General features: G+C 40.8%; 1 protein-coding gene and 1 non-coding gene across 3 annotated transcripts; one reads left to right on the top strand and one right to left on the bottom strand.

The window, feature by feature from the left end:
• The first annotated feature begins 115819 nt into the window (after positions 1 to 115819).
• Positions 115820 to 262829, top strand: NLK (nemo like kinase). Of its 2 annotated transcripts, XR_010937577.1 has the most exons (12): positions 115820 to 117452; positions 202385 to 202514; positions 211063 to 211118; positions 237341 to 237447; positions 238932 to 239017; positions 243571 to 243780; positions 246930 to 247031; positions 252544 to 252630; positions 257774 to 257972; positions 258890 to 258983; positions 261023 to 261149; positions 262273 to 262829. XR_010937577.1 is itself a non-coding variant. In XM_067716311.1 (11 exons), the coding sequence occupies exons 1-11, from the start codon at positions 116995 to 116997 to the stop codon at positions 261075 to 261077; spliced, it is 1584 nt and encodes a 527-aa protein (XP_067572412.1). In that variant the 5' UTR covers positions 115820 to 116994; the 3' UTR covers positions 261078 to 262829. The 2 variants fall into 2 exon arrangements, 1 of the variants encoding a protein (XP_067572412.1); XM_067716311.1 differs by having other exon boundaries at positions 261023 to 262829.
• On the bottom strand, positions 177080 to 177152 carry TRNAA-CGC (transfer RNA alanine (anticodon CGC)). Its single transcript has one exon. It is a non-coding gene; the product is annotated as a tRNA-Ala (tRNA).
• Positions 262830 to 284763: the final 21934 nt, after the last annotated feature.

The following is a 284763-nucleotide window of genomic DNA, read 5'->3' as shown; positions in this document are numbered from 1 at the left end:
GGTTCGAGAGCAAGTAATTTATTTGGAAGGTGAGCCTAGAAAATATCCATTAAGGGCAGTGAGACAGGGAAGGGAAGGCAGCCCATAAAGAGAATCTTGCCCAGCAAGTTACCACCAAGGGCAACAAGCTTCATCCTGCTGGGGAACCAACGCGGAACACACACCTCAGTTATCCCACCGGAGGGTCGTGGGACCCCGGGTACTTACACATCAGTCCCTGTTAGTTACTGGTTGAATGACGCTCTCAGCAGCACTGACCCCCTGATACTTCTGGCTTGCAGGGCTCTCAGGCAGGGGTGCAGATGCTGGCAGCTGCAAGTCAGCCAGGTATGCACAATGTAAGGCTCAAGGAATTATGGGTGAGGCACTGACAGTTTGCATTCTAGTTACATACACATGTGCATTCACATTTAATACGGATAGATATATGTTGTCTTCCCCACTAGAACCCCATGAGAGCAAAGACTGAGTAGCAGTGTTGCAGTGTCCCCCTGCCTGTGCCCCACTTCCTGTGGTCCACCATTAAAATCACGCCCCCTTACCAACCCCCTCAATTCCCTGGTTCCTCTTGCCCTCTGTCACACATGCTCTGGATGACCCTGTCATCCTCCTTCTCCAACCTGCACCCAAGTGGATTAATGTTGGCACATAGAGCTGATAAGTTTCACTTTATTTTTTTTTAATATTTATTTATTCATTTATTTATTTTGGCTGCGCCGGGTCTTAGTTGTGGCATGCGGACTCTTAGTTGCGGCATGCGGACTTCTTAGTTGTGGCATGAGGACTCTTAGTTGTGGCCTGCGGACTCTTAGTTGAGGCACGCACACGGGATCTAGTTCCCCGACCAGGGATAGAACCCAGGCCCCCTGCATTAGGAGCGCAGAGTCTTACGCACTGGACCACAAGGGAAGTCCCATGTTTCACTTTAAATTTATGATCCAAACTCAAAGGCATACTGGATGCTGCCTGGAAAGAAAATGACCATTTCTCAGAACTCCCACAGCCCACCTCCACCCTCCCTCTCTGCTCATTGAAAAGTTAGACACCCTCAGTCAAGAACTTCCTCCCCTTCTCACCCCTTCTCCTTTTCTCCTGTTACAAGGAGGAAAGTGTCCTTTTGCCTTTGAAAAAACCAAACCCCCTGCTGGTCCTCTGGATTCTGTCCCCTCTGCCTTCCTGCAGTTTACCCCTCTCTCCCACATCATTAACCTCCTCTTCTCCACCTGTTCATTTTAAGCAACGTACCACCGTGGTCCATAGGCCTTGCTACTCAAAATGGGATTCACGGACCAGCAGCACGGGCCTCACTTGGGAGCTTGTTAGAAATGTAGAATCTCCCACCCCACACCTACACAATTAGAATCTGCATTTTAACAAGATCCCCAGGCACGTTAACGTTTGAGAAGCACTGGGCTATTTATGTAGTCTATTTCTCCAGTCTATTTCTCCACCCCCCGCCACAGCCAAATTTTATCCTTTCATTCGACATATGTTTAATACCTACAGGTACCAAGCAATCTTCTAGGTTCTGGGGATACAGAGAAATAAAACATGACAAGATCACTGTGCATGTGTGGCGTCCTGGTGGCAGAGAACAGCAAAGAAAGAAAGAACACACGATCCGATCATAAGTAAGTGTTTTGCAGAGAAATAGCATATAGTCATGTGATAGTCACCAGAGGGCTACTTCAGATCACTCCAAAGAAGTGACATTTAAATAGAGATCTAGGGACTTCCCAGGTGGCACAGTGGCTATGCATCCGCCTGCCAATACGGGAGACACGGTTCGATCCCTGGCCCGGGAAGATCCCACATGTCGTGGAGCAACTCAGGCCGTGCGCCACAGCTACTGAAGCCCACACGCCTAGAGCCCGTGCTCTGAACAAGAGAAACCACCGCAATGAGAAGCCCGCGCACTGCAACGAAGACCCAAGCAGCCAACAATAAATTAAATTTAAAAAATAAATAAATAAACTGATATCTAAGTGAAGAAGTCATCATTAGCTGTCTACACACGCTGCCTCATTTCTTTGCTCATTCACCCATTCACCCGTTCACCCTTTGGGGGATACAGTAGGCTTCCACCTTCATGCCGCTGAAGCTGCTATTTTCTGGACGCGCAGGCTCAGCGGCCATGGTTCACGGGCCCAGCTGCTTCACGGCATGTGGGATCTTCCCGGACCGGGGCAGGAGCCCGTGTCCCCTGCATCGGCAGGCGGACGCTCAACCACTGCACCACCAGGGAAGCCCAGCTGAAGCTGCTCTTAACAAGGTTTTCAGTGGCTTCCACGTTGTCATAAGCCATGGCTCATTCTCTGTCCTTAGCTTTCTCTACTTTCCAGCAGCCTTTGCATCAGCTGAAAACACCTTCCTTCTTGAAACATTGTCACATTAGGTTAGTTATGTAATTAACATTTTCTTCGCCATATAGTGTTCAGCATTAGCTCTTGCTAGAAAAAAAAGACTTTTGTGAGTAAGAGAAGAGAGGGCAGAGAAGATAAAGGGGAAGGAGATAAATGAGATATATTTTATTCAAGCATAAACATGTAATTCCAAATCGGACCAAAAAATACATTTTATGTGTTTAAAAAATCCTATGTCATGTCTGGTGTATCTGGAAGTGAGAGACATAACTGCTTTGATCCAGGTCACAAAGGAAAATGTTGATTCAGTGTTCCTTCCAGACCAGCCTCTCTGAGCCCTACATTAGTTCTCAGGGGACCTGGACAGGAAGGAGAGCTGGAGGGGGCTAGGAGGCTTCCTGCAGGACCACGAGTCTAAACTCCCCTCCCAGTCCTGGAGGGCAGGTTGGTGAGGGACAGGGAGATTTCAGAGGAGGAAGATTACTTGCTGGAAACTACAGAATCTTACCCAGGAGATGGATGGAAGGTATTATTAGCCTGCTGATGTATGGAAAGACCTAATTCAGCACCGGGAAGTTGGTTTAGGGATGTCAGTGTGTAGTGTACCAAAATGCGGGTTCATAAAAGTAGAGGACAGTCTGTGTACCACATTTACCACACATGGATTGTGAAGGTATTTCTTTTTAATTACCAAATACTGTTAAGCCCATCAGGAGCGCTGCCCTAGTACTTGCATGCTGAAGCTTGGTCCCGGTCCACAGGGCGATAGACCCACAGCCACCGATGCACGCATACGCCATCATGGTTGCTTGACACCCTGACTTTGTGGCACTCTGCCGCCCTGGATCCAAGCTCATCAGCACTTGGCTCTCTGTGGTTATGGGGATATGTTCAAAAGTAAAGAAAAACTCAGAGGTTAGGAGATGGTTACAGCTTCATGCCCCTGCCTACCACAACAGCACAGAAGAGTAGTAAGATCAAAAGAAGAATATATTGTGACATGTGAAAATTATATGAAATTCACATTTCAGTGTCCATAAGTAAAGTTTTATTGGAACACAGTGATGCCCGTTCATGTACATGTTGTCTCTGACTGACTTTGTGCTCTGATGGCAGAGCTGAGCAGTTGTGACAGAGACCACGGGTCCCTTGAAGCCCAAAATACTCTCTGGACCTTTAGAAAAAAAAAATTGGCCAGTCCAATTTGCAGAGTGGTCTGCAAAAAGCGGTGCAGGTGTTTCAGCCTTGGATGCTAGGTTCTGTGCAATGGAGCCCTGACCTACCTTTGCAGCATTCCCTCTAGTGCTTTCCTTCATGTCCCTCCTGTAAAGGCCATGGTAAACATCTTGTTCCTCATTTAAATTTCATGCTGTTCCACCTCTGTGCTTTCTCCTTGCTGTTCCCCTCTTCTAGAAACCACACCCTAGACTCTCAGTTTGCTTTTATGCCAATTTACCCCAACCTTCAAGCAGGCCTTCCTAACTCCCTCAACTATAATTTATTCCTCCACCCTCTTTTTTAGCCATAATTCTTTCCGTACTGTCTCATGACACACCAGTTCTCTACTTTGCATTATAATTATTTATGCACATGTTTTATTTCCCCGCTAGACTATAAACTCCTTGAAGAATGCATTGGCTCATTACAAAATTAGCATTCTGAGAACCCTGATTTGCATCACACATAAGATCTCTTGTCTTCAGCAAAAAGGAGTATACTTATGACACATATAATTGGCACTTATCACACAAATCAGTGATAATGGGGAACAAGGGCAAGATGGTTAATTAAAACCCCCAGCAAATTCCTCCAAAATTCATTTGCCTTCCCTACCATTTTACCAATATGATATGCACTGGTTTGTATTAAACCCCCTTTCCGCACACTTTGTAGATGTGTAACTGCACTGCTCACCATAAAGTGAGTAGCGGCAAAAAGACCAGAAGTGAATAATCCACCAGCTGAAATCACCAAGCCTCCAGGAATGGGAAGCTTTGGGAGCATTCTTTCCAGCGAGGGTTATGAGCCTCTGAACTTTCCACCCCCGGGGCTGCATAAAGATTTGAATTTGTTTGTATGTCATTTGGAACTTAGATATGGAATAATAATCTTTTGGTACGGCCCTGATACTCAAAAGAATAGGCAAATTTAAAGTTAAAAAATAAATCAAACAATCAAGTTCCCTGCACATATGTTTGATAACGAAGGCCAAATATTCTACTGCAAACATTAATTCAACAAGAGATGATAAGGAAATAAAATAAAGATGAAGAGTAACCCTGCTTGCCAAAGCGCCATATGCGTTTGAGATGATTCTCGGCACCCATGACTAGTGTACACAAATATTGTGTTAAACCTCTCCTCCTAATAGCCTCATTTCTCACATGCTCTTCAGAGGGAAAAATGTGATGCTAATTTAAGATGACTTATCCTGCTAAGCACATAAATAAAAAATAGTTCAGAATCCAGAACATGACAGAACTCCCCTTTCACATCTAATTAAGTACTTTTAATTGGCAATTCAATTGGCAGACTGTATATTTCGGGCTGGAGAGAGGAATGCAGAACAGACCCCTAGTAAGATCCAAAGGAGGAGGTGCGGGGCATAGACAATTGCTTTATCGTATGAGACACCGAAATGGGATGTCAGGCGACTATCTGTACATCTGGGAAGGAATTAGCAGTGAACAGGGCAAATGCTAGAGGGTCTGATCATGATTATAAAATGTCATTTAGAAAGATATTTACATTGTTAATTAAGCAGTGAAGCTGATAACTGCTACGCTGTAAATTGTGCTAATTACCCCAGTGCCTTGGAAGGTTTTCTAATCAGCCAGATCAATAGGCTCCTGGTTTATGTTAATAATGCAGCGTCATCCTCCTAAGTGCTTTGCTTACAAGCAGTCTGAACCCAGTACAGCTCCCGCCCACTGTCCTATGCTACAGGCAGCCAGCATTCATCTGTCTGCCCACATCACAGTGGTGAGGCTGATGCCCGCTCACCCCCATGGCCCACAGCGAGGAAACAAGAATCCCACCATGCACCGCACCTCCACCAATTGTTCAGGAGAGAGGGCTGAGCCTTTGTGCTCTGTGAGATTTTTATGTGGACACAGCCCTGTTTTCTTCCGACCATTAGAAATATCACATGGTCCTGAGAGATAAGGGCCACAAAGGAAGACCTAGATGCAAGTCTCTGCTCTGCCATTGTCTTTGATGAGATGACCTTCTTTGATGAGATGGTCAAAGAGGGTCAAAGAGGAGCCCTTTTTCCAGTCTCCTTTGTAGCCATCTCCAGCCATGTGACTAGGTCCTGAAAACGGAATGTGAAGAGATGGGAGATGTGCTGCTTCCACCTTTAAAAAGGTCATCTCATCAAAGAAGCAGGACACACCAGTTGTTTCCACGAGGCTGAGTGTAGACCAAGTGAGGGGGTCAATTCAGTTCAACTACTGGGTGGACTTTTAGGGTGTTTTGTTTGTTTGATCACTGAATTAAGTGATTGTTAGTATGAACAGACTGGTCTTTTGAGCCAGAAGAACCAAACCGCTTCCAACACAACACCAGTCTCTCTGGAGCCCCAGCATGACAATAAGGGATCTGAAATATGTGATAAATGACAGAAACAGTCTAATGCCACGTGCTCTCATGTGTTCATCTGGCTCTTGGTCATCCACAGGAAGGCGGAGAATGTGCATGAAGGAGACCCAGAAATAATTCTTTTACCTCATCACAATCTATAGTTTTTATCTTTTCCCACATTAAAACGCAAACCAAAAGTAAGCAGCTGGTAGCCAAGTGGCCTGGTTTGAAGATGAATTTTCTGTTTCTCTCTCCTTCCTTGGTAGGTGTCCTAATGAACAGTCAAGATCCCACTTGGAGGGTAAACAGGGCAAAAAAGAGAATTAGCAAAGGGCTTGGGTAACTCACGGGTTGACAATCTGTCTCCAAATTACCGAGAGTCAACTACACATGAACTTTAAGCTGAAGCCCAGGGAGAGCTCGGAGGTGGAAAGCCAGGGCGAGAGAGATGCAGAGGCACAATAAGGGTGGGAAACAGCTGGCATCCATTTCTTCTCTTGAGAAACAGAACTCCTTCTGTGTGCCTCCGCATGGGGCTCCCCAGCTTTCATTGCCAGCTCCGGGGCCCCCACGGGCAGAGCCTCCGAGTTCAAGGCCAGCTCCTGTGCTGGGCTTTGGGATGGCGCCAATTTGTTGAGTTGTTTCAGTGCTTTGATGTGTAAACTAATCATCCGTCATTGTGTTCTAATTAAACTTAAGTGGTGCAATGGATTTGCTGTCACAGAGGCCAGGACCCTTCCTGGACTGGGGGAGGGAGGGGCAGTGTCTGTTGGCCGAAAGCAGCCCTGCCCCAGGAGTGCAGAGAGCGAGGAAATGCCAGACAGGAATCTGAAAGGAGCTGGAAATGCTGTTTTGGGTCCAGGAGGCTGGAGGAAAATGTGACAAATCAGAAACTAGGGCAGGTCTATGAGTCTCTGATTTCCTGGGTGATGTCGCCCTCAGCATGAGTGTCTAGACATAACAAGCTCGGGTCAAGTGGGTAATCACAAGGTGACCTTATTGTTTGCCACGGTAACAGACCTCTCAGGGGCCAGCTGGCCCTGGTATCGCCAAAATGTAACCCAGTTGCATAAGGTGGATGAGCTATTTCCACCTCCATGAGCCAAACCCGCTGATCAAAATGTACAGGGAAGGTAGTATCAGGACTCTTTAGAAACTATAGATTCTCATGACTATTTACTCACCCCTGCGCCCCTTGGTATTTGTATTCTAACTTAAAAGAAGTGTTTCTAGAATTACGAAGGGGAGAGTGGGTCCTCCTTCTGAAGGAGAGCCAGAGGAAAGGGGGAGAAGATGGTGGTGGTACAGTTGACATCGTGACATGTGTCCTGGGAGTAAAGTCACTGGTCCTAGTTCTGACCCTTCCCTGGCTCAAGTGATCACCAAAGGGCAGGGAAGAGGATGTTTATGTCCCTTACTGCTTCCACATTTTGTGAGAACTCCACATGGATAATACTGGTTTATTTGTACTGTTGATTCAATGTAACTGATAAATCCCATTCCATAGAGACAAGGTAATGGCATAATGACAAAACTCTTCTCTTTTTCACCCATGTATTCATTCAGCAACTATTGATTGAGTATCTAGGTACAAGGCATGCTATACGATCAAGGCTGTGCAAGATACAGATGAAAGAATTCATGCTCTCAGAGGACAGACAAGATGACCACACATGATTCAACAGTTGCAAGTAATTCAATAGAAAATGTAACTTGGCAAGAAAAAAATAGGTCAAGCATATCATATGGAACTATCTGGACATCTACAATAAGACAGTATAAGAAAAGAGAGTATAACCAACAAGGTTCTACTCTATAGCACAGGGAACTATATTCAATATCCTGTAATAAACCACAATGGAAAAGAATATGAAAAACAATATGTATATACAGGTATAACTGAATCACTCTGCTGTACACAAGAAACAAACACGACATTGTAAATCGACTTTACTTCAACAAAATAAATTTGTAAAAAAAGAAAAGAAAGTGTGGCAGACACTGCTACTTCCGCCCTCCCCACACCCCCGTATCTGTTCTTTCCTTCTCTGGCAATAGAATTTTAATCTTAGATGTCTGACCAGATGAAAACTACCTTTTTCCAGTCTCCTTTGTAGCCATCTCGAGCCATGTGACTAGGTCCTGAAAATGGGATGTGAAGAAATGGGAGATGTGCTGCTTCCACCTTTAAAAAGAAAGTGGTCTGTCTTCCCTCTTTGCCCCTTCCTGCTGCCTAGAACGCAGATGTGGCGGTGAGCCGCCTTCACCCGTGCAAATAAATGGCGACATACTACAGGTGACAGAGCTACTGGCCAGCAGAATCCTAGGTATCCCACACCATGAAGGCACCTTATCACTGTGAACTGCTTCTACTCTTACTCATACATGGAAGCAATACACTATCTTGTTTAAATCACTGATATATCCCAACCAATACGGAGAGGAGCAAACCAATTAACAGAATGGTGCAGAGGAGAGGAAACTCATCATGAAAAATATTCAGTTCTTCCCAAAATTGTTTTTCTTATCAAGAGCTTATTATGTGCCAGGCATTGTTTTGTCTCTGGGGATTCAAAAATATATGAAGTCCCTGACCTCAAGAAGGGAGCACAAAACATAATCTTTTTCTTTTTAATTTTTAAAAAATTTTTATTGGAGTATAGCTGATTTACAATGTTGTGTTAGTTTCAGGTGTACAGCAAAGTAAATCAGTTATACATATGACTATATCCACTCTTTTGTAGATTCTTTGCTCACAGAGGCCATTACAGAGTACTGAGTTCCCTGTTCTATACAGTAGGTCCTTATTAGTTATCTCTTTTATATATAGTAGAAAACACAATCATTTAATACGGAAATAGCAGCGATAGAAATAATCACAGGGTGTCATGAGTGAATGGGAAATGGACAGCTATTTCGGCCTAAAGGCATCAGGCATTCAACCTGGGCCCAGAAAACCCAGGACGGATGTTAGTGGGGAAGATGGGAGTGGAGGAAAGCCTGTTAGCAGAGGCTGCCATCTTGCCCGGCTTGCATTAGTCCCACGACCTGGTATTGCTGCATGGGAAGGTCTCCTCTCTCTCCAGGTCCTCGCCATACTCACAAACATGGTGTAGATTGCCACCTCCTCTGGAACATTCTGCTGAGCCTCCCTCGCCCTGACTCTGAAGTAATTTCTCCAATGACACTGGTGTTGGGCTGCACCCTGCAGGATTGCAAGCCCTGTACTTGCCCAGCCTCAAGACCAAAGAAAGAGCCCGGAGTCAGCGAGAGAGACATCAATGGTTTCACGGACGGAGGAGCTTACATGTCTAAAGCAAGGTCCTGGAGCAACACCCCACCTTGCAAGGCAGACGGCGGGCAGGACATGGCAGCAGGACAGTCTTGCTACCAGGGGAAGACGGAGGTTACCAGTTAGAGGGGGAATTGAAGCCAGGTCGGCTCATCGATTGCCAGGGAAACCAGCAGAGGGGCCGGCCTCTCACCGCCCCTTTGATAAAATATCCTAGTGGAGATAGTTCTGACCTAAAGATTAGAACAATCACTAGCTGGGTCGGGGAGCAAGTACGCGGGCATTTGCTGATTAGTCTCTATGATTAAGAGGGAAGGTCAGTCAGGTGAGCAAGGTGTAGGTGAAGCAGGCACTGGTCGAGGAGGGAGATGTACAGAGAGCAAGAGAACAGCCATCCGGGGTGGACTGACCATACAATTGGCATTTAACTAGCAATGCAAGGCCATATGTCAAATAGGTCTGCAAGACTGTTTTCCCTCTCCTTTTGGGTTAAGCTCCTCAAGGACTGGAAAGATGTTTTCTGAAGTTCTGTGCATCCTGCCTCATGCGTGGCACAGAGCCATGTGCCATGTGTGGGGAGCCCAGAGTAGTATAAAAAGGACTTGCACTTTGAACCAAGACTGATAGAGGTTCAGCTCCCAACCCTTCCATTCGTTGGCTGTGTGGGACTTTGAACACGGTACACATCCCTCTGAGCCTCACATTCCTCACCTGTGAAAAGAGGAATAACAGAACCTACCTGGAAAAACTGTTGTAGCAACTGAAGAAGATGATGTTTGTAAAAGTACCTAGCAGAGTGCCTGGCACAGAAGATCATTTCTTTTCCTTTTTTAAAGAAATATTTGTCCAGAAAGAATCCTTAACTCTGCACGTTATATCATTGATTAGAAACTGCAATGCACAAGAACTCTGCTCACTCAAACTGACTGCATGATGAAGAGTCTGGAAGATACCAGTAGATAGAGCCTAAATTCAGCTGATTTGTGTCATGATCATCACTGATACTAAGCAGGGGAAGTGCGTGTTGATTGTGTGAAAGGCAGATAGGAGGAGTTTGCTGGTCATTTCTGCATCCCATTTACAAAGTTGGCTGTTAAGACTTGCCAGATTGGACCTACAAAGCAAAAATTGTTGTTAGCAACCCAAGCTGGGAAAATAGATCATCCATGTCCTGGATGCCTCCTAGTAACATTTTTCATAGAAAGGAGATAAGACATGGTATTTGCAGTTGCCTGACCTTGAGTTTTTGATCCCTCCCACACACAGTCCCATTCCCCCAGCCCTCCCCCTCAAAAAAACCCCGTTCCTGCCCTCGTCTTCCCTACGTCAATAAATGACACCACCATCACCCAGTTACCAAAGCCAGAAACCCAAGCTTGGGTTTCCTTGATTCCCTTTCCCTTTCATCCACATCTGTCCTTCAGTATCGATCCTCTTCCAACCTATCTCTTGAATACATCCTCTTCTATCTATCTCACCACCAATCTAGTCTAAGCCACCATTATCTGTTGCAGAGAGCCTTGCCACTCAAAGAATGGTTTGGGGACCAGCAGTACTGGCATCACTCTGGAGCTTGTTAGAGATGCAGAGTCTCAGGCCCCCACCTAGACCTGGAAAATCAGAATCTGCATTTTAATAAGATCCCCAGGTGATCCATTTGCACATTAAAGACCGAGAACCCTGCAAAATAATACAGGAGCCTCCTAACCTGCTCTCCCTGTCCTTGTCCTACCTAATTCCAACCCACTGGTCTGGGCCCTATTTGCTAATTCCCACACCACTCAGATAGTGTAATTTTTTTTAATCTACGCTGCCACATGGCATAGGTTGGCAGTTCTAATTTTTGACAGATTATTTCTCCCACCAGACCAAGACAAGATTTCTTGTTTCCTCCCTGAGCTGGTGAGGGAAGGTATTTTAAGCCATTTCATTGGGGATTGGGAGACCTCTTTCAGGGTCCTGCGTTTATGAACAGATTTCAGTTCTAAGTCCCCTTTTCAAGCGGGCGCAGCACAGACATGAAAACTCCAGCCCCCATCCATTAGGGTTTGTATTCTGGAACTTTCTCCTGGCCTCACTCCCCTCCCCACTCCCCCAGCAGCCAGAGTCCACTCAGGATCTTCCTGCTCTGTGTTTAACTTTCCGCTTAGTCTCTGATCCAAGAGTCTTTGCCTTTCTTTCTATCAAACTCAGATACATAGCTCAGTTTCATTATTTAGTTTTGTTTTTTTAAATGAAAGGCATTCCTATGTGTTTGGGGGTGGTGAGGAGACAAAAGGATCCTTATTGGCCCAACTTATCCTGTTACTAGGCAGAGCCATCTTTTTAAAACTGAGATCAGACCCCACCACTCCACTGTTTAGAACGGGTCAGTGGTTTCTCCTCTTGTTCAGAACGAAATCCCGAACCCTAAGTAGGCACTCTGGTCCCTGACTACTCAACTCTTCGGCCATTTGTGCCCAAACACACAGCCATCCTTTCTGCATCTCCCACACCAAGGACTTTCAGCCTCAGGGTCTTTGCATCACCACTGGCCTCCCCTGGAAGGCTCTCCGGCTTCACATGCTGATTCCTTCTGTCCTTAGGTTCTAGCTTGGATGGCCCTTCCCGAGAGAAGGCTCCCCATCCCCTCACCCCCACCTATCGCACTCAAATGCCCTCCCAACTCACTCTGAGGTAGCTGCTCATCACAACCAACAATTATTTTGTTTATTTGTATGTTTATTTCTTTACTACATCATCCTCTCTAAAATGTAAATTCCATGAGGTCTCAGACCAGATAGGCACCTCACAGGTGTTAATATTTGAGGAATGATGTGGTTGAAAAAATTACGTTCTAGGACTGTCTCTCTGATGCAGTAGCCACTAGCCACATAGGGCTTCTGAGCGCTTGAAATGTGGCTGGTCCAAACTGAGCTGTGGGGACTTCCCTGATGGTCCAATGGTTAAGACTCCGTGCTCCAAATGCAGGGGGCCCGGGTTTGATCCCTGGTCAGGGGATTAGATCCCACGTGCTGCAACTAAAAGACCCTGCACGCGGCAACAAAGATCCCGCATGCCGCAACTAAGACCCAGCACAGCCAAATAAATAAATAAATATTAAAACAACAACAACAACAACTGAGCTGTGTGCTCAGTGCAAAATACACATTGGATTTCAGGATTTAATATGAAAAGAATGTGAAATGCCTCATTAATAAAATTTTCTATCGATGACATGTTGAAATGATCATACTTTGAATTTTTGTGTTAAATAAAATATATTTTAAAATTTTATTCCACATTAAAAATATGGCTACTAAAGAATTTCAAATGTGTGGCCCACATTATATATACATAATATATATATATATATTTTTAACGTCTTTATTGGACCATAACTGCTTTACAATAGTGTGTTAGTTTCTGCTGTATAACAAAGTGAATCAGCTAAACGTATACATATATCCCCATATCCCCTCCCTCTTGCGCCTCCCTCCCACCCTCCCTATCCCACCCCTCTAGGTGGACACAAATCACCGAGCTGATCCCCCTGTGCTATGCGGCTGCTTCCCACTAGCTATCAATTTTACATTTGGTAGTGTATATATGTCCATGCCACTCTCTCACTTCGTCCCAGCTTCCCCTTCCCCCCCACCGTGTCCTCAAGTCCATTCTTTACGTCTGCGTCTTTATTCCTGTCCTGCCCCTAGGTTCATCAGAACCATTTTTTTTTTAGATTCCATATATATGTGTTAGCATATGGTATTTGTTTTTCTCTTTCTGACTTACTTCACTCTGTATGACAGTCTCAAGGTCCATCCACCTCACTACAAATAACTCAATTTCATTTCTTTTTATGGCTGAATAATATTCCATTGTATATATGTGCCACATCTTCTTTATCCGTTCATCTGTCGATGGACACTTAGGTGGCTTCCATGTCCTGGCTATTGTAAATAGAGCTGCAATGAACATTGTGGTACATGACTCTTTTTGAATTATGGTTTTCTCAGGGTATATGCCCAGTAGTGGGATTGCTGGGTCATATGGTAGTTCTATTTTTAGTTTTTTAAGGAACCTCCATACTGTTCTCCATAGTGGCTGTATCAATCTATATTCCCACCAACAGTGCAAGAGGGTTCCCTTTTCTCCACACCCTCTCCAGCATTTATTGTTTGTAGATTTTTTGATGATGACCATTCTGACCAGTGTAGTTTTGATTTGCATTTCTCTAATGATTAGTGACATTGAGCAACATTTCATGTGTTTGCTGGCAATCTGTATATGTTCTTTGGAGAAATGTCTATTTAGGTCTTCTGCCCATTTTTGGATTGGGTTGTTTATGTTTTTGATATTGAGCTGCATGGGCTACTTGTATATTTTGGAGATTAATGCTTTGTCAGTTGCTTCGTTTGCAAATATTTTCTCCCATTCTGAGGGTTGCCTTTTTGTCTTTTTTATGGTTTCCTTTGCTGTGCAAAAGCTTTTAAGTTTCATTAGGTCCCATTTGTTTATTTTTGTTTTTATTTCCCTTTCTCTAGGAGGTGGATCAAAAAAGATCTTGCTGTGCTTTATGTCATAGAGTGTTCTGCCTGTCTTTTCTTCTAAGAGTTTTACAGTGTCTGGCCTTACATTTAGGTCTTTAATCCCTTTTGAGTTTATTTTTGTTTATGGTGCTAGGGAGCTACATTATATTTTTATTGGATATCGCTGGTCTAAGAGTGAAGTCCCAGGAACCGGAAGTGGTGGCCAGCATCATTTGAACTCACATCTCGTTTATGTCTGCTCTGGTCTTACTGGGTGCCTCGGGAAGGTCAGCGATTTGGGAAGCCATTCTTTCGGGCACGGAGAGCTCCTGACTGTGCTGAGGGATGAGCCCTGTCACAGGGGAAAAACAAACAGCCGCATCAGGCTTTGTTCTTAATGCTCCTCCTAAGTGCTGATGACACCCCTGCTGGGTCCAGCCTCAGGGGAAACAGTGGGGAACTGATTGACAGCCATTAAGAAAATGGAATTGAACGTCTCAGATCAGACATCAAGGCAGAGACTTTATCAAGCAAGCATCAGACCCTGTCAGCTCTCCAGCTAGGAGGAAGGCTTGCCTGGAGAACCTTAGTTGCTTGTGATTATCTGACAATCTCCTATGCAGCTTAATATTTTAGGATTAGAATTGTAAAGAGACACTAGCATGTACTGCTTGCCATTCATGAGCCGTGTGGGCAAGTTAGTTAACCTCCACCTCCCTTGGTTTTCTCACATGTAACGTGGTGATAATAATTGTACCTACCTCAGTGTTGTTATGAAAACAAGATGAGCGTCAAACAATGCACTTAGAACACTGCCCAGCACACAGTTAGTGTTCGGTGGAGACTAGTTGGTATTCTTATTATTGCTATTTATGTTTAATATGAAAACTTTTGTACAAAGAGCCTTTTTCTAGAGCCAAAAATCAAGCTAAAGCCTAGAGGTGAGCTCCTTACTACCCCACAAACAGGACAGCTGGGCCCGTTTGTTTGTTTTTTCGATCTTGTTAGTTTATTGAATAAATCAATCCTGGGTAAAGAAAAAACAGAACTAGCTTTGGGGACAGAGGTCGGGGAAGTGAGAGAATCCCCCGGCTCCAGTGGTGAGGGTAGAGGGGTCGCTTGTAAAATTCATGCTCCGGGCTTCCCTGGTGGCGCAGTGGTTGGGAGTCCACCTGCCGATGCAGGGGACGCGGGCTCGTGCCCCGGTCCGCGAAGATCCCACATGCCGCGGAGCGGCTGGGCCCGTGAGCCATGGCCGCTGAGCCTGCGCATCCGGAGCCTGTGCTCCGCAACGGGAGAGGCCACAACAGTGAGAGGCCCGCGTACCGCAAAAAACAAAACAAAAAAAAACCCAAAAAAACTCATGCTCCTGTTCGTCCTTCTTGATGACTGTCTTGTCTACCGGCGATGGACCCAGCCTGAAATATTTTTAATCTAAGATTCTTTTGCTGCTATAGTGGTCATTTATCATTTTGGCTGTCAAGTGTGCATCTCCCTTTTTCCCAGTACCCTGATTTTCTTTTGGGAAATAAAGCTTCCCTCATTTTCTGTGGGTGGTAATTCCTAGCATCCCTCCCAGTATAAGCCCAGGTCCTGCCTCTGGGTCTGGGTACAGACTGGGGCAAGCATGACCTAAGCTGCTTAGCTGGACAGATGTCCTGTTGAGCACCTCACTCATGGGAGAAGGAGCAGGTTCCAGGTTAGTCTCTGCAGCCGCAGTGGGCTCACCAGCCTGTCCGTGCAGTGAGTCCATTGCTAGGGCCCTCACGGTCCAGCCTGCACAGCCTGGGCTTCAGTAGTTGTGGCACGCGGGATCAGTAACTGTGGCCACGGGCTTAGTTGTTCCGTGGAATGTGGGATCCTCCCAGACCAGGGCTTGAACCCGTGTCCCCTGCATTGGCAGGCAGATTCTTAACTACTGCGCCACCAGGAAAGTCCCAATTCTGCAGTCTTGAGGCAGAATTTCTTCACCAGGAAACCTCAGGTTTTGCTCTTCAGGCCTTCAACTGATTGGGTGAGGTCCACCCACATTACTGAGGGTCATCTCCTTTACTTAAAGTCAACTGATTGTAGATGTTAATTATATGTACAAAATAATTTCACAACAATGCCTAGATGAGTGTTTGAGTAAATAACTAGGTACTATACGCTACCAAGTTGACATGTGAAATTATCACAGAGATCATAATACTATTCTGTATCCTTGAGGATTAAACAAGGTAAGTGCCTATATAGTTCTTAGCACAGTGCCTGACATTTGCTAGGTACTTAACAGATGGTAGACTCTATTCTTAGAGGCAGAAAGGATAATATCATTCATGCAAGTCCTATGCACTGGACTCTATTCTAAGTACTTCACAAATATTAACTCATTTAATTTTATCCCCCACCAATCCTAGGAGTTTGGTAGTGTTGTTTAAATGAGAAACTGGAGGTCCAGAGAGGTTAGGTAAGTTGCCCAAGGTCACACAGCTAGCATGCAGTAAGCCAGGATACATGTGACTGCCCCTCTGAATCAGGCTGCCCCTGAGTGGTCTCTCCAGCATGTGTAACTCAATTTCAGTTAAAATTCTGAGATGATGTGTGCCCTGCCTTGTCACTTTAAGTAAAACTCCACCTAATCCCACCAACCTGGCCAGATTTAGCTGCCAACATGTTTTAGAAAAATATTTTCGGGTAAAATCTCACACCCACACCACACACCCACTGCACTATCACCTGCCACCCATGATGATTAAAAAGCCAACACCTTTCCTTTAAGGAAACTTGGCAGAGGTCTTCCCACACATAAAGAGTGGCTCCTTCTACCCACTCCACTAGGAACATCACACAACAAATGAATTTTCCAAACAAAGAAATTTCGAGTCAGAAATAAAATCACTCGTTCGTTGTGGGTTTTCTGGAATGGATGACTATACAATATCCTAATCAAAAAGTTGGAATCACATTAGCATTTAGATAAAGGCTTATTAGAAAAGAGATGAGGATAAAACAAGGCTCTGAGACTACGGGTGCTTCCCCAAGGCCAGTCACTACCGACAAGGGCAGCCAGCCAGCAAGTCTCAAAGTTGCCAGATTTTGGTCAAGTCCAAGAGGGACTCCAGGGATGCCCCTTCATGTCCAAAAGGTCTCTCAGGGCCCCCCCCAAATTCTGCATCCATTATGCCCATTAAGGGCATTCAAGCAGCTCCTCTACCAATTTGAAGTTAGCTAGAATCCTCTCTTACAGCAGGTGTTTTTTTGCTTCTCAAGAATGTGCTGGAAATGCAATATTCAGAGTGCCAAAATAAAGATGTTAAGATCAAGGGCCGACGAGTTCTTAACTGTGACTGCTTGTTTGGGACAGAAGACAACTCCCTATGGCAGGGGTGGAATAGTAAATACACAGGAAGACATTCCCTGGTGCTACTGTCCTTTTGGAATAAGAAAGATCCCACACAGACCATGGGCCACGCTTGGGCAAAACTGTGAAATACAGACATCTTATCTCTGTAGAGCTTCGCATTTTCTGTCTTCTTGTTCCTCCCTGACACCAAGATTTTTTTCTCTCCTCTCCGGAAACTGGACTCTGGGAGCCCCCAGTCTAGAGACTGGGGCTGTCTGGTTGGGCAAACGGCTCCTCCACATGTCAATTCCAGAAGCCTCTCTCCGCTTCCATTCCAAGAGGTGGAGATTCTTATGCCAGGCCGGCGTGATCCTGGATTCCAAGGATGAATTTAGTGGCGCTTGAATGATACTGGTTAAGCCCTGGCGTTTGGCTTCTCTCTTGTCTTTATCTGTCAATGTCAGTGTCAAATTAGGGAGAGAAATGAATTAGGACAAGCCAAGGGCAGCCTTTCTGGGAGTTATGCCAGGTTGGCAAGATGAGGCAATGTGCCGGCAGGAGGTCACGACCGGGTCAGATGACAGAGACAGAGGTGTGTGCAGGGACAGAGGGGGCGCTTTGAGTCCAGAGGACCAAGCTGAGGTCAGAGGTTGGGGAGGTAAATGGGAGGCAGCGTTCAGAAATGCAGACTGGGCAGGAAAGGCATGGTCTGAGCTTGAGATCCAGGCCAGTCACAGAAAAACAGACTCAAACGGCAACCTCCTTTCCTGGGCCTGGGGCTAGAGAAGAAATGAGGTTCATGAATCGTAAAGGAGCACATTTCACTGGTCCTCTTCCCTGTCAACAACTTCAGAGCCAAAAGCCCCCTGAAAGACATTCTTTTGTTTTGTTTTGTTTTTTTTAACATCTTTATTGGAGTATAATTGCTTTACAATGGTGCTAGTTTCTGCTTTATAACAAAGTGAATTAGTTATACATATACATATGTTCCCATATCTCTTCACTCTTGCGTCTCCCTCCCTCCCACCCTCCCTATCACACCCCTCTAGGTGGTCACAAAGCACCGAGCTGATCTCCCTGTGCTATGCAGCTGCTTCCCACTAGCTATCTATTTTACGTTTGGTAGTGTACATATGTCCATGCCACTCTCTCACTTCGTCCCAGCTTACCCTTCCCCTCCCCATGTCCTCAAGTCCATTCTCTACGTGCAAGACATTCTTATTGCACCTTCCAGTCATTTCCAGGAGTCCAGAGGGATTCTCAAGTGGTGGCCCTCAAATAAGTGGCAACCGTGAGGCCCTAGTTTTCCCTTTCTAGGCTCCTTTCTGCAAGGTTCCCTGTGGGAACCTCCACTGCCCTGACAGAGCAAGCTCATGCGTCCATACCATCTGCCTCCCGCGTGCCCGGATCACTGAAGTACCCTCTGAGGTGCTCATCATCTCTCCTGGGCCTCCCCACTGCAGCCACACCTGCATCTCCTTGCCTGAGGGTTTTCTGGGGTGGTGGGGCCCCGCTCCCCACACAGAAGCACAGGGCAGAGAATTAGCACCTCTGCCAGCCACAACAGCAGCTTCCCTCAACCAGTGACTGAGGGAGTTGGTATAGTTGGATGTTTTACACTGGCCCGCAGAGCTCCTCAGGAATGTTAAGGTCTGGTTTTCCACAGTGGTAACTCACTTAACGCATCTTTCATCGATCCTTTCCCTTCTCTGTCCCACTTCCCTGCATCTCCACTGTCATTTTCTGGGATCCTCTCCCAAGTAAATTCCTCGTACTTAATGTTTGACCCAGTGCTTCTGATCTAAGACACCTCCCTGTCCTCCTGTGCTCCTACTGTTGACTCTTCCCGTGGCAACCTGAGTGGCCTTTGACAATCAGTCAGAGCAGATCACTGCCCTGCTCAAAACTTTCCAATGGCCTCCCATTACGTCTAGAATAAAAATGCAAGACTTTTGTTATGAACTGTATGTTAGTCCATTCATAAACAACAAACATTTATATCTCATGGTTCTAGAAACTGGGAAGTCGAAGATCATTGCACCATGGGATTCAGTGTCTGGTAAGGCCGACTTTCTGGTTCACAGATGGTGCCTTCTAGCTGCAACCTTACATGATGTATGGGGCAAGGGAGCTTTCCCAGATCTCTTTTATAAGGGCACTAACTGCATTTGTGAGGGCTCCTCCCTTATAACCTAATCACCTCCCAAAGGCCCCACCTCAAAATACCATTACCTTGGGCAATAGCTTTTCAACATATGAATTTGGGGGTAACACAAACATTCAATCTACAGCAGACCACAAGTCCCTGTATGATCTGGCCCCTGCTTTACCTCTCTGTTCAGTCACTCTGCCCCAGACCCAATGGCAATCTTGCTGTCCCTCAAACACTGAGATTTTTCCTGTCTTCTGTCTCAAGCATCTGCTTTCCCCTTGCCTGGAGAACTCTGCACCCAGATCTCCATGTGGCTCATTCTTTGTCAGTGTTATTCAGCTCAGAAATCACCTCCTCCAAGAAGTCTTCTTTGACTACCCACTTTCATGTAGCCCTACGCACACACCCAACACCCCAGTCACTCTTCATAATATTGATAACTACCTAAAGCTCTCTCGGGCACGTATTTTTTTACTTGTTAATTTTGTGCCTCTTGCTCTGACCTCAGTGCTTGGAACAGTGCCCAACACTTAGTAGGCGCTTGATAAATATTTGTGGAATGAGGAATGATCCAGACAAAAGCAGAGGAGTTGAATCAAGACAATGAAAGTAGCAATGGAGAGGAGGAGGCTTTCGGAAAAATATTTGAGAGGAGGAATCAATGGTATTAGATGACCAATTAGATGTGGAAGGTGAGGGAAAGGAAGGAGAAGTCCAAGGTGACCCCAAGCTTGGGAGCCTGCAGGAATGGTGGTGCCACTCATCATGACCATGAGTACAGGAAAGGGGAGGGCCTGGTGGGAAAGATGATAAGTTCATGAGGACATATTGAGTGTGAGGAGCCTGTGGGATGTCCAAATGGAGACATCTAGCAAAGGACTAAAAACGTGGGTCTGGAGCGTCAGGGAGGGGCGGAACTCAAGATTTGGAGCATGTGGAATTGAAACTATGGATGAAGATGACATCACTCAAGGAAAGCATTAGAGGAGGAGCTGTAAATTCAAATGCTTTCAGAGGCCAGGAAAATAATTTAGATGCGTGAACTAGCTTAGATAAAAACCATAAAGAGTGGTGGTTACTGCAGTGGGAATTAAAGATGGTATGTCCTATATCTAAAGACATTCATAGTAAACATTATTAAAACATTGTGGGGACCAATCAAAACACCTTGGGTGGGCCACTAATTTGAGACCCCTAATGTAGAATGAGCAGATGGGTTTTCCTGTGTCACTAGACCCTAGGAACACCAACATTTAAGGGGCAGGCATAGAACTAAGAGAGAGCAAACCCAGGAGAAAGCCATTGTGCAGAAGTCAAAGAAAAAGTAGTCAACATTATCAAGTGCTGCAGATAGGTCAGGCGGAAGAGAAGCCAAAAGGGACATTGGATTTAGCCAGTGGGAGTTCACTGATGGCCTGATCAGGAGCAACTTCAATAGGAAGGAGGGCAGTGGGCAGAAGCCAGGCACAGTTCAATGAGAAATAAATGGAAAATGAGGGTACAGCAACAGCAAGAGGACAGACCAACCTTTCGAGAAGTTCATCAGTGAAGGACAGAAGATAAAGAGGACCCAGCAGTTTCATTCCTGGATAGGTAACAGAAAAGAGTGTTTATGTGCATTTAAAAATATAGAAATGTTTATAGTAGTTTTATTAATAATAGCTAGAAACCAGAAAACACCCAAATGTCCAAAAATATTGGAACAAATAACTTATGACATGTTCATGCAGTGGAATATTGCACAGCAATGAAAAAGACCAAATGACTGCTACATGCCCCACATGATGAATCCCACAGATACAATGTCGAGTGAAAGAAGCCAGACACAAAAGAATACATACTGAATTATTCTGTTATATGAAGTTCAAGAATAAACAAAACACATCTACAGTGGTAGAGGTTAAAATGGTGGCTACCACTTACAGATGCAGAGAACAAATTAGCTGTTACCAGTGGGGAGAGGGAAGGGGGGAGGGTCAATATAGGGGTAAGGGGAAAAAAAGGGTTATTATGAGATTATATGAAATCATCTGTGTGAAACTTTCAAAAATTGTAAAGCACTATAGAATTTAAAGAATCTTTCGTTCAATAAAAAATAAAATAAAATAATATATTGGTGGCTGCCTTTATGGAAAGTGAATTAACTAATAAGGGACACAAAGAACTCAGCTAGGGAGTTGGTGATGTTCTGTATCTTGGTCTGGGCGGTGGTTATATCGGCATAAACGTGTAAAAATGCATTAAGTTGTATGTTTAAGATTATATACACATAAGATATGCATAAATTATACCTCAATTAAAAAGTAAGAAAAAAAGGAGAGAAAGAGGACAATAGACTGAGAAGGAGACTGGGATTTCCTTCTAGAATGAGCTCTGTTCCCAATTTAGACCTAATATCAGGGCTGCTGTAGACATTTTGGCAAAGAAGAAAAAGCTGAAACTAAGAAAGGCTATTTTTGTTATTATTTATTAATAACAAAGGGAAAATGGGAACTGTCTAGTAAAGAAAAACTAAATGACCAAAGTTAACATCACCAGTATTGGAACAAGCCAGCATCACGTACCCACTGATACGATGTACCAAAAAGAACATGATATTACTTCAGTGATATTTCTGCTGCAAATGTATATAATCTGAATCTAATCGTGAGAAAACACCAGACAAGCACAAATTTAGGAACATTTTGCCACATTACTGGCCTTTAATCTTCAAAAGCGTCAAGGTGAAGAACACAAAGAAGGACTGAGGAACTGCCCCAGATTAAAGAGATCTGGTTATTTAACACACTGTGCAATCCTGAAATGGATTATAGAACTAGAAAGACATCTATAAAGGGCATTATTCTGATAATTCCAAGAAATTTGAGTATAAGTTATTGATTAGATAATACTCATATCAATATAAAATTTCTTGATTTTGGTAACTACTGTGGTTACGTGGTTGTTCTTGGGAAACAACATACACTGAAGCATTTAGGAGTAAAAGGGACATGATGTCTCCAACTTATTTCTTAATGGTTTAGGAAAAAATGCAGAGAGAGAAAACAAATGGGGCAAAATGTGAATAACTGGGGAATCTAAGTGAAGGTTATACGGGAATTCCTTGTACTATTCTTACAGCACTGAAATGACATCAAACCCAAAAGTTATTCCAAGAGTATAAAGCAAAGCATGACAATTTAATAAACAAAACAATACCCCATCTGTATAAATCTTTTTAAAAAATAAGAGGAATGTGACGTATCTGTCCCTTTCCTTGTACCTTTGCCATGGAAGCAGAGAGCCAAGGCCAGTTTTGAGAAAAATTAAGGAAAGGGAACACCCTTTATACCCAGGGTAACATGCCTTTCCTGACTTGAATTAGGAAATGAAAGAAGCACTCTTGTGGACAAACAAGCAGAACACAGCAGATGGCTGAAAGACTGCAATCCCAGCTATGGGGATTTTCTGGTTAAGCTAATAAGACATTACAGAATTTTCTTCAGTTATAGAGTTCAAAAACAAACAAACAAAACCCAAAACAAAAAACCCTACGGCAAGGAACTCTCCTGAGACTAAGTTGTGTTCATCCTAGAGTGACAATACATCAGAGCAGGTAAGGTCACAAGTCTTGGAGTTTATTTGTTCTGGGTTCAAATCCTGGCTCCACCTACCTGATGGATGGCCTTCAGAAAGACCACATGATCTCTAAGGGCCTCAATTTACTCAGCCTTAACCAAGACTTTCAATAGTACCTATCCCCAAGGGCTGTCGTGAGAAATACACAAGACAATGAATAATCGTACTGGGCCTGGCACATGGAAAGGGCTGAAAAAATGGAAACACAAATGTAAAAAATAATAAAATGATCCTAGGAGTTAGATGTGCTCAGAAAACTGGTTAGGGGCTGAAGGGTTTTCTAAGAATAATTTATCATAATGCTATGGAATATTTACTCCATGCCTGGTCCATGGAATACTTGATCTCGTCTAATTTTCACAGCCACCCAATGAGATAAGTATTTTTCCCATTTTACAACTGAGACTGTGAGACCTCGAATGGTTAATCTACTTACTGAAAGTCACCCAGCTAACAGGATTTGAATCTACTTTAGAGAGTTAAGGCAACCCGGTTTGGTTCAAAGACAAAGAGGTAGAGGGGTGATGTGAGAAGTCAGGTGACTGTCTTCAAGGTTGTCTGTCCTTCATCTGGTTACCTGGAAGTGTCAGCCCCTTTGGATGGGGATCAAATCAAGTAAGTTCCAGGGACCTATAATGACTTTTGAAGGAAGTCAACAAAAGCTATTGCCTAAGATACTCCAGTCTTCTCAAGGCTTAGATGACAACCAGCGATGACTCAGAAATGGGTCTGGCTGCAGCAGGAAACAGTACCCTAGGCACAGATATAACAGCTCTCAACACTGGGCATGGCTTCAGCATAGATGCTGGCGGGCATCAGCAGCCATGCATCTTCTGTTGGTATCAGCAGGAAACACCCGTGACACGCTGGAGCCTTAGAGCAGGAATATGGAGTTGAGGTGGGGGGAATTGGACAAGAGAACCAGACCCAGGGACACATATTAACACCGCTGCCAGGGGCGACCAGCCAGAGGTCGGACCTACCCAGGGGAAGTAGAAGCAGAAAAAGAATATTACTGCTTGGTAAGAGGACTGTATTTTTTATGCCCAGGCTGGAGGATTGATTATAGCTTACATTTCATGAAGAATTCTGATGCTCATATGATGCTAGCCAAACGGTAGACAACACCTAGATGATTTATCTTCTTATCTTACATTAGTGAAAGTTTTGGGGTTTGTTTGTCTAATACCGCCTTCATGTAGATCTCTGCGAGCAGCTTAGAATGAGAAATGTCCTTACCTGTCTGAGAACACGCAGGACTCAGAAGCGACTTTCTAAGAACAAGACTCATCCATCAAACTTCAAAGGCACTGACTCCTGTCATTTCCTCGGAAATAGCCTGCATGGAAAATCAGCCTGCACAGACGGCATCATGTGTTTTCTTTTTTTTTTTGGCCTCACTGCGGCAGCACGTGGATTTCCTGACCAGGGATCCAACCCGCGTCCCCTGCGTTGGAAGTGCGGAGTCTTAACCACTGGACCGCCAGGGAAGTCCCTCCTGTATGTATTCTGCTGGTTGGTTGGTTTTGCAGACAGCGATATAATGAAGACTATTAGTCAGGAATGAGGTATAGGTCCCAAGTGGGCCCTAGGACACTGGGCTATTAAGTTTTCTGGGCTTTAATTTACTTATCTGTAAAATAAAAAGGACCAGAATATAAGACCGAGAAGGCCCAATCCAGCTCTGAAATTCTTGATCTATTGTCTCCACATCAGTCCTCTCTAGAGATCTAAGATTTTATTTAATGTCACGTAGATTCTTGGGTTTCTGCCATTCATGTCCACTTTTTAAATTCTCTATAAACTTTATACAAGTCCTTGTAGAATCAATTAAAGATTTGACGAAATAACGGTATCAATTATAAAAGCTCAGGCAACAGGAAAGAAAATGATGCTTTATAATCTAAGAAATCTGTCCAAATGTTAGAATTTTTTCTTTGAAGCACATCACAGGATGAACAGCCTCTTCTCTTTTGGCCAGAAAGTCAGTGTTTCTTTTATTCCTACCCTATTCACCCCATTTCTAAGTGTCATTTGGCAAACTTCTGAGCAGGTGAGATAGACTCACCACTTGACTTGTGGTTATTTCTATATACTTGGTGGAAGAAGCATTCCAGAACAGTTCTTCCAGCAGCTCTGCCAGACTGGCTGGCCTCACCCTCCCACCTGTCACTTTCATAGGGTGACTGATGCCTCCTTGTTTTTATTGATCACATTTCTGTCTTTCCAAGTATAAGTGGTCAGTTTAATTGCATGCTCATTGTCCTATCTTCTGAGTATAAGGCAGAACCTCAGCTGAACAGACAGGTGCCCTATTCAGGCTTTTCCCATAACAGAGCAGTTTCTGGTGCCTAAAAGTATACCCTTTGGACCCCATATCAGTTCGTGTTCTTAGTTGCATAAGATGCCAACTGTGAGTGATTGAAGCAGAAAATTAATTTATTAAAGGATATTTGTAGTTCGTGGTATCTCTGGAGAGGCTAGGAAGCCAGGTTTGAGGGCTATACAGAGAGTGTCCAGATCACACTTGGAACTGACCTGAGGTGACCAGGGAGCTGGTATTTTTAGCTTCCAGGGTTAGGTAATGGGCTCTACTTCTTCCAAAACTCATTAGGTGGAAACACTGGAAATCGGCAGAAGCTGGAAGGCCAAAGAGAATAATAAATGTTCACTATAGTTTCACCCTCTGGTTTTTGTACTATCCCTGAAACATCTTTTTTTTCTCCAGGAGTCTCAAAGTTGCAATGCAGTGCACAGTCAGGTAGAAGGAAACTGGCATTTATCTAACACCAACCTTGTGCTCGGAAGGTTTACTTACAATATCTTAGAACAGCTCTGCAATGTGGGTCTCGCAATCAGCATCCTTATTATGTAGTGTATTATTATCCTCCAGGGATAGATTAAGTAATTATTACAGGTTGAATTATGTACCCCTCAAAATTATATGTTAAAGTCCTAATCCCCAGGATGCGACCTTATTTGGAGATAGGGTCTTTACAGAGGTAATCAAGTTAAAATTATTTATTAGCGTAGACCTTAACCCAAAATGACTGGCGTCTTTATAAAAAAGGGAAACTTGGAGAACTATCCAGCCAAGGGGAACGACATGTGAAGATGAAGTTAGAGATTGGGCGATGCTTCTACAAGCTAAGGAACACCAAAGGTTGCCAGCAAACCACCAGAAACTAAGGGACAGGCATAAGACAGATTCTCCCTCAAAACCCTCAAAAGAACCAATCCTGATGACACCTTGATCCAGGACCTCTGGCCTTCAGAAATGTCAGACAATACATTTCCGTTGTTTAAGCCTCCCAGTCTGTGGTACTTTGTCACGGCAGCCCTACTGAAAGAATACAGTAATTCACCCAAACTCTCGTAGCATAGCCAGTGAGAAGGTTTGAACCCAAGTCTGACCAATTCCAACACCGCAGTTTTCTTCACTATGACTATGTCATAATTCCTCTCTATAGTAAACCCTAGGATGATCTGTAACCTAGGCTTAATGGTGATCACATATTTTAAGTTGAAGGACCTAAGCTGGGTGGGAAAGATGTCAGCTTGGGTTCGAGGTGCCTGGGGATATCCAGGTGTCCAGTGAACATCTGGTTATATGAATCTGAAGTTCAGGGAGATAGCCAGGCTCAAGAGAGATGGTTGAAGTCATTAATATATAAGTGAAAACTGAAATCCTGAGTGTGAATGAGATGAATGTGGAAGAACACACTGGGTAAGAACCAGGGGGCTGGGGATGGAACCCTGGTGCAGTAGAGACTTCTATTTGCTTGCCCTCACCAATATCCATTCTTTCTATCTCCCATAGCAATAGAAACTTTAGCTGAGCACATGACTTACCCAAATAAAGACTGCATTTCCCAGGCTCCTTTGCCTCTAGGTGTGGCCGTATTCTGGCTAATGGGATGTCAGATGTCAGCTTCCCGAACACATTCCTAAGAGACAGTTCATGCCCTTTTTACTCTTTTTCTACATCTTTCCCCTATCCTGCTCCCTGGAATTGAATGCTGCCTTGAATCACAAGGTTGAGGATCACTCCCAGGGAATTGTAGGCAGTAATTGAAAGAGGACTTCCTGAAATAGAGATGCCATACCAGCTCTGGACTGCATATATCTGGACATTTGTATGAGGGTTAGTTAAATTGCTATCTTGTTCAAGTCAATGTTGCTTTTTCTGGTTATACGCTGCTATACCGAATCCCAACTAACATACCTGGTGAACACTGGCATTTAGAGGGTAGATATAGGAAGATGAGGAGATCGAAAAGCAATATAATGGACATCTAGTGCTCTACCTGCTCATAGGAGCATCATTCTGGAAATACGTCTTCTAACCAGGTGGCTCCATTGGGAACTGCCATCTATTTATAGGTCCTGCCTTCCTGACTACAGTGATTAATCTATTGCAGTGATTGGTCCAGGGATGGGCATTTGACTCAAGGTAAGTTAAACAGAGGCCCTCCTTGAGATTTTTTACCTTGAGGTCAGAGAAAGCAGTTCTCAGACTCTCTAAGATGTTTGAGGCCAGGAGCCATGTCTCTTATCGCATAGAGAGACCTGGTCTGAGAGAATGAAGACATCAGGGAAGAAGGAGAAGCAATGAAGGGCCTGGAGAGTCCTACCACCATGGTCCCTGATTCAGTCACTCCTGAGTTCCATCCATACGTCTGTTTTTATCAGAAACCCAACTTGAACTAAGTCAGTCCATGTTGGGTTTCTGTCACCTGTTACCAAAAGAATCCTGAGCAATACAGTCAGGGAGGTAGGAGGAGAACCAAGGAAGTTTACTGTCACAGAAGAAGATGTTAAAGAGGAATCAACAGTGTCAAGGGCAATCGGTTATAGACCAAAAACTGTCTGATGGATTTGTCAGTTAAGGTGGTCACCATCACGAGAGCAATTTAGTAGAGTTGGGACTGGGACTCCAGTGAGTTTCAATGAGTTCAAGAGTGAACAGAGGGCTTCCCTGGTGGCGCAGTGGTTGAGAGTCCGCCTGCCGATGCAGGGGACATGGGTTCGTCCTCCGGTCTGGGCCCGTGAGCCATGGCCGCTGAGCCTGTGCGTCTGGAGCCTGTGCTCCGCAACGGGAGAGGCCACAACAGTGAGAGGCCCGCGTACCGCAAAAAAAAAAAAAAAAAGAGGCAGAGAGTACAGAGACCTTTTCTGAGGAACCAGAAGGGAAAAGAAAGAGAGGAAGTTTGAAGGGTGGTTACAGGGGAACTTGGGTTAGGGGGAGTTTTGTTAAAAAGCAAAAATCTTTTTTTTTCAAATATACTTTCATTAAGTTAATTAAAGATGTTTCTTCCACATATTATATACATGAATGGTTTCTGAAGGTAGGGGAAATAAGTCAGGAAAGGAAAGAGAAAGAGAAAAGAGTCTTTCAGAGAAATTTTAACTATACAACATGCATTTAAAGTATAACTGCAACATATCTAAAATAGAACCTATGCTGTTTTGTCCTAATAGCTTTCAGAATTATTAGAAATTACAAATAATTCCACGAAATACTAGAATACTTAGTTATCTATGTGATTAATAAAAACTGTGAATCACCGTAATTACTGTTTTTACTGCACAGTCATTAAAAAGCAAAAATCTTAAGAATATTTATAGGCTGAGCAGAAGCGGTTGGAGATATGGGAAGCGGAAGGGTCATAAAAGTTGATGAGGCAAGGCCCAGATTGGAATGGGAGGGGATGGAACTGAGGACAAACGGTAGGTGTTGAACTGGAGGAAAGATACCTCATCTTCTGAAGGAAAGGAGGTAAGGATGGGGGTGCAGTGGGCAAAGTTGGAGTCTCTTACCTTTGATGGCCTCAATTTTCTTCTTTTTTTTTTTTGTTTCCACTTTTTCTTTTTTGACGTATAGTTGATTTACAATGTTGCGTCAATCTCTGCTGTACAGCAAAGTGACTCAGTTTTATACATATAGACATTCTTTTTTAAATATTCTTTTCCATTATGGTTTATCCCAGAGATTGGTTGTAGTTCCCTGTGCTATACAGATGGACGTTGTTGTTTATCCATTCTAAATGTAAGAGTTTGCATCTACCAATCCCAAATTCCCAGTCCATCCCTCTCCCTCCTCCCCTCCTCCTTGGCAACCACAAGTCTGTTCTCTATGTCTGTGAGTCTCTTTCGTAGATATGTTCATTTGTGTCAATATTTTAGATTCCATATATAAGTGATATTATATGGTATTTGTCTTTCTCTTTATGACTTACTTCACTTAGTATAATAATCTCTAGTTGCATCCCTGTTGCTGAAAATGGCATTATTTTGTTCTTTTTTTATGGCTGAGTAGTATTCTCAATTTTCTTATGAAGAAAGGCGGACTCCCCAGGTAAAATGGAAGAGGGCAAGAGTGAGAAGGAATCTCAAGGCAAGTAGAGAAACTTTCTTCTTTGATTGACAAGGGGAATTGGAGAGGAGGCTGCTCTGGGACAGCCCTGATGGCTGGGCTGGGCCTAGGGCCCAAGAAGGGCACTTCTGAGCCATTCTGCAATTTTCTCCAACAGTGGTCCTCTATCTTGGTCAAGCAATGAGGGAAGCAAGAGTTGTACTACAGTAGGATGGAGTTTGCCAGGCAGATGAGGGCAAGGATTGGAGAACAGAGGTGATGGGGAGAGAGTGTTCTGATGCTATAAGACAGGACCTGTGCCGGGTAAAGGAGAGAAGGAGAGGCTGGATGCCTGGCATTGGGAGAAGGGCACAGATGCAGGGGAGTTGGAGGGCATGGAGACTTACGGTGCATAGCCCAGAAAACATACAGGCATCTCCGATGAGGAAAAATAATCCACAGACTCTAAATTTCAAAATAGGATTTTGCTGTTTTGAAGACCTGCCTTACAGAGAGGGAGAAATGGAGTGCTTGCCAGCCAGGCCCTGGGCACCATCATACCAGCTTCTTAACACACTTACTTACATAGAGGCTCTCTGATGCACCTGGGTATACCCAAGACCCAGTCTCACGCACACAAGCTTCCAGGAATTGCTATGTGGTCCACAGGAGAGAGAGGTCACATGCTGGCAAAAAAAAACCCCACCAATGTCCAAAAGAGAAAACCAATAACTTGTGTTTGCAAATAGGTCCAATATGCATTTGAAAACAAGGGGAGTCAGAGTAGTCCAAAAAAGCCAGGGGGTATGAGGCTGAGGTTCTGTAAAATGGTCATGACGGTAGATGAGTAGAATAAAACATTAAGGATCATTTCTGCTGATTTAGTTTTTAACTGACTATGTGACATGAGCTGCTGATTTGGAAGAGGCTAGCTTCCTCATCGCCTTCCGTGATTCTGCACAACCAAGAGTCTGCTTTCAGAATGACTCCTGGAAGAGATAGGGGTGTAAAATGCAGTCTCCCCCCCCCCCCAATAACTACAATGCAGATGGAGGCAAACACAGAGCCATTCAGTTAGGGGCAGAGTGATGCAATCGGTGCAGCCCCAGCTCCGGGGATGCAAAGGTAAGAACAGCTTTCCACAGACAGGGACTGACAGCAACCCGGTTCTATCAGTCTGAGCGTGGAGCAGGTAAAGAACTAAATGTCTGGTTTTAATGACAAAGATCTAGTGGGTAGAGTCACTCCGGGCCCGAGCTCAGGGCAAACCAGCAGGAACCCTGGGAGAGGATCCTGGCTGACCAGGAGCTCCTCGTGCAGCCATATCGGGCCACGGGGATCACCCTTCCTTAGGGAGTGGGGAACCGACTGCAGGAACGGCTGTGAGGCTTGACCTTTTATAGCCTATAAATGTGGATCACACTTCACATCTAGGTCTCATTTCAGAGTGTGGACTCACTTACCCTTAACAAATCCTACTGTCACTTTCAAAAAGTCCCTGCTTAGAGAAACCTATAAAGTGGCACCCAGACCCAAGACAGAAACCCAATTTAAACTGCCTTAACGGAGAATTCCCTGGTGGTCCAGTGGTTAGGACTCCATGCTTCCACTGTAGGGAGCCCGGGTCCAATCCCTGGTCGGGGAACTAAGATCTCGCACGACACGCGGTACAGCCAATAAATAAATAAATAAATAAACTGGCTTAACAAATAAAGGGATTTTATTAGTTCATGTATCCAACAAATATTTATTGACAACCTACTATGTACATGTCAGGCAACTAAAAGTTGGGAGGCAGCTTTAGCTTCAGGCAAAGCCTGATCCAGCAGCTTAAACGTTTTCAACAAGGACTTGATTTGTCTCTTTGTCTCTCTGCTCTTCCTTCCACACGCTCACTCTTAAGCTCCACGTGGTTGTTCCGTTCTCACTACCCCTCATCCAGCAGCTCTTCCTCCTTACATTGCACTGTCACATAAAAGAGACGGACTCCCCAGATAGCTCCCTCAGAGTCCCCATGACTCTCCCTCTGTGGCCATGTACCTGTCCCTTACCAATCAGGGTGGCTGGGGATGGGATATGCTGATTGGCCCAAACAAATAAAGACCCACCCCCTGGAACTGGAGATGGGGCCACACCCACCCCAACCACCTTGGGGAGAGGCGGGTTCACAGAGAGACTAGAGAGCTGCTGGCAGAGGAAGGGTGAATGAATCCTAGAGAAACAAGCACCAAATAGTCTTTACTGCATCTTATCATTGCTCCAGCTACTTGGAAACTACACATAGTGGTTAGAGCACAGATTGCAGTTATCCCACCTGAGTCAGAATCCAAGGACCACGCTTCCGAACTGTGTGATCCTGGGCAAATTACTTAACCTCGCTGTGCCTCAGTTTCCTATAAAGTGAGGATACTGATAGTACCTGCCTCATAGGATTGTGATGAGGATTAACTGAGTTAGCATTTGTCAAGCAGATAGAACAAAGATTAGCACTTAACAAGCACTTACGAGCATTTGTTAAATAAACGTGTTCAGAACTAGCGGGGGATTGTGCACAGAGCAGAGAGGCCAGTGAATGCTTGCAGACTAAATGGAGTGAGTGACAAAGCTGGGAGCAAGTCCCAGTGCTGTCTAGATTTTCCTCCCCAGCCCCTCCATTTCTCAGGGCCAGTCCTCCTGCCCTGGGGTTCGTTGTTTGGAAGCTGTTTTCCGAGGAAGCTGGCAGCTGGGTGGAGATAAATGGCCCCCCCCCACACACACAATGATTAAGATGGCACTGCCCTAGAAGGCATCATTTGAACAACATCCTTTCCTATGAACTGACAAGAAATCCATAGGATGGATCCTGCGGGCCCATCAAGGCGCTTCTGGAATAAATGATCTACATGTGTGCCGATCATCTGTCTGATGATTTAGGGCTGGTTTATCCCCAGCCTGTGACTTTTCACGCTTCTCAAGCTGTATAAAAATGAACTGTAATCAAGCTGATCTATAGATAGACAGTTCCTGTTTCTGAGCACGCTGAATGCGATGGGTGTGTTTATACATTTGCATAAAGCTGATGGATGTAGAGGGCTATGGTGTTTGGTTTTGTTAAAGATGGGGATGGGGTCTCCTCCCAGAATCAGAGCCAGAGGAGAAAAGGTGAAAATAAGGAAGAACCTTACCTTTTCCAAATGAAAAGGAAGGAGGGATTAAACACAAGGTAAAGTTTCTCAATACTCTGTCTGCAAGGAAAGAATGAGCTGGTTTAAAAAAGAAACTGACCAGCAGGTGAATGTGAAGGACAGGGGAAGGGGTGTGTGATCTGACTTTCCTGTCTGCCTCCTCCCTGCCCTTTCCCTGTATACACATTAGGGGAAGATGTAATCGTCTCTGTTTTCTATGTACAGGGATATTTAGATATGCAAATGAGCACAGCTTGTTAATGAGCGAAGGGTGATTACGCTGCAGGGAGCTGCCAGCCCCAGCTGAACAATAGGTGAAGGGACGCCAGGTGTCTGCGGAGGGATGGGCTTGGGGAGGATGGATTATTCTAAGGCCCCCTCCCCGCCCCGGCCTCAGTTCCACGGACCTGACTGCAAAATGAAAATGTTGGGCCAGGTTCTTCCTTCTGTTCCTTCTAGGTCCCAGATTCTAAATCTAATGAGTTAAGACGAGAAGTGGGAGACCAGGTAAGACCTGGGTCTCATCAGGGAACTTCCCCAGAGGCAACCGAACTTAGCTGGGGTCAGGAAGGTTGGATGGGTAGCCAGTGAAACATGGGCTTCTTCAGTTGGGAAGGACCACCTAACACGTACAGTGGAATTGGGGTCGGGGGGGAGAAGTGGGACCCTGAGGAGTGGGCAGGTCACTCTGTGCCTCTTCGGACAGCATTTGTTTGAAAAATGGCGATTGGGAAATCTGCATGCTTTTCAGAACTCAGGACAGAGTTTTGCAGTGGGAAACAGGAAATAAAAGAGACTGTGCTTTGGATTTTTAGCAAGAGATGCTCAGTATTATTACAAAGGTGGACTTTGTACAGACCTGGGTTTCTTGAGCCAGATTCACCAGACCTGTTTTATCCATGAACCCTGGCTAAGTAGGTGCACAGCTAACCTTCCCCTGCTGATAAGATACAGGACTTGGCCTGTCATATATCAATATTATAGCCCTGACAACCACTTGAGGGTTACCTAGCCTAGGAGGAAATTACAGAAGAATCTTATGTTGCCCACACAGGTGCCCAAGACTGAACATCCTGGGTCAGGAGGAGTGGTCCAACCCCAGCCAGCTTGAACAGGATCTATAATGTACTTTTTGTTTTGTTTTGCTTATGGTGGGGTTTTTTGGGGCTGCGCTGCCCAGCATGCAGGATCTTAGTTCCCTGACCAGGGATGGAACCCGCACCCCCTGCCGTGGAAGCACAGAGTCTTAACCACTGGACCGCCAGGGAAGTCCTGCAATGCACTCTTTGAACTGCTGTTCTGTGAGCAATAAAATAGGACACTATCATTTCCTGTCAGTCCCCAGTCTCGGTGACACCCAAATAAAGAAGCATGGGCTTTTCTCCCAAAGTGCTTGAACTTTTATAGATTCCCACGGAAGGCTTGAAGCTATCTCAAAACAGCCTAGGACTTTGTTAAGTCCCCTCAAATCCCTTACATCTGCTGGGTGCCTGGATTGCTCCCAGATGAGGACATGTCCCTAACCTTCTATGAAGGGCATCTGACTTTGCACCATGTCACTAACAGCATCACTCAACCCTGTCTATTAATATGGATGCTATGCTAACAAGACTTATTGCTAATTTAATGACAGTGAAGTACAGGCTCGTGTGCTGCACACACACACAGCAAATGGTATCGAAAAACGGGAAAAATAATTAGAGTTTAATGAATGATAATTTGTTGCTCGCCGCTGAGTGTGTCGGGGGTTGGAGGAGGATAAAATAGAGTGGGACCTTCCAGACAGTGAAATGGAGATAGCGGGTCTGCCATGACAGCTTTATTTTGAGTCTAATATTGCCAAGGATTGAAGTTAATTCTCATTTACCTACAGATCCTCTTCCCTGAAAATACTCCCTGTGGAACATGAATGGAGGAAACAATTAGATCAGAAATATTTATCACTGAGACCAAATTTTAACTAGAGTCACGGAATGTAGAGGCCAGGGCTCCAGAGACAAAGTGGAGCTGAGAATTAAAACAGTTATCTGAATCGTTCAAGAGAAATAAAATCATCATTTTGGCTTGAATGAGTGTCTGAATTATCTGAATCATTGTTTCCACCCTCTTTTTGGTTTGGTAGTGAAGACTTGGCCGATAGATCCAGTAGTAAAGAATGCAAGTTGTGTGTGGAGAGAAAGGACAGAAAGGCTGGTTAAGCCTGAATCCCCCTCAACCCACCGGAGACTGGCTCAGTCAGGAGCTGGGGATTCTTTGGAGCTGGTGGCCAGAAAGCAGGCAAAGCTTGAAAAGCACAAGGTCCAAAAAACCAGTAATGCAGCCTGAAGGGAACCGGGGAAGATATGTGTGTGAAGCCAGGAAGCTGGAAGATCACGCAAAACAGAATCAAGAGGTGTATGTGTGTGTACACGTTTAGGGAGGGTAAAATAATTGCCTACACCAGGGGTTCCCAAACCTGGCTGCACCTGACATTTACCGGCTGAGAGCTTCTAAGTGCAGATTCTTGGGCCCCACCAGTAGACCAAGAGAAGTGGGATTTCCTGGGGCAGTGGTGGCCTGCTGGGGTGCACATGGAAGGCACGATGTTATTCTCTGGGCCCTGGAAGTCTCTCCTTTACAAAGCCAGGGACTTTACTTAAGTGCCTGAATGAGCCATCACTAGAGATTCATTCATTGCCCACTTGTGTGTTCATTTGTCAAGCACGGATTTCCCTTGGAAGGCAACACAATAGTTTTCAAGCTTGCTCTAGAAATGAATAATAGCTAATTGTGGTGGATTTGAAATTCTACAAATTATTTGATACTCTTCCCTTCCAGAGGTGGAACTTAACTTCCCTCTCCTTGAGTATGGGCTGGACTTAGTGACTCACTTCTAACAAATAAAATACAGCAGAAGTGATGGTGCGTGACTTAAGACTAGGTCATAAAGGGCATTGCAGCGTCCGCCTTGTCCTCTCTTTTGGGTCGTTCACTTTGGGGGAAGCCAGCTGCCCTGTCACGAGGACACTCAAGCTGCCTGTGAAGATGTCCAAGGGGAGGAACTCAGGCCTCCTGGTGAGGGAGCCTTGGTGAGGGAGTCATCTTGGAAGCACTGACATTTGACTCCTGCCTCACAAGAGACTAAAACAGAGCCATCCATCCAGCTTAGCCACTGCTGATTCCTAACCCTCAGAAACCGAGTTATTTAATCTTTGTTGTTTAAGCCGCAAAACTGGGAGCTAATGTGTTACTCAGCAATAAAGAAAATACACTAATCATAGCTAAGATTTACTGAATATGTATATGTGGCAGGCTTCACATATATTAACCTATTTAATCCTCATAGCTTTAATCCTCATGATAAGATCATCCTGGATTTAGGGTGGGCCCTAAAGCCAAGGACCGGTGTCCTAATAAGAGAAAGGAGGGAGAGATTTGAGACAAAAGACACAGGGGGAAAGCCGTGTGAAGACAGAGGCAAACATTGGAGAGATGCTTCTAAAAACCGAGGAACCGCCAGGACTGTCAGAGCCACAGAAGCTAGGAGAGAGACACGGAACTTGTTCTCCCTCAGAACAACCAAAAGGTACCAGCCCTGGGGACACCTTGAGTTTGGACCTCTGGCCTCTAGAACTATGAGAGAATAAGCCTCTGTTGTTTTAAGCCCCCCACTTTGTGGCAGCCACAAGAAACAAACATACCTCCCTTCAGAGGCTCCTGGTTCATCTCAGCCCTGAATCTCAGCAGCAGACGGAGGATGGAGAATTATAAGAACCACAAAACTTTGTATAATTTACTAAGCACATCTTTATCTCACTTGGGTCTAGCCACAACCTTGAGATGTGGTGTTGTTTCGTAGTTAAGGTGGTGTTACAACCTCTCCCCCTCCTCCCCCAACTTTTTTTTAACAGCTGAGGAAAAGGGTCCAGTAAGTTTGAGTGATCTGTCCAAGATCCCACAATGGGATAGCCTAGAGCTCGGACTCTGGGTGTCTATATTCCAAATCTGACCTCTTTAGTCCACAGGAGGAGACTGGTAGGAACCCAGGGACACTAGCAAGTCTCCCTGTTCGCTGTGGACAACCCCTCACTTTGAAATGTAGAAACTTGGGGTATGGGGGGGAGGGTCGGGGGAGCAGAGAGGTGACATCAAGCTTACCCTTCTGCCTTTTGCTCAGAATTACAATAGACCTTTGATAGCAAATACTATCTCCCATAAACTGCAGCAGCAAAGTCTAACTTAAATATTTAAGTGACCCCTTCAGATCCTTAATGATGCTATAAGTGCAATCCTGGTGTGATTTACAAAACTATTAAAAATACATGCTTCCACTAAAATAAACATTGCTACCTCTCAGCGGAAGTTTACTTGCATAATATAAGCACAAACTTACCTGAATCAACGATGAAAAAGGGCGGGGATGAGTGCCATACACGAATGAACTGGGAGTGCGCATGCCTTGAGGACCTCTAAGGACAGGTGGTCTTCTGGCCCTGAAGCCCTCTCCCTGATCCTCTTTTGGAGAAACGCCTCCATGGCCCGATGCCCAGCTTTGCTACTCTGTCCATGAATTGCACGTTTTGTACAGAAAAGCGCTTCTCAAAATGCTCTCCCAGATCTTTCCCCGGGGTTCAGCTCACACGGAGAGCCCCGCTTGGGTCTTTACCATTTCTCATGCCACAGAAATGTCTGCAGGGCCCTGGATCACAGGAGGTTTTGGAGCAGGGGAAGGGCGTGATCAGATCTGTTAATCACATCTCTGAAGTATAAGCTTTGGGGGCGAGATGGAAGGAGGCATGAACCCAGGGCCTGAATTTAATTCATCTTCAACGACACAGCTCTTTGATCTGCTACATTTGTTCATGATGTGAGAGAGAACACTTGAGAAGACACTGAACAGATTTGAGACCCAGGGGTCATAGGACTCAATGAAAGAGCAACGGGAAAGAGTTTGCACCTGTCCACCTTATTCACTGTGACATCCTTAGTGTCTACCTTGGGTACCTGGCACACAGAGTATGTTAGAAATAAGTGTAGAAGGAAAGGAGACAGAGAGGAAAGAAGGAAGAAGAGAAGAGGAAGAGAAGAGGAATTCTAAATAATCTAGGCCACAGGGGAACCCACTTTAAGTCCTCATTCCACTACATACTAGCTGTGTGATTTTGGAAAATTTTCTTAATTTCTCTGAATCTCCAATTCCTTATTTTGAACTGAGGACAATAATGTCTTCCCATTATGAGTCTTACAACATATAACTCAAATAAAGATATCTAAAGTGTGTGGTACAGATTAGGTGCTCAGTTCCATAAATGTTGGAAGGAAGAAAGGGAGGAAGGTGGGAGGGAGGGAGGGAGGAAGGGGGGAAGGAGAGAGGAAAGAAAGGGAGAAAGTCTGGTTGTTCCCCTGGGGATGAATGACCCTGGAGCTGGGCACAGTGAGTATGGCGCATGGGGACAAGGCGTGTCAGTGGGACGCTGCCTGCATCCTTATTTATGTGCCAGATTTTCATCATTTACCATTCACACTTACGGGATTAATTCTCTGAGAAGTGCAGCCAGTAACACACCAGCTAGTCAGACAACACAGGCTATAGCAGCTAAGGTTGTAGTTCCTCCCCCACTGACAGCCCCTCAAAGAAAAGAGGAAGAATGGAGCAACTGAAAGCTTCCATTCAGCCTCGGTAACAATAAGTTACAAGTGACTGAGGGTGTGCTGGGCAAGAGAGAAGTGGGCAGAAGGGAGGCAGGGAGCAAGCCCCCGCTCTTCATGCCAGCCGTGGAACACAGGATCCAGTCGAGGTGTGCGCCATGAACTCGATTAAATTTTAGGCGAAGATTTAGGTTTTCCAATTTAGAAAACAAAAGCTTAAGAGCTTACTTTGTTCTTTTTTTTTTTTGCAGTACGCGGGCCTCTCACTGTTGTGGTCTCTCCCATTGCGGAGCACAGGCTCCGGACGCACAGGCTCAGCGGCCATGGTTCACGGGCCCAGCCGCTCCACAGCATGTGGGATCTTCCCGGACCGGGGCACGAACCCACGTCCCCTGCATCGGCAGGCGGACTCCCAACCACTGCGCCACCAGGGAAGCCCTTACTTTGTTCTTTTGCACCCAATACCTTTGAAATCTTTATAATTGTATTACTTGGAATGTAGAATATTTCTGTGCCTATGGAAAACAGTTTGCTTCCTCAGAAGTTAAACACAGAATTACCATATGACTCAGCAATTCCACTCCTAGGTATATACTCAGAAGAATTGAAAACAGGCAGCATCCCACTGACACGCCTTGTCCCAATGCGCCATACTCACTGTGCCCAGCTCCAGGGCCATTCATCCCCAGGGGGACAACCTCTCCCTTTCTTTCCTCTTTCTTTCCTTCCTGCCCCACTCCCTCCCTCTGTCTTGGGACTTCCCTGATGGCTCAGTGGTTAAGAATCCGCCTGCCAAGGCAGGGGACACGGGTTCAATCCCTGCTCTGGGAATATCCCACATGCTGCGGAGCAACTAAGCCCGTGCACCACAACTACTGGGCCTGCGTTCTAGGGCCTGCGAGCCACGACTACTGAGCCCGTGTGCTGCAACTACTGAAGCCCGCACACCTAGAGGCTGTGCTCCACAACAAGAGAAGCCACTGCAGTGAGAAGCCCGTGAACCGTGACGAAGGGTAGCCCTGGCTCACCACAACTAGAGAAAGCCTGCGAGCAGCAATGAGGACCCAATGCAGTCAAAAATAAATTAATTAAATAAATTAATTAATTTTTTTAAAAAACCCTACATTGGGCTTCCCTGGTGGCACAGTGGTTGAGAGTCCGCCTGCTGATGCAGGGGACACGGGTTCGTGCCCCGGTCTGGGAAGATTCCACATGCCATGGAGTGGCTAGGCCCGTGAGCCATGGCCACTGAGCCTGTGCGTCCGGAGCCTGTGCTCCGCAACGGGAGAGGCCACAACAGTGAGAGGCCCACGTACCGCAAAAAAAAAAAACAAAAAAAAAACCCAACATTAAAAAAAAAATGATACTCAAACAAATACATGCACATGCATGTTCATAGCAGCATTATTCACAATAGCCAAAAGGTGGAAACCACGCTCCAGATGAATGGATAAACAAATGGTGGTATATCCATACAGTGGAGTATTATTCAACCATGAAAAGGAAAGTGATGCATGCTACAATGTGGATGAACCTCAAAACTATTATACTAAGTGAAAGAAGCCAGACAAAAAGGGTGGTATCGTGGATGATTCCATTTGTGTGAAATCATATAAAATGAAATGAAATATCCAGAATAGGTGCATCTATAGAGACAGAATAAAGATTGGTTGTTGCCTGGGGTTGGGCGGAGGAGGTAGTGGAGAGAAGCTTTTTAATGGGTAAGGGGGCTTATTTGGCATAATGGAAATGTTTTAGACAGAGTTACTTGTTGTGCAACACTGAAAATGTACTGAATGCCATTGAATTGTTCACTTTAAAATGGTTACTTTTTTGTTATGTGAATTTTACCTCAATAAGTTTTTAAAAATTTTATTAATTAATGTAATTATTTTAATGCATGCACAGGATAAAGAAAATTCCCATCCCACAGATGGGTATAAATGAAATGTCTCCCTTCCACACCTGACCTTCAGTTCTCCCCACAGGCAATTACTATAGGTTTTTGTGGATCCTTTCAGAGAGATTTTAAACCTATGCAAATATATATAAAGTAATGGCACACCATGCACACTGTTCTGCAGTGGAGGATGTTTTAAAAATACAATTTTAGGGCTGCCCTGGTGGCGCAGTGGTTGAGAGTCCGCCTGCCGATGCAGGAGACACAGGTTCGTGCCCCGGTCTGGGAAAATCCCACATGCCGCGGAGCGGCTGGGCCCGTGAGCCATGGCCACTGAGCCTGCGCGTCCGGAGCCTGTGCTCCGCAGCGGGAGAGGCCGCAACAGTGAGAGGCCCGCATACCGCAAAAAAAAAAAAAAAAAAAAAAAAATACAATTTTAAGGGCCTCAACCCTCATCCACCCAATCAGAATTTTCAAGGTTGGACCCAGGAATCTGTTTTGACCAAGCTCGCCAGGGACTGTGAACATGCAGGGGGTTGGTAGGGATGGGGCTGGTCCAGCCTGGGGCTTCCTGGCCACTCCTGAGTACCCAGGCCCCCTGCCTTCAGCTTGGTTGGCCTCCTGGGGTCTTCTCAGAGCTGGGGACTCATAAACTCCTTGGCCCTCAGTTTTCCTCCTCAGACACTCTTCCTGCTTCTCCAGGGATCCGGCTCCCAGGGATTCTGACCACTGTGGCCCGCTAGACCCAAACCTCCTCAAGGCCAAGCCTGGCCCTGCCTGTTGGCTTCTCCCAGGGCATTCCCAAGGGTCAGCATCTGGGAGTCTAGCTCTCTAGAACCCAGTGGAATTCTCAGCTTGACTCTGTTGCTACCCAATGACTGAGAGACCAACTCGCAAAAGGCTGATTAACAAATCAGAACGTTAATGTGTTTTGAAAATATCTACCCTTCATTGAGTCCCTACTGTGTGCCAGGTACTGGGTTAGGCATTTCTTACAATATCTCCTCAGGGTAGATCTTATTAAACACCATTGTATTGTATTGTATTGTATTGTATTGTATTTATTTTATTTTATTTTTAAAGCTTATTTTTTGTTTTGGCTGCACAGCATGCAGGATCCTAGTTCCCTGACCAGGGATCGAACCCGCACCCCCTGCAGTAGAAGCAGGGAGTCTTAACCACGAGACTGCCAGGGAAGTCCCTTAAACCCCATTTTACAGATAAGGAAGGAAACTGAAGCTTAGAGAAGAATTTACAGGCTAATGAGTGGGGGAGATAGTCTGACTCTAAAATCCTTACGCTTTCCTGTATCCCACACTGCTACGCAGTCCAAAACCTGTCAGTCATTACAGGAAGCGGGCCTTGCCAGGAGGAGGATCAAGTATGTTTGCATCCGGGACACCTCTTCCTGTTAGCAAGATCCCTGGGAGCTAAATTATAATCTGAAGATGAGCACAGAACGCAAGTCAAGGGGGTGGAGATCTGGAGGCACTGCCCACAGAGCTATGACCACACTAACCTTGACCCAGAACACAGCTCTGCTCTCTAGCGACCTAATGTTGACATCTCCACGACACAGTGGACCCTCTCCTTGCAGAATGCCGGTAAGCCCCAGCAGATTGCTGTTTTGTCTCTGCCCCTTCAAGGTCCTGACCTGCGCAATCAGTGGGGAAAACAGGCTCTGGAATCCACAAACCCAGGTTCAGAACCCAGCTCCTCCGTTCATTAGCCGCATGACCTCAGGCCTCAGACACATCACTTCTGCTCCATCCTCCCAGGGTCTTCACACGTAGTGAACGCATGTAAAACTCACAGCCCGGAGCCCAGTTCTGGCTTCTCTCCCTCTCCCTCCTGCAAACGCAGCATTTCTCCAGGCGCTTTTCTTCTGTCACATTCCAGTCCTGAGGGCTGTCTCCGGTCATGTTTATAGGACTTGGGTAATTGTTAATCCTCCCTCCCGGCCCTCTCTCCCTTTTGCCCTCAGTCCAAATAGGCATATGATCAGGTCCTGGCCCAGACACAGGGTAGATATATAAAAAGGACATTGTATCTGAAGCCGGGAGCCTGGAGCTCCTTGGGGGTGGATTTCTACCTCCCACGGTTCACTAATCAGGCTCAGGGAATCACATGGGGACCCGTGACCGCCCCTCCCAGCCCAGATGACCTCCCATCGCACCTCAGCCTGGACCAACTCCTTGGGACAAAGCGGCTCCCCACTGCCTGGATCCCGGTCAGCCTCATGGCAACCTTGTTCTGCTTGAGAGTCATCTTCCTAAAAAGTTCGGGAGTCTGGGAGTTCCCAACTCAAACCCCCTTGACTTCTGATGATTATCATTGTTTCAAAGGATCCTTATCCTTGCCTTATAGTCACCAGACTCTGTCTCCTTAAACTGTGGGGGCAGAACTAATATCTATTGAGTCTTTACAACATGCTAAGTGGATTCTATGTGAATTATTTCATTTCATCCTCCTAACAATCCTGGGAGGTGGGTACTGTTTCTACCCCTGACCCAAAGACAATAACAATAACGAATATTTATATAGTACCACTTAGCAGGTGGCATTCTCCATGTTTTACGTTTATTAGCTCATTCTATCATCACTGCAGTCCTACAGTGTAGACTCCAGTCGGCTCCCTTTACTGAGACTCAGAGAGGTGGAGCAAGTGGCCCGGGTCACACAGCCAGCAAAGGACGGAGGCTGCCATTCAAGTCGGGGGAATCTGGTTTCCGAGGCTCCTGAGCGCTTTGCTACACTGCTTCCCGTTTTTCTCAAAGCAGGTTCCACGTGTAATTTCAGCAGCCCACAGATACCATTACAAATCGATGGGGTGTGAGCCAGATGAGACCTGGCGCAGCCACACAGCTTCCCAGGGTGCTGAAGGACAGACCACACTGATTGAGTTCCCGGCTGGGTCTTTAAACGTCAGCGTGTGCGTGACCACCTCAGACCCTGGGCGCAGAAATAAAATGCAGAAGGGAAGGGCGTTCTAACGTGTGGGACAAGAGGTAGGCAGAGCAGAAGAGCAACAGCCCAGAGCAACTGCCTGTGGGCTGGGTCAGCTTCCTGGACAGCAGAGAGGGGCCCCTGTAGGCAGTGGGGGCTGGGAGTGGTGTGGGAGATGTGCCCTTGACCTTGAGCTGCTGGGAGGCCATTTATGGCATGACACCAACCCGGGAGAGCTGGGTCTTAACCTGATTTAACTCCTCTGTCTGCATTGATTGGTCACCATTAGGAGCTGTTCGCTCAGACCAGCCTGGCCGCCTGAGCACCGCTCATCATCACAGAGGCGTGGAGAAGAGCGAAGACAGCTCCCCTCCCTCCCACCCCCAGAGTTCACCCAGACCCCCTTCTGTCACCAGGCCCCACTGCACGGGCCTCTGGGCCTGCCCGGCTCAAATCATTCACCGTTCGAGGAGCTGGGAGGACAGACACACACGTGACAGAGAAGGTCCTACCTACTCTCATGCAGCCTCAAAGGGGAGACTGTTAGGGCGAGGAAGGAAGGAGAGAGAGACCCAAGATCAGTTTCAGATGCGTTCTGTGAGGTAAAGAAAATAAAATGAGGTGATGCGAGAGAGACTTGTGGGGAGGGAAAGAAAGAGGGGGAAGATTGCCTGAGAGGGCCTCTTCAAAGAAGTCATGTTTGCGCTGAATTCTGAGTGTTGGGGAAAGGGACTATTCTGAGATCTGAAGAAAGAGCTCTCAAGGCAGCGGGAACAGCAGAGGCAAAGACCCTGCAGCAGGAGCAGACTTGGCCTTTTGGACCACGAGAAGGCTAGTGCTGTAAGCGGCAGAGAGGTGGGTGGGGAGAGGAGAGAGGAGGGTGGGATCAGACGGACCCCCAAGCCCTGGCGCTTTGTGTGGGTGGGATGGCTGCCCTTCATAACGTTCACCACCAGGACTTGACATCCCTGGACCTCTTTCTCTCCCTCCCACTCATGTCCCCAAATACGACTTTGGGTTGGCCCCCTTGCCTAAACAGACTAATAAAAGATTACAGAGAGGGCTTCCTTGGTGGCGCAGTGGTTGAGAGTCCGCCTGCCGAGGCAGGGGACACGGGTTCGTGCCCCAGTCCGGGAAGATCCCACATGCCGCGGAGCAGCTGGGCCCGTGAGCCATGGCCACTGAACCTACGCGTCTGGAGCCTGTGCTCCGCAACGGGAGAGGTCACAGCAGTGAGAGGCCCGCGTACCGCAAAAAAAAAAAAAAAAAAAAAAAAAAAAATTACAGAGAGAAGACTCTGGCCCAGCTGTGCCTTAGAAGGAGATCCAGTGTGGGAGGCTAAAGAAAGACCCTGGGGCCCAGGAGACCAGAGGAACTTCCTGATCTTCAGGGACTGCCTAAGCCCACCCCCACCTCCTCTAGCCGTAGCTCACACCACATCCCCGCTGACCACTCACCATTCAGATCTACCCTGGACTCTGTCTCTGGGCCTCTGTGTTGGTCCAACACTGGCAATGACCTTGCCCACATTCCACTTAGAGAAACCCCTCTCATTTGCCTAGCATAAATGATTCAACTCCGTGTAGCCTTTCCAAACTCCCAATCACATTTAATTGCTGGGTTGGATTTTTTTTTGATGTTCCTCTGGTCTCTGTTTGAAGATCTCTTTGATCTTTCATGTCCTTTTGTCTTATATTGTAGTTTTCTGAATACCTGTCTCTTTCCTTACATTGCAAAGTCTGTGGAGAGTGGAAATTTAAACGTTGCCTCTGCTGTGTCCTGGTTGTGAGGCTTTTGGCCAGACATTTAAACTTTCCAGATCTCAGCTTCCTTTGAGTCCCACAGAAGCAGATCCTGAAACCAGGATTCAATATAAGAAGTGTATCAGGAGGTGATGTCAGAATTTTCCAGGAGACAAATAGGGAAGGGAGACAGGGAAAGGAAGGAACCCCAAATAGGGTACATTATTAAGCAAGTTACAACACTGGGCACTGGAGTTCAGCCCTGCTGGGCAGCTCTGGGACACATGTAGACTGTAGGTTCACAACTTCGCTGAACACTGCAATCACCTGGAAGCTTTAAAAAATACATATGGGGACTTCCCTGGTGGCACGGTTGTTAAGAATCCGCCTGCCAATTCAGGGGATACAGGTTCGAGCCCTGGTCCGGGGAGATCCCACAGGTCGCGGAGCAGCTAAGCCCATGCGCCACAACTACTGATCCTGCGCTGTACAGCCACAACTACTGAGCCCGTGTGTCACAACTACTGAAGCCCGCGCGCCTAGAGCCTGTGCTCCGCAACAAGAGACGCCACTGCAATGAGAAGCCCGCACACCGCAATGAAGAGTAGCCTCCGTTCACTGCAACTAGAGAAAGCCCAGGTGCAGCAGCGAAGACCCAACACAGCCAAAAATAAAAACAAATAAATAAATAAATTTATTTAAAAAAATACATGTGCCTGAGTCCCCTCCCCCAACAGAGACATGGATTTAATTGGCCTGGGATGTGGCCTGGGCATCAAAATTTTTTATATTCCGCAGATGATCTAATGTACAGCAAAGTATAGAATACACCCCAGAGCTGCTCCAGCCAAGAGGTGAAAACACTAGGGTGTTTATCCACTGTCTTCATACATCTTTGCGAGAAGATGTTCCCTTGGCCAGAAAAAAAAAAAATGCTCAGGTATCTTAATCAGAAAAAACAAACAAACAAAAAATCTCCCCAACATTCCCCAAACCAAACTCACAGATGTTTATAATAAGCAGCCCTGGTTGTATGAAGGTGAAATTGAACACTGTGTTGACAGCATCCATACAGACTTCATCTCTAAAATGGGGCTAAAAAATTTGTGAATTTTTGTGAGGATTAGCAAATGTTGTGAAGTGCCTGGCACACAATACGCACTTAATAAATGTTTTCACTATGATCTTCGCTGTGAGTTACTGGCGTGTTCCCTTCAGACCCAGCCAGGGGCTTTGTGCAAAGTGGATGCCCAGTGAGTATCGGTAATTCTCTACATCTCCCCTCTAAGACAGCAACATTGGAAACCTGAATCGATGCGGCTGCTAAGACACATCATTCAATCCTGAGGTCCCTGAGACTCTGAAACAGTGTGTTTCCCTAGACAATCTGATATTTTTAACCTCCAGGCACACTGGAATTACCTGAGGACTTGATGAGGAAATACACACGCCTGGGTCCCACCCCCAGGGATTTTTTTATTTAATTGGTCTGGGGTGAGGCCTGGGCATGCCGGATTTGTAAGAGCTCCCAGGGAGATTTTAACGTTGCAGACTTGGTGATTAACCAAGGGTGGGGGGTCGGGTGGAGGGATAGGGGAAGAGCAGGGACGGGGAAGGATAGTCGCCTCCTTACCCACTCTGTTCCAGCCCAATCCTTTCCTCTGCTGTGTCCCGAGTGTTTCAGGAGAATTCAGTGTCTAGGAAAGAGGCAGCCTCGGGGCCTCGGTGGACACGAGCGCTGCTGCTTCCTGCTCACAGGGCGGCTACTCACCGACACAGGTAGCTTCTTGTTCATTCTGCCATGTGTCCTCCCCCGATCCAGCTAATACGGCCCTCAAGTCCACACCAGTTCACCCCGCAGGCCCTCCCTGAGTGCCTCCCACCCACCAGGCACTAGGGGAGGTGCGGGCACAGTCCTTATAGTCCTGGCTCTCAAGAGGAGAATAACCAGCAATACCCACATATCCGAGGGCCAGGAGGGAAGTCTGCATCCTTGCAGGGCATCCTGCATCCTTGCAGGGGTGGCAAGGGAAAGATCACTTCCTCCTGGGGTGGGAGGAGAGTGCTTAGGACAGATTTTCTAGAGGAGCCTTACAGACATCCATCCTCTGAGATAGGTAGGAGATCGATTCAAAAACGAAGAATGTAAGTCATCAGGGAGAGGGATGCGACAAACAGTTTCAGAGCCTTCATGATGTTCCTTCCAGGCAGGGTGCTGGGTCCTCTACACACATCATCAATAAAAGTGATAATAGCTCACATGTATTGTGCCCCAGGACCCTTCAAAGTGCTCATTTCATCCTCACAACACTCCTCTGAGCAGATATTACTGTTATCGCCATTTCACAGGTGAGGAAACTGAGGCTTAGAGATGAGACATGACTTGCCCAAGGTCACACAGTGGTGGAGTCAGGATTGCAACCCAGGCAGCCTGGCCGCTGAGCCTCCTCCCTTAACCATCACATCAAAGGCCTCCCATCACCCTGTTTCATTCTCACAAGCCAATGAATGAGGTATCATTTTCTTGCTCTTAATCAAAGACAGTAAAGATCAAGGAGGCCACAGTCACGTTGTGGGTAAGGAAGGTGTGGCTGGAGGTCCAGTCCTAACCTGCCCGACCCAGGAAACCTGCCTGGTCCTTTGCCCCAGCCTGCTCCCAGGGCCCAGCACTCTTTCCACAGCCCCACCCAGTCTGGGCAGGTCCTGGTTCTCTTAAGCATTTCCTCCCCACTGAAGATCAGGCCTTTAAAGCAGACCCTGCTGGCGGTCTGCTTAGCTTTGCTGGGTTTCGGCCACAGCCAGGGCCTCCTTTCCACAGACCCCTGCAGGAACTCCCACAGTCATCAAGTCGGGCCCACTCGGCACGGAACTGACATCTCGAGCCCCGCAAGGCTGGCGCCTGTTGGCAGGCCCCGAGGGTGGCCTGATGTTCCTGCTGGGGTGTCTTGCCACGTCCCCATTTCCAATCATATTTTTAACCAGGGCTGTGGGGGCACTGGGAAGGATGTGTTTTGCTGGTGTGAGCCCAGCCCAGCCCATTTCAGGCACCCACCAGCTCTTTGGTACCCGCTTGGGCAGATAAAGCAGGACTCTGCCCTCCCTCCCTTCCCAGCCTCAGAGCCTTGTTGTCCCTTTGAGAAAGTCCAGGAAGGCTGCACTCTGAGAAAACACTGTTACCAATCTAAGGGCTTGTAATGAACCAAATTATGCTGAATTAATTGGATGTCGTTAGCAGCATCAGGGAGGGGGAGGGGAGCAGCAGTCGCCAAGCCTGGGAAAGGGAAAGGCGGAGGCAGGACAGCCCACAATGCAAAACGCTCTGCGCAGCTTGTGCGAGAGAAGAATTCCTTAGTGTCAGCTCTCGCCGAAATAGCCAAGGCACCCACTCTCGCCTCTGACAGCACCTCTATCCTGAAACCCGACTCCCAGCCTGTGGCTTTGAACGTTGTGCCACCAGGTGCATCTGTCCGTGTTCACAGGAGCCAGAACACAGGCTTGGTGATAAGAATGAGCCTGCACCAGCCCCCACTCCCCGACTGAGCTTCAGGGTCAAATTACAAAGGAATCAGGAGGCCCCATCTCTTGGCTCTGCATCCTACTTCCTGCCTTGATGGGACAGGCGAGCGAGGAGTCGCCAAGCTGGTAATCGCATCTAGTTAAGTATTTGCAGGAAACAGAAGGCGGAGGCTCAGAATAGCACGTGTGGTCCTCAGCTGGTGCAGAACAGAGGTGGAGCAGAGACCAGAGCACCTGCAAGAGGGACCCGAGCCCAGAGGTCTTATCCTAGCTCTGCTCCAAACGGGCTGTGTGACCCTGGACAAGTGACTTCCCTCTCTGAGCCATGGTGTCTTCAACTGAGGGGTGCCGGAAAGGACAGTTAATCTCAAACCCTGGGTCTCAGACACTGGGAAGAGCCAGGGGTTTTGCAGGTGTTACTAAGCTTGAGGAACTTTTGTGTGTACCCGACACTGTTCGTGGGGAAAAGAATAGCTCTCATGCTCACATGTACTATTGTTTTTCAAATGAATATAGAATCAGCAGTTACTAATAAAATAAAAATTTATTTTAAACCAGTTGCTGAATTCATGGGAATTAGGGTCATTATTTTCTTTTTTAAATGATACTTCATCCTTTTTATTTTTTATTGTGGTAAAATATACGACATATTTTATAATATGTTATAATATTTATATCACAAAATATACCATCTTAACCATTTATTACTATACAGTTCAGCAGCATTAAGTACATTTACGCCACTGTACAACCGTAACCAACCAACCATCTCTAGAAGTTTTTCATCATCCCAAACTAGAACTCTAGCCATGAAACACTAACTCCCCATTATTCCCCCCCTTCCCAGCCCCTGGTAACCACCGGTTGTTATTTTCTTAATCAAAAGACACTAAAAAGGCAACAACTCTTCTTACGTGGGGTCTATGGAAGAAATTGATGTTGAGAAGGAATTCTACTTCCGGGAAAGGTGAGGAGCTCTTGACCTACAGATACCAACCCCCTGCCTGAACTGACATTTACTGATTTTCTAACGTCAGGAAGAAAACATCAACTTGTTAATTTTTTTCCTAGATTGAAGACGAATTTATCTTTCGATTTTTTTCTTTTCATGCAGGGTGGGAATATGGAGGTAGAGTCTACAGAAAGAATTAGCAAAGATGTCAGACAAGTGACTTGCAGGGCGTGGAGGAGGCTTGTGGGGAGCAGGAAACGTTCCATATCTTGATCTGCTTGTGGTTACACGGGTGTGGATGTAAAAATTCACTGAGCTGTTCAATTAAGATTTATGTGCTTTGCAGTATATGTATTATACCCTGAATAACATCATTTTAAAAAGAGCGTGAGCCGATGCAGGGGACACGGGTTCGTGCCCCGGTCTGGGAGGATCCCACATGCCGCAGAGCAGCTGGGCCCGTGAGCCATGGCCGCTGAGCCTGCACGTCCGGAGCCTGTGCTCCGCAACGGGAGAGGCCACAACGGTGAGAGGCCCACGGGGCACGGCCAAGGAAAAAAACAAATTAAAAAAAATAAAATAAAAAGGGAGTGAGCCATCGGTTCAAATGGGTACAAATAACCACATCACAAGCAGTGAAGGGTGACATCTCTCCCCTGCCAGGTAAGTGTCTGCCTTCCTTGTGCAAGCAGGGCAGGATCTGTTCTATCCTGAAATAACGCGAGGTAATAGATCATTTGTTTATTCATTTGTTAAAGAAAAATGACACTTCCTTTGAGCCAGGCCCTGTGCAAAGCCCTGGAGAAGGTCGGTGACCTCATGGAGCCGCATGAACCATGGCCTTCTCACTCGTCCAGCTACAACATGCACGGTCAAGTTCTGTTCTACTTCACCTAAATAGCTCCTGCTGCAATCTAAGCTTATTTCCTCCTCTACTTTCTCAGCAGAGGTCATCTTAAAGACTTTCTGAGGGCACATTGTGAAGCCCTGGACAGATGATCATTAGTGGGGAATAATCCTCTTTGTCAGGCAAAACAATCTCTGTTCCTTTACAGACCTATCCATCTTCAAACCCTCTGGTAAAAGAACCTTGGTTTAATGCTAACAAGGTGGTTTTGCAATTTATCTGTTTATGTTTCTCTGACACGAAACTTCTTGAAGTCAGGCACCTGCTATATTCACCTTTGTGTTGATTATATATATTGAGCATCAAATATGTGTGTAGCCCAGTGGCTGGCACATAGCAGGTACTCATGAAGTTAATTAAATGCATAGGTGGGTTAAGGAGTGGATAGATGGATGGAAGAGTGATAAGCCCAGAGTGGTTAAATGACAGGCTGAGGGTCACACAGCAATGACTGGACTGCAAATGACATTTGTCCCTAGAAGTCGGCCCCCCTCTGCCCTTGGCAGACAACAGCCACACTGTAAAACTTCTTCTCTATCCCTTTGAAGAGGTGGGTCTTGTTTACATCAGCCATCAGGCAGCAAAAAATAGGGGCCTTCAAACTTTTACCGCCTTTTTATTATTCCTGGTGATGCACAGAGATATCATCCAAAACATTAACAATTACTTTGAAGGTGCGTGTTCCAAAGGTCTGGGGATGGGGTTTTTCTAATTTGATAAGTCAGGGTATTTCTGCCAGGCAGGCCCAGGGGCATCAGTGGGACTGGAGCTGATTCAAAAGCAGAATTGATCTTTCAAGCCTCATTTTCATTTCCATCAGCACCCTATCAGACACCTTATGCCGGAGCCCGTTCCCATCCATGTATAATTTATACATTTGATTTCAGTAGATCCGTCTCTGCCTCATTCACAGGGGGATGGAACGACAGCTCCCTCTTCTATTTTGCATGCAGTGATCATGTATATCTCCATAGATTTCATTCTTTTTCTGCCTGGAGAATTATTTTTTTAAAGATTAATGCCTAACTCACTCTCATATTTACTTAGTCTTTAAGAATAGGTGGAATGGTGTGAACACGCATGGTTATTTCTGTTTATGCAGGAGGGGGCTTGTCCCAGGCCTACCAGAGGAGAGACCAGCCTATCACCTACCAATGCTGAGGAATAGCCATCTACTTTGGGGGTGGAACAGGAGAACCAATGCCAGGAGAAGGCTGAAGCTACCTTATCTGGGGCTACAGTCAGTGCCCACTGACCTCTGACCCCAGTGTAGTTCCCCATCACCTGAGTTCCCAGAGCCTTCTTCAAGTAGCTTAAGTAGGATCCCCTGGAGGAAGACCAGAACATCACCAGAAAAACATTAGATGTTCTTTCTTAAACCTAACAAATTCCTAATGCCAGGCTCTGTTGTCCCTTTCTTTCTCCATTTTTCTGCTCCATTTCCCTGTGGGAAAATCTAATCCAATTCTGGAATCCTGGAGTTTCAAGAACTATCTTGGTAGTGACTGAACCACCCTCCCCCTTCTTATACGCAAAGCCTCTTCTCAAGGGACCTGTGCTTCTCAGTGCACCAACAACTCCACCCCTGGGAGCCCAGCCACAAGCCTTCCTTCTGAACATTCCTCCTGCTTGGGCAGTGCTACAGATTGTGTTTCCAAGATGGCTGCAACAAGATCTCCCATCCCACCTGTTCTTACAACGTGACACTGATCGTTCTCCCATTGACAGACACGGTCTACATTTCCTCCACTCGAATCTGGGCAGACTGACTATGGCAGAAGAAGCACTGTTGCTTCCACCTGGTCCTCTTGGAACTCTCACTCTTGGAACCCAGCTGCCATGCTGTAAGGAAGCCCAGACCGCACGGAGAGGCAACATGTAGCTGTCTGGGTGACTGCCCCCACTGAGATGCTAGCCAACAGCCAGCATCAATGCCAGTCATGTGAGTGAGGAAGCCTTTGAAATGACTCCAGCTCCAACTATGGTCTGACTGCAGTGGCCCAAGGGGTCCTGAGCAAGAACCACCTAGCCAAGTCTAGTTAATCTGCACAACCATGAGAGGTAATAATAAATGATTGTTGTATTAAGCCACTGCTTTGGGGGATGATTCATTTTTGTAACAATAGGTAACTGAAACAGGCATGGTTAGCAGAACAAGTAAAGACAAAAGTGGGCCTCCGGCAGCTCTGCCACCTCCCTAGCTCAAAAGACACCCCATATTTATAAAAAAAATCACATGTAAATGAGTGCTGGCAGCCTCTGGTCTTCCCTCCCTCAGCAGACATTTGGAAAGGAGGAGAAGGGGTGGCGGGAGAAAGAAAAACAACGTTTATTGAGTGCTTGCCGTATACCAGGTAGGTGTCTCCTTACCCATCATACAACTGAGGAAACTGATGTCCAGAGAAGTTAAGTGACTTGACTAAAGCCACACTGCCAGTAAGTGTGCTGTTTGTGAAATGAGGCTTATATAAGTAGCCTATGGCCTGAGACACACGTGGAGGAAAGAGGTACTCAATAAATATTAGTGGAATAAGTGAATGAATGAATGAATGAATGAATGAATGAATACACTCCACTTGCCTTCTCTTTGCAGCCTTTTTCTTCCTGGTGGCTCCAAGGGCAAGTTGAACATCTCATGGGACAACACCCCTGGTTGGTTTTTCCAGGGAGGGCAAGAGAAGGGAGGGAGTGGCTTTGGACTGAGCCCAGGACCTGGCTGTGGCTGGTCTCCGGGGAACAGGCTGGCCGTCCTGCCAGTTGGGAGTCACCATCCCATCCTCCTTCTTTGGTCAGGGCCTCCGGGCTACCTCCTCTGATCTCAGCCCTCTTGAAGGTACCCGGGATCTCAGCTGTCCCTTCAGGCCTGCCTCAGCCCCATCCTCCCTGTGTGCAGTCTCTGGTGTCAGGTCCTGGGGCAGAATCCATGCCATGGTGGTTGCGAGCACAGAAAAGCAGCCAGGCGGGGCCAGCAGGCTTCTCTTTGTACTCTCGTCCTCTCCAAGCACAACTGCAATCAGAAATAACTTCCTCCTTTGCCCTAGGCATTTGAGGAGGGCTGCAGGCCCCGCAGCTGCACTGTCCTTCTCTCGCTCTTCTTTTTTTCACCACAGAGGACCATATTTTTCCAGGAAAGAGGGAGAAGAAAGCAAGTGTGGGGAGGTACTTCCACAGACTGAGCACCTACCATGCCCCAGGCACTGTATAATGTGCACTCATCATTGTATTTAATCCTCATAATAATGATATGAGTAGTAAATCAACTGTACTTCCATTTAAAAAAATAATACTGTGACGTGCATATTATTATCCTTATTTTACAGATGAGGGTCAGAGAGGTTAAATAATCCCAAAGTCACACAGTTACTGCAATTTAGAGCTGGATTTCAAGCCCTGCCAAGCCTGTATCACGTAAAGCCTATGCTCTTTTCTTCCTTCCTGGGAATCAGAATCCTCTTGCCACTGAAGCACCTGAGAGCAGGTGCAGGACCAGGAGATAACCTCATCTCAACCACCCAAGTATCATGTATGAAGCTGGGGCGATAAACACTGGCAAAGACCACAAGCAACTTACGCAGTAACGTGTCTCTGAGTTGCTTCTGTGGTTATGATTCTGTCTATAAGACAGTTGAACTTCCGATATCCAGTTCTGGCCCGATCTCATTCGTGAGCCAGCTGCCTACCACAACCCTGCCTCCCAGAGCTCAGACCAAGAAAAATGAGGAGTGCGTACTCTTTGCCACGCATCTCAGCCGGCCCATCGCCGGATTCCATTTCTGCTAAATCCCATGGGAGCACAGCAGTTCAGCACCTAAGCTCTGAAGCTATGCTGTTTGGGTTCAGATCCTGGCTCTTAATACTCATATGACCTCTAACAAGTGACTCAACCTGTCCTTGGCTCAGTTTCTCCATTGGCAACATGAGGTTAATGAGAAAATCTATCACATAGGATTGTGAGGACTCAGTGAGTTAGTATGTGGAAAGGCTCATGACATGGTAAGTTGGCTAGTGATGCTATCTCTGGTTTGATTTCAGCACGGCCTGACCCACATCCTGCAACCCAGAAAGAACCCCTTCCAGGGCCTGTAGCATGCCACTCTGGAGACCATACTAAACAGCCCTGCCAGTTCCCTCACCTCACCTATTGCGTCTCGGAGAACCAGGCAGGGACTGGCCGGGAAGCCTTTCTACATCAAGAAAAATGCTCTTTGAAACGGGCTGGGTGTGGCCTTAATCACTCACAAGCCAGCTGCTCCCCTGGTTCCCCTCATGTGGCACAAGAAGCTTCACCACATTCAGGCTTCACCTGAACCCTCAGATCATTTCCTCGTATTGACTGTGCCTGGCCTGGAGGTGACACTACACACAGACAGGAGGAAAAGCAGCTGCTCATTATCTCCCCCCAGCCCCCTGCCATTAGGATGTGAGTCACCTCCGGAGATGGGACTGGACAGCCAGAGGGTGAATGGGTGACCTCACAACTCAGGTCACTAGGTTTCAGGCATCCCAACGTGCCAGTGACCTTTTCTTTCCCTCTCATGGTTGATGCCAGGCCTCCAGTGGCAGGGACTCTGCCCTCAGCCCCCAGTCCCCAGCCCAGCTGCACAACCACCCTGGCGTGTCAAGGGATTCTAGACTCCAAATGGCACAGGTCAGAGTGGACTGCATGTGTTGGTGAGTTTCTCCCATCCGTACACTGACCGGTGATAGCAAAGCCAAGCTGAAGCCAGGTCAGCCCAAGTTGCAGAAGCAGAAAGCTAATTCTATTTATGTTACACCTCTCTCCTTCCTTCAGCTCACTCATCCTGAATGCACCAAGGTAACTCCATCCATCCATCCATCCACCCATCCACTCTGTCCCTGTCCACCTGCCTTCTGCCTACAGCAGTGCACATTCGCTTCCTGGTCCCTTCTGTCAGCTGACATATTTGTTCCCGTATCAGAACTTTTTAAAAGTTGAGCTCCTCATTTTCTTTTTTTTTTTTTTTTTTTGGCCCCACCGCACAGCTTGCAGGATCTTAGTTCCCCAAATAGGGATTGAACCCGCACCCTAGGCAGTGAAAGTGCAGAGTCCTAAGCACTGGACCGCCAGGGAATTCCTGAGCTCCTGATTTGTAGCTGGTCATATGCTAAGTGATTGACAGGTACCGTTTCATTTATTCATCACGAATACCCTGGGAGGTAGGTACTAATATTAACCCCATTTTATAAATATGAGAACAGGCTCAGAGTGGTTAGGAAACTTGCCTGGATTCCACATCCAATGAAGACTTGAGCCAGGATCTGAATGAGGTCTATCCAACCCTAGAGCCCAGTTTGTTACTGTTCCGCCACATTGTTCCCTTTGACTCAGCCTGGCGATACTGACCTTAACCTCCTTGCAGACTCGTCTCCACACTGCTTCTGCCCTCTCTACTGTTCAAGGCAGAGGTTATCGTCACGGGCATCCACCACGAACACAGGCAAGCACCTCTTAGCTACTCCCACTTTACTACCTTAAGTCACTTTCGCGATTCAGAAAAAAGCAACTGAAGATCTTCAGTCTTGTTTTAATATCAAGAGGTCTGGATGCCTAGGGGACCCTCTCTGACATATTCATTGACTGATATTGCAAGAAATACCAAAGTTAAAGGCCTAGAGTAGCCCCACCAATAGCTGGATTCAAAATCCACCATCCTGGTACCAGGATCTGAGCACCCAGCCTGGTCACATAAACTCAGTATGTGAGGAAAGCATAGACAGTGTTTCCCAAAGTATGATCTAGGGAACCCTTCGCCCAAGAGACGCTACAAGAGAGTTTCCACCGTCAAATCGGTCCAGGAAACGTTTTATACTCTAATCCCTGCCTAAAGGTTTACTACACTCTTCAGCATATTATAAGTTTGAGCAGTTTTTCAGTAAAGAGATCTGTTTCCCATTATTTAACTCAGTGTTTCTTCAATTTACATAATCCCAGAACACTTTCATCCTTTTTAGGTTCCATGGAATCAATTGTCCAGTGGAACGGACTTTGGGAACTGCTGTTCTGGTACCTCCACCCTCGCCTGAATCAGATCAGGTTCAGCTGCAGATCACCAGCCTGTCAGCTATAACCGTCCACCCCACGGGCAGTGCCAGCAAGGCCAGCAGCACATGGTCTGGGCCCGTGGAGCAGAGCTCACACTCCCGCTGCTGGCAGGACCCTCTGGCCGCCTCTCTGACCCCTGGACTCTGGAGCCCGCTGCCAGCCCAGCGCAGAGCTGACTTCCCTTGACTCGATCCCTCGCCCCCAGGCACTTCTGCGACCCCGCTCCTGGTGCCAGTGCTGTCAGAACAGCCCTGGCCACCTGCACACCTGCTTCCTGCCGGAGAGGAATGCTGGAGAGAGAGCCCAGGTGACAAGCCCGGCTGCAAGGGACACGCCTCCTAAGGCAGTACTCGAGCAGAGCCCCGTGCTGGGCAATTGGCCTCTGGCGGAGCACAGGCATCCAACAGCTTGCAAAGCGAAGACACAAGCAGCTCCCAAGCACAAAACGCCTTCACAAACGCTCGGCGTGCAAAAGAACCCACCTGTCTCTCCACCACCCCACCCACCAGGTGACATCCGCGGCAGCGGCAGTAGCCGCCGCCTCCGCGCCAACAGCCAAAGTCTTGGGAATGCTGTCAGCCTCTGCCTGTCAGCTCCTAAGAGCAGGGCCGGCATCACTGGTATATTCCATCCAGCTCAAAGCCCAGGACAAGAGATCAAGAAATAGTAACAACTACCATTGAGTCCCAGGGCAGAGTGGGGTGGCGGGTGGTGTGTATGAAATCAATACAGTCATCTACTTCCTCCTGAAATTTACTTCTTCAAGCCAGGCATCCTCTTTTTAAAGGGCCTGGATTAATAATGTCCCTGTCTACGGACCCTGCATGCATCCACGCATCTAAAACAGGGGCCAGCCCAAGGCTTGGTCGAATGGGTCCTCTCATGTGTATGCTTGGCTGACGGGGACACGTATGTATGTATGAAGCGAATTGAGAACACAGGAAGAAGCCAAAATGGAAGGAAGGGTTCTGTTAGACAGCACTGTCTTAAAAAGGTACGTATTTCCCATGATTGATAATTAACCTTGGCATCAATAACTATTTGCCTTTCCCACCTCGATCCCACCCCTACCTAGGTCCCCCCTGCCATGAAATTTACAGCCCCTCTCTTGGAAGGCTACCCTCTACAGTAGGCATAGGACCAAAACAATAACTAGAGGCCAAAGCAATTAACGATTTCCCCAGGCTGAAGTTCCAGCCTCTTATTGCCTTGATAATTTACTCTGTAAGGCGGCAGGCATCCTGGCGCAGAGTCACTTTCCACATCTATTTAAAAGTCCCTGAATTCTGCTGAGTCTGATTTTACTCTGTGTACAAGACCAAAAGCAATAAGGTCTTCAACACCTCATTGTTTGGTGCTAAAAATCACCCGTGATGCTTACCTAAAAGCCTATAGTTATAATATAACTTGGTTTTCCTGCAAAGCTTCCACCCCCTGTTATACTAGGAGACAGAATTAGTGGTTGTATTGTTTGAGCAAGTCTTTGGAGCAGTGGACCAAAAATTATATTGCTGGGTGTCATCCCTTCTCCAGCCAAATCTTTCTATTTCTACGGAGATCTTGGAGCCCTCAGACCCAGTGTCGTGGTTCTCATGGAAAAGTTGTGGAGGTTTCGAGCTTTCAGGGGAAGTACAAGAAATAGGAAGGCCAACACAAAAAGGAACCAAAATTATATCACAGTCTGTCCAATTCTGAACCTGTGATCTCGTCGTCAGCTCTGACCTCTCCTCGCCCCCAACTGCATTTCCTCCTTTTTCCTATTCAGTGAATGGTTCCGCTGTCCACCACTGGCTCAAATCACAAACGCGGGGGTCATCTGGGTCTTGTCCATTTTCCTCACCACCACCCTCATGCCATGTGCAACCAGCCCCCTATGTCCTCCCAGGGCCATTCTTTCTACTCCAGCCGCACGAGTTCCACCTTTGTTCAGGCCACCATCTTTCCTCTGGTTTAACAAGAGGCTCCTAAGTGGTGTCCCTGCCTTACTGCCTTCTGTCTATTCTATCTACAGCCAGAATGAGCTTGTGGAAAAACAAAATAGGATCATGTCACTGCTCTGCTTAAAATCCCTCAGAAACGACCTGTGTTCACCAGGATAGAATTCTACCCCCAACCTTAGTACCCAGTGCCCTTCATGTTGGTGCCCCAGGCCACCTCTGCAGCTTCTTTTCTTGCCACTCCCTCTTTTACCAAATATTAAACTACCTGTGGCGCCCAGAGCACAACATGCCTTCTCATATCTCCAGCCTTTGTGCATATTATTTCCACATTCGGGAACAATTTTCCATCTTTCCCCTGGCTAAGTCTTATTCATTCTCCAAGACTCAGTGTATACATACTTCCCTCTGGAAACTTTCTGGAAAGGTAAAAAGCCCATCTTGCCTCCCTACTCTCGCCAAGTGTTCTTTTTATCTTAGTCTTATCCTTCTGATATGCTGCAGGATGCAGATCCCTGAGCAACACCTGACCCACAGCACCTGAGGGACTACCTACCCAGTATCCTTTCTCCCCTTCCTCTTTCCCATCAGAGCCCAAATTTGTTTTGATATCTACTCTGCTCCAAGTAGCTCCACCCCTCAGGGAGACCTAACCAAACCCCCTGACCGGGGGTGGACCTGATTGATCCAAGGGTAATTCCATTTCCCTTCACAATGATTATCTCAAGGATGTCATGTAACCCAGTTCTGGCCAATGAGATGCACTGCTTCCTGAGAGAAACCCTAGAGAGATGGGAGGAGATGGCCTCACTTCTCCTTCCACATCAGAGATTCTTAAACTTTAAAAAAACTTTTTGGGTGCCAGGATCCCTCTAGCAATCAGATGAATTCTATGGACTCCTTTTTAGAATAATATTTTTAAATATGTAAAATAAATCACATGCTGCAAACTATTACATTTGGAACGGATAAACAACAAGGTTCTACTGTATAGCACAGGGAACTATATTCAATATCCTGTGATAAACCATGATGGAAAACAATATAAAAAAAGAATGTATATATGTGTATAGCTGAGTCACTTTGCTGGACAGCAGAAATTAACACAACATTGTAAATCAGCTATACTTCAATAAAAAATAAATAAAATAAAAATCACATGCACACAATTATAATGTAACAGTTATTCAAACATTTATGATATAATTATATGTGATATTAATACATTCAATATCAAGATCTAGTGTGGGTCTAACAACTGCTATACTTTCAAAGTGGGGTTAAGCATAAACAACATGTTGCAATTTATTCACAATTATAACGTTGTGTGAAAATACATGTGATTTCTATTGATGGCAGAGCCACAGTACACTACTGCTGCTGTAGTTTATTGCCTACACTCATAATTGAAGGAAACACCAAATTTCAGGTAGAAACTAATGATGTAATTCTTTTTCCCACTCAGGTTCATGGCTCCCTGAGTTTGTCCATAGAACCCAGTTCATAAGCCCTGCTCTGGACTTCATACTCTGGCTGTGATAGCTGGAACCACTGCAGCCATCTTGCTAACAACCTAAAGGTGGACTGATGTGGAGATTGGCATAGCAGAGAGATAAAAAGAACCTCCGTCCTTGATGCTGATGTTGAGCCTCTAAACCAACCAATTCCAAAGCCCATGAACTTCAGCTACGAAAAATAATAAATTGCTTTTTGTTCAAGCCCATTTGACCCAGGATTTCTGTCACTTCAGCTAATTTACAGGAAAGGAAGAACGTTTAACATTGTATCAGAGTCAGTGTCACAGGATAGCACAAATGGGGCATCTACATTGAGCCCCCAATCAAAGCAGAAAGCCCCTCTCCTGACTAAGAGCAATTTAAACTGTTCCCGCTGTGTTCACAGTGCAGGAGAATCATGTAAGCCCTGAGCCCTGGGGTAGAGAAGCTAGAGGAGCACCTGTCCCGCAGCACCATTTTACAAAGCATATTGGATGGAGGTGAAGCCTTGCACATGGACCGATTGATGAGAACTCTTTCCCTAACCTCTGAGCTTTGAGCATGCCTGGAAGAAGTAACAAAGGTTCTGAATTAAAAAGCTGACACTCCATCACCTATAGCATGGGACAAGAGCGATGTGGGACACACCAAAGAGCCATACTCCTCAAACTATAGTCCTCAGAAAAGAACATCAAGTTGAGGAGGCATCAGAAACACCTTGAACTTGCATGTGAAACTTCGGAAACAAATAGCAGGCCCTATCCCCAGACGTTCTGATTCAGTAGGTTGGCAAGGGCCCCGAAAATTTGCATGTCCAAAATGTTTGGGGTTATGCCAAGGCTGCTGATCCAGAGACTATGCCTGGAGGATCGACAGCCACCCAGAATGACCCTTCAGCCATGTGGCTAATAATAACACACAGGAGAGCACAACTGGCCTTGAAAGTTCGTCTGGTATTAGTATGCTGAGCAACTGATCTAGTTCTCTTTACCAAATGTGGTTTCAGCCAGGAGTGTGATTTGCCACTATCCTTGGCAGTGGAGTGCCAGAGACAGCTTGTACTGGCTCACAAGAGCCAATTGTTAAGGTTTCAGGAATTTTGCAAGCTGGTTATTAAATACAGCCATTATTCAAAATTAAATTATGGGGGACTTCCCTGGCAGTCCAATGATTAAGATTCTGTGCTTCCACTGCACTGGGCATGGGTTCAATCCCTGGTCGGGGAACTAAGATCCCGCATGCTGTGCAGCGCAGCCAAAAAAAAAAATTAGGGGACTTCCCTGGTGGTCCAAGTGGTTAACAATGTGCCTTCCAATGCAGGGGACGGATGTGGGTTGGATCCCTTGTCAGGGAACTGAGATCCCTCAGGCTGCCAGGCAGCTAAGCCCACGCGCCACGACTACTGCACCCGTGTGCCACAACTACTGAGCCCATGGGCTGCAACGAAAGATCCCACGTGCCACAACGAAGATCCGATGCAGCCAAAAATTAAAAATAAATAAAATTATACATACTGATAGTGAAATAAATTACATTAAAAACAAAGGCAATATATACTCAAAACTCATCACTTTCTAATTATTTTACTACATTTTATTATCATCTATGCTCTTGAGTTTACTCACGTCTATTGTGTCTGTTTGGTGGAAATACTATATGTAATGTTTTGCTAGAACCCAACTTCACATTCAGTGACTTAACGTTGGTAGATTGAAATCAGCCATGGTGGGAGGATTTATACCATGGAAATTGTTGATTGTATACACTTAAGGAAATGATGGAGAAGATGTTAATAATGGAGATTCAATTTAAACCCGTGTTGTATCTATAATTGTTACATTGTGATGAGTGCAAAAAATTGAGGAGATACTCTTTCAGCTTTCAAAAACTGCTACCTGATTCAGCAAGGAAGTCTCTACGTCACTGATGAACAGATGAAATTCTGATATACATCTTTGTTGTTTCTCCTTTGTCTTACTCCTTAACATAAATGAAAATATCAACCAACATTCACATTGGAATTATACTCACTTGTCTAGTGACACGAGTGTCTTCTTTGCTGAATCGGATGATAATCAAGCATTTATTCACAGTCTGATTTTGTCAAATCATGGTTGAATTGCAACCATAGTTTGACTATGGATACAAGAGTTCAACAAAGGTCAAGAAAAGTATTGTGAGATTCAATTGACTGTATGGAATTTACAGTGAAACACTGTGTATTTTATTATTTGTAAATTGTGTGCTACATACCCTTTCTAGCTATAAAATTTTAGAATAAACTTATACATAAATTATACTACATTATACGAAATTTATAATAAGCACGCTTTTTTCTGGAGAGTCAGTTTTTAAACATGTACCAGCACCATCTTTGAATCGTCTTTGTATCCTGAATGAGGTGGGCCCTAGCTGATTATTAGGATTGTGAGTCCGTCACCCAGAGCGTCAAAACTGGTTGAGCAACTCCCTTGCAGAATTCTGTCTTACCAGGCTTATTTCTTTTGAATGTGCTACCTGCAACAATAGTATCTTTCACACTTGTTGAAGTTGTCCTTGAGTGGGGACACTGGCTGCTTCATCCTCCTATGTGTAGCTTGGTGCACTTCCCTAGGCGGGGAGATGCACTGAAAGTAACAAAACTTGCAGAACCAGGGCTTGGCTCTCTTTACCATGATAAGCAGGCAACTCCCTGGAAAGTCTCTCCATAAGAATAGGAACGGGGAAGGGACCTCCCTTCCTCATCAGAAGTCCAGAGCAGTGGGGAGTATGTGCCACAGACAGAAGGCATTCTGGGCAGTGGTGACTGTGTGGGCAACACGAGGCCCTGAGCTGGGGCCTTCCCAGAGGGTCTTCCCAGAGAGCTGGAGATGGTGTAAGGCTGGCCTTATTCACAAACACCTTCGGGGACTACCAGATATGCCAGAGAGGAGAGGCCCAGTCCTGCAGTTACTTGGGTGGGGTTACCCAAAAGTAACGTTCGGGCTTAATGATTTATGAGATCTCATTGGTAGCTCATTTGCCAACCTTCATTGTGCAGATGAAAAAGCCCGTCTCAGGAGGGAGATGACTCAACCAAAGAGGTCACATGGTGAGTCGGAGTCCAGTGCTATAGATATATCTCTGACTGTTTCATCCAGCCTCTGCTCTAGGCAAGATTTCTCCTTTAAACAAGCAGGGAAAGCATCAGCTCCTTGCATAGAAACACACAGAGCCAGCTGGCATGTCTGTGAATCAGCATTTGTGCTTCTCCCAGACCACTTACAGATTCTGGGGAGGAGAGCATAGAGGGAAAGTGCTCTGGAAGCACTTGCCCACAGTTTTACACAGTGGCCAAGCTTTCTCCCCACGGCACATCATTCACCTGTTTCATCTGTCTCTGTCTAGCACCCAACTACAGTGCAAGTCCCTGTAGCAAGGAACATGATACACATGGGCTTCGGGGCCAGAAACAGGTTCAAATATTGATGTTGCCACTGTGACACTGGGCAAGTCCAGTAAGTGGAAAAAGAATAGGGACAAAAATTTATTGAATGCCTTGATAAGTTAGGATCTTTTTCGTTGTAAGTGACTGAAACCCAACTCAAACAGGGTTAAACAAAAAAGGGAATCTATCAGCTCAGCAGACAAACTACCCTGGAACAGATCATGTTGGCTTCAGGTGTGGCTTGACCCAAGGGAATGATATCTTCAGGACACTTTTACACTCTCTCCATCTCTAGACTCCACATCCTCTTATTGGCTCCATTATCAAATGGGCTCTCTACTCAGAGAAAGAAGATGTATGACTGTCCAAACGCCAGTCATACATATGGTCAGGCTCAGGCCTAGCAGTAAGGAAGACAAGTCTCTTCTCAATAATGCCCACGCAAATCCTGGGATGACTTTGATTGGTCCAACCTGAGTCACATGTTATAGTCCTGAACCAATTACTGTGGTTAGGTAAATTCAGAGCACTGATTGGCCATGTCTGAGTCACATGCTCCTTCCCTGGCGTGGGAGATGAAGCCTGGCAGAGCACAAGAACTAGAATGCATTAGGGAGTAGAGTTTCCCAAAAAGAAATAGAAGGACAGTTAATAAAAGAAAGGAAAATGGATTCTAGGTAGCCAAAAAGATATCAAATGCCTGCTGTACCTATATCTCCCTGGCCCTTCATTCATTATTTCCATTAAACTCTCACAACAATGTAATTTAATCTTTCAGAACTACAGTTTCCTCTTTCAAAATGAGAATAATGATACCTAATAAGAAGAATAGCTACCACTTACTTAGTACTTACTGTACCAGGCACTGGGCTAAGTGCTTTATGTATTCCAACTTATTTAATTATTTATTTCATAAGATTGCTGTTGAACATAAATTAAAATGGATGACATAAAAATCCCAGGCATACATAGTGCCTGGTATATAACAGGTGATAAATGTTTAAATGTACTTTATTTGTAGCTGCCACTCATCTACTACAGTATTAAGCATCTAACAGGTGCCTGTTTTAAAAGTTTAATTAATGAATGAAAGTGGAATTATTTCTGCTTTTAATTATTTACACTCTACCTAGTTGTAGAAAGGATTTGATGTAACATACAGGATATACATTCAGCCATGTAGCGCAATTTAAATAGAAAAACAAAACCAAGATAAAGGAAATCTGTAAATTAGAATAGAATAACAAGACAGGTGGAAAAATAAAATGCATTCATGGAGACCATGGAATTACTTTGGGAATTTGGCTCTGAGCTTCCTGGCAAACAAAGAGAAAAAGGAAACCCCATTAATTACAATTCTACAACTCACAAGTGCGGGGGAAGAAAAGTATCATTCCTCAGGGAAGAGAATTTAATGCATTGGTTTTGGAGGTAAAGGAATTATTGTTGGGGGTGGGGCAGGTAACAGGGACAGATACCTACAGATCCTGCATGGGGAAAGAACTGTAGCATCTCCAGCGCAGAAAGTAATTGACAAGGCAGCACTTCATCTTTTGCGGGCCAAATACCTGAGGTACTTTTGATAACAGGATGAGGTGCCAGTTTGGGGCTCTGATAAGAGCTCAATCTCTTGAGACACAAAGCCTCCCACAGACTTGGGAGGGACTTCCCTCTGACAGAGTGCACATTCAGAGGGGAAGTAGGAGCCTCATCTCTAGGGAGAGGCTGACCCTGGGGGCCTTAGCTCCCTCCTCAAGAAGAGACCTAGGAGATGATCTCCATGAGGGCTGGGAAGGAGAAACCCGGGGGTTCTCACCTAGCACCTCCCTTAGGGCAGGACACCTCCTCTTAGCTCCAAATCTCCAGCCTACAGCCCCGAAAGAGTTAATTGCAGTGACCCAAATCTGCAGTCCCATTTTCGGCATGCTGAAAATTACTTTTTAATCCTGGCTTTCAAGGCTTGCCCAGGGAGCCATCTGCTATGCCCTCCCCCACCTCGGGCACATGGGATTACTCCCACCTGCCCCGCCTAACTTGCTTTTGTGAGGCCTAATTCTTCTCCTGCCCATCCAGAGAATAATAATTTGGAGGATGACAGCTTCATCTGTGGGGTGGGAAGAGAGCCTAGATTTTAAAACAACAAAAATCAAGGTCTTCCAGCTCAGATTAAATAGAAGACAATTTGAAAGGTCAGAATCCATAAACAATTTGTAGGTATAGGATAATCAGGCCTCTTGGCCTCTGATGCAATGCCATCTGTTGCAGGCCCCTGGGGCTGGGCAATGGGAAGTTTTGGGGTTTTCTCTGGGCTCTAATACTTGAGTGCCAGAGGGTTACAAAAGCAGATTTGTACTCATGACTCTGGGTTTGCTCCACCCAAGGAAACAGTAGAAGTCCCCGAACTCCCACTGGAATAAGACCCACAGGTTATATCCTAACATTTCAGTCCTTCAGCACCTGGATGGACAAGTTCATATAGACCAGGGATCCCCAATCCCTGGGCCTGAGACCGGTAGCAGTCGTTGGCCTGTTAGGAACCAGGCCGCACAGCAGGAGGTGAGTGGCGGGAGAGCAAGGGAAGATTCATCTGCCGCTCCCCGTCACTCGCATTAGCACCTGAACCATCCCCTACCCTTCCCCCGTCCGTGGAAAAACTGTCTTCCATGAAACCAGTCCCTGGTGCCAAAAGGTTGGGGAACGTTGGTGTAGACCACCTACTGCGTGCCTGGGGCTACACCCTTGAGGACTTCACTAACCAGTGGAGGAGAGAGATGAGTCAATAAAGAGAACCCAATATGAAGTGTGATGTGTGCTATGAAGAGGGGGTCTCAGAGCACTGAGTGAGCACCAACCCAAAACGCTTGTGGGGGGCTAAGCTGAGCCTTAAAGAACAGTAGTTCACCAGATGGACAAGGTGAGACAGGACATTCCAGGGAAAGGAAATCACACAGACAGAGGTCTGAGAGAGGATGATGCTTCTGAGGAGAGGACAGAGAAATTGTTCTCACTCACATGGCTGGTGGAAGTATCTGTGGCTTGCGTACCACCTCTATGAAGGACAAACCAGCAATAATTTTGAAGTTACAAATACATATATCCTTTCACCCAGAAATTCTACTTCCGAGAATTTATCTTGCAGACACACTCCCACACATGCAAAGTGATGTACTTACAAGATTATTCAATGCAGCATTGTTTATAATGGCAGAAGGTTTGGATTGACCTAAATACCCACCAACAGGAGACTGGTTAAATGAATTCTAGTACAGCCCTACAAAGAATACCCTGCAATGGAAACAAAGAATGAAGCCATTCTTTATGTTCTGGTGTGAAATGATCTCCCAGAATATTGTTAGGTGATAAAAAGCAAGGGATCAACCAAATACAATATGTAGACCTTGCTTGAATTTAGATTTCAACAAAGTATCATCTGTTAAATAGAGAGAGGAGAGAGAGAGAGAGAGGGAGGGAGAGAGAGAAAGAGACCATCAGGGAAACCTGAATGCGGATTGCATAGTTTATGATATACTTTTTTTCATGTGACAGATATTGTAGGTTTTTTTAAGTCATTTTCTTTTAGTGACATATGCTGAAGTATTTACAGATGAAAGTATATGTCAGAGATTTGCTTTAAAATAATCAGGGGGAGGAGGGTAGGGCTGAGGGTATAGATAAAACAAGACTGGCATATGAGATAATTGTCGAAGCGAGCTGATAGCTATATGGGAGTTACACACTATTTCCTCTACTTCCATATATGTGTGAAATTTTTCTATAACAAAAAGTTTTTAGAAAGCAAGAAACAGAATAGTGTATTCAAAATGCTGCCATTTAAAGTAAAAAGATCAGAACTTTACGCCCCCCCCAATATAGATAGATAGATAGATAGATAGATAGATAGATAGATAGATAGATAGATGAATGTTCTCCTGGGACCTATTAGGCTATCGGGAATATAGCTAATTTTTAAAAAATAATTATAATATAGTGTGGGAAATGTGAGGGCAAAAGGAAATGAATAAACTTAAGTGAGGAGAGGGGGTAGTTGAGGAAGATTTCTCAAGAGATGACATCTGTGCTGCATCCTGAAAGATGCCCAGGAGCTTGCCAGATGCGAAGCATGAGTGAGGAGTCACGCATTTTGTGTTGAGGGAAAAGCAAGAGCAGAGGCAGGGAAATGGAAAGAATATAGTGTTTAACTAAAAATACTACTTTGTATTAATATGAGCAAAATCAATACTGTACTGTTGTCTTATATATTTAGAACTTTAACAATAGCTCTTCAGTTAAAAAAAAAAGATTTATGCACTCACAAAAAGAAAAGAGCAGAAACAAAAGCCTTGCTTCTTTGTTGGTATATATATAACAAGTCTCTGGAAGAAAACACATGGTAAAATTGGTTGCCTCCAGGAAGGTGGACTCACTAGCGGGAATAAAGGGCAGGAAAGAGACTTTTCATTTTCTTCGTCTTTGTATCTTTTGAACTTTGAGGTAAGTGATTGCATTATCTGTTTTTTAAAGTTAAATTAAAATATATATATATATGTGTGTGTGTGTGTTTGTGTGTGTGTGTGTGTGTGTGTGTGTGTGAGTGTGTGTGTGTTTGGAATCAGGGAGCAAGCCTGTCTAACTTGGGTAAGTTATTTAGCCTCTACCTCTATAAATCTGTTTTCCTATAATCAGAATGGGGACAATAACATTAGAATCTGCCTCATGGCAGTGCTGTGGGATTAAGTAAAATAATGTATTAAATGAAATAATGTAATAAATTAGGTTCCGGATAGAGGGAACCCTTATGAACACCAGCTGACATTGATGGCAAGGCTAGGACTCAACCCATGACTATTTGATGCCGTGGTCCTTGTTCTTTCCACTACAGAAGTTAATCACCAAGTCAAGTTGAAGAGAGGCTGTCCATAGAGAAGACTGGGCTCCAGGTTGAAGATAGGGATGGGGTCAGTGGAATCTCTCTGAAGCTTGGACACTATGGCCTCACGGGGCTTTATTACCCGTGGTCAGCTCTGCCAGGAAACATACGCAAGCGCTCATCATCTGCTCTCAGCTATTTTCACTGCCCTTGTCTCCCCCATGAAGACAAACAATGAAAGATCAAATGGATGAAGAGGTAGTCTTACCTGTATGACCAGGACCAAGTCTTGCCCTGTGAGGGAAGAGGTTGTTCTCATGGCTGCTCACAGACATCTGGGCCCAACAGCAAAGAACCCTGGGCAGAAAGTCAGGAGCTTTGAGACCCAGCGTTGGGAGTCAAAGGGACACTGTTGACACAGCATATAAACTAATACTCCTTCACCTCACTGGGCCTCTGTCTCCTCATCTGTAAAATGGAATAAAAACACCTGCCCTAGCTACCTGTTAGGGTTGATGTGAATAGTTTCTGAAAAGGGACACAAGAAATTAGATCTTCAAAGCTTCCATTGTCTTTTAGCTTCAGCTTTATTGTTAAAAGTCCATTGTGGGCTTCTCTGGTGGCGCAGTGGTTGAGAATCTGCCTGCCAATGCAGGGGACACGGGTTCGAGCCCTGGTTCGGGAAGATCCCACATGCCGCGGAGCAACTAGGCCCGTGAGCCACAACTACTGAGCCTGCGCGTCTGGAGCCTGTGCTCCGCAACAAGAGAGGCCGCGATAGTGAGGGGCCCGCGCACTGCGATGAAGAGTGGCCCCCGCTCGCCGCAACTAGAGAAAGCCCTCGCACAGAAGCGAAGACCCAACACAGCCATAAATAAATAAATTAAAAAAAAAAAAAAGTCCATTGTTATTTCTGTTCTCTTTCCTTTATACACAACTTGTATTTCTTCTTCTGGAAAGTTATGGGACCTTCTTTTTCATCTGCAATTCTGAAATTTCATGGTGAAGTGCCTTGTTTTGGGGTCTTTTTATATCTTCAGGTCTAGATTTCAACAGTTCAATTTCTACAAAGATCAAATTTCCAGGTTCCATCCAAGATGGAGGAAGGCCAGTCTCATGGTTGTGCTGGATGGGAGAGAGAAATATCTGTTCTTTAAACAAACTTTCAACCAATCTTATTGTGTTTCCTTACCAACCTCTTTGCAGTTCCTGATGCCTCCAACTCCTAAACCATCCCAACATCATCTGGTATTAATTCACCTTTTTTTGTGTTAGCATTCCCCTTGCAAGCACTCGGTGTTAACTTTCTCGTTTCTTATGAATCATCATTTCCCATCTTTAAAAAAAAAAAAAAAAAGTGTTGACACTTCTTCTCCACTGTAAAAAAAAAATTAGATCTTCTAATTCAGACTCTAGACGATTAGGATCTTCCTCAAGCCACTTTACCCAGGCGTATTCTGTGGCTCCTTAGATATTTCCTATATAAGTTAAAAAGATGATCAAAGGGAAGTTGAAAGGGCTGGCCCTGTATTAGCAAGCCAGAGTTGTCACCCTGAAGCTCCCTAAACTGTCCTCCTCTCCTGTGTCAAAGAGATGACGACAGACACACAGGTGGGTGAGAAGGATACTGTGTCCCGTAAATACACGTGGGCAGTAGCCATCCACTTCAAATGTTTGTCCTTGGTGAGAGCTGCAGCTGTCTTGATGTGGCTAAAGGAAGTCGGGGAAAGTCAGAAAAATGCAAATGAGATTCTTATTTTAGGCAAATCAATGTCAGCAATGCTCATATCTGATCAAGCTTATCTTTAGGATGATCATTAGGGTAATGGATTAATGCAAAAGTTTATTTTTGCCCTGTCTGCTCTCACCCCTTTAAAAGCCTTCAGATCACATCCTGACTCTGCCAGGCACCCCCAGACCCCTCACAAATCAGTTTGGGGACAGTATCCTCAGCATTAGTGCTGGATGGGACCCTGACAATCACAGGGTCCAGCTCACCACAAGGTCACCAGCACCACACTGCACCCACCCCTTATCACATGACATGAGCCACCTGCAGCCGTTCTCTGACTACAGAGGTTTCCCTTAGGAAACCCCAGAGAGGGAGGAGGAAGACATGTGGGACTTTCTTTATGAGCAGGTCTTTGAGGGACACTGCAGTGAGGAGGTTAAGAGCAGGAGCTTTGAAGTCAGGCAGTTCTGGTTGAATCCTAGCTCTCACTTACTTGCTGTGTGACCTGACTTCCATAAGCCTCGGTTTCCTCATCTGTAAAATGGGGATAAAATGACATCTACTTCACAGGGTTGTCGTGTGATCCAAATGAGAATCGTGTGTGTGAAGCATCTTGTGAAGTGTCTGACGTGGGGTAAAAATGAGAGCTACTGAGCACTTACTATGCTTAGCACTGTCCTGAGTCCTTTGTGTGTGTTAATTAATACCAGCAACAACCCTAAAATACAGATGTTATTAGCTCCTTCTTTAAAAAAAAAAAAAAAGAGGAGGAAACTGAAGACCATGAGAGGTCAAGTGACAGGGCAAAGTGGCAGAACCAGGATATGAACCCACGGCTGTAGAACCCAGCTCTACTCTTAACCTCTCGTCCATTGCCAGCTCACTGTTTGAACTGGCAAAGATGGAGAAGGGGTCTCCCAGCCTGGCGAAGAGCTGGACTTGTAGTGAACCCTTCTAGAATTCTGTATAATAAGGAAAAGAGGGCACTGGTCTAGAAGGAAGAAGCAGGTAAAGGAGAAGGCACAGCGGTTTCCAATGCAGTATGGAGAGAGAGAGGCAGCCATGACTCACCCATAGGCAGCCACCTTCTGCTGTGGAGGGGCCACCACCCAGCCGGAGCCCTGGCACCCCTGCCCTGAGCCTGAAGCCTTGGCTAAGGCTCTCTCTCCCCTGGGGATGGAGCTGGAGAAACATCCCAGGTCTCTGCAGAGGTGAAAGTCACAGCACACTCCCAAAGCCTTTCTCATTTCAAGCATTAGCTCGCTTTGAGCCAGAGCCACAGTGGACTGGAAGGTAGGAGTCAGCCCGGGGGAAATGGTGTTTGGAAATAGCCTCTCTCTGAGTCCAAAAATGTCAGGCTATGAAAAAGCCCAGATTCTTAGAAACACCATCATGATTAAGACTGAAGGCTCAGAATTCAGAGCTACTTCAGTTCCAGCTCTAACACTAACTAGGTCCTTGACCTTGGGAGATCGTCTTAACCTGGGATCTCAGTTTTCTCACCTGTAAAATGGGACAACTCATACTTACCTTATACGGTTTTGAGAATTAAATAAGAGAATATATACAGAGCCTAGATAGAGCATAGAGCAAGTAGTTAATAAGTAGTAACTAGTTATTATTATACATGGTGGTTTTAAATTTCTAAAAGACAAAAATGCATACATATAGTTGATTGTGTGTGTGCAGTCAGAGATGTATAGATACACACATATAAACATGCATTGATACATGTTTCCCTAGACAGGTCGCTGAAAAACCAGCACGTGCTTGAGTCAACATGAGGCATCTTCCACCTTCTCCTGGGTCGGGTGAGGTGTGCAAGACAGCGGTTGTTATCCCCATTTTAGAGCTCGGGAATCTAAGGGACTTAGTGGGCTCTAAGTAGCTTGCTAATCCAATGCCTTTCCTATCCTTTTCTTAACCTTCCTGGCAATTCGTGCCCGCCCTCCTCCTTTCACACAAATTCTCTGTCAGGCTAAAGGATTATGGATTTCCCCCTCAAACACAACCGATTATAGGAAGGAGACGCCTGAGAAGAGGTGAGAGGGAAAAGAAAGAAGAGGAGAGGGACTTCCCTGGCGGTCCAGTGGTTAAGATTCTGCGCTTCCACGGCAGGGGGCATGGGTTCGATACTCCACACTTCCCTGCCTTGTCTCCCAAGGGTTGCAGGGATGCCCCAGATGTCCCCGCCCCCCCAGCAGGGCCCCTGGGCTCCTGGGACCCCGAAGAACCTATGTCCCACCCTGATGCTCACTCCATGCGTGCCTGCCTGCCTCGGGGCTGCGGGGGTTCAGTGGTCCAGGTGAAATTCCAGGAGAGAAGCAGCCCTCTAGACAGCTCATCTTGGCTGGCTCCTAAAGTACCTCCCTCTTCGGTACCGCAGGGGCTTTGGCACGCAGTGTCATCTATTCATCAAGGCACCGCTGATAGGTTTAGATTCTCTAGCTGAGGGAGTGTGCAGAAGCTGCACTCTGACAGTGAAAGCAAAACTGAAGATGCTGGAGAGGAAGGGTCAGTGTGAGGATTCTAGGAAATTGGGCATGCAAAGGGCCCAGCACAGTGCCTGGCACACAGTAGGACCCTGCAAGGGAGGACCGTCCTCCCTGACCCCAAGGAGCTCTCAGAGGTCCCACCACCACATACCAAAGCTGCATTTCAATTTGTCTCCTACACTCAGGCTTCACTCCATTACACACGGACATTTGGCTTCATTGATATGAAGGGGCTAATTGCTACATGAGACGTAATTACAAGACAGGAAATGGATTTCTAGACACTGTCAGTGGGAGGGGAAGCTGCAGCAGCTGCTGGGAGTGCTCTGTGCGCCTACAGGGCTCAAAGCCGCCCAGGGCAAAGCCAGAGTCTTGCCCTGGGAGTACTTGCTTTACCCAGAGATGTGCTCCTAGAGAGGTCGGCGGTGCTGCCGATTTCTGGAAATCAAATCCACTTTTCCCTCTGAATTTGTTCCATAATTGGTGATATGCTCCCACAGGGTCCCTCGACATAATAAAAATCATACTGAAGAATGTAGTTAGCCTTAAAGGAAACATATAAAGAGGAAAATGACAGGAAATGATCACTCTTAAAACTAGCAAAAAGGAGAGATGCTGTGTGGAAACTCTAGGGTACTAGTTGGGGTTAGATGAACCCTGAGAAAGAGCTATATGTCCAGTAGGTTGCCTGATATATATGCCCTTTTAGAGTTCCTTATGGCTTAGTTTTTTTTTTTTTTTCAATCTAAAAGAATATATCTTGGGCTTCCCTGGTGGCGCAGTGGTTAAGAATCCGCCTGCCAATGCGGGAGATGCGGGTTCGATCCCTGGTCCAGGAAGATCCCACATGCCGTGGAGCAACTAAGCCTGTGCGCCACAACTACTGAGCCTCTGCTCTAGAGCCCACGAGCCACAACTACTGAGCCTGTGTGCCACAACTACTGAAGCCCACGCGCCTAGAGCCCAGTGCTCTGCAACAAGACAAGCCACCGCAATAAGTCCGCGCACCACAACGAAGAGTAGCCCCCGCTTGGCGCAACTAGAGAAAGCCCGTGCGCAGCAACAAAGACCCAACACAGCCAAAAATATAAATAAATAAATAAATAAATTTATTTTAAAAAAGAATATATCTTAATTCAAACACATGCCCATATACACACACACAGAGATAGAAACAGATAATAAGTGTAAGTGGAAAGGTCCATCCTTGGTGTTAATCAAAGTTAAACAAATTAATTGTAGCTAGTATTTATGGAGCACGCTCTATGCCAAATACTGAGCTTGGCATATATTACTTGTTCATCTTCACAATAGCCCGTGAATAGCATGCAATCAGCCCTAACTTACAGCTAAGAAACCAAGACTTAGAAAGGTCAACCTAGGTGCCCAAGTTCACGCTGATAAGTGCCAAAGCTAGGATTTGCGTTCAGCCTATCTGAATCTAGAGCCTAGATTCCCCAAAACAATGAGAAAATCCTGCAAATTAGCAATGATACAGACTCAAGAACTCAGGAATCTCAAGAATGTCTCTGGGATCTAGGATTCAATTCCTGATCCCCTAGCTTTAGGAAATAATCTTAAATATGGAATAGGTTTAATGCACAAAGATCTTCTTTGCAGAATTACTTAGTTACAATAAGGAAAAACTTGGAAACTGAATGGTCAACCACGGGGGAAATGTTGCATAAATTCTGGTACATTCATAAAATGGAGTATTATTCAACCACTAAAACTGATATTTATAGAGTTTATAACAACACGGGGAAATGTTTATGTTATGTGGAGTAAAAAGTAGCAAGATTCAAAAAATAAATATGCATTACAATCTCTCCAAGAAAGAAATATGCAAAGAAAGATAACTGGAAGGAAACACACCAAAACGCTAGTTGGGTTTTTTTAAAGCACAATTATGACTGTAAGAAACAACTTTCTGTCTTTTGTGACAGTTCTGCCTTCTCAACAGCCTTTCCCAGGCTCTGCCCACAATTGTAAGGCCCTTATGGTGAGGTCTTGCTTATCTTTCCTCACAGATGTCTGTTTAAAAGAACCACCATCGTCATAAATTATTATTCCTCTAACTGTAAGTTTTCACACAGTGGGCTTCCCTTAAGCAGTAGGTGTCTGTGCCACAGTTGCCTCCTTTGTCCTGGCTGATGACATCATGTGAAGAGTAAGAGAACTTTTTAAGACCAGAGAGGGGGATGCCCAAGGGGGCAGAGCTGCAGGTATGCGAGTCTCCTTCACAGCCAAATAGTCGTTGGTTCATTCATTCACGCAGTCAACAAACTTTCGCTGGATGCCTATTGTGTGTCAGCACCACACTAGGTTCTGGGAACGTGGGAATAAAAAATATCCAAAGTTTACTTCATGTTGGCTTGAGAAGCAACCCTGCTGATCACATAAGAAAATGGGAGGAAGCTAAGGCCAAAACAAAGAGCTATCTGACCATTATGCTGCCTGATAAGTATGCCCTTTTAGAGTCCCTTACGGCTTAGTAACTGAGACTGTTAGCAAGTCATTGGCTGGAGAAAGAACTAGAAACCAAGTCATCCAGCACTTTACATTTACTCCTGTCTTAGTAGAAGGAGAAAGAGAGTTGTGGAATATGAATTCTCCTTGCTGGTCTGGGGTGGCAGCCTCTTTGGAATAATTATCATCTCAGTTGGTAGTTTCTTGTGACTGCTAGCATGGATGACTTGTCTTCCATGGGCCAGGCTTGTGCCTGGGTACTCACAGGCTGGGACAACTTATGCCCTGACATGTTTCCTAAGGCAGATACCTATGGCCCACCCAAGGTGCTTGATAGGCTTGGTCTCTCTAGAAGCTCCATGCTGCTCCTGTACTTCCAATCCGATAGGATACCACTCTCCGTCTATGCAAGGGCTTTCATGCTAGAGTAAAGATCAGACAGACCAGTTCTGCTCCCTGCTCCACCATGTACTAGCTGTGTGACCTTAGGCAAGTTGCCTTTTCTGGCATTCAGCATACTCAAGATTAGATTTAAGGAAAGTTCAGCCTGCCTGTGGGTTCCAGGGCTTTTGCCCAAGCCTAGTGAACCAGACCTCCAGAGAGGGGCTCAGAACCTGTACTTGCAATGAGCATCCCAAGTGGTTCTTATTAACACTTACCTCATGGTAAGTGTTCAATAAATGGTAGCTTTAAAGAGTTGTAATTTACATGATCAGTATCTACAGTCAATTTAACAATGACATCACCATTGCCTTCAAGAGCAATGAATAAGTATAACATTTTACATCTGGATTATTAAAGGGCTATTCTGAGATTTTTCCTAAAGCAGCAGTCTTCCCCAAAGGTGAATTGAGGTCTCTAAATCTAGATACCTAAAATGATGATCTGTAAATTGTAAACGAGCACTTTTTCAGTTTCTACCTACTAATGTTTCAAAAACTTTAGAGCCTGATCATATATGAGCAACTTTATCATGTCAGGTACTCTGTAGGGACTAGTATATAATATTTCATCTTCAGAATTATGTTAAATTCACATATGCAACTTCAACTCATGTATAATTTTCTAAATGTAGCAGACTCAGGACCATAACCCTTGCAAGCCTTGGGAAGTGGTAATATATGTTCTTATTACTCAATTTATTCATCTTTTAAAATATTTATACCCAACTGTGATCAACCATGTCTATTTTATAATTATGAATTTTCTGTAATCTTTTTTACAAATACTTCGATGTCATTTCTGAAGCATCACTTCTCTTCTAGTACTAGCTGGTCTTCCAACTCTTTAGACTGATACTCTCTCGTTAGTGTAAAACGGCTGATATCAATGAGGTGTGAATTCATCCTCCTGGGTTTTGCTGCTGTATGACTTTTCTGGAGAACCGTGAGTCATGACTTCTAGATGAGAAACTTTGCCCATTTCTGTTCACTGATGTCTTAGAACAAGCTGTCTGTAAGAGTTTTTCTATGTCAAATGAGGGTTGAGTGCTCTCTGAAGTGCTATCCCATGTTCAGTAGACTACTGGGCTTTCCCATATGAATTGTCTTATGTTTTGATCCCTTTTTGAGGTGGTATCTCTTGGTATCTCCATTGGCCTTTTACTCATGCACTTATTTTTCAGGGAGAGACTCATGAAATTGCCTTCCACAACCTTGCTTTGGAAGACCCTGCTTGTCCCTACCACCTGCCCAGGCTCCAGCAGAAACAATCTAGGCAGGACCCTCAAACTGGGCCCCTTGCAAAGGAATAATAGCAATGTCAACTATTCACCAAATAAGTATGCATCACAGTCTCTCCAAGAAAGAAATATCACTATTCATCAACTATTCAACTATTCGGCTAAAAGCTTTACGTACATTATGCTATTTAATCTTCAAGAAAATCCCTCAAAGTGGATATTTTTATCATCTTTATTTATTTTTTTTTATCATCTCTATTTTAAGTGCTTGGTTCAGAAAGGTTAGACAATTTGTTCAATATCACACAGCTAGTAAGCAGGAGAGCCTGGTCCTTTGGACTCTAATGACAATGCTTCCAATCTCTGTACTGCTGCCTCACTTTTCATCCTGTTCCTTGTGACCTACTGGGAGCCCCAACCTTGCCAAGGGGAAATCCACCATCTTTAACACTTTCAACCCAAGCCTAAGGCTTTGCCTAGCCCAGCTGGACTTGCACCCCAGAGAAGCTTTATTCTCCAGCCTCTGTGTTCCTCCATAGCCATTCTCTGAGAGATGAGATCATTGTGAAATTACTTTCTGCTGCTTCAGGCACTCTCCTACAACTCCAGTGCCCTCAACACACTCCAGTCTCCCAGTTCTAATTATCACCACGCTGAGTGAGCCCTTGGAGAAGCCCCAAGGCAGAAGATAATTAAATTAAAAGCCCAGGTAGCAAAGGTGCTGTATTATCTCTCTGTATAAAAGAATTACACCGAAAATTTAGCAGTTTAAGACAAAAACATTTATTATATCATAATTTTTATGGGTCAGGAATCTGAAGACGGCTTAGCTGGGGGCCTCTGGTTCAAGTTCTCTCATGAGATGGCAGTCAAGCTGTTGGCCAAGGATGTGGTCTTATCTGAAGGCTTGACTAGAACTGAAGGATCCAATTCCAAGATCACGCGTGTGGTTGTGGAACTAAAGACCTTAGTTCCTTGCCTTGACACATGGGTCTCTCCATAGGGCTGCTAACACATGGCATCGTGCATCCCCCCAGCGCAAGTGATTCAAGAGAAAGAGCAAGAGAGAGCACACGTTAGGCGCAAGACACAGTCTTTTTATAACCTAATCTCAGAAGTGCCACCCCAGACATCCCTGGTGGTCCAGTGGGTAAGACTCCACGCTCCCAATGCAGGGGGCCCAGGTTCGACCCCTGGTTGGGGAACTAGATCCCACATGCATGCCGCAACTAAGAGTCCGCATGCTGCAACGAAGATCCCGAGCGCTGCAACTAAGACCCAGCACAGCCAAAATAAATAAACAAACAAATAAATAAAATATTTTTTAAAAAATAAATGGGCATTCTGCATTAAAAAAAAAAAAAAAGAAGAGGGAGTGCCATCCCATCACTTCTGCTGAATTCTGTTTGCTAAAAGTGAGTCACTAGTCACTCAAAGGGAGGGAGTTACACAAGGGCATGAATACCAGGAGATGGCGAGCACTGGGAGCCATGTACTGGACAGAATCAGTTACCGCCACCAGCCCCCATAAAACCATACACACTAACTTTGTCAAGCTTAATTTCTTCTCTGGACAATAGCTTTTACTATATCTCCTGCTTGATTTTTGGAATCCCCTACCAACAGGATAGTATAATAGTTGACACCCATCATTTTCTTAGCCCCTTCTAAATGCTGGGTCAGACACTTCACAAAACTGGAAAGATGCAGAAACTGAGGCTTAGAGAGGTAAAGTAACTTGCCCAAGATCACATAGCAAATAACAAGCAGGGACATGATTTAAAGCCAAAACCATCTGACTCCAGATGGTTCTCTTGTTCTCTTTATCATGTTGGTCCATGCACACCCCTTGTTTTTGTCTTTGCTGTGTCCCACTTTGCAGTGACTGTGACTCCTGTGATTTGGGAGCGGTGGAGGATGCTTTAGATGGAAGGAAGATATGTTTCATTGGAGCCATTCCTAACCAGATGTAGTCAGGCTCACTTGTCTCCCAGGCTCCTGAACTATGCTTCTACAAGCTAGATGTACTTGAGATCCCCGGGCCAGTGCTGAACGAATTGACTGATTGCTCCCTGTATCTCAGACACCTTGCAAAAAGCTTTACCTACACTGAGTCATTTAATTTCTACATATATTTCTGCTGATGTGCACATGTCATCTTGAGGTGGCTCAGCTGGGAATAATCACTGTAACAAGGGCAATGTGGCTCCAGGAATGACCCTGGTATAAGCTAGAGGGTCTCATTCTGCTCCCTCAGGGAACACACACACGCTTGACCACAGGCAGGGGAGGATAAACGGGTCAGGGAAAATCCATATCGGACCTCATCCAAGTAGGCTCAGCCACCAGTGAGCTGAAAGCACAATCCCATGACTGGTAAGGAGCTGGCAGAAGTGTGAACAGGCATGGACCAAGCTGAGGAAGTTGAATCCCTAGAGCATCCCCTGGGACAACCACATGACTGAACGCAAAATGTTCAGCTCATGCTCCCCTGTGGGTTAGCTAGCACAGGCACCAAGTCTTCCCCATCTGTAGGTTAGATCACGGCAGAAGGAATCCAAGTGGGTTCAGGCTTCCTGGCTTCAGATAACCTGTCTCTTCACAGCAAAAGTCAGGCCAGAAGGACCTAATATCACTTTTCACCATTCCAGAAGAAGAGCAAAAGAGTTGCTAAGAATTAAGTAGGGTGTTAGGACCCCAATCACACAAACTGGATTTAGGGCGGTGCTTAAGTTCCCACTCCCACTTAGAGTCCTCTGCAGGTCCCCCAGGCAGAAGCCCAGTCATCAGAACAGTGCCAGCATAGTGGGATTGGGAGTGGAAAAAGAAAGAATGGAAAAGAAAAAGAAGGGAAGGAAAAGGAACTGAGAAGGGAAGGAAAGGGAACTGTCTTGTTGAGAATTCAGGTTTACCCCCGAGCACACCATATCCAAGTCTAAAGAACCAAGACTAATTCCAGAACCCACTGGCCAGTGGGCTGAGATTACAGATGGAGGAAACCCTTGACAATAGGATTGGTTTGAAACACTGGAGGAACTGGGACTCCATATAGAAAGCATCAGTGAGTCTAAATCGGAGTGAGGGTGGAGGGGAGTAGTCGGGATCTGGTGACTCCAATGCAAGAAAAGCCTTTATCCCTGTACATGTATCTCAAGATATCAAGATAAGAGATCGTAAGCTCAGTAACCAAGTCCTATAGAGAAAAAAGAATAGGGATCTTGGTATCCAGTCGTGGCTTTGCCGCTACCTGTTTTACAACTCCTGGCAGATCACTTGGCTTCCCTGATCCTTGGTTTACCTGTGATGAGCAAGCCCTTAGACTGCAGGGTTCTTGTCTGATATACTCACTTCTGTTTATATCAAAGACCTAGCAGAGCACTTGGCACACAATAAGAGCTTAATAAAAAATTGTTGAATTAATTAATTACACTCCTTGGAAAGGCTGTGAGAATCAAGCATGAGAGTTGCATTATAAGTCATAGAGACCTTAATTAAGATAATGCTTAGTGAAGATAATGTTACAGAATCTTAACCACATGGAGGTCTGATCATCAAACAGAAATGGACTAAAACATGCCAATGGGCAGGAAACTACCGTTCTCCCTTCTCTCTGTGTCTGAAGCAAGGATCTCACCTTCCTTCCACAAGATGGGAATGGCTCTAAACTACCTGTTGTTTACATGGTGGCTTTCTTATTTCTTTTGTTTCATACTAAGTCTACTACAACTTAACTTTTCTTCACTTCAATTGCTTTGTGGACCCATGATAGAACCCAAGTCGTCCTGTCTGATATACAGAGTGTAGGTAACTTGGGGGTCTTCAAAGCATAGTGGAGGGCTTAAGCGTGGTGAAAACCTCTAGAATTGAGGGCGAGATTAGTGGTGCTGTCCGTTGTGAGGAATCTGAAAGAACATAAGGGCCAGAAAGGCCACCATTGGATGTCTTTTCTCTTATTCTTCATCATGGGATAGGGATTTCTATGGGACAGATAGGGATTTCTAAGGAAAGAGGTAGTAAAGATAATAGTAGCAAAATCTTATCTATAGTACCTTTGTAAAATCTCTATCAATGAACTTGAGATATAACATCATTCACTCTTGTGGGGCCTCTTCACTTCATGAGGATAATAAATTTCCCAAGTCTCTGCAAACTGAATTAATTTCTCTGTATGACCTAAAAGTCCATGTCCAAAGGGAAAAAAAATCCTTTTACAAGTAACACAGATAAGGAAGAGAACATTGATGGAAGCTGTGAAGAAGTGTGTTTGAATGCTTGATCCATAGACCACCTGCAGCAGATCACCTCAGGTACTCGTGAAAATTAAGATGCTAAGTCGTCACCCCAGACTTACTAAATTAGACTTTCTGTGGAGAGGAAGGAGGAAGTGTAGGAAAGCTTTCCAGTGCCCCCTTAGTTGGAAGGTGGGAAAAGGGTCAGGAAAGACCCGTGCATAATGAAGTTCCAGCCAGGTAGAGTGTTATCCAAAGCAGATTAACTGGAGATGCAAGTCACTCTTGGGACCACTAAAGGTCAAGTAAAGATGCTGAAGGTCATCTTTAAATTCCAGTGAAAGAACAGGGCTGAAAGCAAGAGACAAAACTAATGGGTCAGGAACTTGGAAGAGGTTTTCATCAGTCAAGAGCAGGGGCAGGTAGACGGCCTGGATGAACACTGATAACAGAAAGGGGCTTCTTACTCGCTCTGTTGATGTGGTCCATGGGTGGGTCTGCATAGTCTAAAGGTTTTTCTTCAATTGCTACAAACCCAAGAGGAATGCTGCTCTGGGCCACCTTTCCCCTGCTGTCACCTTCCACGACGCTAACTCAGATTTGCTGAGATTGACAGAGCTGGCAGAGGAGTCAGCCCAGCTGTCTGGTATGTGTAGTTAAAAATAATCTTTAGAGTTTTCTAAGCTGCCTTCTGAATATCTGTGGCTCTAATTGATGGGTGATCATGTTGTTATATGAATTTAAAAATTACTGCCTCAAGAACGCATTATTACTCTGTCTGCTGTCTGCAAAGTTCCCCGTATTGTCCTTGTCACCTGCTGGTCCCAGCCCACCCAATCTGTCACCTCCAGGGGCCACAACCCACCTGTGCTTTGAGCCACTAGATACCAAATCTTCACCTGCTTACCAAAAGATACCCTGAAAAGCAGCTTGAACCTCGAGAAAAATGAGGGGGCTTCTTCACAGCTTATTTTTGTTATTTCTTTTCTTTCTTTCTTTCTTTTTTTTTTTTGGCGGTACGCGGGCCTCTAACTGTTGTGGCCTCTCCCGTTGCAGAGCACAGGCTCCGGACGTGCAGGCTCAGCGGCCATGGCTCAAGGGCCCAGCCGCTCCGCGGCATGTGGGATCCTCCCGGACTGGGGCACGAACCCGTGTCCCCTGCATCGGCAGGCGGACTCTCAACCACTGCGCCACCAGGGAAGCCCTTGTTATTTCTTTTTCTCGGGGATTTCTCTGCTTCAGCCACCTCAGGGGGCAGGTACAACAAAATGACAGAAATGAAAACACTGAGCCACGTTAAAATACTCTACGAGCAACTGCCGAATCCTAAGCCTTTGGAGGATAAGCTGACAGAAAGCACAGCTGTCCCTCTGCTCGCGGCAGGGAGTGTGGGCTCAGATTGATGGTTTTGGTCTTAAGCCCAGGAGTTTAATGATAAAGATGATGATAATTATTATAATAATAACTAACTTTTATTGAGTGCTTTCTATGTGCCACACACAGTCCCATGCATCATGTGTGTATATCTATGTCTATAACATCTCATTTAATTCTTATTAAAGTCCTATGAGGTGGGTAATATTATTACCCCCATCTTACAGAGGAAGAAATTGAGGAACAGAGGGTTTCAATAACTTGAACAGAAACCCAACACAAACTAGCTTAATCCATGGAGAGGTGTTGGCTCATATAACTCAGAAGGATGGGGTGGGGAGGCGTTAGAGATAGTTTCAAGCACATCTGGAATCAGGGGCTCAAGTGATGTCTCTGAAGGACTTTGTCAATCTCTCTGTCTCTCAGCTCTGCTTCCCTGTCTGTATTAACCTCATTCTTTGTTGCTACAGTTGGGCTTCCAGATGACCGCAAGCAACTCCAGTTTTACCTAATCCAGCACCCGTGAGGCTATGCTTATCAATAGGCAAGGTACTGACAAACTTAGGAGGACTTGTCCCTTTAATCCTTGCTCTCACGGCAGCCAGACCCACAAATCCAAGCATGTCACTCTCTTCCTTAAAACTCATCCTGCCCTTCCATTTTCACCTGCAGGATAAAGTCAAATCTCTTTAGCAAGTTTCCCCATGGATCCGGCCGTGGTGGGTCTCTTACTTCACTTCCCGTGACCCTCCCGCAGATGCTCTGTGTTCCCCGCAGGCCATAGCACTGACACCTCCTGGATCTTCTTTCACACCTGCATTCCTTTGTTCCTATTGTTTCCTTCTGCAGCACCCCATCCCTACTTCTGATTCCTCCTGGAAAATGCTTATTCATCCTTAAAGATTCAAATCAAGTCTTTCTTCCTCCATAAAGCCTTTCCTGGAGCCTGAGGTGTAAGTGACCCCTACCTTCATAGCTCCCTCATTACCCCTTGTTTCTACCGTTTTATAGCTGGACTTGTCTAATTGCATTGAAATTGGTCTCCTGTTTCCTCTACCAGAGTAAAGCCCTTTGAAGGTAGGATTCATGTCCTACGCATTTCTGGAACCCTAGTGCCTAGTATGCAGTCAGCACACACCACGGTTATGCTCAATGAATGTTTGTTGAATTAATGGATGGATAACACAGATGATTTAACACAGTATGATTGTCAGGGTAACTTCTCTTGTGATATAAGGTTAAATGCTGATCTAAGAGTACAGCCCCTCCCAAAAGAGAAGGAAGGAAGGTTAACACAGTGGTTAAAAGCATGGGTTTTGGAATAAAAATCTGAATTTGAATTCTGTCTCTGCTGCTTACTGTGTCACAATACTTAACTACAGTGAGCCTCAGTTTCCAAATTTGGAAATTGAGTAATAATGTCAGCCACATGGGTCATTGTGTAGATTAAGTAAGATAATGTACACTTGAAGGAAAACAGAGGAAACTGTATTATCTTAGCTGGCACTAGAAATTCTATTAAGGAGAGAACTGTGTTTGCTGGCAAACTCCCCTGATAAGGAGCTTAGGGTAGAAGACGGGACCATGAGAGTTAGTGCTAAGACATCAGCACGGAAAAGGGAAAGTACTTTTTTCAAAACTAAACTTTTTATTTTGGAATAATTTTAGATTTAGAGAAAAACTGTAAAGATAGTCCAGAGAATCCCTATATACCCTTCATCCAGTGTCCCCCAACGTTAACATCTTACACGAGACATTTTTCAAAACTGAGAAATTAACATGGTACAGTACTAGTCACTAAACTGTAGACTTTACTCAGATTTCACCAGTTTTCCACTAATGTCCTTTTTCTGTTCCAGGATCCAGTCCAGGATACAATATTTCATTTAGAAATTACTTTTCATAAATAGAGGAAAATTATGGCAGTTTCAAAGCAAGCCAGGATGGGTTGGGGAAGAGGAAGAGAGAGGGGAATGGGGTGAGAGGTGGAGAAGGAAAGAGGAAAAGGGGAGGCAGAAGAGAAGAGAGAGGGCGGCTCCAAATGCGCTGTGTGGACCTCTCCCTTTGAGTCCCTCTCCGTCCTACACTATAACTGTGTGAAGGCTGATGTGAGAAGTTGTAGCTGTGGAAATGGAGGAAGTGCCCTGAATTTCAGGTCTGGAATGATCTAGTGCAAAAGAGAGGACAGAGGAGCCTGAAGGCAGATTTGACCTTGGGAGCACACATCTCCAGACACAGCAATCTGCAGGAGGAGATTTCCATAGGCTGCAGAGGAGGCTGCGTGGGGAGAAACCAATTTTATCTGTATCTTGAGGGGCAAGATACACAGTGATTGACAGGCCTGGTTGGCATCTGCCTGATGTATAGTAGTGCTCAAAATGCTCATTATTAGTAGTATTAGTATAATGCTCAGATCCCTTCTTAAGGAGCTGCTTAGCTATCAACCCAACCCCCCAAAGCAGACTCTATTATGTAGGGACTCCCCTCCTGATTCAGGCTCCTCCGCTTAACATCACCTACGAGAGACTTCATGCAGACCACAATGGATTCACTACCAAGAGAGCCCACTCCATGGGTTGAACCATGTCCAGGTTACTGACAATGACTATCTAGGTAACTTGTGGGTCCCCAGGGCCCAGCAACAGCGGGGAAGATGAGCAAGTGATGTAGCCAGCGTAACAATAACCATGATAAAGACCACAAAACCTGTGGTTCTGAACTCCCACAGTAAAATCTGGAGTTCCCCTGCCTTCTCCCTAAAAACCTTCCTCTTCCTCCCTTCCTCCATCCCCACTCTTGCCCCAGGCCCAGCCCTAGGGGATTCCTGAAGAGCTCACTGGCTCTCTTCACTGGAGAGATGTGAGGACTTATGCCGAGGGCTCTGTCAGAGAGGCCAACGTCAGAGACTGAGTTTCAAGAGCAGGAACTGAGGCAACCAGCTCTAAATCAAGCATTCTTTTTCTTTCACTGAATTGATCAGTATCTTGAGCACCATGTAAGAATAATAATAATCTTTTGCATTTCTAAAGTGCTTTTACATCCATTATTCCAAGAGGTATGTAGGATATGCCCATTTTACAGATGAAGAAGCTGTGTCTCACGAGGGTAAGGGATTGCCCGAAGGTCGCCCAACTAACTGTGAAGGATTCAGGACCAGAAGCTGGTCTCCCCATCTTGGACCCTGGTGTCCCTGTTAGCTGCCATCACTGATGGTTCCCCAGCAAGAGTGATTCCCAGTCTCTCAGTGGAGGGCAGGCGAGCTCAGAATCAGAAGATAGGGACTTTCCCAAATGTCAACGTTTTAGCTTTAACAAATTTATGTGAAAACACATTTCTTCAAAATAATTTATTCCTAAACAGTTAAAGTAAAGGAGTGGTTGGGGGAGACAGTTGTCAAAGAATGAATTGAACAGACGGGATAACAGACAGGTTAAGGGGAATAATTAGAGGCTTTTTTTCTTGTTATTCAACAGCTTCTTTTTCAGGCCTGTCAATCACTGTTTATCACACTTGAACCAAAACAATGATTTTTTTTTTTTTCCTCTCTGAAGCCAGGAGGACCTGCTGGGGAGACAGTCACTAACACTGAAGCAGGACCAGCATGACATACAGGCTGGAGCTGAGAAGCTTAAAAGTGTTCATGGCAGCATGGAAACCAGGAGGCCTATGCCAATGGGAAGGGCCCATGCCAATCGTTAATAATACACCAGGCAGAAGGGGGAAGCAGACATTTTCCAAGCTCTTACTATGGGCTGGCAGTCTTTATTTAAACTTCTCAACAACACCGCCAGATAGACACTCTTATTCCCATTTCACAGATGAAGATGCTGAGGCTCAGAGCACACACACACAAAATCAAATGCACGAGGCTAAATGCAAGAAAATGCAATGCCAATGGAACTGCATGTCCATTTTTGCAACTAAGATGAGTGTCAGAATCCCAATAGTAGGTTGTGGTTCAAGCAACTTCCTGTGCTTCTGGGACACTGGGGACTAAGGGAGAGCAATCAACCTGGCTGCAGATAAGCGATGAGGCAGAGGAAGAGCAACTATTTAACTCAGGGGCCAGGGGCTGGGGAGGGGGCTCATTCTTGGCAAAAGAGGTACCTAACCTGGGTAGCAGCACAGCCACATCCAAACCCTGCCAAATGAAGCCCTGGGCCTTTGGGTGGAGCTCAGCCAATGACCCACCTTGGAAGCAGTGAGGCTGATAGAGGAAGAGAATAGAGAATGTTAAGGGAGCACAGAGGGGAGTATGTGACCCAGGACGAGCAGAGAAGACTCCCTAGAGGAAGGGATATAACTGAGTTGAGTGGTAAGCCATGTAAGTGGAAGTGGAGGAGAGGAACAGAGAAGAGAACTCCCGGCAGAGAAGACAATAAGCAAAGACACACGTGCCAGAAACATCATGAGGTGGGGGGGAAAACTATGGTTGGGTGTAAGTCGAGTGATAAACTTGAAGAAAGAAGTGACCACTAATAAGGCAATAGCTGTTCATAGTTAACTTCTATTGAATGCTTACCACGTGCCAGATACTTCTAAGAGCTTTACATACATTATTCATTCATTCATTCCACAAATATTTATTGAACACTACAGGGCTGGCTATATGACGTGCAGGGCTCCGTACAGTGTGAAAACTGTGGGAGGCCCTTGTTCAAAAGGAAGAAGAAGGGCTTTCCTGGTGGCGCAGTGGTTGAGAGTCCGCCTGCCGATGCAGGGGACACGGGTTCGTGCCCCGGTGCACGAAGATCCCACATGCTGCGGAGTGGCTGGGCCCGTGAGCCGTGGCCGCTGAGCCTGCGCGTCCGGAGCCTGTGTTCCGCAACGCGAGAGGCCACAGCAGTGAGAGGCCCGCGTACCGCAAAAAAAAAAAAAAAGGAAAAAGAAGCTTTTTAGTTTCTTCTGTGATCTCTCTCTCCACCAGTCATGGTATTTTTTTATTTGCTATTTAACGTTGCATTCCTGAAGCACAGAGATACTGGCAGGGCAAATACAGGTCACTGCAGGTGCCCAGTGCCCCACCCTATAATAATATAATATTATATTATTATATAATAATAAGGGGCGGAGCGGGCGCGCAGCCGCGTTAGCACGAGACCTTATCGCGAGGTTAGAGATCCTGCTCCGCCCAGTCAGCCTCGCAGTGGTCCTCACGGCGGAGAGGGCAGTGGGAGAGAGGTCGGGACTTCTTCCCTGGGCCCGCTAAGCCCTCCCGCCCCAGAGCTCCAGAGCCCTCTCCACGGCCGCCCACTGGCTGGGCCCAGGTCTTGAAGCAGCAGCGAAGTTCTCCTCCCTCCCCACCTCCGTGATCTAATGGCGGCGACCGTCTCCACGGCTCGCAGTTCACGGAGGCCTCAGCAACTGGAGTATATGGACACTGCCATTAAGGTAACAGCTTCAACCAGCTTCAGTCTCTCCACGCAATTTTCAAAAATTGGTCCAGCTTAGGGCTTCCCTGGTGGCGCAGTGGTTGAGAGTCCGCCTGCCGATGCAGGGGACACGGGTTCGTGCTCCGGTCCGGGAAGATCCCACATGCCGCGGAGCAGCTGGGCCCGTGAGCCATGGCCGCTGAGCCTGCGCGTCCGGAGCCTGTGCTCCGCAACAGGAGAGGCCACAGCGGTGAGAGGCCCGCGTACCGCAAAAAAGAAAAAAAAAAAAAAAATTTGTCCAGCTTAGATTAGTTGTGTACCCGTAGGAGGTGGCCAGAGGTCAGGGTTAAGTTGCAAGGACATGCACATCATTACTTCAGGTCCACCTCTGTGGTTGGTGCTATTCTCAAAGAACGGCAATTGTGAGCTGGGAATTCACCTGATGGGTATTTACTACAACATCGGCCCCCAACCTTTTTGCAACAGGGACCGGTTTTGTGGAACACAGTTTTTCCACTGCCGTGGGTGGGATGCGGAGGGTGGGGGGTAGTTCAGGCAGTAATGCGAGCGATGAGGAGCGATGGGGGGCAGCAGATGAAGCTTCACTCGCTTGCCCTCCGCTCACCTCCTACCATGCAGCCCCGGTTCCTAATGGGTCGTGGACCAGTACCGGTCCGCGGCCCGGGGGATGGGGACCCCTGTGCTACAACATGTATTCTTACTGATTTTATACAAACGATTCTCTCCAGTTTAAATAAAAAGCCTGAGGGCAGGCTGGGTCCTGGGGGCCTGGCTCCCTCAGTGAAGATGGCTGGGCAGGGTCTGGGGACCTGGCCCTGCGGGTGTCGCCAGCTGAGATCTGCCTCTTCAGCTGGGCGTGGACACTGGCGGGAGGACCCAGACTGGGTGCTGGACGAATGCTCCCGGGCAGGGTAACAGGCCTGCGCAGGGACTCCCTCCTCTTATCCAGGCCCTGGATCTCCGGAGGGTGAAAGTTGAGCCTTGGGACCTTGCCCTTTCTTGTCAGAACAGAGAATAACATTTGTTTTGGTGGAGGTTTACAGGAACATGGTGACCTGACTGCGACCTGACCTCAGGAACAAAGGATCTGACACCAAGAAGTTTGCAACAACTAACCACGCCCCTCCCTCACCTTTCCTATAAAAGGGCTTCGCTGAAAGCTTTTGGGGAGTTTGGGGTTTTTCAGATTTTTTTCTTTTTTTTTTTTTTTGGCTGCACTGTGGCTTGTGGGCTCTTAGTTCCCTGACCAGGGATTGAACTGGTACCCTTGGCAATGAAAGCGCAGAGTCTTAACTACTGGACCGCCGGGGAATTCCTGAGTTCGGGGTTTTTAAGGCATGAGCCACCTGTTTCCTTGCATGGCCCTGCAGTAAACCTTTCTCTGCTCCAGACTCCCACATTCTGGTATTGTTTGGCCTCACTGTGCGTTGGTCACATGGACTTGCATTCGATAACACTGAGACTTGGACCATGGGCATACATATGCCAATCTCTGACTTTCCCTATGTCCGTGCCCAAAGCTCCTCTGGGGCACAGGGTGGCAGTGGTTGCTGGGTGGGAGTGGAGGAGCAGGTAGGCAAGAATCCATCCCCAAGATGTGGGAGCAGCAGAGGCAGGATCACAAGTGAACTGACCCCCAGAGCATGCTCCATTGTCCCATCGGACTTCACTTATAAAACACAAATTCAAAGATAAAGTTGTGAAGAATTTCAAGATGGTGACCACAGAGCATTAAACTCGAGTTACACAGGGCTTCACTTCTGAGAGTAAGCCTTGTGCAGCTGCACTGGTTTTAGCCTATGAAGCCATCCCTGGAGTACTACAATATGTTAGTTCTATTCTTGATTTTAGGATATAGCAGTGGACAGAACAAAACAGATAAAAGTCCCACTGTCTTTTTTTTTTTTTTTTTGGCTGTGTTGGGTCTTCGTTGCTGCGCACAGGCTTTCTCTAGTTGCGGCGAGCGGGGGCTACTCTTCATTGTGGTGTGCAGGCTTCTCATTGCGGTGGCTTCTCTTGTGGAGCACGGGCTCTAGGCGCGCGGGCTTCAGTAGTTGTGGCACGTGAGCTCAGTAGTTGTGGCTCTCAGGCTGCAGAGCACAGGCTCAGTAGTTGTGGCTCACGGGCTCAGTTGCTCTGCAGCATGTGGGATCTTCCCAGACCGGGGCTCGAACCTGTGTCCCCTGCATTGGCAGGCAAATTCTTAACCACTGCGCCACCAGGGAAGTCCCTGTCCCACTGTCTTGCAGCTTACATTCAAGTGGGGGGTAGCCAACCAACAAAATAAATGATGCAAATAGATTGTACGTTCAGTGGTGTGAAGTACAATGGAGGATAATGGTGCAGGAAGAGAGCAAATGGTGCTGGGGAAGTGTAGTTTTTAAAAGGGAAGTCAGGAATAGGCTCATTAAGAAGGTGACTTTTGAGCAAAGATTTGAAGGAAGTAAGAGAATAAGGCAAGAACATAGGAAGGAGAAGATCATTCCAAGCAGACGAAACAGCAAATACAGAGACCTTGAAGCAAGAGTGCTCTCGGCTTGTTCTAACCAGTGTGATTAGAATAGGGCAATGAGGGGAAGCTGGTAGGAGATGAGGTCAGAGAAGAAGCAAGGCGTGCAGATCACATAGGGCCTTGTAAACCGTTCTAAGGACTTTGGCTTTCACTTTGAGTATGATGGGAACCTTTGGAGCGTTTTGAAGAGAGAAATGATATGATCTAACATATTTTAAAAGGATCACTCTGGCTGCTGTGTGAAGAAGGGATGACTGAGTTGACTGAGTTGAGCCTCAAGTTTTGAGTGGTAGCAATACAAGTGAAAGTGGAGGATAAGGACTAGAAAAACAGCATGAACCAGAAACGATTGCAGTAACCCGGGTGAAAGATGATGCTATCTTGGACCAGAGTGGTAGCAATGAAAAATTATCTGATCCTGGATATATTTTGAAAGGAGAATCAACATGTTTCCTCACAAATTAGATAAGCGATATGAGAGAAAACTAGGACTCAAAAACTACTCCAAGAATTTTGACCAGAGCAACTGAAAGAATGTTGCCATTAATCGAGATGGGGAAGAACGTGGATAAAGCTGGTTTTAAGAAAAAATTGAGAGTTCAGTTTCAGATAGATTAAGTTGAAGATGCCTATTAGACTTCTAAGTAGAGATATTAAGTAGACAGTTGTATATAAGTCTGGAATTTGGGTGTATGGACTAGAGATATAAATACAGGAGTAGTTAGCATATAAATGATACCTTAAAATAATGAAACTGGCTGAGAACTCCAAGGGAGTTGAGTGTTGTAGAGAGATGAGGTTTAAAGACAGCTCTGAAGTACAGAAACATAAAAGTTTAGGAGGAGTAACCAACAAAGGAGACTGAGAAGGGATGGCCAATGAGATCAGATGAAAACTAGGAGAGTGTGGCATCCTCAAAGCCAAATGAAGAAAGTGTTTCAGGAAGGAGATGTTGATCCTCAATATTAAATGCTGCTGATGGATCAATATGAGGAATGAGAACTGACCTTTGAATTTATCAACATAGAATTCATTGGTGACTTCAACAAGAATAGATTCAACAGCATGGTTGGGGGTGAAATCGTGATTAGAGAAGGTTTGGAAGAAAATGGGAAAGAACCAGCTCATTATTTTGAAAATTAATAAATAAAAGGGGAAAATCTAATATTTATCCTTTTTCCTCAGGGTAACCAAATAGTTGATGAGGAGAAGTTTCTTTCTGTAGAAGCATTCAGCTAGCAAATAAGGAAGGAATGATAGAGTATCATCATTTTGCAGCCCCTGATGAATGAATGGATGTCGACAATGCTCACCATTGGCATTATGAAAAGACATGCTCCTGAATAAAAAGGAACCTGAATCTGATTAAGCCTGTAGATCTGACATCAATTTACAAAAACCACAGAGAGAGAGGAACCCATTTAGCAACACCACAGGGAAGCAACCAGGAAAATCCAGGCTGTGGGAAACTCTACAGGATAAATGGCTGATTTCATCAATGAAAAATTGCAAAAATGAAAAAACAAAAGATGAAGGGGGAAACTTATAGATTAAAAGAGAGTTAAAAGTGTATCCAAAAAATTACAGTGAATGACCCTTATTTAGATCTTGATTCAAACAATGGGGGGGGGACATCACATTTGAAATAATTGAAAATATTAAAACTGGTTGGATATCTGATTATATTAAAAGTGACTTAACTTTTTTGGATTTGATATAGTATTGAAGTTTTTGGTAAGGAGTTCTTATCTTTTAGAAGCACATGTTGAAATATCTACAGATAAAATGATATGTCTGGGATTTGCTGCAAAATAACCCAGGAGAAAGGGTGGGAAAGAAAATAACGCTTGGCCAAAAATGGATAATTATTGAAAATTAGGTGATAGGCACATGGGAATATGTTAAACAATTTTCCCTTCTGTGTATGTTTAAAATTTTCTATTACAAAAAGTTTTTTTTTAATAAATTTATTTTATTTTTGGCTGCATTGGGTCTTTGTTGTTGCGCGTGGGCTTTCTCTAGTTGCAGCGAGCGGGGGCTACTCTTTGTTGCAGTGCACAGGCTTCTCATTGCAGTGGCTTCTCTTATTGCAGAGCATGGGCTCTAGGCACACGGGCTTCAGTAGTTGTGGCACACGTGCTCAGTAGTTGTGGCTCACGGGCTCTAGAGCGCAGGCTCAGTAGTTGTGGCTCACGGGCTTCGTTGCTCCGCGGCATGTGGGATCTTCCCAGACCAGGGCTCGAACCCGTGTCCTCTGCATTGGCAGGCGGATTCTTAACCACTGTGCCACCAGGGAAGGCCTACAAAAAGTTTTTTAAAAAACAGAAAGATAAAGAAAAGAAAGAAATTGGTGACTGTGAGTACAGATAATTCTTTCAAGGAGTTTTGCCGTGAAGGGGACCAGAGAAATAAGGCAATGGCCAGTACTATTTTATTTAATCCTCAGTAACAACTTTTTGAAGTAGGTGACATTATTATCATCCCTAATTTACAGCTACAGAAACTAAGGTATAAGAAAGTTAAGTAACTTGTGCAGGGATACACAGTAAGTGTCAGACCTGGAATGCAAAGCCAAGTAGTCTGGATCCAGAGCTCTCTTAACCACTTTGCTCTCTACATTAAATGTAGGGGAATAACATAGTCAGCTTCACTTTACATTGGATTACTTTGACAGATTAGTGGCGGACAAAATTGCAGGCAAGAAAACAAGTTCAGAAGCTACTACAGTAGCCTAGACAGGAGATTATGATGACCTGAACTAGGGCAGTGGAGTAGAAATGAGAGAAATGGAAGAGTAGCAAAGATATATGGAGGCAACAACAACCAGTAGGTTTTGGTGAGGTGAGGAGAACAAGTGTGGTGTGGGCATAAGTACAGATCACAGATTTGCAGCTTTGTTCAGTGAAATAGCTGAGACAGAGAAGACAAACGGAAAAGTAGGGTGAGGTGAAGAATTAGTACACTTGGGGCATACTAAATGCCCCAGTGCTCTCTATAGGGGGAAGGATATCACAATTGAGATCATCTCCATTTGTTGGCAGAGTTATTCTTACCAATAAACCTCTTGCTTGTAACTACAAGTGATGGGTTTCTGGTTGAGGAGGAAAATGAGCATTATTTTCACCAAATATTCCTGTCAGTCAGAAGAGGCAATGGAGTTAACATGGTGCCTTCAGATCCTGGCCTGAATGCCTGCCTCCTGAGTTTGATTTCCCAGGGTCACCCTCCTTTCCATCCAATAGGCATGGTTCCACTCAGATCTTAACTTCATCCCTAGGTAAATTTCATGTGGTAAAAGAACACAGGCTTGAAAGTTAGACAAATTTCATATACAGGGGCTGAATTTCAAGGAGAGGGAGGGAATTCCCTGGCGGTTCAGCGGTTAAGACTCCATGCTTCCACTACTGGGGCCCCGGGCTTGATCCCTGGTCAAAGAATTAAGATCCCATGTGGTGTGGCTGGGGAGAGGGGTGGGGGAGAAAGGACACACCACTTCTAGCTATGTGACTTTGGATAAATATACGTAGCCTTTCTGAGTCTTGTTTTACCCAGTTGAAAATGAGAGGAATGGTACGTGTTTCTTAAAATTAAAATGAGTAATTGGAAGTAAAGAACCTAGCAGAGGCAGTTAGGTGCTCAATACATGTCAGTTCCATTACCATTCCCCTCTGTGAGATTCTTGGGATGTGATATCCCCATGCCCTTGGTGGTATTTATGGGTCATTTTCTACATCTGGGAAGAGCAATGGCATCAGGCTTTGATGGCCTTACCTGGTGCAGGCGCATCCCATCCTGATTTAGGAGGACCTCCACCCCCATTTGGAGTGCATAAATTCACTAGGTAAGGCTCTCCTAGGATTGCAAGATTGACTCATACACTGCTTCTGCCTGTAGCTTCACAATGGATTCCCTGTTGGGGGTGTCAGCACCAAGCGTGTGGACAGCTCCTTCCCAGGACTTCCTTACTCTAATTCCAGAACCTGGCCTCTGCCCATGGTTCCGATCAGCATTTCCCTGCCTTTCTTGCTCTTCTGGCCACAGCTTTAAGCACTTGAGTTAGAGTCCATAGATTTGGCATTTAGTGCAGAAAGAACCTGATTCCAAAACAAACCAGATTAGACAACATCTTTAAAAACTTACTCAGATAAATAAACTTTCTAAACCTGTATCACTGCCCTCAACTTTTTAGGAAATGTCGCATAGTTATCTATGGAGGCTGATTCTGATATAAGTTTATGCTTTGAAAACAATGTAACTTTTTAAAGTTTTTTTAATGATCCCCTACTGGGTTGAAATTAATGCCTTTTATAGTTTCATTCTGTCTGGCTTTGTTTTCCATGTCTTAGGAAAATGCTTGTGTAGCTGTCTTAGCTTTTCACAAATTATCAAGGGATTAAGGGTGCATTTGGGGAGTGGGTTGATATTCTAGACTTCTATTGAGAGCATATAGCTTAAATAATTTTTCTTTCTCTTTTCCCCTAGAGAGAGGCATGGACTATAGAAGGAAGAGAAGAGTAACTGTTGCTATAGGGGATAGTTTGTTTTGTTTTAAGAGAACCGAACTGAACCATACATACATTAACAATGAGCGTAGACTCTTAAATGTTGAATATAAAGTCAAAATGTTAAAAGCTGACTGTTATCCCCTGGCCTGCTTAAGTTGGGGTCTTTCATATCTTTACCTGAGTCCTGGGCTGACATCAGCACTCTCGTATTAGGATGCCTGCAGAGAGAGTCCAGATTAAGACCTCCTGAGAGTACTCAGCTGATCCCACTTCTGGAAAGTGTGCCATGTTTACTGTATAACTACCATGTACCCAAGACTTAGTCAGATATTTTACACGTTATCAAGTCCTCACAGCAACCCTGGGAGGTAGGTACTAGTATTCCCTTCACAGATGCGAATGGAAGCTAAAACTTGAGGAGGGGTCATACCTTACCCAAGACCACTTAAGGGATAGCAAGTCTTAACAACCATCTGTCTGTGGCTTCAGGTACTCCAATAAGGCAAGTGGCTCTGATGGTATAATAGGGGCTGATTGTGGGCCACAGGGTCATTGGTTCCAGGATGAAGGTTCAGGGGCATTCTCCACATCTGTGAGCCAGTGCCTCAAAGTTTGTCTTAGAAGCACAAGCTGGGGACTTCCCTAGTGGTCCAGTGGTTAAGAATCCACCTTCCAATGCAGGGGACAAGGGTTCAATCCCTGGCTGGGGAACTAAGATCCCATGTGCCACAGGGCAACTAAGCCCACGCACCACAACTAGAGAGCTCTCACGCCACAACTACTGAGCCCACGCAAGCTGGAGCCTGTGTGCCACAACTAGAGAGAAGCCTGTGTGCTGCAACAAAAGATCCTGCATGCCACAACTAAGACCCAATGCAGCCAAAAATAAATAAATAAATATTAAAAAAAAAAAAGAAGCACAAGCTGGTGCTAAGATGGCTGCATCAGAATCATCCAGTGGGCATGTTAAGGATGCAAATACATAGACCCCATTCCCAAAGATTCAGTAATTCAGTAGGGGTGGAACAGAGCCCAGGAATCTAAAGATTTGGAGGGGATTCTCATGCACAGTCAGATTTGGGAACCACTGCTCTTTTTTTTTTTTTTTTGGCTGTGTTGGGTCTTCATTGCTACTCGAGGGCTTTCTCTAGTTGCGGCAAGTGGGGCTACTCTTTGTTGCGGTGTGCAGGCTTCTCATTGTGATGACTTTGTTGCACAGCACGGGCTCTAGGCACGTGGGCTTCACTAGTTGTGGCACGTGGGCTCAGTAGTTGTCGTGCATGGGCTTAGTTGCTCCATGGCACGTGGGATCTTCCCGGACCAGAGATCGAACCCTTGTCCCCTGCATTGGCAGGCGGATTCTTAATCACTGCGTCACCAGGGAAGTACTGGAACCACTGCTCTTGGCAACCTTTATAAGCCTCAGGCTTCCCTCTCTTCTGCCTTTAGTTATAAATAATCCTCAGGAATTCAGAGACAAGGCACAATTCTGAAGGAGGAACTACAGTCCCCATGGAAATGATCACACAGGACTTAGAGACTGGTTAGGACTAGTGGTTCTCAATCAGAAAGCATGTGTCAGGCCTCCCTGGTGGCACAATGGCTAAGAATCTGCCTGCCAATGCGGGGGACATGGGTTCGAGCCCTGGTCCGGGAAGATCCCACATGCCGTGGAGCAACTAAGCCCGTGCGCCACAACTGCTGAGCCTGTGCTCTAGAGCCCACGAGCCACAACTACTGAGCCTGTGTGCCACAACTACTGAAGCCTGTGTGCCTAGAGCCCGTGCTCCGCAACAAGAGGAGCCACCACAACGAGAAGCCCGTGCACCACAACAAAGCTAGCCCCCGCTCGCTGCAACTAGAGAAAGGCCCGCACACAGCAACAAAGACCCAACACAGCCAAAACTAAAAAAATAAATAAAAATGAATTAATAATTTTAAAAAAAAGGAAACGTGTCAATACCAGGAACACTTTCTCAACTCCAGCACACTCACTTCAGTTGCGAACTACTGCATATTTAATGAGCCTAGAAATAAACTTGTTGGAGGTAAGAGAACTGTTTCCACAGGGATTAATGCTAACCTCCTCAGTACTACTACAGAGCAGCCACTACATTCTCCACCATCTGGTATGTCTTCCAGGAGGATTTCTAATTTATCTCCAGGGAACTTCCCATGTGTTTCCCCCATTACAGTTTGAGGGGATTTGCACGCAGTTGGAGGTTCTTTTTGGGTTTTTCTAGATAGGGGACTGGTGCTTCCTCCACTTGCTTTTAAGTGTTCGGGGACATGCTGGCTGCTGGGTGCACAATGAAGGAGGTCTAAGCTCAAATGGGTAAAATAGCACATCCACGTCCTGTGTGAGCAGTGAGGACTAAGGTGAACTGTCTAAAGGAAGAGGCTCCTTCTTAGTTCCCGTTAATCCTTGTCATGCAGAAATGCAACGTTACCAGAGCTTCTGATTTTTTTTTTTTTAAAAAGCCAGAGATCAGGTATTGGTTCAAATTAAAACTTCAAAATATCATGTGGACCAAATAAAAGATTTCTGTAGGCCCCATCTGGCCAGTTTACAAACCAAACTCAGCAGAAAATAACACGTTCATGATTTCTTGTTGACTTGAGAGCAGACTGCCACACCTGGCCACATCTGCCAAAGGAATCAGTTCCATTTTGAAAGCTGCAATTCTAAAGCCCTTAGTCACCCCATGCTGTGTTGATTTGGCCACCTGTCAAGGTGAAGATCTTAGTGTGACCGTTAGTTTTAGGGAGAGAAATTGAGGGAGATGGGCTGGGACAGCGCCAGTCCTTACTGCCACCAAACCTGTTCTGGTAGACTGTGCTAAAGCATCTTACTGACACACTCATAGACAAAATTCCACTGCCAAAAACCACTCATATATTACCGTTGTGCAGTCCAAAACATCATATGGGCAACTCAGTGCTGTGAGAATCCCTGCAGTTATACTGGTTCCTTTTCCTCCTGCATACATTCCAAATTTCCCAGACTCCCCTGGTGGCGCAGTGGTTAAGAATCCGCCTGCCAATACGGGGGATGTGGGTTCAAGCCTTGGTCCGGGAAGATCCCACATGCCACGGAGCAACTAAGCCCGTGCACCACAACTACTGAGCCCATGCACCACAACTGCTGAAGCCCATGTGCCTAGGGCCCATGCTCTGCAACAAGAGAAGTCACCGCAGTGAGAAGCCCACACACCCCAACGAAGAGTAGCCCCCACTCACCACAACTAGAGAAGGTGCGTGAGTAGCAATGAAGACTCAGTGCAGCCATAAATAAAAATTTTTTTAAGAAAAAGAAGGAATATACTGCCTATTTAAAAAACAAACAAATTTCCCAAGGAAAAGAACCATCTCCACTGACAAGCACCACCCTCTGCAAGTGAAACAACTTGAAGCTGGCATTGCACTCTGCTTATCTCACCAACCCAGATTCCAAGTGAGTTGGGGTATTTGACCATTTGTAAAGAAGATTCAACCTGCATCTTTACTCTCTACCACCACAAAAGTGATTGTGGGGCTTCCCTGGTGGCGCAGTGGTTGAGAGTCCGCCTGCCGATGCAGGGGACACGGGTTCATGCCCCAGTCCGGGAAGATCCCACATGCCGCGAAGCGGCTGGGCCCGTGAGCCATGGCCGCTGAGGCTGCGCGTCCAGAATCTGTGCTCCGCAACAGGAGAGGCCACAACAGTGAGAGGCCCGCGTACCGCAAAAAAAAAAAAAAAAAAGTGATTGTGAATTCATTCTCTTTCCTTCACTTTCTGAAACCATTTAGTCTTTCCTCTTGCAAAGAAGTAGTTGCGGGGGGTGAGGGGAGAATCAGTCATCGGGGGACAAATACTCTTTTTTGCCTTTCAGCTCACACTTCCACCAGTCCTCATCTTTTCCACTTTCTGGTGGGTGAGAACTCTGCTGGGTAAATGCCTTTCCTGAGAAAGAAAGCCTCAACTAGGTGGGTGGTTCTGAAACAAAAATAGTGGCAAAGACCTGGCTGATGGAGAAGTATCCAAGGAAGTTTCATGGGATCACCTTGTCTCTTCAAAAGCAGCTGGGCTCCATATTCACAGATTAAAGGCATAGTTCCTTTGATACAAGGGTCACTGTGTCTCAAGTTACCAGCCACAGTCAGTGGCTCCCTTGAAGTATATAAAGTTCTCACAAGTGTGGGGGAGGAGGGAAAGATTTTCAGAATTCCCTGTGGTGTTTATCCAAAATACTCATACTTGTCCTCACCACCCGCTCCAACCCTCTGGTCTATCACAGTTGGCTGTGGGGTAAGGAGTCAACTATGCACAGTTCAGAAAAGCTCCCCAGGTGATTTTGATTCACTGCCCTTTCCTCTCCCACAGTACCCTCACCTCTAGTCCTACTTGAGAACTGTTGAACTGAGAATTACCCAGCCCCTTGGGTTACTTTGGGAATATTGTGGCTACATGGAGTCTATAAATGAGGTGCCTAGTAACACACACACACACACACACACACACACTTATTTGGACCTTAAATAAGACAATGGATGGGATTAGACATATGCAGTCACCTGAAGGACAAGGGTGGCTCCTCTGTGTAATTGAAGATATTCATAGCCCTGAAGAATGTGTCAAATTGAATGGGTGGGTAGATCTGGCTTCTTTGATTTAGCATGTTTTCAAAGTTTATTCACATTGTAACATGTATCAGTACTTCATCCCTTTTTATGGCTGAATAACGTTACCTTGCGTATACATACCACAATTTGTTTATCCATTTACCCACTGATGGACATTTGGGTTTTTTCCACCTTTTGGCCATTATGAATAGTGCTGCTATGAGCATGCATGTTATGTGTATTTATTGTGAGTACTAGTTTATTGCCTGATGGATTTTTTATTTTTATTTATTTATTTAGTTTTTTTGCGGTACGCGGGCCTCTCACTGTTGTGGCCTCTCCCGTTGCGGAGCACAGGCTCCGGACGCACAGGCTCAGCGGCCATGGCTCACGGGCCCAGCCGCTCCGCGGCATGTGGGATCCTCCCGGACCGGGGCACGAACCCGCGTCCCCTGCATCGGCAGGCGGACTCTCAACCACTGCGCCACCAGGGAAGCCCACTTCAAGGTTTTTGATCTAAACTGGTGAAGGGTGGTGCCATTTACAGAGGTGGAGAACACTAAACAAGGTACAAAGGAAAAACAAAGAATTCTGTTTGGATAAGTTGAGTTTGAGTTGTCTATTAGACATGGGTAGTATTTATCACAATTTTTAATTACATATTTATTTTTTGTGTCTTTATTAACTGCTGTATCAGTTAACAGTAAACAGTAGACAGTAAACTCCTTGAAAGCAAGAACCAAATCTTTCTTATTCAGTGTTGTATCCCTAACACCTAACATGTAACTTAGTAGATTATCATTAAGTGTATCTTAATAAATAAATCAAAATGCAAAGTCAGGTCCACCTCATCTTTTCTATATACTTGGTTTATAACACTACTTTCAGAAGCACATTTTTATATTTTATTATTGCTGCATTTCTAGCACTTTTTCTATTTCTGTAAGAAGTGGGGTTCTTGTATTCATAATTTAATAAATCATGAAATGCCTCTCACCCCATCTCCTTACTCTCTCTTTACCTTTCCATTCATGCAATCTCTGGCACAATGACATACCTTGACAAATGCCAAGAAAAGAAGACCTGGAACTTCCCTGGTGGTCCAGTGGTTAAGACTCTGCACTTCCACCGCAGGGGGGGCTGGTTCGATCCCTGGTCGGGGAATTAAGATTCCCCATGCCACGTGGCACGACCAAAAAAAAGAAGAGACCTGATACTTCTCAATAACAGTAGTAATATTTATTGGTGCAAACCATGTGCCAGGTACTGTGTAAAATGGTTTTATATCACCTCGTGTAATGCTCACAACAAATGTATCAGCATAAAGCCTGAAGCATTTTTTTTTTTTAGTATTAGAGTCACATGCTTTGGAATGTGAGCTTATCTTTATAGCCAAAAAGAACAGTTGAGATGGGTACATTAATTTATTTAAGTGAATATATATCAGTGTCATTTTTTTTAAAGGTACTGACTTGTGCTAGCATAATAAAGCCCTGGAGAATCTTGCAATTGGGCAAATGAGTATCTTAAGTTAAAAAATCCATCAGGCAATAAACATTTACTGAGCCCTACTATAAAGGTATTGGTAGGGGGAAACATTAGATAAAGGATATGAGCTTAGCTGGGGAGAGCTAGATCTAGAACAGCGTTGGGTTATCAGCAAGCCCTGGAAATCTGTCCATTGGTAGCCTCTCACCCCCTCTATTAATCTCAAGGGGGTCACAGGAGGTCCTCTACATCTGGGTATGATTTGTAAAGGCTTCTAACTAGCACCCTCCTAAAAAATTCCAACAGCCAACCCACAGCAATCTGTCTTAGAGTGGAGGCTCCAAAAGTGAATGCTGTTCTGAAGTGAGATACCTTGCTAAGGAAGGCAGGAAGCTATGTCAAAAGGACACAGACCATCCCCTTCCACCCTGAGTGTGAGCAGTGCTTGGTGACTTGCTCTCAAAGAATATGGTATGAAAGAAAAGGGGTGGGAAGTAACTTTACCATGGAGAAATCTAGCAAACATTACCTCAGCCAGATGTCCAAGGTCAGCATCAACAGTGATATGTCATCTTGATAGCATGTACCCTTGATATGATGTGATGAGAATGACACTTCGCCTCTATGGTCTTCCTACCAAAAATCTATAGCCCCAGTCTAGCCCTGAGAAAAATATCGGACAGACACAAACTGAGGGACATTCTGCAAAATACTTACCATTACTCTTCAAAACCTTCAAGGTGATCAAGAACAAGAAAAGTCTGAGAAACTGTCACAGACCAGAGAGGCTAAGGAGACATGACACCTAGATATTAGTGGTAATTCTTCTGTGGTTCAAGTGTTTACACTTCTTTAGTGAGAGGTACTTCCTTAGTGTGGTGGTAAAAGTAAAAGCTATAGGGTTAGCTGGCCCTGCGTTTGAATACGAGCTCTCCTCACTTATTAACTGTGAGAACTTGATCAACTTAAACTCTTTGAGCCTCAGTTTACTCCTCTACAAGCAGAAATAAAATCAATAGTATCAACTTCATAGAATTGCCATCATGCTGAAATTAGTTAATGTTTGTGACATGCTTGGTATCAGGTCTGGCACATAGTGAACAATAATATGAGTTATTATTGAATTCATCTTTATTTATTTTAGTACATGTTATGATATAGAGATTTAAGCTTTCTTTTTACCCCCGGTCTTTAACCACTTTGTTCCAGCACTTTCTGAATGATCCATCATTTCCTAATTGATAGGAAAATGCCAACTCCAAATGCCACGAAATAATACTTATACATACTTTTATTTGTTAGGGGCTTTCTATTCTGTTTCATTGGTTTGCCTGTTTATTCTTGCACAATTAGCACACTGTTTTACTTTGTAGCTTTGTGTAGGTTTGTAATATGTTTTATAATGACAAGTAGTATAAGTACTTCCATGGTATTATTCTTTATATTTTTATGGTTGTTTTTATTCAAAATTTATTGAGCAACTTCCATATGGAGAACTTTCATAAGTTTAGTGAACGTGGTACTGGAACCAGAGGACATGGTCCCTGCACCGAGGTGTAGGGGTGTGTGTGTGTGTGTGTGTGTGCACGTGTGTGTGTAGAAAGAGAGAGAGAGACAAAGAGACTGATTCTTCCATTAGCCATTAAAAACGTTTCAGGAGTCTTATTCTCATGCCAGGCACAGTGTTTGGTTCTGGAAATATAGACTGAATAAGGCATGGACTCAGCTCTCAAGGAGACTTTGGTGTAGGGCCAGAGACAAGTAAAACCGTGATTCTAATACTGAATCATTTTAGAGGGTGCTGTGGGAGCACAGAGGTGTGTCATCTCAAGGAAGCGACAGCTGATATGAGTTTTGAAGGATAAAACTGAGAGTAAAGCAGAGGGGAAGTGAGGGGGGATGCAGTGGGAGGGTCCTGTAGGATAGGGAACAGAATGTGGGAATAGGGAATAGAATAACTTCAGGATATTTAAAGGGCAACTTCACTGCCTAAGTTCTAGCTAATGTTCTTTCTTCTCCCTGAAGCTTTTCATCACACCTCATTCCACAAAGACCTTATCAGTCCAGATCACCAAGAAAGAATCGGATAATATTTTGTGACATCTATTCATTTTTATTTAATTTTTACTCCTGTGCCTTGAAGGCAGATTCTAAGTATATTTACTTGCCAGGCATTCCTCTAGATACTAGAATACAGCAGTGAACAAAACAAAACCCCTGCCCTCATGGAGTTTATAGTTTTAATAGAAGGAGACAGATAATAAACAAGTAAATATGTAGTTTGTTAGATGGCGATAAGGAACGCGTTGGAGGGAAGTAGGTTAGGGGAGAGGGATAAGTATGTCTATTGTAGTACTCACTACATTGTGTCATAATCATTTGTGCCTCCCTCTTGCCCATTAGGTTGTGTGTTTCAGAGGGCATAGATTTGGTTTTGTTAATCCCTGTAGTTTATTGGTCCAGTGTCTGGAATAAAGCACATGTTTAATAAAAACAGAGGAGCAGAATAGGTTATGGGGAGAGACTGCCTTATCCAAATCCAATCTTCATCACTTATTAAAAGCATGACCTTGGGTAAGGTACTTAGTTCTCTATGCTTGAGTTTCCTCATCTTGAAAATGGAGATATTGATAGTACCTTCCTCATAAGTTTGTTGGGAGGATTAAATGAGAATATACTGAAGAACTTAAAAGAGTCCCCCTACATAGGTAGCACTTAACTTAATGATAACTGTTACTATTAAAGAACTGACTATGATCTGAATATACTCTAACAGCATGGACTTTAGGGCAATTAAAATAATTTATTGTTTGAAAAATCTGCTCACGCTAGGTTAGGTCTTCAGATAAAACATCTTCTGAATTTACACCAGCATATCTTTGTAGCCCAAATGTGTTCTGAGAAGTTTATCCAGAATATGGAGGCATGGGCAGCAGACGCAGACCCTGGCTGTTTTTTTGTGAACCTCAGACCCCAGTTTGCATCCAGCATTTCACCAGAGCTGAGCTTTTCTGCCTAGTTACTACGTTTGGGAGCATGGCGTTAAAAATACGATTATCCAGATTTATTTGGTGGTAACACGTTCTGACAGTATTTAGCCTACAGGCCATGTACATTTCCATCATCTCTTCTCAGTAAAGCGTTTGCCTGGAGCTATGTCATATGTCTAGAAATACTGCCTTCTCAATTGTCAACAGAGTAAAAGAGAGTCATTTCTTAAATTTGTCTGGGACGTTGTAGTTTGCAAAGCACTCTCCTATCCATTATCATTCAATCCACAAGCAAATACTCCAGAGAGACGGGCAGGGTGATCATTTCCACTTAGCGGCTGTGGAAACGGAGGCTTCTAAGGATAAGTCACAGCCAAGTTGGCCGGGCTTCTTCTCACTCATGATCTGTCTCTGTACCCTACAGCAGGCTTCCCACAAATCCTGGGTTCCCCGAAATACTCAACAAGTTGACGTGGGCCCTTTCTCTTGGCACTTGTTCACCTATATTTTTTCAGCTTGTCCAATATATCCCCCTGTTTAGAGCCACAAAATTGAACAGTTACACTTTTTTCAGGTCAGGTGAGGCTGGCCTCAATCCACTAGAGCATCACAGGCTCTCTGCATCCAGGCCCTTGCAGTTTTGTCACTGCAGTGGACACCCCTGGTTAGAGGATAAAGGCTGGAATTCTGAAGTGACTCCAAGTAGGTCCATAGTTGCCCTAAGTAATAATGGTGATATACAATCTGTTACCATGACACAAATCTAGGCATACTGAGGTACTCCTGGAAAAAATACTCTGCTATCTCTCAGGCAGGCCAGTAACTTATTATTTATTTATTTTTGGCTGCATTGGGTCTTCGTTGCTGTGTGTGGGCTTACTCTAGTTGCAGCGCTACTCTTCGTTGCGGTGTGCAGGCTTCTCATTGCGGTGGCTTCTCTTGTTGCAGAGCACTGGGCTCCAGGTGTGCGGGCTTCGGTAGTTGTGGCACATGGGCTCAGTAGTTGTAACTCGCGGGCTCTAGAGCACAGGCTCAGTAGTTGTGGCGCACGGGCTTAGTTGCTCCACGGCATGTGGGATCTTCCCAGACCAGGGCTCGAACCCGTGTCCCCTGCATTGGCAGGCGGATTCTTAACCACTGTACCACCAGGGAAGTCCCAGTAACTTATGTTTTTAATTGGTGGTGTGCAGTAGATGAAGATAATTTTGCTAACTTCTTTTAACAAATAAGGATAATAAATATCATCATAAAACAACAATATGGGGACATTCACACCAAAAAGGTAGGAGAGAGAGAATCTTAGAATAAGGAATGGTACATTTAGCTCTATGAAGAACTCACAAATCATCCTTATATTTCTTGTTCTACAGAGGTCTCTGTGAAACACTTCAATCAGGCATTTGCTCTGAGACTGGCATTTGGAAGCACTTCCCTGGGAGTTATAACACTTTTTGCCCTAGTATCCTTGACTCCTGCTGTGTTCAGAGCAGGGGAATTTCAGGCCTAAGAAGACGTGTGTATGGACTAACAATAAAGTTTCTCTGTACATCTGAATTGGAGCCAAGACTTGTGAATCATCCTCTCTGGATATACTATTAAAAGAAGTGGACATGATATAATTAGGTATCATTTGCAACAGTGTATTGGTTGGGACAACATGTTAATCGCAGAAAGTCTTAGCTTGGGAATAATTATGGAATCTGCAGTCAGCAGAGGGAAGCACCTGATTTGATGTCACGTTATGGTAAACCATGGAATTGTCATCCACCAATGAGATCTTGACCTTCCTATGTGACCAATACCCATTTTAGAAAACCCTACTGTGAGATTTAGGCAGACATCATAAATGTCATTATAAAGTCAAAAGCATGTTACTAAAAGAAGGCAAGGGGGGCTTCCCTGGTGGCGCAGTGGTTGGGAGTCCGCCTGCCGATGCAGGGGATGCGGGTTCGTGCCCCGGTCCGGGAAGATCCCACATGCCGCGGAGCGGCTGGGCCCGTGAGCCATGGCCGCTGAGCCTGCGCGTCCGGAGCCTGTGCTCCGCAACCGGAGAGACCACAACAGTGAGAGGCCCGCGTACCGCAAAAAGAAGGCAAGGGATAGAGAGAGGGTAATAATGTTTTTTGAGTGTCTACTTTGTGCCAGATACATGCAAAAAAACCAAATATCATTCACAATAAAATTGAAAAATTAGTCATCTTTATTTTACAAGTGAGGAAATTGAGGTGGAAGATAGAGAATTTGAATAAGTTTGTACAGCTGTAAAGTGGCAGAGTTCAAGTCTGTCTGACTCCAAAACCATGCTCTTTACATAATACTACCAGAGGAAACAGAACCGAGACCTAGAGTTCCAACATCTTTTATCATGGTGAAATGTAAACAATGAAACTAAAAATACTTGCAGGTTAAAACTAGTGGGGAACTTCCTGAACTTGACAATGAACATCTGTAAAAAACCTACTGATAACATCATACTTAATGCTGAAAGACTAAATGTTAGAAGGTTGTTTCCTAAGACTGGGAACAAGGCAGGGAAGTTTGTTCTCACCACTTCTATTAAACAGTTCATTGAAGGTCCTAACTAGTGCAATAAGTCAAGAAAGATAAATAAAAGGCCTAAATATTGGAAAGGAAGAGATAAACTTTTTATTTATAGATTAATAAGATTAGAGAATCCTCAAGGATCTAGAAGAAAAAGCTACTACAACTAATAAATGAATTTAGCAAGGCCACAGAATACAAAGTCACTATAAAAAATGTATTTCTATATAACAGCAATGAACCAGTGGAAAATGAAATTTAAAAACCAATGCCATTTACAATAACATTAAAAATCTTGAAATACTTCCAGATAAATTTAAAATAATATGTTCAAGATCTGGTGTTGTTCAAGAATAATACTATGTTGTTCAACAATAATATGTTCAAGAACCTGGACTTCCCTGGTGGCACAGTGTTTGGGAGTCCGCCTGCCAGTGCAGGGGACGAGGGTTCGAGCCCTCGACCGGGAGGATCCCACATGCCGCGGAGCAACTAGGTCCGTGCGCCACAACTACTGAGCCTGCGCTCTGGAGCCCACAAGCCACAACTGCTAAGCCTGCGTGCTGCAACTATTGAAGCCCACGCACCTAGAGCCCGTGCTCCACAACAAGAGAAGCCACCTCGATGAGAAGCCCACGCACCGCAGTGAAGAGTAGCCCCTGCTCCTTGCAACTAGAGAAAGCCCGCGCACAGCAACAAAAACCCAATGCAGCCAAAAATAAATAAATTTATAAAAAAGACCTGTACACCAAATAGTACAAAACATTGCCTGGGAAAATTAAAGAAAACCTAAATAAACAAAGAGATATACTGCGTTCATGGGTTGGAAGACTCAATGTTGTTAAGATGTCAATTCTCCTCAAACTGATCTATGAACTCAATGAAGTAACAATCCAAATCCCTGAAGGCTTTTTTTTTTTTTTGGTTAGAATTTGACAAGCTGATTTCAAAATTTATATGGAAGTGCAAATGACCTAGAATAACCAAAACAGTTTTGGAAAAAAAAGAACTGAGGTGGAGGATTTAAATTACTTGATTTCAAGATGTAATTTAAAGCTATATTTATTAAGACAATATGGTATTGGCATAAGGACAGACACAGTTCAGTGAAACAGAATAGAATTTACAGAAGTAGACCTACACATATCTGGTAAAATTATCTTTCAACAAAGGTACTAAGGTGATTCAATGGAGCAAAGATAGTCTTTTCAACAAATGATGCTGGGACGACTGGATATCCAAATGGGGGGAATCCCCCCAAAACCCTTTGACCCTTACCTCACCACCATATACAAAAATAAACTCTGAATCATAGACTTAAATGTAAAAGATAAAAATATAAGAAAAAAATCCTGTGGCCTTATGGTAGGCAAAAATTTTATAGACAGGGCACCAAAGCACAAGCCATAAAAGAAAAAAATGGATGAATTTCACTTTATCAAAATTTAAAACTACTGTTCTTCAAAAACACTGTTAAGAAAAGTTGATAAAGCAGCCATAGACTGGGGGAAAATATTCACAATACAAATATATAACAAAAGACTTATATACAGAATATATAAAGGATAGCTACCCTCAATGTTTCAAAAGGGTACTTCACCAAAAAAGTTATACAAATGACCAATGAGAACATGAAAATATGGTTACCATCATTAGTAAGAAGGGAAATACAAATTAAAACCACAAAGTAATACCACCATGCATCCACTAAAATGGCCATAATTAAAAAGATTATGGTCCCAGGTGTTGGTGAGGATGAGCAACTGGAACTCATAATTTATTGGTGAAAAAGTAAAATGTTACTTATAACTTTGAAAATAGTTTGGCTGTGTCTTATAAAAGTAAACATACACTTACATTACTATCCAGCATTCCTATTTCGAGGTCTTTACGCAAGGGAAATGAAAACATATGTCCACACAAAAATCTATATACATACATTTATAGCAGCTTTATTTATAATTGCCCAAAGCTGGGAATAACCCCAAAGTTCATCAGCTGATGGATGGATAAGCAAACTCTGTGATCCACCTATGCAATGGAATACTACTCAATGATAATAATAATAAAAAGATCTACTCATACGTGCAAAAACATGGGTGAATCTCAAAAACATTTTAAGTGAAAGAAAACTTACATGAGAGTAATTACTGTATAATTGCATTTACATGATATTCTAGAACAGGCAAAACTAATCTATAGGGATGGGAAGCAAAAAAAGTGGTTCCTTGGGTCAAGGGTGGGAAGGATTGGCTGAAAAGGGACAAGGATAGAAATGCTCTGTATTTTGATTGGGGTAGTGATTACATGGTGTCACTATGTATGTTTGTCAAAATTTATTAAAGTTAAAATATTTATTGGATATACACTACAGATCCATAATATTGACATAAAAAGTAAAAATAAAAATTTGAATTGATTTTTTGAACTGAAAATTTTTAAGTCCTAATTGTGTCCTTGTGCTAGCTACTGTATAAAAAGGATTGCCCACATGCTGTCTCAGGTTGTAAACAAGTGCTCTTTATTTGGAAATGATGGCCTGCCTAGGTAGATAAATAGAGGTGAAGTATCTGTCCAAGTAGAAGCCATTGCTCTGAAGTTTGATTTTTATTACCAGAGGATGACTTATAATCTGAAATATACCAGCAGCAACAGATTTTGAAGGCAGAAGACAAGAGTAACATCATAGGGATGCCTGTGGAGAAAAATGACAAGGCCATGGGAATTCCATCCAGTGTGGTAGGAAAGTCATTAGATGCACTCATCTCTTTAAGCGTGGAAGAATTCCTGAAAAGGCAAGATTGAGAGACTAAGGAAGAGAAGACATTCACACTCTGGCAGCCTGGAGTTCAGAGTGGATCACAGTAGGCATTCCCTCACCTGGGAGAATAAAATTAGAGAGAAACATTGAGTGATGGATGGACCCACTTGTAGGCATCTACCCTAGAGAAATATTTGCATGCATGTGTAAGGAGCATGGATGGGAACACTTGTGAAAGCCTTGTTTGTAAAAGCTAAAAAATGTAAGCAACTTAAATGGAAAATGATATAATAAAGTAAGGCATACCTGCTCTGTAGCAGACCCTGTCAGTGCTGTACCCATAGAACCTGGGATTTACGATGTCTCTGTATGCCTGCTGACTTTTTACTGCTAGCACCTGCATCTCCTTGTCTGAGGACTTTCTCTGGCCACCAGAGTGCTCTCTGCCCAGGAGCATGGCAAACCAAAAGTACTGGGGAATGAATCCCTCTCTGAAGCAGCCCTCAACCAATGGTAGATGGGAGGTGATGCCCCAGCTCTCTTCAGGTAGAGGGTTCCACACTCAGGTCATACACTGACTCCCAGAGTTCCCCGAGGACTTGAGCTCTGGTTACCTACAGTGATGACTTGCTTGATAAAACACCTTTTATTGGCTTCCTTCCCTTCGTTGTCTCACTTCCCCATCCTTCTACTGGTATTTTCTAGTATCACCTCTCACATAAAGTACTTGTGCTTGAATCCTTGTTTCAGGGTCTCCTTTCGAATTCAACATTTTGAAAGAACAAAGCAGAACAATAAATACATTAAATAATTACGAAAAGATCCCCAAAACATATTGTTAAGTGAAAAAGCATGTTATAAAGACTAGATGTGTAGGATAATACCACGTATTTTTTTTTAACATCTTTACTGGAGTATAATTGCTTTACAATGGTGTGTTAGTTTCTGTAGCACGTTTTTTGTTTTTTGGTGGTTTTTTTTTGCGGTACGCGGGCCTCTCCCTGTTGTGGCCTCTCCCGTTGCAGAGCACAGGCTCCGGACGCACAGGCTCAGCGGCCATGGCTCATGGGCCCAGCCGCTCCGCGGCATGTGGGATCTTCCCGGACCGGGACACGAACCCACGTCCCCTGCATCGGCAGGCGGACTCTCAACCACTGTGCCACCAGGGAGGCCCTGTAGCACATATTTTTAAAACACACACACAAAAAACATATATTTCTATTTCTCTGTGTGTGTGTGTGTTTGTGTATGTGTGTGTGTAAATGACCATAAAATAGTCTAGTTGGGATGCACACTTATCTGAGAATAATGGTTACCTCCGAGGAGAGTAGGACTGGATGAGAGGGTCAAAGGAGAATTTGGTTAAATAGAAAATGGAAAAATTTTAAACAACAATCTATTTGTGAATTATTTGTGTTTAAAAAATAAGATAAAAATACTTTATAATGTGATGGACGAGCTCGTTTTACTTCAACTTAAGAACCAACACTGGGCACTGGGGATGCAGAGAAAAACAGGAACACAGTCTCTGCCTTTAGGGAGCTCCCAGAGCATCAGACAAGTAAACATCTGTGATGCTGTGTTATAAGCACCATGAGAGAAATAAGCAGAAGGGGCTATGGGAACCCAGAGATGGGGGCCCAGTTAGCCATCTCTAGAAGAAAACTCCTTTCCTCCCTCACCTCCCCTGTGGAGAGGTAGGTACACTTCAACCAAAATGACTAGGGTTCAATCAGCACAGCTGAAAGTGTAACAATTAAGAATTAAGCAAATCAAGTGCTTGCCACCCAGTCAGAATACAGACGGTTTTAATAGAAGACTCATGATATCCCTGGAGGGGTGTCCCAGAGGGGGAATTTATCAGTGTTTCCGGCACCACCAGGGATCTCCAGTCAGACAATTACATTGGTAAAATGACCTTGGCTCTTCAGATGTCCCACCAGCCTCCCCTCCACTCCTCCACCCTGTGCCCTGAGACCATGCCCACTGAGCAACCTTCTGCCAATGATTTAGTTTCCTGTGGAGGCTTGCCTAGTGGGAGAAAATGTACTGACATGAGGAGGCAAATGTTAAATCTAGTTGTCAGTTATATTTTTCACTGAAAGACAGTGAAGTGGCCTGTTTCTTGCTTCTGGGCCTTTATCATGAGGCCCTTAGCCCAGTGGTTCCAAGCTTGCTGCAAACACATTAGAATCTACTGCGAAGATTTAAAAAATACTGATGCCCAGGCCAGACCCCATACCAGATAAATGGGGTGGTTGGATGCCAGGCAGTGGTCAGCTGCCACGTGCCTTAGGAGACTGTTGTGTATATCTCTTCCCAGTTCCACCTTTAGTGAAGTCATACTGGTAACTTGAAATCAACGATGGTAGAAGTTTTCATACCATGGAAATGGGTTACAAATCAGAGCTTTTTTTTTTCTTTCTTTCTGAAGAGCTGAGTGTTAAACATTTACCCTCACATCACTGAAGCCAGGCTTTCAGTAATTTTTAAAGATCCCCAGGTGATTCCAATTTGCAGCAAGGCATTGGAACCCGTCTTATTCTTTGCCTACACAGTGCTCAGTGTGGTCTTAGAGAACTTGGTTTCACCTGCTAATCTAGGAATGGCGATTTAAGGCCGCAGCTCTCTTTGTAACCTGGGATCACTGTGTTTGAGGGCTTTTAGGGAGGGCAAACTTTATTCCGTCCTGGAGGCTGAGCTCTGCAACTTGATGTACTGGGAGTGGATAGGTGGAAGTTTTTTTTTTGTTTTTTGTTTTTTTTTTTTTTTTGCGGTATGTGGGCCTCTCACTGTTGTGGCCTCTCCCATTGCGAAGCACAGGCTCCGGACGCGCAGGCTCAGCGGCCACGGCTCACTGGCCCAGCTGCTCCGCGGCATGTGGGGTCTTCCCGGACCGGGGCACGAACCCGTGTCCCCTGCATCGGCAGGCAAACTCTCAACCACTGCGCCACCAGGGAAGCCCCTAGGTGGAAGTTTTGTACGAGGCTCCTCATTGCCCTTTTAGTGAAAAGTATCTTATCACATTTGGAGTCCAAGCTGAAAATGGATCCATAGGACATTTCCTGTATGATATTATGAAAGATGCCTTATTTTATTGTTTGTCCAATGCATGTGAGTTATACTTTCAGTTATTGATTTAAGAAGTCAGAATGACAAAGGGCACCTATAAATGTTAAACATATCAATTTTATCACATAGTTTAAAACTTTTTAATAAAACTAAGATAAAATGTTCATCACTGATTCACCTGGGAAGGGGGAAAGTGTTGAACGTTGCCTGGTTCTCCTGGCCAAGGACATGAGTCAGGGCTAAAGTTTGGTCTTGGGGTTTGGAGTTGGGACGAATATCTCACCCAGGGGCTGAAAGATGGAGAGGGGTAAGATGAGACCAAAGTCCTCAGATTCATGCAAAGGGAGCTCTCGTGGGGCTTAAGCTATGTTGTTGAGTTGAGCTCTGGGGATGATAGAAGGCTTCAGAAGGCCTGGACAACTCATGAACCTGGATTTGTCTGGCCTTACCCAGTCCCAGCTTCTTACCATGACCCGTTTCTCTGAAGAGCACTGGGAATGGAGACACCAGGGGAAAAATTGATCAATAACCAATACCTAGAAATGGGAAGGAAGCTACCTGTATTGAGTGGCTGATCTGTGTCAGGCACTGTGCTAGGTCTTTCATATGTTAATACATAACCTTATTTAATCCTCTCAATATCCCTTCGCAGTAGATATTTTCTACTTCAAAGTAGATGAAGAAACTAAAGCTCAAAACTGTTAAGTGCTCAAAGCCGCATAGTCTCCGCAGACAACTCATGGGGGGGAGCCAGTTCTTGGAAGAAAGGGAAGATCACCTCCCACTTCCTGCACATTCTATTCCTGCTTATGCATTCTGATGTCCTGCGTGCTTTTTTTAGGCTTTAAGTGCTATCCTGCTGAGTCACTTCCAACTTCTTGTTCATCATGCTCAGCTCTCGAAAATGGAGCAGAATGGAAAGGGCCAGATATTGTACTGTCTGGTGATGTGTTTAAGGGGAATTGAGTGTCTGTCAGGCCGGCTCCATGTGGATGGAATGCTGGGGATGTGAACTGAGCAGTGCCCGAAGTGTATTTCTCATCTGACACGTAGGACACTTTGCCTTGGAGTGTAATACTAACAGTAACCACTCCACTTACTGCCCCCATGAGGAGCCGGGCAGGCCCTGGGCTTGTGCTTTCCATTATTGTCTATTTGAATCATCGCAACTGTTGGAGAAGTAAGGGATCCTCTCTATTTTATGGACAAGGAAATTCAGACTAAGATAGGTTAAGGAACTTGCCCAAGATCATACAGCTAGTAAGGGGCAGAGCAGGGATTCAAACCCATGATCTATATCTGTGCTGTCTAATATGATAGCCACTAGCCACATGAGGCTATTGAGCACTTGAAATGTGACTAGTACGATGGAGGAAACTGAATTTTTGATTTAGTTGAGATATGCTGTTAATGCAAAATACAGACGAGATTTCGAAGACTTAGTATCAAAATATATATACATATATACACAATCTTTCTTTTTACATTGATTATATGTTTAAAATAACAAATTTTGGATATGTTGATTTAGATAAAATATATTAAATTACAAATAGAATTAGTTTCTTTTAACTTTTTAATATGACTACTAGAACATTTAAAATTTTTATGTTACTCTCCATATTTCCATTGGACAGAGCTGATCTAAATCATGGACATTAAATAGTCACTAGACTAGTGATTTCCCAATATTTTTTATAAATTTTTGGAGCATAAATCCCCAATTTACATATTTTATTTATTTATACATAATATACATGTACACAACTCTGTATATTATGTACATTATAAAACACTGACAAAATGGACACTTTAAAAAGATGAAATAAAAAATAAGCAGAAATAGAAGTTGTACTAATTTCCTTGTGGAGCCCAGTGGCTCACTTTGTGCACCGCTTGGTGTGTGCACACATCATTTTGGAAACTCTCGCACCAGACTTAGAGCTCCTTCCTCAAGGGCAGACTGTTAATTTGTGTCTCCCTTCCCCTATTGTTGCACCTAGCACAATGCCTAGATAGAGTCGGTGCTCAGTAAATATCTGTGGCAGGAATAAATAGCTCTTCATATGCAATAATTTTCTGGTGAATTGGATGTATTTCTTTATTTCACACGCATTGAGCACTTTCTAGGTGCCAGGTGCTATACTAGATACAGAAAAGTAAAGTTGACTCAGCCCCTTTAGGCCAGTGCTTCTCAAACTTTAGTGCATGTAAGAATCACCTGGAGGGCTTATTAAACAGATTCCTGCCCCCCACCCCCAAGATTCTGATTGAAAGAGAATGAACATATATTGCCAGGAACTTTAAAACGTATCACCTTAATTTAATCCCCAACTCTACGTGATGAGGCATATATTATTACCTTCATTTTCAGTCGAGGCAACTGAAACTCAGAAAAGTTAAATTGCCTAAGTCATAAAGCTACTGAATAGCAGAGCTTGGACTGGTACCCACTTCTTTTCTCAGAGACGCATGCAAATCTTTATTACCTTCACCTTTTAGACTCTGCCCAAGGAACCGGGCATATCACAGAGTGAGACAGACAAGCTTTCTGTCCCGGTCAAACTCAGTAAACAATTAAAAAATAAAGAGTTCTCAGTGCTATGAGGGAGGTAGTGCCTTGTTATATATCTATATAACAGAAGCACTTACTCTACCACAGGGTTAGGGAAAGCTTTCCAGAAAAAAAAGTGAAGACCTGAACTATAAGTTAGAGGAGTGGAGTGGGGAGTGTTTGGAGCTGAAGATATGCTTGAAGGCTTGGAGGCAACAAACCATTTTGAGGAACTGAAAGAAATTCAGAATGTCTGGAGCATAGAGGGTTGAGGTGAGAGATAAGACTGCTGAGGAAGGCGGGAACCAGATCTAGCTGGGCTATTTAGACTTATTGACTTTTTTCAAAGGTAGGGGTGTGGTCAGACTTGTATTTTTAAAAGATTGCAATGCTCTCAGTGGAGGGTGGATTAGAGGAGAGCAAGCCTGCAGGCAGGGAGATGCGTTAATTAAAGATGCTAGTGGCATGCATTTGGGTAATACTGTGGTGACTGGGGAGAAGGGTGTGTGTGTTTAGAAGTGTTCAAAAGCGTTTAAGGCTTGATGATTGACTAGAAGGGGAGGAGTGGGCAGGCAAAAGAGGAATCAATGATGATTTCCAGGATTGAGTGCACAATTTTAGTAAGGGTAAGGTACTGTAAGCTTATTATTTCATATTTTTAAAGAAAAATATATTAAGATAAGTGAGGTTATGTGAAAGTGAAAGATGTTATTTTAGTAAGATTTCAATGACTAGAACTTATTAGAAAATATGGGAGAAAATTACAGTCTTTGTGGTTAAGTTTATTATTTTTGTTGTCTTAATTAGTATCAATAGCCCTATCGTTCAATGAGCATGTAGTTGTGAAAACGAAATAACGCGTCTTTCTGCCACTATGAGGATTAGCCATGGAGGACCAGCTGTAGGCTATGAACTGTCAGTCTACTGAGTTTCTTCAGTGACTGTCTTGTTGAATAACCTTGGTTGAGTTTCTGAAGCTCGACATCCCCTTTTGCTCCTATTTCTCCACACCTGATGTTTTTAAAAGGAGTAGTAGATGATTCCAATCAATGGATGATTTGGACTCCGCCTTCTTCATCTAGGTCCCGCCCCCGTCTTTAGACCACACCCCTTACACTTGGCCCCGCCCCTTGATCATCGCTGATATGACAGCGAATTCGCCATAATCCTGACCTATAGGAGACCTGAAGGGTGGGACCGAGATCAGTCTTTTTTTCCATTTGTCAAATCAAGTGTCTATCTGGTCCCAGTCTCAGCCCACTTCCTCTTCAAGCCAATGATTGGTTGCTCTGTTCTTGGTGCCCGGCTCACGATTGGTTCTTTCGTTCCACCCCTCTCTTCCAGCTTTTGCAGGCGGGATTAGCACGCAGCTTCCTGCTCCTGCCAAAAAAATAAAAGAAGAAAAAGAAAAGAGGAGAAAGGCGAAAGAAAATGTCACGGAGATCTTTGGTGTTTAATTCGCTTTTGGTCTTGTCGGTCAGGCCCAACTCTGCCTTTTGATTGGTCTTTCGATCTGCCCATCCCGGCTCGGGGGCGGGATTTCCCCAGGAGACCCACACTCTGTCGCCACTGGCCGAACAGTGCGCCTGTCTGAAGCTCCCGGCCCGGGATTGGAGGCGGACGCGGACAGGTGGGCGTGGATTGGCTAGGGTAGCCGGTCAGTGTGAGGCGGGGGCGGGGCCTCGGCGGCTGGTTGCGCGTGTCCGCCGCTGGCTCCGCTCTATCCGGCTTTGCTAGGGGAGGTGAGTCCGGCCGCGGCGGCACCGGCGGCTGAGGAGGCGGCGGCTCGAGGAGAAAGCGGCCGCGGCGGCTGAGGAGAAAGCGGCCGCGGGGACGGAAGCCGGGTGGGGGGGAGGGGGGGAGACGGAGCAGCCTTGAGCCCTGCGGGGGCCATCGCGCGGGGGGACCCACCCGCTCTCCCCCCCAACCCTCCTCAGCAGAAGCAGCCGGCGGCGGGGGCAGGAGTCAGCCCGCTTCCGACTGCACCCCGCCCGTCTCCCGGGGCTCCCATTCTTTGGCCCCGGGACCTTAACCTCCTCCCGGGGCGGTTCCCTGTGTCTGGGCGTCCGAGTGCTGCCCACCTCTCTTTCATTGCTCCCCGCACCTCCTTACCTTCACTTTGCCCCGGTTCTCTTTCTCCTCTCTGTCCTGCCCTGTCGCCTCCTCTGCTCACTCTGTCCCTCCTGCCTCCTTCCCTGGCTCTTTTCTGTTCGGGAAAGTTTAGTACCCCCCCCGCCCCCCCAATCAGGTCAACCTGACGAGGAGTAGGGGGAGATGTAGGAAGGCCTGAGAGTTCGAGGGGGGGAGCTAGTTTCCCTGAACATTTCCCCCCATCTTTTCACTTTGGGGTGGTTGGAATTTTTTTCAGTTGCATTTTTGAGGAGGTGGTAGGTGTTTAGAAAAGGATGTGGGAATGGAAGGGGTAGATGAGTCAAGCCTCTTACAAGATTCCCAGGGTGGTGTGTTACCTGATCCTTTTCGCGTGTGGAGTTCAGGGGGTCGGGAGGTTTGGCCTTTATTCCCACATTCAAAGTTGGAACCTCCCCCGAATTAAGGATGGAGTTTTAGTACCCACTTGTGGCAGGAAACGTGGGGGGAAGGGGTCCCTTTTTCCTTTTTCTTTTTCTTTTCTCTTTTCTTTTATTTTTTGGGGCAACCCACACCCTTCCACACACACTCACCCCCAAATTAAACACCAAGATCCTCTAACTTGTCTGGATTGACTGATGAAGACATAAAGCCACTTCCGCTCCATGATTTTGGAGGTGGAGTGAGTGAGTTTTTTCTTCATTTTTAAATGGCCAAATGACAGCTTGACCCAGTTTGCTTTCCAATCAAAGGGCATTTTTTTTTGAATGTCTCTTTGTGGCGCAAGAGCCAACGCAAAAATGATGGCGGCTTACAATGGCGGTACATCTGCGGCAGCAGCAGGGCACCACCACCACCATCACCACCACCTTCCACACCTCCCTCCTCCTCACCTTCACCACCACCACCACCCTCAGCACCATCTTCATCCCGGGTCGGCTGCTGCTGTCCACCCCGTACAGCAGCATACCTCCTCTGCAGCTGCGGCAGCCGCAGCAGCGGCCGCAGCTGCAGCCATGTTAAACCCTGGGCAGCAGCAGCCGTATTTCCCATCACCGGCACCGGGTCAGGCTCCTGGACCAGCTGCAGCAGCCCCAGCTCAGGTACAGGCTGCCGCAGCTGCCACAGTTAAGGCGCACCATCATCAGCACTCGCATCATCCACAACAGCAGCTGGATATTGAGCCGGATAGACCTATTGGATATGGAGCCTTTGGTGTCGTCTGGTGAGTATCCAAAGAAAAACACAGCCTCTCCTGGTTTCTTCTCATGGGTGTCGTTGGGCAAGTCCTTTCTCATGGTTTTCTCCATGTCAACCCAAGTGGAACAAGCTTCTCAGCTCAACTGTAGGAAGGCACCCTTCCGTACCTGGTAAAGAGGCCTGATGGCATCGGTTATCTAGGCTTGTGCTTTGGAGTCATGGACAGCGTTGGTGGAGCACCCTCTGTTGAGTAACTCTCATAAGTTTGTTGTCTACCAAACCTATTGTGTAGAACCTGAGCAAGCCACTGAATGGAGATTCAGTAAATAGATGAATGCATGGAATGCTTATTTCTACACAGACCTTGGCCATCTCTCATGTTCGATTTAGTTTGAATCAGTTGCCCAATTGCAGCAAATGTCACAACTGACCCAAACTGGATTCTTTATAATAGTCTTGTCATTGGGGTATACGTTGCATAACTACTTTGCTCTTTCTGTCTTTTCATTCCTTAATTTGTGATCTTGATCCCCAGAAGGAAGATAAGGTTCATAGTTGAACCAGTTAAGTCATTGCATGAGTGGTTTATTTTAAACCGTAAAGCTACAGTTGGGAAGTATGTAGCTTTAGTCTTTTGATAAGAATGCATTAAATATAGCATCACACATGAGTACCACAATTGAGGTCAGTAGACTGTAACTATGCAGTGGCCCACATTCAGTGTAATGTTTTAGTGTCATTTAGTGGCTTGTAAGTTGCTGTTATCCCTTGGTTGGCTGCTGTAGTAGGAAGTATACTTTTTAAACATGAAACTTCTCTACTTTTGCTAGTGCTAGTATACTTTTTAAAGTCCGAGGGCTTCTTAAATGCAACATTTTGTCTATTTGTCCTTCTTAGGAAGATTGATAGTTTATAATAAAATGTATTTCTCATTGTAGGGTCCTATTTCTTTCAAAACTAGAGTGAACTGAGCTTTTCCCCCCAAGGATTAAGTATTCTGGTGTGGATAGGTGAATTGATGTTTTCAGTGCTTCAAAAATAGATTCCTTCAACTATACCTCAATTTAAAAAAAGAAAAGATTCTTGTTAATGTATAGAAAAGCCCTCATCACCACAGGAGAACGAACTCTTTGGAACTAGCCTAGTAAATGTCTCCTTTCGTCATTGCTTTTCAGGCTATAATTGACATGTTTCATTTTTGCATTATATCTGGCCATCTTTATTTACATTTCAGATTTTATAAACTAGGCTACTAAGTGATCGATCCGTCTTTTTTTAAACTGGTGAAGTCCAGTGTTTTCCCAGCAAGTTCTCCAAGGTGTGTGGGATTCCTGGTGGGAAAGAATGCAGCCGGTAATGGTGCCTTTTCAGTCTCTGCTCAGGGACCTTGCCTGTTCTTGCCTTCCTCTCGTCCCTTCCATATCCTGTCCTCAGGGACTGCACTGTGAACTGCTGTTCCTTGTCCAGCCCTTGAGGATTTCAAAGTGGGGGGGCAGGGGGCAGGAAAAAGATCATTCCTTGCTTTAAATTTTGTCATTGATTTACTGAGAATTTGTTTGGATTTTCTTAGACCTGGATGCTTTCTTTCATTTTAGTGCTTTGCATGCAGTGCTAAGAACTAGAGATGCTGAAAGGGAAATGGGTTGCAGCATTCTTGACTATGTTCTAAAGATGTTATTCACCTACATTTCTATCAAATGGTGATGTGATTTGTAGAAGTTTTAACTTAAAGTTGGTGCTAAGGGAATTTTTTTTTAAGGGGAGGGAGGTGAGGAACTGTAGTGCTGAAACATATCCCACAGCAAACATTCTGGTAGTGGGTGTTCTGACTTACCAATACATGAAAAGCTGAATGTGTTTGATTTGAATCCATTCTAGGTTCTTTCATTGATCGACCCCTTCTACCACCCATGGAGTTCTTTCCATGTACTTGAAGTACCTCCATATCTGTGCCATCTTCCACTGTACACCAGTTGTGGAGCGTTTGCCCTGTCTGACTGACTACATTTGTAAGCCCTATGAGGGTAGTGACTGTGTCTGCTAGAGTACTTCTTTTTTTCCCCAGCACCTACCACAGTGTTGTGGCATCTTTGCTGCTTGGTTACTTGATCTCCTGGTCAGGTCCTCCTTTGTTCTTTAATCAAGTTTTTCTACTTAGCTGCATTGAATGTTTTTATCAGCTGTTACAGGTGAAATACAATTTGGTATGAAAAAAAAGAGGAAAGAGTTCCAGATGTGTGTTTTAGTATGCAAATTCTTTTCTATTTTTATATTTACATATTTATGAATTGCTGTCTGAATTGCTTATTATATTTGGAATTTGACTGCTATATGACGTGAGTAAGATTATTAAAACTAGAGATCTGGACACCAAACCACAGTGAATTGCACTGGTATTCTCAAACCTAAGCAAAAGATATTAGTGAGCTTTTTTACTTTTTAACTAACTGAATGAAAATTTTTCATTTTAATTTAGAAGGCACCTAATGAGTCTGAAACAACTATTTTCTAAAGTGATTAAAATGGAACATAAAAATATTCTCCTAATGATACATCATTTAATTCAAAGCACCATATAACTACTTGGGCATTATAAGATTCACTTAGACTCAAATATGTTTAATACATTTTGCAAGTATTTTTCTTCTGACATAGCATATGAAAAGAAACTATATCTGCTCTCGTTTCTTTTTTTGTACATGTACCCAGTGGTACTAACTGATGGCTAAATATGTTGCATATAATTTTGAGGAATATTATTGTTTCTCCATGTAGACAAGGAGAGATATTTGTAGAAGTGATGCAGCATTTTACCATTCAGATTTATCACTGAACAATTTAGTCTACCAGGCTTGATTTATCTTTCTGCTGAATTTAACTATTGGAATAACCTATCAGTGTTGGACAGTTGTGTAAAAGTAGTGAATTACATATTACCTTGCTGGTAAAGGTGGTGCTTTGACAGTTCAATTAAGGTTTCATTAACAACTGTCTGCTGTGTTTTATCTCAAAGTAAGGTTTCCAGTTTACCTAGTAATATCATGGGGTAGCCTGAGACACGTTCATTGCCAATGACAGAATATTGTTCATGGGTTATCAAAGCATTGTATATAATTTGACCTTCTTCATCAGATAACAAGGCTTTCAAATGCCCATATGGACATTTTCATAATGCAAAACCAAAACACAAAACAACTCACAAACAGGACCCTCAGTTGTTTGGTGAGAATAATGTAAATACCTTCTTGTCTGTAGTTCACATTTGCCAGAGGAAAGTAAGTTATACTGTTCTTAAAGATGTATTATAACATAAAGGCTTCAGGGGCTCGTGAAGTGTATGCTTTTGAGAATTGGAGGAAGTTGACCCCATGAGAAAGGTTTGAGGACCGCTAAACCCAGGCAGTTTTGACATTGTCAGCCAAAAATATCAGATTGAATTAATGGTACATATTGCCACCTTAATAAAAGTGAGTGGAAAAAGCTTCTTCTTTATAAAATCAGTGTTTTTTACTTATCTGATTAATTGAAAGATCAAAGATCCTGGGATTCATTCAGTCTGTTGTCTTTGTACTCCAAGTAAAGTTGGAGAACTTTGAATTTTATTATTCTAATTCCTTCAGCAGGTTACCTTTATTTAAGTAGTTTGAAACTTAAGCATCACTGTACTGATACTTAGTTACTTACTAGCTGTGTGATCTTGATATATTGTTTAACCTCTCTGCTCCTCATCTATACAGTGAGGATAATACTAGCACCCGTCTCGTACAATTGGTATGAGGATTAAATGAGGTAATCCTTGTAAACCAGTGAGTACACTGTCTAGAACACAGTAAGCACTCAATAAATGTTAGCTGGGTTTTATTGTGGTTACTTTTGGTAGGAGAATCAAACTTGTGTAAATGTGCATAGAAGTGGCTTCACATAAGATCAGATTTATCAGGTAAAATCAACATGCAGACTATTTTTTGGAGGCATGACTTTAAATACCATAGAGTGTCCCCTTAGTTGTGCTACATGCCAGGGAAGTAAGGAGGGTTGAATTTAGAGTTAGGGTAAAATATTCTGTCCAATTCTCTCAATTAATTAAAAACAAATGCATAGAAAAAACATAATATACATGTTTGTATGGACTTGGTAGATGTTTAGCCAGATCGTCTGTACTGTTTTAGAAAGTATGGATTTCCATGCCTGGAAGGACATTAATTTTTTTTTTCTCAGAATGTAACAAATGAAGGACATCCTTATTGTCAAAGTTCAGCTTTAGTAGAAATTCATTTTACTTGTGTTTGGATGAAAAGGTGTGAATTGTTAAAGAAGATCACAGTGAGGCAGGGGAAATGTATGATTTAATCAAAAATTATTCAGTGTAAATCCTTATGCATGGCAGAGATTGTCTAGCTTGCTCATCTTGTGAAAATTAGAGGCATCTTGTATTTTCTGATGTTTTCTCTCCTTTACTCCTCAACTATAATTTGGAAAAATGGGGAATGCTTTTGGGATAATTTTGGGAAAATGCTGGAGTTAGTTGCATCAGAAAGAGTGGTATACTAAAGTGTATTGTTATTAACTGTGTTTTACAGGTTGAGAATCTGTAGTATTGAGAAGTTTCTCTATCAGCCAAGATTAACAGCCACAGCTGGATTCTTTGGGGGGGTCTGCTTTGTGAAAAGAGCTTTGAAGAAGCAGAGCCTGCACCATAAAAAGGAAACGGTTGCTCTTCTAGACATAACAAAGCATCCGTGTGAAACTAGAAATGTGGAAATCTATATTGTTAGTTTTAACTACAAACGAACTTACTTTTAGAAACTGCAGGTTCATTGTCATAAAGCAGAGGAGGCAAAGAGAGAAAATAAAAGTAACACAGTCTAATGATATTGAACTGGTTTCTTGGCGAGAGAAACTCCATAGCCTGTAACACTGGAAGTCATTTTGTACTTGGGCTCTTGGACAAGATTATGCAGATTTTATTCAAAAACCAAAAATGAAACAAAACCAACACAAAACAAAACACAACAAAAGAAACTCATTGTATTCTTAGGGAGAAATGTCATGTTCTGCTATTGAATATCAGCTTAAAAGAAAAAAGGTGATTTTTTTCCTTAAAAAACACGTTTCAGAAAGAGTTGCCTTTTCAGACAAGCTAAAACAACAATATCCCTCAAAATTACATGCTTTTTACATCTTTTTTAGCTGTCAGTTAGTAACCACTGGTGCATGTCCTGAGAAAGAAATAGGGGTAGATATAGTTCCCTTTCATGTGCTATGCTAGAAGAATATTTGCAAAGTACATTAACTGAATGTTTATTTGAGTCTCAAGTTCTGGGATTTAATCCTCAAAATTTAGGCAACTGTAGCATTGTTGTTCCTTGATATAAAAAGCCATCTTCTAATGGAGTACTGGAATATTTCATTATCTTCACAACTTGGAGCATTAGAGTTTCACTGACTTCTATATGTAGAATTGAGTGTCTATTCTTGGTGGTTCTTATTAGATTTGTTGATGTCCTAGCAGTTTAAGAATCAACTGTTTGTTTACTGTAAGTTTCCTTAATATGCTGATTTGATTTCTTTGATGGGAATTGTCAAAGCCAAAGAAACTTTTACATTTGTCATCCAACCAAACAGAAAGAAGTCATTGGATAGAAGCTCTTCCCATTATAAGATTATATTTGGGTTTTACTTATGATTCCCTGTGCTTCCATAATACTCACGTGAATTATTTGTTGATTGGGTCATCTAATGCAGATCAACAATGATTTCCTAACTAAAATAGCTTGTCAGTTTGATCCTTTTGTTGCTTGGGGGTAACAAAGAGTGCCTGAGGCAACAGCTGTAATACTGTGAATAAGCACGTGACAAGTCCTCATAGACCTAGTCAGTAGTTCTAAGGTACCTAGCCAAGAGACATTAGAAAAAATTCTGGCACTTTGGCATTATGAAAAGATGACTTCTAAGGAAACTATACTGAGTTCAACTTTAATAGTTAATTGTAATGGTGTGAGTAGAGGGACTCTGTACAGGGATTTCTGCCTTTGATCATGATTGGTGCTCTTTACCTAAACCCAGTTTCACATCTGTGTTTTGAATTAGTTTGGCTAATTGAATCATATGGAAGGTTTTGACACTGTTGGAAGTCACTAGTCAAAGTATTTTTATTGTCAGCCTGCTACAGACCAGCACTGTTGTAGGCATTAATGAGGATATTTCGTTCTATTACTAATTTAGCAAACCTGTTTCAAGTTTCTGCTATTATCTGTACGGTGCTTGGGATATAAAGATGTTTAAGTCACAGTATTGCCCTGAAGGAGCTTACAGTAAAATAAACAGTATGAAAAGTGATACATCCCTGCTCTCAGGGAGTCTTGATGGAGAATTGAAACTAAATTTGAAACAGTGAAAAACATAAGGACAAATTATTTTCACTTGTTCTTATAATACTCATTTACTGTGTGTTGACTGTTTGCCAGGCACTGTGCTGGATGATAAGGATTTAAAGGAGATTATGATCTAGTGGGGGAGAGAGATTTGTAAATGGATAGTTGTAATTCACTGCCATAAATGCAGCAATAGAGAGAGATACTCCCCGGGAATACAGAGGAGGAATTTCTGTGGAAGGTATGGATGCTTCCTAGAAGAGATAATACCTCAACTACTGAGTCTTAAGAATGAGAGAGTCGGGCTTCCCTGGTGGCGCAGTGGTTGAGAGTCTGCCTGCCGATGCAGGGGACACGAGTTCGTGCCCCGGTCCGGGAAGATCCCACATGCCGCGGAGCGGCTGGACCCGTGAGCCTGCGCGTCCGGAGCCTGTGCTCCGCAACGGGAGAGGCCACAATAGTGAGAGGCCCGCGTTCCGCAAAAAAAAAAAAAAAAAAAAAAAAGAATGAGAGCGTCCGCACCGGGGAAGGGCATTATGAGTGGATGGGCCCTTGTGAGGGGGACTCACGGGGCTGGAGTTGCTGAAGGTGATAGAAGATAAGGGTGGAGACGAAAGCTTGAGCTAGATCCTGAAGAGGTTGGAGTGTCCTGCTGAAGAGATGAGACGCCATTGGTACGTGGGAGAGGGGCAAAAAAAACTTACTCTTTTTATGAGTAAAGCACATATATACATACAGTACATAAACAGATATACAACATATCTATGGTATTAAAATTTCATGGGGGGGCAGTTAAGGGGGAAAATGTCTGAAAACGCTCCTGGGGGCGGGCAATAATGAAAAAGGTTGAAATATTAGGAATGGCAACCATTGGAAGTTTTTAAGTAAGAGAGTGACTTGTTCAGATTGATTTTTTTTTAAGACATGTAAATGGAAGAGTAGAGGTAGCTGAGGTCTGGGCCTTAGGGAATGTTCTCAGTTGTAGGTGGAAGAAATTATTGAAGGTGGAACTAAGGGTAGTCAGATAGGAAAATGTGTTCATAGTGCATAGAGTGACAACCTATGCACAGCAGAAGATGGTTAGGAAGATGGGAGTGATCTTTGGTGCAGATAAAGTCAAAATGAGGGTGGAAAAGGCCATTGAATTTAGCAAGCAGATCATTGATGGCACATGAGAGAATGATTGTATGATTTTTTTCCCCCTCTGATATATATATATATATATGTTTCTTTCTGAAGAATGTCTTCAGTATTAGCAGCACTTTTATTGTTAATAGAATTCTCCCAAATCCCAAGTTGTTATTTATAGTTTAATAAACCAGGGAACTTGATGTTTATTATATTCAAGGCACTATTTCCTTGGGAGGATTCTTTTTCTTAAATGACAGGGTAATAAAGTACTAACTAAACTTGTTAGGAGACAAGGTTATGGTCCCTGCCTTGGTACCAACAACTCTATGACCCTGATAAAGTTATTTGACTTTTCTGAGTCTTGGTTTCCTCATTTATAAAATCCTGTGCTTCCTAAGTTTATATTATAAAATTGCATTAATATTTGTAAAGCATTCTGGCATTACTTTGGGCAAATAGATTCTGCTAGTGACCACAAGACAGCTTTCTTCAGGCCTCCAGATGTTGAATAGCTTGTCAAATTGTTTAAAGGTAGGATGAGGTAAATGTAACCCTTTTCCAGTGTGATGACTTACATAGAGTTTTCAAATTTGGGATCAGATTTTAAGTGTGCAGTTTGTCCAAAAGACTCACTTTCTCCTGTTAGTGACTTATTGGTAATGATTATACATGTTGTGGTGCAGTTGTGAAGGGCCTGCCTATTTGCAAATGAGCAATCAATTTTTTCCTCAATATAAATTTGGTATTATTTTCCTGATAGTACTTTCCCTTTTTAATGTTTTAGACTTATTTGCTTGCCTTCCTAAATATTTGGAGTGATTTTTAAATATTTAAATAATGTCTAATGTTAAGTATTTTGTCTTTTTTTGTGAGTAACCAGGTAAGCTGATTTGCCTACCAGTGCTTACATTAACTAGCAAGTTGATTTAAAATGTTTTGTTTTTACGAATCTTTGAAATTCTGAATTCACGTAGGGAATTTACTAGTTTGCAGATGGATCTCCCAGAAAAAGAGCTGTGTCACAGCTTTAAAGCTATAGCAGTTTAGGGCATACATGCCCAGAGATAGAGGGAGCTCGACTTCCTAAAGCTCTTCCACAGCAGGAAGGGAGCACTTTCATAGATGTCCTCAATAGTCCTCAGTAAGCCAGTAGCGCTGTCCCTAGATACACAGTTGACCCTTGAACAACATGGGTTTGAACTGTGCAGGTCTACTTAATATGCAGATTTTTAAAAGTAAGTATATTGGAAACTTTCTTAGAGATTTGTGAGAATTTGCAAAAACTCACAAACCACATAGCCTAGAAATATCCAAAACATTAAGTAAAAGGTGTCATGAATGCATAAAATATATGTAGATACTAGTCTATCCTTACATAGGCAAGGTGAATGATGTTTAATATAAAATTAATAATGTGTTAGTTTTCTTACTCTTTTATAACTTTGCTTTCAAAGAATTACATTAACATACAGTATGCTCCCTGCCCCCACTATTTATTCAGAGTTGGAGAAACTATATCAGCCTATCATCACAGGTAATTGGCTTTTTAAAAAATGTAACAATGTTTCCAATACTCATATTGATTAAACTAGCCTACCATAAAGCTACCATATTGCTGCTTCTTTGTTACCAATGCATGACTAGTTATACCTGTAAATAAATATTAATTTCTTTTTCATGTTATCTTTTCATTTTGGACGTCTAGCATTAGTGATATGTATAATATCTACAGTGTTTTGTATCATATAAGACAGTATTGATAGGTACTGACAGATGATTCATCTTGTAAATAGCACTGCAGAAGTATTTTCTCCTCTGATTTTCTTAATAACATTTTCTTTTCTCTAGCTTACTTCGTTGTAAGAATACAGTATATAATATATGTAACATACAAAATATGTGTTAATCGACTGTTTATGTTATCAGTAAGGCTTCCTTTCAGTCAACCATAGGCTACTAGAAGTTGAGTTTGGGGGGAGTCAAAAGTTATGCATGGATTTTTGACTGCACTGGGCAGGGGAGGTCAGCACCCCTAACCTTCGAGTTGTTCAAGGGTCAACTGTATAATGCCAGCCACATAATGTGATTTAAAATTTTCTACACTAAAAAAGTAAAAAGAAACAGGTGAAATTAATTTTAGTAATTATTTTACTTAACTCAATATATCCAAAATATTATCATTTCAAATGTTATTACTATAAAAGTCATTAATTAGATATTTTACATTCCTTTTTTCATACAAAATGTACAAGATCCAGTGTGTCTCTTAGCGCTTACAACACTTCTCAATTTGGACTAACCAAATTTCAAGTGTTCAGTATCCATGGGGCTACTGACAGTCTTATTGACCAGCCCAGTTCTAGAGTCTCTTTGGCCTTTATTGGGTTGTTCACTCATTTCTGAACCAGTCACTGTCAGTGGGGTTAAGGTTACTTTTGGATCAGTCAGGTCCACCCCTGGACCTGGAGATGGAGTCAGTTATAAGTGGGAGGGATGAATTCCAGCAGTGAATGCTGGGAAGGTAGTCATTAAATGACCAAGAACGCATTCATCTAACTTATGTCAGACTCAGAAGAACTTGACAGGGTGTGTTTATAGAGCAAAGTGGAATAATGTTCTTTGTAGAGAAGTTGTCCTGCCTGCCCTGAATTATTTGGAGTATTTTCCTTTTCTGAAGCCCTGTTTGCCTAAAGTAGCAAAAGGTAAAATTGGTACTTGATCCTTGCCATTTTTGCTTTCCTTCCCAGTTGGATCAGATATCCTCCACTGATTTCTTTTCTTTCCTCTCTCAGTGTTGTGGTTTTGTTATCTAGATAAAGTTCTCAGTCTTGTTTTCAGTTTAAGTAATATAGAGCTCAGTAGTGTGAGGCAGCAGACTTCTTACAGGGGAATGGACAACACAGAAACTTTTTGTTTATCCGTTCCTTGACCTAAAATTCTTGCTCTGAGCTACAGAGAAAAGGTGAAGAGAGACATTTGAACAAATGGATAAAATTAGTCATTTGACCCAGATTGAGCCATTTTTTTTTTCTGTCTGCGTGGATAAAAACCGTCCTCCAATTTACATAAGCAGGTGATTTTTCTTACATGCTAATTTTTTTAATGTACCATGGCAGAGAGCTACAGATTTGCAGATTGTGTAAGTAAATTGAAATAAACCAGGTGACTTTATTTCTCTTTATTATCTTACCAGTACAGAAGCACCCAAAGGGTGCAATTATCAGGCGATTGTCTCATTGCACATCTAAGTTAACAGGCAGCCTGATGCAAAGGTTTTTTTTCTCACTTCTCCACTTCTTCTCTTTTTAATTTTTTAAGATAGGAAACTATTGCTTTCTATATTTACTTTGACAGGGCTAGATATGGGGAAGTTTGAGCTTTAGTAAAAGTAACCCAGAAACCATAAAAATTGACAGGTAATGGTACTGTGCAGAAAAAGAGACACATGTATACTTGGTTTGGGTTTGAATTGCCTAAGAATTAGGTGAGAACCTTCAACTATGTTGAATTGGTTGGCTTCCTTTGTATTGCTTTTCCAGGTTCTGCATGTTATAGTATTTGAGGTTATTGTGAAGATAGCTGGTTGTGTACTAAGGCCAGTGTTCAAAATAAATATTGATGCATTCTTTTAAAAAACAAACTAGTTAATTACAACATGGTTTAAAATGTCATTTCAATAAAATAGAAATTTTAGAAAGGTACAACAATTGGTTTTAGGGGCTCTTTTCACAGAAGATTCATGAGGACAAATTAGCGTCAATCAATAAAGCATCTTTTATTAAAACATTCCAATTTTAACTTAGTAATTAATGCTACATATTTAATTCCTCAGATGTTATCATATTGTTTACCTCGTGATACGTGTGGAGATTAAGTTATACTTTCTGTACCTTTGAAATAATGACTTAGAAATGAATCATAATTTTAAGCTTGCAAGTTAAAACGTTGGCCAGTCTTTTTTATCCCAGTACTTAAATATTATTTCTTTTCAGGTTGAAGAAAAGTAGTTTAGATGAACTTTGAGAGCAAAGGAAGTTAAAGAATGACCTGAAAAGGACATTTAAGTACAAAGGGACAGGATGGTTTAATAGTTAAGAGCCTGTACTCTGATGACAGACAGACTGCCTGTATTTAAATCTTGACTCTACCCCTTATTAGTTGCGGGCAATTTATTTAACCTCTGGTTTTCGTATGTAAAATGGGGATAGTAAATAATGGTATATCTATCTCATAGGGTTGATGTGAGGATTCAATGAATCAATATATATGTAAGGTCTTAGAACTGTGCTTGGCAATGCGTGTATGTTAGCTATCATTGTTATTACCAGTTTCAGTACATGTGAAAAAATGCAGTACCTCCTTAAGTTTACTAACCTAGGGCATATAACTAACAGTTTTTGAATGATTGTTGACAGATATCAAGTAAATGACTATACCAGAGATTTTTTTTCTGATTAACACACAACTGTTTTTGAAAAATTCATTCAGATTCTAGAATGCCTTCCAAAGGTAAAATTTCCCTTAGCACATAAGAGAAGGGTTTTTCCTTGCTCTTCAACTCCCTCCTTCCACTCTGTTATCAAAGTAATAATATGTTTGTTGTAGGAAACTTGGAAAATACCAAAAAGCTATTTTTAACCTACAACTCAGAGATAGCCACTAATAGTATTTTGGTGTAATTTTTTTTTCAATTTTTTAAATCTGGAATGTGTGTGTTTGTTATGTTAGCGTTGGGATCATGATTATTACATTGTATATTTACAATTTTGTATCCTGTTTGTTTCACTAACATTAAAAGGTAGGTTTTTGGCCTTTTTTTTTTTTTTGAGGGCTCATTTTTTCATTCTCACAAGCCTAGAGCTCTATCTGAAAGGAATTATAGAGTTGGAAGATACTTTAGAATGCATCTAGTGTAACTGCCTCATTTTATAAGTGGGAAAATTGAGACGCAGAGAAAAGAAGCTAAGAGAATTGTTCAAGGTCATGCAGCTGGTAAGAGGCTGAGCCAGGACCTTTGCTACTTTACCAGTGATACCTGTCCAACTTAATGCCTGTTGAAAATGGAGGAGGTGTTCTTCTAAAAGCAAAATAAAACAAATATAAAACAAAAACTCTACAAATGAAACCAGGAACAATGCTTCTGAAAAAAAAATAGAGTATTTAGAATACTCTGTTGTTTGGTTTTTGTGTGCTGGTGACTCTAAGTTCTGGTAAAAGTTTAATGTCATGAACTACAAGGCTTTTGGTGGAAAACAGCTCACTCTTTTCATGTATGTAATCATGTTCTGTAAAATTTGAAAAATTTTAAACCTCAGAAAACTTGAAAGAATTGTACAATAATAATACCCATAAACCATTCTTCTAGATTAACATTTTGTGACTTTTGCTTTATCTACTTTGAGGCTATTTTTACAGAACTTGCTGAGATTGGGTTTCAATTAAATTTAGACTTACAGTGTTAAGAAATTTATGGTCACTGCATCAACTCACTGTTCCATGTAATAAGTTTTGTACGGTCTCCAACTAGAGAACGAACTGGAAATTTTCAAGCTTGTGACTTTTGGAATGCTATTTATTCCCTTAATACTTAAAACAAAATTCAGTGTGAATCAAATGTGCAACTGAAACATACCAGTCAAAACTAGGCTTCAGGCAGAATAGAAATATTCCATTCTGTAAAGTTTTTCTTTTTTGAGGTATTTATCTCAGATTGGGAGTTAAGGGACATTTTCAAAATAAGAACCTAAGATCTGGTTTCACAGTTTTATGACAGAGGACATGACGGAGGATATTACATTGTTGAAGCTAAATTTTAAGTTACTATATATATATTTTTAAGGAAATTACCCTAATAAAGTCACATGAGCCGATGATATTGTGGTTTGTGTCACCCAATTCACTGCTCTGCATTTTTCAGTACCAAATAATTCCTTTGTTAAACTCATTTTCAGTAAATGAGACATTGTTTCCCAAAGGGTAATGATTATTTCCATATGTAGCACAAATTCCTAAGAAATAAATTTTAAAGTTTAAAATATTAGTGATTAGAAATGGTTGAAATCGTCACTGTGTATATCAAGCCACAACTGTGTATGTGAAAAGGGCAGCTGCTGTGTTTGCTCCTTGGGCTACGATATAAGACATTTTGTTAATGAGAAACCCCAAATGGACAGCAAGTCTTTAAAAGTAAAGTCTTTTGGTTTATGTGCAGAAGTGGGTTTTATTGAGTCCACCCAGCTATTACATTACGTAGTTGCATAACATAAACACCAAGAATGAGGTAGCTGGAGTTCAAATCTAAATGGCCTGTGACAGGTAAGAAAGATACATGCAGCAGATGCTGGTTTACTTGATGGCAGTTGATAGTGGTATCTGCAAGTAAGTCACTGACTTCTTAAAGTACCTCAGCAGGAAAGACATTAAAATAGGGACATTGTGATGTTTAACTGGTGTAGGTGCTGAAGGTTTAGTTACCAATACACATCAGCTTGTCTCTGTAGGTGGGCAGACTTTCTTCTTTTAATACCTCGATTTTTTTTTTCCTCTTAAGGTAAATGCTTGTTCTTAGAAGACAAATGAAAATCCATCTGTTTCTGTCTCTTTCCCTGTCAGTACTAATCAAAGCAAATGCTTGTAGTCACTTAAGACACATTCTCTACCTACTGATCCACTAAAAATGATGAGAGCTTCAAAAGCTGGGACCATGTTTCATTTGCATCTCCAGAGCCTAACATGGTCCTTGGTGGGTACTTACTAAGTGGTTGTTGTTAAGCTGAAAGTTCCTAATGCTGTTTGTATGTCATGGTGACTGTCGGAGAAGAGTACTACCACTGGCTCTTGCCATTACATAGATCCCTACTTCCTCGTGCAATGAGGAATTTTTATGAGAAAACAGAGTGGTACTTAGACTACCCCAAGGTGGTGATTTTGTTTTTTTGTGTTTGGATTTTTTTTCTTAAGAGTAAAGAGCCCTAATCTAAAAATAATATACAATAACCAACTATTCACCAAAATAGTCCTTTATTTTTATAATCTACATTGAAATAAGAATGCTGTTGAATTATTTAGGAAAAATACATTCTCAATGCAGTGCTGTGATCTCATGTTAGAAAAATAGAAACTGTGTCTAAAGTGTCATCTAATATATCAAAACATACCAAAGCAGTCTGTGATGCTAGCACAGAAAAAAAAAAAATACTAAGCTCCTTATGCTGTTCTATAAATTTATGAGTAAATGCAGATTAGTGTGTACTAGAGATCCTCTTTAAAATTAGTGAGGAAAAATGGCCTATTTCTGTGGTGTGCTGGTATACGTTTAACAACAGGTTCTCAGAAAAATAAAAAAGCTCTAGTTTGTAGGGCTTGCCAATTTCTGTAAATACTAATACTCCTGTAATGGCCAGTTTCAAGCTAGCAACCTAAAGTCACTAAACGCTGAATTGGAAAAAGAAACACAGTAGCACACCCATTGTAAACCTTGTAAACCATTGTAAACATTGTAAACATTGTAAACCTGTATGTTTTCACCATACAGGTAAAGTAGATGTTAACCGTAAAAGCATAAATCATAATAAAATAATTAGGAATGATTTCTGAGTATTTATTACCTTTATTTTAAATATAATTTATTTCATTGTAAGTTTATATAATTTAATTTTTGACAGTTTGACCATAAATGTTGGTCAGTTGACCATAAATGTAATAGTTTATTTCTCAAATTCTATTTTTCACTGTCAGCTTTGCAAAATTCCAGAAAATGTGACAGTCTCTCAGGAGCCAGTATGAGCTAGCTCCAGCACATCACTGGTTTATTTTGTATCTTTGTTGGGGTGTTTAGCTAGTGGTGGGGAAGAATGAAGTTAGATCCCTATTCATAAAGTCCAAGTGGATTAAAGATTTAAATGTAAAAAACAAAGCCAAAAAGTAAGAAGAAAATATGGATAACTGGTTTTATCATCTTAGAAGGAGAAGAGTATATTACCTTGACTTCAAAGCAAGACAAGAACATCAGATTTACCTGTGTAGAAATTTAAGATGTGTGTTTGGTAAAATATACCATAAAAAAAGTCTAAAAGAAAAAACAAAAAAACTAGGGAAAATCCCCCCGGATTGAAAACAACCTAAATGTCTATGAATAGTGAAGTGGTTATCTTTGAAAGATGCTCACAATTTATTAAGTGAAAATCAATGTCAAAGATTGTCCCCTTAGGGCTTCCCTGGTGGCGCAGTGGTTGAGAGTCCGCCTGCCGATGCAGGCGACGCGGGTTCGTGCCCCGGTCTGGGAAGATCCCACGTGCCGCGGAGCGGCTAGGCCCGTGAGCCATGGCCGCTGAGCCTGCGCGTCGGAAGCCTGTGCTCCACAACGGGAGAGGCCACAACAGTGAGAGGCCCGCGTACCGCAAAAAAAAAAAAAAAAAAAAAAGATTGTCCCCTTAAAATATAAAAAAATTTACTCATATGTTCCAGGAAAGTCTGAAAGGATATCTACCAACAATGGTTATTACAGTGAGGTGAGAGTATAGTGGATTTTCACTTTGGATTTTATAATAATAACTTTTACTTTAAAGAAACGCTAAGAATTTCTTTATTATAAACATAAGGAGGTACATGATAGTTTCCCTATTTTTAGAGGAGGAAGCTACAGCTCAGAAAGCTCTAAATGACTTGCCTCAGGCTTCCTAGCTAACAAATGGTAGAAAAGAGCTTTCACCCAGGCCTGTGTTCTTTTACAAACAAATAAATGTAATATTGATATATATAAAAGATATGTGATTGAAGTTATGAAGAATAATAAAAAAGTATCCATGAACCCACAACCTAGCTTAAGAAATAGAAGATAAAATCAACACTGTTGAAGCTGCCCTTAAAATACATCCGACTCCATCTCTCTGCCTTACTTCCCCTGCCAAGAGAAAACCACTATCCTGAATTTTGTGTTTATTATTGCCTGCTTTTTAAAAAATGGCTTTTTTGAGATATAATTCACATCATGCAATTTGCTCACTTAAACTGTACAATTTAATGTTTTTTTTATATATTCACAGAGTAAATTTTCATTTTAACTTTAGAACATTTTCATCACCACCAAAAGAAACCTCATATCTATTAGCAAATTGCTCCCCATTCCCCCTTGCCCTGGCAACTGTTAACCTTTCTGTCTCTCTAGATTTGCCTATTCTGGACATTTGAGGTTGTAAGTTCTTTGTGTATTCTAGATACCAGTCCATTGTCAGATATATGATTTACAAATATATTCTCCCATTCTTTTCACTTTCTTGCTGGTGTCCTTTGAAGCGTAAAAGTTTTTAATTTTGATGAAGTCCAATTTATCTGTTTGTTTTTTGTTGCTTGCTCTTTTGGTGTCATATTTAAGATTTTGCCTAATCCAGGATCATGAAGATTTATACTTATACTTTCTTCTAAGAGTTTTTTAGTTTTACCTCTTATAGTTAGGTCCATTTTGAGTAATTCCTGTATGGTGTGAGGTAGGGGGTCCAACTTCGTTCTTTTGCATGTGGGTATCTGCTTGCCCCATTGCCATTTGTTGAAAAGAGTATTCTTATTTCCTAGTTGAATGACCTTGAATGTTGAGTGCTTCAACAAGCACTCTTGTTGAAAATCAGTTGACCATAAATGTAATAGTTTATTTCTCAAATTCTATTCCATTGATTTATAAATCTCTCCTTATGTCAGTGTCACATTTTTGATTATTGTCACATTGTAATAAGTTGTTTTTTTAAGATTGTCTTGGCTACTCTGGGTCCCTTGCATTTTCATATGAATTTTAGGATCATCTTGCCAATTTCTGCAAAAAAGCCAGATGGGACTTTGATACGGATTGCATTGAATCTGTAAATCAGTTTGGGGAATTTTGTCATCTAAACAATGTTAAGTCTTCTAATTCATGAACATGGGATGTTTTCCCATTTATTTATTTATTCATTTATTTATTTTATAAATTTATTTATTTATTTATTTTTGGCTGTGTTGGGTCTTTGTTGCTGTGCACAGGCTTTCTCTAGCTGTGGAGAGCAGGAGTTACTCATTGTTGCGGTGCGCGAGCTTCTCATTGCGGTGGCTTCTCTTGTTGTGGAGCACAGGCTCCAGGGCATGCAGGCTTCAGTAGTGGTGGCTTGCGGGCTCTAGAGTGCAGGCTCAGTAGTTGTGGCACACAGGCTTGGTTGCTCTGCAGCATATGAGATCTTCCTGGACCAGGGCTTGAACCTGTATCCCCTGCATTGGCAGGCAGATTCTTAACCACTGCGCCACCAGGGAAGTCCTCCGTTTATTTAGATCTTCTTTAATTTCTTCAATTTTGTTTTCAGAGTATGTTTTATACTTCTTGTTAAGTTTATCCCTAATTTTTTATTGTTTTTAATGATATTGTAATTGCTTTCTTAATTTCATTTTTAGATTGCTCGTTGCTTGTGTGTACAACTGATTTTTATATATCAATCTTGCCCTGCAACCAGGCTGAACATGTTTTATTAGTTCTAATAGTTTATAAATATATTCCTCATGATTTTCTATATACAATATCATGCCATCTGCAAAGAGAGAGTTTTACTTTTTCTTTCCCATCTTGCTGCCTTTATTTTCTTGCCTAATTTCTAGGGCAAGAGCAGATTTCCTTGTTTGTTCCTGATCTTAAGGAGAAGTTATTTCAGTCTTTTCTCTGCTAAATGTGTTAGCTGTGGGTTTTTCCAGATGCTCCATATAGGATTGAGAAAGTTCTCTTTTATTCCTAGTTCATGTTTTTAATCATGAAAGGGCATTGAACGTTAATTGATTTTTAAATGTTGATCCAACCTTGAATTCCTGAGATAAATTCCTGAGATATACACTTAATCATGGTGTATAATCTGCTTTATTTTATCTTTTTGTATGTTTTATATTTATTTATTTATTTTTGGCTGCGTTGGGTCTTCGTTGCTGTGCACAGGCTTTCTCTAGTTGCGGCGCACAGGCTTCTCATTGCAGCGGCTTCTCTTTGTTGTGGAGCACGGGCTCTAGGCACACGGGCTTCAGTAGTTGTGGCTCTGAGGCTGTAGAGCACAGGCTCAGTAGTTGTGGCACAGGGGCTTAGTTGCTCCGTGGCATGTGCCATCTTCCTGGACCAGGGCTCGAACCTGTGTCCACTGGCAGGCAGATTCTTAACCACTGCGCCACCAGGGAAGTCCCTGTTTGTTTTAAATAGACTTTATTGTTTAGGTTTTAGTTTTAGGTTCACAGCAAAGTTGAACAGAACCTACAGAGTTCCTATAAACTCACTGATCCTGCTCATGAACAGCCTCCTCCACTATGAACATCCTGAACCAGAGTGATAAATTTTTTACAATCAATGAACCTACACTGACACATCGTTATCACCCAAAGTATGTAGTTTACACTAGGGTTTACTCTTGGTGTACATTCAATGGGTTTTGACAAATGTATCATGACAAGTATTCGGCATTGTAGTATCATACAGAATAGTTTCACTGTCCTAAAAATCCTCTGTGCTCTGTGTATTCATTTATCCCTCCCCCTTAACCACTGACAACCACTGATCTTTTTAGTGCCTCCAGAGTTTTCCCTTTTCATGTCATGTAGTTGGAATCATACGGTATGAAGCCTTTTCAGATTGACTCCTGTCACTTAGTAATACGCATTTAAGGTTCCTCCATGTCTGTTTATGGCTTGATAGCTCATTTCCTTTGAGTGCTGAATAATATTCCATTTTCTGGGTGTGCCACAGTTTATTTATCCATTCACCTACTGAAGGACATTTTGGATACTTCCAAGTTTTGGTAAGTATGAATAGAGCTGCTAAGAACATTCATATGCAGGTTTTTGTGTAGGCATAAATTCTCAGAGCTTTGGGTAAATACCAAGGAGCATGATTGCTAGATTGTATGGTAAGAGTATGTTTAGCTTTGTAAGAAATTGCCAGTCTGCCTTCCAAAGTGGCTGAACCATTTTGCATTATCCCCAGCAATGTGTGAGAGTTCCTCTTGTTCTGCATCCTCACAAGCAGTTGTTGTTCTGGATTTTGGCCATTCTAAGCAGTATGTAGTGGTATCTCCTATTTGCATTCCCTGATAACATATGATGTGGTGCATCTCTTCATATGCTTATATGCCATCTGTATATCTTCTTTGGGGAGGTGTTTGTTAAGGTCTTTGGCCCATTTTTTAATCAGATTGTTTTTCTTCTCTTATTGTTGAGTTTTAATCTTTGTATAGTTTGGATAACTTCTTTATTAGATATGTCTTTTGCAAATATTTCGCCTAATATTTAGCTTGTCTTCTCATTCTCTCGATGCTTTATTTTTATTTTATTTTACTATTTTTTTAAAATAAATTTATTTATTTATTTTTGGCTGCATTGGGTGTTCGTTGCTGTGTGCAGGCTTCTCATTGTGGTGGCTTCTCTTGTTGGGGAGCATGGGCTCTGGCACGTGGGCTTCAGTAGTTGTGGCTCATGGGCTCTAGAATGCAGGCTCAGTAGTTGTGGTGCACAGGCTTAGTTGCTTCGCGGCATGTGGGATCTTCCTGGACCAGGGCTCAAACCCATGTCCCCTGCATTGGCAGGCGGATTCTTAACCACTGCGCCACGAAGGAAGCCCTGATGCTTTATTTTTAAAAGAGTTTTATTGAGGTATAATTTACATGCTATGAAATTCTCCTGTTTAGAGCACAATATATAGTTCATTGAGTTTTAGTAAATTTATACAATTGTGCAACCATCACCATAGTCCAGTTTTAGAACAGTTCTATCACCCCATAAAATTCCCTAAACAACCTGTTGTTTGGTTTTGCTTATTTTGGGACTTTATACATATGGTAAAGTTTAAATGGACTTTAAAGTGCTTTGGGGAATTCCCTGGTGGTCCAGTGGTTAGGACTTCGCACTTCCACTGCTGGGGGCCTGGGTTCGATCCCTGGTCTGGGAACGAATATCCTGCATGCTGTGTAGCACGGCCAACAAATAAATAAATAAATTGCAGGAAATAAATAAGTAAGTAAATAAAGTACTTTGCACTCTATAAAGAAAGGTATAAATAGAGAATACAGTAACTTAATAAATTTGGTTCCTGTTTCTAATTTTAAAATATGATAAAGAATTGAGATGAATTTGTTTTATTTGTCAACATTTTAATGAGTCTCTGAGGGAACACATGATAAGAGTTTATACAGAATCTTTATACTTTAGAGGATAGTTGACCCATTTATTCAGGCTCCTCAAACCAAAGGAAACATTCAATTAGGTTTAATATAAAAATGGTTCTTTGTAGTATGCCTTTAAATGTCTTCTCCATCTAACTTTTTATGGTGTCCACGATAGCTTCAAAGATATTTGCATAAGTTTCACCATTTTGTTTACCTTACCAAATAAAAATAATTCTTTTCTATTAGAATGAACTAATTGTTTTTCTCTTAACTTAAACTGTAATTATTCTGTTGTTTTTTGAACCTGAGTTCTGGGGAATTTTGTTGTAGGGAATAACCCCTGAACCTTAATACTGAGCACCTGCTGTTATTTAAAAGCTGCATCCTCAGATAACTAATTCTTAGTAAACATGGTCTATAAGAGATGGTGGTAGGAATAGTTAGTTTTTTTTTTTGTTTTTTTTGTTTTTTTTTTGGAATAGTTAGTTTTACATAGGCTTTTAAAGGAGCCCGTAATCTTATAGTTAGAAGAAAATTGAAAAAAGACATTTTAAAAGTCATGATTTTGAATGATCCCAGAGATAATTTTTCTGATGCCTTAGTTATGAGGCAACAGTGCTAGTGACGAAAGTAGCAGCAGCTAATTTGTATGCTATGTCACTTGAGTTCCTAACTTGAATGAGAATAATAAAAGTTATTAAATGGTTTGTGGGGTCTCTGTATTTCATGTAAGTATCTAATGAGGATCCATTCTTCCTCAAAACTAGAAATGCAGCTTCTTTTCTTAGAAGCTTTATTTTTTAGTTGTGGATGTGAAAGAGACATAAAGATCACTTAATCCAGTACACTCAATTAATGCTCTAGTAATTGATGATTCCTTCCTTCAGTGTTGCTATATAGGGGATATCTTGGATTGCTCAATTTATTATAAAATTAATTTTTAAGAAAATAATGCCATGTAAGTTAGTGGGGAAGATTTGAGAGGTGATGCCTATTGAAAGTGCATAAATAAGAATAGGGTATTGAACCCCCAGAGAGAGAGAGAAAATTATTGACGGGGTAAGTTGCTGGCATTTATTTCTTAGAATGCCTGCAGTTGTGACTCCATAGTCTTCATTTAGTGGCTTAATTCTGAGTTTTATTGCCCTCTTGCCCTCTGGTCAAAAGTTCTGTATCTAATACTAACTTTATGCCCATTTCCTTTCATTTAGTTCTCTTTCACTGAATGTAAATACCATTATTAAGCTTCCTATTGACAGTTAGGTCTCGGGGGTGGGGCAGGGGTGACTGAGGATTGTCGAAGTGAATATGTTTAAAAAATCCTTATTTATTAAAAAATCAAAACCTGGAATTGTATAATGTTTTAGGCAAACATTTTAAATTTTACTAAAATCTACTCTGGTGTCTTTGAATAATGATGAAAAGTTTAATATTAAAGTCGTGTGTTTAATAACTAACATAATAAACTATTGGATAAATACTTTTAGCAAAAGTTATTAAATTATGACAGATTGATGACTGTTTTATCTTTAAGACAATAATCAAGTCACCCCTTATCTTTTTTTCTGTTTGTTACATTAGCAGTTTTGTAACACAACTGGAACACTTTACCCCCAAATAAACTTCATGGGTAATATTAATGTCTGATGCTAGCATACTTCAATTATAAAGCTTAATATAGTCTCCAAGAGGAAGAATAATTTAAAATTGAAGATTTATGTATGTACACAATTTTTACCTCAGGCAACTCATTTTCTCATTTTGTTTCTCAGGGTTTAGGTTTTAAAAACAAATCATTTTATCGTATCTTTCTTATTGAACTTTATTCTTTTCTTTTTTTTTTTTTTTTTTGCGGTACGTGGGCCTCTCACTGTTGGGGCCTCTCCCGTTGCAGAGCACAGGCTCCGGACGTGCAGGCTCAGCGGCCATGGCTCACGTGCCTAGCCACTCTGCGGCATGTGGGATCTTCCCGGACCAGGGCACGAACCCGTGTCCCCTGCATCGGCAGGCGGACTCTCAACCACTGTGCCACCAGGGAAGCCCTTGAACTTTATTCTTTAAAAATAGTCCCTAAAATGCTTTCCTGAAAGAGGAGATAATTTTACAGTCTGAAAGTCCTTTTATGTTTTGTCTGTATTTGTCTATATAAAGAAAATTCCTAATTCTTTTCTGCAAAGATGTATATAGAGTCAAACTTTTGGAAGATTTATCCCCTCACCCTCATAAAAGTTCACTTAGTAGTATGGAACATCTTATTCCCTACTCTTTCTTCTGGAGCTTTTAATGACAAATAGAGGGTTAGCAGAAAGGAATCATGACAAAATGAGAAACCCTGAGAAGTGCATTTGGAAGCTAATATATAATTAAACTGAATGAAATGACAAAAGAGTGTTTACCTGTTGAAAAACTGCATACCATGAGAAAAGTTAAGACAAAATAATGTTTTATGGAAAACTCTACCAAAGTAATAGGTCTGTTCTTTAGCCTTTTAAATAGTTTAAAAAGCTGTGATTTCAGTTAAGTAGTTGAGTGAGTATCCAGATTTAAGATGTCAAAAATAATTTTCTGATTCTAAATATAGGACTCTGCAACATTTTTATTGATAACTTGGACAATAACCTATAAGGCTTATCAGATTTTCAAATCAGTAGGAGCTAGGGGGCTTCCCTGGTGGCGCAGTGTTTAAGAATCCACCTGCCAATGCAGGGGACATGGGTTCAAACCCTGTTCCAGGAAGATCCCACATGCCTTGGTGCAACTAAGCCCGTGTGTCACGACTACTGAGCCTGCGCTCTAGAGCCTGCGAGCCACAACTGCTGAAGCCCGTACTCCTAGAGCCTGTGCTCTGCAACAAGAGAAGCCGCCGCAATGAGAAGCCAGTGCACTGCAAGGAAGAGTAGCCCCTGCTCACCGCAACTAGGGAAAGCCCACACACAGCAATGAAGACCCAAAGCAGCCATAAATAAATAAATACATACATACATACATATATACATACATACATTAATTTAAAGGAAAAAAAAAGAGCCCAGAAAGATGGCCGGAATAGTAGATGACAGGTATTCAGAGACAGTGCTATGAGTAGAAATCGACAAGCAGAAATTTAGTAGGACTAAGTGTAAAGGTGTGATTTTAGAGTCATCTTTAAGTTAGCGGATGTATTTATTGAAGACCTGTGTACTAGGCTTTGAGCCCTGAGGGCATAGTGGGAACAAAATTAATATGACCTAGGGCTTCCCTGGTGGCGCAGTGGTTGAGAGTCCGCCTGCCAATGCAGGGGACACGGGTTCGTGCCCCGGTCCGGGAAGATCCCACATGCCGCAGAGCGGCTGGGCCCGTGAGCCATGGCCGCTGAGCCTGCGCGTCCAGAGCCTGTGCTCCGCAACGGGAGAGGCCACAACAGTGAGAAGCCCATGTAACGCAAAAAAAAAAAAAAAATTAATATGACCTTAAGAAGGGAAGGCAGACATTAAACAAATCTCCTGAGATAATCTACCTAAATTAACTTTCTGCTACTTATTGGCCATGTGATTTCAGGCAAGTTGCTTTAGCTCTTTGTGTCTCCGTTTCCTCTTCTATAAAGCAGGGATTATGATGGTACCTATCTCAGCCTCTTGTAAGAATTGAATGAGATAATATATGTAAAATGCTTAGTAGAGTGCCTTGCCCATAGTAAACACACAATAAATATGAGCTGTGTTTATTGTTATCTGTTAGCCCTTAGCATCTTTGTTTTATGGAGGAAAACAGAGTGGTTATTGATACCTAGTCTAATTTGTGAGGCTAAGGAAGCTTCCCTGACACAATCCCTACTTTGAAGAAGCTTGTACTTGAATCGTTGTAAACAGATTACAGTTGAACTATACATACAGATAGGTCCAGGATACTTACAGCAGGAAGATATAGGTGGGATAACCAGGGCCTCACTTTGTACGATTCCAAGGGGACAGTTCTTATAGCGTTATATTGTGAATGGTAGCCTGTGTAGTTATGCAGTGCATTTTTTGTAGTACGCCTAACTAGGAAAGTGACATCTGAGTTAAATTTTGATGGTGAAAGGTCAAGGGATGATGGGGAAGGATAGCACAGAGAGTATTTCATGTACAAAGTTACGGGGACGTGAAAGACCATGGTACGTTTGGAGACGTGGAATTAGTTCATTATAACTAGAGTGAAAGATGAGATGGATGAGAGAATGATTACTAGGAGATGAGATTAAGAAGGACCTTGTTTGTATTGTAATACCTTCAGATTTTGTTTGAATCTAGGAAGCTACTGAATGAACTAAACTGATGATTAAAATGATCAGATTTCTTTTTATAAGGTGCATAGGCAGTGCTGAGGAGAATGGTTTGCAGTAAGAACAGAAACCAGAAGGCAACTGTAGTACTAGGTCAGTGCTACTCCTAGTGTGGACTACAAACTTTATTACAAGCCAGCAGTGATGAAAATACCTTTCTCCTTACTTACTTGAGGCTCATTTCTAGACATTCAGAAACTTTTATGGCAGTTTGACATAGTTCATGGTTTATAACCTTTGCTGGACTTTCAGTGTTCTACAGCCTTATACTTGTCTCAAGTCAGTTTTTTTCTCCACTTCCCACAGCAGCTATTTCAGATCTCTTTCACTCTCCTTAAGTTCCTACTCCACTTCTTCCTCACTTTCCACAGATGACTTCATCTTCTGTTTCACAGAGAACATAAAGCCAAAGGATGGAGGAACTAGATAACTTCCTGCTACACCCACAGACGAATGTGTGTCAACATTATTCAGCTTTCCTTCATTTCCCTGTCTCTGGATCCTGTTCTCTTCCAGTTTTTCCAGGGGCTTTGTTCCATGTATTACCTTCTCTCAGATTTTAGTCATTGTCTCTCTATAGTACCTCTTCCCATAGCCTATGAACTTGCCCAAGGCTCACCCCTAAATTGTTTTTATCATCCTCTAGATTACCAGTCTAACCTTTCTTTCCCTTCACAGCAAGCTCCGTGAAAGATTGGTCTTCAGTTGTTGTCTCTACTTCTTCACTTCTCATTTACTCCCAATCCACTGTACGCATCTTTCTTACACTTACCATACAGCTCAAACTGCTCTGACGAACGAATGACCAGTGACCTATTATTAACTAGCAGCTAGGTACCAAATCCAGTGAGCACATTTCAGTCCTTATGATTTATGTTGCATATCAATAGTTTGCTCCTTTTTTCTGTTGAATAGTATTGCATTGTATTTATACATCACAATTTTTTATCCATTCACATGTTAATGGACATTTGGGTTTCCAGTTTTTGCCTATTACAAATGAAACCACAGTGAACAGTCATATGCAGATCTTTTTTTTTTTTAGAAGATGTTGGGGGTAGGAGTTTATTAATTAATTTATTTACTTTTGCTGTGTTGTGTCTTCGTTTCTGTGCGAGGGCTTTCTCTAGTTGTGGCAAGCGGGGGCCACTCTTCATCGCGGTGTGTGGGCCTCTCACTATCGCGGCCTGTCTTGTTGCGGAGCACAGGTTCTAGACGCGCAGGCTCAGTAGTTGTGGCTCACGGGCCTAGTTGCTCCACAGCATGTGGGATCCTCCCAGACCAGGGCTCGAACCTGTGTCCCCTGCATTAGCAGGCAGATTCTCAACCACTGCGCCACCAGGGAAGCCCATATGCAGATCTTTGTGTGGATGTATGCTTTCATTTCTCTTCAGTAAATACCTAGGAGAAAATACTGGGTCAAATGATAAGTATATGTTTAACTTTGTAAGAAACGCCAAAGTATTTTCCAAAGTGATTGCAATTTTACGTTCCCACAAGCAATATATAAGAGTTCAGTTGCTCCATGTGCTCGTGAGCATTTGGTATTATCCATCACCGCCCCTCCACACTCCCAGTTTTAGCCATTTGAGTAGGTATGTAGTGCTGTCTCATTGTGGTTTTGCATTTCCCCTAATAGCTAATGATACAGAGCATTTATCTTTTCATGTGCTTATTTGCTTTCTCTTTATCCTTTTTGGTTAAGTATTTGTTCTAGCCTTTGCCCACTTTTTTCTCTTTTTTTTGATTTTTTTTTTTTGGCGGTACACGGGCCTCTCACTGCTGTGGACTCTCCCGTTGCGGAGCACAGGCTCCGGACGCGCAGGCTCAGCGGCCATGGCTCACGGGCCCAGCCGCTCCGCTGCACGTGGGACCCTCCCTGACCAGGGCACGAACCCGTGTCCCCTGCATCGGCAGGCAGACCCTCAGCCACTGCGCCACCAGGGAAGCCCGCCTTTGCCCATTTTTAAATTGCTTTGTTTTCTTAATAATGGGTTTTGAGCAATCTTTATATCTTCTGGATAGGCATCTTCTTCAAATAGGCAATTTACAAATATTTTCTCCCGTTTTGTAATTCTTTTAAAAAAAAATTCTCTCAACAGTGTCTTTTGTGCTGCAAACATTCTAATTTTGATGAAGTCCAGTTGATCATTTTTTTTCTTTTATGGATCATGCTTTTGGTGCTATATTTAGAAACTCTTTGCCTGTGAGGTCATGAAGATTTCTCCTGTTTTCTTCTAAAAGTTGTATAGTTTTATGGTTTATGTTGAGATCCATGTTTGAGTTAATTTTATATAAGGTGTAATGTTTAGGCTGAGCTTCCTTTTTTTAGTGTATGGATGTCTAGTTTTGCCAGAATCATTTGTTGAAAAGCCTGTCTTTTCTCCATTGATTTGATTTTGCACCTTTCCCAAAAATCAGTTGGCCATATTTGTGTATCCCTTATTTCTTCTGTAACCTGTAGATTATTTAGAAGTGTGTTTTTACTTTTCAAAACTGATACCTGACAAGTTACTACCTTGTAACATTTTGTTCTGATTTGAATGGGTGGTCTACATAATACTGTTTTCTTTGAATTTGTCAAGATTTACCTTGTGGCCTAGTATATGGTCACTTTTTATAAATATTCTATTGTGTTTGAAACTTATGTTTGTTCTGCAGTTATTTAGTGTGGTGTTTTGTGTATGTTCACTAGATGAAGTTTGCTAGTTGTGTTATTTAAATATATATACTTTATATAATTATTTATGTAAACAATTATATATTTATATGCATAACCTTTCAATTGATAAATGTATTGTTAAAATCTCTTACTCTGGCAAATTTGTATTATTTCTCCTCTTAGTTCTCTCAATATTTGCTTTTATATATTTTGAAGCTCATATTACATGCAGGTTTAGAATTTGTATGTTTCTGTTATGTTGAACCTTCTGAATATGTACTCATTTTTATTTCTAAAAACTCTTTTTCCATGGTTTATCTTTTGGTAATGCAGCTGCTACTTTTTCTTAAAAATTTTTTTAAATTGTGATTTACATGTAACAGAATATACAGATCTTAAGTATGCAGTTTGATGAGTTTTGACAATAGTAAGCACCACCCCAATCAACATACAGAACATTTCATCACCAAGAAGTTCACCCTAGTGAATTCCACCATGTACTGTCATTGTCCTGCCCTAGGCAGCCACTTTTTTTGTTTCTATCCTCTTTGATTAATTTTACTTGTTCTTAGATCTTATGTAGATGGAATCATACAATATATATATTCTTTTGTGCCAGTCTTGTTTTATCTACATGTTTTTGCAGTTCATTTATGTTTCTTGCTTGACCCCAAAGTCATAAAAATATTCTTTTTTTCCTAGGAATTTTATTGTTTTAGTTTTTATGTTTAGGTCACTTTTCTATCTCAATTTAAATTAGCTAATTATTTATGTATGTATATATGTATGTATCTCAGTTCCCTGACCAGGGATCAAACCTGTGCCCTTGGCAGTGAAAGCACGGAGTCCTAACCACTGGACTGCCAGGGAATTCCCTATCTCAATTTAATTTTTGTATATGGAGTAAGATAAAGGTTTGAAAGTTTTTGTTGTTGTTGTTATTGGGTTTTAATACTGATGACCTGTTCTTACAACACCTGTTGTTGAAAATGCTTTCCTTTTCTTGTTGAATTGCCTTGCTCTGCTGTGGAAAAATCAATTGATTGTGTAGGTACAGTCTAATCTGGACTTTAATTCTGTTTCATTGGGTTTTTTTCTCTATTCTTATGTTAATGGTGTACTGTCTTGATTATTGTAGCTTTAGAGCAGGATTTCTCAACCTCAACACTATTGACATTTTGGACCTCATACTTACTTGTTGTGGGAGGCTATCCCATGTATTATAGGATATTTAGCAGCACCCCTTGCCTCTATCCACTTTATGCTAGTAACATCCTCCCAGTTTTGACAACCAAAAATGTCTCCAGATGTTGTTAAATGTCTCCCAGGGGACAAATCACCCATAATTGAAAACCACTCCTTTAAAGTAACTCTTGAAAGCAGATAATGAAAGCCCTTCAAATTTCATGGTCTCATTCTGGATTATTTTGGCTATTCTAAAACTTTACTTTTCCATATCAATATAGAATTAGCTTCTCAATTTCTATTTTTAAAATATGTTGAGATTTTGATTAGGGTGATGTAAAATATATAAATTAAATATAAAAGAATTGACATCTTAACAAAATTGAGTCTTCTAATCCATGAACATGGTATATCTCTCCACTTATTTTTGTCTTTAGTTACTTTTGTCAGTAGTTTGGAGTTTTCATTATAGAGATATTATACACATTTTGTTAAATTTACCCCTAACTAATGTTTTTCATTACTATTGGAAATGATATTTGAATTTTTAATTTCACTGCCTAATGTCATTGACTACTTGTAGACCCTCCTGCCCCACCACAACTTTACACTCAAGGCACCATGGGACTTGAGTGGCATCTCTTTCAGTAGTCGTATTGCTCTATCCTACTGTAAAGACCCCATGAGAAAAAATTAGAAAAGGTACAAACCTTGGGTCTAGAGATCCTCAAGTTTCTAGTCAATCAAACCAGCCTATTTTCAGCCAGTAAAAGTTTGCTAAAATGTTTCTGTTGTTCTCTCCTTACCCATCTTAGTGGCCAGTTTTCTCCTTCCACTGTGTCTTGGAATGAAAGGGGCTTTGGATGTTTTCTCATTCCTTTCTGGAATTTAGTTCATTTCCATTTCTTTGAATTCTCAACTTTCATGTATATAATCAACCAACCAAAAAACTCTGAAATTGTTGCTTTTACCCAACCTCTTTTGTTTGTTAGAAGAAGTATCTCGTTAACTTTTATACCTTAACTGGAAATGGTTAACTCGCTACCAGTTCTCTTTGTTTAGTGTTTTGGTATATCTTTTAGCTTTTCTTTTATTATCTGTTTACTTTCAACACTTCTGTGTCCTATATTTTGTACGTCGCTGGTAAACAATACATACTTAAATTTTTTATCTTTAAGTTTCATACCCTATTTCTGTTCTTTCAGTTGCCCTAGAAATTTTAACATGCATATTTAAAGTCCATAGGTAATATATATTGTCTATTTTCAAATCTGCCTGGTCAATTTTAGTAGTCTCCTATTCCTGTATAATACTTTTCCCCCTATTTTATTGCTTCAAGCATATTAAAATCCTTATTTCATATTATGCATCTGATAATTGTATTATCTGTAGTCTTTGTTGGTCTAATTCTATAGTTTACTGTTAGTTGGCTCTGACTCATAGGTGCTTGTTCCTTCCTGTGATTTTTTTAAACTGCAAGCTCATGGTCTTTGGAACTTGTAATTTTTTGAGGTTAGAAATCAGATTTTTTTTTTCCAGAGATAATTTGAGTGTCTAGAGGTACCACCTATTTTTAAGCAAATTTTTCACCTTAGTTTTTCAGGCCACACAACTAGTTGAATTCTAGCCCCACAGTGGTGCAGACTGTGGTTAAGAATTATAGTGGAGATACATTTTGGTTTAACTGTCCTACCATGAGCCAAAGCCAGTAAAGATTTTTATTCCCATCATCTCCCTCTGCAGAATGAGTTTTTTCCTGTTTCACCTACTAAGGATACAGCCTTTTGGGGAGTCTTGGCATATTTATAGATGTGTTGTTAATCCAGTCTGTCTCCGTGGTAGGACCCGAGGTATCCTCCTCGGGTTGAGTTCTCAAAACCTTTAAAACAAATCTTACCTCTCAGCAAGTAGCCCATTAAAACCTAGACTTTTGTCCCCCAAGGATTGGCCAGTAACTCCAGGGAAAACTTTGGCTATAGTGTTCCTCACTCTTGTGAATTTATGCTTTCTTCTTGTTTCTGCCCTCAGGGATTCCTTTGCTTCTCCCTCAAGGTTAGCCATAGTTTTGTTTTTGTTTTTGTTTTTTTTGCGGTATGCAGGCCTCTCACTGTTGTGGCCTCTCCCGTTGTGGAGCACAGGCTCCGGACTCGCAGACTCAGCGGCCATGGCTCACAGGCCCAGCCGCTCTGCGGCATGTGGGATCTTCCCGGACCAGGGCTCGAACCCGTATCCCCTGCATTGGCAGGCAGATTCTTAACCACTGCGCCACCAGGTGAAGCCCCTGGGATACTATTTTTTTAATTTTAAAGGATGTTTCCTAGATGACCTTGATTACTTTGGGGAGTGATAGTGGATGGTATTGTTTCCTGTTTCCTGAATTTAGGTCTCTCTTTCTGTGGTGAATTACATAGTCATTTTGTAGCTATTATATACTTGTCCTACAATAAGAAAAAACAGTGGTGTCTATTTGAGAAGCTAATTTTGTGAACACGTATCCCTTCTGCCTAGCATTCTTTCTCGTAGTTGAAGATGTACAGATGAGGAAAAGAATTAAGTAGTGGTATGAAAAAGAGATGGGAAGAATACCTGGTAGAGAGTAGAGAGTACAGAAAGGTTGACAAGAAGACCAACTAGAGCAGAGGTTGAGATGACTTAACAATAGTGAAAGGCCCAGGTCAGAGAAGGCAAGAGGAGGTGCCAGTACCAGAGGCTGGGGGATGGATAGCAAGCTGGCTCGTGTTGCTCAAAGGAGCATGTCTCACATGTAAACGTTTTTCTGATATCCACTTTTCATTTTAACATCTCCACAATCAGGACGTTTCTTACAATCAGTTGTATCCCACAGCTTAATAAACAGTGTGGGTGTTTTTCCTTTTTGGTGGTACATAAAATAATGGCACGTTTACCGTTGGTGGCATCTTACAGTTAATGAAATATGGTGTAACTTTACCTTCCTCATAAGAGGGAGTATTGGCTGTATTAGCCTGTGAGTTTATATCATGTGATCTGGCAGACGAATCATTCAGAAATAGACCCAGCATTAAACTGATTCAGACAACTGAGTCTCGATGTTATTCAAGTAGAAGCCTCTCCTCTCTAAGGTGATTTATGTGAAATTAGCAACAACTTTTTTAAAAGGTCTGCCACTGAACAGACTGTGTTTGCAATTGCCAGAAATTCTGAATCGGATGTAAGATGTAATCACTAGAAATGAAAGTAACCTTTCCTCATTTGTGTTAGTTATGGGGCTGTTTCCATGCAGCACCTACATATACAGGCAAGAACAACTTGTATGGCAGCTTCTTAGCAATGCTTAAACAACAACATCTCTACAATTTGTGCCTCAGGTTCATCTCTGTTTTATCTTCTTGACTCTGGAATTTTGACGTAACTGTCATGCTCACAGACTTGTCTTGTTTGACAAATTTGGGCATTTGAGTGAAACTGCCTCAACTTAAAAACCATTCTTAGGTTTTCCTCTTTTGCTTTTACTGCTCTAAGGCTCATAGCCAAATGTACAGCCTCCTTGGTTAAGAAATGTAGACTATTTTAGCTTGCGTTTTGCCTACAGACTACCTTCTAGGCCTCCCATCCTCACTTCGTAACTTTCCTACTTTTTTCCCCTTCCCTAGACTCTTATTTCTTCTTCTTTTTTAATCTTTCTTTCTTTCTTAGATATCTCCCATTTGTTTTGGAATGGGGTGGATATAAATATAGACTAAAACAACAAAATCTATCTTTTAAAAACTTCTTCTAATGTAGCGATACAGCAAATTAAAACAAGTGAAGTGGAAAGTCCATTTTTGTTTTCTTCATGTGTCATAAATGAAGTGAGTTGTTGTTGTTTTTAATAAATTTATTTATTTATTTTTGGCTGCGTTGGGTCTTCGTTGCTGCATGTGGCCTTTCTCTCGTTGCGGAGAGCGGGGGCCCCTCCTCGTTGCGGTGCACAGGCCTCTCACTGCAGTGGCCTCTCTTGTTGCAGAGCACGGGCTCTAGGTGCGTGGGCTCAGTAGACGTGGCTCGCAGGCTCCAGAGCACAGGCTCAGTAGTTGTGGCACACAGGCTTAGTTGCTCCGGGGCACGTGGGATCTTCCCGGACCAGGGCTCGAACCCATGTCCCCTGGATTGGCAGGCGGACTCTTAACCCCTGTGCCACCAGGGAAGCCCCAAAGTGAGTTGTTTTGAGGAAAGGAGAATTTTGTTTTGCTGACATTTGTGGTTGTTACAGTGTTTGGGGGCGAAAAAGGATTGTGAGCCTTTTCAGGTTATTTCTAATTTAGAGACTGGATTTTTAAAGGAAATGATAATAATTTAAAATTTGAATACTTTTAAAGTTAGTGTGATTAGCTTAAATAATAAGAGAGCTATATTCTTTTCTAACAGAAAAGGTGCTTTTCTCTGGGTATTTTGCCTGAGAATGGAGAAGGTATTTCATTTTTGTGCATCTATGTGTATGTATTTTAAGTTGAAAGCTAATTATGTGAACAAAGTACAGAGAACCTGTGGTTTATAAAACAATGGAAGGAGAGAACTAGGGATTGAGAGGGTTAGCAATTATTGGTACATGCATTTTATTCAAATATCTGTCCTCTGTCTTACCAGATAAGAACCCAAAGTGATGATTGGACTCACCTCATCATTGGCATATTTTACTCTCTCCCTATTTCTTCTGCCTCTGAACTAACAATGTAGCATGAAAGACTGAGATTTATAGTCAGAGATATACATAAAATTATACTAATCTAATAAATACTGTGTGTCATGTCAGCTCTTTTTCTATTTATTGTTTTCTCTTCTTGTTGCTTTCTTTTGTTAGTACCTATGCCCCCTTTCCTTCCTTTTCCTATTCTTGTCTTTCTTTGCGTTGTACTTTTCTTTCTTATACTAGATACAAACCTCCTTTCCCTTCCTTCCCCTGTCTGCCAGCCCTTGGGGACAAAAGTCATTCTGGAGAATTGTCTTGGGATACTTAAATTATAACTGCTTCTAAGCCTATTAGGCATCTGGCACTGTAAATTAATCTAAAACATTAATCTAGAGATTAAAATCAGGCATCTTGATCAATTTGACGCGGAGAATACTGTTACATTAAACCTTGCATTAGTATGGAGGGAAGTAATAAGATAATGTTTGGAAACTTCAGCTTCTTCTTGTCAGTGATGTGTTATTATTCATTCATACCAGAGATGATAATCGAATTCTAGATTTTCATGTTTTATAACATTAACCTTACATTATGTTACTGGCATAGTTCTCTTTCTGTAAGCTTTGAAACAAGATTAATTCTTTTTAACAAATAGAGTCACAGAAAATTCCAGTCTTTCTCAAGCATCTTATAATTTGGATTTATGGAATAGTATTCTTACAAGGATGTTCTACCTTAAAGTATACATTTGTTATTTAAGCACTGAAAAGAATAAGCAAATAAAGTTGCATTGCATGAAGCTTATTAACGCTTCTATTCAGTCAGCTAAAATTATGAAAGGACTGCTTCAATCCAAGAAGTATTGTACATTTTTTTTCGTCCTAGAAAGCATATGTAATTATTTTTGGTAAAGGTAGCTGAATGGGAGTTTAGATCATTGCATATCCAATAGGAAAAGTTAAAATTTACTTACTAGAAGATTTCCTGAAATAACGTGCCTTTTTTTTCAAGCATTGAAAAGCATCTCCTTTGATTATATTATAAAATAAATCATGTTACCATTTTAAAAATTAATAGGCTTTATTTTTTAGAGCATTTTAGGTTCACAGCAAAATTAAGTGGGAAGTACAGAGTTCCCAGCTATCCCTTTCAACTCCTCTACCCACCTCATCCCCCATCCAAACCTCCTCCCCCCATCAAGATCCCACGCAAGTGTGGTACATTTGTTACAATTGATAAACCAATTTTGACACTTTATTATCACTGAAAATCCATAGTTTACATTAGGGTTCACTCTTTGTGTTGTACATTCTATGGTTTTTGGCCAATGTATAATGATATATCCAACCTTAAAGTATCATACAGAATAGTTTCATTGCCCTAAAAATCTTCTGTGCCCCACATATTCATCCTTCCCTCTCCCCCAACCTGTGGCAATAACTGATCTTTGTACTCTCTCCATAGTTTTACCTTTTCCAGAATGTTATATAGTTGGAATCATGTAATGTGTAGCCTTTTCATATTGGCTTCTTTCACCTAGTGATATGCATGTAAGTTTCCTTATATTTTTGTGGCTTGATAGCTCATTTCTTTTGAGTGCTGAATAATATTCCATTGTCTAGATATACCACAGTTTATCCATTCACCTATTTAAGGACATTAAATAGGTTGCCTCTAAGTTTTGGTAATTATGAATAAAGCTGCTCTAAACATTCATATGCAAGATTTTGTGTAGACATAAGTTTTCAGCTCCTTTGGGTAAATACCAAGGAGTACAGTTGCTGGATTGTATGATCACGTTACCATTTGAAAAAAGAAATTATATAGAAGAAACCAAAAACCTGCAAAATCTTCCTCTTGGTAGCAAAATTAAACCTGGTTCAGGAAATTGTTGAAGACTTTTTAGGGGTCATTCCAGCTGCAGCATTAGTAAATGTTATCACTGTTGTTATCTCCTTATAGCAGCATTACTGCAGTGTTCTCCTAGTTGGGCTCCTTATGCCAGTTTCACCCATTTTCCATGTTATTTTGTACTCATTTGCAGGCTTACTGGAAAATTGAATGAGATGATATGTGTAATGTGCCTAAGTACAGTGCCAGACTCAGTAGTTATTAAGTATTTGGTTTGTAGCACCCTCTCTATCTCATTCTTTCAGTTGTTTGTTTACAAAGTTTATTCAGAGCCCTAGCATGGCATTAAAGGACCCTTAAAAACCAACCTCAGCCTCTCACCCTAGATTTATTGTACTGTTACAGATTCTTTTCTTGTTATCTCTTGTTTTGGTTTACTTTTAAAAATACATAAAATTTACCATCTTGGCCATTTTTAAATAGTACAGTAATATTAACTATATGCACATTGTTATGTAACAGATTTCTTGAACTCTTCATCTTTCAAAACTGAACCTCTATACCCATTAAACAACAATCCCTCCCTCACCCAGCACCTGGTAACCATATTCTACTTTCTGTTTCTATGACTCTGACTACTTTAGATGCCTTATATAAATGGAATTATGCAGTATTTGTCTTTGTGACTGGCTTATTTCACTTAGCGTAGTGTTCTCAATATTCATTTATATTGTGGCATATGACAGTGTTTCCTTCTTTTTTTAAGGCTGAATAATATTCCATTTTATGTACAGTTGACTCTTGAACAACATGGGTTTGAACTGCACGGGTCCACTTGTACACAGATTTTTTTTAAAACAAATATAGTACTACACAACCTGCAGTTGGTTGAATCCTTGGATGCAGAGGGCTGACTGCAAAGTTATATGCATGAATGTAGCATCAACACCCCTAACCTCTGCACTGTCAAGGGTCAACTTGACAACCATATTTGCTTCATCTATTCTTCTCTTGATGGATGGATGCGTGTACCTCTTGGCTATTGTGAACAGTACTTCAATGAACATGGATGTGCAAATAACCCTTTGAGATCCTGTTTTCCGTTCTTTTGGATATATACCAAGACGTGGGATTGCTGGATCATATGGTGATTCTCTTTTTAATTTTTTGAGTACCTCTGTACTGTTTTCCATAGCAGCTGCATCATTTTATATAGTCACCAACAATGCACAAGGGTTCCAGTTTCTCCACATCCTCACCAGCATTTGTTTTTTTGATAGTGGTCATCCTGATGGTGTGAGGTGATATCTCAGTATGGTTTAACATTTCCCTGAATGATTAGTGATACAGAGCATCTTTTCATATGCTTTTGACCATTTGTATATCACCATTTGTATATCTTTGGAGAAATGTCTCTTCAAGTCCTTTGCATATTTTTTAATCGAGTTTTTTTTGTTTTGTTTCTGAGTTGTAGGAGTTCTTTTTTTTTTTTTTTTTTTTTTTTTTTGCGGTACGTGGGCCTCTCACTGTTGTGGCCTCTCCCGTTGCGGAGCACAGGCTCCGGACGCGCAGGCTCAGCGGCCATGGCTCACGGGCCCAGCCGCTCCACGGCTTGTGGGATCTTCCCAGACCGGGGTACGAACACGTGTCCCCTGCATCGGCAGGCGGACTCTCAATCACTGCGCCACCAGGGAAGCCCTGTAGGAGTTCTTTATCAGATATATGGTTTGCAAATTTTCTCCCATTTTGTAGGTTGGCTTTTCACTCTGTTGATTGTTTCCTTTGCTGTGCAGTCTTGTTTGTTTTTGTTTTTGTTTTGCGGTACGCGGGCCTCTCACTGCTGTGGCCTCTCCCGCTGCGGAGCACAGGCTCTGGACGCGCAGGCTCAGCGGCCACGGCTCACGGGCCCAGCCGCTCCGCGGCATGTGGGATCTTCCCAGACTGGGGCACGAACCCGTGTCCCCTGCATCGGCAGGCAGACTCTCAACCACTGAGCCACCAGGGAAGCCCTGCTGTGCAGTTTTAAGTTTGATGCAGTCCCATTTGTCTATTTTTATTTTGTCACCTGTGCTTTTGGTGTCATATCCAAGAAATCGTTGCCAAATCCAGTATCATGAAGGTTTTTCCCAATGTTTTCTTTTAGGAGTTTTATAGTTTCCAGTCTTAACATTTAGGTTTTTAATCCGTTTTGAGTTAATTTTTGCATATGATGTAAGAGTCCAGCTTCATCCTTTTACATGTGGATATCTAGTTTTCCCAGTATTATGACCTGCAGGTCTGTGGCTTCTGAATGTCTGTGAATCCCTGAAATTGTGTGAAATATTTTGTGCATGCATGTGTGTGTGTGACTTTTTAAGATTACCCATTAACTTTCATCCGATTCTAAAAGTGATCCCTAATACTCACCCCCCACCGACCCCACAAGGCTAGGATTGTGACAGTCTAAAAGAGATCATTAGGGACTTCCTTGGTGGCGTAGTGGTTAAGAATCCGCCTGCCAATGCAGGGGACACAGGTTCTAGCCCTGGTCCGGGAAGATCTCACATGCCTCGGAGCAACTAAGCCCATGTGCCACAACTACTGAGCCCATGTGCCATAACTACCGAAGCCTGCATGACACAACTACTGAAGCCCACGCTCCTAGAGCCTGTGCTCCGCAACAAGAGAAGCCACCACAATGAGAAGCCTGCACACCACAACGAAGAGTAAGCCCCCGCTCACTGCAACTAGAGAAAGCCCGCAGGCAGCAACGAAGACCCAATGCAGCCAATAAATTTTAAAAAAAAGTTTAAAAAAAATAAAAGAGATCATTAAATTATTGGAACATAGCACACTTACGAATGCAGCATAACTTCATGCTGCTAATGAAGTAGAGAACCACTGTGAGAAGCACAATGGGGACAGTACCAAGTGTAGCATCCCGCGAGCACTTTAGTTCTTCTGTTAGTTTGTAGCATTTCCTGAACCAAATTGGTAGATCAGCATAGTATACATCTTGCTATATATTTTGAAAGTTTGTTGAAAACAGAAAGCCACACATCCAAATGCTAGAACTAGTTGCTTTTTTAAAATCTTATTTTATTTATTTTTATTTTATTTATGTTTTTAACGGTATGCATTTTATTCAAGGGACTTGATTCCTTAATGTAATCAGTTTTGCTTTTAGAGCTGATTTTTAAAGAATAAGTGGTAATGATTATTATACATTCTTTGGGGGGCGGTAATTATAACGCAACATTAAATGAATTTTAAAAATTAGAATGTCTACCCTCCCCCATTGCTCTCCCCCCAAAAGTAATAAATATAAACCACAGAGAACTGGCCGTAGTGTTTTCCATTGTGGGGCAAGATTGAATAAAGCTTACCTTTGAGCTTTATCCTGAAGCCTCTCTTGTTAACCCTTCACATAGACTGATGATGTGTATGCTGCAGAAGCAAAGGCAGTCAGCTTTTGTGTTGATTTGAAGGTTTCTTTTTAGTCGGGTTTTCATTTGATATTGACATCTCCAGGCAAATTCTAAGTCCCTAAGCAAATCACCATTCGGAGCATGTGTTAGGGATGCTTTTATGCCCCTTGTCACTGAAAGCTTGTCAACCACACAAGAGGAAGTGTCCCCCTTCCCCCGAAATTCTTGCTGTTTTTAAAGTAACGCTTTAAACAGAAATAGTGCATCTGCAACATATTATGATTGGCTTTTTCTAAGAGGCCCAGACAAAGAAAATAGTTTTCTATGGAATCTTGTATTTTTTAAACACTATTAGCTGTTCAAAAGAAAAATAAAGGGTGCTAGCATAGCAGATAAAGTTCACTTGGATTACCTGGATTGTAAGAGGATATTTTGGCAAAGTGTATCTTTCCAAGTCCCAGATGCCTAATTACAAGTTTCTGCTAATATGTTCATCCAACTTTTATCGTTTCCTTTTGTCCGAAACCAGGATGCCTCCTGTCCTTGTGAATAGGAAGCTGGGGAAAAGGGTAAGTGGGGTTAGGGAAGCACAATCCTCTGTGTTTCCTGCAGCTCTTCTTATTTTGGGATCAGTTTGGATTGTGAGATGAAATTGAAGAGCAGAATTTAATGTTGACCTCTAAAGTTGATGGTCCAAAAGGGTTTATTTGTCTTCCCTGAAGCCTGTCAATTTTTGAATTGAGTAGAGTGCTTTTTGGCTGTAAAAGCTTTAAAATGCAAACATTGAGGAAATAGCATGTTTGTAGTGACTAAGTAACATAACATATGCAGGTGCACATCTCAGGGTTTTCTTATTTATCCTAAACGTTACACCTAAATAGTCATTTAGAAGGAAATTTTTAACCGTTAAGATGGGTTATACTGTGTAGTTAAATGCAATGGTTTCTATTGTGGCCCCTCCTAAAAGGATTTTGATTGATCATAAAAACTGTATGCAGAGAACTATTTGAAATAATAGTCACGTGGTTTAGAAATAAGCAGAGGAAAAGAACTTCCTTATGATGTATATTAAATCTGCTTTTTCCCATTTCTGTACTATCCCTTGCACTGTCTGATATGTAGAAAATTGTCTTGTGGTAAGTCTTCCATTTGTTTTCAGAGTTATGTGTACCAATGAAGAGGCTTGATTTCTAGAATCAAGCCTCTGAAAGCTGATTGAGTGATAGAGCTGGGAACAGAAAGAACTCAACCACCTAACTGCTAATCCAGAAAGGGGCAGTGATGGGGTTAAGTCTTCCAGGCTTCAGAATTGTCTAGGCTGTGACTTGTCAACAGGACTAAATGTTATGTATCATTGCTTTTTGTATCTTTTGCAGTTTTGTGAGTGCTACACAAATAAATTTCAGTGCCCAGTTTGGCAGTAGAATAGGATATATTTAGAGAAGGGAGATAAAACTAGAAACAGAGATTTGAATGTTAGGATAAGAAATTTGGATTTTATTCACTTTTGTTTGTTGAAAGTTTTTGTTTGCCTTAGATGAATATATTAGTTAGATGGTTAGGCTGGATGATATCTAAGATTTTTTTTTAGTACTATGAATTTATAACCCATGATGAGGCCATGTCACCTCTGTGGTGTCAGCTCTAAGAGATTTAGTCATCAGTTCTCAGGTTTATAGCTTAATACAGAGGATGAAGTCATCAAGGAGGAAAGGTTAGAATACTCTGAGAATGACCGCATCAAGGGAATGATTCCCTCTCTGTATTTCTCCCTTTTTTCTTCTTATAATTTAATTTTAAGGAATCTAGGTGGTTTTTTCTTAGAGTTTACTGAGATTTACTGGTTGCATCCATGTGGTTTAGCATGTTATTCTGTTCTGTTTTCTGTTCATTAGTAGTTGGATCTAGAGGCTTAATCATGTCCATGTTTTTTTGTTTTTTGGTGTTTTTTTCATGGGTGGGCATGACTACTAGATAGTGATGTGTACTTGACAGGAGACACATAATACTGGGTTGTCTCTCTTTTTTTTGATATTAGTAGACATTGATGACTAAAACCTAGGTCCATCGATTTGTTAAGGTTTGCAAAGTAGTGATATTCTAATTCTACCATTTCCTCTTCATTTATTAGCTGAAATATTTCTGTAAAGTGAAGCTTCCTCTTCTCTTTGATTACCTTTTGGTAGGTATAGATTGTATAGGTAGGATTTGTAAAAGTAGGATAAATGCATGATTTGTCCCCTTTATCTGTTTTCAAAATGATATATTGGTTCACTACCATCGTCCAAAAGTGACCAATTATTAACTTATGGATTTAAACATATTTGATATTTTAATTTTGTTGCAGTTATCTTTATTGATGTACAAATTATACTGTCCTGGCACTGGTCTTCTGAGTCCTTTTGACATGATCCTGGTAGTTTAGATATGGCAAAATGTTCCAGGCTCATCCTGTACATTTCCTACCCCAGACCTAGAATCAGCCATTTGTCCAGTGTCCTCTGGGCATAAGAGATACTCATTCTTTTTGGGTTGGTCATTGTTTCCGAGGCTTTTTCAGTAGACAGATCTTTTTAAGATAAAATAACATCAGGAGTTTATACTGATACTTCAAATCGAAATTAATTATTTAAACTCTGATCTTACACTTGTATCTCCTTTCTCACATATTGAGAATCCTGGTCTTCAATGGCATGATAGAAGTAAAACATCACATAAGTATGCATTTGTTTCATTCTGTAGTACATACACAGCACTCAGCATACCAACACCAATGTCATTAATGAACATGAGTGAAGATTTTTTTTCAGCTTTATTGAGGTATAATTGACAAATAAATTTTTAATTTATTTAAAGTGTACAGTGTGATGATTTGACATGTGAAAGTATTACCACAACTGAGTTAATCAACACATCTATCACCTCTTATATTTATTTATTTATTTTTTTTGAGTGAAAACATTAAAGTTCTTTTTTAGCAAATTTCGGTTTTACAATATAGTATTATCAACTGTAGTCGGCATGTTATACATTAGATCATCAGAATTATTTATCTTATAACAGAAAGTTTGTACCTTTTTAGAAAACAGGTTAAGATTACTTAAGCAGCTTTATATTAAAGTATAATTTAATACTGTATGTATAATTTATAATTTAATACATACAACAAACTGTACATATTTAAATTGCACAATATGTTTGATGTATGTATACACTCATGAAACTGTCACCTCAGTCAAGATTCTGAACATATTCATCACCACAGAAAGATTCCTTTGTCTCTCTGTAATCGTTCCCTTCCATGCCTCCCTACTTCACCCACCCCACCTCCAGGCTTTTGGTCACTATAAATTAGTTTGCATTTAGAAAATAAAATCTATTTGCATAAAATTGAGAATTTTATATAAATGGAATCATATAGAGTGTGCTCTTTTTCATCTGACTTGTTTCACTCAGCATTTTTATTTTGAGATTCATCCATGTTGTTGCACAAATCAATAGGTAATAACTTTTTATTGCTTAGTAGTAATCTGTTGTAGAGATATACCATAGTTTTGGGTTATTTCTAGTTTGGGGCTACTACAAATAAAGCTGCTATGGATATTCATGTCTAAGTCTTCGCATGGACTTAGGTTTTCATTTCACCTAGGCATGGAATGGCTAGATGATAAGGTAAGTGTATGTACAACTTTTTTTTTAATAGTTCAAGAACAATTGAAATTATTTTTTATATATAAATATTTTTTATTTTTGGCTGCATTGAGTCTTCATTGCTGCGCGTGGGCTTTCTCTAGTTGCAGCAAGCGGGGGCTACTCTTCGTTGCAGTGCGTGGGCTTCTCATTGTGGTGGCTTCTTGTTGTGGAGCACAGGCTCTAGGCACGTGGGCTCAGTAGTTGTGGCTCACGGGTTCTAGAGCGCAGGCTCGGTAGTTGTGGCGCACGGGCTTAGTTGCTCCACAGCATGTGGGATCTTCCTGTACCAGGGCATGAACCCATGTCCCCTGCATTGGCAGGTGGATTCTGAACCACTGTGCCACCAGGGAAGCCCTTGTACGACTTCTTAAGCAGTTTTTCAGAGTGGTTTACCATTTTACGTCTCCAGCAGTGTGAGTTCCAGTTTCTCTACATCCTTGCTGATACTTAATAGGGTCAGTCTTTTGAATTTTAGGTATTTTAATAGGTATGTAGTGGTATCTTACTGTAGTTTTAATTTGCATTTTGCTAATGACTAGTGATTTGCCATTTGTATATCTTTTTTGAAGTGTCTGTTCAACTCTTTTCCTATTTTTAAAAAAATTGTTTTATTGATTTTTTTTTGAGTTTTGAGAGTTTTTTTATTCTCAGTAAAAATCCTTTATCAGCTATATGATTTTCAGATAAGTTCTCCAGGTTGGTGACTTGTCTCTTATTCTCTTAACAGTGTCTTTTGAAGAGCAGAAGTTCTTAATTTTGATGACTTCCAATTTATCAGTTTTTAAATATGGAGCATGAATACTTTTTATGACTCCATTTTATTTTTCTGTTTGTCTTTTCACCTATAACTCTTTGCTTTGTTATTTTAGCAGTTACTTTAGGGTTTATACTATACATCTTTAACTCATCACAGAGTACCTTCAGCTGGTGTTATAATACTACTTTATACATAGCGTAAGAACCTTACAGGAACCTTACAGTAGTCTACTTCCATTTCTCCTTCTAGCCTTTGTGCTATTGGTGTCATATATTTTACTTTTACCTATGTTATCGTTGTTTTTAAAAACTTTTTTTTTGTTTTTACTTATACATGTTTTAAACCCCCACACCACGTTATTTTGCTTTAAACATTGATTATTTTTTAAGGAGATTTAAATAATACTAAAAGGTCTGTTATTATTGCCATGCTCTTCATTCCTTTGTGTAGATCCAGGTTTTTGTCTGGTATCATTTTCCTTCTGCTTAAAGGCTTCCTTTGCCATTACTTACAGTGCAAGTCTCCTGGTGATGAATTCTTTCAGCTTTTGCATGACTGAAAAAGTTTTTATTTCATCTTTGGTTTTGAAAGTTATTTTTGTTGGATTTGAAATTCTGGGGTGACTTTTTTTCATTTAAGTACTTTTAAGATGGTGTTCCAGTGTCTTCCACATGTTGTTGTTTTCATTGAGAAATAGGCTATAATCTTCACCTTTGTTCTCCTGTATGTAATATGTCTTTATTTTCTGAGTGCTTTTAAGATTTTCTCTTTATCAGTGGTTTTAAGCAATACCACCCCCCCCCAGTTTTATTGCGATATAATTGACATATAGGACTGTATAAGTTTAAGGCGTGCAGTATAATAAAGGAAAGAAAAATTTTTTTCCCTGTGATGAGAACTTTTAGGATCTACTCTTTTAGCAACGTTCAAACATACCATAACATACATCAGTGTTAACTGTAGTCATCATGTATATTACATCCCCAGTATTTATTTATTTATTTATTTGAAAGTTTGTACCTTTTGACCATACCTTCATCCAATTCCCCCATGCTCCACCAGTTTTAAACAATTTGATTATTATGTGCCTTGGTATAATTTTCTCGTGCTTGGAGTTCAGTGAATTTCTTGGATCTGTGGGCTTATAGTTTATTCATACAGTAGAATACTATGCTACACATAAAATGAGTGAACTCAATGTAGACAGATCAACATGGATAAATTTTAAAGTATGAATATCAAGGATTCACACCAGAGTCAGGATGTTGGTTAACTCTGGATAGGGAGAGAGTGAGGGACGGAGAGTCTTTTGATGCATCTGTATAGCATTTCATATTTTAACAAAAGGTATCTGAAGCAGATGTAGCAAACATTTTATCTGGGCAATGAGTACGTGAGTGTCTAATTTCTCTGTTTACATTTGTGTCTGAAATATAACTGATTTGAACAGAGGTCAATATAGTTCTTATAGCTTCCATGGCTTCCATTTTATTAAATATAAAATAAGTGCTCCCACATAAATCTCATCCACATATTTAGCTACATTTGATAATCTACCAAATAAAATTATTCCCATAGATTCAAGACCTGTTTCCAGTTAGTCTCCTTGAAAAAGTAATGATCAGAATTTTCATAGCGCTCTGTAAAATGAGTGTGTCTGTTTTGTGGGACCATTTTCCTGTTAGGAGACCCTTGTTGATTACCCTTTGAGGTATCCCAAAAGACACATTGCAAGTTTTATGGCATTTAATCCAAGTTAAAATAGATCATTACTGGGTAATGTTCCCTTCTTAGCCTTTTATTTTATTTTTTTGTTAATAATACACTTGTTATATATCTTCCAAAATAAAAAGCCTTTGTCATGCTGGCATCACATTTTTTTCTCTTGACAACTAGCCTGTCTTCTATGTCCTGAATGTCATTTTAATCATCTTTTGAAATGTTGCCAGGTAGGTGCCCCTTGTTGAACAAGAAAGACCTAGAAATCATTATAACTAACAATATACTTTTTTTTTTTTTTTTCCAATTTTGTTGTTTTTCTTTTTTTTTTTTTTTTTTTTTTGCGGTACGCGGACCTCTCACTGCTGTGGCCTCACCCGTTGCGGAGCACAGGCTCCAGACGCGCAGGCTCAGCGGCCATGGCTCACGGGCCCAAGCCGCTCCGCGGCATGTGGGATCTTCCCGGACCGCGGCACGAACCCGTGTCCCCTGCATCGGCAGGCGGACTCTCAACCACTGCGCCACCAAGGAAGCCCACATGTTTTTCTTAAATGTGCTGTTAAAGAGCAAAACCTCTTCGGATTGGTGACATATAGCACCTGCACAGCGGCTTTTTCTTCCCATTTTTGAAGTAAAATGCTTCTCTGTCAGGACCAACTTTTCTTTGGTCCTATGCTTCTGGTCTTAATGCCTCAAGATTGGTATGTTGTTTGTAGCTTTAAAAAAGGCGGGGAGGTGAGGAAAGGGAGAATGAGGGAAAGGGAAGGCTTGTCAGCATTTTTGTCTTGGAAAAAGAATTTAGATAATTGAAATGTAGCATTTAATATGTTACCAGTTTCAGAAAACTTATAGATACACGTTTCTTTACAACAAATAAAAACCAATCTAGAACATTTTCTCAGTATGTGGTAATTTTTCCATTTTGGTGATACTTATTTTTCTCTTTGGAGGAAACCATAGTTTGCAAAGGAATTTTCTTTTCTTTCTTTCTTTTTTTGGTTTTTTTGGGGTTTTTTTTAGCTTTTTGACTGCTTGTGGGATCTTAGTTCCCCATCCAGGGATTGAACTCCCGCCCCATGCAGTGGATTCGCAGACCGCCAGGGAAGTCCCTGCCAAGGAATTTTCTTTTTCCCATTAACTACATAAATATTTTGGAACAGTATTTTAGGATTTATCTTTCTGTTACTAAGGCTTTTCTATCCTCAAGCTCAGTGAACAATACATATTTTATAAAACTGTTTGTTTTCTAACCAAGTTTACATTAGTAAAGCCTCCCCTTTCAACAAACACCTACTGTGTAACAAGTGGTAGGGAGATAAAGGTGAAACAAACTGTCCTGTCCTTGTGCAGAAACAGCTAAGAAACTAAATGGTTTAATTTTTGTTATACTTTTCCTAATCTACATTTTTGAGAAATGCTGTCTCCCAACTAATGAATGATAACTGGCTGGGAAGGGGTTTGGGAGGAGGTGGGAACATACATTAATGAAACAAAGGACTTTGGTTTCTTTGAAATATTCTTGTGACCAGATGCTGGAAAAGTATACAATGGGTTTTTTAAATATAGTTCTGGCTCTGAAATACATACATACTTAATGAAACCAAAATTGAGCACTCCTAAAGTAGGCTGATCTATATATAATAGCATTTCCAAAAGTAGAGCTTTTGTGGGCGGTCCCCATTAATTCTCCCTCCCTGTCCTCACTGCATATTCCCTTAACTTACTCTATAAGCATATCAAGAGGAGCGATTTATAATGAAAAGAATTCTGTGAAATGTAATTGTGGTCAAAGGGGTCCTTAGAAGGTATAGAGGGACAGCTTTGTAATTGCTGCTTCATAGACCTTCAGGGTTCAGAGAAAGCTGCCTGGTATAGAAAAAAGAACACTTTAATCCAATCCCAGTACTGCTATTTATTCTCTGTGACCCAAGGCAAATTTGTTAACTTCTCTGGGCATGAATTTTCCTTTTTGAAAAATGAAGGTAACAATCTTTCCCATGAAAATTGCACATCAAAGGCTCTCACTATTCATTTATTTCATTTGTTCAGCTAATTTATTGATGTTGCACTAGACTCCTTAATGGTTCCTGCTAGTGTTAATAATTGATGAACATTGTGTCAGGCCTTATTCAGCTGTCAGACTGCCAAAGTCAGGATATGGTTTGCATTAGAACACATTAGAATTTCAACTCAACATCTCCAAAAAGAGAATGACAAGAAAGATTACAAAAAATGACTATTGCTCAGTGACAAGGGTAGCAAAAAGGAGCTGTAATGTTTTTACTAGAAGATGATAGATTTGCAAGTTTTGCCAGTAGCAGTTATGTCCTCACCAGATGATACTTCATAACCTCTGAACAAGTAAAATGATTTGTTTTTATTTATGTGAAGTGAAATTAAGTTCTCTGAAAAGGCTATAATTTTCCACAAGTCCCTAGGATTTGCTATATAGGGAATGGTTACATTCTTCAGATTTCTGAACAAATACACCACCAAAACAAATCCAAAAGTAGTTTCGAGCCCAAGTAGTTTGAAAGTTGATGTCAAATTGTTCCTGTCCTGAATCTAAAAGCGAGAACACATTTCAATAAGGCTGCTTTTCTCTTTTGCACCTTTGAAATGACTATCGTGGGTATATTTATAAATAGTGCACTATTAACCCAGCTATAGCCACTTGTCCTTTGCTGGCTGAGTCCAAGGCTTGCATACCAGAAAGGGAAGTAGTCTGGGGAGAGATATAGGGAGTTGACAAAGGAGCTACTGATTTGCATCCATGATAATATATAATGTAAAGGTCAGTCATGAAGAGATTAAATATCTGAAAAAAGATTATTTTAGACATTGACATCTCCTAGGGGTTTGCTGGAAGGGCAAATTACAATGTTTATGATCTGTGAGGGGAAGGGAAGGAGAGACAAAAGCTAATATTTTTATACAGGTAAAAATGAACATCTAGTAAAAGTTGGTGTAAGAGTTGAGTCTTTTGGATTACAAAAGTTCAACTCAAACTAGCAAAAAAGATTTGTTGGCTCATATAACCAGACTTCAAGATGGATAGAAGTAGAACTAGCCTTAGGTGTAAATGAAATGTAAGACTTGAATATTATCAGGATTCTTGTCTCCTTTCTCTTTCTCTGCAAATTGTGATTATTTTCTTGAATTGGTTTCTCCACATGGCAGAGGCAGCTCTCAGTACACATCCTTACAGCTCTTCCTTAATGAAAGAGGAAAAGGGTTAGCTCCACTTTTTCAGTTTCCTAAGAAGTCTTTTTGGATGGTGGAGACTGTGATCTGCTTAGCAGTCTAAGATGAGAAAGAACATTGGGAAGGCACAAGTAATAGCCATCAGCCACCTCAAGTGGAAATTGTTGCTATGTGTACTAGGAGAAGATTGTATTCATGGGAGAAAAGACTGAGTTCTATATGGTACTGTTAAATGTCACACCGTACTACTGTTGCTGCCTCCTGGTCCTCGTCCTCCTGTTTTATCTCCCTCTCTCCCCAGCAATGCAGTACCCCTCAAACTAGGAGGGTAGTCAACTTAGACAGTCACCTGGACCCTAGGGGAAGAGTTTGCTGACCATTCTATTAGACATGGCAGTGCATCTGATTCATTCCATTTCTAACACAGATTAGTAGCTTCTACATGTGATGGAATTATTTTACTTTTTCTTTTCTTCTTCCCCAGACTATAACTGACATGGTTGTGAAAGAAATTTAGAGTTCTTTGGAAAAGATGCATCTGTCTATCCAAGGCTCAATTCTACAGTCAAGGATCCTATTGCTATTGTGTAATTTCTTAATCTTCAAGGGCTTTATTATAAAGCAAGGTGTCAGTAAAATTCACTTCTTTATCAGGATGTAAAGTATCATATGATGCCAAATCTGCACTTAAATATAGTGGAAGTGATTATTCCCTTAGGTTTTCCCTCCCCTCTGCTTCCCCTGGATTGCATCAATCCTTAAAGTTACATTTAAAAATTACATCAATAGTACAGCCAGATGGCATTCTGACACTCACTGTAAGTTTTCTAGGATTTTCTAAAATAGCTGGCTCAAATAGAAGTCATCTTCCCTCAAGTATGTTCCTGTCCTTTTCTCTTCGTTGTGTGTTTCAACTGTTGCTCTTTTCTTAAAATCATAACACCTGAATGGAGAATTTACTTTTCCAAAATTTCCCATGTTTCTCCATCGAAGTCTCTCTCACAGATTAAATGTAATTGTACATTCATCATGATGCCTTACTTATTAAATAGTGATATTCAAGCAGTTGTCAGCACAAGCATTCTTTTATAGGTCAAGAATATACTTCTTTTGAAAAAGTTGAAAAAGAATGGTAGCTACTTAACTGGTTTCAGAAGAATCTAGTTTAAACAGCATTCTGTGACATGAACATGCTAGCCACTGTACTACAGAAACAAGGCTTAAGTAGCATCTTGGACTTCTTACTGACTCACTGAAAATAGGAATTGTTGTTGAAGAGGATCACAAAATGCATATGTTCTTGATTCTACTATGTAAAATTATAATTTCACACATGACAAAAAAAGTACAATATAGTTTACTTTTACCCTAGTTTACTTAATTAGGCCTAAAAAAATGTGCTGACCAAAACCTAACAGAACTGTTATTATTGTGACTCACTTGGTATAGACTTGAGTTTTTGAAAAGGAAGTGTTCTTAAATTTTTAAAAGTCCTTCTCTAGTATAGCCTCAGATCTCTGGACCTAAGGAAATATAATCAAAGGAGTACTGAAGGAGGAGAAAATGTCTGTCAACCATTGCACTTGGACTGAGAGGTTACCTTAACTTTAATGTTGGAATCCTGACACCTGGCAAACAAAAGACATGCTTTCAGTGGGCCACTGATATGTCAGTTAAAAGCTCCTGTAGATCTTGAAGACACTTCTCTAGTTGCACACTCCCACCTCTATTTCCAAACTGCAGAGAGAAAAGGAAAAATAATCTTGAAACATCTTCGTCTTCCTCAATAAAGAAATGAGGCCCTAATAAAAATTTACTTTTACAAATCATTAATGTCAGGGAAACAGTTTAAGAAATCCCTTACTATTGGCAGTTAAAGAATCATTTCCTTCTGTTAGAAAATAAGAGGTGCATTCTTCTCCCAGCAGTTGCCTTGTAGGATATATGAATGCAACACTATGGGGTCTAAACAGTGATGTGATGGAGCCTTTCCCTTGTTTCATGCTTTGTTTTGTCTGGCTGTGTCTTAATATGTTGCAGCATCACATCCCATCACCACCATCTCCAGTCACACTTAATGATAGTTTTATTCTTCTTCCACCTGATGGAACTTTGCTTGAGCCAAATGCTTGTATTTCAGTTTGGTTTTTTTTGTTTATTTTCTTTTTTTTTAATTTAATTTTTATTTTATATTGGGGTATAGTTGATTTACAATGTTTTGTTAGTTTCAGGTATACAGCAAAGTGATTCAGTTATACATGCATCCATTCTTTTTCAGATTCTTTTCCCATATAGGTTATTACAGAATACTGAGTAGAGTTCCCTGTGCTATACAGTAGGTCCTTGTTGATTATCTATTTTATATATAATAGTGTGTATATGCTAATCCCAAACTCCTAATTTATCCCTCCACCCCCCACCTTTCCCCTTTGGTAACCATAGTTTGTTTTCAAAATCTGTGAGTCTGTGTCTGTTTTGTAAGTAAGTTCATTTGTATCATCTTTTTTAGATTCCACATTGTATTTCACTTTGGTTTGGGATGTAATTTAACTTAAAAATGAGGCACCAAGGTAAAATGGCCATATTACAAGTTATTTTTATCGTGTAACTTCTGAAGGCAACTGCACAAAAAAAATGTTCATAATGCAAAGATAGTTCAGATAGTTGATTGATTATGGAAAAATTTAAATTTAACTAATGTATAATATTTATAATTGACCATTTCTCCCAAATGTAATTATTTCCTTTATTAAGAAGGTTTAATAAATGAGTTTCATTTCTTGTGTATTTGTAAATTTAACTTGTTTTCTTTGATTTGGCATTAAATGAATGAAATTCAAATCTTTATAGTCAAATTTACAAACATATTACATAGGTTATTTACTCTCTTCTTTGAATTAAGATATGCTGAGTTGCAGGGCAAATTTGTTAGGCATAATACTATTTGTTAGGTGGAAATCCAAGTTGTATTTCATTTTTATAAATTAATTATCCTTACTTTGAATATCTGAACCTCATTAGATTGGGAAACTATTTTAAAGTAGGCACAATAAATTATTAGCCTCAAATAACTGTTAGTGTATTGTTCTTTTCTGTTTGAATTACCTGTAGTTGTGGGACTATTAGACATCTTATTTCCTGATGCTGACGTGGTTATATTGATAGATGCTATACATTTTCACTATCTTCAAGTAAGATAACTGACTTTAAATTTTAGCAACTAGGAGACCATTGAGGATATATCACTTTTTAGTTGTGATTCCTGCCTTTGTTAATCTCCTTGACAGGTTGATAGTGAATGTTCCCTGGGTTTAAATTCACCAGGATTTAATAAGGATCTTATTCTTTTCTTTCTTTCTTTTTTCTTCTTTAAGTGAATGTTTACAAGATATCCCAGACTAGTCGACCAGGGTTTATTTCTTAACACTTTGCATTTGCCAGTAATTTTTAAAAGCATTGACTGATTTTTAGTATATTAAATCTTCCTTAGAACTAGAAATGGCCAATCCTGCACCTTACCATTTTTCTTTTATAGATAAGGAACTGAGACCCAAGTTATACAAACCTAAAAAGTGTATACTAGAACCTTCTGTTACTCCTTTGTCTATTACAGGGCAAACTGTAAGTAAATCATTAAAATAACTAATTAAATTTGTGGGTCAAAGCCCTTTTGAAGTGAAATAGTTGCTCATATCAGATCTTTTGTGATAATACTGAGTAAAGTCCAAAGGTTCTTTTTTTCCTTCTTTCCATTAATCGTCGTAAGAATTAGACAGAAAATATGACTTCATATGCCCAATCTGGGGTAAAAGAGGACAGTAATGATTAATTAGTTTTCTTCTAATATTAGAAATCTGACTGTTGTGATACTTATAGTCACTTCTTTATACCATAACTCCCACAGGTAGAGGATAAACATTTTTGTGAAAGGTACCAACGTAAAATGCAGTAAAGAAGTATATTTTCATACATCGGGAAGGACACGTATGTTATTGGGCACATCATTTTAATTGAATGAATGTTTTATTATTTAACTGATCACCTGTTGTTGGACATACAGGGCTTTATCCCAGTTATTTGTCATCATTATAAAGAGCTTTCCAGTACTATTCTTGTATATAGTCTTATTTAACTTTTATGATTATTTCTGTAGTAAAAATTCCTAGAAAAAGAATTGCTGGGTCAAAAGGTCCACTCATTTTTAAAGAATTTATGTGTACAGTGCCAAATTACTTTCAAGAAATGTTGTACTAATTAATGCCTTTCATCATTAGTATAGTATTTAACCAAGGCAAATGGAGAAAAAACAACAGCTCTTGGTTTCAGTGTCATTTCTTTCTTTCTTTCTTTCTTTTTGACTTAAACAACAAATTATTTTTTTAACATGTATATACTGCAATTTTATTTCAATCACACAAACAAAGTTGGCATGTAGGAAATTTAAATGAAACAGTACTGTAAAAATAGCAGAGAACCAAAAAATCTAAAAAAGGAAATACACCTAAAGCGTGAGAATTCAACATTCATTAGTGTTTCATCTTCAGATTTGATTGATGCTTGCAAATTTTGAAACAAACTTTGAGATCATGGTGACTATCATGAAGAGATTTTAGCACCAGCACTAAGATTTGTACATTCAGTTGGTTAGCAATTGACTTGTTAGCCATTTACATAGTGTATAGTACAGATTTGTCACAGGTCAGATCACAGTGGTGAAGGAAAGAAGTACCTTCCTGAAATTAGAGAGGATCCCCTAAACTGCACTCAGCTTAAGACATGCAGTGTACAGGAGCATGAAAACCATCATAATAATGTGGCTCCAAGGAAGATAGTTTTGTTAAGGAAAATAACCTAAACTTCTATTTCCCATTTTAATTACTGAAATCTCTAACAATGACAAAACTGTCACCTAGGACAGTAAATGTATACAGTAATTCAATCAGACTTCTTGGAAAGAACACATTTAGCAATCTGGGATAATGCAGAATGACAGGAAATATAATGTGATTTAACAGTGGTTCTTTTTGTCATTTTACACAGACATCATGTTAATACTAGACCAAGGCACAAAACGTTTAGTACATAAACCAGTTTCTTTTTGAAGATCTAGCATTGGACTTCCCTGGTGGCACAGTGGTTAAGAATCTGCCTGCCAGTGCAGGGGACACGGGTTTAAGCCCTGGTTCAGGAAGATCCCACATGCCGTGGAGCAACTAAGCCCGTGTGCCACAACTACGGAGCCTGTGCTCTAGAGCCCACGAGCCACAACTGCTGAAGCCTGCACGCCTAGAGCCCATGCTCCGCAATGAGAAGCCACCGCAATGAGAAGCCTGTGCACCGCAGCGAAGAGTAGTCCCTGCTCACAGCAACAAAGACCCAATGCAGCCAAAAAATAATTAATTAATTTTAAAAAGATCTAGCATTTTTATCGCAGTCTTTTATCTTACTTTGGGCCACTTGTACCCAGTACTCTATCCTACTGTAGACTGTTTAACTTAATCAAAAAATCAAAAGTGATTTCTGACCAGATTTTGGGGGGACATAAACATTTATATCATCAGTGTTTGTACTAGTGAAGTGGAGCACCATTTCTTTTGTTTTCTGACTGTGTGTTCTTATATATACAGTAAAATACACTCATTTTAATGGTACACTTTGATGAACTTTGATAGTTATATGCATTTGTGCAACCACCATCACAATCAGGACATTAGAATGGATCTCTAACCCTAAAAAGTTTCTTCCCATTCGTTTGCAGTTGGTCCCCTCTCCCACCCACAACCCCAGGCAACTATTGATCTACTTCCTGTCCCTATAGTTTTGTCTTTTCTAGAGTTTCAAACAAGTGGAATCATATAGTACATGGTCTTTTGTGTTTGACTTCTTTTACCTAGCATAATGTTTTGAGATTCATCATGTTGTTTATTAATATTTCAATTGTTTGTAATATCAAGTTGTATTACATATACTATGGATGTACTAAAATTTACCATTCATCACTTGATGGACATTTGGAGTGCACTGAATTTTTGGCTGTTATGAATTTCTGTGTACAAGTCTTTACATGGATATATATTTTCATTGTTCTTGGGCAAATACCTAGAGGTAGAATTGCTAGGTCACATGCTAAGTATATGCTTAAGTTTATAAGATACTGCCATAACGCTTTCCAGTGTGTCTGTATATTTTATATTCCCACCAGCAATGTATGAGAGTTCAAGCTGCTCCAAATCCTCACCACCACTCTTTATTGTCAGTCTTGTTTTTTCTCCCTTATGAGCTTATATTTTATTGGAATAGAGAGACATGTCCATAATCACAGTGTAGTGTGGCTAGTGCTAAAAATGTCAGTCTTGTTACGCTTTAGTCATTCTAGAGTGAGCGTGTAGTAGAATCTCACTGTGGCTTTAGTTTGCATTTCTTTGACTACTGATGTTGAATTTTGGTTTTCTTGTGCATATTCTCCATCTGCGTATCTTCTCTCTTTTTTTTTGGCTGCGTTGGGTCTTCGTTGCTGTGAGCGGGCTTTCTCTAGTTGCGGCGAGCGGGAGCTACTCTTCATTGCAGCGTGCGGAATTCTCATTGCGGTGGCTTCTCTTTGTTACAGAGCACAGGCTCTAGGTGCGTGGGCTCCAGAGCGCAGGCTCAGTAGTTGTGACTCATGGGCTTAGTTACTCTGTGGCATGTGGAATCTTCCCAGACTAGGGATTGAACCTGTGTCCCCTGCATTGGCAGGCGGACCACTGCGCCACTGGGTAAGTCCCCTGCATATCTTCTTTTATAAAGTGTGCACGTCTTTTGCCCATTTTTAATTGGATTGTTAGTCTTTTTACTATGGAAAGAGATATAAATATTCTGGATACAGGCCTTTTGTCAGATGTTTTAAAAAAATTTTCTCCCATTTAGTAGCTTGCCTTTTCATTTTCTCAGCAGTTTCTTTAGAAGAGCAAAAGGGTTTTTTTGTGGTTTTTTGTTTGTTTTTCTTTTCCATTATGGTGTATTACAGGTTATTAATATAGTTCCCTGTGCTATACAATAGGATCTTGTTGTTTATCCATTCTATATATAATAGTTTGCATCTGCTAGCCCCAAACTGCCAATCCAGCCCTCCCCTCTCTCCCTTGGCAACCACAAGTCTGTTCTCTATGTCTGTGGGTCTGTTTCTATTTCGTAGATAAGTTCATTTGTGTCATATTTTAGATTCCACATATAAGTGATGTCATATGGTATTTGTCTTTCTCCTTCTGACTTACTTCGGAACAGTAATCTCTAGGTCCATCCATGTAGCGGCAAATGGCATTATTTCATTCTTTTTTGTGGCTAATATTCCTGTGTGTGTGTGTGTGTGTGTGTGTGTGTGTGTGTGTGTGTGTCACATCTTCTTTATCCATTCATGTGTCAATGGACATTTAGGTTGCTTCCATGTCTTGGCTATTGTGAATAGTGTGGCAGTGAACGTAGGGGGTGCATGTATCTTTTTGAATTATAGTTTTTTCTGGATATATGCCCAGGAGTAGAATTGCTGGATGATATGGCAACTCTATTTTTAATTCTCTGAAGAATCTCCATACTGTTCTCCATAGTGGCTGCACCAATTTATATTCCCATCAGCAGCATAGGAGGGTTTCCTTTTCTCCACATCCTCTCCAGCATTTGTTATTTGTAGAAGGGCAAAATTTTTTATCTCAATAAAGTTCATTTCATCTTTTTTTTTAAATTTATTTATTTATATTTGGCTGTGTTGGGTCTTCATTGCTGCGCGCAGGCTTTCTCTGGTTGCCGCAAGTAGGGGGCTACTCATCGTTGCAGTGCGCAGGCTTCTCATTGCAGTGGCTTCTCTCATTGCGGAGCATGAGCTCTAGGCATGGGGGCTTCAGTAGTTGTAGCACGCGGTAGTTGTGGCTCACGGGCTTAGTTGCTCCGCGGCATGTGGGATCTTCCCAAACCAGGGCTCAAACCCGTGTCCCCTGCATTGGCAAGCGGATTCTTAACCACTGCACCACCAGGTAAGTCCATTTCATCTTTTTTTTTTTTCCTTTTATAGTTTGTGCTTCTTTATGTCCTATTTTAGAAATCTTTGTCTAACTCAAAGTCGCAAAAATTTTCTATTATTTTTTCTGAAAGTTCATAGTTTTAACTCTTATATTTAGGTCTGTGATTAACTTGGAATGAATTTTGTATATAGCGTGAGTTACGGGTCATGTTCATTGTTCCCCATATGGTTATTCCATTGTTCCAGCACCACTGATTGAAAAACTCTTTCCTTCCATTGAAACTACCTTGGCCTCTCTTTGTTGAAAATCAGTTGACATGTAAGCATGGGTCTGTTTTGGAGTCTGCTCTGTTTTATGTCTGTGTGTCTATCATTATGCCAATACCACACCATCTTGATTTCTGTAGCTTTAAAATAAGTCCCGAAATCAAGTATTGTAAATCCTTAAAATCAGTTGTTGATTTCTTCAAAAAAAATTGCAGAATTTTGATTGGAATTGCATTGAATATAAAGATCAATTTTGGAAGTTTGCTGTTTGAGCAATATTAAGTCCTTGAAGCTGATGAACATGGGTCCATGGACATAGTATATTTTTATTTAAGTTGTCTATAATTTCCCATTGCAATGTTTTATAGTTCTCAGTGTATAGATCTTGCACATCTTTCATTAAATTTATTCTTAAGTATATTATTTTTTCATTCTATTTTATTGTAAATGGGGTTGTTTTTTAAATTTTTATCTTCTAATTGTTTATTGATAGTATATAGAAATACACTTGGATTTTGGTTTTTGGTTGATTTTTTTTTTTTTTTTTTTTTTTTTTTTTTTTTTTTTTTGCGGTACGCGGGCCTCTCACCGCTGCCGCCTCTCCCGTTGCGGAGCACAGGCTCCGGACGCACAGCCTCAGCGGCCATGGCTCACGGGCCCAGCCGCTCCGCGGCATGTGGGATCCTCCCGGACCGGGGCACGAACCCGCGTCCCCTGCATCGGCAGGCGGACTCCCAACCACTGCGCCACCAGGGAAGCCCGGATTTTGTTTATTAACCTCATATCCTGGAACTGTGCTACATTAACTTATTAGTTCTAGTAGCTTTGTTGTAGATTCCTTAGTGTTTGATATGTGCGTGAACATGTCATCTATCAATGGGGGCAATTTTACTTCTTAAATTCTCACCCATATACCTTTTATTTATTTTCCCCCTTATTGCATTGGCTAGGTACTCCAGAACACTGTTTAAATGGAAGTGGGCAGAGTGGACATCCTTGCCTTGTTCGTGATCTTAGAAAACATTGAGCCTTTCATCATTCTTTTTTTTTTTAAGATTTTTGATGTGGACCATTTTTAAAGTCTTTATTGAATTTGTTACAATATTGCTTCTGTTTTATGTTTTGGTTTTTTGGCCACAAGGCATGTGGGATCTTAGCTCCTGGCCAGGGATTGAACCTGCACCCCCTGCATTGGAAGGCGAAGTCTTAACTGCTGGACCTCCAGGGAAGTCTCGAGCTTTTTATCATTGAGTATGATTTTAGCTGTTAGTTTTAATCTGGTTGAGAACGTTATCTACCTTTAATTATGAAAGAATATTAAATTTTGTCAAGTGCTTTTTCGGTGTTTATTCAGACAGTTGCGTTCCTTTTCTCCTTTATTCTAATATGTTGAATTGCTTTGATTTGCAGAAGTTAAACTAACCTTGAGTTCCCAGATTAAACCCCACTTGATTGTAATGAATTTTCCTTTGTATATACCATTGGATTCAATTTGTTAACATTTCGTTAAGGATTTTTGCACTTATGTTTTATGTTCTTGAGGTGGTCTATAATTCTCTTCTGATGTCTGTGTCTGCCTTTTATATTAGGATAATACTGATCTTATAAAATGAATTGAATATTGTTCCTGCCTTCTTTATTTGGATAATACTGATCTTATAAAATGAATTGAATATTGTTCCTGCCTTCTTTATTTTCTGAAAGAGTTTGTGTAAAATTGGTTTTGTTTCCTTAAACATTTGGTAGAATATACCAGGGAAGCCATCTGTGTCTTGAATTTTTCTTAAAGGAAGTTTTAAAAGTATGAATGCAACTTCTTTAGTTGATATAGGGTTATTAAGGTTATCTGTTTCTTCTTGGGTCAATTTTGGTCATTTGTATCTTACAAGAAATTTGTTCATTTCATCTAGGTTGTTAAATTTATTAGCATAAAAAATTTAATAATAGTCCCTTATACTTTTTTTTTTTTTTTTTTTTGCGGTACGCGGGCCTCTCACTGTTGTGGCCTCTCCCGTTGCGGAGCACAGGCTCTGGACGCGCAGGCTCAGCGGCCATGGCTCACGGGCCTAGCCGCTCCGCGGCATGTGGGATCTTCCCGGACCGGGGCACGAACCCTCATCCCCTGCATCGGCAGGCGGACTCTCAATCACTGCGCCACCAGGGAAGCCCCCCTTATACTTTTAATAGCTGCAGGCTCTGTAGTGATATACCCATATTCATTTCTGATACTGATAAGTTGTCGCCTCTCATACTTTTTCTTTTTTCTTCTTGATCAGTATTGCCAGAGGCTTAGCAATTTTATCAGTCTTTTTAAAGAACTAGCTTTTGGTTTCATTAATTTTTGTCTATTATTTTTCTTTAATTGATTTCTGCCCTTTATTGTTTCCTTCCTGGTTATTTTGGGTTTCATTTGCTATTCCTTTTCTGGCTTCTTAAAATGAAAATTCATGTTATTGATGTCAGATATCTTTTCCTAACACAATCATCCAAAGTGGTAAGTTTCCTTGTAAACAGTTTTAATTGCATCCCAAATTTTGCTCTGTGGTATTTTCATTTTCCTTCCATTCAAAATATTTTCAAATTTCTTTTGTGATTTCTTGTTTGACTCACTGATTATTTAGAAGTGTGTTGTTAATTTCCAAATATTTCTGTTTTTCTCTTGATCTTATTGTTAAAGGTTTCTAATTTAATTCCATTATGGCCAAAGAACATTCTTTATGTAATCTTAATCTTTTTTAATTTATTGAAATGTTTTACAGCTCAGGATATGGTCTATCATGGTAAACATATAGCATATGCTTATGAAAAGAATTTCTATTCTGCTGTTGTTGAGTATGATGTTCTATAAATACAAAGTAAGGAAAGGTCACCTATGTCTTTTCTGATATTGCCTAGCTGTTTTGCCAATTACTATGAGAGGTGTTAAAATCACAATTATAGTTGTGGAATGATCTGCTTCTCTTTTTAGTTCTGTGAATTTTAGTTTCATTTATTTTGAAGCTCTGTTATTGGCCACATGCACACTTATGATTGCTTTGTCTTCCTGAAAAATTGTCCTTTATGTATATAGCATGCCTCTCTTTGTATTTTGAACAAATTTTGTGTTGAAATCTGTTTTATCTAATATTAATATTCCAGCCTTCTTATGATTACTGTTTACAAGGTGTATTATTTTCCATCCATTTACTTTTACCCTATCTGTCTTTATGGTTTAACTGTGTCTCTTTGAATATTTATTTATTTATTTATTTGGCTGCGCCGGGTCTTTGTTGTGACATGCGGGATCTTAGTTGCAGCATGCGGGATCTAGTTCCCTGACCAGGGATCGAACCTGGGCCCTCTGCATTGCGAGTGTGGAGTCTTAACTACTGGACCACCAGGGAAGTCCCTGTGTCTCTTATAGACAGCACAGAGTGGGTAATTGTTTTATTATCCATTCTGACAGTCTCTGCCTTTTAATTGTAATTTTTAGTCCATTAATGTTTAACATAATTAGTGATATGGTCACGTTTGGGTTACCATATTATTTTTTGTTTTCTGTTGTCTCCTGTTTTTTGTTTTTATGTTCCTTTGCCTATCCCCCTCACTTTTGGATTATTTGAAGTATATTTTTAGAATTTGACTTTAATTTCCTTTTGGTATTTTGGCTGTACTTCTTCGCATTATGTTTTTAGTAGTTGCCGTAGGGATGGTGGTATACATCCTTAGCTTTTCACAGCTCACCTACAATTAATAACATATTACTTCTCATTAAATATTGAAATCTTGCAGTGTTATAGCTCTCAAACCATCTCATCCTTTATATTATAGTTGTTATATGTAGTGCATTATGAGCCATAAAATAGTGATATAGGTTTTTCTTTGAACTGTTTAATGGTTTATAAAGAATTAAGAGGAAAAGGCAATCAGGAAGAAAGTTTTTGCATTAACCAGATATTTATCATTTTCAGTGTTCTTTATTGTTTTCTGAGGATCCAAGTTTTTATCTGGTATCAATTCCCTTAAGTCTAAGGAAATTTCTTTGGCATTTTTTGTATTGTAGGTCTGCTGCCAATTAATTTTCTTAATTTTTAAAAAAGTCTGTGAACATTTCTATTTTACCTTTATTCTTAGAAGGATATTTCCACTGAATATATGGAAGTATGAGTTATTTTTTCTTTCAAAGGCATTTCAAAGATGTTATTCCACTTTCTGTTGGCCTTCCATGGTTCCTGATGAGAAGTAGGTTGTAGATCAGTGTATGTTTTTACCTTGTATATAATATGTTGTTTTTCTCTTGCTGCCTTTAAGATTTGCTCTTAATGTTTGTATATCAATAGTTTGACTATGATGCTTTCATCAAATTTGGGAAAATTGCAATCATTATTTCCTAAAATATTTTTTCTGTCCCATTTTCTTTCTCCACTCATTGTGGCATTCCAGTTACAAATATGCTGGCCTGTTTAATCTAATCATATAGGTCCCTGAGACTATTCTTTTATTTTTAAAAAATGTTGTGTGCGTGTGTTCTTCATCTTGGATCATTTCTATTGACCTATCATCATGTTCACTAATTTTTTCCTCTGCTGTTTCCATTTGGCTGTTAAGTTCATTCGTTGAATTTTTTTTTTTCCAGAAACTGAACTTTTCAGCTCTAGAATTTGCTTTTGTCTTTATTTTTCTACTGAGATTTCTTATTTTCTGATGAGATTTTCATTTATTAAAAGCATGTTTTGATTTATTTTATTGAGGATCATAACAGCCATTTAAAAATCTTTGTTTTTTGTTTAAACCTCTGGTTGATCTCAGAGTCAAACTTGCCAAATTTTATTTTCTCTTGAGCATGTGTTCCATTATCTTGCTTCTTCATATATCAGATAGTTTTGGATTGTATCCTGGACATCATGAATGTTGTGTTGTATAGTGTCTAGATTCTGTTACTCTCCTCCAATCAGTGTTTCTTTTTTTAAAAAATGGACCATATATATTTTTCTGTGAAGTCCCTATTTATGCCCTTTGCCCATTTTTTTTCTATTGAGCTGTTTCTTATCAATTTGTAAAAACTTTTATACGTGAAAGATAAGTATTATTTATCATATTTTAAAATGTTTTCCTGGTTTTCTTTTTTTCTCATAGTGCTTATAATTCTTAAATAGTCAAATTTGACAGATTTTTATTTTATGACTAATGCTTTTTGTTATACTTAGAAAGGTCTTGCCCATTTTAAGAACATATAACTATGGGACTCCCCTGGTGGTGCAGTGGTTAAGAATCTGCCTGCCAATGCAGGGGACACGGGTTCAATCCCTGGTCCAGGAATATCCCACATGCCGCGAAGCAGCTAAGCCTGTGCTCCAGAACTACTGAGCCTGCACTCTAGAGCCCACAAGCCACAACTACTGAAGCCCACGTGCCTAGAGCCCATGATCTGCAACAAGAGAAGCCACCACAATGAGAGGAAGCCTGCGCACCGCAACAAAGAGTAGCCCCTGCTCGCCGCAACTAGAGAAAGAAAGCTCACGTGCAGCAACGAAGACCCAACACAGCCAATGATAAATTAATTTGAAAAAAAGAATGTATAACTATTCATCTGTCTTTTTCTCTAGTGATTTTATGGCTTTATATTCAGTCTATCTATATATTTTGTTTGTTTTGGCATAAAGATTATGGTAAAGATATAACTTCCCCCCCCCAAAGTAATTAGTTGTCCCAGCACCGTTTGTTGCATAGTATATCCCTTTTCTGTTGATTTGATACATTTATCATTCTGTAAAATTTTATATCTAATTGGGTCTGTTTCAGAATTTTCTGTTTTTTAAAATTGGCATGTATTTATGTTCTAATACCATACTGTAATATTATAAATTTTATAGCTTGTTACATTTCATATCTGAACAGCAAAGCATCTTATTTTATCATTTTTGTAGCTATTTATCACTGTTTATTCTTTTAGATAAATCTTAGAACCTCTTCCAGTTATCTGTTGCTGCATAACAAACTACTCCAAACTTAGTGACTTAAAACTCAGTAATTTTATTTGTCCACAATCTGTGGGCCAGGTGTTCAGGCAGGGTTGGCTGGGAATTCTGCTCCACATGACGTTGACTAGGGTCACTTGGTGGTATTCACCTGTGAGTTTGTCTAGTCTGAAGGGTTAATGGGTTTGTGTCTAAGAATTTATGGCCATCTTTAATCTGCCACAGAATCATTTTAACAGATTTTCTCCAAAATCTTTTTGGAGTATTAATTGTAATTTTGTTAAATGTATAAATGAATCGATAATTTACATCCTAGTACTATTTTCCCACTTAACTATGGCTGTGTAACACCACCTGAAAACTTAGAGCTAAAAAATGACATGCTCCTGAATCTGCATTCTGATGAGGAGGGCTCAGTGGGGATGGCTAGTTTCTGCTGCATTTGGTGTCAGCATGGACAGTTCCAAGGCTGAAGGCTGCAATCATCAGAAGGCTTCCTTACCTAAATGGTGCCTAGCCTAGGAAGATCCAAACAGCTGGGGATGGAAGAAGTAGGGCTCCTGAGCATCATTTTCACTTGTGGTCATTTCAGCATGATGGCTGCAGGATAGCCAGACTTCTTACATGGTAGCTCAGCTCAAAAGGCCGAGAGAGGGCTTCCCTGGTGGCGCAGTGGTTGAGAGTCCGCCTGCCAATGCAGGGGACACGGGTTCGTGCCCCGGTCTGGGAAGATCCCACATGCCGCGGAGCGGCTGAGCCCTTGAGCCATGGCCGCTGAGCCTGCGCATCCGGAGCCTCTGCTCCGGAACGGGAGATCTCGGCCGCAGCAGTGAGAGCCCCGCGTACCGAGGAAAAAAAAAAAAAAAAGGCCAAGAGAGAGGTCTTGTTTGATTGGTTTATGTTTGGGAGAATTTCAGCATTTGAATAACACAAGTCACAAGCCTTCCCCCAGATTCAAGGAAAGGGAAGAAAATAGGCCCATCTCTCTGTGAGCAAAATGGTAATGTTTTGAAGAGTTTTGAAGAGCATGTGAGACTAGTACTGTTATTGTGGCCATTTTTGGAAAAGAATCTGCTGCACTCTTCTCTTTCAGGCACGTGGTTTATTCTGTTTATTCAAGTTATCTTTTGTGTTTTTCCGTAAGATTTTACATTTTTATATATCTATATCCATTTATTACCTATCTCTCCTCATCCCTTATTAGAATTATTCCTGTATATCTTCAATCATTGAGGATCTTTTTTTGATGTTATAATTTTTTCATTTTTGATATGATTTTGATATTGAAAAAGGCTTTGTCTTTGCAAATCAGATTAGTAGAACATCTCCAATGTTATATAAATTTATTCTACCTTCCTTATATGCTATAGTAACTCTTTAGAGGACTTTTAGGTTACATGTTTAAGAACAGCCATTTGAAAAGGGAATAGCACTTCTGGTTTTTTGGTCCAGTGTAAAAGAGTTTAGAAGTTGCCATTCTGTTCTAAACAACAGTGGTGAAGTGGAAGGACGTTTTATTTTGTATCAGTCTTGCAACTTTATATATAGTGTTAAAAATGTTGTGAGAGTGACAAGGATGAGTCCTGTAGATTGTTCTCTGGAAGTTTAGACATTGAGATTATGCATTGCGTGCCTTTTTACTTAAAAAATTAAAATATTTTTTGCAGTCACTTTTTAAAATTATGGTTTATTCTTTTTTCTGAACTTTGAAACTTTTGTAATGTGAAAATTTTTGTTTGAAAGTTATTTGTATTCAGCCATATATTAAAAACAGTTCAAGAGAGCTGCTTCAGATAGTCACTACATATTTAAAGTCCTAGAGATTTAATTAAGGGAATTTTTAATGTATATTTATAAATCATGTAATAACGGATTTGGAAATATGCTTACATTTTAAATTTTGTCTGGTTGTCACAGTGGTGGCAAATTAATGTCATTGATGAACTTCTGAAACCAAGTTCTGAATAAATACTTTTGAAAACAGGCAAAACTCTACTCTCTTCCTAAACTTAGCAGGTTTGTAGGTTATACTTCTGTTCCAAGGGAGATAGTTTTAAGATTGATAAGCTCTTTGAAGAATTTATTCTGACCACTTTACCTACTAATTTTTGACTCATACCTTTATCATTTTGTATACTCTCATTCTATTTGTATTATTGGTTGTAGTTGCTACTTAATAAGTGAAACACTTCAGAATTCCTTTTCAACTTGAGATTCCCCATTTACCCTTTGTCTAGTGATGAATGTTTCCTGCCTGATGTTCACTTTATTGGTCACCAAAACTACTATATTCTCTAAGAGCAGGCAGGGATTTTAAGATACCATCTTGGACTAGATGTAAAGCTGCCTTTCTAGCCTCTTTCTTAGGTAGACCTTGGCAGTTCTTATTTCTCTGGTTTGTTTCTCCTGGGGATTTGTGTGACCTGATAACAAATTGCTATATATAAACAATCATTTTTACTTTATCAAAGTGGGGCCAGTCACTGGAAGACAGGAGATAGATTTTAGTTATCTTTATTAGATGTTGTAAGTGGTAGTTTTCAGATAGACTTTTTTTGGCAAACAAACTTGACATTTCTCATCCTCATGACTTTGATGGTTAGTTTCATCTTTCCTGAAGTGAAACTGACAATAAGCAGAGCAAGGCTCTCAAGGAGTGATTCAGGATTCATGTGGAAGTAATTTGCAGTTATTTGATAGGAGGTGGTAGTAATAGTCTTGAAATCTTTTTGTATGGAACCCTGTAGATTAAGGAAAGCCTTTCTTTTTCCTGGGATGGTATTTTGGATATAAGTAGCAAAAGAAACTCTAAGAACAAACTCAGGTTGTCCTAGTTCTAAATCCATTTTGTGGTTTTCTTGTGGTCGCTTTCTCTGACCTTCCACTACTAAAACTGTTGCGCCATTAAATCCCAGTTTAATTCTGCTAGGCTTCTGTTCGTCAGGTGTTTTTTTTTCAGGTGTTCTCCTCAGTAAAATGCCAGGCAGCAGACCATTTTCCTGTATTCAGCTGCATTCTGCATGACTAACTATCTTGATTGCTACACTGACTCTTCACCTTGGTTCAAGGTTTTCTGTCTTAGCTGAAGAGAAAGGAGACAGGCACCTACTTTCACCCAGTGCTGTCTTTCAAATTCATATCCCAGAGGAGGACTGAAAATCTTCCTACCACGTAATAATATACACCTGATAGTCTAACTGTGGTATAACAGGTGGCTAATGAGCTGTAGCTGAAGCAAATGAATTCCTCTTTACCTGAGATTTTATAGTTTGTAATTTTATATATATATATATATATATATATATAATATATATATATATATATATATATATGTGTGCGTGTGGGCTGGTAATATAAAATTTTTAAATCATTGTTTGGTCCATAGGCTGGTATGCTTCAGATCTAAATCTAGGATGGTATTTTCTTCTTCCCTCTAGCTAGCTCTTTTCAAGTGGGAGAAAATATGGATTACTCTTCAAAGGGATACAGGTATCATTTGCTGGTGAAAAATGGATTTGGGAAAAAGTAAGGAGTCAGTCATCAGTTACACCCCTGCCAGGTGTTTGGGCAGCCAAATCCTCCCCCTGTCATTTCTTGAGTGAGCCATGAAGAAGACCTGGTGATTTACCCATCGACTGGCCATAGAAGAAAGCCCTTGTTATCTGTTAACAGCAGCATTCCATTCCACCCCCATTTCCCCACGTGGGTCTGTGGTAGACATTGTTAGCTAATTATGATCACACTGCTCATTACAGTCAGTTTGCTCCCTGTATTATGCCAGCAGGCTTTTCTGCCCAGAGCCAAGGGTGAATTTAGCCCTATGCTAGAATACCAAAATTGTTTGCAATGTTTGATGTTCCTATTGGGGGTGGTTTATTTCATTTCCATATTATGGTTGAAGAACCTAGCATAAAATACGTTGAGTTATGATTTGTGTGCCTCATTATATCTATGTTGTTGAAAACATACCTCAAACAATTTGTTTCTTACATTTTCTTAGTTTTGGGAACTCCCTGGCGGTCCAGTGGTTAGGACTCCATGCTTTCACTGCCGAGGGCACAGGTTCGACCCCGTGTCAGGTAACTAAGATCCCATAAGCCCCACGGCCAAAAAGAAAATTATCTTAGTTTTTAGAATATTTTTGCATATTCAGAACTTATTATCCTCAACTAAATTGTTTATTATACAGTGTGCTTTATTTATATGAACAAAATAGTGCTTTCCTGTACATTTAAAATCATTTTCAATTCATATATAATGAAAATACATGAAGTATCTCAAAATTTCTTTTGTAAAATTGGGGTATGTCTTACACACCATTCTTATATGCCAGCAGATGTGTTCCAGGTTACATAACAGGAAACCATGGGAAACAAAAACTGATAAATGCAAGAGCTATATACCATAACAGTTGAGTAGGAGACAACATCTCACTGTTAAAAATTTTTTTTTATATTTATTTAATTTATTTATTTGGCTGGCTGCACCAGATCTCTTAGTTGTGGCATGCGGGATCTTTAGTTGCAGCATGCAGGATCTTTTAGTTGCGGCATGCAGTATCTTTTTTAGTTGTGCAATGCAGGATCTTTAGTTGTGGCATGCGAACTGTTAGTTACGACATGTGGCATCTAATTCCCTGACCAGGGATTGAACCCCAGCCCCCTGCACTGGGCGTGCGTAGTCTTAGCCACTGGACCACCAGTGAGGTCCCTCACTATTAAAATTTCAATTCAAAAAAAAAAATTTCAATTCAAATGAATCAAAAACTAATTGCTCTCAGTAACATAATAAGGTAAATTTTTGAGAGAATAAAATGGAAATAGTAGGCATGTGTGCTTTAGTGCACAGATTTGAATACACACAATTTTTTAGTAACTTTCAGCATAAATTTTACATGCAGCATCTTCATATTATGGTACAAAAACTAAGAAATGAGTAGCAAAACATAGCTGGTTTTCAACCAGACGAAAAAGAGAAATACATACTACAAAAGGCTATATACTACTTGAAAGACATAAAAACCCCCGTCACCAATTTTTCAGCTCATAAGACTGGCAAAGCTAAACTTAAGAGTTTTGTTCAACTCTACCTGCCTGTTTCGACAAGAAAAAAAAAATTTATATATAATGGACTAGCTAATCTCAAAAGGATCTATGAAAAGAACAGAGTGATAAGGTAGACAAAATTAACATAACTACTGAAGTGGATAGCATTTATAAAAATATAGAAACTAGACTTTAAAAATCTAGAACACTACACAACTAGATACTTTGAATAAATCAATTGTAATAGGAAACACAAGACAATTTGCTAGGATCACTGGTGAATATTTTTCAACATATAATACCTATATCATAAATAGCTACAGAACACTGAAGGCTGTTTTGTGAGGCAGACAGATATGGTGCCTGATAAGGACAGAACATAAAAATAAAGGCTAATCTTCCAAAAGGAACATGAAAAGATGCTGAACATCGCTAATTAGTAGAGAAATGCAAATCAAAACTACAGTGAGGTACTACCTCACAATGGCCATCATTTAAAAAAATCTACAAATGACAGATGCTGGAGAGGGAATGGAGAAAGGGGAACCCTCCTACATTGTTGGTGGGAATGTGAATTGGTGCAGCCACTGTGGAAAACTGTATGGAGGTTCCTCAAAAAACTGAAAATAGAGTTGCCAGATGATCCAGCAATCATCATTATCTTGTGTATCCCTTAACTAATTATCATAGTCATAGTTATTGATATTTTTTACTACTTTTGTCTTTTAACCTTCATACTAGCTTTATAAGGGATTAATCCACTATCTTTACTATATATTTACCTTTCCAGTGAGATTTATTCTTTTGTACGTGTTCTTTTTTTTTCTTTGGCTGCACCATGCAGCATGCAGGATCTTAGTTCCCCGACCAGAGATCAAACTCATGCCCCCTACAGTGGAAGCATGGAGTCTTAACCACTGGACTGCCAGGGAAGTCCTCTTATATGTGTTCTTGTTACTAATCAGTGCTATTTCTTTTCAGCTAAAAGAAGTCCCTTTAACGTTTCTTATAAGACCAGTTTAGTGGTGATGAACTCCTTTGCTTTTCTGGCAATCTTTTTTCGGAATCTCTCCTTCACTTCTGATTAATAATGTTGCTGTGTAGAATATTCTTTTTTTTAAAAAAATATATATTTACTTATTTATTTGGCTGCAGCAGGTCTTAGCTGCAGCATGTGGGATCTTGGTTGTCACGTGCAGGATCTTTGTTGCCATGTGTGGGATCTTTAGTTGTGGCATGCAGGATCTAGTTCCCTGACCAGGGATCAAACCCAGGCCCCCTGCATTGGGAGTGCAGAGCCTTAACTACTAGACCACCAGGGAAGTCCCGGAAAGATAATCTTTGTTGGAAGTTTTTTTTCTTCCAGCTCTTTGAATATATCATGCACAACCTTCTGGCCTACAAGTTTCTGCTGAAAGATCTGCTCATAGCCTTAGGGGGGGTTACCGTGTATGTAACAAGTATTTTTCTCTTGCTGCCTTTGATATTCTCTCCTTGTCTTTAAATTAGCATTTTTAATTATAATGTACCTTGGTATGGGTTTCTTTGGATGTTTCTTATTTGCAGCTCTTCGGGCTTCCTGGATCTGAATGTCTTTTTCCTTCCCCAAATGGGGAAGATTTCAGCCATTATTTCCTTAAATAATATTTTTGCCCCTTTCTCTCTGTTTTCTCCTTCTGGAAGCCCTATGATGCAAATGTTAGGCCATTTGATGTTGTCTCATAAAAGTTCCTTAGGCCATCTTCACTTCTTCTCATTCTTTTTTCTTTTTGCTGTCCTAACTGGGTGAGTTCCACTGCCTTCTAGAAATTGACTGATTCTTTATTCTGCTTCATCTAGTCTGTTATTGAACCCCTCTAGTGTATTTTTCAGTGCTGTTATTGTATTCCTCAGCTCTGTGATTTCTAAATATTTGGTACATTCTTAATATTTTCCATTTCTTGTTGAAATTCTCACTGTGTCTATCCATTCTTCTCCCCAGTTCAGTGAGCATCTTTAGGACCATCACTTTGAACTCTTTATCAGGTAAATTACTTATCTCTGTTGTTTCATTAAGGTTTTTTTTCCGTGAGGTTTTATCTTGTTCTTTCATTTAGGACATACTCCTCTGTGTCTTCATTTTGCTTTATTTTCTGTTGGTTTCTATACAGTAGATGAAGCAACCACATCTCCCAGTCTTGAAGGACTGGCCTATGTAGGAGATGAACCTTATCATTCAACCCTACTTCAGCTCTTGGTTGTCTCTCAAACCTTTGTGATTGTCCAAGCAGCTTATTATTATTATTTGTGTGTGTGTGTGTGTGTGTGTGTGTGGTACGCCGGCCTCTCACTGTTGTGGCCTCTCCCATTGCAGAGCACAGGCTTCAGACACGCAGGCTCAGTGGCCATGGCTCACGGGCCCAGCCGCTCCGCGGCATGTGGGATCCTCCTGGACCGGGTCACGAACCCGTGTCCCCTGCATCGGCAGGCGGACTCTCAACCACTGCGCCACCAGGGAAGCACCCTGTATTTTTAATAGTTCCTAGTAGTTGAGGATGTGCTAAGACCTGTCAGTGTCCCAAAAGGGAGGGTCTCAGCACCCAGATTCAGGACAACTAGAAGCCAGATCCTCAGGCATCAGCTTTTAAATGTATGCAAATATATACAGTCTTTTGGGAGCACATGTATAAGCCCTGCTGGCCACCAGAGCCAGGAGGGGTAGAGGTGTCCCCAGCAGCAGTAACAAAAATCAAGGCACCAGATGGGATATGAGCTTCTTTCTGGGTGACACAAATCATTACAGTCCCACGGGACCAGGACACAAAATCCTCTGGCCTCCAGAGCCAGGCAGTCAAGAGGCATCCCCTAAGTGGCAGTCACAAAAATCAGGGCACTAGACATGACACTTGAGCTTACTCTGTATATGTGAACAATAAAACTTTAATGGCAAGCATAAAAGAAGTTAGAATAAATGAGGACTGATACCCTGGCTAATGGGAAGGCCAAGTATACTAAGATCCCACGTTTACCTTATGTATTTAATATTTAACCAAGTAAGATACATATCTTAAAACCTTGCTACCAGTAAAATCAGCATCACCTGAAAGCTTCTTATAAATGCAGAACCTCAATTCACCACTGCAGACGTAGTGAATCAATCTTCACCTTAAGACTTTAAGAATTCTGGGTGATTCTTACGTACCTAAAGTTACAAAAGCACTGTGTTTAAAGCAGTAGTTCTTGAACCTGAGTAAAGTCAGAGTCAGCTGGGAGCTTTTAAAAATACAAATTCTTAGGAAGTAATGAAATAGGGTTGTTTTGTTTTTGTGTTTCTTTTCGTAAAGCCTACCAGTTGATTCTGATGTGCTAAATTTGATGGTAGCTGCTTCAAAGAATTTGATTATATGGCAATAATGTATATATGAAGAAGTTATAAGACATATTAATTGATAATTATCAAATAGTATTGGTTGAAAAATAAACAAGTAAACCATAAAACAAAGTAGCAGTTCCAAAGATTGATTCATGGATTCATTCATTCAGTTCCAAAAATTAATTCCTCATTGCATACATTATAGGAATTTCCAAGTGAATTAGAGATTAACAAAACGCTGATATTAAAAGAAAAAAGGAGAGAGAGAAGTTACGATTTTTCTGTATTCTTTGAAATGTGAAATCTCTGTGGGTAAATAGAAAAACTTAAATATCAATATAAATATCAAGGGGGGAATTATATAGCATAAAATCAGAATAGGGTCTAGAATATTGTAAACAGTATTCTGAGGTGACGTTTTTGTTTTAACAGCTTTAGTGAGGCATAGCTTACATACCATAATATTCACCCATCATGAGTATGTAATAATTCTGTAATTTTTAGTAAATTTCCACTGTTATGCAATCATCACCCTGACCCAATTTTAGAACATTTTCATTACCTGCAAAACTTAACCATTTGTGGTCAATCACCCATTCCAATTCCCAACCCTGAGCAACTACTGATACGCTTTCTGTCTCTCTAAATGTCTCTTCCAAAAATTTCTTATAAATAGTATCATATATGGTCTTTTGTGTTTGGCTTCTCTCACTTAGCATAATGTTTTTGAGGTTTAGCCATGTAAGTGGTAGCTTGTAAGGAAGTAGTAGTTTGTTCCTTTTTATTCTCTTGTATAGATGTACCATAGTTTGTTTATCCATCCACTAGTTGATAGATTTGACTCGTTTTTCAGCTATAGTACCGCTATGAATATTCACATAGAAATCTTTGTGTAAACATATATTTTCATTTCCCTTGTGTAAATATATGAGTAGATTTGCTGAATCATATGATAAGTTTATTTTAACTTTTTCAGAAACAACCAAACTGTTTTCCAAAGTGGATGTACCATTTTACATTCCCACCAGTAATATGTGAGGGTTCCAGTTTTGATTGGAATTGCACTGAATCTGTAGGTCACTATGGGGAGATTGCCATCTTAACATTGAGTTTTCCAATTCATGAATATGAAGTGTTCTCTCTGTTTAAGTCTTCTGTAATTTATTTCAGCAATATTTCATAGTTTGCTGTATATCTTAAACTTCGTTTGTTAAACTTGTTCCCTAAGTATTTGATTTGATTTGATTCTGTTGTGAATGGAATTGTTTTCTTAATTTCATTTTCAGATTGTTCATTGCTGGCATGTAGAAAAAATGGGTTTTTGTATAATAATCTTGTATCCTGCAACCTTGATAAACCTGTTTATTAGTTTAAGTACTGTTTTTGTGTATTCCTTAGGGTTTTCTACATAGAGGATCATGTCGTCTGCAAATAAAATCAGTTTTAGTTCTTCCTTTCCAATTTGGATGTTTTTTAAAAAAAATTTTTGGGGGGGGCACTTTTTCCACTGATGAGACCCTCCAATAAAATTTAAATAGACATGGCTGGAGCAGACATCTTTGCCTTGTTCCTTGACCTTAAGGGGAAGCATTCAGTCTTTCATTGTGAAGTAAGATATTAGCTCTGTTTTTCTTATGCCCTTTATCAGGTTGAAGAAGTTTTCTGTTTCTAGTTGGTTGAATGTTTTTATCGTAAATGGGGGTTGGATTTTATGTTGCTAGATTGGATTTCCTACTCATGGATGTTTTCATTAATATTTTTGAAGGATATTAAGGTATAGTTTTTATCTCTTGTGATAAAGGAATTCAGTCCTTTTTTCATTGTCTGACTTTGGCCTCATAGAATGAGTTGGGAAATGGTCCCTTCTCAGTTTCTGGAAGAATTTGTGAAAGACTGGTACTGTTTCTTCATTAAATGTTTGATATAATTGACCAATGATGCCATCTGGACATGGGCTATTCATTGAGGGAATATTTTTAATTAATAATTTGTGTAGGGTTAGTAGTGATGTCCCCTTTTACATTCCTGATTTTGTCCATTTGTATCTTTGTTTTTTCTTGATCAGTTTAGCTAAAGGTTTATCTTTGACCTTGTCAAAGAACGAACTTTTTATTTCATTGATTTTCTTGATGTGCTTTTTTCTTTATTGTTTCCATTGTGATTTTGTTATTTCCTCTTGCTTGCTTTGGGTTTAATATGCTCTTTTTCTAGTTTTCTGTAGATAAAAGCTTATATCTCACTGATTTGAGGGCTTTATTTTCTATATAACTGATTAAAGGTATACATTTTCCCTCTAAGCAGTGCTTTAACTGTATCAAATAAATTTTGATATATTGTGTTTTAATTTTTATTCAATTCAGGTATTTTCTAATTTCTTTGTGATTTCTTCTTTGTTTTGTTTCATATTCTAATATTGGGATTTCTAAAATTTCTTTCTAACATCTGTAATTTAATTCTACTGTGGTCTGAAAAACATATTTTGGTTTCAGTCCTTCTTAGTTTATTGTAAAGACTTGTTTTTTGACTTAGCATTTGGGCTTTCCTAAAGAACATTCTGTGTGTGCTTGGACAAAAATGCGTATTCTGTTCTTGTTGGGTAGAGCATTCTGTAAATATCACTTAGGTAAAGTTAGTCGATGGTATTTTTTTAACTCTTTTCTGTCCTTGCTTAATTTCTGTTTAGTTGTTTTATCTTTGAGAGTGGGGTATTAAAACTTCCAAATATAATTATTGAATTGTCTGTTTCTTCTCTTCTGTCAAGTTTTGCTTTGTGAATTTTGACAGTCTATTTTTAACTATGTAGACCATTTATAATTATCATATATGTGTTTACTCTTTTATCTTTATGAAATGTTCCTCCTTGTCTCTAGTAATATTTGTCTTAAAATCTGTTCTGTTTTCTATTAACATAGCTTCTGCAGCTCTCTTGTGGTCACCATTTTTATGGTATGTCTTTTTACCTCTTTTAACTTCCAACCCATTTTTATTGTTAAATCTAAAGTGTGTCTTTTGTAGACAGCATATGGTTGAATCTTGCTTTTTAAAAATTGTCAATCTTGGGACTTCCCGGGTGGCACAGTGGTTAAGAATCTGCCTGCCAATGCAGGGGACACAGGTTCGATCCCTGGTCCGGGAAGATCCCACATGCTGTGGAGCAACTAAGCCCATGTGCCACAACTACTGAGCCTGCGCTCTAGAGCCCGTGAGCCACAGCTGCTGAGCCTGCATGCCACAACTACTGAGACCCATGTGCCTAGAGCCCGTGCTCTGCAACAAGAGAAGCCACCAGAATAAGAAGCCCGTGCACTGCAACAAAGAGTAGCCCATGCTCGCTGCAGCTAGAGAAAGCCCACGCGCAGCAACGAAGACCCAACGCAGTCAAAAATAAATAAATAAATTTATTTTTTAAAAAAAAGCTTAAAAAATTGTCAATCTCTGCTTTTTATTGAAGTATTTAATCCATTCACATTTAGTGTAATTATTGATTGAATTTACATTTGCAATTTTGCTACAGTATTTGTTTTCTATATATCTCGTTTCTTTAGTTGCTGTGGCCTTCCTTTTTATCTTTTGTGTTAAATCCATATTTCAAAATTGTATTTCTTGTTTTGTGTCAACTATTTTTCATTTGACCATTTTAATTCATCTCTTGATTTTTTTTTAATCCTCCTTTGGTTTTTTAGTTATTTTATTATTTGCTGTTCTAGGGATTGCAGTGTACATCTTAATTTCTGAACAATCTATATCAGATTAATAGTATTTTAATTCTGGTAGAATGCAACAACTTTGCTCCAATACAGCTCAGTTCCCTCCCCTTATTGTGCTGTTATTGTCATATATATTACATCTATATATGTTAAAACCAACAATGTATTGTGCTATTTATCCACGTATTTGCCATTTCTTGTTTCTCATTTCTTCCTGTGGATTTGAGTTACCTTCTGGGGTCACTTCCTTTCAGACCAAAGGGATTCTTTTTTTTCCTGTAAGGCAAACCTGCTGGCAACAAATTCTCTTAGTCATTACTTATCTTGGATTGTTTTCACTTTGCCTCTATTTTTGAAGGACAGGGTCTTTTTTAACTGAATATAGGATTTTTGCCTGCCCCACTACCACCACTGCAATTATGGGGTTCCACTTCCCTCTAGTCTTCGTTATATCTGATGAAAAGTCAGTCATTAATTGTCTTGGTTTTCTTCATATTTCAATTATTATTTTTGTCTTTAACTTGATCTGTGGTTGACTGCGAAGTGTCTAGGTGCAGAATTCTTGTGTCTATCCTACTTGGGAGTTTTTGAGTTTTGTATATTGTTCTTCATCAGATTTTGAAAGTTTTAAACCATTATTTCTTCAAATATCTTTTTTTCTGCTCCTTTATCTCTCTCCTTTTTTCATGGTACTCCCATTAGATGTATGTTGGTACATTCAGTGTTGTTGCATAGGTCTCTGAGGCTCTGTTCATTTTTCTTCAAATTTTTCCTCTCTGTTCTTGAGATTGTATAATTTCTATGGCTCTTTTATGTTCACTGATTTTTTTTTTTTCTTCTGCTATCCAAAATCTGCTTTGGGCCAATCTAGTGAATTTTTCATTTCTAATATTGTATTTTTCAACTTTAGAGTTTGTTTCCTTCTTTGTAGTTTCTATTTCTGTATTGAGATTTTCTATTGTTTTGTCATTGTCGCCGTATTTTTCTTTAATTCTTTGAACATATTTATAATAGCTGCTTTTGAAGTTTTTCTGAATACAGCATCTGGGCCCACTAAGAAACAGTTTCTGTTGACTGCTTTTCCCCCTGAGTATGGGTCACGTTTTCCTTTTTTTTTCTTTTAACGTCTTGTAATTTTTGTTGTTGTTGTTGTTGTTAAAACTGGACATATTTGGTAATATATTGTAACAACCCTGGGTCTGATTCCTCCCCAGTCCTCCTCCCATGTCTGAAGGTTGTCATTATTGCTGTTGTTATGTATGTTTGCTTATATTTAAGTAACTTGACTTAGTATGCGGGATCTTTCTCCCCTGTGGATTGCAGCCATTCAAGTTTTTGCTCAGTTGTTTTTGTTTTCATCTTTACCTTGGCCTTCTTGGAGTCCCATAGCTTAGTGCTCAGCCAGTGATTAGTTAAAGGTTGTGCTCAAACATCTTGAGCCAGTAAGGCTTCTACCCTTTGCTGAGCCTTCTGTGAGTGTATTAGGGAGCTCATCTAGCTTTCAGGCATGCCTCAGCTTTTACTCTCTGCTAAACTTCTCATTTCTTCCCTTCATATGTAGGAAGCCTCCTAGTCAGCCCTTGATAGGTGGAGAGCTTAGGACCTCTCCAGTCAACTCTGAGCATATATGCAGCCCCCAGTTAGCCAGGAATGCATAGAGAGTTTACCAGGCCCCCCTGTGGCTCTCATTCCAGAATCTCCTTATTAAATTTCTGGATTTCTGTTAGTCTGCACCTCTTCCCAGCTGGGACAACAGCCTCAGGCTAGCAGAGCTGTAGGCTTTATCTCTTCTTTTCTAGTTGGGTTTAAATGGTTTTACTCTCAATGCCACTGGGTATGGGTTTTTTGCCTTCCATTTCAAATCACTTCAGCAGACTCAGGCAGTGAAGCCGCTGGTTTCCGTGGCCAGCACTTACCAGGTACTGCATGGACTGTGCTTGGGGTGGGGGGTGAATAAGGAGCAACCCAAAGCAGTAACACCACTGACTTCCACTGTTCTTACCCAGAGTTCTATATTTTTCATAAATAAACACTTTTAAACTTGTCATTTGACTTTAGTTGTTTTCTGGAGTCCTGTAATGGTTGTTTCTGACACATTTGTCCAGTTTTATAGTAGTTTTGTTGGGAGAGGATTTGCTGATTTATTCAGTTTGCCACAGCTGGAAGTCTTGCCTCCTGTTTTGTATTTGCAATATTTTGGGGTTTGGTTATTTTTAAAAGGCTAACTAATTAAAAACCTGAAGGACATCTATATATTGTAGCTGCTTCAGCGTTTTGCTTCACAATAGAAGTTAGGAGATTGTGATTAGATTAGGGGTGGGACTGTAGTTCTGCTATAATTCTGCTGACAGCACTGTCCTGTGGAATGCTCCTTAATAGCATATTCTTGTGTAATGATGAAGAAAACGTTTGTTTTTTTTTAAGCAAGCGAATTCTTTTGGAATTCTATCAAAACATAAGGAAGATATTATGTATACTCCTCTCTACAGAATGAACCAGTGGCACAAGGAAAGGTATGATAGACTCCATTGGACTGGTGTAGATGTGTATCTATATGCAAAAAAAAAAAGAAAAAAGGAAAGAATCACCCTCTTTAAAAATTACTCATTATATAGATCTCAATCTAAAATGCTTTTTTATGCTCAAATTTAACTGGGAAGTTAGCCTTTACCTTTCTAGTTATATAATAACACACAGAGAGAAACAATACGAAATAAAACATACAGCTCTGTGATTTATCACAAAATACACACTTCTAGCCATCATCCATATGAGAAATAAGACATTGGTAGCACCCAGAAGTCTTCTCTTCTCTGCCCCATCATTAAGTGCCCCCCAAGATAACTATTGTCCTTACTTTTATGATAACCACTTCCTTTCTTAATAGTTTCTGTCTACTAAGTGTGCATCCCTAAACATTAGAGTTTAACTTTGCTTATATTTTCTATATAGAAATCTTATTATTCATTTGTGACTGTTTTCTTTGGCTCAAAATTATGTTTGTGAGATTTATCTATGTTGTTGCATGTAGCAGTAGTTCATTTTAATGCTATAGAGTATTCCATTATGTGAAATTACAACAATTTGTTTATCCATTTTGCTGTTCATGGATATTTGAGTTGTTTCCAGTTTTAAGGGTATTAAAGATATGGCTGCCATGGACACACACACTTGTTTGTGTCTTAGTGTATAGGTACACAAATTCCTTTTGGGTATATACCTGAGAGTCAAATTGCTGGGTTCCAGTGTATATTTATTTTCATTTTAGTATATAAAACCAACCTGTTTCCCAAAGTGATTGTACAGTTTACACTTCTACTAGCAGTGTATTAGAATTGATATTGCACCACATCTTCACCAAACATTTGGTATTGTCAGACTTTTAAACATTAGTCATTTTGGTGGTTATATCGTACTTTCTCATTTGGTTTTAATTTTCATTTCCCAAATGACTAATGAGGTTAAGCTCCTTTTCATATGTTTATTGGCCATTTGAATTAATCCTTTCTTGTGAAATGCCTATTCAGGCCCTTTTAAAAAATTGATTTGTAGGAATTACGTATGTATCTGGATAAGAGCCCTCTGTTCCTTTTTGCTCCTCCAGCCTTGCAGTCTCCTCTAAAGCCCTCTATTAGCAGAGTCTAACCTGAAGCTAGCTGGAAAAACCAAAACATGGTTTGCAGAGTCTTAGCCCCAGTATTATAGAGCAGTGTTTAGACGGATGGGCTTGAAATGGGAAACGCTACCTTAAGGCACAACCTTCCTGTCTGCAGAGCCACCTTTATGATAAGCCAAGCGTCTAAATATGGGAGAATCTGTTTCTGAGCCATATTTCTATTTCATTGGTCTATTATATTAGCTAAATTACTGTGGCTTTATAATAAGTTTTCTTATCTGGTAGAGCAACTTTTCCCACCTTATTCTTCTTCAAGAGTGTCTTAGCTGTCCTTGGCATATTTGCATTTCCATAAAAACTTTAAGACTAATTTGTGTAGTTTCACAAAAAGAAAACCATTTCATGTTTTGAATTTCACTGAGTCTATAAGTCAATTTGGGGAGAATTGAAATTTTTGCAATATTGAGTAGTTTTCTAATTCATGAATATGGTATGTTTCTCCATTTATTTATGTCTTTAATTTCTCTCAGTGATGTTTTTTAGTCCTTTTGTGTAAAAGTCTTGCTTAGCTTTTCTTAGTTTTAATCCCAATATTGGATATTTTTAACATTATTATGAAAAACATTTAAATTTTTTTCATTTCATTTTTTATTTTGTAATTTTGCAAATATACATTTTCTTTAGTTTTGAATAATTAGACCCCATTAACCTACTACTCAAATTCAATAATTTCAATATTTGCTTTGTTTCAACAATATTTATTACTGTAGTATTTTAAAATAAATCTTAGATCTCATATCATTTCACCTATGTATACTTAGTATATACATCTCTAGAAAATATGGAAATTTAATTTATAATCATAATTTTAAACCATATTCAAATTTTCCCTTTTATTTCAAAAATGGCAGTTTACTGTTGGTGTGTTCAGACAGTTTACTTTTAACTTATAGCATATTGAGACTTACATTTTATGTTAATTATTAAAATATTAGCTTAACCACTAAACTATCAAATGATAAAGCATTCTCTATGGCAATTAAAAACAAAACTTTTGGGACTTCCCTGGTGGTCCAGTGGTAAAGAATCCGCCTTACAATGCAGGGGACGCAGATTAGATCCCTGGTTGGGGATCTAGGATCCCACATGCCGCGGGGCAATTAGGCCTGTGTGCCACAAACACTGAGCTCGCGCACCTCAACTAGAGAGCCTGCATGCCCCAAACTACAGAGCCCACGCGTTCTGGAACCCGCACACCACAACTATAGAGCCCACATGCCCTGGAGCCTGTGTGCCACAACTAGAGAAGAGAAAAAAACACACACGCCACAACTAGAGAGAAGCCCACCTGCCTCAACGAAAGATCCCACGTGGCTCAACAAACATCCCGCATGCCACAACTGAGGCCTGACGCAGCCAAAAATAAAATATAAATAAATAATCTTAAAAAATAATAATTTAAAAACTTTTTCTGATGATGTGAAGTTTCTGTTTCTAAATTCATTACAATTTTTGACATTGGTAAAGCCATAATCTTATAAACCTACTATGTGAGTAAAACTGTCCTTTTCTTTCATTTGATGTCTTCCACATTTATGAAACTAATGTACAACAAAAACTGCCATCTTTAAATTTTTTTAAAAATCTTTATATTCCTCAGTGTTCCTGTTACTGAATACATATCTTTCAGGAATTCATCAATGGGATTGAAAGCAAGCATATTATTGTGTGACATAGTTTTAGTTTTGGTTACCCTTTGTAACCTCCTGTTGCCCAAAGTTGTTAAAATGCAAGAAGGAGTTGCAGTTGTGAATTATTTTCCTTTGTGGTTTTGTACAGAAACCTTTCCTTCATTGCAGCTGGTTTTCCTCCCCATACAATGTTCACAGGTCTATTTCTAGAAGACTGTGGGTAGTGTGCCATGAAAACTTCCTAGACTTGGCAGACTAGGCTATGTCATGTTCACCCTCTAACATGAGAAAATCCCCCTTGAAAAGGCAGTGTGGCAACTTTTGTGCAGGCCGGTCAGACTCTCACAGAGATTTTTTTTTTTTTTTTGCGGTATGCGGGCCTCTCACTGTTGTGGCCTCTCCCGTTGCGGAGCACAGGCTCCGGACGCGCAGGCTCAGCGGCCATGGCTCACGGGCCTAGCCGCTCCGCGGCATGTGGGATCTTCCCGGACCGGGGTACGAACCTGTGTCCCCTGCATCGGCAGGCGGACTCTCAACCACTGCGCCACCAGGGAAGCCCTCTCACAGAGATATTTGACAGTGACTGAGGAGGAAGGGTCTCTCTGTCTTCCCAGCATCTACAGTAAGGATGGAACTAATTAATTCATGCTCTAAAGAACCATAAAATATTCCCAAGACAACAGTAATTAGCATTAAATAATTTTTCACCTATATTTTAACTTATTCAGTGGTTATTGGTTTGGGGAGTTGAGGCAGTCTTAAAAGTTAGCTCTTACAATAACAAGTATTTGAAAATAAATGTGACAGCTTGATATTGGATGGCTTGCCTGTTCCTTATTCTTCCTCCTTCCCTTCCTGGGTCTCTCACTACAGATCAGCATGGCTCAGTGCTGTGTCTCATCTGCTGGGATCATTGCTGTTTATACTTACTTAGACACAGAGTTAAAGGATAAGTTCCTATTAACTCTCCCAGTTAAATGTAGATGTTTTGCTGATCAGTAGTGTTAGGATAGGAGAGAAAGAAAGAACTATTTCACTGCTTTGGTTTGGCTACTGTGTAAGACCTTTTTTTCCTCGTAATAATCAGATTAACAAATTTGGGGATCATTTATAAGTATCTTAAAGGAAAAGGATTGCTTTCTTATGTATAGAGCTAACTCAGCAAATACCAAATTTGGATAAACATTTAAAAAGAAAAACCAAACATCAGAAAACCCCAGCTGATGGAACAAATTATCTAAATATGAAAGATGAGAATCCTTTTCTATGTGTATTTGGGTGGGGGCAGGGAAACCTAGAAGGTTTGTGCTTCTAAATAGTTTGCAACTCTGTATATTATGTCAGAGTGCACACAAGCTAGATAGAGCTTTTTGAAGTTCTGGTTATAAAAACCAGAGAGTCATACAAATAAATTCCATATTTAACCTGTAGTGTCCATGAACATATAATATATACTAAGGACAAATAAACATTTTCTAGACTTATTTTTGTCTCATAGTTTGCTATTGTTTTCTCAAGGAAACTTAATCTAAATACAAGTAAAAATAACTTTTAAGGAAGTGAATCTTGAAATGAATGTGAAGGCAATAATTAAATATTTAGAGCCTAGCTAGGAAGTTCTATTACTGAGATGTGTACTGTATTGGTACAGTTGACATAGTAATTGTAGTATGTATAGTAAAAAATAGAGAATTGCTGATTACAAGTTAATGTGACTAGAATTAGAAGAACCTGATTTTCTTAATCCAAGTTGAAGCATTCTCTCTCTTTTTTTTTTTTTTTTTTTTTTGCTTTGGATAGTTAAAAACCTGTATTAGCACCATGAAATTTAAAACTGCTAAAATACATGGGGGAAAGATTCTTCACATAAAATGAGTGAGGAGGATTTAATTTCTTGGGGACTCTTGCTGATTAGTTATACTAATTAAAAGATATTATAATGTAACATTCTAGTGCCTGGGAAAGTATCCCCAATGATAAGTTTTACTCTTGTTTTCGTTTCACCTCTTCTGCTTGTCAGTAATATAAGCAGATTTGTGGCAGTGGTCACAGTTTCCTGGGATTAAGAAAACTCTACAACAAAACGACCACAACCATATCTAAAAAGCTTCCTGTTTTGGTATTGTACTCTTTTGACTGACTCTGTATCTCTCTGAAGAATGGCTCGTGGATTCTTTTGGCTGTTTAAAAAGCAGTTGAACTTAAATTCTAAGTGCAGAGAAGGATTGATGTACCTGGAGCAGATGTAAGAAAAGATTCTCACAACCCTTAAAACTTTATTTTTTTGTTTTTGTTTTTCTCTTTCTAAAACATTATTTTTAATGTAATGTTTACAGAATCAAATGTTAATTTAAAACTGAGGAAGTAAGAGCCTATTAATATAACTTGAATGATTATGAAGGTAATCAGATGAAATAACAGATGCACTGTTTTCATTTAGAGCGAACAGTATTTTAGAGAAAGTAACTGGTCATAAGTGAATTGTAGGTCGAAGGATGGCTCCATTTTCTGAAATGAGGAAAGTTGCCCTAAATGTTGTTCATTATCTCTACAGCTGGAGCTTCATTAACAAGTGCAGTTGAAATAACCAGGGTATTGCAGCAGCAGAGAAACTAAGCACAGCAAGCCTTTCAGTAACAAAGAAAATAAAAGAATTCCTGTGTAACAGGCTTCCACACTTATCTGTGTTCTGTGATACTGTTTGTGCTGAACTAAAGCATCTGCTACTTCAAGTTAAGAGAGAACAAACTCAACATGGCGTGAAATTACCGCACTGCCATTCACATTCATGAGATTATATTGTTACCAGCCACAGGCATGACTGGCTTTTGCATGAATAATAAAATAAAATGCTGCTTTGTGAATTTTACCTTAAAACATTACAAGGCACAGATTTGAGCCAGGAGTGGATTTATCTTAAAGCAGCTTTCCTCACCACAGTAGGGTCAAGACCAGTAAGAAGTCAGAAGTTGCGAAGTATTGCTGCATGAGGTCTTTGGAAAGGGTATTGTGTTAAATCAATTTACTCATTTTTAAAAATTAATATTGTGCAGGCTAGCTGTTAGACATATTAAAAATTACTAAAGTACCATTTGGCAACATCATAGTAATAATCATTGATTCAGGCAAAAAAACATCCATGGGTGCTAAAGGTAGTGGGTCAGAGTTTGATGAGGAATAGCCTATTTACATAGTTACAAAGGGAAAAAATAGTAACTTTGCAGTGGAGAAACCTGACAGACACCTCATCCAAGTGATCAAAGTTATCACCAGTAATGGGAAAAATCGACTTCATGGGCCTCCTAACGTGGTGCGCTAAGAAGATATCTGTGTTATTCCTGTGAAAAATACAGAACCTGAATCTAATCTCAAGAAAATGCCAGATAGACCCAAACTGAGGAACAGTCTACAAACTAACTGGCCTGTACTCTTCCAAAATGGCAATGTCATAAAAGATAAAGAAATGCTAATTAACTGTTCTAGATTAAAGAAGACTCTAGAGGCAATGACTACTGTGCAGTGTATGATCGAGAATTTCCCTTCCTTGCTGTTTCATTGACTTTTATCTTCCAGTATCTAGCTACAGAAGTGGTGTATTTAAACAGAAAAAAAATCTTAATAGTCAATATAATATTATATTTGGTTTCCTTCCTATTTTACTTTCCTAGATTATGTGGATTCTAAGCAATGTTGTGGATTTTGGTTGGTGTTTTTTAAACAACAGTCAAAAATGTTAGGTCTCTTAGCCTAGTTGAATTACATTTCAAGCTATTGAAGACTTGAAAATGATAATACTTAATTGTTTTAGCAAATTTTCAATCAGTGGGAGAAAGTGAAGTCCTCACGATGTTTTAAAAATACTAGAATGCATTGTTTAAGAGTTTTACAAGAACTTAGGAAGTAGCAATCACTAAGATAAATTTATAAAGAAGTGATGATATTCATAAAGAAGTTTGGTATGATTTTTAGGTAAAAAATAGGAATGCTTTATTTTCAGGAAGGCAATTTGATGAGTGTCTTACTTCCTTGCGGACAAGATGAAGAAACAAACTGAGTGATTGTAGTTAATTAAATAAATAATTAATTGACTAACCATACACAGATTAATGATTGGATGCCGGCCTCATAGATGGCTTCTAGTGTTGTATCTGTTGCAGAGCTCTGTCCTCAGTCCTGTTCTAAACTTTAATTAACAACTTGGATAAAGGCATTGATGACATACCGACCAGATTTCAAAATGATACAAATCTGGGAGGAATAGCCAAAGCATTGAATGGCTGAAACAGAAAATGAAAGATAATGGTAGCCGAGCATGATAGGAATCTAGCAAAATAAATCTGACAGGAATGAATTCTACAAAGACAACCAGTCATCAATGATGGGTCGAAGGAAAAAAGCTTTAGGTTAATTCATGGAAACTCGATTAGCCAGATGGCCAGTTGGCCATGTTTAGCAAAACTCTTTGATTTAATATGTATCGATTGGGTCCAGTCAGAAAAATGGAAACACATTAGTATTTCAAACACAGGGAAATATAATACAAGGAGTTGGCAACATAGGTGTTAGAAGGCTAAAAGAGAGAAAAGGTGGACACTGAGCTATTAAAGAGAGTAACCACAAGGGGCAGCCATCATACCAAGAACTGAGAAACAAAAGGGAAGAAGTTACCATAACCTAGAAGCTACAGCCCCTAAGCTGCCACTCAGACTCATGAGGGGACACTGTTGTGTCCTGAAACCCGTACTACTAAAAGATGTTTCATTTATATAAGAAACCAAAATACTCAAACTGTATTCTCTACATTCAACTAAAAGTGACCACATCTGAATGAACACTTCTTCCATCTTGAATTTGGTTCTGAAAATAAAGCATAAAACTAATTTGACTTCAGTCGTGTTAATGTTCAATACTTTTTCTCCCGTCTTTAAAATGGCTTTACCACTAGTAGCCCTCCTACCTCTGATGTATTGCTAAGTGACCTCTCAGGAAGGTTAAGTGTTTATAGAAATTTAGACAGGAATTTTAAAAAAAGAAAAAAGCATGGCAAATGAGTTGGGTGGGCTAAACATTCTCTTTGATTATACTTTTTTAAATCTTTCTCACTGATACCTGAAGCATTATTAAGTGGATTTAATATTGAGTGTTTTAACATAAAGGTATTTGTCATGCTCTGAAACATTGAAGAACAAAGTTTGGGATTGATTTCTCTGTCTTTTTTTCCTCTTCCCCTAAATATTGTGTCTTTAGGTCAGTAACAGATCCAAGAGATGGAAAGAGAGTAGCACTCAAAAAGATGCCCAACGTCTTCCAGAATCTGGTCTCTTGCAAAAGGGTCTTCCGGGAATTGAAGATGTTGTGTTTTTTTAAACATGATAATGTAAGTGAAATCAGTGTTTGGGATAAACTATTTCCTAAGTATGTTTGATTATATTAGTAAAGAGCAAAAGAGAGTTAAAAAGGGTACATGTACCATATTAAGGGATTTGGAAACCTGAGACAAATTAGACCTTTTTTGTGAATGAGCAAGTTTAAGTGAATTCTAGGATTTATTGATTGACAGATAAATATTAATTGATTTAAAGCAAATGTTAATATTTAGCGTGGGAACAATACTAATGTACAACATAAAAATAGAGTATAATACGTAGTCTGAGTGATTTAAATAGAAGTAATTGGCCCCTGATTTTAAATGCTTTGTTTATATCTTTTAATATTTTAAACCAGAGATTAAAGATGTGAGAAAAAAGTTTCTCCTCTTAAAAACAATACAGCTTTTAAAGATAACATAGTTTATCTTATTTATGGCTGTGTTTAGAGATGTCAGGATTCGTGGGGAAACAGAATCACAGTGGTTTGAGAGAGCTTCTTCTCAACTAATCCTGAATTAAAAGTTTGGTATGTGTAAAATTTACCTGGGGGATGTTAGCATTGGACTCTTAGTTTTCAGTTTCATATGAAAAGAAAAACTGCCTCACATTCTGCATTTGGTACTCAACCAGTGCTATTTTAATTGCTGAAATAAAAATCAGGAAACCAGTAATTTCTTGTGAGTCTGACTGCTTGTTTGCACAGGAACCTGAAGAACTTTGGCCGAAGTGTAGGTCACACTTTAAGAGATAAATTTGTAAAAGTTTGAACTATTTGGTAAAACTAGGAATATCAAACTTACAATACGTTCACTTGAAGCTCCTTGGTTTGACACATTTCACTTTATTGATTACCCCTCTTGAAATCCATTTTCCTTAAACTTTTTTAGAAAGTAACTGCTTGTCTTTCATTCAGTTGGGACTGCCTAGCAATGTGTTTGTTTGTTTCAATAACTTTGAAAACATCATTCCAGTTGCTATTTTATGACTGTTTCCTGAAATTTTGGAAGTGATTTTAGAATGATGTCTAGTGCTTGCTTTGTTATTTCTTGAATTTGCCTGAGTGAGTGCCACCCCAGCATCAAAGAGTACAAACCTTATGTACATTGTCAGAGACTCAAGTAAAGGGGTCCACAATAAAGACATATTTTGAAGGTGGTATCAGAAATTCACTTTCTAAGGGTTTCAATGGTTTATTCAAACCTATCTTGGCTTCTTTTATAAAGGAGGGATGGTGTAATAGACTGCTATCTGTATATGTTGCTGTCTTTGCTCATGACTCATTCCTATAGAGTAACTAATTAAGTTACAAAGATAGTGTCAGAGTGAGTAGTGTAAGAAAAGAAACAAACTGCAGTCTTGAAAATCACACATATTAAAACACAGCAACTACTGTTCGAGCTCCTGAGCTGTATCGTAAGAGAGTGCTTGTGATTTCTGTGGGAATGTTCAAAAGTGAGGCAAATAGTTGGAGATGGGACATCATGGCACCACTATTTTATACATAATGAATTTATGCTGTGCACTGAGATCTACAAAAGCATCTCGGGGCCAGCATACCTGGTATGTGTGGAATGCCAGTCTAAGAGGCAACTGGTATTTGATGTAGTTAAGACAACAGATGTTTATTAATTGTGTCCTGTGTGCAGAGTGCAGTGCTAGGTCATGTGAAGAATATAAAAAAAAGTTCAAAACATGGTCCTTTTTTGAAGGAAGTGGACCGGGTGTTTAAGCATTTGTTACCAAGTGTCAGAAAATGTGTAGATGCTTTACATATATTAATTTAATACTTAAAAGTTCTGTCAGATAGGGCTTATTATCCCTACTTTACAGAGGAGGAAACCAAAGCTTAGAGTTAAGTAATTTGCCCAAGGTCAGGGTGGCACAGATTGAAGTCTAAATCTGTCTTGCTTCAGGGCCCATATTCATTAATTCAGTAAACATTTACTGTGCACATCCTATATCCCTAAACTACATCAGCTTCTAGGGGTTTCTACCCTCAAGGAGTTTAGTAATGTGATACTGTGATAACAGTGCTGTGGGAGGACTGCCTGCATGGTTAAACATTAATACAGGACACTGTGTGTTCTGCGCATAGTGAAAAGCTGGGCAACCAAACCTAAAAATATATTCGAATCACCAAGTGAGCCTTAAAAAAGCAGATTCGTGGGTTTCATCCCAGGCCTACTACATTGTAATCTCTGGGGTTGAGACCCCGGTAGCTGTATTTTTTTAAAGCTTCTCAGGTGAAAGATGACAGACAAGTATTGTACTATTAAGAAAAAGAGAGTAATTGTCATGGACTTAAAATCTCAAAGATGCTTTAAACAGGGAGAAACCTTAAGATGAGCCTTTTGAGATTAACATTTGATTGAATAGAAGGAAAAGAAAGGAATGTCATGATGAAAATGGCATTTAGAAAGATTAACCTGGCTGTTGTAGGAAGGTTGGATTTTAATTTGGATGGCTTTTTATGTGACACAGAATAGCTGCAAAACCCTGGAAGCCTTTAGATTTTCTTTTGAACAGAACCTTCAAAGTCATTGTATCATATTCATTGATTTCAGGTGATCTGACTGATTGAGATACACACACACACACACACGCACACGCACACGCACATTTTTTTCCTTAAAGGTTGTTCATCTTAAAGGGATAGGTTTGCCTTGATGTAGCAACTTAGAGAAACAGAAATGGGTTTAACTTTCTAAAGATTGGTGTTGTTTAGGCCTCTCAGTAGTGTCTAGTCAGAATCTGAGCTATTATAAAATCTGACAAAATATTCTCTACTTTGCCCATCTGTGCACTTGTGCATGTATGTACACACACACACAGAGTTGTCATTTTATCGGCATGGAAAACGGATGACTGAGGGTTTTTTCATTCTTTGACAATCTGATGAATGCCATGAACCGTCTTTTGGAAAAATACATATACACATAATTTTTATGTCATTTTAGACTTTTACTAGTCCTTTAATGCCCATCCAGTGCCTCCTTAGGACCTATTGATTCCTGCTAAGAGCCCCTGTAATAGAGTTCTTGGGTTTTTCTTGTCCTTAGGCAATAGCACTAAGCACACAGTAGGTAGTCAGTCTATTGAAGAGTGAGTGAGTGAAAGTGACAGGGAAATAAAATATGAAATAAAATATGAAATCTCAGAGAAATAAAATATGAAATAAAATAATAAAATAAAATAAATAAATAAAATATGAAATAAATAAATAAAATATGAAATAAAATATGAAATCTCAGAGTCTGGAATGGTAACCTCAGTGATCTCTCTTGGAGTTACTTTTTCCCAACCTTTTAGTTCTGGAGTAGAGGAGGCAAAAGAGGAGGTAGTGAAGGCAAAGCGGGATCATTTGTTTTCCTCTGTATAGTCTGACTGAACTCAAATAAGGCCTCTCTAGGTTCATAAGTAGGATAAAGAATCATACCAATAGGACCCTTCTCTGAACGCAGACAAGCTGTTTGGCTGCAGACATTATTAATGCTAATGGTTCTGCTGCTAAGGAGTGTGAAAAGGCAAAGGATACTTAGAATAAGTTACTTATCAGTGGATTTGGTTTTGTGTGCTCTGTGCCTAAAATTTGTGGTACTGAGCAGATTCTTGATGCATTTAAAATAATACAGGCTCTTGCGTTCATGAATTGGAATACTCACTGTGGTTAATACCCATGTGCTTCCCAAGTTGAACTATGTATTCAATGTAATCCCAAAGAGAATCCCAGCAGGGTTTTATGCGTATGTGTGTGTGGAAATCGACAAACATTCTAAAGTTTATGGAAGTGGAAAAGACCTAAAATACTCAAGACAATCTTGAAGAAGTTGAACGAAGTTGGAGATTCACACTTGAAGCTATAATAATCAAGGCAGCACAAGGACAGAAAAATAGATTAATGGAACAGAATAGAGTAGAACAGAATAGAGTCTATAAACTGACATACACATACATGTCCACCTGATTTACAAGACAGGTGCCACTGCAATCCAGAGGGAAATGGCTATCCATTTCAATAAACAGGAATCAGGGACTTTCTTGACAGTCCAGTGGTTAAGACTTCGCCTTCCAATGCAGGGGGTGTGGGTTCGATCCCTGGTTGCGGAGCTAAGGTCCCGCATGCCTCGTGCCCAAAAAACCAAAACATGAAACAGAAGCAATATTGTAACAAATTCAATAAAGACTTTTAAAAATAAATAAATAAACAGGAATCAATTAGATATCCATATGAAAAAAATCTACTTCTTGACATATACATAAATTAATTCAAAATGGATCATAGACTTAAATATGAAAAGTAAAGTTACAAAGCTTCTGGAATAAAACATAGGAAAATGTCTTCATGACTGAAATAAACAAAGATTTCTTAACTAGAGAAGTAAAGCATTGACCTTTTTTTAAAAAAGTGTTAAACAGGACACCATTAACATTAAAAATTAATGTTCATCAGAAGTTTAAGAGAATGAAAAGACAGACCTCAGGCATTATCCAACAAAAAACTTGTTTCCAGAATATATTATGTGATAGAACAAGTTTTAAAATAAATATTTAGCATTTGAGGAAGACCATTAGAAATAAATATTTTACTTGACATTTTTCAGACTGTAAATTCTGTATCTAAACATCATATATCTTATAAAGAGCTTCTACAGATCAAGAATTTTTACCCATCAGTAAAAGACTTAATCAAGAATTTCACATAAAAGGATAACCAAGTGGCTAATAAGCATATGACAAATTGCTCAAAGTTGTTAGTCATCAGAGAAATGTAAATTAAGACTAGTGGGATACTACTATATACTCACCAGAATGGCTTAAATAAAAGACTGACAATACCCAGTGTTGACAAGGATGCGAATCAGCTGAAACTCATCATTGCTGGTGAGAATGTAAATTCGTAAAACCACTTAGGAAACCTGGCAGTTTCTGCTAAAGCTAAATATACACCTGCCCAGTGACCCAGCAGTTGTACTCTTTGGTATACTCAAGACAAATGACTGCATACATCTACCAAAGGACATGTACAAAAATGTTCATAGGAACTTTATTCATGATACCATTTGGAAACAACCGAAAGGTTTGCCAGCAGTACTCTGGATAAATACATTGTGTTAGTTCATATAATGGTATACTGCACATCAATAAAAAGGATGAGGATCCACACATGGGTGTATCTCACAGGCGTAACAGTAAATGAAAGAAGCCATATACAAAGGTCTTCACTCATTATGATTCAATTTGTAAAAAGTTCAAGGACAGGCAAAAGGAGTCTGTGGTGATGAAAATGAGAATAATCGTAACCTCTGAGCAGAGATGGGTTTTGATTGGAAAGGAGCAAGGGGGGCCTTGAAATCCTTAATTTCTTGATCTAGATTTTAACCATGGAGTAAATATTTATCTTGTTATACACTTTGTATGTAAAAATTAATCAGATTATACACTTAGGATTTGTATACTTTATTATATCTTACAACTCTATAAAAAATAGTAATAGTAACAGTCGCTACCTTAAAGAACTTGAAATGTATTCCGGGTGGGGGTGGTGGTGAGAGAATGGGGAGGTGGGAGCTCCTTTGCTTAAATATGGGAATGCACTCTACAAACAGTTAAATTTTTAGTCTTTACATTTAGGATTGCACTTATTCACAGCAATTGTTTTTTTTGTTTGTTTGTTTGTTTTGCGGTACGCGGGCCTCTCACTGTTGTGGCCTCTCCCGTTGCGGAGCACAGGCTCCAGACGCGCAGGCTCAACGGCCGTGGCTCACGGGCCCAGCCGCTCCGCGGCATGTGGGATCTTCCCGGACCGGGGCACGAACCCGTGTCCCCTGCATCGGCAGGCGGACTCTCAACCACTGTGCCACCAGGGAAGCCCGCTTTAGTTCATTTTTTAATTAAACATGTCTGCTTGCTTTTTTTTGTATTTGAGATCTTCTGACGAGTCTGTGGTATTTTGGGATACTTTGACTCTTTACAAGTCAAAGTCTTTACAAGGGTCCTCCTATTTACATCATAAGGCTAATCTCACGTACTTTATTCCCACAGATAGTAGAGGGGTTATAGAAGGACTTGGGCTTTTTAAATAGTGAGTCAGGCATGAAGTCTGGAGTTTGAAACTCTGCTACTATTCCTTCTCACTTCCTCATTTACACCACTTCTGAGATTCATGTATCATCTCTAATGGTCTAAGCACTGTTTTTGCCACCTAGGAACACTGTGGAATGCCATCATCCGATAAACATTTTGAGGTGGTAGAAAGAACAGGAGTATAAGACAACAGCCATTTCAAAAATTCCAGGCAGAGTTTAAAATACTGTACCTTCAAAGCTAAGAATCATAGCTAAATGCTTTGGTGCAAATGTCTAGCCCTGTTTTATATGGCTTTTCTACAGAAAGCCTCATCAAATTTGGAGTAAGAAAGCCTCATTCTTCTCTGTCAAGGTTTAAAATGTATGGTTGTCACTTTCCTTTAGATAACCTCTAATTATAGCAGATAGATTTGAAGTGTAAAATAGCTTTGTCTAATGGACGCTGTCACTCATTGCATTCTGTTTTCCCCCAAGACAGGATGTATGTTGTTCAGATACAGAGCTTAGAGTCCAAAAGATGTCAAGTAAAACATTAATTTTTAACTGCCTTCCACAAGCATCAAATATTCATGTTAAAATTTTTTCTATCACATAATGAGAAATGAATTTATGTGAATTTGTGACACTAGCTAATTATAGGTTTTTAAAAATATAGAAATGAAATAATTATCTTTCATATGATAAAAATTATTCTTTGAAGGAACTGGAAAATCTGTTATTTTCCATTTATACGAAGAGTCTAAGTATAAACATTTTAATTCAGAAAGGAAATATAGATATTCTTTATAAAACATCTAAACTATTTTAAAACCTTTATATTTAGCTGGTTTTAAAGTGAATAAAAGCTTTTTCAATACAGGAGGTTTTAGTTTAATTAAAATTTTTAAAGTGAAAAACTCTTGGCTGAAAAAAGAATAACCTTTAAAATGAACAAAGTTCCTTCCATACATAAATTGCAAGGGGAAAAGAGAAAGAAATCTGTAGGTAAAACTTGAAAGACATAAATCAACCATAATATATAAAGCTTCTTCAGCTCCTGATTTAGATTAACAAACTTTTTTTAAAAAAATAAGAAAATTAGAAATTTGAGCACTGGATATTTGATGGTATTGAAAAACAGTAAATTTTCAGATTTGATAATTGTACTTTTTTAAAGTTTTTATCTTTTAGAGATATTTACTGATGTATAGGTGAAATAAGTCTTGTATTTTCTTCAAAATTATATAGGGAGTGTGGAGGGCATAGATGAAGCAAGAATGGTCATGTGTAGATAACTACTAAGGCCAGGTCTTGATTACATGTGTATTCTTTATACTATTCTGCCCACTTTTATATGTTTGAAATTCTCCATAATAAAAAAATTTTTTTCTTAAAAAACTAAGCTAAAGATCAGAAAATTTGAACTTGTACTACACTTTATTTCCTGTTAAATAATTTCTTCTGTATCCTTTGAGCCTGGTAGTTTTCATTAGCAAGATAGATTCAGATTCTTAGGTGTGACATCATAGATGGGGCTTAAAAGAATAGATAAACAGCTGGTAGGGAAAGAAGGCCTATTTGTTGTGTTTCGATGGCAGAAGTTACATTGGTAGTGTGCTGCTTTTATAAAGGACTTGAATTTCAGATGCCTTAAAGTCTTTTTTTCCTACCCTAGTGACTTCTTTTTTTGTACTTGGAATAAGATCCAAAACACTTACCATAATTTAAAGAGACTTTGTGTGATATAACCCTGCCTTTCTCTTCTGTTTTATCCTAGTCTATTTTCTTCCCACCCACTGTGTTCCATAAGCACTGGCATTTCTGTTTCTAGAATCTGCCTGGTTCTTTCTTGCCTCAGTGCCTTTACATTGCCTGACCGACACCTATTCGCCCTTCAACTCTTAGAGTAGTTTTGCTTCAGGGAAGCTCTTTCTCCCACTCCTCTTTACTTTTTCCCTTCATAATAATAAATGTCACAATTAGATTTTTGTGTAACTATTTGTTTAATGCCTTCCTCTCCCGTGGTCTCCAGAACAGGGATGATTATCAGTTTTATTCATCAGCTTTCCCCGAGAGTCTCCCACAGTACCTGCCAGATAGAATGCACTTAGTAAACACTTTTTGAACAGAGGAGTAAAGGAATGAATGGTAGATATGGCTCCTCATGCTCTTAAAGCAACACTGATCATTAAAAATCGGGCATTTCTTTCCAGCACTCTCCTGTGCAGGGGTTCTGGTAGCATGTAGTATAACCCAATTGCCTCTCTGATATTGGCATAAGTAAAATCGTCTTTGAAAGTGATTTTACAAAACCTATCTTAATGTTTTGGACCATGTTTCTTGATTGATAAATTTAGTTAATCTCAGTGTTCAGTTGTAACCAAGCCTAAAATCATTAATGAGTTCATAGTGTTTTTTTGTATTTATGTTATATTTTGTTTCTTTTTTGTTTCTCTAAATTTGGCTTTTTTTTTTTTTTTCCTTTTCCCAGGTACTCTCTGCCCTTGACATACTCCAACCTCCACACATTGACTATTTTGAAGAAATGTATCCTAACCAGGGAACGTGAAAGAAGGGAGCAATTTTTTATTAATTTCTTCTTCTAGCACCTTCTGGGGTTCATGCCTTGAAGTGTATTAAATCTCATCCTTGCAGAAGTGGTTGAGTACCTGGAACCAGGTAATTTTGAAATCCCAAGTATCTGACAGAGCTCAGCATTATCAATATATCCTGAGTGGTGATACCACAAAACAAGACTTCTGAACAGATATTTCATTTAATCCCCACAGCCTTGTGAGATAGGTATTGCTATTCCCATTTTGCTGGTGAAACCATTGAGGCAGCTGTGTTGTAGTAGAACTCAATAAAGTGCTCTTATCACTATACAACAACTGCCAATCAGTCAAGAAGGTAATACTGCCCTTTTATCCACCACTTGGGGTAAGGTGAAAATTAAAGAGAGCTCTTGAATACTATAATTCTTGGTGGTATTTTATCCCACCAGTCCTTTGTGGAACTAATCCCTTTGTGCAGTAAAGGGTTAACTCAGTGGACTTGGGGTGCTCCACCCCCGTACATTCCAAAGAAGAGACTGGCCCTTGACCAGCTCCTGGCTGATAGAGTGTCTTTGTATACCTCTTGGCATACAAAAATGAGATCTTGGGCCAGGCCAGATGGTTCTGACACACCCTTTTTTTAAAAGTATAAAATTAATCTAAGGATAGAAGGATTGAGAAAGTTCTTTTCTCCTCAGCTATAGGTCAGTGGTAGCAACTGCGGTGAGAGCATTAAGGATTCCATTTCTTAGACTTCCTGAAGATTACCTGGCTCCTCACTGAAGAAAAGAAGGAAGCTGGTAGGATGGGGGCAGTACTTGTTTCATTAAGCAGAAGCAACTTTCTACACCTGGCCAGGAGCCACCTTCTTTATCCTTTTTGTTGGTGAGAAGGGCATCCACATACTAGAAGGCATTCCTCTGAGTGTGTAATACTGTCTCTGCCTCTTTGGAAATTAAGAAATTTTCTTTATTAAATAAGAATTTTACTGGATTTACAGGTCTGTCAGGGGTCCCCAAGATCACCCTCAGGGTTGATGATTCAGTGAAAGGACTTAAGGACCCAGGAAAGCTGTTCTACTCACAGTTACAGTTTATTACAGCAAAAGGATATAGATTAAAATCAGCAAAGGAAAAAGGTACCTAAGGCAGAATCCAAGAGAAACCAGACACAAAGTTCCAGTTGTCCTCTCCCAGTGGAATTGCACAGATAGAGTTTAATTCTCCCAGCAACAGTGTATGACAACACAGGTAAATGTTATTGACCAGGGCTGCTCACCTGAGCCTTGGTGTCCAGGGTTTTTATTGGAGGTCAGTGAGCCTTAGGGACTGACCTTAGCAACTCAGCCTTCAGCCCTCCTCCCTTCTCCTCACCCAGAGGTTGAACTAATACAGCTGGCCCAGGGCCCCAGGTGAACAAAAACAGGTGTTCACCATAAATCACATTGTTAACTTAAGCCATCTGGTATGGCCAAAGCATCAGGTATACTAAGACATTCATATGAGGCAGGATATTGCAAGAGTTCAGAGGTTATTTCCCGGGAGCCAGTCGGGGGCCAGTCCTAAAGACTTTTGGAATGTGTAGGTTTGGGGCAACCCAGATCTGCTGAGTTAACCCTTTACTGCACTTAGGCCATCTGTGGGGAAAGAATGTTTTCATATAAGATAATTGGTGAATATGAGTATTTTAAATAAATGTCAGATATTTTTAGATTTTCTTCACTGAACTTAGCTAATTCATTATATCCATGTCTGTCTTATAGTTCAAGCATGAATTGTCTACATCAGGCATTAATTTTTTGTACTTGCGTTTGTCATTCCTTTAAAAACCCTATGTGTGCTTTTATAAGCTAGGAGTTCTCAATCGCTCATTATTATAGGCCATAATTTGAGTCTGGGAGATCCTGGATTCATTATTATTTCAAATACTTGCAGAGCAGAGGAAGTTTTAGCATAGTTATGGTTTAAAACCATGAGTGGTTGGTAGCTGATTTCAGCCCATTTCATTAGCTAGCAGAATGTTTCTATGAAATTCTTTCCCTAAAATTGTTCATGAATGTTTAAATTAGAAGCCTTTGTCATAAAATATTCACAGAACCCCTGGTACACCATTTACTTAAATGTTTTACTTTTTTATTTAATTATTTACCTTCAGGTTAAAAGATTGACACCTGTGCTTTCACAGTAGTTCGCTGGCTACAGATGGAAAAACCTTCAAACCTAAACGTCAATATTCTTTTTGTCTGTTGTCTAATTTTTAGCTATATGTAGAATGATACACAGAAAAAAGGTGTTTTCCAGTGGTGGTGCCATTTGGAAAGCACCAAATCCTGTTAACGTAAAAAAGAATTAAACCTGTAGCTGCTACAGGATGATAAAGACTTTTTAGGAAGGCATGGTTTAGCTTGGGAAACAGAACACTAAAATTTTGTGTTTTAGAACAGCTATTAAATGGAAATGTAAGAAATGCCTTAGTTATTACATATATGCTCTGCCTGATTCTTCTAATATTCTAAGTAGAAAGTTTTCTGTGTCCTGTGCTTTTTAATACAAATAAATTTGTTGTAGTCAAAGCAAAAAAAAGTTTTCCCCTCAGTTTCCCTCTGAAAAATAAGAAAACTTACTACCTACAACACAAAAATATTGAGGATTAATAGGATCTCAAGTCACTGTTTGATTTCACCTTAGTATATTATCCTTCTGTGCCAGCAGCTCCTGCTATAGTATCTCAAAATCATGGCATACACAATACACGTGGTTTTAGACAGTGCTTTTTTCAAGTTGGAGGATTTTAGAATGGATAATACTTTGAATTTTAAATATATGATCTTGGAATTGTGCTTTGAAGAAACTATTTTTCAGGTCTGTTTGAGGCTCTTGTTTTAGGTAAGTTCTGTGTACTGTGTAATGGATGTTCTAATATTTAGTCGATAAAGGAGTCAGTTTATAGAGTCAAAAATATATATCATATTATTTAAGTTGTAAAGGGAAAGAAATAGTCTTTAGTAATCTTCCATTGAACATACAGTACCATATCATTACACTTTTTTCTAAGACTAGAAAATTAGGATGTTATATTGCATATGTAAGTTTTCACAAATAGTATTTTAAACCAGGTCTTTTTAAAACTAATTGAATAGTTAATATCATTTTCGAAAATCTGAGGTCTATGAACATTTTGATGTAATCAGGTGTCACAATCACAAGTGTCAACATGGGTATCACACAGTTAATCATATGTTTTTCCCTAAAACTGTAATAAAAACGATTATATCAGTGCCCACCAAAGATTTAGCTTGGGTTTTGAAAGACCATGCATCTTTAGATATCTCCTTAAGCAACTTTTTAAAAGACAATGATTATAACTGTTTACAAATCTTCCTACAGGGTTCAACAGATGAGTCAGGTATGGAAAGAGCAATAAATTCTACTATGCCCTCTGTATCTTTTAGCTTCTGTGTTTTCATAGTTTTAAAATCCAGTATATACACCTAGAAAATATATTTTTTAATAATTTAGAAAGATTATATTTTTTCTGAATTGAGCTTTCAGCTTGTTAAAGGATTACATTATTCATTTTGCACTTTGAGTTCCTATTTGGAAATGTGTATGAAAGCAGTTTGGCATTTAATTACTTTGAGCCTACTGAAATTTCATCCAAGAGAAAGAAGTTTCTAATTGTTTGATTGGAAAACATTACTTATCATGCTTCCATCAGGATTCTGGACTCTGTAACATAAACAGGCCCCTTCCCAGAAAGTACTAGATGTCGACTGGATTAGAATTTAAAATTTGGCTTGCTTTGGGAAAAGCTTCTTTTTAACTTGAAACATAATCTTAGCATTTTATAGAGAAGAATATGGATGGTACAGGTCTTCTGTGCTAGAAACAATCACAACCTAAAACCAATGGAAACAAGAAGTCTAACGAGATGACTATTTGTCCCCGTTTGCTAGGACTCCTGGATTTTACCTGATGTCCTGGTATAAATACTAAATAAGTTTCTCCTTCACTTTCAGAAATGTCCCTGTTTGAATAATAGGTTTGGCTTGTGCAGGCAGTGTTTAAACGGGAATTTCTTGTCGTAAAGGCAGCGAGGGAACCTACACATCCAGTTCAGCCAGTTAAAGTCCTTGGTAGGCAATAATGTAATGCTATCACTTAAACTACTCCCAGATGCAGTAGTTTAATTGATAGTGTTAGTATACTATATTTTATATACACAATATGTAATTCCCTAGTGCTATGAAACAGCTCTGTGACCCTCAGGGAATCTTAGGAGCCAGTGAAAAGCTAAGAACAAACAAAATAAAATGTGTATATGCATATGTAAGTACACTCTTCCTGCAACAACAGTACCAGCAAGGACCAGAAATCTACATTTTAGGAGTTTTGAAGATTCCCATATTGTTAGAATTTCCTCTTCATTTATTCAATAAGCATAGGCATCAACTATGTTCCTAGAACCAGGAATTTTTTTTCTGTTTTGCTCACTGTTGTATTCCCAGCACTTAGAACAGTGCCTAACATATAGTAGGTGCTAAATAAATAAGATAGTCTCTGCCTTTCAAGTTTGTAATCTAGTGGGGGATACAATCATGTAAATAATAATTATAAGTTGGAAAGTATAGTGATAGAAAAAGTTCTGCATATCCTGAGAGCGTTGAGGATCTGATTTTTCACTCTTTCCCATTTTAGTTTCCAAGCTGATTACTTGAAAAGCATTTGATGATTTAAAACAAAAACTTTCACTTACCCACTGTCACCAATTCTGGCTCCTTAGCCCTGAAGCCTAGGACAGAGACACAGAAAGACAAAACCAAGGAAAAATTAGCAGAACAATCCAAGAACAGCAAAATTCCTGACTTTAACCACCTTAGTATCTACTGACTCTTTGGCTCTTTAATTTTTTTAAATTTAGTGTGTCAGGCATTGTTCTAAATACCTTTATCTCCATTTTAAAGATGAAGAAACTGTAGCTCAGAGAGGTAGATAACTTGATCAAGGTCACTTAAAAATGATAGAGCTGGGATTTGAACCCATGTTGTCTGGTCCAATGGGCCAAGAGTGCTCTTAACCCACTGATGCCTCTTAATGTTTTCCCTCAAGAACAATGTTTCCCTCAAGTCTGTGGGATGAGATAAGATGTAAAGAAAAAACTATTATACATGGTAGAATGTGCCAAAAGAATATAGACAGGTGATGTGGGACTTTAAAAGAAAACACAAGACTTCATGGGGGAAAAGACACTTCAGTTGAGTATGGAAGGATGAGAAGGATTTGGATGGGTAACATTGAGGAGGGTGGGTATTCCAAATGGAGGGAGTAAGTATCAGCATCTTTTAGGGAATGGCTAGAGTTTAGAATGCACGAATAATGAGAAATTAAGCTAGTTAGGGCCAAGTCATAGAGAGCCTTGAATGTTGAACTAAGGAAATTCATCTTTATTCAGTAGGCATTTTAGGGCCCAATGAAAGATTTTTGTGGTAAGGAATGACGGAATTGGAAGCGTACTTTATAAACTTAACAAAGAATTTCTGTTTGGGTGATGAGAAAGTTCTAGAATTGGATAGTGGTGATAGTTGCATAACATTGTGATTGTGCTTAATGCCACTGAATGGTGCGCGTAAAATTGGTTAAAATGGTAATTTTTATTATGTATATTTTACCAAAAAAATTTTTTTAATTAAAAATACCTTAACAAGGACCTGACTTTTGGGGCTAAGAGGTAGTGACTGCTGTGCACAATATAGTGAAAGGACAGAAGGATTTTTGGCAATTGATTGGGACTTCTTTAGCCATGTACTCAACAGCCTAGGTTGTCGAGTTGATGACTGGTTGGGTATTTACAGAGGCAAGACAAGGAAATGAAGAAATCTGAGGGGCTGCTTAGAACATTACAGAATGGCTGGCCACATCGGTAGAGAAGCAATTGAAATCAGAAGAGGACTTGGCGTACTCTGAGAAAGGGGAGAGGCAAGATCCAAAGACAGATGTTGGGATGACAGCAAAGAGCAGGCTCAGCAGGAGTAGTTGTGTGGTTTGAATATGGAGATTATTCTAAGAAAGGGAGAACAAGTTGTAGTACCTTCAAGATCTCAAGCCACACTTTGAAATGGATGAAGTAGAATAATAATGAAAGTCTTTAGAGTTCAGATGGTTGAGAAACTGAGGGCTAGAGAGAATCTCTACCCTGGCTGCACATCACATTCACCTAGGGAACTTTAAAAAAAAAAAGAAAAGAAAAGAAATGAACAGACCCTGCATCCCAGAGATAGATAGATATATATACACACACCACACACACACACACACACACACGTACATATATATATATTCTTAATCTTTTCCATTATGGTTCGTTACAGGATATTGAATATAGTTCCCTGTGCTGTACAGTAGGACCTTGTTGTTTATCCATTCTATATAGAATAGTTTACATTTGCTAGTCCCAAACTCCCAATACAGCCCTCCCTCACCCCACTTTCCCTTGGCAACCACAAGTCTGTTCTCTATCTGTGGGTCTGTTTCTTTTTTGTAGGTAAGTTCATTTGTGTCATATTTTAGGTTCCACATATAAGTGATATCATATCATATTTGTCTTTCTCTTTTGGACTTACTTCTAGTACAATAATCTCTAGGTCTATCCATGTAGCTGCAGATGGCATTCTTTCATTCTTTTTTATGGCTGAGTAATAGTCCATTTTGTGTGTGTGTGTGTGTGTGTGTGTGTGTGTGTGTGTACCACATCTCCTTTATCCATTCATCTGTCGATGGCCATTTAGATTGTTTCCAAGTCTTGGCTATTGTAAATAGTGCTGCTGTGAACATGGGGGAGGGGTGCGTGTATCTTTTTGAATTATAGTTTTGTCAGGATATGTGTCCAGGAGTGGGAGAGTGGGATTGTTGGACCATATGGCAACTGTATTTTTAGTTTTTTAAGGAACCTCCATACTGTTCTCCACAGTAGGTGCCCCAGCTTACATTCCCACCAACAGAATAGGAGGGTTCCCTTTTCTCCACACCCTCTCCAGCATTTGCTATTTGTAGACTTTTTTTTTTTTTTTTTTTTGCGGTACGCGGGCCTCTCACTGCTGTGGCCTCTCCCGTTGCGGAGCACAGGCTCCGGACGCGCAGGCTCAGCGGCCATGGCTCACGGGCCCAGCCGCTCTGCGGCATGTGGGATCTTCCCGGACCGGGACACGAACCCATGTCCCCTGCATCGGCAGGCGGACTCTCAACCACTGCACCACCAGGGAAGCCCTGCAGACGGACTCTTAACCACTGCGCCACCAGGGAAGCCCCCCGTAGACTTTTTAATTATGGTCATTCTGACCAGTGTGAGCTGGTGCCTCATGGTAGTTTTGATTTGCATTTCTCTAATAATTAGCAATGTTGAGCACCAGAGATTCTGATTTAATTGGTTTGAGTTGGATCCTAGGCATCAGTCAGTTTTTTTTTTAAACTTCCCTCCAGTGAACTTAATGTGGCCTCGGGGTTGGGATCCACTAGACTAAAGCTCTGGAATGATTCTCGGTATGAATGTTGAAGTTACCAGTGACCACCTAGGAGAATTTGAATACTCAAATGTAAACTAGCTTTTTGTGTCATGTAGCTAAAATCAGGATTGTTGTATAGGCTGCTAGAAAAGACAAGGATGCGAGAATGTGGAATTAGCTTCTGTTGTATATTTTTTAAGAGGTTTTTGAGCATAGCAGTGGGACCAACCATAGCCTGGAAAGGGTAGGAGAGAAGAAGGCAGCTTACTCCTTCTCTACTTATCAGCTTTTTTTTTTTTTTTAATTTATTTTTGGCTGTGTTGGGTCTTCGTTGCTGCTTGCGGACTTTCTCTAGTTGCAGCGAGTGGGAGCTACTGTTCGTTTCCTTGTGAGGTCTTCTCATTGCAGTGGCTTGTCTTTGTTGCAGAGCACGGGCTCTAGGAGTGCGGGCTTCAGTAGCTGTAGCATGCGGGCTCAGTAGTTGTGGCTCGCAGATTCTAGAGCGCAGGCTCAATAGTTGTGGTACACAGGCTTAGTTGCTCCACGGCATGTGGGATCTTCCCAGACTAGGACTCGAACCCGTGTCCCCTGCATTAGCAGGCAGATTCTTAACCGCTGCGGCCACCAGGGAAATCCTGTTCCTTGGCTCTTAATGTCTGCGTTTGTGTATACACGTGCATTTATTTGCTTTGGAGGGCTGTGATGATGGAAGATTAGTAATCCCAGGCTCTACCACCTACATTTGACAGACACAGAAGCTTGCCTTTGCCTTCTCTAGGGTACTTTGGGAAGAAAAGAGCTGAGGTTTGAAATAACGTAATATTTTCTAGGATGCTTTTTCTGTTTCATTGCATTTATGGTTATAGCCTTAGTGACAAGGACTCAGCCAACAAAATTTTCTGGGCCATGACAGGTTATGTAGAATAACAACTTTCCAGGGGTTTTTTCTTTTTTTCCGGTGGCAGAATAGACTTCTTTTTCTTTTTTTAGTCAATTTTAAATCGCAAATTAAAGGTAGTTTTTATTTTTTGATTTTTGATATTCTATACAACAAATTAGTTATCTTAAAAAGAAGAGGAATTTGCCTTAGCCTGGGAAAGAGATTGTTATAGTCAAACATTTTAACACCATGACCTTTTATTCCATTGATTTCTATAGAGAAGCACCGGCATGCTTCAGAAAAGGTCAGTGATTCTAATTGAAGCACACACCAATTTTTTTCTGGTTGCAAAGACGCCCATGGTTTTTGTTGCAAAGAAGATGATGAGATTTAGGGCTGACCATTTGTTACCAGAGAAAGCAATTTTCTCTGTGATGCATTGCTGTTTTTCTTTCACATGGAAAGCATTGTTTGAAATCAACAATACCCATAAACCGGATTTTCATTATCCATGCTATTTAATGCCCTCGTTTTTATTTCATAGGCAGTTATATATCTGAGATCGAGGTTGAAATTTCCCTCCTCTGTGGACCTGATTTTGGAAGAAAAAAATGTGAGGAAAAGGATACTGTTAAGTCTCCCATATTTATGGTTGTGAGATTTTTCCTTCCAACAGGAATGGCAGGATTTCAGAATTAGTGCTTAATGTGAGTTTAAGAATATTTTAACTGTCATTCTTGGACTTTTCATATAAGAGAATCTGTGGCTTCAGGAATCAGACTTGGGTATCTACATACTATAGTTTATTAAACCAAAAATTCGCCATGTCCTTTTGGAAAAATCACCTGATTTTCATATTTGTTTTAACTCATATTGCATAAAGATGAAGACTTTAAAACAAATAGTTGTAAAACTGTTGACCAACATGGATGGCTCCTACTTGATAAATATTTAATATTGCAAGATTTCTTCTTTATAATTTGGTTTAGTGTTGGTCTCTGTCCAGAATGAAATGGAAGAAAGAATTGTCCAGTTTTTAATATCTGAAGTCAGGGATTAAAATTGTGTTTTCAAAGCTTTCTGTCTATATTCATTCTGTAGGAAATAATTTGATACAGCAGGTTCTCCATTTTCTTCTCCCAACCCAGCTAAACCAGTTAAATACGCTTATTTTGCTATCTGAAGGCTTTTAACGCATCATTAATAGTTTCTCACACAACCTCAGTTGCTGATTGCACATAGAACATTAAATGTGTTCTCAGACTTCAGTTCAGTTAAGCAGACAGGTCAGCCGCTATAGTTCGGAACTCTAGATGGCCAGAGTTTTTGAAGCTGATAGGTAGTTTTTTTACATAAGACCACATCACAGATTTTCACATATATGCACAACTTGAGCTGTCCAGAATGGTTAGCTCTCTGTTATTAAAGTACTTATATAGCAGTGCTTTCTTATGAAATATTTGCATAGCCCTTATCAATAGCAATCATTTATTCATAATAGTTTATAAATTCTCCTGGTTTTTACTGACTGTAGAAGCTGGGTAATGAATCAGCTTTATTCTCTTTTGTCTGAGAGGTGGAAACAATATAAGTTATAGACTGATTGGCAGGCCTGAACATGGTAATATGGAAAATTGCCTTCATTACATATTCTTCGAGGATTGTTATATTAGGAAATTGACCACCAAGTATCTCCCTTTCTTCTCCTTACAAAGCCTTGGTGGCTCCTCCAATACATGTTCTTGATGTTGGAGCCTACATAACAGCACTCTAAAATCAGTGCCGTCTGCACTCCTTCTGCTTGCCATGCTCTCATCATCCGTTAGTTCTGCTGCCTGACAAGAGCAGTCTTGAGTTTGGTGACTTACTATCACATCATGAAATGGGAACAAGCTCCTTATCCTCTGTTTATTTCAAAATCTTTATCATCAGTTCAGGGCCGACCTAGTCAGCATTCTGCTAGCTTGAGGTAATAGAAAATCTATCGTAGTGGCAAAGAGCATGGAGTCTGGAACCAGACCACCTAGATTTGAATCGCAGCTTTGCCTCTTACTACCTGTATTTTCTGTGGTTTTTTTGGTTTTTGGTTTTTGGCTGCGTTGGGTCTTTGTTGCTGTGCACAGGCTTTCTGTAGTTGTGGCGAGTGGGGGCTACTCTTTGTTGTGGTGCGCAGGCTTCTCATTGCGGTGGCTTCTCTTGTTGCGGAGCACGGGCTCTAGGCTTGCAGGCTTCAGCAGTGGTGGCATGCGGGCTCAGTATTTGTGGCTCACAGGCTCAGTAGTTGTGGAGCACGGGCTTAGTTGCTCAGCGGCATGTGGGATCTTCCAGGACCAGGGCTCGAACCCGTGTCCCCTGCATTGGCAAGCGGACTCTCAACCACTGCACCACCAGGGAAGTCCAACCTGTGTTTTCGTGGGCGAGTTACTTAACCTCTCTGTGCCTCAATTTCCTGGTTAATAAAATGAAAATTATAATAGTACCTACCTCATAAAGTTATTTTGAGGAATAAATTGGGATAGTTAAATAGACTTAGAACAGTACCTGGCACTTAATAAGTGCTATAAAAGTAGTAAGGGAAGGCCTTACAGAGGAAGTAGAACTTAGTGAAGCTGGAAGACAATAGGAACTCCTATGAACTTTGTGATGCAAACAAAGTGTGCCAAGCCAGCTACCAACAGATGGCATTAGCAAGTACTCATCACAAACAAATGGACTTTCATAATGGTCTGTCAGTAACAAACCTAGCCTAGTTATAGAAAGATTTTTTGTCTTAATAATAAGATGTGAACTGTTAATGAGGAATGGGTTGTCAACCTCAGTACCTCATATTCCCTTACGTGGCCTCCTCTTACCAGAAAATATATTCTATATACAACCCACTAGCAGCTCCAAGCCTTCCATCCAGACTGCATCCACATTATATCTTTCTTACTACTTTTTCTTTTTCCATTACCTTAACCAAACCTTTCTTATTAATTAGAAAGATAAGACCTAATCTCCTCCTTCAACCTGCAGTCCCAGAACCACTCCCCTTGTTATGCCCTAAAGTAGTGGTCACATCTCCTAGTAGCGGTTCTTTCCTGACTGCACAAAGATTACCTTGGCCTTAGTGTACTAGCAAATCTGAGGTTGTTTTAAAAGAACTGTTTAAAGTTCCAGCTCACAGTTGGAATTTTTTTCCCTCTGCTTTGAAGAGAGTCACTATAGTCAGAGCAACTTATTCACACCAGCTCTTTGAAACATGTGTGTTTCAGGTGAAGCCAAAAAAGTCTAAAGCTAGAATCTAGTCTTTTCACCTCTATTACAAAATAAATATACCTCTAAAACTTCCCAGCTGGTGGGAATGAAATGCTTATCAGACTTCCCAACTAATAGAGGGTAATAATGAATAACAACAAAGCCATACCTAAATAACCCCATTATCATTCTCTTGAACTGGTTAACCTTCTGATTATTAGCCTCTTGACACACTTAATTCAGGTGTGAGAGTTTAGGGGTGCTCGTAGGACTATTTATTTGATCTTTTTGTCCTATCCCACTGTTCTGACTTTATTTCTATTTTTTAAGGTTGGTAGACACCAGGGAGGCATGTGTTACATGCCCAGAGGTTTCAGAAGCCACTAAATATATCAGGCCTGCCTTAATTGGAGGATATGGGGAAGCAGTGGGGCTTTTAGCCACTTCATAGACCAGCTGAGTTTCCAGCTACCAACTCAATTTATTTGAGAGCAGTACTTCAAGGAACTTAATAGACCTACAGTGCACTAGCACAAATCTGTATTTTAGCCGGAGTACAATTTATTTATGTACTACTTATTATATTGGTTTTCTCTCTGTATATATATGAATGTCATTATTAAAATTAAGAGCACTGAATTGTTGGTGATAGGTTTAATAATTATGTGTTTTATTGACAGTTTTCCTCGTACTGCTACATCACTTAGGGGTGGCAAGAGAACCCAGATGGTAGATAATAGGATTAGGTTGAAGTGGCATTTTTCCAAAGGAAATATGATATGCATGAGCCAAGCAGAGTTTTGTTTCATGTGTGTGTTGTTTTGGATATGTGGAATACTAATCAGTTAGGGGAAACCAGTATGATAGCTAATGTGTACCACCCTGAGCTCAGACTGAGAAACTCTTCAGGTTACTAGAAGCCCTTTACCAAAACCAGGAGTCCCCTGTGTGGAGGTCTCACAGAGATTAACACTTTTAATTGCTCCCTTGAGTTTCCAATCTGTCCAAAACCAACTCTAGTTCTTTCTCAAAAGTAATATGGACATACTGTTTTTTGGTGCCAAGAAAACTAGTACATGAGACCCCATTAATAAGAAGTGAATATAATTTTCCTTTTCAGCAGTGATACCCTTTTGAAATTCTGATCTTTCTTTTTAAGATCAGTACCTTAAAAGAGCTTTTTAAATTGGTTGCCTGTTTTGCGTGTGTTTGTTGTTTTTACTTATTTCCTTTGGCTTTTTCTTAGGGTGGGGGGGAGGGATGTTAGGAGGAGATAAGAACATAGTCACATGTGTTCTTCCCATAACAGTGGTGATGATGGTAGCAGCAGCTTCCACGTAATCACTCTTCCCTATGTGCCAGGCATTTATGTGTGATTCACGTACAACACCTAAACCTGGCAGTAACCCTGTGTAGTAGGTTGTGCCTCTTTCTTTGTTTTTATTTTCATTGTGCCTCTTTTATAAAAGTAACAACAAACTCAGAGAAGTTATTTAACTTGCCTAATGTTACCAAGCTAGTAAGTGACCGAGTCGAGATTCTAACCTGGTCTTTGATTCCAAAGCCTACACCACACTGCCTAAACCCGTTTAACTCATTTTAAAAATATGCTCTCTTCTTAAGTAGAATTATTTTGTTCACATTTTTTGAGGTTTCATCTTTTGAAAGACAGAGCACAGGTCAAGAACAAAAGCTGGGATTTAGCAGCAACTCCTCTGTGTACCAGCTATGACCTCTGGCTAGTTCCTTCACCTCTCTAAACCTCTTCACTTATTTGTGTAATGGGAATCTTAATAGGACTTACTTAGAGTAATTAGGGGTAGATAAGGCAAATTAAGTTTAAGCTGGAAGTCTGACACATAGAAAACTCTCAATAAATACCAGCTATTTTTTTTTTGATCAAGCTTCTGTGGCTGTGTACATTAAAATCTTTTTGCTTCCTTCTTGTTTTCTCTACCTGATTTTTACACATCAATCTCAGGCTTCTTCTAATCTCTTGAATGTTGCCTTGCATTCATCCATCTTTTTTCTCTGTTTTGTCATTGAGTTAGCATGCTCTCTACACCCACTTGGTACCTAGTCAGTATTTATTGATGCGAATGATGGTGGTTAAACAAAGCTGCTGTTGGCACCAGTCCTGCAGCCTCTGTGACTGCCTGCCTGAGTAATCATGACTCCTAAAAACAGAAAAGGACTCAATCATCTTACTCATAATTGAAGGTCAGAATTTGATGTCAGCATTTGTTTCTGTGGTGATTATGTAGCTTTTTCTGCAGAATTACTTGACAGTTGGAGTAGCCAGGCTTTCTGGCATGAGGCTGATTATGATGCATTCTTAAATTACTTCCTAAAATAGATGCAGCATCATAAAGGTGGGTTAAACAAATATTGATTGTAGTACAGATTTGTTTTAATTGGAGCAAGAGGTCAGGGGAGGCTTACCATTGAGGGTAGTTGACTGCCAGGCTCTATATCCATCTACATTAGTTCCCTAGTCATCTTGCCCATAATCCTTTCTTGCATCAAAGAAAATTGTACAAAACTGTTTTTAATCCCAAACACTCCTCCCTTTTCTCTGCCTTTCTGGTATCTCTAATACATTCCTACCTCATTTCTTTGATTGATCCTCAGAAGATTTCTTATTTTTGCTTTTTCCTGCTTCAACCTCTGTTCTCCATGAACACATTTTACTCCTCAGCAACCTTTGTGGGAGTCTAGCAGGGTGTCATGCATATTATATTTGGGCTCTGTGCACTAACAACTCAGCTCTTGACACTGATGTGCATTATTCTAAAGAACATATCAGTAAGGTTGAATTTATAACTCATTAATGGTTATAAATGACATGCTTCCATAATTTCAAAATCCAGATTTTTTTTTAATAAAAGAAGGAAAGAATGGGAAAAATATTTAATAAAAAATAAAAACTTTGTGCAAGAAAAAGAAGATTGTAACCAAAAGCAAAATTAACACCCCGGGCTTCCCTGGTGGCGCAGTGCTTGAGAATCCGCCTGCCAGTGCAGGGGACGCGGGTTTGTGCCCCGGTCCGGGAAGATCCCACATGCCACTGAGCGGCTGGACCCGTGAGCCATGGCCGCTGAGCCTGCGCGTCTGGAGCCTGTGCTCTGCAGCGGGAGAGGCCACAGCAGTGAGAGGCCCGCGTACCGGGAAAAAAAAAAAAAATTAACGTCCCATCTGTGGCAGATTTCATTTAGTAGAGACTTGTTTATTTCTTACCATATCTAATGTAATATAATATATAAACTTATATTTTCAATTTAGATCTCCAACCAAAGCCTGTCCTATATTTCCAGCAATCTCTAGTTCAGAGATTTTTCTAGTTGTTTTTTTTTTTCTTTTTTTCCCATTTTCTTCTCAAGGACTACTAGCCCAACCCTCTACCCCACCACACACAAAAAGTTAGCTGGGACTTCTTTATATGTACACAGACGTGCGCGCACGTGAATTTTTAAAATTCTCCTTATCCGTTAAGAAAAAAATAGGGAATATGAAGCTATGCAAGTAAGCATACGTGATTCATAGGTACAGGAAAATGTTTATTGAATTGTCAATTTTAGCTTTGTAATTTGACTAAGAAGGGTGGAAGGGGACTTCCCTGGCAGTCCAGTGGTTAAGACTCCACCCTTCCAACGCAGGGGGCATGGGTTTGACCCCTGGTCGGGGAATTAAGATCCCACATGCCACACGGAGTGGCCAAAAATAAATTTTTTTTAAAAAAAGAAAGAAAAAAGGGTGAAAGGAATAAGACTTGAAGGAAGGAACTCAGGAGGTAGGAAGAGACAGAGGCAAAGAAAGTATAAGGTAGAAAAACTTGCCTCTATGATTTTTTTTTTTAACCCTTGTATTATTTTTCAGTTGCTGGTCAAAGGAGTATCATTATTTAGCCTGTCCACCTGACATTCCTTCACCCCCAGCCTAGATCTGTTGCGTGGGAGTAGTTCCAGGCTGTTATGCGGATTAAATGAGGTGACCTATGTTAAAAGTGGCACATAGTAGGCTCAAAAATATTTTTCACCAAACTGAGATCATACTTCAGCAAACGGTGGGATTGCTTCTTATTTGAGGTTGTGGCCTACTAGTAACAGAACTAAGACTACAGATCCTAGAAGAAATTAAGAAGAGTACTTGTGTGGATTTGGGCAGTTACTTCAGACATCTTCGGATTCAGTTCCTTCCAAAAGGAAAGACTAGAACTCAAAAAGAGAACAAGTAGTCTCTAGAATAATCTACCACTTGTGCTGTGAGAACTCATAGAGATAATTCGTATAAAGTGCTTAGAAAGTGCCTGGCACATAGAGAAAGGTCAATAAGTGTTAGTTGCTTTTATTTTTGTTATTTCTCATGTGTTTTTAAAAAGGTCTTAAGGTGAACCATTTTAGGAAACCTAAGGAAAGTATGTATGTGTTTTTATAGATATAGGCAAATTGCCAATTAGAATGTGCATCTAATCAGAAGTTCAGTAGGAGCTGAAGAACTCTTGATGGTTTCTCACATGTTTAACTAAAGATTTAAATCTCTGTAGTTATTGGAATTTAGCAATTCTAATAATTTAGAGATTTATCTTTTTAGAAGAATATTTCTTGGTTGTGCTACTTTGTTTCTCTTACTCCTGTTGGCTGTGTGATGGCAAATCTGGCGTATTCAATCCCAAAGCAGTGCCTAAGGGGCTTTATGAGATTAACAGCCATAACACTGTTGTGATATTTGAGTGAAGCTGTTGTAATTGCTTGTTTAATTGTCCATCTCCCTTGGTGGGCTATGAACTCAGTGACAGCAGTGACATTCTTATAGACCATCAAATTTCCAGTGTCTAGAACGGTGTCTAGCACATGCTGCTGTTGAGAATATTTGTTGAAGAACGAAGAGAGTGACTTCCCATTTGAAGACACATGGCAAGGGAGGGATCCTGAAAGCCACATCATGTATTGCTGTACTGATTTTCTGATTTTTGCTTGGAACCTGGTTTTTGCAACATGCAAATAATGTCAGTCTTATGGATTTCATTTTCTCTCTTGATAGTGAACAGAGTGAGGCAGAATTTCATGGAAAGGGTCAGTCTTAGAAATCATGACAATCTGGGTTTGAATCCGAGCTCTGTGTCAGCAGCTTAACCTGTCCCAGCCTCAGTGTGCTCATATCTTAATAGAAATAGTTACAAATTAGGTATTGTTAGTGAGGATTAAATGAGATGACATATAAAGTGGCACATAAGTAGCTTCAACAGAAAGTTAGCTTCCTTTCTCCTTTTCTTCTCCTCATAGCGCATAATTAAAAGTAATTCAGCTATTCTTTATTTCAAAGTAATCTGCATGTTGTGGTGACATTTGGTTAAGAAATGGGAATAGTAGGCAAGCTGCTATGGGAAGCAGCTTGGTGGGGTAGAGAGAGCACTAGACTAGGAGTCGGGACTGAATGTGACCTTGGGTAAATCATATGACCTCTCTAGCTGAAGTTTGTGTTTCTCTTAAGTGATATTCCCCATTGACTAATAATTGAGAAAGCAGCAAAGGGACTATTTTGTACCCTGTTATATATAAAGAAGCTTCTGAAATGTCAGTATTACCAAAACAAAAAACCATACACAATTAACTCTTTAAAACAACACAGAAACGTTTGTGTCTCTTGGGCACCTGAGGCATCGAGAGCTGCCATACCCCCCCACCGCCCCCCCTTTGCATTTGTAATTGTTAATTTGCATCTTTCGTTTTTCTGAAGCAAATCAGTACATTTTGAAATCCATATTTCATGGAGCTACTTAACTAATTGCTGCAATCAGCAGCAATTTATTTTATAGCAGCGCTGTTCAGATCGCTCTGAGGTTAGCATACCATGCACAGTGTGTTTTTTACAACCATATTTTTAATGATGAGTTTTAATAAGGGAAAATGGTTAATCTGCTGATATTCTCCTGAAAGTCCTAACTTTGGTCCTGTGTTTTACCTTTACCCAATGCTAACTTAAAAGGCCACAGCAAAGTCATTGACCCAGTGGGTGCACCGGCTGTCGGAGAGGCTGTCCCATTTAGAAGGACGGGAGAGGGAAAGAGCACCCTGTTTTTCTTCTTGTTTGGAGACCCTCGTTAAATTACTCAGAAACAATAATCAGATAGCTGCTGTTCAAGTTAATGGCACCTCTGAGTCCCTGTCAAGAGAGCTTTATTTAATGCGCAACAGACCTGGAGTGATGCAGGTGCCTTTTCAGGCCCTCATTTAATTTAAGCTGCTTTAGTTGGCATGGCAACTAGTTGAGACATCTGGGAGACATTATGCTAGGGATTGAGACTTCAGAGGATTTCTGCTAGAGCAAAGCAGAAACCTTATCATAAAGTGGTGTGTGTTGCTTCTAAATTTCTGCAGCTATATTGTTAAATCTCCAAATTCAGGAATTGTATTTTCCAGAGAAATAAAATTTTTTAAGGTTGGCCTGGTCGTTGGCTTGTTTTCTGTGAAGAAAAAAATGCTTTATTCGTGAGGTGAAAAATATTCATTTCAACCCTGAAGAATTTACTTTGCTAAACTAAAGTTTGACAGAACTTACTCTCTGCAGAGTGGCTGTTTTAATCACTTTGTAAAAATCATACATTTAAAATTTATCAGACTTTTTTTTTTTTTTTTTGCGTTACGCGGGCCTCTCACTGCTGTGACCTCTCCCGTTGTGGAGCACAGGCTCCAGACGCGCAGGCTCAGCGGCCATGGCTCACGGGCCCAGCCGCTCCGCGGCATGTGGGATCCTCCCAGACCGGGGCACGAACCCACGTCCCCTGCATCGGCAGGCGGACTCTCAACCACTGCGCCACCAGGGAAGCCCTATCAGACTTTTATGTTTAAAAGATATTAGAGGAGGGGAAAGCATCTCTGCACAAAGGTAAACAAAATGGTCAAGGTAGACAGGGCTGTATGTGGTTTTGCCCTGGACTTTCTGGTTAAATTAAGAGTTTATTTAAAAAAAAAAAAAAAGAGTTTATTAACCTACCTTCATTTTTTTTTAACCCAGCATGTCATCTTCTCAAGAAGCAGAGATGTGAAAGTAACACTCTTGTAAACTCTTCTTAAATATTATAACAGGAGATTGAATGAAAGGTTTTTTAAATTCACAGATCCTAAGGACAGTAACATAGTAATCTAGTTATTTGCATTTAGCAGAGGGAATACCTGCTGGTTTATATTTTGTAAGAAACTGTGCACATATGTATGGGCTCTTAGTATAGAAGAATTGACTTACCACTTGAAATCATTCATTTTGAATGCCTTGTTTTTCAGGGGTTTTTTGATATCTGGTAATACTTTGCTCTGTGTTAGGTTGAACAATGTGAAATTACTATTTTTGGTGGTCAAAATGGTCCAACATTGTCAGTTCAAATCCAACAGGTCTAGGATGTGAACAACACCCTGATCTGGAAATATATGTTTCGTAATGCTAAGTGAAACGTAAGAGTTTTTTCTGAAATTAGTAATTATTTATAAAATATCTGATTAGAACAGTACCCATTCCAGCCAGACAGTGTTTTGATTTTCCCTTTTCTTTGAAAATATAGTCACTGTTAGAAGAAAGCATATGACATTATTTCATACTTATTCTCTGTTTTTGGCTTTTGTATCAATTCGTTCCTTTTATAAGTCAAAGCAAGATTTTTCAAGTGCCAGCCCTGAGAATTCAACCTGATAACTTGAAAATTAAGATGTTTTCTCTCTGCTGTTTGCATGCATACCAACTGTCACCAGTAACAGTAAAGATTCTGGAATCGCAACTTGGCTACCTGTTTTATACAGATATGTAAGGCAGAATAGAATATAACCTGGTCTTCACTTCCATGCAAGAACTTTTCAATCCTGGCAGGAAGAAAAAATTGTCAATAAACTCAGAAGACATGGCTGACATCCCATACAGATGAGTACTCTCTTTAGGAATTTTTTTTCCCTGAGTAAAACTGCAAGTTGATATTAAGTTGATAGTACTTAATACAGGGATAGCAGTTGTGAAGTTTTTCTGGTTTTGTTCTGTTGTTCTGTCTTGGTTTTTTTCCTGTGTAATGTTCCTTTGTTTTCGTCCCTTGAGATTTCTGGAACCAACTCAGGAATATTAGGACTTCTGATTAAGGCTTAATGGTGCAAATAGAAGTTTTTTCCTGTCTCTATCCTATGATTAAGATTTCCTAGTGGGAAAATTTTTTAGTATATACAAGAGGGTTAATATCCTTAATATGTAAGGCACTTTTACAAATAAATTATCACCCCAGTAGAAAATTGAGTAAAGAAAAGAAACAAGTCTCTCTCTCACTCTTTCTGTCTTTTTCCCTCTCTCATACTCACACATATATATGGCCAATAAACATGTAAACAGTTTTCAATCTGAAAACACAGTTGATAGAACACAAATCTTTACTGCCAGTTCTTCCTGAAGCCCCCCTAAAATGTCAGTAAAGGGTTAGGAACTCAAACTAGAAGAGGCAGAAACCTCTGCTGGCAGTAATGAGAACCCAGAAACAAGTTAGTTCTTGCTCAGAACATCAGAGCAGCTCAGGGTTTGGAGGCATCAAGTATCTCAGAAAGTAGGGGTGCAGGTAGGCCTAAACACAGAATTGGTTGCAAGCCTGTGTAAGAAGTAGTAAGATGTTCAAATGTTCAGATCGTCTCCTATTCCGCAGGAGACCGTATAATGCTTTATTTCCTGGAGACAGCATGAACGGAGCTGTGGTGTCTTTGGCCCCATCCCCCACTGATACAGAACACTGGCAACCTGGCCTGTGCCCTCCAAGACAGAAGTTTGGAGGGCTCTTCTCTAGAGAAATGGATTAACCCAAGAGAGAGGATCTATACGTAATTGAGGATCCTTTGTGAAACAAAATTAAAGCTCTATGCCGCCGCCCCCCACACAAAGCTACATTACAGTCAAAACAGGAATAACCTGGGCTTCCATGGTGGCACAGTGGTTGAGAGTCCGCTTGCTGAGGCAGGAGACACGGGTTCGTGCCCCAGTCCGGGAGGATCCCACATGGCGCGGAGCGGCTGGGCCCGTAGGCCATGGCCACTGAGCCTGCGTGTCTGAAGCCTGTGCTCCGCAATGGGAGAGGCCACAACAGTGAGAGGCCCGCGTACTGCAAAAAAAAACAAAAAACAACAACAGTAATATCCTAAAGGCCAATTGGTAGGAGATTGCTTAAGTCATGCCATATTACATAAATTGGAATACTATTTAAGCACTTTTTTGGGGGGGGGGCGCTGCGTTGGGTCTTCATTGCTGCGTACAGGCTTTCTCTAGTTGCAGCGAGCAGGGACTACTCTTCGTTGCGGTGCGCGGGCTTCTCATTGCGGTGGCTTCTCTTGTTGCGGAGCATGGGCTCTAGGCACGCCGGCTTCAGTAGTTGTGGCTCGCGGGCTCTAGAGCACAGGCTCAGTAGTTGTGGCACACAGGCTTAGTTGCTCCGTGACATCTGGGATCTTCCCGGACCAGGGCTCGAACCTGTGTCCCCTGCATTGACAGATTCTTAACCACTGCGCCACCAGGGAAGTCCCTATTTAAGCACTTCAAATGATAGAAAAGAATTGTATACCATGGAAAGATATTCACAAGATATTTTAAATTAAAAAATATATATGTATGTGTGTGTGTATATATATATATGTATATAATATGATCTACTTTGTCACGATAATTCCACTACAAGGAATATATCACTAGGAAATAATCAGATTCACATAAAGCTATATATGTAGGATATTTATCTCATGGTTATTTAAAATAGTTTAAAAAATTAGAAATATCTTGGATTTTCAACAATGACAGATTGGTTAAATGAATTATAAATATATCCATACATTAGAACCCTCTACAGTAATAAAAATTCTGCAAGAAAACAGGCAGCAAAGCCATGTGTATGCTATAATCCCAGTTTTAAAAATACAGATAGGTATGCATACACAACATTTACATGAAGATATTATAGGTTAATTCAAAGAGGTAGGATTCTATGTAGTTTTTATACTCTTTGGCTTCTTTGTATTTCCCTGATGAATTTTTGTTTTTTAACTACTTTGGAAAATTTTTTAAAATACACAAAAGGAGAGACAATGGTATAATATCTATCATATACACAATACCCAGCTTCAGCAATTACTAATCATTTTGCCAGTCTCATTTCCTTTTTATTGAGAGGAGGGGGAAAGGAGAGCTGTATTATTTTAAAGTAGATCCCAACTATCACATTATTTTACCTAAAAATACTTAAATATGCAATTCTACCTGGTAAGGGCCTTAAAAACATAACCATCATAACCTAATAAAATTAGCTAATTCCTTACTATCCCCTGATTGCCTCAAAGATCTCATTTTTTAATCAGGTTTGTTTGAATCAGGATCTAAACAAAGTACATATATTGCATTTGGTTATTATATTTCCTGAGACTTTTTATCCCAAACATTCCTCCCTTCCCTTCCCCTCACAACCCCCCCCTTTCTTTCTTTCTTTCTTTCTCTTTCTCTCTTTCTCTTTCTTTCTTCCTTCCTTCCTTCCTACCTTCCTTTCTCTCTCTCCTTCTTTCTCCCTCCCTCCCTTTCTTTCTTTCTCATTGATTTTTTTGGGGATATTTTTCCTGGAGAATGATCCACGTTGTGTGTTTAGCTGATTGCTTCCTCATGATGTCTTTTTATTTCCCATATTTCTAGTAAACTGATAATTAGAACTAGAAGATTGATTATATTGTTTTTTAAGACATGAATATTTTCTAGGCAGTGGTGTGTATAATCATAGGGACATAATATCTTGTCCCACAATAAGTGCTGCTAAGATTGAGTGGTGGATTGAGTTGATGTGGGTCTCATTCCTTTCAAGTGGTTTTAGCAACCATTGATAATTGGTACCTTAGATCCACGGTGTCATAGAGGTTGCAAAACAGTGATTTTTTTCCCCTAATCTTTCATTACTTCTGTATTTATTAACTGAAATTCTTCTATAAAGAACACTGAACATTTAGTATATTTTATTAGAGTTTTTTTTTTTTTTTTTTTTTTTTTTGCGGTACGCGGGCCTCTCACTGTTGTGGCCTCTCCCGTTGGGGAGCACAGGCTCCAGACGCGCAGGCTCAGCGGCCATGGCTCACGGGCCTAGCCACTCCGCGGCATGTGGGATCTTCCCAGACCGGGGCACGAACACGTGTCCCCTGCATCGGCAGGCAGACTCTCAACCACTGCGCCACCAGGGAAGCCCTATTAGAGTTTTTTAAAATATAACTCAAAAGAAAAGAAGGTAAAATCCTAAATTGTGTAGGGCCACTGAAACAATTTAAACATAGTCAATTTCACTATTATGTAACCTTAGGCAGGTTACTTGCCTTCTGTTAGCCTCAATTTTCTCATCTGTAATTGGGGATACCACTGCCTATCTTGTAGGATTGCCATGGAAATTAGATGAGATGATATATTTAAAATACTTAATGGAGTGGCTAATACCTAGTAGGTGCTCAATATATATTCATTCATTCAACAGATATTTACAGGGGACTTACTATATGTAGGCATTGTTTCTTCTGAGACTTTTGGATAGACTTGTGAACAATACAGAGAAAAAACCCTTGCCCTCATGGAGAAGGATTGGAGAGACAAACAATAGATGTAATAAGTAAATTATGTAGGATAAGTACTACAGGAAAAAAGAAAAAGTAGGGTTGTGCAAGGGGGTAGCAATTGGACGAGGAATGCAGGACACATTATTAGAGTAGTCAAAGTTGGCCTCAATCGAAAGATAAAATTGAAGCAAAGATACAAAGGAGGTGAAAGAGTTAGCCAAGTAGATGTCTGGGGAAGCACAGTCCAGGCAGAGAAAATGGAAAGGGCTAAGGTTAGTGTGTGTTTAGCATTTTCAGAGAACAGCAAAGAGGAAAGTGACAGGAGGTTAGAGAAGGAAGAAAGCCAGATCATTTAGCGCCCTGCAAGGACATTTTAAGGACTTTGACTTTTCCTCTATATGAAATGGGAAGGTTTTGCAGGAAAGTGACATAATCTGGCTTTCGTTCTAAAGCATGATTATGTGAAGTGCATCTAAAAAATAAGATGAATTGATGAATGGAAAGGGCCATGGTAAATGTGCACTGAAGCAAATATGACAAAATGTTAAGTGTAAATCTAGGTGGTAGGCATATATATGGTGATCACTGTTTAATTATTTCAAGTTTTTTGTGTGTTTGGAAATTGTTATAAGAAAAAAAATTTTTTAACTATTAAGGTAACTAAATCTAACCTTGATAATAATATTGTAATTTAACTGATGTATATCATCTTATAGAAAGATTCTAACATGTCACTGAAAACTCCTATAAGGAAATTCTACGTGCCAGATCTCATTTCCTCACTAATTTCTTTGGAAAGAGCCTGGTTAATAAAACCTAACATAAAAATTAAACCTAAGAGGATAAAAAGCTTAAAATTGCATTTTCTATATGATAAAGTGACTCAATATACAGACAAAATATAACAGTGAAAAATGTATTCTGGCTTAGAATTGTTTTAGAAATCTAGGGGTCTTGGGCCAGGCTGGTAATAGTGGACATGATAAGAAGTGGTCTAATTCTGTGGCTAAGTTTTGAAAGAACCAATAGGATTGGAGGCAGAGTGAGAGAGGGATCAAGGTTGACTCCAAGGTCTGTGGTTTGTGGTGTGACCAACCTGCTGGAAAAATAGGTTTGCTGTGGGAAAGCCTACACCTAGAAAGTGTGTGGTGGGGGAAAGATAGAGAATACATCTTGGACATGGTAGTTCGAGCTGTCAATTAGACATCCCATGGAGATGATGAGTAGACAGTTTGATAGACAAGCCTGGACTTAAGGAAAGGAGATTAACTAGAGATACAAAGTTGGGAGTCATCAGCATGGATGTTATTTAAAGTCATGGAACTGGATCCCGTTACCCTAGAGAGTGAGTATCGAAAGAGAAGAGGACCAGGGAATTGCCTGGCGGTCCAGTAGTTAGAACTCTGTGCTTTCACTGCCCAGGGCCCAGGTTTAGTCCCTGGTTGGGGAACTAAGATCCCAAAAGCCATGCTGCATGACCAAAAAAGAGAGAGAGAAGAGGACCGAGCCCTGGGGCATTTCAACATTAAGTGCTTGGGAAAGAGCACCAACAAAGGAGGACTGAGAAGAAAGAACCAGAGAGGGAGAAGGAAAGTCAATAGTTGGGTGTCCTGCTAGCCAGTTGAAGAAAATGTCTCAAGGAGGAGGGCGTTTCCAACTATGGTGTGTCGAGTGTTATCAGTTATTCTCCCTTACTCCCAAGTTGTCCCTTTTCCTACCTGTTTTTGCTAAAACATTAAATTAGAAGTGTTTTTAAATCCTTCTCCCCAAATAATAATCACTTACTACAAGAGACTTTTTAAAGCTCATAAGGGTAAGATACAAAGCCTAACATCACTTTTTGAAAATTTAAGTTTTGAAGGCAGATTCCTTCTCGTCTTTATTTTTATAAGCCCAGCATTTACCCTTAAAACAAGCATGTAAATGCTGAAACAAGAGCCCCAGGACCTCTTAGTTCATTTATAGCTAGTGGTAAGCACCCTAAGACTACAGCCTCCATAATACCTTTCTGGAAGAAGAATTTTAGGATCTGAGGAACTATGTAAGAAAACAAAATAACTGACATTTTGTCTTGCCTTTCCCTGCTTTGAGGTGCACAGGGCTGGGGAAGCCTTACTGTTTGACTCAGAATGTGAAACTGACTTTTACAAGGTGTCAGAAGAATTTGAATCCTGGTAGGAGCCTCCTAGAGTCAAAGGCCCTCTCCCCTTGACTTAAGGAAGCTTATATTATTTAAATCATAAAGCTTGCCCAGACTTTTAAGGAGTTCTTAACTGCAGGCAGAGTAAGACATGCATCTTTCCTTTTCTAGATAAAGCAAAAGGTGGTGCCTTCACAAGAGTCCTGAATTCCCATCCCCATTGCTCCCTGCGCCCCAGCCTTTGATCATCTGCCTTGTGTTGATTGAGCAAAACCCTGAGGGTATAACAGAGTGCAAAGCATGGGAAGCTTAAAATTTAGTAAGGGAAGTATAAATGTATAAAAAGTTAAATAATAAAAGAATTCAGTTGTGAAGATTGTAGAGAGATTTGGATTTGAACTAACCATTTGCGTACTTTTAGGAGTACCATGATTTATAGAGTAACTTAAGCCACAGTTGATAGGTAGGTTGTCATCTTTTCCATTGGTGCCATGGTGGCCTAGGGTGAGACCAACAACCCTCTCTTGGGGTTCAAAGGACACTCCAGTAACATGTCTGAATAGACCCTCAGACTGGTCTTCACACTCTTCCTGGCCCAGCTGTCACTGACAATATTTACCCTTGGTTTTCTCTTTTATAATGCTAATTATAGTGAAGTCACTTGGTTGTTTACTTCTGCTAACTTTTTAAAATTCTTTAATTTTGGCAGTGTTTTATCTTGTGAGGGCTGGAATTGTCACCTCTTTCATGCTGTCTAGAAGCTTTCTTTCCCTAAGCTTTTTCCAGCCTTAAGAACAGAAGTTATTTAGACCTGGTACCTACTTTGCAGGGATTGGGGGCTGAATTCTCGGAACTCTCCTTAACTTGAAACCTCAAGATATGTTGTCACAGAATTGATGCAGAGTGACCTACATAAAATTATCGTCTCTCCTCAACCACTCAGCTCAGATCATGTCAAAGTTTTTCTTTATCAGATTTTGCGAGGTAAGTTTTTCTTTATGAAGAAAAAGGTAGTGTCACTGTATAAATGAAATGTTTTGCTTTTCATTTGAACTAATCTGACCTTCCAAGGCTTACTTCTTCCCTAACAACTTCTTTCTTTTGACCAAGGTATATTTAATAATTTCTATACTTGATGTTAAATAAGAGGCTTTTAAGGGTAGCCAAGTGGTTCTTATTTTCAGTGATGGAAGAGAAGGGCCTATCTAATTCATTAGGTAGTCGAGGGGGTTAATATAGGGAGGTAAATAAGCAAGATGGTTTGTCAAACAAGAATGCTTTGTCACAAAGTTTCCACTAAACAGCCTTTAGTAGGAGTGTGTGGCTGGCATCAGATGACTAAATTGAAAAGGAACTGTGTTCCCTATGGATAACATACATTCTTCAAGCCAGCAGTAGGTGGGCCTGGCCTGAGTGTTGGCAGGCATGCCTGAGTTCAACTCTAGAAAAGCAAAATGACTCTTCAAGCATGGAGGAGACTGATAGAAACAGCCAGCTAACTAATTCTCTAGGCTGGCTCATTAAAGAGCACTGACTTGACAGAAAAGCGATTTGGGCTGGCATTGTTGGAGCTTCCTCTGGTCATCAGGTGTGTCCTTAAGAATTTTGCCGTTACAAATGGAGAGTTGTTTAAAGCTGAAACAGTTTTCTTACCTAGTAAAGTACTTTTTTTCTCCCACGGGATTCAAAGAATTAAGGCATTCTTTATAAAAATTGACAAGCATCTGCCAAAAGAATTAAAGCACATACAGAGTTAAAGCTAGAAAGTTCACCTTCTATAGATTTGTTGATATTTGGGGATGGGGGTGGGGTGGGGGTAGAGGGGAGATATTGGCTATTGGACCTTTTTTCACACTTGGAAAAAAAAAGGGATTTGCTATATTTTATTCAGAAGACTCGGCCTTGAAGCTGTGATCTTTAGCAGTGCTAAAGCCCACAGTCTTTCAAGATGTCAAAAATATTTTTAAAGTAATTAATTACCCTCTTGATTCTTAGTGGTGGAGAATACTACCAACAAACCTGGGCAAGTTTCTGAATTTTGTCTCATCAGTGAAGATCTGTCCTGGGAAAGGCTCCCTGCTGGTTGATGGGAACTATTTTGTGGGAGCAGCTCACAATCACAGGTTGAGAGTATCAGCAGAGAGCTCCAGTAGCCACACTTGTGAACAATTCAAGGTTATTGGTCTGGTCAGCCTTAACTCCAGTGCTTGGAACACTTGTCTATATACTTAAACCTCAATAATCTTTCGAATTATAGACATTATCTCTAGACTGTGCAAACTTTTGATGACATTTTATAAATTATAGTTTTTTGAGGTAGGGCTAACTCAAGCTTTTAATAGTGTTCATTATGCAGTTATTTAGAGAACAATTTAAAATCCTGTACTCTTGTTTCTATGGTGTTCCCCAAATCATTGGTTGAGTAAAAGGAATTAAGTATCTGCAGTTAAATCTGTTTGTTGTTTCAGGTTTGAAATATCTCCATTCAGCTGGCATTTTACATCGAGACATTAAGCCAGGGAATCTCCTTGTGAACAGCAACTGTGTTCTAAAGGTAGCTTTTCAGTTTATTTAAACATGTAAGAAAAAATTGGAACGTCAAGGCACGTTTAAGAACATGTTTTTGTGAAAGAAATGGTTAAATTTATTTTCATCACTTTACCAAAAATTAAAGAACCCAGTGTTCTCTAGCAATATCACTAGGCATGGACATAGTAACTAATTTGTAGTCTTGGCTCATGGTTTCTTGGTGATATTTTGCACATGTTTTGGAAACATTGGAATTGGAATTTCAGTGTGACTAGAAATAAGAATAGAGAAGGTGATTTCTTTTCAGATTTTTCTATTATAAAGGAAGTGTATATCAGAAGAAAGATTGGAAGACCAGTAAGCTTCTACTTACGTAAGAATCAAGTGTGGCTTTTAAGAAGACTGTCTATATGTTTTTGCACAGCTAACATTTTTATATGCTTTTTGACTGAGGCAGCAAAGTAGGGAAATCGAAACATTTAGAAGTGAAAATACTAAGCCAGGAAAGGGTCCAATGTATTTCCACGGTATACAGTAACCAATTCTCAGTTATCCCTCTGAAGGGGTATTGATTACAGGATTTATTATGGTTAGCAGCCCGCAAATCTCAAGATGTCAATTTCAGTTTTTTATTCTTACCCCAGTACCATCCCCACCCCATTGTCTTTTGTTAGAGTGGCTCACAAATAGCAAAATCCACATGTGTACATACACCCTACCCCTAATAGAGATGTGTATTAGCAGAACTCCTAGTGAGGGGCCCACCATAGTTTTCCCTATCATAGAAATTAGAGATAAGGGCCTTCCTAGAGCTGAGTCATCTCTATGTAAGCAAATTAAAGCTCCTCTTATTTTATGAGTGGCTAAAGTATTATATGGTGCTTCAGTCTACAGTAAATATTCTTAACATTTCAACTGATATATTTGAAAAAGAAAAGAACTGTTTATAGATGTTGTCTTATTTTAAACATTTTTTAAACATATTTTAAAGACTGTCATTAGTACTTAGCTTGTTGGCAAGCTAAACCTTAAAACCAAGTATATAAATGAATTTCAGGGTTTTTTTGTTGTTTTTTTTTGCGGTACTTGGGCCTCTCACTGTTGTGGCCTCTCCCATTGCGGAGCAAAGGCTCCGGACGCGCAGGCTCAGCGGCCATGGCTCACGGGCCCAGCCGCTCCGCGGCTTGTGGGATCTTCCCGGACCGGGGCACGAACCCATGTCCCCCGCATCGGCAGGCGGACTTTCAACCACTGCGCCACCAGGGAAGCCCAAATTTCAGTTTTATCTTAAATGCTTTCTTTAAACTGTGGGCCAGTTTTCTTCAAAAGCTGATGTTATACTGCTTTTGAATAAAAAATTTCCCTTCACTCTTTCCTTGAAGAACTCTGTTCCTGTTTTAACTCTAGAAAGATTTAAAACCTATTTTTCATATATTCCCTGAAAACAACTAATATTGTAGTTCATTCTTTTGTTTCCACAGAAAATTAATTGTCCCAAAAACCACTAAAGTAAATATTCCTTCTATAGGTCATTTGAGTTCATTCCCCTGCCACCATCACTTTTTAAAAAGAGCCGTAGGGACTTCCCTAGTGGTCCAGTGGTTAAGACTCCACGCCCCCAGTTCAGGGGGCCCGGGTTCAATCCCTAGTCAGGGAACTAGATCCCACATGTGGCAACTAAGACCCAGCGCAGCCAAATAAATAAATATTTTTAAATAAAAATAAAAAGAGCTGTAACCTATCCCCATAACCTATTTTTATTCTTAAAAAAAAATTAAGAATGTTATAGTCAGGGACTTCCCTGGTGGCGCAGTGGTTAAGAATCCGCCTGCCAATGCAGGGGACACGGGTTCAAGCCCTGGTCCAGGAAGATCCCACATGCCGTGGAGCAACTAAGCCCGTGCACCACAACTATTAAGCCTGTGCTCTAGAGCCCGCTAGCCACAACTACTGAGCCCGCGTGCTGCAACTACTGAAGCCCGTGCGCCTAGAGCCCGTGCTCCAAACAAGAGAAGCCACCGCAATGAGAAGCCTGCGCACTGCAATGAAGAGTAGCCCCCGCTCTCCACAACTAGAGAAAGCCCATGCACAGCAATGAAGACCCAACACAGCCAAAAATAAATAAATAAATATTTTAAAAATAAATAAACCCTGGTTTTAAAAAAAAAAACCTTAAAGTCAGGAATTCTTTGTCCTATTCATACCAAGTCACTTTATGACAATTTAAGCCAGTTTCTTCTTATTTCAGTTTCTGGTTGGAGAACTTCACAAAGCATTTGTGTAGAATCTGTCATGCTTGACGCCATTAACTGCTTGCAGTCCATTTTCCAAATCGTTATGGTATTGTAACCTCTGGCTACATGAATGAGTAACTAAAAGAAAATGTCATTTATGAATAAACAGCATACAGATGAGAACAAATTGAAATTTTGCTCTGTTCCTTTAACTTGTCTTAGCAGCCTACTTTTAAAAGCCAGAGTAGAGTGCCAGTCTACTGATGCTAATACTCTCTTCTCAAACGTAAAAATGCATAGAAAATAATTATGATAAAACAGTTTTTAAAAATTAACGCTCTTTCAGATTGTGAATATATTTTGTTTACTATTAGGCACAAAACAGATAATTTTGCTGGAAATCGAATATCTTTTTGGTTATCTGACCATATAAGCTTCTTACTTTGAATTTAGCCTGTCTTCCAGATAAATTGCCAAAAATGATTCCAGATCTGTTTTATAAGAGAAAACATTTTCTGCTGGGTAGGTGGTTGGTTGTTTTTTTTTTTCTTTTTAGTATAAATACAAGAAAATTAAAGTAGATTTAAGTCCTTTCCTCTGGTTTTATTTTGTTTTAAAAGATATCCTAAAATTTTTTGGCCAAGTAATAGAGCGTTTAAACATTATGTGTTATTTGAACACTGGCCTTTGGGAGGATTTGAAAAACAACATATGCCTTTCTTCCTTTTTGGTATAGTTTTTCCTGTGTGATCTGGAAATTTACTTTCATTTTTAAGTTTTAAAGATGTTGGCTTTATACTTCTTCATCCCCACATACAAACATGAATTCATTTGATGTGACCAGGCATAGTACATTCAAGATAAAAAGAGAGGATTGCCAAAAATTAGGGGTAAAATTTGTTTTCTTTAAAGCAGTGGTTTTCAAGTTTTTTTAAGCCTCCAGACCCTTTTTTCAAATGAAATATTATGCTGGGACCTCAACTTAGAAGACAGATAAAAAGTGTTATTTTTTTGGGCTTCCCTGGTGGCGCAGTGGTTGGGAGTCCGCCTGCTGATGCGGGGGACGTCGGTTCGTGCCCCGGTCCGGGAGGATCCCACAGGCCACGTGGCGGCTGGGCCCTTGAGCCATGGCCGCTGGGCCTGCGCGTCCGGAGCCTGTGCTCTGCAGCTGGGGAGGCCACGGCAGTGAGAGGCCCACGTACCGCAAAAAAAAAAAAAAGTGTTCTTTTTGTCCCTTATAATATTGACTCAGAGTTAATCAGTGAGAACACTGGAGCTTAGATGGTCATTACTCTTTTATCTCATCCTCAGTGCTCCCAGTTTTTGTTTTGGTTGCCCAGTATCAAGAAAATCTTAATTCCTGAAAATAAGCAGAAGTTGCTGGTGGTGGCACTGCTGCTATTTACTAACAGCTCACCTTGCAACCTCCAAATACTTTTCACTTAAACAGAAGGAGCAAGAAAAGATTTATTCCTAGGTCTGCATGTAAATTAATCAGTCTTTCTCATTTACCATTATGTCTCCAAGTTCTAGCATACTGTCTAAAATATAACAGGCACTCAATTAATTAAATGTTAATGGTGTGAAGAAATGAAGGAACCTGTTAGCATTGTTATTCTACAGTGTGCTACATTTTGACATATTCACACATTTGAGTGTGTATTTTAAATAGATACATGTGAAATTTAGGTAAAATGTTTACGGAACTCCTGAAGTACCTCCTCAGAACTGGATTTAGCAGGACTCCGTTTGAAACCCATAGCTTTAAAGAAATTTTACTATATATATTCCATTGAGATAGTGAACATATGGGAATTTCCTCCAGTCTAGTGGTTAGGACTTGGCGCTTTCACTGCCGGGGCCCCAGGTTCCATCTCTGGTCGGGGGAGCCAAGATCCTGCAAGCCATGTGGTGCGGCCAAAAACAAACAAACAAAAGATAGTGAACATAGTTAGCTCAGGAGGTCTTCAAGATTTTCCTTGTAATATCTTCCTCCATAAGCCAGCCTTGAAAATAAATTAGCTTGATTTGTTCATCAAACCTAGAAGTATGCATTCAGCTGCTTTTTGTTTGTTTAGTTAGTTCCAGTTGAAAACAGATGAAAAGTGAAAAGCATATCTTTACAATACATCATTTTATATAGAAATATGGAAGTTTGAGACTTTTCTTCCCTTTCATCCAAATAAGATCAAATTATGTTGACACAAATATACTCTGCCTATATCATTGAAAACTTTTCAAAGTTCAGAGGTCTATCAAGATTTTAGTTTTTTGTTATTTTGTTTTACTTTTAAACTTGTAAATATATTTGTTTGACAATATTTTGATAATCTTTTCTATTTAGATTTGTGATTTTGGATTGGCCAGAGTGGAAGAATTAGATGAATCCCGTCACATGACTCAGGAAGTTGTTACTCAGTATTACCGGGCTCCGGAAATCCTGATGGGCAGCCGTCATTACAGCAATGCTATTGACATCTGGTCTGTCGGATGTATCTTTGCAGAACTACTAGGACGAAGAATACTGTTTCAGGCACAGAGTCCCATTCAGCAGGTATGATTTCACTTTAGGCTTTAGGAGCTTTTCAATTCTGTTACAGATTTAAAGGAAAAACCATCTTGCACACATGTCTTGGGCTTATTCATTGTACTGTCTAAATTGCTTTTAGCAAATTCAAGTTCACTTAAAATTCAGAAAGTTATGAAGTTGAAGATTACAGAGATATTGATTTTGCAACTTATGAGCCTATTAGAGGGAATGTTGACTTTATTACACGCACTGATGCATGGCAGCAGACTCAGATGTAACAGTTTGCACAGGTGTAATCTTCAGTGGTTAGAGGGCCTCTGTTCTTTCTAACTGAATGGATCTGACATGAAAATGTATTGGGTGACTTAATGTACTTACACTTTGTGCTTAGAATATAAATTTTAAGTGTTGACTTCTTTAAATATGAACATTTAGAAACCTTTCTAACTTTTATTGAGCTAAAATATTTAAATGTGGCAGAGAACATCAGGAGCTGATTAAACTGTAGCTTCAGGAAACCGTTCCTGATATTATACTTTAACTGTCCGTCTTTATAGCTAATTCATTACTACCCATATTTTCTTTGGGGTAATTCCTAAGTATTTTTTATTCATAAATTTTAACAGTATTGTTTGCGTGAGAATAACGTAACAATGATGAGTCAGGCCGTAGAATCAAATTGGTGGGTTCAAATCCTAGCTCTGCCATTTGCTATCTGTCAAATCTTGGGCAAGTTAAACTGTTCCTGAGGATTGTTGTGCAGATTAAATGAAGTAGTAAAGCTGAAAGTAAGGCCTGGGGTCTAGTAAGCACTTAGTAAACGTTAGCAGTTATGATGGTCGTGGTGGTGGTGTGCCAGGGTGTGAGGGATACAGCCATATAAGACAAAGCTTTGTGAAACTTTCACATGAGATAGAAAATAAGTATACCAATAAATATAATCCCAAGTAATGATAAATTCTATGAAGAAAAAAATTAAACCAGGTTAGGGATAGAGAATGATGATGGAGCAGAGCAGTGCTAAAGGACTCTTTGAAGGGATAACATTTGAGGAGTGACCCAAGTGAAATGAGGGAGCAAGATACCGGGAAGAAGTATTCCAGGAAAAGGGACAACCAGAAGGTGCCTGGACGGAGGTGAGGCCAGCAGCATACCTGGGACAAAAGGGACAACCAGCATAACAAAGCCCTTTGAGGCAGGAACAAGTGTGGCGTGTTGGAGGCATGGCTTGATTAAGGAAGAGTATGTAAGAGATGAGGTCAGAGAGAAAGAGCCTGACCATGGAGACCTGATAAGGACTTTGGATTTTATTCTATCCAAAGTGTGATGGAAAGCTCTCTGTTTTTGAGCAAGGGTTTTGAGCAAGGGAGTGTTAAGATTTTGATTGATCACATTTTAAAAGATCACCCTAACTATTGTGTATCTTTGTAAATAATTCATGCACCTGACCAAAAATGAAATCATTTCCTTTATGCTCTATCTACCAAGAATTGTTAACTGATACATTAGAAACTATATATGCTCTGATCAACATTTAAATCTATTTCTCTGCTATACATTCAGTCTTTTTGTTTAAGTTTACATCTTTTAAAATTGATCCTGGTGATAAAAAATTATCATAAATAATCTAATGTTGGATACTATTGATAGTATTCACTTTACTATTCAATTTCTTTAGAAGGTAGAGCTTAACAGACTTACCTGTAAGATGATATGTCATATCTGGACATAAGCTGCCATACAGAAAAGCTTAAGTAAAAATTAAGATGTTCAAATACTATATATTGAACAAGGATCTTGGGTTGCTGCTGAAAAGAATGTACAAAGGAAAGTGTGAAGCAACTGAAACGGGATTCAAATATCTCATTTTCTAGAGAGATAGCATAGGTCTTGAGTTTGCCAGTCTCATGTAGCCACTGAAGTCTCCTTCACATCTATCAGTCATCAGTGTATTTTGGAGTGAGAAATCAAGATCTAAAATGAAAAAACAGTCTAACTTCTAAATGGAAGTAGATATTTTCTGTAGCATTTTCTCCTTTATCTTCGAGAAATAAATACCCTATGTACTGTAGTACCAGCAGACTTCATAAAAATGTTTCTCATCCGTAGGTCTGACACATTTTAGACAACTTTCTCAATATTTCCATTTGTTTTCATGAGCCAGTCATTTCCTTCGGCCTTTAGTGTAGTTGTTAGAGGTCCAAAAGTATCGCCAACACACTTTTCCCAAAGAGCTTTTATATAGAGATCTTTTATTCTGTGCAAAACAAGCTACTTGAGAATCTCTATTATCCTGGAGGGCAGTGATACTGATGGCTACCCCATAGCTTAGTTAAGTGCAGAAAATAGTGCTTTGTATTTGGCAACCCCAGAACCAGGAAAATAAGTATCCACTGGATAAGAATTTTCCATCCTGGAGGAATTAGAATGAAATGTTATTGCTAATTGGGTTATGAAATTAGAACAATCATAGCACTAAAGAAAATTGTTAAGGTAGTTTGCTACCTACAAAGACTTGTTTGTGAGAAGACCATTTTTATTGCTCTCCTTTATTGTGCACAGCTAATTAGGTGTGGCCTTATGCGGTGTCATAGTTTTCTAAATCACACGGTTTTTCGCCAGTGTAAGAGATTTCTAGCATAACCAGATGTAAAGGGTCTGCACTGGCCCAAACTTAGCTTTTATTTCAGGTGTGAATGTTCTGAGTATTTACTAAATCACAGCTGCCTGGTTTGGATTAGCTCCTCGATGAGCCTGAATCCGTTTGAAGCATCAGAATCCATTGATTAACTGTTCGAACAGAATAGTCATTAGCCGTCACTGAGAGTGCAGTTTGTTTCTACAAGGATCATAGAGGCTGCGGTATCAAGACATGGGGCAGGCAGATGCAGACCCTAAATTACTATAGCCTTAGAATGCCATGCTTCCCAAAACTATTTTCTCTATTTGTATCTTACAGATTCTTAATAAACATTTATCTGTTTGTTTGTTTGTTTGTTTGTTTTTAAAAAGGCCAGAAGGTGAAAGTAGAGGCTCCTACCAGTTAATCTGGAAGTTGCCTTAATATTTTTTTCCCCCAAATTTGGTCCTCATCTCTAACGCTGTGATTTAAGAGTAATGAAATGTTGTTTCCATGAGCTTACTGTCCATCTGTACTTCATGTTTCCTCGTAGTTGGATTTGATCACAGATCTCTTGGGCACACCATCACTGGAAGCAATGAGGACAGCTTGTGAAGGTGCTAAGGCACACATACTCAGGGGTCCTCATAAACAGGTAAGAGGAGAGAAGGGCTCTGTATTTGGTAACCATCTGTTTGGGCAGAGTTTTCTTCCAACAGAATAATGAAATGAGAATTTTTAAACAAAAGCATTACTTGTAGGTTTTCTTAATTTTTTTATGTCATGGCCATAAGTAAGAAAATGTTAAAATATTTGTCAAACCCAATAGAATATAGTAATTCCCAATGCTATAGGAAAAAGTAAATATTTTTGTAGCACCTTTGCTAATAAATGACCCCTGGCTTTTGTCTCCTGGCTTTTGATGTGTCCGGGAAAAGTTACTGGGGGTGGAGCTTTGACCTCAGTACCATAACCTAGTGCATGTATACTCAAGATATACTTTCCACATACTGAGCCGAAATACCTGGTATCTCTCATTCCAGCCAGGAATGTGAAGCTGTTTCTATTGCCCTCTTGCCACTAACACAGAATCAGATGTGAATGTTGTTAGAAAAGAAGTATGAAGAGAGATTGCCAGATTTGCACTGATCAATATTACTTGCAACCAGCCAAGTCACTGCTGAGAAAGACAAGATGGTTATTATCTCCACCCTGTCGATTTAGCAGCATTTTTTAGAAGCACTTTCCTAATCTCCTTTGGACAAAACAGCTTAATGATGTGAAGAGTGAGTAAGGGGAATACTTTTCCTAGGAACAACAAACCGAAACAGAAGAGAGAAGGCTTGAACAGGAAGACTCGGCAACTGATTTTCCTGGGCTTTGCCTTGCTTTCTTTTAAACTGGGCATTTAGATGATCTGATTGATCATTAGAAGATCTGGTTGATCTAATTGATAGACCAAATGACAGACTGAGTTTGACAGTCCTCTCAATTACCTGCCAGACATTTGGTCAAGGCCTTACCTTTCCCTTGTGGTTCCCTCTCTGTGATTCTAGTGACTCCAGAGCTTCCATTTTGACAGGCAAAAAGGGCAATGGGTAAAGTGTGTTATCTTCTAAAGCCAGCCTGAACTAGTAAATGTAGATTTACTACTAGAGATGTAGGTGCTGGTATTTTAAATAGCCCCCTGCTGGTTACATCCTTCTGTTGCATTTAGTTTAGAAGTATAGAATCATTTGGGCCCTAACTCCCTTAGAAGAGCACAGTAAGTCTTAACCTAGAGGAAGGTTCTATATAAATAGAAAGAACTAACAAGATCTGTTATGTTCAGTTTACTGGCCAGTATCAGGAATATTAAACTAATTTATCAATACCTGGCGCATATACCTTCAAAGCAATTTTTTAAAATTTTGTATATATGCAAGTAATATGTGAGTACATGTAAAATAAAAATTCTACAGAGAGTTAGTCATCCATAGCTACCCCCACGCCATCCTAGTCTCTTCTGGATTAATTTTAGAATATCTTTCCAGACATATTTTTCTATGCATTTATTTACATAATTTGTACAAACAGAAATATGTACTATTATTTGTTGGGACTTTTTAAAAAATATACATATACAGGAGAACCTTATTGGCTATCTTCTTAAAGTCACAGATTACTGCCTCAAATTAATATACTTGTGTTGGTTTATTAATATACATATTTGCATGTGGCATCAGTCAGGACTCTTTCCACTGAGACAGTTAAAACTGACTTAAGCAAAAAAGGGAACTTACTGGCTCATATAACTGAAAAGTCTTGAGCTACCACTGACTTCAGGCTCTGCTGGATTCAGGTAGTCAAGTGATATTTCATGCCAGGAATCTGACTCTTCTGTTCTGTTTTCCTATGTGGTGGCTTCATTTTCAGACAGGCTTTCCCCCATGTGTTTGCAAAAATGGAACCAGTAGTCTAGCCCTGCGTTCTATTAGCATATCAATCCTCAGGAAAGAGCTTTCCCAAATAGGTCCATAAAAATATTTGGAAGGTCTCTGATTCCATTAGGAATGTATTTGGTTATGAGTAATAGAAAACCTTGCTTACAGTGGTTTAAAGAAATAGAAGTTTATTTTTTTCCTCATATCATGAAGTCTCAGAGGTAGGCAGTCTGGTGATGGCATAGCAGCTCAATTATGTCATAGAGGATTTAATTTTTTTCTTTCTCTCTGCTTTTGCCATCTTTAGAATATTGACTTCATAGTCTCTTGCCTATTGCCTCATGGTCACAAAATGACTGTAGCTTGTCCAGAAATCATCCATATTCAAAGGGAAAAAATGGAGGAAAGAGGGAGCGCTAGCACTATCTGTTCCTTTTATCAGGAAAGCAAAAGTTTTCCCAGAAGCCTGCCTAGCAAACCTTTGCTTATATGTCATTGTCCAGAACTATGTGATATGTGGCCTCCGAGATGGCAAGAGAAGCTAAAAAAAAAATGGGTCTTTTCTATCCCAGTTAATAAAGGTAGATAAGGATAAAAGGATTGGAGGTGTGTGTTAGCTTATCCATTCCATTGTATGTTCCTGACCTGTATTAACTGTGTGCCCATCCTGGAACCAGTCGTGGTGCTCAGGGGAATATACCATATGATTGGCCAGGCCTGGGTCAAGTGCCCATCCTTGGAGTTCAGAGATTGAAATCAAGCCCAGCCAAACCACTTGATCTGAGAGTGAAAAAGGGAGTGGTTCCCTTAAAGTCAGGAAACGGGGGGCAGACAAGAACACTATGTGGCATTTTTAACTTACTGTCTCTTTTCCACAACTCAAAATCTTAGCTGCCATGGCCCAGGGACCTATTAAGGGCAGATACTTGTTGAGGCACCGCCGTTTTGGTAGGATTGAAAAGTCTCTTAAGAGCCCTTAGTCCCTTTGTTCATCTCTTACAAGGTTTAGATCTTCATCATTCCTCAGATTGTTCTCAGCTAATTGTGTCAGAAATAGGTAAAGTATTTTCACTGAGGTGAAAATGGTCCTGTCCCCTGACAGGGACCTTATCTTACAGTTAAGAGACTCAGAGTATGGTAGAGAGTTCATTCAATTCAAACTTCTTATGTTTCAATTGGGGGTTTCTTTTATATAATCCCAAGAATGCTTACTAGAGTGCACTGTGCATGGTGCAACTCAACGCTGCTGACTGAGGAGCTCAGCTTCTCTGCTGCCGGGTGAAGACTGTCAGCAATATCTAACAGGCCCTGTGCAGCCTGGCCGGTGCTGCCGGGGCGACCACACCCTGCAGTTGGCTCACGATGACTGTGGCATATACCATCTAGGGCCTCTTGCCCGGGCATAATGGCTGGTAAATTAGAGGGGAAGAAAATGGAATTAGAAATGCAGCATTTCTAGTATTGCATCTTTCCTGTGGAGCCAATGCTAAATTATTAACAGGTGTCATTCTAGAGAGGTACTGGCATGACTGAACTGACTGTTTTTCTCTGTCCCTCTTTTTAACTTGCATATATAATATAAACACAGGAAAGGAGAAAGCATATCAGATGACTGTTTAGGCTGAAATGAAACTTAGGCTTATTTTTAGTGTATTTGTTGGGGTATACTTCTGTAAAGAAAGATAATATTGGGGGGGTGGATTTTAAAAATTTCAGGTAGCCTTAAACATCCACTCTTGATTTTCACAAGCTCCCCATCCCATACCCAGTTGTCTTTGAGTCGTAAATTTTGCCTTCTAATTTGTCTTATATCCTCTATTCAGTGGCCTCTGGAACTGTTTGTTTATGTGTTTTCCTTGCCCACAGAGAGGTGTTATTCATCTTTGTTGTCCCAGCACCTAGCTCAGGGTCTGGCACTTGGTGGATGTTAGATGATCAGCAGTGGTGGTGGTAGGTAAGCAGGTCTGTACTTGTGCAGTCTAATGGATGAGAAAGCTAAGGTTCAAGGGACTTATCTGAGTCTAGTGATGGCAGAGTTAGAATTTGAAGCCGCGTCTTCTAGTACTCATTCTAGTGTTCCCTTCCCTATAACCTGCCTGCACCACAAAAATGGGATGAGGGGTAGATTCACTTTGAGAGTGGAAAGAAAAGAATTGCTTATGGAGAGACATTTTGGTCAGTAAAAACTGACTGGAATTTGGCTGCCATCCTGCACAAGCCAGTGAAAAAAAGCACAGCTATTCACAGTCAAACCAAGAATCGGAATCTTTTAAGAATATCAAATTACTTCATTTTACACAATAAAAAAGTTCTTATGGAAAATATATGTAAATTGTAAGTTAAAACCTCTCCCCACGCTCTCCACAATCCCCCCCTCCTTTATCTTGACTAATACAAATAATTTCAGAGCTGTCATAGATTTACATATTTTTAGCAGGAAAACATGTAAATGCATCAAGGAGTAGTAAATTGGTCTACAAATATATATATATGGATTTTAGGGGTTTTTGTTTTTGGTCGCACCCCACAGCACGTGGGATCTTAATTCCCCAACCAGGGATCGAACCTGTGTCCCCTGCAGTGGAAGTGTGGAATCCTAACCACTGGACTGCCAGGAAATTCCCATCTACAAATATTTAAATGCCAACTATATATGGGTTCTGTGCACATAATGCTTTTTACCTATAGTAATCCTATCAAGTGTCATGCAATTTTAGAACTAAAGTAAACTTCAGTGATCATTTAGTCCAACCTCCTCATTTTATACTTAAGGATACTGAGATTCAGGATGTTGATTTATCTAATTAGTTAGTAAACTAGAACCCCCATCTCATCTCCTGTTACTCTTGATCCTGAAGAAAACATCTGTATGGTGAATAATTACCTCCTGATGATTCTGAGGTGTCTTGTTGTTCTTGTAGAATTTTCCTCTACGGCTTAACTGAGGGAAGGAGGCAGATATGTAAAATACTTGATGTTAGTGGTTATCATAGTAGGATTCTAGGCCCGTGATTGAGATATAAGGAGACCTTTTAGTGTTACTTGCGTGAGAGACAGTGCAGTGATGCCATTCACCTGCTCCATCCCCTGACCCTCCAAGCAGCGAAATAAAAGCTTTATAAGTTCTGTGGCTTCTCAGGTCATTAGAGTCGTCTCCCTGCCTCAGTGCAAGAGGGTTAGATATAGGCATGTGGATATGCCTGCCACTTAAAAAAGACAGTTATTGAGTGAGTAATCAGTGCTAAAGTGGTGTCATCCTTTCTTAGAAGATTCTGTAAATTCCTGAGTGTCCTAAGGCTCCTTTAGTGTTTTAGCAAGGTAATGTTGCCGTAAGACATAGTTCACATGCCTGCTTTGCGCAGTTTACTTGCATGTAGCCAAGGTTTTAAATCTTCTTTTCTCCCATCCTTGGGCGTGTTTGGTCTTCCCTTCTTGCCAAAGCGTGTATGATATAAGGCTAACAGGAGCTCCGTATTTTCAGGATTAGCTTTCATTTTTCATAGGCTCTTCTGTGCTCTGACCTACAATGGGTAATCATTGCAATATAAAATATGCCACTGAAAGTCAGTGACAGTTGTTGCTTTTGAAGACTGGTTAATGAGGGGAATACTCATTTCCTTTGAGTCGAGACTCATGTGCACTCACCTTTTGAGCTGGGTACTTACCTTGTCATAAATTGGCTGTATTCCATATCTACTTACACAAACACTCACTTGCATATTTGAATTCTTTATTTTTTCACAGCCATCTCTTCCTGTACTTTATACCCTGTCTAGCCAGGCTACACATGAAGCTGTTCATCTCCTTTGCAGGATGTTGGTCTTTGATCCAGTAAGTAGTGTTTGTTTTTATATTTTTTTTAATGAATTAAAAATATGTGTTCTAAGAAAAACATCCTGGCTTTGAATAGATGGGCAATGTAAATAATGACTTTTTTTTTTTTAATAATGACTTTTTAAAAGATAAACTTCAGCCCCCAGTTCCATGTGTATCATGCTCACCCATCACACAGAAGTTTGAGTATTAACACATAAGAGTCTAGGTGAAGAGAGATAAGGAACGGTACCATCCTTATTTATCTCGATATTTGTAAAAGGAGTTTGACACCAATTCGAATTAGGAAAAAAAATTTTTTTAACATTATTTGAAAAAAATCTGCCCATTGTATTGCGTAAGGAAATATTTACTCTGGGTTGTTGAAATGGTGGCTTTTCCAAATGCCATTTCTAGACTTGACTCTTCTGGGGCAAAGTTCAGCTCTTCGTTTATTCATTTGTCCAAAGAATATTCATTATTCGCATCTGTGCCAATAACTGTTGTCAAAGAAGACTAAAAAACGGAAGCATTTAGGAAAGAAAATTTTACTTGCCGAGAGTACATGGAAGTCACCAAATACAAAATACAACAGATATTTAAAGGGGAAAAATACCCACAAAATTACCAGTTAAGTTTACATTGGTTTGTTCATGATGAGAAAACAGCAACTTTCTCACATGATTATTAAATCCACAGAAGTCAGAACTATCTTCAGATGTCAGCATAACAAAGATGAGGGATAAAAATGTTTTGTTAGGAAGTCCAGGTTTGTGGGAAACAGGGTTCTGTTATTTGGGGGACCAGAACCGATCAGAGTGATCAAGTTATTTTTATTACATCTCAGGGTGCAAAGTGGATTTTTTGTTTGGTTGGTGTTTTTGTTTTCCTTTTGTTTGTTTACTTTGGCATGTGAGTGAGGTACTTAGTGATATGGGAAGCAAGACAAAGTGGCAGTTCTTGTTCCCACAGTCTCTCCTTGTGGTCAAGTTCCTGCCATTAAAGACAGTTTCAGCCACATAATTTGCTGGATGAGCTAGTGGTTTAGTGTCATTAGTTTGATATTTTATTTCACAAGTTTATCTGCGTAGCTAACAGGAGATGTTGATTAATACATAGAGACCTTTTGTATGGTTAACAAAACTAGAGGCACATGAACTTCAGGTTTCAGAGGTAATTTCTGTCTGCCCATTAAGGATTTTCTAAAGTCCCTGAGGTTAAATTTACTTTTCTGTGTCAGAAGTATGTTATTTTCTTTATTAGTTCCACTTAGATTAAGAACGAGGAACTGTGTAATTCACCTGTACCAGGTTTTTCCCGCAGTACTTACAGCTGTTGGGTATTCTCTTTCTCTGAGATCCCATGTTTATTTATGATCCTGACCTGCCAGGAGCTCATGGCTGGAACTCTAAGGCTGGAATTTCCTGAACTGTACAGCGGATACCACGCATATTTCCTGGGAGGCCTTTTAGACATCAGTTCTACATGTGAAATGTAGTCCTTATTCCTTAACAGTGGGATTGTCACACCTAATTAAATGAAACCTTTGGTGTGGTCATAGTTACAGATTAGATTTATCTATAAGAAGGAGATATGATTTATCTGGAATTTTTTTCTGACATATGCTTACTGAATTTAGTTTATGATTGATATTAAGGATTCTTTTTCTAGTTCTGAGGGTTCATTTAGAAATAGATACCTTTTTTTTTTTTTTTTTTTTTTTTTGGTGGTACGCGGGCCTCTCACTGTTGTGGCCCCTCCCGTTGCGGAGCACAGGCTCCGGATGCGCAGGCTCAGCGGCCATGGCTCACAGGCCCAGCCGCTCAGCGGCATGTGGGATCTTCCCGGACCGGGGCACGAACCCGTGTCCCCTGCATCGGCAGGCGGACTCTCAACCACTGCGCCACCAGCGAAGCCCTAGATACCATTTTTAAAGAATGTTTCATTCTGGTTTTAACCTGTTAAATTTGAGGGTTAGTGATACATTAAGAAGAAAGAAATGAGGGTTTTATTACCTCAAAATAGTGATGACATTAAACAAATCTCCAGAGACCGTAATTTATGTAAAGGCAGTAAACAGTTACAAGCAATATTTTTAAAGCACAACAATAATTATTAGGAATTTAGACAACTATTTACTTTTTTCTCGACAAACAAAAAAACACTGTTATCTTGCATACACATCTTCCTATCATCACCCATTCTTTTACGTTCTTTAAAACAATACATATGTATTTTAACCCAAAGGTATTTGCACATCTTTTTTAACTGTTTATTGATGGCTACTCAATACTGTATTAATGAAGAGCCTAGGTATATTAAAATTATGTTGTCCGTATATCCAAAGACCATTTATTAACTCAAATTAATGTTAGTAAGGTCTTATTGTTAATTAAGAATTAGGAGATTGAAATTTTAGTTGACTCATTAAGTCTTTATGATTCGTAGCATACAAAAAACTAATTTCTTTTTAGAAACACATTACCTATTATGATTCATCTCATTTAGTTTAACACATAATTTGTAATTCCATAATCTTAGAGTAATATTAGTTTATCTGACCAGCAAAACCAGTAGGAAAAAAAATCAAATTCAGAATGATTAGGCTTTTTATGAGAAAACAAACCTAAAACTTATATAAATGAGAATATTGTATTAGCGTTATTTGTACAGGTGTTTTTAAATTTTTATAACTATTAACTCAGACTGATTTGTCCAAAGAGTCATCTTGTATACAATTATCTTATACAATTATATACCGGATATTAAAACTTCTAAGGTGTTTAAGAGAAACATTTTGCCTACTTTGTAATCTAGTAATCAAGTAATAGTATTATTTTAACTCCCAATTAAAGCTTTTTTTAATCTTTGAGTTATAACTTGAGCAAGCAAAAATTTCTAAAGAGCCAAAATATTTTATTCATAAGGAAGAAGAATGTTTTTACATCTTTCCATTGCTTTTTATATGTCTTTAATGTGTTGATACTGTTTCTAAAAGCCAGTTGCAATAGGAGTTTGCTCCATTTGATTTTAAGAGATCTCATAATATGATGTATTAACTCGCCTCAGAAGTATACGAAGTACATCCATTTATATTTGTAAAATGGAAAATTTTATCACTTATTCAGAACTAGAAGAGCCAATTTTGATAAAGTAACAAAATCTAGGATATAAACAAGTGAAGTGTCCATATCTATTACAAATGTTGATTACTTAAACAAGATGTAATTAAGACATAGAGGACATAATTATGCACCATCAATTCCTTCAAAAGAACATCACTATTAAATCTGAGAAATTTTGTGATTTTTTTTTCCTCAATTTAACAGGACAGTTTTTCTTTTCAGTGTTCATACCCCTTAAAAAACGAGTCTCCTTTCTTTAGCCGTGTTTCAGAAGTCCCAAAGAGACCTTAATTTGTTTAGAGAAATGAAAGTTGATCATTGCATGCTAGGGATTTGATTTACTTTTTGTTCAAAGGCTTCTCTTAGGTAAGACACTTTAGAGGACCCCATATTGGTGCACAAGGAACATTCAAACACAGAGCGTGCCATCCATAGTTAGGAAAACACCAAAATCTCTTCAGCTTTGCATCTGAAATTTCAGGAAATACCAGCGTTCCCAGACGAACAAAAAAGACTAACAGTGAAGCCAGATTCCATCTGCTGGTGGCAGCTGACAGGGGCCCAATTTCTGACATCTGCCACCTGACAGAAGTGACTTAATGGTCATATGATAAAATTAAAACCCAGATTCAATCACTGCTGCCACCAGTTTGGACACGATCAGCCATGTTCAGTCAGAAACAGAAATAGACTTGGCCAATAACCACATTTAGTGGGCAAAAGCCAAAGAGCTCAGTCCCACACGTGAGACTGGCCAGAGATGCTGAGGACTGAGAGGGGCCCAGACCCAGGCAGGGTGTTAGACCTTGATCCCAGTGGAACCTCTGGGAATAGTTGGACTCATTTAGGAAGAAAAGGAAAAGTTTAGTTGCTAACTGTGCTAGTGAGTCAGACTTCAGAAGGGCTGCATCACCAAATACAAAACATGACAAGTAGCAAAAGGAACAAAACCAGGATTGTGAAGCTTACATTCATCTCTTCATGGTGGATAAACAGCAGCTTTCTCTTGTTATTATCATATCCCAAAAGGTCATGACATGCCTTTTAACATTAGCATAGCAAAAAATCAGAGATAAGGTGTTTTTAGGGAATCCAGGTTTATGGGAAATATTTAACATTTTATTACTTGGGGGACCAGAACCAGTTGCGGTGATCCAGTTATTTTTGGTTTGAGTGCAGATGGTTTTCTTTTTTTTAGTTGTGTTATGTGAAGTGCTGGATCATATTATAAGCAGGGCAAAGTGTCAGTTTGTGTTCTACTCTCTACTATTGAGTCATCCTTAAATCAAAATCCACCTTCTCTCAGTAGTACTTACATACCCACTGAGCTAAAAGGAGGGACAGCTTTTTTCTTTTTTTCATGGAGAAATGAGTTTAAAAGTTTATGGTTTATGTAACCTGAAACTAGTATATTGTGTTCTGATCTGAAGCGCCAGAAAACCCCAGGCTGCTGACACTCACCCTGGGCTGGATATCAGAACATGGCATACAGGCCATTCATGAGCTGATGCCTACTCCAGCAGCTTTCAGAGAAGCTTTTGCCCAAGTTGATTTGGTATCCAAGAGGATAAAAGTTTCAAGGAGCTTTGTAAAATTGCCACCATGATCACATCTCTTCTAAATGCTGAGACATATTTAGAAAATATAACTGTTATTTTAAATGTAAATATATCCCTTCCAAAGCATTACATATTTGAATGTCATGATATTTGTCATTTTTGACCCTGCATATATCTGTTTCAAGGTAAGAACTTTCAGGATCTTAGCAGCGTCATTTCTAAGTGCTTTCCGGTAGCGTATGGTGGTTTATCACAGTAGTTTGTCTTAAGTCATATACTCCCTCTACTGCTATGTTACCCACCTCCAAATTCAATTACTGTCTCACCCTCACCGTCCGCAATTATCCCTTTACACAGGATGTTCCATAAGTTAAGTATAAGCCGTGTAAAGCAGTCACTGTGGCTCGTGAAAGATCCTGTGTGGACAGTCATGTTTATCTGCAGTGTTGATGTGCTGGTCTCTAAATTTGATTTCAGTCCAAAAGAATATCCGCTAAGGATGCCTTAGCCCACCCCTACCTAGATGAAGGGCGACTACGATATCACACGTGTATGTGTAAATGTTGCTTTTCCACCTCTACTGGAAGAGTTTATACCAGTGACTTTGAGCCCATCACCAATCCCAAGTTTGATGACACTTTTGAGAAGAACCTCAGTTCTGTCCGACAGGTTAAAGGTGAGTTTGCTTTTTTGGCCCTCCGCCAGGTGGGGTGACTGGTAACATTTTCTGCTATGTGGCTGTGTGGAAAGCTGAGCTCTGGATGGAGATCAAAGCTCCTTTATATGTTTGTTTTACAAACTTGCATACAGCTGTTTGTCCGGAGCACATATGCCAAGAAAGCTGTGTGTGTTATAAAAACACTGATTTTATATCCAGGGGAAGGTCCGGCAGAGGAATGAACATTTTGTTCTTGTTTTCAAAGCTGACTGACTTAGTGTGACTCAGTATATTTAATATGTATTCACTCAGTGTGATTTCATGGAATGATACATATTGGACTTTTTTATATAACATGCAAAGTTTTTAAAAGGATAAACATCCACTGAGGGAATCATTCCTTGGATGATGACAAGAAGGGGATTTCTGATAGTCTGCTCATAAAATTTCCTGACACGATCTACTGGGGGGGCGGGTAAAGACATCCAGAATTCTGAGTGGTTCTAAGTGTTGCTCCAGGACATTTTAGAAGAGAGTCGTCCCCAAAGTGACCAGCCTGAAACTATGTACCTAAATACCAACTGAGGTTTTTTAAGTGATTTTCAAAAAGGCAATAATTACCAGCAATTTAGAAGAGTTCATTTATAATGCCAACCCAGTGGAGTCACTCTCAAATTTATAGACCATTTTACACCTTCCACTCATGGGGTTTCCAACCCCCGTAATGGCAAAATGGGGGGTTTTGCCTACGTTTAGCAGCACCTGTCATTTTGGTTTCAGAAAAGTTCCACTGGATTCTGCCTGATAGATGACATGTGTGTTTAACTAAACCACTAGGAAATGCCGTTCAGATGCTGACTAGAGTTAACCTGAGAATCCACTGCTCCCAGGCCTGCAAATTGGCGTGGGTTGTATGATATTTGTTTTCTCCACAGAAATTATTCATCAGTTCATTTTGGAACAGCAGAAAGGAAACAGAGTGCCTCTCTGCATCAACCCTCAGTCTGCTGCTTTTAAGAGCTTTATTAGGTAACTATATGGATGTAATTCTGACTTTCTTGTTAGAATTAAAAGGATGCCATTGTGAGTTTCTCATTCAGCATATTTCTGGTTTTATTTAGATTAGATAACAGATAAAAGGTCCAACAGAAAGTTTCTGTTGTGAGTTCTGGCTTAGTCAAAAGCATGTTAAAAATGTAAGCATTTGTTGTTACACTAGCTCCAGTTCACTGTGGCTGCCTTGGCAGTTCCCCAGATGCCCATTACTCTGCCTGGTCAAGTACGTGGGGATCTTCCTTTGCCAGCAGCGCGGCAGCCACTGTCCTGGCGTTGCACATGGTCCTCTCAGTTCCCACTGCCATCCCCACCACCTTAATAATAACCGCAAGCAAGAAAATTCTGTTTTATAAGTGGACTGCTGGTGTATCCTGTTTAAAGAGAAACCAACAGTCTTACTGGTTATAGAGCTATAAGCCTCCTTCAGAACCTAGAAAGCGTCATTCTCTTGATCTCTCTTTGTCCTTACCTTCTCCATCTCTTTTTCCCTAACTCCTTGTATCAATCAAGGTCCAGTCAGGAGAAAGAAACCACACCCAGTAATATGAACAGGGAAAATTTAATAACAAGCATTAACTAGGAAAAGATGGTTAACTACTAAAAGGCATGCAAGAGGATTCTGAAGAGTCTGAAGTAGCAAATGCGGAAAGCAAGTACTCCCTCTGGACTGAGGGAGAGTGAACAAGGGAGAAGTTGAGAACTTAGAGGAAGCCCCTCTACCCAAGGCTAATAAGATTTGGACCTCTTTGGAGAGGAGCCACAGGAACACAGCATGATGGTGAAGAAACTTTACAAAAGGGGTGAGCAGAGCTGATCCATCAAAGAGCCTGCTAGGTGGAGAGAAACTTGCCAGAAAGTTTGGGTAGACCAAAGCTGGGCCTTCCAAGGGAAAAAAAAAAAGAGGCCTTGCAATGCCCTTTCAGCGCCCTCTGTTGACAAAGATTATCATTGGGCCTGTGGCGAAGGAAAAAGGTGAACAGGGTCTGGCTCAGGTATCGCGGAGCAGCACGAAGGGAGGCTTTGATCTGAGAGGCCACACGCTTCCTGCCTTCCTGCCTTTCCTTTTTCCCTCTCCTCCTTGCTTGTCTTTCCCTTCCCTTCACTTTCCTTTTAATTGGCCTTGATATAGTGTTGAAGCTGATTGAATTTATTGAACCAAGGTCAAGAATTTTTGTTTGTAATTTTTAAAATCAGGGGACTTTCATTCCTTCCATGTATTTTTCTGTAGAAAGAAGGAATTAAGTTGCCTTTTTACTTCCCTGTGGTTTAAAATTACTTTGTTTTAATATTTTTCCCTAAGAGTCAATTAGGTGTTTTAATACCTTTCAGGTGCAAGTTATTCATTATCCTGGGCCCCCAGGAAGCAAAGTGACACACATCCCCCTCAAGTCTATAATCTTGGCAACATTAGACAGACATGTGAAATAACTGATAAAACAGATCTGTGGATAACAAGTGCTAAATGATTATCAATTAAAACTTGATAAAAGAATGCTTATGAGGCTCATTCAAAATAGGTCCCCACTTAAAATCACCTTATTTTGAGAAGCTACTTTTAAATGGATAATTCTGTATCCTTTAAGGTTATGTTCCCGACTGATTTATAAGCATTATTATTTATAATAGCTACCATTTATATTATGAAGTAAGCACTGTGAAAAACATACATTATCTCATTTATTCATCACAATATCCTATGAGGTGGATAGCATCCCTTTCCAGGAGAGGAAAGATGAAGGAATTTGCTCGGTGTCATACAACTAGTAAATGATGTGTTGCTTTCAAGCCCACTCATTAGCTACTGTACCATATCACCTCACTACAGATACAGATCCTTACATGAACAATTTGGAACAAATGCACCTTTAGAGAAGTGAAAAGAAACAAATAAAAATCCAGGAATGGACTTTACAATTTTTTTTTAAAGGAAGGGGGAAAACAGGCAGTAATGAATTGCCCTGTTGCCTTTTGTGGTGCTACAACCGGTTCACCGTGTCTCTCTTCTCTTCCAGTTCCACTGTTGCTCAGCCGTCTGAGATGCCCCCATCTCCTCTGGTGTGGGAGTGACGGTGGAAGATAATGTACTACTGAAGATGTAATGTAGCTTTCCACTGGAGTCTGGGATTTGCAATTCTGGAGGTTAATCATGCTTGTACTGTAATTTTACTAATGAAGTTTTAAATTAACAACCACTACTTGTATGATATGAATAATATTTAGAAATGTTACTAGACTTTTAATCTTGTAAAGTGGTTGTGCTTTTAGAAGAAAAATATTTTACCCAGAGTTGCACATGTTTTATGAATTTAGTGCAGCTGTTATGGCTCACCTCAGAACAAAAGAGAATTGAACCAAATTTGGGAGTTTGGGGTTTTGTGTTTTTTGTTTTGTTTTGTTTTTCTTTTTTAAAATGAAGTGAGATTGTACACACACACACACACACACACACACACACACAGGACAGTCATACATTTTGATATTTGAGCCATTCCTGAAAATTTGGGGTTCTCTAAAACGAAAGAATCTGGAAACCTTGCCTGCGACCAATCATGGAGCCACGTGAGCTGATCGTGGCTGCACCTCGGGAGGGGGGAGGGGGGAGGGGCATGCCACCTAATGATCAAGCCCTATAATTAGCTTCTCATTAGAGCCGTGACGGTGATGTGTGCTGTCTAAAATCCAATGTTGTTGGTAGAGAGAATGAATTTGTGACTAGGAGAGACTAAACTTTTGTTTTCCTTACCCAGTATAAATATATATATATATATTTAATCTATTTTTATTAGAAGTTTTTCTGCTCTTTCTTACATAAAAGAACCCCCAGCATGCATCTTTCATGTGTGTAAATAATTCATTTCTGGGCTAATTTCAAAAGAATCCCAACATTGCTGTATAGAGAGAGAACTAGCTTGCACATTTTAGGTCTGTGAAATTTTGTGAGACTTTTCCTGCACTGGACAGTAAAAAAAAATAAATAAAAGACAAAAACAAATTTAAAAAAAATTTAAGCCACAAAAAAAAAGGCACATAGGGAATTATGTCAAATGTGTTTGTGTCCTTAGGCAAAGCTGTGGGAGTCTTGAAATGTCACAGTAGTAAATAACTTATTACTTTTTGACAAATTCTTTTTTCTGTTGGAACACTGAATTCTTCTGTGCATATGTATATATGAATACAAATTGAAGGCCTCTACCTCCTGGAGTTATACAACTTGGCTTGTTTACCTCCACATGCTGATGATGACTATTTTTTTTTTTTTAAGTTCAATGTGGAGACTTGAAACTTGAATGTCCCTTCCAACTTTTATATTAAAAATAAAAAGACAAGAAAATTGAAGATCGTTTTTCACCTGTACAAGGAATACTAATGGATCGTCTTAAAATTGGTCTAGGAAAAACCTTGGTGTGTGTTATGGACAATTAACTGTTAAAGTTATTGTAAGTTATCTGTATTTAGCAGAGTATTTTCATCTTGAGTGATCTGAGCTGAATTTGAAGACTATTAATAAGTTATGTTTGGAAGTTTTAACTTCAATGAAGTAATTATTTGCTGTGAAAGAAACAAACATTGAATTACTAAACAAAGATGGTGCAATATCTTTGTTTTTTTTTTATGAGGCTCCTGAGAATCAACCCAACTGAAGCATTTCAATTCACTTGAATGAGAAACGTGTTTAGTATCAAAAGAGCCCAAGAAGACACTGGTGTGAAAGGTACAATCTCAGAGGTTGGTCAATTACCGTGGCACACTTACTGGTCACTTTGTACAATGTAGATTTGAAGTACAGTGGTGAAAACATTAAATGTGACATTTGAAAAAGAGGTGTCATCTGTTTTATTTCAACTCCTTTCCTTTATTTTCTCTTCAGTACAGCTTGTATCCTGAATTTGCAAAGTTTTGAGACATTACCTATTTATATTTCCATTTCAATCTTTGAGGTAATTAGTTGTGGGGTTTTTTTTAATCTTCTCAGACTTTAGATTGCCAAAAACATATTGGAAACTTAGTTAACTGATGTCAAAGATATTGTGGTTTAAATATATGCAATTTGATTTAGTCTTTCCAGACTTTATAGAGTCTAATCCAGTGGTTTTCAAACTTTTTTTAAGCAAAGAATCCTATTTTCATGTGAAATCAATATAATGGAGTCCATTATATTAAACAAAAGTGAGCTGCTCTGGATGCAGCAGACTGCTAAGGGGGCTTGACCCCTCCCTCCTCTTCCTTTCTGCCTCCTGCCCCTGGCATCCCAAAGGTACCTCCAGCTGAAGAAGCCCCAGCTGGGTGGTGTGACTAAGACCTGATACCAAACTGCCTAACTTCAGAATACTTTCCCTGAGACTAGATAAAACAGCATTACTCTTGGGGTTGTAGGTGGTGTGTGTACTTCTCCCTATCTTTTCCTGATTTAGCAAAATGAATGGATTTTTTTTTTTCTGACATGGGAGGAGTTGACTGTTATAACGCATATAAATCAATACGAATACAAGTATTAGTTTATTTTATCCAACAAACTTTTGAAAACCTACTAAGTGCAATAATCACTTATATGGAAGCCTTGTTAATATCAATAATGCTTAAGTAAGAAAACGTTTTCATCACGAGAGCATTAAGAAATAACTGCACGTATAACACTTTGAAACTAAACTTCTTCACAGATAAGTATTAGAGAAAACTTGCTGACCTGTTCCCACTAGAACCTGCTCACCTAACCAGGGGATTATTTCTTAATTTAAAATTATTGATAATCGCAAAAATGTGGAGTTTTCTACAGCCAGTAATCAGTATGAACAGGTAAGTCAGGGCTGTAAGCAGCTACAGTTTGTTTGCCATTTAAGTGTAAGAATCCAGAAGATGGAGATAATCTCTTGAGGTGGCTCATAAGATTTGGAGTTTTTATTTCATTTTTTCTCTATGGTTAAGTCATTTTAAATATTACTCTTATATTAAAATTAAAATACATTAAAGAAGACAATGCATCACTTGCATGGATTTTTAAATTAAGACAGCTTTGGGGGGTGCTGTTTTCTACTGTGTTCTAGTAACGTCTAGGCAGCATGGTAGTAAATAGACACGTTTAGAGTCTTCCCTGCAGTGACTCTCCACCCCTCCTTCCTTAAGTGGTCTTTCTTTGGCTTCTGAAACACACCTGTTTTTCTCTTTTAGGGGCTACAAGTCTCCCTTACAGGCTCCTTCCTCTGCTTAAACCTCCCATGTTTGTGTTCTCTGGGCTAGGGATCAATCCTGGGTTTTCATCCAACTCCAAAGCCAAGGGTTCTTGACTTGGCTACTTGGTAGAATCACCTGGAGAACTTTCAGAAATTTCAAGGCCACACCCCAGAATCTCTGGAGGCAAGGTCAGGCATCAGTTTTGTGCTGTGGTTTTGTTTGTTTGTTTGTTAAGTCCTCCAACTGATTCCAATGTGCAGCCGAGATCCACTGCTGGACACTCTCCTTGTGACCTCATCTACCCTCATGGCCTCGTTGACTGTAAGAGAATGACCCCAAATCTCTTACCTGTATACCCAGATTTTTCTACTAGGTGTCTGTTAGAAATTTCTACTTGGGTATCTTACAGGCACCTCAGCCATGTCAAAAATGAAATTAATAATGGTTTTCCCCCGACAATTTTATTATTATTAAATCATTCTCACTTCCCCACTAGCTCTTTTTTTCCCCTTCCTAGACGAGCAAAATAGTTGAGGTTTAACTATTTCATGAGGAATTGTGGAAGGGAAAGGACTGGGGACAAGGGGAGTAGAGTTGTACACTGAGCCAGGCTCCTCGTATTAGGTTAGGACCAGTGCCAGGGTGGTGCTCCTGGCAGCACAGCACCAGGCTTTTCTTTTTTGGCAGGTGAGATGGAAGAGAATGACTCCAGTTATAGTGCTCTATCTGCTGCGTACGCCTCACCCCTCGACTCTGGGCTTCGTCATCCACCCGCTTACATAAGCCCGAAATCAGGGTCTTCCTCACTCCCATCTCAGCTCCAGAATTCATGCACTTTTTACATTCCATTCTTTAATGTACTTTTATCTCAATGTTTTAAATGACACAGCATGAAGGAGAAAAAACAAAGTAAAAGTTTTCCAGTGAATAAGTTAAATGCTATTCAATCTTGTTTTCCATTTTGGAAATCAGGGCTGAATGGAAGAGACTGATACTACTCACTGATTTAACATCCAGTTTTTCCTCTCTCAGGTTTAAAATATTTTAAGAATCAAACACAAGTGATAACATTTTCCCCTGTTCTTGTGACTTTACCAATGAGTGAACAATGCCCAGATACTTGGAAAGAAGTAAATTACAACGTTTTCAGGTTGCTGTTGGTAGAATTTTTAACAAGCGGACCTTCTTGCTAAGAGGTCAGTGTTTATGCAAGGTAGCCGACTTCAGAGGTCTCTGAAACAGCAGTCGGTCTCCTGTCTCAGGGAAATGCTCAAAAGATCTCTAAGTAGTAAAGAAAGCTGGGTTTATTTTTACTTACGTTTTGATAATAATACTAATTTTCACAGCTCATCATCCTTACAGCCAACTATTTTTATCCATTTCTTAATTGCAGCAGTTATACCATGGTTTTTTTTAATGGACAGCTTTAGAGTTTTTGAGAACGCCTATCCTTGAGAAGAAAAATCTTGTAAACACAATACTGTGAGTTCCTTTTAAAAACTATATTGTGAAAAAATAAAAATAAAAACTATATTGTGGGGCTTCCCTGGTGGCGCAGTGGTTAAGAATCTGCCTGCCAATGCAGGAGACATGGGTTCGAGCCCTGGTCTGGGAAGATCCCACGTGCCACAGAGCAACTAAGCCCATGCACCACAACTACTGAGCCTGCGCTCTAGAGCCCGCGAGCCACAACTACTGAGCCCATGTGCCACAACTACTGAAGCCCGGGCGCCTAGAGCCCGTGCTCCGCAACAAGAGAAGCCCCCGCAGTGAGAAGCCCACGCACCACACGAAGAGTAGCCCCTGCTCACCGCAACTGGAGAAAGCCCCTGTGCAGCAACAAAGACCCAACACAGCCAAAATAAAAATAGACAACAACAAAAAAAACTAAATTGTGTATGTATTAGTAATACATTCACATGGTACAACCTGAAAAGGAAGTCGTTCTCCCTAGAGGTGCAAACCACTGTTTCCAGTTTCTGGGGATCATTCCAGAGATACTCTGCACAATCAAGCTTATATAATTTTATAGGAATGACAGCACACTAGGAACACTCCTGTGTCTTGCCCTCTTCTCTCCACTTGACCAATGTGGAAGGTTGTTCCACGTGAACACAGAGCTAAAGCTTTTAATTTCAGCCACTTCCTTATTACGAAGGCAAACGATGAACGACTTGAATCTATTACCTCTTATCTATGTTTTTATACTTCGGCGTGACATTTTTTTCCACGAAGAAAAGTAATTCAAGGTGGAGCCAACTAACCAGTCTTCCCCCAGGTAAGCCATTGCTCATATCTGTAGTATTACATATTTTCTAAATCATTTTTCAGTTCACTACAATTTTTTTTAAAGACAAGTTATTCAAACCACATTGTTAAAAAACTAACCATTTTTTCCATCCCACTAGACACACTGAAAAAATTCAAGAGGCATTTAGCTATACAAGCTTCCTAACTTTTCCCAGATTCAGATGTGGCCCTGTCTAGTCATTTGTGTACCCTTTTTCATTCTATACTGTTTACCAAAACTCATCATTCAATTATTTTACCAACAAGGGCCTTAAAAGTTAACGTCTTCATATACATCATCATACAGATTGCAAGTAAAGACCAATAGAATGACCAAATCATTAATGTCCATGCTTTTTCATCTATCAAGAAACAGGTTAAGCTGAGTTTTGCAACCAGTTGTGTACATGTATCTTTTTGAGTACAGCAAAAATATTTGAACTCTTACTTCCAGCAACAGGAATGATTAGATATTCTAAAAAACAAACTCTATATGGAAAACAGTATGAAGGTTCCTTAAAAAACTAAAAATAGTTACCCTATGATCCAGCACTCCCACTCCTGGGCATATATCCAGAAAAGACGAAAGATCTAATTCAAAAAAATACATGCACCCCAATGTTCACAGCGGCACTATTTACAATAGCCAAGACATGGAAGCCACCTAAGTGTCCATCAACAGATGAATGGATAAAGAAGATGTGGTATATGTATACAACAGAATATTACTCAGCCATAAAAAAGAATGAAATTCCATTTGCAGCAACATGGATAGACCTGCAGATTATCATACAGTGAAGTAAGTCAGAGAAAGACAAATTCATGATATCACTTACATGTGGAATCTAAAAAAAGTACAAATGAACTTATTTACAAAACAACAGGTTCACAAACAGAAAACAAACGGTAAGGGAAATGGTGGGGGAGGGATAAATTGGGAGTATGGGATTAACAGGTGCACACTACCATATATAAAATAGATAAACAAGTGTTTACTGTGTAGCACAGGGAACTATATTCAATATCTTCTAATAAATTAATGGAAGGAAAAATTTAAAGAATATATATATACACATACATATATACACACATACATATATGTGTGTGTGTGTGTGTGTATGTTTGTCTGTTACTGCCTCAGCTCCTGGTGGGAAAAAAAGTCCTCCACAAGAATTTTAAAACCACAAGTATGCCCTAACATGTCATTAGACTTCAGACTTATGCTACCATCAAGGTTTAAGAAACTCAAAACAAGGTATTAACTTAAAGTGGCCCTCAGTTGGTAGTGCCCTGGGGTGTCTGGCAAAAGCAAACACAGATGCTCCTTTGAGGGGAATGCATCCTTAACTGGGGCCCCAGAGGATTCTGGTAGATAAAGCCCACCCAAATATGAACTCACAGTCCAAATTACAAAGCACAGGGAGATAAGCCACTATACTAAGAGACAATTACAAAGTAATTACCAAGTACTTCAGATATTGGAAGTATTGGATACAGAATACGAAATGATTATGCTTAAGAATATTTAGAAAAATGAAGGTATCCAAACGCCAAGCAAGGACTAAAAGTCTTTGAAATATGACCAGGCATATTTGAAAAGTAATCAACTCACACAAATAAAATTTTAAAAAGTCACTGAAAGTAAAAATAAGCAGAACATTGAACACAGCCAAAGAAAAACTAAAACTTGTAAAAACTTACCCAATATACACTGCCTCATATACAGCAGAAATAACACAAATGCACAGAAAATAATAAAATATTGAGACTTGGGGGATAGAGTGAAAAAAATTGAATCTATATAAAATTGGAGTTCCAAAGATAAAAGGATACGAGAGGGGCAATATTAAATAATAGCTGAGCTTTTCTTAGATTTGATCATAGTTAGGAATAGGAATCGTTGAATTTAGGAAGCACAACAAATCATAAGCAGGATAGACAACTTAGTGAAACTGCAGAATGACAAAGAGGAGGTCCTAAATGTAACAAAAAATTGCCTAAAAAGAATAACAGTGAAACTTGCCTTCTCAACAGCAAAAACTGAAGCTAGAAGATAACCAAATAATATAGCCAAAGTTCTGATAGAAAATTCACCTAGAATTATAAACTAACATTTAGTGTAAAAACATAAAGATCTTTTGAGAAAACCAATTGTTTACTATCAACAGATCCTCACCAAAGGCAATCCTAAAGGCTATACTTCAAGAAGACAGGATAATTACAAGCAGATTTCCAATACAAGAATGAACAAAGAAACTGGTGAACATGTGGGGGAAACTAAGCAAACAAAGACTGCATAAAGCAAAAATAATGTCTAGTTGGGAGGGGGATAAAATTAATTACACAAGCATTCTTTAAACTAGGATACATATACCCCTGGGGATAAGTGAAGACTCTCCAGGAGGTGTGTATGCACATGTGTTTGTTTTTTTTAACATCTTAATTGGAGTATAATTGCTTTACAATGTTGTGTTAGTTTCTACTGTATAACAAAGTGAATCAGCTATATGCATACGTATATCCCCTTTTCCCCTCCCTCTTGCGTCTCCCTCCCACCCTCCTTATCCTACCCCTCTAGGTGGTCCAAAAGCACCGATCTGATCTCCCTGTGCTATGCAGCTGCTTCCCACTAGCTATCTATTTTACGTTTGGTAATGTATATATGTCAATGTTACTCTCTCACTTCGTCCCAGCTTACCTTTCCCGCTCCCCGTGTCCTCAAGTCCATTCTCTACATCTGCGTCTTTATTCCTGTCCTGCCCCTATGTTCATCAGAACGTGTTTTTTTTTTTTAGATTCCATATATATGTGCTGGCATCCAGTATTTGTTTTTCTCTTTCTGACTTATGTCACTCTGTATGACAGACTCTAGGTCCATCCACCTCACTACAAATAACTCAATTTCGTTTCTTTTTATGGCTGAGTAATATTCCATTGTATATATGTGCCACATCTTCTTTATCCATTCATCTGTCAATGGATGCTTAGGTGGCTTCCATGTCCTGGCTTGGAAAAGAAAAAAAGGAATCCAAATTGGAAAAGAAGTAAAGATGTCACTGTTTGTAGATGACATGATACTATACATAGAGAATCCTAAAGGTGCTACCAGAAAACTACTAGAGCTAATCAATGAATTTGGTAAAGTTGCAGGATACAAAATTAATGCACAAAAATCTCTTGCATTCCTATACACTAATGATGAAAAATCTTAAAGAGAAATTAAGGAAACACTCCCATTTACCACTGCAACAAAAAGAATCAAATACCTAGGAATAAACCTACCTAGGAAGACAAGAGACCTGTATGCAGAAAACTATAAGAAACTGATGAAAGAAATTAAAGATGATAGCAACAGATGGAGAGATATACCATGTTCTTGGATTGGAAGACTCAATATTGTGAAAATGAGTATACGACCCAAAGCAATCTACAGATTCAATGCAATCCCTATCAAATTACCAATGGCATTTTTTACAGAACTAGAACAAAAAATCTTAAAATTTGTATGGAAACACAAAAGACCCCGAATAGCCAAAGCAGTCTTGAGGGGAAAAAAAGGAGCTAGAGGATTCAGACTCCCTGACTTCAGACTATACTACAAAGTTACAGTAATCAAGACAATATGGTACTGGCACAAAAACATAAATATAGATCAATGGAAGAGGATAGAAATCCCAGAGATAAACCCACACACCTATGGTCAACTAATCTATGACAAAGGAGACAAGGATATACAATGGAGAAAAGACAGTCTCTTCAATAAGTGGTGCTGGGAAAACTGGACAGCTACATGTAAAAGAATGAAATTAGAACACTCCCTAACATCATACACAAAAATAAATTCAAAATGGATTAGAGACCTAAATGTAAGACTGGACACTATAAAACTCTTAGAGGAAAACATAGGAAGAACACTCTTTGACATAAATCACAGCAAGATATTTTTTGATCCATCTCCTAGAGTAATGGAAATAAAAATAAACAAGTGGGACCTAATGAAACTTCAAAGCTTTTGCACAGCAAAGGAAACCATAAACAAGATGAAAAGACAACCCTCAAAATGGGAGAAAATATTTGCAAACGAATCAACGGACAAAGGATTAATCTCCAAAATAAATAAACAGCTCATGCAGCTCAATATTTAAAAAAAAACAAACAACCCAATCCAAAAATGGACAGAAGACTTAAACAGACATTTCTCCAAAGAGGACATACAGATGGCGAAGAAGCACATGAAAAGCTGCTCAACATCACTAATTATTAGAGAAATGCAAATCAAAACTACAATGAGGTATCACCTCACACCAGTTAGAATGGGCATCATCAGAAAATCTACAAACAACAAATGCTGGAGAGGGTGTGGAGAAAAGGGAACCCTCTTGCACTGTTGGTGGGAATGTAAATTGATACAGCCACTATGGAGAAGAGTATGGAGGTTCCTTAAAAAACTAAAAATAGAATTACCATATGATCCAGCAATCCCACTACTGGGCATATACCCAGAGAAAACCATTATTCAAAAAGACACCTGCACCCCAGTGTTCATTGCAGCATTATTTACAATAACCAGGTCATGGAAGCAACCTAAATGCCCATCGACAGACGAATGGATAAAGAAGCTGTGGTACATATATACAATGGAATATTACTCAGCCAGAAAAAGGAAATTGGGTCATTTGTAGAGACGTGGATGGATCTAGAGACTGTCATACAAAGTGAGGTCAGAAAGAGAAAAACAAATATCGCATATTAACGCATGTACGTGGAACCTAGAAAAATGGTACAGATGAACCAGTTTGCAGGGCAGAAATTGAGACACAGATGTAGAGAACAAACGAATGGACACCAAGGGAGAAAAGTGGGTGGGGGGGGGAATGGGATGAATTGGGAGATTGGGATTGACATGTATACACTGATGTGTATAAAATGGAAGACTAATAAGAACCTGCTGTATAAAAAATAAAATTCAAAAAAAAAGAAAAAAAAAGCCTTGGCTATGGGGGCGGAGTTTAGGTGGGGGTGGAAGTTAGGCAGGGGCGGGGTTTAGGGTGGGGCAGGACCTAGGTGGGTGGGGCAGTGACATTTGAGCATGGGGCGGGGCCTCTGCTTAGGACCTGTGCAGAAGGGGAGAGGCAGCACGTGGAAAGGAGGGCCTCTGGAGTGTGGGGTTCTGGAGTTTGGAGGTAGGGCCCTGAGTGAAGGTTTGTGGGTGGAGTTTAGGCCCAGCATGTTGGAGGGAGTCTCCGAGTGTAGAGGTGGGGCCCTGGGTGGGGGTGTAGGGGCGGGGCTTGGGCTGTGCGTGGCAGGAGGGAGGCTCCGAGGGCAGAGGATTAGGCCCGGGAGCCCAATAGGCTCCCCGGTGCCTAAGTGGACAAGGAAAGCGCTGGCCATGTTCCCTTCCGTTCCTTCTACCCCTCCCCCACCGTCTCCCCCAGGGTCTCCCCCGTCGCCGCTGGACCCCTAACCATGGGTGGGACCCGCTGGGTGTAGGAACTCCTCCCCTCCCCCAGCCACCCCTCAGGGGTGCCAGTCCCGGAGTTCCGGCCTTTACTTTTGCTCCCTCTTCCCTCCCTCCCTCTCCCTCAGGACCCGCATGGCTGGAGGGGGCCTTGGTGGGCAAAGGGTCAGGCCCGGGATCTCAGCAGGTTCCTGGGGGCCCAAGTGGGCAGGGGAAACCTGGCCACACTACCTTTTGATCCTCTGCCCTCCCAGTGATTCCCCGATTTCCCCCTTGGGCATGGGCACCAGTCCCGTCCTGCCTCCACTTCTCTTCCCCCTTCACTCCCACCATGCCCCACATCCTACCCAGTCACTGGTACCCCACCAGTGCCTGGTGGGTGCCCTAGTTGCGCAGAGACGCGAATTCCGTGTCCTCCTAGTACGCCATCTTGACTCCGCTCCCAGCACATATGTTTTTTAAGAGAGTCAACTTCAACTTGTTTCCCGCCATCACCATTCTCCTTCAGGGTGTCCTTTTCCACCTACCCCTTCATGATCACCATTCTCCCACGTTACAAAAGATAGACATACTTCTCATACATCTTAAATATTACTGCGGCACGATGCCCCTGTGTGTAAAAACTTCCTGGGTTGCCAAGTAAACAGTTTTGTGTGTTTTGGTTTTTTTTAATAAGGACCTCACCTCTTTCATCTCATTACTCTCAAATAATACATCAATCTTGAAAGAGAACACCTTGAAAGTAAAGCAAAGAGAGCATTAGGAAGAAATACTGAAACTGGTAGTACTTTATTTCATTCAGGCAACAAATTCATGGCACAGTTCTGTCTTGAAATTCAGAAGTGAGAGGTTTTTTATGGAAACGTATAAAATGAAGCCAGACTTCTAACAGAAGGTAAATCTGTTTTGACCACTTGGTTTGCCAATGAGGACTTTACGATCAGTTTATATGATAGTCATTTTTCCACAATTAGAATTAGCTGGAATCTGTAGCTACGAAGTGCTGATAAAAATATATTTAAAGCAAAAGATATTTTTAAAAAATCATACAAGATATTGTATGATAAAATATCCTGACAAGAATGTGAGAAATTGGAACTCTTGTGCATTGCTGGTAGGAATGTTAAATGGCACAGCTGCTATGAAAAAGTGTGGCAGTTCCTCAAAAAAATTAGAATTTCCCTTTGATCCAGCAATTCCATTTCTGGATATATACACACATATATATGAGATATATATAGATATATATATATATACATCATATATATATATCGTATATATATTGTATATATATATGTATGTATATATACACAAGAACTGTATATACAATTCTTTGAAAAGAATTCAAAGCAGGGATTCCAACAGATATTTGTGCACCACTGTTCAAAGCAGCATTATTCACGATAGCCAAAAGGTGGAAACAACCCAAATGTCCATCAATGGATGAATGGATAAACAAAATATGGTATATACATACAATGGAATATTATTCCAGCTTAAAAAAGAAAGAAATGGGGCTTCCCTGGAGGCACAGTGATTAAGAATCTACCTGCCAATGCAGGGGACAGGGGTTCAAGCCCTGGTCCGGGAAGATCCCACATGCCGCGGAGCAACTAAGCCCGTGTGCCACAACTACTGAGCTTGTGCTCTAGAGCCCACAAGCCACAACTACTGAAGCCTGCATGCCACAACTACTGAAGCCCGCGCACCTAGAGCCCGTGCTCTACAAGAGAAGCCACTGCAATGGGAAGCCCACAGACTGCAACAAAGAGTAGCCCCCACTCGCCACAACTAGAGAAAGCCCGCGTGCAGCAACAAAGACCCAACGCAGCCAAAAGATAAAAAAAGAAAGAAAGAAATGAGAGATTTTGGCAAGATGGCAAAATAGAAAGATGTAGAGCACACCTCCCACAAATACATAAAAAATACATCTACGTATGGAACAATTCTCACAGAATACCTACTGAATGCTGGCAGAAGATCTCATACAACCAAAGTTGCAAGAAAGGTCAGGTAACCAGGAAATGTGAAAGAAAAAAAAGGACTCCGGATGGGACATCCACCCCTGGGAGGGTGCTGTGAAAGAAGAAAGGTTCCCTCAGCCTGGGAACCCCCTTTACCAGCTGGGAGATCAGCTGGGACAGATAGGGAGCTTCAGAGGCTCAGAGGGAAGTACAGCAGCCAGACTGTGGCACACAGAACAGAGAGAGACCAGCACAGGCAGTCCCGGCCACCTTGCTGCACTCCCCAGCCAAGCGGATTACTGGTGCTCCTATGGCTGGGGTGGGTCTGGTGTTAGCAGCTGCAGGTCTTTATAGGCACGCGGAGGCAGGGCCAGGGTCAAGGCTCATTCTGTAGCTCCACGGCAGGTCCAGGTGCGCAACTATGGCCGTCCCTGTGCCTGACTTTGACAGATCTCGGATCTGTGCTGGTGGCCTTGTGAGCACAGTGCCTGAGGGACACCCAGGCCAAATGCCAGCATTCTCATGGTTGAAGCGGGGCCAACGGCAGTGGCAACGACAGTGTGCTTTGTGAGTGGGCACGGTGGGTGATAGGCGACACCACAGAGTGCACTTCCTGGTGGACAGCTCCTGCAGAGGAATACGCAGTGGCTCCTCTCCCAGCGGAAGTGCTCCAGTCCCACCTATCTCACACTGCAGCTCAGAAACAGATCTGGGAGCCTCTACTCAAACAACTGGGGAACAGACTCTGCCCTCGACAGGGCTTTGCAATCACAGAGCAAAGAGGAGGCGCTGCTCAGCATCCAGTGCAGGCTCTGGTCACCACAATACTAATCACACCCCCTATCAAGGGGATATCAGCCAGCACACAATGAGAAAAGACGTGGCAGGCATCCATACTAAAAGCAGCCCTTGCACCAAAAATATTAGGCTCATGGAGGCTACACAGGGGTGCTCCCACATGAAAACACCCCTTCAAGACAACAGTAGACACTGTTTCTCCCAAATTCATAGTCAGAGAAATTATAAGTAAAATGAAGAAGCACAGGAACCACTCCCAATTAAAAGAACAAGAGAATTCCACTGAAAGAACAATGAAACAGACCTCCCCAGTCTGCTAGAGCCCTCAAAAAGGAGATAATAAAAACACTGAAGGAATTAAGAAAAGCTATCCACAGAAATGCTGATCACTGTAAAAAGGAACTAGAAACAATAAAGAGTAGCCGATTTAAATTAGAAAAATCATTTGCCAACACAAAAGCTGAGCTGAAGGCAATAAATAGCAAAATAAATAATGCAGAAGGGTGAATAAGTGATCTGGAAGATAGAATCATGGAAATCACCCAATAAGGACAACAGACAGGGAACTAGCCTGGTGGTGCAGTGGATAGGACGCCATGCACCCAATGCGGGGGGGCCCGGGTTCAATGGGCAACTGGATCCCACGTGTATGCCGCAACTGGGAGTTCGCATGCCACAACTAAGGAGTCCACCTGCCGCAACTAAGGAGCCTGCCCACTGCAACTAAGACTCAGCACAACCTAAATAAATAAATAAATAAATACTTTTTTAAAAAAAACAGCAGACAGAAAGACACATAAAAAAAAAATGAAAGCAGGGCTTTCCTGGTGGCACAGTGGTTAAAGAATCCTCCTGCCAATGCAGGGGACGTGGGTTCGTGCCCTGGTCCAGGAGGATCCCGTGTGCCGCGGAGTGGCTGGGCCCATTGGCCATGGCCACTGGGCCTGCGCATCCGGAGGCTGTGCTCTACAGCGGGGGGAGGGGCGCGGGAGTGAGAGGCCCGCATACCACAAAAAAAAAAAAAAGAGTAGAGCCTCCTCACCGCAACTAGAGAAGGCCTGTGCAGTAATGAAGACCCAACACAGCCAAAAATAAATAAATTAAATTAATTAGAAAAAAAATTGTGAAAACGATAACCACAATGAGCGGCAAAAGGATAAACATGAAGATGTAAAAGAGGACAGCAAAATCATAAAATGTGGGGGAGGGGAGGAGGAAAATGTAGGGGTTTTTTTAGAATGTGTTTGAGCTTTCATGACTACCAATCTAAAGCAAGTAGATACAGTACTGGCTTAACATACTTGCAAAACAGGGTAACCACAAACCAAAAACATACACTAGATTCACAAAAACGAAAATGAAGAGAACACAAGCATAATACAAAAGAAAACCATCAAACCACAAAAGGAAAAGAAAAAAAAAAGAATACAAAATCAAGGCTTAAATACAAGAAGGTTTAAAATGGCAATAAACACATATCTATCAATAATTACCTTAAATGTCAATGAACTAAATGCTCCAATCAAAAGACACAGTGGCAGATTGGATAATAAAACAAGAGCCTACAATATGCTGCCTACAAGAGACCCACTTTAGAGCAAAGGACACACATAGATTGAAAGTGAGGAGATGAAAAAAGATATTTCATACAAATGGAAATGACGAGAAAGTGGGCGTTGCAATACTCATATCAGACAAAAGGCCATAAAGAAAGATAAAGAGGACACTACATAACGATAAAAGGATCAATACAAGAAGAGGATATTACACTCATTAACATACATGCACCCAATATAGGAGCATCTAAACACATAAAACAAATACTAACAGGGCTTCCCTGGTGGCGCAGTGGTTGAGAGTCCGCCTGCCGATGCAGGGGACATGGGTTCGTGCCCCAGTCCGGGAAGATCCCACCTGCAGCGGAGCAGCTGGGTCCGTGAGCCATGGCCACTGAGCCTGCGCATCCAGAGCCTGTGCTCCGCAACGGGAGAGGCCACAGCAGTGAGAGGCCCGCTTACCACAAAAAAAAAAAAAAAATACTAACAGACATAAAGGGAGAAATTGACAGGACTACAATAATAGGAGGAGACTTTAACACCCCATTGACATCAGTGGACAATACTTCCAGACAGAAAATCAATAAGGCAACAGAGATCCTAAATGACACAATAGAACAGTAAGACTTAATTGATATTTTTGGTACATTACATCCAAAAAAAACCAGAATACACATTCTTTTCAGGTGTACATGGAACATTCTCAAGGAAAGACCACATACCAGGGTACAAAACAAGCCTCAACCAATTGAAGAGGACAGAAATTATTTCAAGCTCTTTTCTAACCACATCAGCATGAAACTAGAAATCAACCACAGAAAGAGAAACGAGAAAAAAATGGAGACTAAACAACATGCTACTAAAAAACCAACTGGTCAACTATGAAATCAAAGTGGAAATTTAAAAATACCTTGAGACGAATGACAATGAAAACAACCATACAGAATCTGTGGGATGCAGTAAAAGCAGTCTTAAGAGGGAAGTTCATAGCGATACAGGCCTTCCTCAAAAACAAAAACAAGAAAAATCTCAAATAACCTAACCTACCAAGTAAAAGAACTAGAAAAAGAACAAACAAAACCTAAATTCAGCAGAAGGAAGGAAATAATAAAGATCGAGAGGAAACAAATAAAATAGAGATTTAAAAAAATCAATAAAACCAAGAGCTGGTTTTTTGAAAGGGTAAACAAAAATTGACAAACTTTTGGCCAGGCTCACCAAGAAGAAAAGAGAGAGGACCCAAATAAACAAAATTAAAAAAACAAAAGAGGAGGAAAAAACCAACTGATAATGCAGAAATACAAAAAAAAAAAAAAACCATAAGAGAATACTATGAACAATTATATGCCAATAAATTGGACAACATAGAAGAAACGGACAAGTTTCTAGAATCATACAGCCCATCAAAACTTAATCAAGAAGGAATAGATAATTTGAACAGACCAATCACTAGAAGTGAAATAGAATCTGTAATTTAAAAAAAAAAAAAATCTCCTGGGCTTCCCTGGCAGCACAGTGGTTAAGAATCCACCTGCCAATGCAGGGGACACAGGTTCAAGCCCTGGTCCAGGAAGATCCCACATGCCACGGAGCAACTAAGCCCATGCGCCACAACTGCTGAGCCTGCGTGAGCCACAACTACTGAGCCCATGTGCCACAACTACTGAAGCCCGTGCGCCTAGAACCCGTGCTCCACAACAAGAGAAGCCACTGCAATGAGAAGCCCGCACACTGCAACAAAGAGTAGCCCCCTAAAAAACAAAACAAACAAACAAAAAATAGAAAAATAAAAAAAAAAGGGCTCCCCTGGTGGCACAGTGGTTGAGAGTCCGCCTGCTGATGCGGGGGACACGGGTTCGTGCCCCAGTCCGGGAAGACCCCACATGCCGCGGAGCGGCTGGGCCCGTGAGCCATGGCTGCTAAGCCTGCGCTTCCGGAGCCTGTTGCTCCGCGGCGGGAGAGGCCACAACAGTGAGAGGCCTGCATACCGCAAAAAAAAAAAAAAAAAAAAAAGAGTAGCCCCCACTTGCCACAACTAGAGAAAGCCTGTGTGCAGCAACGAAGACCCAATGCAGCCAAAAATAAATAAATAAATAAATGTATTAAAAAAAAAAAAAAACCTCCCGGTTTCCCTGGTGGCGCAGTGGTTGAGAGTCCGCCCGCTGATGCAGGGGACACAGGTTCGTGCCCCGGTCCGGGAGGATCCCACATGCCGCGGAGCAGCTGGGCCCATGAGCCATGACCACTGGGCCTGCATGTCCGGAGCCTGTGCTCCGCAACGGGAGGGGCCACAACAGTGAGAGACCTGCGTACCGCAAAAAAAAAACCTCACTGCAAACAAAAGTCCAGGACCAGATGGCTTCACTGGGGAATTCTACCAAACATACAAAGAATAACTTATACCGATCCTTCTCAAACTCTTCCAAAAGACTGAAGAGGAGGGAATACTCTCAAGTCATTCTATGAAGCCACCATCACCCTGATACCAAAACCAGACAGACACTACCAAAAAAGAAAATTACAGGCTAGTATCTCTGATGAATACAGATGCAAAAATTCTTAAGAAAATATTAGCAAACCAAATCCAATACATAGAAAGGGTCATACACTACGACCAAGATAGATTCATCCCAGGGTCACAAGGATGGCTCAACACACACAAATCAATGTTATAGACCACATCAACAAAAGAAAAGACAAAAACCACAAGATCGGGAATTCCCTGGCAGGCCAGTAGTTGGGACTTGGCACTTTTACCAGCCAGGGGCCTGGGTTCGATCCCTGGTTTGGGAACTAGGATCCTGCAAACCGCACAGTGCAGCCAAAAGAAAACAAACAAACAAACAAACCACACATGCACACAAGATCATCTCAACAGTTGCAGGAAAAGCATCTGATAAAATTCAACATCCATTCATTTTAAAAACTCTCCCAAAGTCGGTATAGAGGGAACATATCTCAACAATAAAAGCTATTTATGACAAACCCACAACCAACATAATACTCAACGGTGAAAAGCTGAAAGCCTTCCTGATAAAATCTGGAACGAGACAAGGATGCCCACTCTAACCACTTCTATTCAACATAGAACTGGAAGTCCTAGACACAGCAATCAGACAAGAAATAAAAAGTATCCAAATTGGAAGGGAAGAGGTAATTATATGCAGATGACATGACACTATATATAGAAAACCCTAAAGACTCCACACAAAAACTACTAGAACTGATAAACAAATTCAGCAATGTAGCAGGATAGAAGATTAACGTACAGAAATTGGTTGCATTTCTTTACACTAACAATGAAATATCAGAAAAGGAAAGGAAACAAACAATCCCTTTTAAAATCACATCAGGGACTTCCCGGGTGGTCCAGCAGTTAAGACTCCACGCTCTCAATGCAGGGGGCCCAGGTTCAATCCCTGGCCAGGGAACTAGATCCCACATGCTGTAACTAAAGACCTGGCACAGCCAAATAAATAAATAAGTAAATGATTTTTTTTTAAATCACATCAAAAAAATACATAAGAATAAACCTGACCAAGGAGGTGAAAAACTTATATACTGAAAACCATAAAACACTGATAAAGGAAATTGAAGATGATTTAAAGAAATGGAAAAATATCCCATACTCTTGGATTGGAAGAATTAATATTGTTAATTAAACCGTTAATTAAAACGGTCATACTACCCAAAGCAATCTACAGATTTAATGCAATCCCTACCAAACTACCCATGACATTTTTCACAGAACTAGAACAAATAATCCTAAAATTTATATGGAACCATAAAAGACCCAGAATTGCCAAAGCAATCCTGAGGAAAAATAACAAAGCAGGAGGCATAACCCTCCCATACTTCAGACAATACTACAAAGCTACAGTAATCAAACAATGTGGTATTGGCACAAAAACAGACATATGGATCAATGGAACAGAATAGAGATCCCAGAAATAAACCCATACACCTACAGTCAATTAATCTTCGACAAAGGAAGCAAGAATACACAATGAGGAAAAGACACTCTCTTCAGCAAGTAGTGTTGGGAAAGTTGGACAGCCCCATATAAATCAATGAAGTTCGAACACACCCTCACACCATACACAAAAATGACTCAAAATGGCTTAAAGACTTAAATATAAGACACGACACCATAAAACTCCTAGAAGAGAACATAGGCAAAACATTCTCTTACATAAATCATACCAATGTTTTCTTAGGTCAGTCTACCAAGGAAATAGAAATAAAAGCAAAAATAAACAAATGGGACCTAATCAAACTTATAAGTTTTTGCACAGCAAAGGAAATCATAAACAAAATGAAAAGACAACCTACAGACTGGGAGAAAATATTTGCAAATGATGCAACCAATAATGGTTTAATTTCTAAAATATACAAACAGCTCATACAACTCAATACCAAAAATAAACCCCACTCAATCAGAAAATGGGCAAAGACCTAAATAGACATTTCTCCAGAGAAGACATACAGACGGCCAATAGGCACAAGAAAAGATGCTCAATATTGCTAATTATTAGAGAAATGCAAATCAAAACTACAGTGAGGCACCACCTCACACTGGTCAGAATGGTCATCATTAAAAAGTCTACAAATAACAAATGCTGGAGAGGGTGTGGAGAAAAGGGAACCCTCCTACACTGTTGGTGGGAATGTAAGTTGGTGCAGCCACTATGGAAAACAGTATGGAGGTTCCTCAAAAAACTAAACATAGAGTTGCCATATGATCCAGTAATCCCACTCCTGGGCATATATCCCAACAAAACTATAATTCAAAAAGATACATGCACCCTTATGTTCACAGCAGCACTCTTTACAATAGCCAAGACATCGAAACAACTTAAATGACCATCGACAGATGAATGAATAAAGAAGATGTGATACACACACACACACACACACACACACACACACACACACACACACACAAAATGGAATATTACGCAGCCATAAAAAAGAATGAAATAGGGCTTCCCTGGTGGTGCAGTGGTTGAGAATCTGCCTGCCAATGCAGGGGACACGGGTTCGGCCCCTGATCTGGGAGGATCCCACATGCCGCGGAGCAACTAGGCCCGTGAGCCACAATCACTGAGCCTGCGCGTCTGGAGCCTGTGCTCCGCCACAAGAGAGGCCGCGATAGTGAGAGGCCCGCGCACCGCGATGAAGAGTGGCTCCCACTTGCCACAACTAGAGAAAGCCCTCGCACAGAAACAAAGACCCAACACAGCCATAAATAAATAAATAAATATTTTTTTTAAAAAAAGAATAAAATAATGCCATTTGCAGCTACATGAATGGACCTAGAGATTATCATAAGTGAAGGCAGAGTAAGACAAATACCATATGATATCACTTATATGTGGAATCTAAAATATGACACAAATGAACTTATCTACAAAATAGAAACAGACTCACAGATACAGAGAACAAAGGGGTGCAGGGGAGGGTTGGACTTGGAGTTTGGAACTAGCAGATGCAAACTCTTATATATGGAATGGATAAACAACAGGTCCTATTGTATAGCACAGGGAACTATATTCAATATTCTGTAATAAGCCATAAAGGAAAAGAATATGAAAAACAATATATACATATAAAGCTACATCACTTCCTTGTACACCAGAAGCTAACACAACATTGTAAATCAACTATACTTCAATTTAAAAAAAGGTGGGGGGACCTTCCTTTGTGGTCCCATGGTAAAGAATCCACCTTCCAATGCAGGGGACGCGGGTTCGATCCCTGGTCAGGGAGCTAAGATCCCACATGCCACGGGTCAACTAAGCCCATGCTCCACAACTACTGAGCTCGCACGCCTCAACAAGAGTCCACGTGCCGCAAACTACAGAGCCCATGCGCTCTGGAGCCTGTGTGCCACAACTAGAGAGAGAAAACCCACACACCACAACTAGAGAGAAGCCCACGTGCCGCAATGAAAGATCCTGCCTCAACGAAGATCCCACATGCTGCAACTAAGACCCGACACAGCCAAAAAAAAAATAAAGATAAACAAAATAAAATGTTTGTTTAAAAAAAAAAGAAGTAAAATGAATTCAATGGCAGAGGAAAAAGTTTAAAACTGTCACTGTCTGTAGATGACATGACACTCTACAGAGAAAATCCTGAGGATGACACCCAAAAACAAATGGAACTCATCAGAAAATTCAGTTAAGTTGCAAGATACAAAATTAATCTAAAGAAATCAGTTGCATTTCTATACACTCACAACTATCAGAATGATAAATTAAGAAAACAACTCCATCGACAGTGACATTAACAAAAATAAAATACCTAGGGATACATCTAACCCAGGAGGTAAAAGACCTGTACTCGGAGAACTGGAACTCTGTTGAAAGAAATTGAAGAGGACACAAACAAATGGAGAGACATACCATGCTCACGGATTGGAAGAATTCGTATTGTTAAAATGATTCCACACCCCAAAGCAATCTAGAGATTCAATGCCATTCCTATCAAAATGCCAATGGGATTATTTGGAGAACTAGAAAAAAGAATTCTAAAATGTGTGTGGGAACACAAAAGAACCTGAATAGTCAATACAATCTTAAGAAAGAAGCACAAACGTGGACATATCATGTTCCCTGATTTCGAACTATACTACAAGCCTGGAAACATCAAGACAGTATGGTATTGGCACAAAAGAAATACACATAGACCCATGGAACAGAACTGAGAGCCCAGAAACAAACCCATTATGTATGGTGAACTCACCTATGAAAAAGGAGGTGAGATATACAATGGGGAAAAGATAACCTCTTCAATAAATCTTGTTGGGAAAACTGGACTGCAACATGCACAGGAATCTATTTGGAACACTTTCTCATACCATCTACAAAAATAACCTCAAAATGAATCAAATACTTCAACGTAAGACCTGAAGCTATAAAACTCCTAGAAGAAAACATAGGCAGTATGTTCTTTGACATCAGTCTGAGCAATATTTTTTGGATCTGTCTCCTCAAGCAAGGGAAACAAAAGCAAAATAAACGAATGGGATCCCACCTAAAAGAAAAGCTTTTCAACAGCAAAGAAATCATCCACAAAATGAAAAGGCAGCCTACTGAACGTGAGAAAATATTTGTAAACAATACATCGGAAAAGGGGTTTATATCCAAAACGGACGAAGAATTCATGCAATGCAACGTCTAAAAGACTAAAACCCAAGTAAAAAATTGGCAGAAGATCGAACATTTTCCCAAAGAATATATACAGATGGCCAACACATACATGACTACATAGTCAACATCACTTATCATCAGGGAAATGCATACCAAAACAACAATGAAATTACCACCTCACACCTGAAAAAATGGTTATCATCCAAAAGGCAACCAATAAGAAGTTGGTGAGGGGGCTTCCCTGGTGGCGCAGTGGTTGAGAATCTGCCTGTCAATGCAGGGGACACGGGTTTGAGCCCTGGTCTGGGAAGATCCCACATGCTGCGGAGCAACTAGGCCCGTGAGCCACAATTACTGAGCCTGTGCTCTGCAACAAGAGAGGCCGCGATAGTGTGAGGCCCGCGCACCGCGATGAAGAGTGGCCCCCACTTGCCGCAACTAGAGAAAGCCCTCACACGGAAATGAAGACCCAACACAGCCATAAATTAATTAATTAATTAAAAAAAAAAAAGTTGGCGAGGATGTGGAGAAAAGGGAACCCTCAGACACTTTTGTTGGGAATGTGCATTAGTACAGCCACTACGGAAAACATTATGGCGGCTCCTCAAGAAATTAAAAATAGAACTATCATATGATGCAGGAATTACACTTGGGGGTATCTTTCTGAAGGAAACAAAAACACAAATTCAAAAAGATATACACACCCCTATGTTCATGGCAGCTGTACTGACAATAGCCAAAATATGGAAGCCACCAAAGTATCCATCAATTGGCAAATGGGTAAGAAAGATTTCATGTACATATTTACACACACCCAGTGGAATATGACTCAGCCAATAAAAGAGAATGAAATCTTATGACAACATGAATGGACCTAGAGGGTATTATGCTGAGATATGTCATACAGAGAGAGCTAACTTATGATGTCACTCCTATGTAGAATACAAAACAAAAGAACAAGCACAACAAAACAGAAATGGACTCACAGATCCCAAGAACATGCTGGTGGTTGCCAGAGGGGAGGTGGCTGGGGGCATGAGCGCAGTATGTGAGAAAGATTAAGGGGTACAAACTTCCAGTTATAAAACAAATGTCATGGGGATGTAACATACAGCATAGGGAATAGAGTCCATGATACTGTAACAACATTGTATGGTGACATGTAACTGGACTTATCTTGGTGATCATTTTGTGATGTATAAAACTATCAAGTCACTATGTGTTATACCAGAAAACTAATATAATATTGCCCATCAATTATACGTCAATTTAAAAAAAAAGAAGACATATTATCTTAAAAAAGATTGTAGTGAGATAAAAAGCAGATGTCAGATGAAACTCTGAAATGATGCGGGTTGAAAGGAC

Source organism: Pseudorca crassidens, chromosome 19, assembly GCF_039906515.1.
Source record: "Pseudorca crassidens isolate mPseCra1 chromosome 19, mPseCra1.hap1, whole genome shotgun sequence".
Lineage (NCBI taxonomy): Eukaryota > Metazoa > Chordata > Mammalia > Artiodactyla > Delphinidae > Pseudorca > Pseudorca crassidens.
This window is presented reverse-complemented; position numbering and strand designations above follow the sequence as displayed.

Bases quoted from the DNA above. Each gene is read 5' to 3' on its own strand.
- NLK (XM_067716311.1), top strand. From the start codon at position 116,995: ATGTCTCTTTGTGGCGCAAGAGCCAACGCAAAAATGATGGCGGCTTAC. The intron at 202,515-211,062 runs GTAAGTGAAATC...TCCTTTTCCCAG, and splicing joins GTTTTTTTAAACATGATAAT to GTACTCTCTGCCCTTGACAT. The intron at 239,018-243,570 runs GTAGCTTTTCAG...TTTTCTATTTAG, and splicing joins ACAGCAACTGTGTTCTAAAG to ATTTGTGATTTTGGATTGGC.